Source organism: Felis catus, chromosome D2 (genome assembly GCF_018350175.1).
Source record: "Felis catus isolate Fca126 chromosome D2, F.catus_Fca126_mat1.0, whole genome shotgun sequence".
In the NCBI taxonomy this organism is placed as follows: domain Eukaryota; kingdom Metazoa; phylum Chordata; class Mammalia; order Carnivora; family Felidae; genus Felis; species Felis catus.
In genome coordinates, this window is record NC_058378.1 from 79335661 (window position 1) to 79579453 (window position 243793).

Here is a 243793-nt window from a genome sequence, read left to right on the forward strand (position 1 = left end):
GGGGCAGGGACATCTGTGACCAATGGCTCCCCCATTGCCCACCCTTTCTCTGATCCCCCAGCTCTGGGTACTCCAACCATGGGACGCTGCAAAAATGGTGGAGAGTTAGACTTGGGCAGGGGGTCTGGGGGTCAGGCAAACAAATTGAAAGCAAAGCCCAAGGCCAAGACTCTGTGCCACCAGTCTTCTACTCGAGAGAGAAGTTTCAAACAGAAAGCTGCATGCCCAGAGCCAGCGGGACCTGCAGGATCTCCCAGGGGATCCTAGGAATATGCCGACTTGGCATGAGCTCCTGAAGAAATGCTATTTTCACTTTGGATGGTGGCATCTGGAAAAACATGATTGAGGAAAATCCCAGAGGGAGCAAAAGCTGTTCTGTGCCGACTCAAAAGTGCCCACGGTTTCTCTTGAACTTAGGAGTTCTTTGGGCAATTGACCAGTAGGGCTGGACACAGTCGCCCCACCTCAGTTACGACATTTGGTTGAACACCACTTTCTAAAAGCCACCTGCCTGTTACACTGGGTGCATGTGTAGACTAAGAGTGAACTGACTGCCCTTCCATCAAAAAGCCATCCTGGTTGGTTTCCCCACTGCTGACACTGAACTGAATTTTCAGTCAATAGATGGCTCTGACCTCACTAACTGACCGGTTTCTGAACATAGTTGTATAACTGGGTGGGGCTTGTCTCTAGATTCATCAGAGCCCGAAGCAAGGTCAGATACGTCAGCTGAATCCTAGCATTTTCCAAACACAAAGGCATTCAATCGTTTCCTCAATCCGTCAGTCTCCAACTTGCAGTCCACCACTGACCCACTAGTACTACCCGCAGCTAAGATACCAGTGCAGTGGACAGAGACAGTCCCTCTCAATGAGGAGAAGATGAGGGCTGGAGGTTGGGGAGGAGAGTGGAAAGAGAGGACATGTGCATCCCAGTGGAAAACCAGTGCCCTAAAGCCCCTTTCCTGCAACACTACTTTTGAAAGTAAAGATGCTGCAGAATGGAAACTCACTGCTCTTGACCCTGGGTTTTCTCTGCACATCTCCTCTTTGGGATGAGACAATTATCTCCATTTCACAGATGAATACACTGGAGTCCAGAAAGCGGGCATGACTTGGCCAAAGTCACACAGTAAGAGAAGAGTGGAGCTGCTCTGACATCCTCCTGAGTTGGGATGCAAAGCTCTTTTTGCCACATCGGCAGAGCCCATAACTTGTAGTGGTGGACATTGTACAAATCCAGCGACTGGTTCAAAGACTTACAAGATCTAGTCTGTCCTTGGGGGGCTTTTGGCACAGATGAACAGGGAGGAGAGGTCAGAATGGTTGCATGTTACTGGCCAATGTTTTATCCCCACATAAGGTCACATGAAAGAACAAATGAATAATAGACACAGCACCTGCTTCAGTATTTAGGGAGGGGCAGATGGCATTTAGAGAAGGCTTGCATGTGTCACACTTCACTAGATCTCCCTCCAGGAGAGGACCCAGATCCCATGTCTGTCTATGGTCTTGACACCCATCACAATGCATGGCATCAAACAGGGGCTCAGGGCCATCAGAACTAAGGAACACGCAAGTGACTTGGGGGAAGGGAAGCCCCCTCATCCGACTCACTTAGAAGCCTTTTGCTATAGTTATTCATGCAAAGTGGTTATAGTTATTTTCTCTATTTATTCTTTGCAAAGTGGAAACAGTAATACTACCACCTCCCTCATTTTTGTAGGGCTAAAATGAGATAAAAAAAAGACAGAGTGGACGGTCATAGCTAAGGCTCTCCAAAGTAAAGACTCATCCAGAAGACCTGCTGGCCCCAGGTGGCCTTCACAGCTCCCGGCACAAGGATCAGATGTGGCTTTAACACCTACCAGGTGAATGGGCCAGGCTGAGTTTTGCATGTTTACAGTTTTCCTAGACTGGTTTAACTTCAAAAGAGATACAAGACAGAAGTAGCCTTGGTCAAGACAAACACTCTTTAATTGTTTATCTCTTATCTTTTTAACTAGACTTCTTGACAGAATAGGCTGTGTCTAATCCTCTTTACTAACTGTTGAGGGGCCAAGCACTACCTGCTATGGGGGTTGGCTATCACCGACCTCTGCCTGATAGTTCCATGAACACACATTGAACCCATATTCATGCATTTATTCATTTACTCATGGATTCAATAAATGCATCATAGTCACTAATTCTGCCAGCTACTGAGGACATAAGAATGAACAAGACCCGACTTAATATCCAAGGAGCAGAGCTCAGTGGAAGATGCAGAAATGGGCACCAAAACCAGCAAGTGCAAGGACAGGTGCATTCAGAGCATGGTGCTCAGTGTGGTGCAGCCCAGAGAAGGGACCCAGGGAAGGAAGCCCAGAGATGAGGGGCTTGAAGAGCCAAGGAAGGCTTTAAAAAAAGTGACCTTTGCTTTAGGTCTCAAATGATGGCCAGGGGAGAGAAGGACAAGGCTTGTGAAATTACAGAGATGTCCATGAGATTATTAGTTAGTGAACAAGTGATTTCATGTGTGTGTAATGCAGGATGGGTGCCTGGGTTGGAAGGAGGAGAGGCTGGCTGGGGAGATGAAGCTGGGCCTTGGGGCTGTTGGGCTGGAGCCACAGATACCACGCTGAGGAGTTCAGACTCCATTGTAGGGACAGTGGGGTGAGCAAGCTTCTAGAGAAGGAGGGAAACAATCTAATGATGCTGTGGGCAGTGGTCAGGAATAGAAGGGACAAAGGTAAAGGAAGGAAATCAGGAGACTGTTACATACCTCCAGGCCTGAGATGAATTCTGAACCAGAATCTGAGTTCTGAATCAGAGCAGTGACGCCAGGCTGAAAAAGGAAAAAGTACCTTGGTTTGGCTGTGTCCATCAAGAGGAGGGATTACTCATCTCTCTGGTACCTTTGACCTCTTTAACTACAAACTTAGGTTGGGTCAGCTGGACTTCAAACTGGATGAACTTAAAAGATCAAAATTGCCATCATTTCCTTGGTTAGGTAGCTTTGGAGACACATAAACTTGGACTGTGGTTTGACTTTGCATCAGGTTGGCCCCATCACGGGTGATTCATTCAATAAGTTACTCACTGCTGGAGGCTTTTGAGCAAAAGTTGGGGAGAACACTTGAGAGTTTTTTCCACTGGGAGATGCTACATTGGATGATCCCTACAGCTCTAAGACATAATATTCTGTGATTCGAATGCCCAGATAGACGGTCAAAGAAAAGTCCTGCCCTTGATGGGCTCATGTTCTGAGGACTTCCACTTGCAGCTCTGGGGCAGAGTGAAGCCTGTGTGTGACTGCACATGACAAGTTTCCCAGTGAAAACCAGTGCTACTGGTGACTCATCTTGTTGCGATGTCTTTCTGAGCTGCAGGCACTCAAGGGTGAGGTACACAGTTCACCCCCAGAAGGAGAAACTAGGCAGGGGAGAGAGTGTCGAAGACAACTTCAGCTTTCTTTGTGCCACGTTTGACATATTCTTGCCTTTGTCAGCATTTCCTGTGCAACATCCTTTTCTAAAATGAGCAAGGAAGTCCCAGTGGAGCCTGAGGTGACTAGAAGGCCACCAGCTCAGTGTGGGGTGGGACTGTTCCCCTGGATGACTAGGGTCATTTGAGTAGGAGACAGTGAAGGCAAGTGGGGAAGATTCCTTCCCTGCTGGAGCTGAGGTTAGATTTCCTGGGGTTCCTTATTTTCTGGCCTGCACAGCATGGCTCAGGATCGAGCACAATGATCATAATTTGCTCAGACAATTCTCAAAACTGTCATGCTGGCTTTTGGGTCCACATCCAGATGGTCAGTGAGAGGACAACTGTCCCCGGACTCCTGGGAGCACTGAGGGCAACTTGACATTCGTCCTCATTCTCAGCTGATATCAGCCAATGATCCTCATGATGGAAGTAGTAAAGTCAGTGGGGGCTGCCTCATCACCTCAGTGCACCTGCCACGCTTGGCCCCAACCATGCTCTGTAACCTGCCTTGTCTTCCTCCTGTTACCCCTGTCCTAGGGCCACTCTTTGCCCCTCATGCCCCTCCAAGCCTCTGAGATTCCCCTTCCTTGGCATGCCAATCTCCTGCAAATCCAGTCACTAAGAACTCACCCCCTTTCCTCCAAACACCCCCAGACCTTCATACTTTTTGTCTCTCTTCATACTGAGCCATCAGTCTTGCCCGTTTCATACTGTTGACTTCTTACCCTTCCTCTGAAGCCCAGTTGGAAGGCCACTCCTTTCGTGAAGGCTTTTCCTAATCTTTGGTTGAAATGAAATTCTCTTTGGAGCTCTTACGACATGTTCTACCTGTACTGAGGCAGTGAAACCTCTCTGCCCATACTCCAGTGACCCAGATACATGTCCCATATCGTTTCCACAAGCTCCTTGAGGTCATAAATAGAATCTTATCCAAATCAATATCTCTAACTCCACGTGTGGTACCTCTTACACAGTAGGCACTTCAGTAAGGATTATGACAATACAGGTCATGATGACTAAACTCTCCAGCACACAGTCATGCCTCAGATCTGGAGACTGGAACATTCCACGAAGGGCATATATTACCTGTGGAAGTTCCCTCCAAAGGCACGATGGGTTTACCAACACGATCATGAACAGACTCTGTTTATTATACACAGGCATAGTCTTACAATTTCCTTTAATAATACTATCAAAATGAGTGTCCTTTCAGTTGATGAAAAATTCCTTTTTCCTTTCACATTATGCAAAACCCATGTAAAGATGATATCCACTCAAGGGAAATAAATGCGGCAGGAAGTTCTCCTCCAACACCTCTGGGCTGGAACTAACTCTGCACATACTTCAACCCCCGTGCTCCGGGACTTTTGCCTCTGATGACAAAAACAAACAGCCTCGTGAAAATGGAAACGGTCTGTCAATTGTTTGCACACTGAGGATTTGCCTAAGTGCTGGAAATAAAATTGGCTACATTTTCACAGGTCGGACCCAGTGTTTTCTGTCCGAAGAGCTACGGCAAAACTGGGCACAGACCAAACACAAGCTATTTGAAGAGTCCAAACGGCACACAAAGTTGGTATTTTTCCCTGGCATTAAGAAATGGAAAATAATTGAAAGCCAGGAAGAGAAAAGAAGCATTTGCCTGCACTGGGGAAAGAATGGAACCAAGCAGTTCAGTTGGCCACTGGAAAATGGAATATGAAGCGTATTTGCGACAGCTCCCTGATGGTCTCTGCCTACAAACCTGAAGTCTTCTGAAGGTTCCCTTTGCTTCTTTTCAGACCCGAAGCCCGGGTGCATCCCCAGGAGGTGTCAGAGGCACCCACATCTACATCTCCTTGGGGGCTGCAGGCCGGGTGCTCTGCACGGGGCTGGGACTGGTACATGCCGTCAGCTCCCCAGGTGGGGCTGGACCCTCTGGACTCTGGGAACCACAGCTCGAAGCTTTCTTCTTGCTGTCTGAGGGGACCTGAGCTGGGAAGCGGTGACCAGCCAGGAGGGAGGCCAGTGTCCTGGCGCAGGGCTCTGTTGCCATGGTTTGAGCCTTCCGTGGCTTTGGCTGTCAGTAGAAAGTGACGTGTGGAGATCCAAGGCTATCCCTCCCGCTTCCTCCTGACAGCCTCCTCTCGGAAGTGACTGCCGGGTTCCCATTCCTTTAGAAGAGATTGGGCCCACGCAAAACTCAGGGATCCATTTGTCAGAATTCTACTCCTAATGAGGGAAGTTTCGGCTGCTTTAACAGCCAGTTTCCACAAACTTAATTAGGTTGGCCATGCGGTCTGTCTAATCCATACCTTCCGATTGCTGCGCATGCAGGATGGGCCAGCATTAAATATTAGGAGGTTTTCTCTGAATTTCTCTGATCTCTGATATGAGGCTTTGCTACTGACCTTTCTTAAATGGCACTGTTGAGCCAGATGACTTCCACCCCTGGGGATAACCCTTCTGGGGAATGTAGAATAGCAGGTGAGGCGGCTCCCGTGGCAGTGCAAAGCTTTCTGAGGCAAGGGACGCAAAGATGGCAATGTGGTTCGCTGGCTAGCCCCCAGCACAAAGAGGGAAATGTGAGCCACACGCAGAGACAGCTCTCAATGTGGGTTTCTGCCTTGCTCACGCAGTTGGACACGTGCCATGGAATTGGGGACATTGGAGAGATCCCATGCCTCTCAGATCTTACTGGAAAGCTATCTCTTCTCTTAAAAGAGTAGGGAGCAGAGACTTCTAGCTACAAACTCTGCTGGGGTCAAGGCTGATAGGCCTTTGTGATGGATTCCAGTCTTGAACTCCCTGAAAGTAAACTTGCAAATAGGTCAAGTGAAAGGACAGACCTCATGACTGTCTGGGGGCAGCAGAACAAAGAGCAAAGAGTGGGGTTTACAAGTCATTTCATCTGACCTGGAATCCCAGCTCCTCCCCTCCCCAGCAGGAGGGAAGGGGAGATTTCATCTCTCCTGGCCTTAGTATGCTCATTCACAAAGTAAGATGCTAATAACTCCCTTGTAGCGTTGTGGAGAGGATGATGCAGAAAGTCCTGAAGTCTAAGAAGAGCTCAGTTAAGATGAGTTTCTACTTCTCTTGGCAGAGCCTAAGTCAGAACTGGAGCCATCTTGGGGCCTGGGTGGCTCAGTTGGTTAAGCGTCCAACTTCAGCTCAGGTCATGATCTCACAGTTCGTGAGTTCGAACCCCACGTCGGGCTCTGTGCTGACAGCTCGGAGCCTGGAGCCTGCTTCGGGTTCTGTGTCTCCCTCTCTCTCTGCCCCACCCCCACTTGTGCTCTGTCTCTCTCTATCTCCCCAAAATGAATAAGTGTTAAAAAAATATTTAAGATTATAGAAGAACTGGGGCCATCTCTGTGGGGGTTGGAATATGGTCTTCTTACCCAAGTGCTGGGGATGGAAGGGCAGGCCAGACTGCTATCATCTGGGACTGGTGACAGGTAGCCAGTGGAGGAGAGCAGCTCCAGAAGCCTCAGGGTCATCCCCTGAAATTAGGGGCAATCAGGTATGCGCACTCACATATTATTTAGTGAGCGCTCTTTCTGTGCCAACTACAATGGTACATGGCTCGGGGAATGCCACGGTGAGCACGTCCCATGCTGCCAGCCTCGTGGAGTTTACAGGCTAAGGCAGTGTTTGAAAAACAAAGAGCTGACCCTTTTTAAAAGTTGTTTTCTGGGGCTCCTGGGTGGCTCGATCGGTTAAGCGTCCAACTCTTGATTTCAGCTCAGGTCATGATCTCATGGTTTGTGAGCTCCAGCCCCGAGTTGGGCTCTGTGCTGACAGCGTGGAGCCTGCCTGGGATTCTCTTTTTTCCTCTCTTTCTCTCTGCCCCTCCCCTGCCCACACATGTGCTCTCTCTCTGTCTCAAAATAAATAAACTTCTTAAAAAATTGGGTTTTTTTTATTTGAGTACAGTTGACACACGATGTTATGTTAGTTTCAGGTATTCACAACATAGTGATTCAACTTCTCCGCATATTACGCTATGCTCACCAAATGTGTAGCTACCATCTGTTCCCATATGACGCTCTTACAGTATCATTGACTGTGTTCCCTACGCTGTGCCTTTTATTCCCGTCACTTATCAATTCCATGACTGGAAACCTGGGTCTCCGCCCCCACCTCCAACCCATGTTTGCTTATCCTCCACCCCCCTCCCCTCTGGCAACCACCAGTTTGTTCCCTGTATTTATAGGTCTGATTCTGCTTTCCGTGAGTATGTTTATTTCTTGGGGTTTTTTTTTTTTTTCAGATTCCACATATGAGTGAAAATCATATGGAACTTGTCTTTCTCTATCTGACTTCTTTCATTTAGCATTATATTAAAAAACTGATTTTAAAGTTTATTTCTTTAGTTTGAGAGAGAGAGCCAGCATAGGGGAGGGGCAGAGAGAGAGAGAGAGAGAGAGAGAATCCCAAACAGTCTCTGTGCTGTCAGTGCAGAGCCGTTTGCGGGGCTCGATCTCACAAATCGTGAGATCATGAACTGAGACAAAATTAAGAACCAGACGCTTAATCGACTGAGCCACTCAGGCTCCCCAAGAGCTGAGTTCTAAATGAAAGTGTTGATTTAAGTTATTCTTATTCTAATGTCATTTCAATCTATTAAAATATAAAACTACATATCAATTCCTTAATTTTGTAGGTAACTTTTACACAACTAGGGAAATAAAGCAGATTAACCAATAAAATAAAACTGGAAAACCAATCGCACTTTAATCATTACAATTTGAAGTGACATTTGATGTGGTTTTCCTGAAACTAACCACCCAATTTGGGTTTTAAAAGTAGAATGATATTGCCTCACGTCTGTATTCAATCTGAATATTTACTTTAATAAAATTTATGCATCCACAGAATGGGAAGAATTATTTTCAGATCAGATATCTGATAAGGGCTTTCTATCCAGAATATATTAAGAACTCTTACAACTTAATAATAAAAAGACAAATAACCAATTGAAAAACAGGCACAAATTTGAACAGACATTTCTCCAAAGGAGATGTACAAATGGTCAACAGGTACATGAAAAGATGCCCCACATCCTTAGTCATCAGAAATACACATCAAAACCACAACGAGAAACCACTAGAATGGCTATAATCAAACAGTTGGACAATGACATGTGTTGACAAAAATGTAGAGGAATTAGAACCCTCACGCACTGCTGGTGGGAATTTTAAGTGGTGTGGCCGCTTTGGAAAAGAGACAGTTTTAGAAATGTTCCACACGGAGTTACCATAGGACCCAGCAATTCAACTTGTAGGTATGTAACCAAAAGAATTGAAAGCATTCGTTCATGTAAAAATGTGCATATGGGGGCATCGGGGCCATTCAGTAGGTTAAGCGTCCGACCTCACCTCAGGTCATGCTCTCACGGTTTGTGGGTTCAGCCCTGTGTGGGGCTCTCTACTGTCTGTGGGGAACCCACTTTGGATCCTCTGTCACCCTCTCTCTGCCCCTCCCCTGCTCACGCTCTCTCTCTCAAAAATAAACATTTTATGGGGCGCCTGGGTGGCTCAGTCGGTTGAGCGTCCGACTTTGGCTCAGGTCATGATCTCGCAGTCTGTGAGTTTGAGCCTCACGTTGAGCTCTGTGCTGACAGCTCAGAGCCTGGAGCCTGCTTCAGATTCTGTGTCTCCCTCTCTCTCTCTACCCCTCCCCTGCTCATGCTCTGTCTCTCTCTGTCAAAAATAAATAAACATAAAAAAAAAATTTTTAAAATAAACATTTAAAAAAATGTGCACATAAGTGCTCATAGCAGTGGTTCATAATGGCCAACAAGTGAAAATTTCCAAATGTTCGTTAACTGATTAATGGATACAGAAAACATGTTTATCCTTACATGGTGTAGATTGTATGCACACAATGGTCTATCCATACGATGGAATATTATTGGGCCATCAAAAAGAATGAAGCCCTGATACCTGCTACAGCATGAATGAATTTAAAAACATGTCAGATGAAAGAAGTAAGTCACAGGAGACCACAGACTGCCGGATCCCATTTATATGAAATGTCCTTAGACATTAGGCAAATGAATAGAGACAAAAGTTAGTGACTGTCTAGGCTGGGCTAGGGTGGGCTGGGGTGGGGGGGCAGTCACTGTTGATGAGTATGGGGTTTCTTTTTTTTACCTGTATTTGTTTATTTTTAAGAGAGAGAGTGAGAGTGGGGGGTGGAGAGAGAGAGAGAGAGAGATATGCTGTCAGCACAGAGCCCAACACAGGGCTCGATCTCATAAGCTGTGAGATCACGACCTGAGCCAAAATCAAGAATTGGACACTAACCAAGGGGTGCCTGGGTGGCGCAGTCGGTTAAGCGTCCGACTTCAGCCAGGTCACGATCTCGTGGTCTGTGAGTTTGAGCCCCGCGTCAGGCTCTGGGCTGATGGCTCAGAGCCTGGAGCCTGTTTCTGATTCTGTGTCTCCCTCTCTCTCTGCCCCTCCCCCGTTCATGCTCTGTCTCTCTCTGTCCCAAAAATAAATAAACGTTGAAAAAAAAAAAAGAATTGGACACTAACCAACTGAGCCACCCAGGCACCCTGAGTATGGGGATTCTTAACTGTGGTGGGGGCAGGGAACACATCTACAAAATTAGATGTGATGGTCGTACCACCCTGGGTAGACCAAAAAACATTCAATTATAACTTTAAATGGGTGAATTGTACCATATGTTCATTATATCTCAATAAAACTGTCAAAAAGGTAAAGAAAACACCTGCCCAGAATGCCTGAAAAAAAATAAAGGTGCTGTATCCAGTGGCGTTAATTACCCAGACACTGTTTTCTAGGGCTGGATCTGGAGCCTCGGTATAAAACCGAAACTTTCCATGAACAATCCATGAATGTCAATTTTAATGAGGTGCCCCTTGATAACTCAAAAGTAATCTCAGGGCATCAAGGATGGTTAGCATTGGGGAAATTATTTAAGTCGGGGAATTAAATGGGTGCCTAATCTGATGACTGGTGGAAGTGGGAACAAAACATGTTTACTACCGTCGTTGAAAGCCGGTACACGTGGAGATGAATCCCCACACTGGGCAGGTTTTCTGGCAAGACTGTTGCACACGAGGGCTGGGAAGATTCGGTTCTTCTCAAACACCGTCATGGGCAGGCGCCCGGTGCTGCCCACTTCTTTTCTGTCCACCAAACTGTCTATACAGGTATCCTAATATCCCCTGGTCCTCACCTGGCCCAAATGTGATTATAAACACATGTGGTGACATTGCAAGTCTTGGGTAGAAATAGGTTTTCCGATGAACTCCCTAGAAATTGTGTGTGTGTGTGTGTGTGTGTGTGTGCGCGCGCGCGCACGCACACGGGCACACATTTGTCATGCCCATACAGATACACAATTATTGTAGAGAAATCCCAGACCTGATTAAAGAAACTCAGATCAAGGGTTTACAGTGCCAGGAGTTTGGAAGGGAGACAGTGAAAATAAAAGCGAAGGTGCATGGGAGAAAAGGGGTCCGTGGGCTTGTTGGGATACTGGGTTGGGGGCTTTACTGGAGGGGGATGGGCCAGAGTGAGGCACTGCAGGTGGGTGGGGGGGTTGGGGGGTCGGGGGAACCAGGCTTTAAGCCAGAAGGATTTGAAGAGGAGAGTTTAAGTGCTAAAATGTCACTCACCCCTGCTGCCCCATCAACTTTGCCTTAATGGACTCTGGAGGCAGCCCCTGGACCTTTTTGCTTTCATCCGGAGATTTCCAGCCATTTTCAGGTAAAAAGAAGAAAAGGAACAGACACAAAGAGCCTTTTGGAAGGCGCAGCCCACGACCCAGCAGCAGACGTCTTCCAAAGAGCCGCCAGAGGGGCTGGCCTGCGGCCAAGGCCTCGGGCCTGCTGCTTTTCCACACCTTCTTTGGTTCCCGGAGCCCAGGTAGCCAGAATGCTCTTTTGTATTTAGGACATACGACAGCACTCGTTGTGCTTTCAAAAGGCAGGTGTGACTGTAGCTGCTGTGGTTCTGGGAAGCTCAGGGGTGAGTCTAGATTGGGGGTCGGCAGGTCGGGGGGCAGAGGGCGGTGGGGAGAGTTTTCTGTGGCACAGTTTTCTATCCTGGTGAGTCGGTGTTCTGTGCCCCAGCACCTGGGCCAGGATCTGGGAGGCAGCGTGAGCGGGCTGGCGTGCCCGGGTGATAGGAGACCCCTTCTACTGAGTTCCCGCTTGCGGAGGCCCCCGGCATGGGTGATCCCGGGATCCTGGCATCTAGGCAGTGCCACCCAGCAATCTGCAAACAGGTATTGGGCGCTTGCCACGGAGGCGGAGAGGAGCGATCCAGCACGCTGGCTCGGGTCATATTCTGCCCCTTATTAGCTACACGGCCTGGAAAGTTACGGAGCCCTGTTTTCATCCATAAAGTGAAGATCACAATGGCTAGGGATGAGATCGTGATGGTAAATAGTGACACTGCCTCCCTGCCCTCAACTCTCCCCCCAGCCCCAGAGGGGTGCTCTCCTCACCTCCTGATCTGGTTACAATCATCCCCTACTTTATGCCTGCTTATGATTTGCACGCACATCACCTTAAAGGATCATCCTCCAAACTGGGCTGGGGCGGGGGGGGTGGGTCTGGCTTATTGCTGTGTAACTGATGAGGAAACTGAGACTTAGAGAGGGGAGCTAACTGGGCACAGGTCCCAGAGCTGAGTTTCGTCAGCCCAAGCTCCCTGGGCTGTGCCCTCTGCTGCCCCCTGTGGGAGTGGGAGTGGAGGGTCCCCCTCTTGCACTGCACGCCACCCCTCCATGAGCCCTCAACCCCCTGCTTCACTGTGAAGAACGGCCATCCCTTTCCCGAATGTATGCCCTCCTAGTGTCACGGTTCAGTGTTTTTACACAGGTAACATTAATGTACCTTGTTGCAAAAGAAGCAAAGAACGTGAGTGTGTTTGGAATGGGCAAGAAAGGTCCCTCATCAGCCCCCAACCTAATATTCTCCACACCCAGCCTGCCTCCGTGAAGGTTCTGGAACATCTCTGCAGCCCTCTTGCTAAGCTTCTACATGCACGTACATGCATATATATTTTTTCATATGAATGTTGCCATACAACATATATTATTCTGAGAATTGATCTCAGTAATATGTCTGGAAGAGCCTTCTAAATCAGTGTCATTCTAAAGGGCTTTGCAGTGATCCCTTGTGTGGCTGATCTCTATTTTGCCAGTTCTCCAGGGACCGGCATTTAGATTGCTTCCCTTTTTTTTTTTTTCTTTTGCATTTTAAATAATGCTGCAATGACCACTCCTAGACCTTGGGCTTTGGGTAGATGTACAAAAATTTTGGCATTATACCATTTTACAGATGAGAAAAACGAGGCTGGGTGAGCTGAAGGGGTTTGCTGGGACCAAAACATGGGTGCTTATAATCTTCCATCAATGCTCTCATTCTTCAGAATTCTCAGACTTCCGCAGAGGGAACGATTCTCTCTGCCACATGAAATTCTGAGCACAGGTCACTTCCTCCTGTCACCCCATACACAGCAAAGCCCTGACGATCCACTGCCTGCTTAAACCTGCTCGCTGCCCCCATTGCCTTCAGCACAGAGTCTCAGCTACGCCGGAAGTCTGTGCGACCCGCAGCCCCTCACCCCTCCAGTGCATCCCCATTGCCTCTTGCCGTCGAGAGTAGCCGGGCGGCCTCTTCCATGTTCCCTGGCGCTCCTCCCATATCCCCGCACGGCCCTTGTTTTTGAACTTCCTTTTCTTTTTTTTTTTTTTTAATTTTTTTTTCAACGTTTGTTTATTTTGGGGACAGAGAGAGACAGAGCATGAACGGGGGAGGGGCAGAGAGGGAGGGAGACACAGAATCGGAAACAGGCTCCAGGCTCCGAGCCATCAGCCCAGAGCCCGACGCGGGGCTCGAGCTCACGGACTGCGAGATCGTGACCTGGCTGAAGTCGGACGCTTAACCGACTGCGCCACCCAGGCGCCCCTTGAACTTCCTTTTCTATGCCCCCGATCACTAGGTGAACCGCCCTCAGCTCTCAAGTCACCTTGCTCTGCCGTGCCCCCAAGAGACCTCCTTGTGTCCCTCTCAGACACTCCCAGCCTAGACGGCATCCGTCTACCTGCCGGTCTCACACCATACGTGAGCTACAGGAGAGCAAGGGCTGCTTCTGCTGATATGCCTGTGGCAGTGGTGTTGGCTCGGCAGGAACCATGGACTTGCGGAACGAGGGCATGAGTGCCCGAATGCGCAGCAGTCACACTCTGCCCCCCCCCCCCCCCCGGGTTCCCTGAGAAGCGGAGGGACATCAGATACTCTGCAGGAGCACCGATCCTTCAACTCAAATCCACCCCCAGTGTCCGGGAAAGTCACAACCCAGAGAATTAGCCACTCACTTCACTTGATTCTATTTCTGATGCCGCAGTGACCACAAGGACCAGAGTCTCTCTCGGAAGAGAGAAAGGAAGGAGGCCAAGAAGGAGGGACAGAGATGCCCGGAGGGGCCATAAGTGAAGATGTCTTCAGACGCTGGCACCTCAGTGGTTGTGCGTGTTGCGTGCTTTTCAGACGGCCGGTTGTGTTTGGAAGCCATGGATCATGGGGCATTTGTGACGGCAGCGGGGAAGGAGCGGCAGAAGGAGCCATGGCAGCGTGTGGTCACAAGTAAGAATCTCCTTGTAATCTGGGTACGGAAAGGACCAGCCCCGCGGACGCACCCTCTGCAAAGATGGGCAGAACTGGCGTCCCCCTTCCCCGGAGCATCTTCCTGGCACCGCTGGCTCCCCGGACATCGGCGCTGGGAACCGATGGAGAGCCTGCTGCCCAGGTACCGGCCGACCCAGCAACCGCAGCATGTGGGTTTAACATTATTCCTGCCAAAGTGCATTCCTGCGATGTGGTCATTATTGTCTCCACTGTGCGCCGGAACCATGGACATTGGAACTTGGAGGGATGAGCAACACGTCCCCGGGCTCGGGAGGTCCCAGCCCGGCCTGTCTGTCTCGGGGGCATCGTGGCTGGTTCTGCAGAGTGCCCGGAGGGTAGAGACAGAGGGGTGGGGGGAACCATCTGCAGTTCTCTTTCCCTCCCTCTCACCCAGCTTCCTCTCTCCCCCTCTGCCACTTTCTATGCCAAGCTTCTTCTTTGGAACAGACCCTGTGAGTAATTGCTCCTGGGAGCACGCAGTTCCCAGGAAAAGACCCCGCTGCCCTCGCAGAAGGGTCTGTGCAGGTCAAGCAGATTGAATGCTCGAGGACTGGGATATTTTTGATTTTGAGGCAGGTGGCTGAGGCAAGATAATCCCTAAAATTAGAGAAATGTGTAAGATACATTCTTTAGACTCTGGAGGAAGACTTCCTGCCCGAGACAGGCACATCCCTGCATCCCTCAGCCCGCAGCCAGCCTGGAAACGCCCCCCCACTCCCGCCCCAGGGCGTCCTAACGGGTTCCAGGGCAGCAAATACCCATCTTTTGTAGGTGGTTCAAAAGCTAGGATAATGCAAAGACCCCTTCAGGTTCAAAAGGGGCTGAAGGACAGGTCCAACCCGTATAGGAAGGGACCAGAAGATCCAGAGAAAGGCTGTCACAACCCAGAGAGGGGAGGGATGAAATCAGAGAAAAAATGGCTGTATTTGTTAAGAAGCACTGATCAAAATTAAAGTGAGAAAACTGGTTACAGAAAATGCGGGGAGAGGGAAATAAGTTAAAGACACCATAAGGAAGCAGCCGGACAAATCCAGCTGGTGGGTGTGTCTGCAGGGGGCCTGACCTGATGTCCTCCACAAGTCTGTCCCTTAATGGGGACTTGGCTGAGGTAATAGGGACCCAGGGGCATAGCAACATTCCCTGGGTGGTCCTCCATCAAATTCTGCTTTGAACGAGCCAGCTCCAGAGAACACTGTTGGGTCAATCCGGGGAATGAGAATAAGGTCTGGGGACTAGATGGTATAAAAAATGTTCCCAAGCCAACAGCAAAGTAGAGATTAGTTACTGAAAACAATTGGATTATAAAACACGACGTGCAGAATGATCTCATTTGGGTGAAGTAAAAAAGGAAGGGTATGTACTGGGGTGTTAGGGGTGGCAAGCTCTGTGTGGTAGGAATGTGATAACTTTTCATTTTCACTTTTGCTTGACTGCATTTCCCCTTTTCCATTATGCACATGCAGGGATCCTGGCCCAGTCTCTCCAACAAGTCTGTTACTTTGCTAAGTAACAGGGACCTAGAGACAAAATGATATGCCCCGAGTGGTCCTGCAAAACTTCTGAAACAATGAAAGATTCGTTTAGAAGCCAAACGGTTTGGGCAGTATTTCTCAGCATGGCAGACAAAGGGTTAACAACCCCTTGGACTGGTTAGAATATTCCACGGGGAAAATGGAGACTGGGGGCCCAGGACACAAATAGAAAATCCACAAACAAGGAAATGTAAATGACAGAGCATTTGAAAAGGTTCAGCCTTGGGGCGCCTGGGTGGCTCAGTAGGCTTGACTCAGGTCATGATCTCACGGTCCATGAGTTTGAGCCCCGCATCAGGTTCTGTGCTGACAGCTCAGAGCCTGGAGCCTGTTCGGACTCTGTGTCTCCTTCGCTCTCTGCCCCTCCCCCACTCGCGCTCTGCCTCTCTCCCTCTCTCTCTCTCTCTCTCTCTCTTTCTCTCTCTCTCTCAAAAATAAATTAACATTAAAAAAAAAAGAAAATGTTCAGCCTCATTAGTAATCAAGGAAATGCAAACTAGAACCATGAACCAAATCTCTCTCCATCAAATTACTAAGAAAAATGGAAAGAAAAAGAATAACCCAGTTGAGGCTCTGAGAGAAGAGGGGCTGGTGTGCGCGCCCCCTTGCTGCCTCCATCACGAGAGTAATTTGACCGTAAACTTCAGGATCCTTGAGGTTGTCTGCGTTCATGACCTCCACAGCTAAGGAGCTTTCTTTGTAAAAGAATCATAATATGAAAACACGGGATGCTTGTTACAACATCTGAAGAATTAAAACTCCAATCGTCTGGCGTGTGAAGGATGCTCAGGTGGACAATGACAATTCAATCGACAACCCAAGGACGTTGATATGTGAGACAGTCGTTAGAACATCAAGTAAAAAGGGCAATTGACTACTTCATCCTCATCAAGAAAATTGAAAGAGCAACAAGACGCCTAGGAAAGGCTGATGAAGAAATGCCCAGGAATGTTTCCATCTCTGCCTGGAGGAGGGAGGTGTGTGGTCAGCTCTTTCCTTATTTCCAAATGTGGATGTATGCCTCTTCCTTCCATCGTGAGGAGCTAGAGAAAAAGGAAAAAGTCAATCGTGAAGGTTTGTTGTTTGCTTGTTTTTTTTCCAGTAAAGTTAAGAAAGCTCTCACTGTAGGAAAATCAACCCAGCCAGAGGCATGAATGACAGCTGCCAACCTGCTGGTCAGCTTTTCAGATGCCTGGGAGCCTCGGGGGCCTCCACATCCAGGATGGGCTCCTGTGCAACCAAGGGAAAGGACATGGGGTCAAGGGGCTCCCGTGCAACCAAGGGAAAGGACATGGGGTCAAGGGAAGCCCAGGACATGGATGTCCCACAGAGGCATAGGAGCAGGCCTTGCGGAGGTGACTGTGGTCAGCCCTATGCCAGAGCAAAGCCACCGTGGACAGAGGGGTGCCGAGGAGATTCCACCCCCTTGTCCACAGGACACCAGGGCTTCCAGAGCACCCGCCATGGTGGCCTGGAAGGCAGAACCGAATCGCATGGTTGCATTCCCTGTGGCCTGCTCCAGGCTCTGAGTACCGGCCCCAGCCCCCCTCACATGCTGCTGCCTCTGTCGCCTTCTGGTGGGTGGCACTGGGCAAGGCATGTTTTCTCCTCTATAAAGTGGTGCGTTCACTCCTTAGGACTGTCCTAACCAATCACCAGGCATTTATTCTCTCACAGGTCCGGAGGCCAGAAATTTAAATTCAAGGCCAGAAACGTTGATAGGGCTGTGCTACCTCCAGAGGTTCAGATTCAGATCCCTCCTTGTCTCCTCCAGCTTCTGATAGTCGCCTGTGGTCCTTGGTGTCCTTGGCTTGTGGCAGCATCACTGCAAACCTGTGCTTGTATTTCTACATGGCTGTCTTTCCTCCATGTCTGTGCGTCTGTGCCCCAGACTTCCTTCTTATGAGGATAGCAGACATTAGATTGGGGGCTTACCCTAATCCAGTATGACCTCATCTTGACTGATTAGCCCTGCCAAGGCCCTATTTCCAGATAAGGTCACAGTCTGAGGTGCAGGGTGGACATGAATTTGGCGGGGGGGAACTCTATTCAACCCTGTGTGGGTGGAGACACTAGTCACACCTACCTTATGCAGTTGTTTGAGCTTTAAATGAGTTAGTACAGATAAAAGTGCTTAGAACAATGCCTGACATGTAGAACGCACCATCTAAGCGATGATTATGCTTCAGCTGAAGTCTGAAGCTGCCTTCTGGAAGTTTCACTTCTCATAGGGAGATACTCAAAGACGCAAAACAGCAGGATGGGGTGCATGGTGGCTACCCAGGAGCCTCTGTAGTCCTCGGGTCTGCACTGGGCCACCCTCACCTCTGTGGGGGTGTGGCCCAGCTTCTTGGGTCACCCTTATTGCTTTTTTGTAAGGTTTATTTATTTATTTCGAGAAAGAGAGAGAGAATGCGTGCACACAAGTGGGGGAAAGAACAGAGAAAGAGAGAGAGAGAGAGGGAGAGAGAGAGAGAATCCCAAGCAGGCTCCATGCCATCAGCGCAGAGCCCGATGCAGGGCTCGAACTCATGAACTGTGAGATCATAACCTGAGCTGCGATCAAGAGTCAGACGCTTAACCAACTGTGCCACCCAGGCAGCCCATCACCCTTCTTGCTTCTCAAAATGCTGTCACTCCCTGTTGGCAGCCACACCCTGCCTGTACATGTTGAGGGGCTCAACCACACCAGGTGTCCACAAAAAAAACCAGGGTCACACTGTTACACCTCCTGCTCCCTTCAAAAGGGAAACTTAGTGCCCTCTTCATCCTGCCATGGCCATGTCCCACGGGCTGCAGTGGACCCCATTGGAAAACCACCTCGGACTGATCTGCTTTCAGCTAAACTGGGGGCAAATGTATTTTACGCTCTGGAATTTGCTCTCAGCCCCCGGAAGAACTCTCACTGGTCATCTTGTCCTCCGCACAAGTATGCAGCTCAAAGACAACAACTGATGGGCACTGCTTTCCGACTTACAGCTAATCTGTCTTCTCCAACAGCATTCCTGACATAAGACGGTGGTGCTCACAGCTCGGGCGTGAGCGCCGGACCCAGCTGGGCCATTCAGGGCCCTTCCCTTGGATTTGTTCATGTCCAACAGCCAGAAAGGACTGGGTACCCTTGGGAAGTAGTGGATGACATGTGAGGCTTATAGCTCTTCACTCATCACATTGTCTACCAGACAAATGAAACCAGTACAGAGAAAAGAGCTGACATGGAGAGAGGCAGGGGGCAGATGGGGACAGAAGGCGGAGGACGGTGCAGGGTTCCCGGGGTTGCTTACAGGGGTCTGTGAGGTGCAGATACTCCCCAAACCGAGGTTAGGTGGCACCCCAGTTTCTTTCCAATAAATCTCTTCTTTTGCCAAACGAGTTCACATCGGGTTCCTGTCCATGAAAACACAACACTCTTCCTCAAATAACCAGCTATATGCTTGGGACTTGGGGTGTAGTGCCTGTTCTCTTGGGACAGATTTTTTTTTTGAGGAAAAAGAGAAAATTGAATAAATGATTCCATCTGTGACCAGAACTATGAAAAAGAAACTTCAGGGACCGTGAGGTTTGATGCTACTGCCTTGGGTTTTAATGTAAGCTCTCCTGTTGCTACGGGAAAGAAAACAAAGAAAGAAGCGTGTGTGTGTGTGTGTGTGTGTGTGTGTGTGTGTGTGTATGATCAAACACAAACAAAGACAGCATCCTGTCAGCCCTTGCTGAACGTTCAGAAATAGCCGAACAATCTTCAAGAACAACAATGTGCTAAGTCGTCCAGGGTTTTGTTTCTCAGGTGTTGATGGTGACAGGTGTTTGCTAAATTCAGCCCTCGTCAGCTCTTCAGGGCGTATCTAACTGTATTTCACACAAAGACTGGTATGATGAACCAAAATGGAAGCCCTCCCAGCTAGGGATGGGGAGAGGCGAGGGGGTCCTCTTCTGATCGGAGGGGGCACTGCCACATGACCCATTGCCCACACACCCGAACCTTGTGTCGACAGGTGGCCTCATTCCAACAGGATCAGTATCTACTGGGGCCGTCCGCGTGTGGCTACTGGCATCCAGCACCTTAACTCTGAGGCAAGGCTGAAGAGTAACAAGTGTGGTCTTTCCACCTGAGATACTGCAGACTCCCCACAGCTGCAGGTGCTCTCCCAGTGCATGTGCGTAAACTGTGCCTTCCACCTTAGCAGGCACCTACTATGGGCACATATCAGCCTCGAGGGCCAGGATTATAGCACCTTTATCTCATGCCTTCAGTGAGGTCAAGGGACCCTCTGTACTGTGCCGAAGGGAAGAATGAACGCACCCTTGCCACATGGGAAAGTGAATGGAATTGCTTTATAATGACTTCTTAGAATTAGCTTATGAACACAGAGCTGATGCCCTAAATAATCAATGAAAACTAACTGTGAACTTCTCAAGAGACAAAACAAACACTCTTACAGGGCAAGACTTTCTATAGGATTAATCCCAAAGCCCCACACCCTGAGGAACCCCACCTCAGCCTACTTGTATGAGCTCAATCCCTTCCACAAGAAAAGAATCTCTTGATTTCCCAATGGATTCGTACAGTAAGCCTTATCAAAAACCCAACCAAACTCAGGGAGCCAGGGCCCTGGGTCTTGACCCAAGTACCGTGTGACTCAATGTTAGGGCTTTGGCCCTGCTGGGTTCACGTAGTTGGAAGCTGCAGTGATAGGGTAGGAGACAGCCCAGGGCAGTTTTGCAGGACTTTAGGACCATCAGACTGGCCTGCAATTCTGTTGTGGGCAGCGTACCCACTGATGGAGAGGATGCAATATCTGAAACCACTGCCAAGTCCACCTGGACACAACTGACCTGAGCCTGGATAGAGCGAGTGGAAAGCTTCTGGAAGTAGTGGGAGGAACTGGCCGGCGGCCGTGAGCCTGCTCTCCTGAATTCACAGCTGACTGTTCCCGTTCCCTCTTTTAGTCGACAAAAGAGGTGGCCCAGCCTAGAGGCCACTTGGCAAAGGATATGGGCTTTGGAGCTAAATAGACCTCGGTCCTAATGTTGGACCTGCCAATTCTTATTGCAGGACTTGGACCAGTTCTCCCAAACTCCATCTGTGAAATGGGGATAATAATGTGCTGTGAAGTAGAATGACAAAATAGCATGGAATCACCCAGTATGGGAGTTGGGGAATCTGGGTGCTGGGCGTGTAACAGACGGGAAGGAGAGAGGGTCTTACAAGGGACAGAAGGAGGTTGGTATCCACAAGAAGCCAGGAACTTGTCTCAAGGCCAATTTTCCTGGGCTGCAGCCAGATGAGCTCTTCTCGGGGCCTGGGACCATCTCAGCCAGGACAATATCACTTCCTGATTGCCTCCAGGGTCCCATTGAGGGACCAGGCCCTTCTGGCCTGTGTCCACAGACACGTGGTCCATTCCTAAAAGAGTCCTTCATTGCTGCTAATACACCCTGAAGCGAACCACCCAGGAGGACAGGGACTCAAAAGGAAGAGAAGACTCACCTGGAGCCCAAGTGCTTTCTGGCCAACCTTCTCCCTCTTCATCCATCAGTGTTGGCCCCTGATGGTCTCTGTTTGTGAGACTTCTCATTGGCAGCTGCTTTGATGCATATCTCACTATCTCAGCATTACTAAGGGTGTTCTTTTTGAAGGCAAGTAAGTTACACTCTCTTCATGGGAAATGTAGCTCTTAACCCCAATCTCTCAGGAGCTATGGGACTAGGATAGGGGGATCAATTCACTTCATGTCTTGTCTTTTCTTTTATAAATTGAAAGTAAAGAGAGAGCCATTGATGCCGGGGGGTGGGGGTGGGGACACTAGATTCTACGTCCCAGTGCAACCCTCACTAGTCTCATAATTTCCATCTGTAAAATTTGGAGGCTGCTGTAGATTATTCTCAGGGTCATATTAGCTTTCTATGGCCATGGCTCTCATGATATGGGCTTGCCTCATGAAGGACTTAGCTTTGAGTCATCTGAAGGGGAGGAGGCCGGAGATGCCTCGGGGCACCAGATCATTCAAAATCCAGACTTCACCTCCCCAGCAATTTGGGCATGGAACTATGAGACCATACGCTCAAGGAAAGACCGTGGGTTGCCAAAAATAACCAGAAGGCTCTTGCTGCACGCAACCCCAACAAAAGTGTTTTGCTAAAAAAACAAACAAAAAAAGGTTTTATTGACAAAATAGAAAGCTTCAGTTGGAGCTTAGTGCTGGCTTGGCCGGAACAATCAGTGTTTCCAAAGGCATGCAAGTCTTCTCTCAAAGCGTGGAAGGGCTTTGCCAAGAACCCTGCTCTTTCCTGAGGCCCACTTCTCCGTGAGGCTCCCCGCTCCAAACCTGGCCAATACATTGCATTCTCCTAGGTCAGCTGTTGCTGGTGGTACATTAGATCAAACCCTCTCAGGGGATGATGCTGACAGGGTGGGAAGAGCAGATAAAGGTTCAAATCCCAGCTCATCTGTAAATGGGGATAATAATACCAACTTGTCTTTTGCTAGGCAATCAAAGTGAAAGCAATGCTTGCCAATGGGATTAGTAATACTTAATTTAATAAGATCCCTAATCTTATTGGAGAATGCAAGCACTAGAAGGTCAGTATGTGGAAAGTCTTCTGAGTGTGATGTAGGAGGAATCCCTGAGAGCCTGTGTGTGGCCCACTTGCCTCTTTACCCAGCAGGTGAGCTTAGTCCTGAGCCTTTCTTCTGGGGTCCAGGAGCTGCTTAGCAATACGAAGTCCAAATTATCTCAGCCTGGCATGAAGGATGCTTGTCCCTGGCTGCTGTGTTTGGCCCCCAAGCTCTTCTCTTTCATGCTTGATTTTATACTATTATGGTGGTCCTCTCTGGTCAGTGCAGCCTGGCTCCCCTACACTGTGGCATCAGGCGTGGGGACAGACAACTTTCTGTCACCAGTTTTCATAGAGGGCTTGGCCTGGCAATGAAGTGTGTGTGGTGAGGTGGACCAGCATTTCCCAGCCACAAGTTCTAGGAAGACTCTAACCTTGCTGCTTTCTTCCCTACTGCCTCTCCCATCTAGGCTGCCTCTCTCCAACATTCTCATGGATCACTGGGAGGGGCTCATGAAATGACATTTGCAAAGCACCTGAAACATCTTCTTTCTATTAAATAAATTGAATCCACACTTTAAAACCTTCCAACAAAAAAACAAATAAGTAATACTAAGTCTATGCAATATCTTTCAGAAATTAGAAGAGAAGGAGCACTTCCCAACTGATTTTCCTTTTTTTAGTGTTTATTTATTTTGAGAGAGAGAGAGAAGGTGCATGTGTGTGAGTGGGGTAAGGGCAGACAGAGGGAGAAAGAATGCCAAGCAGGCTCCAAGAGGTCAGCACAGAGCCTGACACGGAGCTGGATCTCAGGAAATATGAGATCATAACCTGAGCCGAAATCAAGAGTCAGCCACTCAACTGATGGAGCCACCCAGGTGTCCCCACAACTGATTTTTCTGAGGCTAGTATTACCCTGATATCAAAACTGGGCAAAGATATTACAAGGGAAAAAAAGTAGACTAATGTCCTTCATGAACATAGATGTAAAAATCCCCCACAAAACACAAGCAAAAGGAATTCAGCAATATATGAGGAATAGCATATTAAGACCAAATATTTTTCCCTAGCAAAGTAAGGCTGATTCAACATTTAACATCAATGTAATTCACTATATTGAGATTAAAAGAAAAAATATATATGATCATCTCCATAGATGCAAGATAAGACTTGACAAAATTCAACATCCATTCATGATCCATACCACTGGTAAATTAGAAACATAAAGGAACCCTCTTAGCCTGAGATAGGGCATCTACAAATCACTTACAGGTAAACACAATGGATGGTGAAAGACTAAATGTTTCCACCTCAGACTGGGAACAAGGTGAGTGTGCTCACTCCAAACCAGTGAGATATGACAACAAAAAGAAATAAAAGGAATCCATGTTATGGATGGTAAGAGTGCTTACATAGGAGGAAATCCCATGGAATCTGCAGAAAATCTTCTGGAAACCATAAAGGAACTTAGGAAGTTCTCAAAGTCAACATACAAAATCAATTCTATCATCTATCTATTTATCCATCTATCTACCTATCTAGCCTATCCATCTGAAAGCAGGGAACAATATGAAATTAACATAGCAACGTGGCATAACTTAAATAGCGTCAAAATATGAACTCACGCATAAATGAATTTAGGTATAAATATAACAAAATATTTTCAGGACCTGTATCTGGAAATTCGATAGCATTAATGAAGGAAATCAGAGAAAATCTAAGTAGAGAGATATATTGTGTTTATGGATTAGAAACCTCCATGTTGATAAGATATTTATTCTTCTTGAATGTTCTACAGATTCAACACATTCCCAATGAAATCTGAATATGATTGTTTTGTAGATATCAACAAGCGAATTCCAAAATCTGTATGGGAAGAAGCAAACAGATTAGTCTAAATAATCTTGAGAAGCAAGAACAGCAAAGTGGAGTCACAATAGTTGATTTCAAGACTTATGATAGGAATTGAGATGTGATATTAGTGAAAGCGTATGTGTATCAGTGAAATAAAATAGGGCATCCAAAATAAGACCCACAAATCAATGAAAATATATTGAATCGCAAAGACAATTCAACGAAGAAAGGATGGTGTTCTGAACATGTGGGTGCTTGGGCAATTGGATATACATATGCAAAAGAATGAATCTTGACTTATCCCTCACACCTCATAAAAAAATCAAACTGACTGGGTGGCTCAGTCAGTTAAGTATCTGACTTCAGCTCAGGTCATGATCTCACGGTTCATGAGTTTGAGCCCCATGTCAGACTCTGCACTCACGCAGCGAAGCATGCTTGGGATTCTCTCTCTCCCTCTCTCTCTGCCCCACCCTGCTCATTTTCTCTCTCTCTCTCAAAATAAATAAATAAACATGAAAAAAAGTTTACAACTTTCCAACGTGTGAGAAAAATCTCTGTGACTCGGGATTAGCCAAAGAGGTCTTAGAACAACAAATGTACTATCCATAAAAGAAAAAAAATGAGAAATTGTACTTTATCAAAGTTAAATATGTTTGCTCTGTGAAATACATTGCTAAAAGACAAGCCACAGATCCTGAGAAAATACTTGTAAGTCACATATCTAGCGAGGAACTTGTATGTGGAATTTACAAAATAGTCTCAAAACTCAACAATCCGAAGAAAAAACATCCAATTTAAAAAGAGTGAAATCTGAACACACACTTTACCAAAGGTAAATAAGGAATGAAAAGATGGTCAATATAATTACTCAACGTAGAAATGCAAATTAAAACCACAGTGAGATGCCTCTCTATACACTACTAGATTGGATACTTTTTGAAACCAACCATACCCAGGGCTCAGAAGCATGCAGGGAAACTCGAGCTCTCATATATTTTATTTTATTTTATTTTATTAAAAAAAATTTTTTTTTCAACGTTTATTTATTTGGGACAGAGAGAGACAGCATGAACGGGGGAGGGGCAGAGAGAGAGGGAGACACAGAATCGGAAACAGGCTCCAGGCTCTGAGCCATCAGCCCAGAGCCTGACGCGGGGCTCCAACTCACGGACCGCAAGATCGTGACCTGGTTGAAGTCGGACGCTTAACCGACTGCGCCACCCAGGCGCCCCGAGCTCTCATATATTTTAGATGACAATGTAAAAATATCATAACCACTTTGAAAAACAGTATGACAGCTTTTTATAAAGGGAGCATTTCACAAGTCTTTCCATGGGGAAGCACAACCCTGATATCAAAACCAGACAAAGCCAGCAGAGGAAAATAAAACCGTTGGCTAATATTCCTCAAAAACATAGATGCAAAAAACTTTGAAATCTTGGGAAAAAGAAAGGCCAACTGGGAATGCAGAGGTGGTTTATCATTAGAAAGTTAATTTTTTTCACTAGACTAACATTATGAAGGAGAAAATACAGAAGGTGACATTCTTCCCAAACTAATCTTTGGTTTCACTGCCATCCCCATCAAAGTCCAGCATGTTTAAAAAAAATTGGCGAACAAATTCTAAAATTTTTATGTCATCAAAGGACACCATTATGAAAAGGAATAGACAACCTGCAGATGAGGAGAGTCATTGCAACAGATAAGTCTAATAAGTGTCTTATATCCAAAATAGATTTTAGAACTCCTACGACTCAATAAGAAAAAGACAAACAGCCTATTTTAATGTTGGTTGTTGCACTGCAAAATTGTACAGACACTTTGCCAAACTGTTTGGCACTTTCTCATAAAAGTTAAATATAAATGTAGGTATTTACTAAAGAGAACTAAAACATATGTATACTAAAAAAAAAAGCAACAGAACCCCCCCCCCAAACTAGTACAGGAATGTCCATAGTAGTTTTATTGAGAATATTCCCCCAATTGTATAGAAAACAAATGCCCATTAATAGGACCATGTCTAGACAAACTGTTATACATTCATATAATCCATTTCTACCCAACAACAGAAAGGAATGAACTACTTAAATTCACGACAGCATGGGTCAACCTAAAAAATAGTATACTGAATGAAATGAGACAAAATAAGACAAGAAGATTGATATAAAAGAGCACACACATATGGTTTCATGCAGACGAAGTTCTAACTCTTTGAAAAATTAATCTATTATGATAGAAAGCAGGGCAGGAGTTAGCTGGGGTCAGGGGAGGATTGGAAAGGGGCATGAAGGAACTTTCTAGGGCAATAGAAACATTCTGAATTTAGTGTGTGGATTTCATGGATGATGCGTTTATCAGAACTCATCAGTAGTATGATTTGTATCTTTCACTATGTAGATAAAATCTTGGTCAGAAAAAAAAAAGAATCTACACAGGAACAAAGAAGCTTCCAAAATCAGAGTCACAGCACATGAGCAGAATGACTCCAGCAATCTGCTTGGCTACAGAGCTGCCTCACCAATGCAAGAGGCTGAAGAGGGGGCAAAGCCTTCCACTCCCATCTGGGTTGGCCAGGCCAGTATGACACCTTTTGGTAGGATCCCTAAGTGCCAAAGCTATGACATCTGGTTGGGAGAGTGACTTCTGGTGCTAACAAGTGGTAATTGAGAGGGTATGATCAGCCTTGGGTGTGAGAGAGGCACACTCCTTTCTGTAACATCCCCTTCCCTATTTCTCCACCAGGAGCAAATGGTTTGGTTCCCCATCAAGTGCCCTTCAGTAACCACGCAAAATAAATGATGTTTTTCCTGATTTCTAAATCTTGCTAAGCCCCCAAAAGAGTTGAGTCATTTAAGAAGAGATTTATGCCTGCCTCAGTTTCCCTTGTTCTCAAACCATAAGAAAAGATTATTTTCACATCTTTAGCCAGTCTGACTCATTCTCTCTCTCTCTCCAACTCCCTTTCTCTCCTTCTCTCCCTCCTTCCCTCTCTCTCTGTCTCACCCCCCTCCCCGCTATCCCCACCAACACACACACACAGCCTTTGTCCCACTCACAGGGAGGCTCTCTTCCTGAACCATATACAGAACAGCACCTGATATGCATATACAGTCCCCTTAGGTGTGGTGAGGGCAGAGAGATGAGCCCCGTGATTGTTCTGACCAGTGCACAGTCAGAGGGGAGTGAATCTTCCTCCCCACACCTGCCCACACAGACCTCTTAAACTAAAGTGGTGCATGGGCTTCTGATGCCACTGCAGGGGAAGAGATTGAATTCCAGCCAGGTGGGGAAGGAAAGCCCCACGATGCCTGTCTCTGCACCCCCTTCTCTGCTCCTTCTCCCCTTATTAAATCCCTGGTGTGGCATCTTCAAGCAGCCTAAATTCACAAGTGAGATTGCCTCATCCACCCACTCCATTTCACAGATGGGGAGTCTGAGCCACAGGAGGGGAAAGAACTGCCCAACGGCATATGGTCAGTTAGGGCAGTGACTAGACTAGAATCCTGAACTCCTGTCTTCCAGTGCAAGGTACTGTCTGCTGTATGATCTGGTCAGCCCAAGGTCTCTTTCCCATCAGAGAGATGGGCTCATTCCCACTGGGAATTACTGGAAAGTGGTACTTAGACCAGGGTTTCCTGCCATGGTTTGCTGAGGGTATCATGCAACTGTGGCCCCAGACTTGGGGTAGGCACAATCCTGGAAGACCTTCAGAATCACCAGTAAAGGATGTCTCCCTTTCAGGCCACAGAGGTACAGGTCATGGGAACAGCCCTCAGGAAACCTGGTGGAGTCAGATCAAATCAGGCCACACGTAGGACAGGGAGCAGTCTGGTATGTGTTCAGGGTTGTATATGTTACAGGAGCTGCTGATGGGCAGAGAAAGTGGAAGACATGGTTTCCAAACAGACCACCTTCTAAAATGATAGAGCAGTATAGTTCAGTGATTAAAAGCATGAGCTTTGGAATTCAACAGACTGAAATGTTGCCTCTCACTAAATGTGTGGCCATAGCCTCGGTTTCTGAGTCTACTAAGTGGAAGAAAATAGCCTAGAATCTGCTCTGCTCAACAAATGGTAGTTGAATCCGTCTTGTTTTAAAGACCTGGTATTGGAACTCAAAAGACACAGCACCAGGAGGCCAGCTCTAGGTTTCCACCGCCAGTGTTTCTTGAAAGGGATCAGACAGCAGGAGAGGAGCTGTCCACTGTCTCAGTGCTGATCGGTCCAGAACTCAATGCTGGGCAAGAGCCCAGAGCCTTCCAACCGCTCAGGACCCCTGGTAAACCTCCAGTCAGCAATTGTGGGGGAGTAAGGACAGAAGTGGGACAAGAAACTGGGAGAAATAGCTCTTGCTGAATATTCTAGTCCTGGGGATATAAGACAAGCTCCACTGCTCCACTGCAGGTCAGAGACAGGAAATGAACAGAAGCCAGACATCCTTAGAAGTCAGTCCAAACTCCAAGAAGCCATTGTTCATGGACCGGTTCAATGCTTCACAGTCTAACACTCAGGAAGATCAATCACACACTTCTGTCCTCCTGGAGCCAGTATGGGTTGCAAATAAAGAAGTTGCTGCTGCCATGGGCAGGTTTCATGGATTTTCAAGGCAAAGTGCAAACCTCACAGGCTGGCTGTGTAGGCACAGTGAGTTCAGAGGAGAGGAAAGGTTCCATATTTTGAATTTTTTTCAACATTTATTTATTTTTGGGACAGAGAGAGACAGAGCATGAACGGGGGAGGGGCAGAGAGAGAGGGAGACACAGAATCGGAAACAGGCTCCAGGCTCCGAGCCATCAGCCCAGAGCCTGACGCGGGGCTCGAACTCACGGACCGCGAGATCATGACCTGGCTGAAGTCGGACGCTTAACCGACTGTGCCACCCAGGTGCCCCTAAGGTTCCATATTTTGGCTGGGCAGACTAGCTAGCTGAACTATGGCTCTTCTATCTTCCCAGGTGTGGGGGCAACTGTGATGTAGATAGCAGAGCCCTGGGCTGGGGTGGGGGCGGGGATTGGCGCTGCAATCTCAGATCTACTGTGGCTATCTGGGAGACCTTGGGTAAGCTACTTAGCTGCAAGACTGTGTCATCTTATGCACAAGTGGGATGATGATTATTTCTGTCCTACGAGCTGTTAGGTTGGGAAATGAACATAAAGTGCTCAGCAGAGCTCCTGACCCACAAGGAGCTCTCAAGTTTACTTGTTTCACATGCTGACTTTCTACGCCACCCAACTGACATTCACCCCAAGGGTCCAGCTTGGGAAGGAAAGGTAGAGGAGGGAAGAATGGGAGGGATGGTTGATGAACATCATTGGAAGAGACCAAATCTGGGCAGCAGAACAGAATCGCAGTGATTACATACAAAGGGCCTACTTCTCTTCCCTCATTAACTGACACCTGGGGTACACTGCTTAACTTTTTAAACCTCGATTTCCTCATCTGTATTATGGCAGTAACTATAGCCTCTCATACAGGGTCGCTGTGAAGATCAAATGAGATTAGGTAGGCAGAGGGTCTGGATCATCGCCAACCTCTGATACATGTTTTATCATCATGAGTCCCCTCAGACAGAGGTCAACTCATCTCTCCCTGGAGATCACCAGCTAAGACTGCCAGGCAGCAGCCTTACTCTTCTCTCTGCTGGGCCCACATCCTTTTATACCTGGCCTGTGGGGCCTGGGACACCCATGGAGATTCATGAGTGGCAAAAACTCTGTCCAGACAGCCAATTCCTTTCTTCCCTACTAATAGGCAAGTAAGCCAGAGGCCTGATGGTGTTGTTGGAAAAACTTGGTTCGGTTGCTTCTGCTTGCCCAGCTTGGAGGCTGGGCCATGGGGTATGCATAAACATCCTTCCAGGAGAGGTACCACCGCAGAGGTAGTACCCGCTCTGGGAGTGGGCAGAGGTCAGCAGCAGAGAGGCTGGAATTCGCAGCGTGTGAGTGCTTTGAAAATGGAGACCTGCTGGTGGGCTCAGCTGGTGGAGAGCTGGCAGAGATGTATATCCAGGATGGCTGGATGCTCCAGGTCCTAGAAGTCATCATCTGAAAGGGACTGACCTTTCTGTCCTCAGCCTGGCAGTTACGACTTGCCACCCCCTTTCTTTCTGTCCCACCTTCTCTTCAAAACCACAAACATGCACCAGACGTTGGCCTCTAAGCATTTGCTAATGGGCCTCCCTCCCCCCAGCTCCTAGGTCCTCCTCTGCTTGCAAAAATCCAGAATCCTCCAATTCCCTGAAGGGACATGCTGTCTGTGGCTATGGCGCTTCAGCGAGACCCCTCTCAGGGCATTGGTGATGTTCCAGGTTCTGTGCAGCTTATATAAATCTTTCACATCTTTTTAAAGATAGCTATGGAAAGGACCACCTCTCATTGTGAATATGTGTGTTGTACGTGCATGTCACCTGTGTGACAAATTGTGTGTGATAAATATAGTGTCCCAGTGAAAAGAACATGAGTTTTAATGTCCGATAGATAAGGATTCTAATCATGGCTCTCCCATCTTAATTCATTCCGCCCTATCTATTGATGCCTACCTGGAGTGACCTTGAACAAATTGTGGGTCTTTCTGGGTCTTGGCCCCTTCACTTGTTGAGATGAAATCATGATATTTACGTTGAACGGTTTTGGCAACAATTCCCAACCACGTGTGCATGTGTTTGCCTCTACGTAGAACTGTATTCAACCACCTAAAGGGATGAGACTCAGTTCTGTTTTTGAGCATGCCCTCCGGGCCCAGTTACACTATTTAATGGCTCACGTTAATGTTGTCACACACATCCCGTCACTTCTGTCCAGCTCCGAGAAGCATGCAGACACACAAACCTGGCCACAGTGTGGCCCCCAGAGGACATACTCCAAGCCCTGACACCTCATGTCCCCTGATCAGATGTGCCAGATGCTGAGTCCCCTCACAAGAGGCAAGGGGGATCCAGCATCCAGGCCTCGAGAGGGACAGGCCTCTCCCTTCCTTGGTGACTATGACCATACTGTTGGTGTCTGGGGCTATGTCACGACCTGTGTCCGGTGAGGTCCAGCCTGGATGAAGCCACGGGGGCTGGGGACTTGGTCACCATGGAGGTCAGCCCTCCCTTAGCCCCACTAGAAGCAGGAAATACTGTTCACATCCAGAAGAAAATCAACTCTGTTCTTCAGAAAATGGAGTTAAAATATTCAGAGCATCTTTCTGGCATTTTAACCTTTCAATGTTGCCTTTAAGAATTCAGAAAGCAAATGATCTTCAAAATGATGTGTGCGTGTGCGTGTGTGCACATGTGTGTGCATATATGTGCACGTTCACTGACTTATTGCTCTTAGACCGGGTTACCTGGTCACTGACATCATTTGAATGTTAAGTTCTTTCAAGTTCCAGACCAAGGACACCTGCTTAGGAAGGTGACTGAGAAACTTTTGGAGTATGCAGAAGGAGCAAATCTATGAAGCTAATGGTACTGGCTTCTGTCCTTACCAACTCTCTCACTTCTTTTAGCTTCAGTGTCCTTTTCTTGTCACTGTTGCAGGGATGAAATACAGTGTGATAATGTACAGATGTGTTCTGTAAATGCCAATGTGCTATGAGGGTATTACCTAACACCTGACATTGTGCTTCCTGCACATACTGACGACCCTTCAGCGGGCACCTCCAGGCCAGAATATCAGGCCTTTGTTGGCGGATGTGCCCAGAGGATGTGCAGACATCCAGCTGGCCCGCTGGCCCAGTTCTCAGAGAACGTGCCCCTAAGCATACTCATAGACCACCCTCACCGGAGTTACTTAAGGAGCCCGCTAACACTGCAGAGCCCCAGACCTGCTGATTTGGAAACCCCGAGCATGACCCAGGGATATCAATCTATAACCAGCACCCCAAGTTTAGCAGGTGAGTCTGATAAACACCAAAGTGTGAGAATCGTGGACCCAATGGTGCCCCCAGAAACATATTCCTTGGTTCATTTACTCTACAGCAGTACATGGGCACCTGTCTCAAGGCCACGGGCTATTTACGGGGACAGTCTTTGGGAGCAGGGGAGCTGCACAGGTGAACCCCTCACTCTGATGTCACACACCAAGTATCTAACGAACACACGTATCCAACTCTGGATTCGGTGGGCCATGCGAGGGGGCCAAGTGATGAGGGGGCTGCTGGCATTTGGTTCCGTTTCTCCCTCTGGAAGGCCGAGCTCTGCACACACCGTGCGTGGTTACTGCTCACGAGAGCTCTGAAAGGTAAAGAAGGAAACCGAGGCTCAGCCGGCTTCCGTGACTTGCCCAGTGTCCTAGGACGGCAGTGGTGTGTCGGTAAGCGTTCAAGCAGGCTCTCAGGGTGGGGGAAGGAAGCCCTGACCCCCACACCTTCCCCACAGGGTCTTGGTAAAAGGAGGCAAAGGCTATCATCTCTGTGCACTTTCCTGAGGGTGGGCTTAGACCCCTGCGCGCCCAGAGTCCCCCAGGCTGCCACCATACCACGCCACCCACCATCCTCCCCTTTCTCTGAAGAGCTCTGGCACGTCGTGCTGTCCAGGTCCTTCGCAAACTGGAACTTGCTGTCTCACCAGACCCAGGGCAGACGGTGTGTGATTGACAGACAGCAGCAGCTGTAACTCAGGCCGGGAATGCTGAGCCACACCGTGGCTCTGCTGAGGCTGGCTGTGGACAGACAGGCCAGCCCAATTGTGAGCGCTCAGGGTCAAATGAAGTGCTCATCCTGGCTGAGGGGACACCCAGAGGATGTCACAGTGAGTCTCAGCCTCCCTGCAGCAGACTTGAGAAGCTCTGGCTGCAAGGTGATAGAAAGAGGCCCCGGCAAACCGAGCGCCCCCAGGAGTTTAGCAGCTGCCCTGGAGCTGGGCCCTTGGTCATGCAGGACGGAGGAACACGGGTTCCTTCCGCCCCCAGCAAAGGAGCCTACCCCTACCGAGTCCCCCCAGCACAGCCTGGAGAGGGAGGGCCTCAGCCCTGGGAAGCTCAGCCGGCGCAGGCGGGTGGGACCTCCACGTCAAGGTCTGGCTGGGCCGGTGCCCAGGCTGGGGCAGGTGGCACTGAGGCGTGAAGGTGCCCAGGCATCCGTCCCTTTTCTCAGACAGACTTCCTTGACTCAGCCTGTCTTCGAGACACACACACACACACACACACACACACACACACACACGCTGGAGGGCTGGAGGGGCGGGGGGGGGGGGGGGAGCCACGAGGAGGAGCCAATCACCCTGCACCGGAGCCTTCAGGGCCGGTTCCCTCGGCGGCGTGTGAGAGAGTGTGTGCGCATCAGCGGGGATTTCTGTGATAGAGGCAGCCAGGTTCCAGAGAGGGAGAGCAGAGGAGGGGGAAGAACGAGAGGGGAGGAGAAAATTGGGGGTGGGAGAGACAGACGGAGAGAACAGCAGTGGGAGAGAGGGAAGAGAAGCGCCGCCAGGAGAGAGGGGGAGAGGGCGGGAGGGAGAGAGCCGGCGGAGGGGAGAGAAGAAAGGGAGAGCGAGCAGGGAGAGCGCAGGACGCGAGAGCCGCGGAGCCGGCGGGGCGCGCGCGGAGAGGGATGGGGTGAGGGCCGGGGGGCGCCTGCCGGCCAGCTCGGGGCGCGGGCGCGGGGGGGAGGGCATGGGGGCGGGGGCCGGGGGGGCGCGGGGCGGGGGCGGCGCCGCGGGGCCGAGCGGCGGCGGGGGCGCCATGGCGGCGCCGGGTTGCGGGCCCTGAGCGCCGCGGCGGCGGGGCGCGCACCATGAACTCGTGGGACGCGGGCCTGGCGGGGCTGCTGGTGGGCACGATGGGCGTCTCGCTGCTGGCCAACGCGCTGGTGCTGCTCTGCCTCCTGCACAGCGCCGACATCCGGCGCCAGGCGCCCGCGCTCTTCACCCTGAACCTCACGTGCGGCAACCTGCTGTGCACCGTGCTCAACATGCCGCTCACGCTGGCCGGCGTCGTGGCGCAGCGGCAGCCGGCCGGCGACCGCCTGTGCCGCCTGGCCGCCTTCCTCGACACCTTCCTGGCCACCAACTCCATGCTCAGCATGGCCGCGCTCAGCATCGACCGCTGGGTGGCCGTGGTCTTCCCCCTGAGCTACCGCGCCAAGATGCGCCTCCGCGACGCCGCGCTCATGGTGGCCTACACGTGGCTGCACGCGCTCGCCTTCCCCGCCGCCGCGCTCGCCCTGTCCTGGCTCGGCTTCCACCAGCTGTACGCGTCGTGCACGCTGTGCAGCCGGCGGCCGGACGAGCGCCTGCGCTTCGCCGTCTTCACGGGCGCCTTCCACGCGCTCAGCTTCCTGCTGTCCTTCGTCGTGCTCTGCTGCACGTACCTCAAGGTGCTCAAGGTGGCTCGCTTCCACTGCAAGCGCATCGACGTGATCACCATGCAGACGCTCGTGCTGCTCGTGGACATCCACCCCAGGTGAGGGGGGGGGGGCGGGGAGGGCCCTGGGGAGGGCCGTGGGGAACTCGGTTCCGGGAGGGCTCGTGGCAGGAGGAAAGGGGGTCCCTGTGTTTCCCACCCCCTCCCCCCGCCATGCCCCAGCGTGCGACCTCGGGCAGGCCCCTTGCCACGGTGCCTCCCTTCTTTCTTGGAAAAACTGAGGTGGGGGGAGGGCCCAATGCTGCCAGTCTTGAGACAGGTGCCTAGAACGTCCACCAAGCAGGGCCACCAAAAGCAGGGGTGACACAGTGTGTGCAGTTTTTGAAGCATCCGGGTAGAAAGCACAGAGTCAGCACTTCGTCGGGCTTCCTAGAGTCCTGCGTGTGTTTGTCGTTTTCACTTTAGAAAGCCTGCGGAGAGGGCAGTGATCTCTATTCACTGCTTGAGTAGGTTCTAATCAGGCCCCGAGAGTGTGGCCTAGTCGCTTGAGGAGCCCCTCTAGAGCTCTTCCAGCAAGGAAGTGCTGCTCTTCTGGGTCTTTCTTCTCCCTGGGGTCGGGGGCGGCCGCTGTCTCCAGATCCCCTGTTGTGTGAGTCCTCAGGCTGCACCTTCCTCTGTGGGACCTTAAAGGAGTATCTGAAGGGCTCTAAGGGGACTGGAGGGGGGATCTTGCTCTTCCCGGACAGCACTGTCCCGTGTCTCCCAGACTTGGAGCCCGGAGGTCCCTGCAGAGGGAGAGCGTCACCCACGAGGCTCCTGGGACAAAACCTGTCCACACCGCCTCCACCGTCACCTGCCGCTGTCTCAGAAAGGCAGATCAGGGTGGGTGGCTCAGGTGCGGCTACGCCCTGGGAGCTCCTGCCGTCCTTGGGAGCATCTCAGGGAGGGAAGGAGGAGACTCTCAGCTGAGGTGTCCTGAGCTCACCTTGGTTTTTATTAGGAGAGTAGGAAACCAAGGAAGGAAATGACTGGTGGTGTCTCTGATTTCTCTGCTGTTTTAGATCCCATCGTCCCAGGGAAAAGCGGGCGCCCCCTCTGTCGCCTGGGTCCTAAGTAAGGGGGCTGTGGCTTCCAGGTGGTGCAGAAAGTGAGGTAGACAGAGAGCTCCTAAGGGGGAGGGTTGCTGGGGGCAGTGAGGGAGCTCCGTCCTCAGGGTGTGAATGCCCCTCCCCATCCAAGGGGAAGCAGGCTCGTGACTGAGAGGGGCCAGACTGGAGGTGTCAGTCTAAGCGAGGGTTCCTTCATTGTGAGTTGTTTCTGCCCGTTGAGCCATAGAAAGAAAAGTCCTTAAACTTCACTGTGTCCGCACATACACAGGCATGCGTGTATGTATCCATTGCTCCCCCCCCCCCACCCCCCAGAATGGCCCTTCCGCATTACACGCTGGGCCAAAGCTTCTAGCCACAGAATCTTCCTTATGGAATCATTCACAGTATGTGCATGTGAATGACCAATAGCACAGACACCAGGGCATATGAACCCAGGTGTGCAAATGTGTGAGCTTCACTTACCCAATCGCATGTGGTCATGTGTAAACCGCGTGTCGAGCAGACAGGTCACCACATGTGCACATGTCCCAGGGGACATACATGCACACTGACCTGGGCTGACTCACTGCCTGTGTCTATTCATGGTTCAGTGTCGCTTAAGGAAATATCCTGCAGCCATAATTGCAGAGCTGTTCCCGTTCCGACCTCCTGGGGTGTGAGGACCTTGCTTTGGAAGGTGCATCTCTAGGGGACGCCTGGGTGACTCAGTCGGTGAGGCGTCTGACTCTTGATTTGGGCTCAGGTCATGATCTCAGGGTCTGTGGGATCGAGCCCTGTGTCGGGCTCTGCATGGAGCCTGCTTGGGATTCTCTCTCCCTCTCTCTCTGCCCTTCCCCATGTCTCTAAATAAATAAAGAAATAAATAAATCTTAATAAATAAAACTTAATTAAAAAAAAAAAAAACAGGTGCATCCTTAGGACTTGACCAGGGCTGTTTTAGATGCTGTAGGCAATGTTGTTGAACAATATAGATTCCCATAGCAGGGTCCCTAACCATGAGTCTAAGTAGAGGAGGGTTTGAGCCAGGAGAGGAATCTGTCCTTATTCAGACCAGTACAAATCCCATCCCTCCTGTCCCTCCGTGTTCCAGAACAGGAGGGGCTGTGGCTCCTTTTTAGCCCTTGTAGGATATAGGGCCATCTCCACTCTCGCAAACATCGCAGATCTGTCACTGACTCCAGGCTGCTGCTCTGCTCGCCTCCAGTCCCTTATGCTCTCTCTGATCCCCTCGAGGGGAACCTTGAACTCTTCTAAGCTCCAGGATGCTTTCAGAAGCTCCTACTTCTGATGCCATGGGGCCTGCAGGGCCAGCATTAATCCACACTGGGGAAAGGAAGGGCTTCTGGGACAGGAATTGTCTTTGGCCACTTCAGACAGGCCCCACTGGCTGAGGGCTGGCAAGAGGTTATGGCAGAGTGGGCAGATATGATGGCACTGTCCCTTCAATGAACCCAATCTGCCTTCTGTCCCCAGGTCCCCAGAGCAAGAGGGTAGGCAGTGGGCCACAGAGGAGGGCGACAGCTTCCTGACAGCTTATCCACAGCCTTCTTTCTTGGCATCTCCAAACTCTTCCTCGCCACAAATGAGAAACGGTGCAGCTAGCGTGGTCTGATGGAGAAGGCTGCATCTAGAACCTCCAGGTCCTAGGCGCAAAGCCTCCAGAAATATCAGCCAAGCCTCCTGGGCTGGTTTCGTGCTGACAGCCAGGACACCTGGGGATCAGCAGAACCCGGGTTTCCTTATCTGGACGGCCAGGGCGGCAGGTGGAGGCTCCGCTCGCTGGAGGTTTTACTTAACAGCCACCACACTAATGGCCTCCTGGGACTTAATTAGAAGGGACCCATTTTCAATTCCCTGAGGCCCGGGTGACATTTGTCAGGAAGCTCCCCAGTGGTGCCTGTTCTTCCCACAGAGCGTTTAACGTAGCAGCAAGTGGCGGTCTGGACTCCTTTGTTTCGATACCGTCAAAAGGTCGGGGACCCTCTGTCTTAAATTAAATCTGTCTCAAGAGACATTTCCCACTCCTGTCTTTCTACCGTGGTGTCTCAAGTTGTGACATTCATAAAGCAATTAGGAATTCCTAATATTTATTACCTACCTGGTCCCCTGATTGCTCAGTCTGTGTGGTTCTGTTCTCCCAGACCATAGCTCTGGACTAGTTGTAGCCGGTCCTGTCCCCTGTGCTGCCAGAGCCTTGGGCTGTCCTCTGACGTGGGACATAGGTGGGGGCTGGGGCACCGAGGCTGGATCCCTGCATCTTCCTGTGCAGCTGGGGGCTGCCACTCGGCTGGCACAGGTCAGTGATTTCACAGAGCAGAATGTTGGTGAAGCATACTTATCCTCGTGGTCAGGGTCGGCCAACGGTCGGCTAAGTGCCAACCCTGGAGGGCGTCGGAGCTGGGGCATAAGACTTGCAAAGGCCTGCAGAGATAACCCCCACTGTGCCCTTGATTTTATAGGTGAGGAAACTGGGAGACCCAGGGAAGGAAGGTAGGGCACTTCCTAATCGAACAGATCTAGAACGTGGCTCAAGTCCAAACTTGTGCCCAGTTCTGCCCCTGAGATTTATGGGTGGGACAAAGGTGCCCACAGAGGCTCACAAACCATCTATATAAATATTTAGAGGTTCTAAATTAAGCTTACAAACTGTTAAATGAAATATGTTCTATCCTCCTACCTTGACAAGTGTACATTTATAACACTTTGCAAGCCTGGGTTCAAATTTAGAATTCTCCAGCTCCTTGGAGTTCAGCCTCGTACATGGCGGGGAGAGCTGGGCGGGCTCCGAGCACACAGCCCCTGCCTCTCCTCCCCACCCCTAGCCAGTACCGCAAGGAGTCTCCACTCCTCCGGCCCCGAGCCGGGCACGCATCTGGCATCGTCCACCCTTGTGAGGATGAATGGGCCCGGGGAAGAATGCTGGCACACGTTCTGGACGCAGGATCAGGGCATCTGGGCAGGGAGTTCTGTGTTCCAGGTACGTGGGGTCCAGGTTCCAGGTACTTGGTCTAGAATGGATGCTGTGGGCTCTGGGTGGGCACATGAAGTCTTCATTTCATGAGAGGGGCGTCGTCCCTTCAATGTCCAGGACCCAGGACAGGGCCCCTTCGTGTGAGGTCTGAGGACACGACTTTTCGCACCAGTGTGCTGACCCCAGCCTCAAGGTCTGCTCCACCGTGGCTCAGCCGGTCCCCTTGCCTTTTTTTTTATTCTAAAAGCCCAGAAAACAAATCTGGATCACCCCGGGAGTACTCGGAGCGTGTGCTCAGGACCGACTCCAGTCATCTGGGGACCACCGGAGGCCCAGACCATTGTGCTGGGCGTGGAGGTGTCTGGGACTGGAAGATTTCGGCCGTGACTTCCTCATTTACTCACTTTTCAGGCATTACCTGGCTTCTCCATTCCCTTTGCTGCTTATTGAAGCCTCCTGGGAAGCAGCTCTCCGGCTCCACATGTCACAATGCTGGAGAGCCCATCTCTCTGTCACAGGGAAGCCCTGTGTCCTGTCGCAGCCCTCAGGAACCCCCACACTGATGTACATGCTCGGACTCTGGGTGAATGCTCCTGGCCAGGGGAATCTGGGGCCCCTCAGAATCTGGAGATTCTGCCCACGAGTCTGAGGACTCCAGCCACTACCCCCGTGCCCAGGAATATCCGGAGAAGGCGTCAGTGTGGCGAGACACAGCTTGCTTCTTGCTCTGTGATCCGATGGGGGTGCAGTGGGATCTGGGGGAGACACCCCAGGTCCTAGAGTCAGGAGGGCTGGAATGAGTCCCCATTATTTCTGTCCCAAACTCGCTGTGGGATCCTGGGCGGGGCATAAACCCTTCTGGCCCTCAGTGTCCTCATCTGCAAATAAATAAAACAATAGCTCACAGGGCTATGAGATTTCAGGGAACTCAGTTTTGCAAAGCTATGGTGGGGAAAAAAATGAGAGTGAGAGCAGAATGATCTTATTATGTTGTTCTGGGCGGGCTGCTCTCCTACTGCGCTTAACAGTAATGATAAGCAAGAGGTTGCCCTGCTGCCCTGCCCTCTTTCTCCTGCCATCCCCCGTCCTTCCCCAGAAATCGGGGGAGCTCCGAGCAGGGAGGATGGGTCTGTCCCCTTGCAGGGGCTCAGGGAAGCAGCCGTGTGGTTCCTGGCCAGGAGCGCCAGACTGGGCGTCAGCAGCCAGGTTCTAGTTCTGTCTGTCTCTCCCTCAAACAGGGCAGAAAGAAGACTTTTGCAGTGGGAGGGAGCCCTGTGATTTTGGAGTCCAAGGTAGTGCTAGAACATGGTAATTGTTTAGTAAACGTGTTGAATACATACTCTTCATGGTTAGCCCTTACTGAGTGCTTTCTCTGAGTCAGGCACCGCCCTGGGTACTTTGTGGGTGTTCACCTCGAGAGGAGCCTGTGAGATGGGTACTGTTATAACCAGCATTTTAGAGATGAGGCAGCTGATGAACAGAGAGGCTGTGTGACTTGCCTACAGCCACACAGCAATGGAAGGGTGAAGCCTGGATCTGAACCCAGAAGTCTGGCCCGGGTGCCACATGCTTAGTACTTCACTATTAGTGATGGCCTTAACATCCACCGATGAGCCGTGCTTTGTCCTTTAATAGGCTCAAGACTTTTAAGGCTCCCTTAAAAGAATCGGTTTTAGAGACAGGTTTCTAGCATCTCTTTTGAGGAAGTCACTTAAAAAAATAATGGAGACTCACTTTTCCTAAGATGTATGAGGAAATGTACACGTGTACGTACCTAACATGTACTCACTGGGTGCTTTCTGGGTGTTAGATGTCGAGCTTTGAACTGGGGGCACCCACGGAAGTAACACGTCTGCAGAGTGCTTGCTGTTTAATTCTCCCTGCTGCCAAAGCTTTGCAGGAACAGATAAAAATTTTCCCCGTAGATTTTTACAGTGAACGGGAGTGACATTGATCATTCTAGCCTGTACAGTGTCCATTTTATTCCTCTGGGTCACTGCAATGCGTCCGTTTGTCCTTCTGAAGGCCTCCAAAGCTTTGCCAACATCTGCTTTTAAGTGCTCCTCGTGGGGTTAAGGCAGGATTATCTGGTGCCGCAGGGAGAGGGGAGACCGTCGGGGTCCTCAGCCCCGCAGCAGCGACCTCGTTTCCTCCGGGGGAGTACTGGAGGAAGCTCCTCACTCCTCCAGAGCTTGGTAGCTGGTGAGTCATTTCTGTCCCTGATCAATGGTGGCTCTGCTTACAGCTATTATGAGATTCCCCTTGGATAAATGAGGAACCAGGTTCAGAGAGATTGAGTGACTTCCCCAAGGCCACACAGCAGTGAGGGCGGAGCTGGGACTAGGACATCCAACCCACAGCTCTTTCGTTCACTGGGGTTATTCCAAAGCATCTGCGAAATGGACAGCATCGTCAGGGCCGCAGATTGGAGGAGGGCCCAGCCCCGGTGCCACCCTCATTTATATGAACTTGGCGCCCGTTTTTTAGGGGATGCCCAGAATGCTCTGCTTCTCTCGTGGGGTGAGTATACCATGATGGCTCAGGACATCCGGCTCAGGTCTCAAATCTCCAACGGCTCTCGAGTCCATTACGTGAACGTTTGGAGGGCAATACCTTAATATTGAAACAAACAGGCCTGTGTTATGGAGACTGGGCCAAACACATTGTGCCCTGGGGCCACCCTTGTCCCGGTTTGCCGAGTACTGACCGGGCTCTCCTAGGATGCAGGGCTTTGGGTGTTAGAATCAGGACATCCCAGACAGACCAAGATGAGTCGGTTACCTCACTGCACCCAGGCCTCCTGGGTAGGGACCTACGCTTTCTCTCCACACCCACCCGTATCACGCACGTGTCACAGGATCCAGAGGACATTGGTAGAAGAATCTGCAGAGACCCACGTATAAATGGAAAGCGAGGCGATTAAGACTGACTGTTGCTCTGTGGCCTCAGGCAAAGTCCCCCCAGTCTTCCTGCCCCATGAGCTGTATTCTTTGGATTTTTCTGCATGAGATGATGCCCTGGGGCCTCTCTAGCGGTATGTGATGACCCTAACTACTTGGGGGGTGACACTCAAGGCTCCAGAGTCAGATGGCCTGAGCTCAGATCCTGCCATCCCCTAGGACGACCGACTGTCCTGGTTTGTCCTAGATGGTGTTGGGGGGGGGGGGGTTCCTCAGACATGGCACTTTCCGTCTTAAAACTGGGACAGTCCAGGGGCACCCGGGTGGCTCAGTCGGTTGAGCATCTGACTCCGGATTTCGGCTCAGGTCATAATCCTGGGGTCGTGGGATCGAGCCCCGTGTCGGGCTCTGTGCTGAGTGTGGAGCCTGCTTGGGATTCTCTCTCCCTCTGGCCCTCCCCCACACTCATGCCCATGATTGCGCGCGCTCTCTCTCTCTCTCTCCAATTTAATCAATCAATCAATCAATTTAAAAAACTGGGACAGTCCCGATTACCCAGGACAAGCTGGTCACCCTACCACCACTACTCACCAGCTGTGTGATGTTGAGCAAGTTACTTATCTTCTCTGTGCCTCATTTCCTTATCCGAAAAGAAGGCTACCATTGTACCAGCCCTCCATTTCTAGAGACATTGTGAGCATCAAACACACTCAAGCACCTGAGCCTCCCTCACAGTGTCTGCAAAGGGCACGGATTAAAGACGCAAGGAACGTGGGTTGTTACTAACGTTGGTTGTTAGAAATGAGTAACGTGACTTAACAGTAATCATTTTTCAGCCAGTGTGAAGCCTGTACGTACCGAGCCAAACTCCAGTTCCCAGCTCCACATTCTGAGCCGAGGGGAAACAATCCTGCAAGAATTTCAAGGGCCTTCAATCCAGTCTAATGTGGAATTGCCCACCTGTGATCAGAAACAGGGCGAAGAAGGGTTTTGATTCCGTGTTAAAATGATAGTCCTGGGGGGGGCGTGCAGGGGAGGGTGCCCCGGCGTTAATGCTGCTGGGAACCTGTTCGTGCACCTTCTCTCCGCACCTTGCTTTCCTTGAACACACTTGGCCTCGTTGTGGAGCCAGGTCACTGCAGCACGGGCCTGGATTTGCCAGGTTGTCTCCACTTCCTGGGCAACTCTGTCCATGGTCTTCCTCCTTGCTCATTTTTGGAGTGATGTGGTTTATTTCAAAAAGAAACGGCAGGAACACATGCCCACGTGGAGTGCCAGGGGATGGGGCGTGGGAAACCCTGTGGCTGGCCTTGCCTTTCTGGCTCTCTGACGGCGGTAATGGACAGCTCGCTGTTGCTCACGAATTACCCCGTGGCTGCAGGAAAGGGGTTACGCAAACCACTTCTCTCAGCTGGCATGAGATGTCAGTTCTCGAAAGGTCCTGGCGCAAGTGGAGTCAGGACCAAGGTGTGGTTGGAAGCACAACCACAGGGTGTGTGGTTGGTAGACAGCAGGCTCCTGATTCCATCCTCAACGCCGTGTCCCTCGTTGGGACAGTCTCTTGGCTTCACTGAAGGAATCAAGTGACTTCTCCTTCAGTGACCCCAGAACGTAGTGTCTGTGGCTCCAGGCAAGGCCGAGGCTCTTGATGGAAGACGCGGGGCTGAAGACATGGCGGAAAGGAAGCCCCATGCCACACTGCATGCCCAGAGTCCAGGCCACCCCGGGTCGAAAGGACCAGCTTTGAGAAACACGGACGAGGGTTCAAGTCACGTCTCCACTTACCAGCTGAGCAAATCGTTGGGCTTCTCCGAGTTCCTGCTCTTCCTTGTAAAACGGGGCAGGTAAAACACATCTGGAAGGATCTATGTTGGTAAAGACAAGAGTTAGAGATATTAATGGGGCGCCTGGGAGGCTCGGTCAGTTAAGCATCTGACTTCGGCTCAGGTCACGATCTCTCGGTTTGTGGGTTGGGGCCCCGCGTTGGGCTCTGTGCTGACAGCTCGGAGCCTAGAGCCTGCTTCAGATTCTGTGTCTCCCTCTCTCTTTGCCCCTCCCCCAGTTACTCTCTCTCTCTCTCTCTCTCTCTCAAAAATAAACATTAAAAAATTAAAAAAAAAGAATTAGGGATATAACTTAGAGAATACGGACTCTGGTGCTGGCATATTGCAGGTGATCGGTGAAATTTCATGAGGAATAAGGATGAGTTTATTTGCACGTGGGCACTGTGCTAATTGCTTTCTGTGCTTTCTGCGTCGAACGCCTTCATGCATCTGTGTGCTTTTTTGCATTCAAGTCTCAAAAGAGCCCTTGGTGGCATTCTATTATATTACTATGCACATTTTACAGACGATGACCCTGAAGGCTTAGCAAGGTCACGCCCGTGTCCAAGGTCACGCACTTAGGGCCAGGACTTGACCTCGGGTCTGTCTGGCTCCTGTCTGAGTCCCTGCACGCAGCGCCCGGCCTGTGTTCGCTAACGGCAAGTCCTCTCGCCCCTTCTCGCGTGCAGTGTGCGGGAACGCTGTCTGGAGGAGCAGAAGAGGCGACGGCAGCGCGCCACCAAGAAGATCAGCACCTTCATAGGGACCTTCCTCGTGTGCTTTGCGCCCTACGTGATTACCAGGTGAGCCTGACCTGCGGGCCTCTCGCATTGGAGGGCAAAGCAGCATCCGCGCGACCTGGAGCAGGCACCCGCCTCTCTCGGACTCGTGTTTCCAGAGAGTGTGTCGGGGGCGACACACGGGACGGGTTTGGTGAAAAGGAGGGCACGCGCTTTGCCTCTTCAGCCTCCAGTTGGGGATGGTGACTCAGAACCAAAGGGGATGGTGAAAGAGTCTCCCCCTGATTCCCAGCTCACATCATCTAACCCTTTGGCCTCGGCTCCGGCCCCAAGAGGCAAGAAAGGAAAGGAGAGGAGAGGAGAGGGGAGGGGAGGGGAGGGGAGGGGAGGGGAGAATGGAAGGAGGAAAACTCCCTGCCCGGGTTGGGTTCCCGCTGCCCACTGAGCACAGTGCGGCCCAGCCCCCAGGTATCCTCAGCCAGGACACCCTGGTCAACAGCAGGGGCCACATGCCGTCTGCTCTGCCACACCGGGGGTGTCCTGCTTCTGGTACGGGTGTTGTGAGCTGGTGACCTTCTCTCCCATTCACCGACCCCCCCACTGCTGCCGGGGCGCGACACGCTGGCCTCAGGGCTGTGTGTACCAAAAGCCAGCCTGCTCTAGCTGCAGAATTTCCTTCCCGTGGTCTGGCCAGGGGGAGGAAAAAAAAAAAAAAGTATCATCCAATCAATTTTGCACACTGGAGGGGGGAAAAAAAAAAGCCCCAGGACTCTGTATCCAAAATGTCTTAACTGTTTGAGAAGTTGACAATAAAAAAAGGGATTTTGATGTTTGAGTAGGAAGCGGATGTTGAGCCTGGGAAGTAGGATCTGTGCAGGTGTGTATGTGGGTGTGTGTGTGTGTGTGTGTGCGTGTGTGCGAGAGAGAGATTGGAAGAGAACACGGCTAGCATCCCGGCATCCCCAGCTGGCAGGGACCTGAAAGGGACTCCCGGCCTCGCTGGCCCCCAGAGTGGGCTTGCCCACAATAGCCAGGTCTCCCCATTTCTCCCGTCCATACTTATACTGAGCTGATATCTGGTTCCCTGTGGTGCTGTCCGCTTTCTTTGGCCCAGGGGAGCATCTGTCCCCTCCTCTTACGGGTCCTGCCGATTTGCAGACAGTGAGCCTGCCCCCCACCCCCCACCACGGCAGCCCCCACCCTGTCTTCTCTTGGAGCGTCTTTCACTGTCTTTCCACAGATGCTTCCTCTGGGCGAAATCTCACTTTGAACGAAGGACCTAGGACCGTCTGCAGGTCTCTGGATAAGTCTGATCTAGGCAGAGCAGAGCCATCAATTCTTCCTTCTAGAACCGTCCACTAGACCGCAAGACTACTGACATCTTGTGTGGAGCTCCCTTTGTGGGGGGGCCGCTCTGTGCATCGTAGGGTGTTAAGGGCACCATGTCGCCTACTCACCCACTACTTCCCTCCTGCTCCCCAGTTTTAACAACTAGAAATGTCTTCAGACACGGCCCCGGGGATCAGCCTCCACCCTGGTGGAGAACCCTTGGTCTAGACACTCCACATCCAGCCAGGACGCCAGAGCTTGCGTAGATCAGGTTTTCCAGGGGACACGAAACCCAGGCTGTAACAGAAGTGAGAAGGTTTCTGTTGCTGTCCAAGGGCGGGGCCACAGCACGGTTCCCAGCATGGGCTCTGGAACGTGCCCACTGGGTTCAAACCATAGCTCCACTCCTTCCTGCTGTGTGACCTTGGGCCAGTGATATCGCCTCTCTTTGCCTCCAGTCCCATCCAAGTGAGCAGTGCCTGCCTCTTAGGGTTGTTTTGAGGACTGATGGGATTTGAGCGTGGGCAGCACAGACCTGGCACGGTTGGTTGGCGCTCCCTCCCTCGTCCTTGGAGCCCCCCGCCCACCCCCGGGCCGACCTGGGACTGGCTGGTGCATGCAGTGAGCGCATCAAATCCACTGTGGAGAGAGGCACCGGGAGGGGAGGGCAGGCAGGCGCCCCTCCTCTTAGATCCCACAGGAAAGGGGACCTGTGGGCTAATGACGGGAACTTGAACCCTCAGAGGAGAATAGGTAATGCGGCTCCAACTTTAAACTATTGGATTTTTCTCTGGCTTAATCTCATTTCCCAACAAAATTTTCCTTTTTTCTGATTATAGCTCGGTTGCTCTAATGGTGCCCAGAAAATAACGTTTCAGTAAAGTTAATGGTAGATTCGCAATGCAATATGCTCCCTCCAAATGGATTTGATGCATTTGGGATTTTTAAAAATATTCACAGAACCGTTCATCCTTGATGGGGATGAATGGCAACGTACGAAGGAGAAAAAGCTATGCCGAGGAAACCTCACAGATACAAAATAGGGCTCTGGTGAAACTACCCTCGGCCCCACTACCACCATCTCCCCAGCTGTTGCCTTTCTTTCTTTTTTGGGGAGGTGGCAAATTTTGAATTTTATTTGTTTGTTGAGTTATAAGTAACATACCGTGCTGTGTTAGTTTCACGTGTATGATTCAACAATTGTGTATATTACTCAGCACTCATCACGACAAGTGAACTCTTTTTTTTTTATTTTTTTTTTAATGTTTTTATTTATTTTTGAGACAGAGACAGAGCATGAGCAGGGGAGGGGCATAGAGAGAGGGAGACACAGAATCGGAAGCAGGCTCCAGGCTCCGAGCGGTCGGCACAGAGCCCGACGCGGGGCTCAAACCCACAGACTGTGAGATCATGACCTGAGCGGAAGTCGGACGCTTCACCGACTGAGCCACCCAGGCGCCCCACGACAAATGAACTCTTGATCCCCTTTATCTGTTTCATCCGTCCCCCCACCTGCCTTCCCTCTGGCCACCACCACTTTGTTCTCTGTACCTACGAGTCTGGTTTTTTTTGGTCTCTTTTTCCCTTGGTTTCTCCTTTTGTTTTGTTTCTTAAATTCCACACATCAGTGAAATCGTGTAGTACTTTTCTCTCACTGACTTATTTCACCTAGCACAATGCCTTCTAGATCCATCCACGTTGTTGCTCATGGCAAGATTTCATTCTGTTTTCTGCTGCAGTGATATTCCATTGTACGTATATATCACCTCTTTCTCCATTCGTCAATCGATGGACACTTGGGCTGCTTCCTTATCTTGACTATTGAACCTATAATGCTGCTATGAACGGGTGTTCATATATCTTTTCCAATTGGTGTTCTTATTTTCTTTGGGTAAATACCCAGTGGTGAGATAACTTGATCAAATGGTACTTCTCTTTTCATATTTTGAGGAACCTCCACAGTGGCTGCACCAGTTCAGTGCACGAGCGTTCCTTTTTCTCCGCATCCTCGCCAACACTTGTTGTTTCTGGTCACTTTGAGTTTAACCATTCCGACAGGTGTGGGGTGATTCCTCATTGTGGGTTCGATTTGCATTTCCCTGATGATGGGTGATGTTGAGCATTTTCTCACGTGTCTATTGGCCATCCGTGTATCTTCTTTGAAAAAAAAAAAAAATGTCAAGTCAGGTCCTCCGCTCGTCTTTTTATTAGGTTAATTGTTCTTTGTGTGTTGAGCTATAGAAGTTCTTTATATACTTTGAATGTTACCCCTTTTCAGATATGCCATTTCCAGACATCTTCTCCCGTTCCCTAGTTGCCTTGTCATTTTGTTGATGGTTTCCTTTGCCGTGCAGAAGCTTTTGATTTTGGTGTGGCTCCAAGAGCTTAATTTTGCTTTGGTTTCCCTTGCCAGAGGAGACAGATCTAGAAAAGTGTTTCCGTGGCTGATGTCAGAGACATTACTGCCCGTGTTTTCTTTTAGAAGTTTTATGGTTTGAGGTCTGACATTTAGGTCTTTAATCCATTTTGAGTTTATTTTGGGGTATGGTGTAAGGAAGCGGTCCGGGTTCATTCTTTTGCACGTGGCTGCCCAACTTTCCCAGGACCGTTCGTTGCAGACACTATCTTTCCCCCGCTGTCACCACCCTATCCGGCTCCTGTCTTGGCTTTCTTATAAGCACAAAGGAGCGATCCTAAGCAAACCTCATCCAGTATGCAAACATACCCTCATTTCATTTTGACACACATTTTTTCCGGCACCTTCTCTGTGCACAGCGTATAAAAGGCCCTGCAGAGGAGGCATGGGTTGGTGCGGTCCTGCAAGAGATGCCCTCGGAGGGGACATTGACCCTGTACACATGGCCCTCATACCCAAACAGAACACCGTGTCATGTCATCTGATAGGGACAGGGTCCAGTGGCTCTCCTGGAGGGAGCTTCCTGGACCAGGCTTGTGAAGTGGGTTCGGCTATGCAGGAGGGACAATCCAAGCAGAAGGGACAGCATGAGGCAGTTAGAGCCCTGTGTAGGGTCCACCAGTCACAGGTCCTTTTAGAGCACTTGAACGTGGCCTGTCTGAATTGAGATGTACCGTAGGTATAAATGCATACTGAGTTTCGTGGCTTGGCATGAGCATACATATGCTTTTTTGTACTGATTCCATAGTGAAATGGTGATATCTGGGATAAAATACACAGCTAAAATTAATTTTACCTGTATCTTTTCCCATCTGTGGCTTGCCTTTTCTTCCTATTGAACAGCACTGGTCTTTAGTCAGGGAGGTCTGGGGTATGAGGTGTGTCGATGACCTTCCTCCCAGCACCCTCTTTCCCTTGACCTCTGGCTGCTCTTATCACTCATCCTTCACTGACCAGGAACCCCCTGGGATCTCCATTCCTGATGCCCTGCAAGAGTGCTCAGAACTCCCTGCCTCCCTTCCCTCCACGGTCAATGTCCTTCTCAGTATCAGAGTTTATCTAGGAGCGTATACAGAGTGGCCACATCACTGTGACCCTCCACCAGGACAGGTGCACTGAGGCAGGGGCTCTTGGAGGGCCTGAATGAGGGGACATATCCGACCCCAACCAGGGGTGTCAGGGGAGTTTGTGGCTGGCAGATCCTCATGGTTAGTCCCCCTGAAGTTACACTCCTCTTGGAACCACCTACCCCCTCCGCACCCCTCCCCTACATCCCTTCTGTGACTGAGGGGAGAAGAGATTCTGGTGAGATGCATTGTGTTGATGGTCACTGGAGGTCCCAGGCACACCCCAGGGGAATGGACATATGCCAATGTGCTCATCACACATAGGGAGCTCTCTGGGCTCTAGGCAGGTGCCGGGCATGGCCAGGGTCCCATCAGAACTACATTTCCACTGTCAGATGTCCACACGGCCACACGGGGTGCGGTGGGGTCGGAGCGGGGCAGGATTCACTCTCATGCTCACTCCCAGAGAACCTGCCCCAAAGTGTCCCATGTTACTGAGGGTCTGGGCTGAGAACCCCACGTGGATTGCCTGCAGAACTCAATCGCTGGTAGGGAATACGTCAGACAACCCATGCAGGGAATGCAGCGCGGTCTATCCCCACCAACACTGGCATGGAGATTGCTAGCGCTTCTGGGGGCGATTGATTCTTCTGTTCTTCACAAGCTGGCTTCCAAGTGTAGACTCGAGCCCCCGTCTCAGAAGAAGCTGAAGACGGGCCCTGCTCTGGAAATGTAGTTGAGAATTTAACTTCTCGCAGGAAATGATTCCTTACGGAGAACCTAGAGCCGTGGGCACTGGAAGTGGAAGGTCCCTTCGTGGGCGTCTCATCCAGGGAGCGTGAGCCGGTGGCACCTTGCAGGCCAGCTGGGACCAAGCGTCGGTGGCCAGCCTGAGCATGTGTTGAGAGGCACCGTGAAGCCAGGCTGGGTGGGAGTGGCGGGGGCGCGCAGTGAAGGAAGGTCTCCCCTGCCTGAGGAGGTGAGACACGGGCTGTGCCGTCTTCAGTTCCTAATCTGGCACGGTGGTTTGCCAACTTGGAGATTAGAATCGCCAGGTGTGGCTCCTGGCATTGGTGGTTTCAAAATCTCCTAGAAGATTCCAGTCATGAGTGGTGTTGAGAACCACAGCTCCAGTTCTCTCTCTCTCTCTCTCTGTCTCATTCACACACACACACACACACACACACACACACACACACTTCACCCAGGAGGAAACCGAGGACAGGGTTGCAGGGGGGCAGTTGCATTGCCTAGAGTGTCACACTGAGTCAGTGGTGGGGCTGGGCTTCCAACCTCAGTGGGCTGTCTACCAGCTCTTCAAGCTCTCAGAAAGGTCCTCCCCTGCTTCTCACTCACGTCTGTGGCTGTGGCAGAGAAGTGCCTGGCACGCAGACATGGCTCCGTGAGCCCCTGCCCCAGGACCCTCTTACCCACCAGGGGTAGATTACCAAGGCTTGTCAATGACTGTGTTGTATAACGACCCTCCAGACAAACAAACAAGTAGAATAGATGATAGATAGATAGATAGATAATAGATAATAGATAGATAGATAATAGCTAAATAATAGAGAGATAATGATAGATAATCGATAAATAATATATATAGATAGATAATAGGTAGATAATAGATAGATAATAGATAATGATAGGTAGAGAGATATAGATAGATAATAGATAGATATAGATAGATAGATAGATAATAGATAGCTAGATAATAGATAATGACAGATAGATAATATATAGATAATATATATAGATAGATAATAGATAGGTAGATAGATAATAGATAGATAATAGATAATGTTAGATAGAGAGATATAGATAGATAATAGATAGATATAGATAGATAGATAGATAGATAGATAGATAATAGATAGCTAGATAATAGATAATGACAGATAGATAATATATAGATAATATATATAGATAGATAATAGATAGGTAGATAGATAATAGATAGATAATAGATAGGTAGATAGATAATAGAGAGAGAGGGACAGAGACAGAGAGAGACAGAGAAAGAAAGAGTCTGAGAAGTCCCACAATCTGCCCTCTGTAAGCCGGAAACTCAGGAAAGCTGGTGTGTGTAGCTCAGCTTGAATCTGAAGGCCCAGCCAACTGGGAAAGCTGATGGTATAAGTCCTGGTCCAAGGGCTGGACCAGGTCCAAGGGCTGGAGAGGCTGAGCTAAGACATCTCAAGTCAACCAGTGGGGCAGGGGGAAACCAGGGGCGAATTCCTCTTCCCTCTGATGCTGGCTCTATTCAAGTCGTCAACGGAATGGCTGACGACCACCCAGTTGGGGAGGCCAATCTGCTTAGATGTCTCCTGGATTATGCTCTGCGTCCCTCCTGTGCATGGAAATAACAGTCAAAACCACTGAGGCAGTAACTGGCTGACCGTGTGGAATCCAGAGGAAAAGAACCAGCCCCGTGTCTCTGAGAATAATCCCGTGAAGTCCCTGCTCTGTGCCTGGGGCTGTGCCATTCTTCGTGCCTCGATAACCCCCTCATTTCAAGATGAGGCTACTGAGGCTCAGACGGGAACTAGCCTTGCCTGGCAATGGACCCGGCCAGGGTTCCAGCTCGGGTCTGTCTGAAACCAAAGCCTGTGCAAAGCCTCACGCCGCACTGACTTGCTTCTCTTCTGGGAACATGGTGGTTCCCACTCTGCTCCCATAAGGCTGTAGGGAGGCACTCTGTGCCTTGACCCCCTCAGAACCATAATGGTGCAGTTTTGGAGATGATTGGGAGCAAGCTGTTCGAGCGTCACTTAAACCCGACGTTGAGCTGCTAGCTGAGACACTAATATTTCCCACCACTGCAGTGACTGTCCCGGTGGCCTGTCTTGCTACTTTTACCCATTCCAGCCTTACAAGTGAGGACACAGGCAAGAGTTCAGGTCAACATCAGGACCCCTGTGGTGAACCCTGGGAGCTGGCAGAATTGGAACACTGGAGAAGAGAGGGGGCTTCTGCTGTGACCTCTGCCACCTTTTTGAGTTGATCAAGATCTGGTGGGCTGGGAGGGGGTCCTTCTCTTTGTCCCCAGTTAGTCACATCCGCCTGATAACTTTCTCAGGTAAGAAAGCGTCAGTCTCGAGTCAAGAACCATTCGGGTCTTCAAATAGGTTCTCAGGCTTCCTTCTTGAAGAACACAAAGCCTTTATAACTGCACCTGTCACCTGTCATTGGACACCTGTAATGCACCTAGGAGGTACCAATGCCTACCTGGTTGCACCTAGTACAGCTCTCCTGCAAGGTAAGCACTAGAATCCTTACCTTACAGAGATTCAGAGAGGTGAGATGACTTATCTATGGCCCCAAGAGTAGCCACTGGCAGAATCAAGGGTTAAAGGTCAGTGTCGAGCCTATTGGCAATAATTTAGCCTCGCAGCCATGCTACATGTCCAAAGCCTGGGGACCAGGCAACTGGAAATACAGAGATGCCCATTTGCAGGGTGGGTACCCATCTCACTTCCTGTGCCCAAGCACTTCGGTGTGAACCCGGCGTAGCACCTACAGCACCCATAGGTGAAGACAGGTAGGCACGTGAGGCCTTTCACTAGAAGAAGTGGTGGGTTTGCATCGAGTCACCTCTGACCTCCCACACGGCTGACGGCAGCTTGTGTAGACCTAGACTAGGACCCAGAGGCCATCAGCTCTGGCAGCTGGAGCCATCAGTAGACTTGGTTGGCACAGTGCCGGCTGTGCAGCAAATACCTTTCAGAAAGACAGGTCCCTGAACTGTACCAACCAAAGAGCCACTTGTACCTGTACCTTGGGGCATGTCGGATGACCGTAGAAAACACTTGGAAATCTCCACCTTCACTCTAAATAGGAGTCACTACCTTCTTTTTTAAAAAATTTTTTTAACGTTTATTTATTTTTGAGACAGAGAGAGACAGAGCATGAATGGGTGATGGTTAGAGAGAGAGGGAGACACAGAATCTGAAACAGGCTCCAGGCTCTGAGCTGTCAGCACAGAGCCCGACGCAGGGCTTGAACTCACGGACCGAGAGATCGTGACCTGAGCCGAAGTCGGACGCCTAACCGACTGAGCCACCCAAGCGCCCCCACTACCTTCTATTACAGACACTGGCTCTTGTGTCCCTCAAAGCCCTGCTAGGTCACATTTGACTTTTTCCAAGTGTTTGAGCAGAGTCTGAAGATCTGCAACAGATTCTCGTCCAAAAGCTCTAATTAAATTTTTCTGAATTAAAATTCACATGTCTAGAAGCATTTGTAAGGCTATTATCTTTGCAGCAACATGTGCTTAGAAACAATTATGGTTGTCCCAAATCACCAGAGTGGGGCTTTGAAGCATTAGTGGATCTGACAGCACCATTGTTGTGGCTTTTCAAAGTCAGGGAATTATGTAGATGGCAGAGGGGTTTAATATGCAGTTGGTTGTCCAGTGTTAATACTCTTTTAATAAAATGCCTTCCGTTCTCATGTCTCACGAAAATGTAAAGTGTCAGCTTATTACTTACAGGTCTTCAAGTACGCAAACCAAGTTCTCCAGACCTGAGGCTGGCTTCCCAAAGAATGTTCTGAGGCCCGTGTTGCTTTTGGTGCCCAGTGTGCATGTGTGTGTATACACGCGTGCGTGTGCACACAGCAGTGGGGGCAGGAGAGATGATGGAGGCATGTAAGATAGAAAGAGAGGGTGCCAATTTACCACTTCTTTCATTTTTTATGTCCAATGATATTTTATTTCTGTTTTTGCTTTTTAATTTTATTTAAATCCAAGTTAGTTAGCATATAGCAGAATAATGGTTTCAGGAATAGAATTTAGTGATCCATCACTTACATACAACACTCAGTGCTCATCCCAACCAGTGCCCTCCTTAATGCCCATCACCCATTTAGCCCATCCCCTCAACCACCTCCCCTCGGGAACCCCCAGCTAGTTGTCTGTATTTAAGAAACTGGTAGAACTGATACGTGAATTCAACAAAGTCTCAGGATATAAAATCATCATACAGGGGTGCCTGGGTGGCGCAGTCGGTTAAGCATCCGACTTCAGCCAGGTCACGATCTCGCGGTCCGTGAGTTCGAGCCCCGCGTCGGGCTCTGGGCTGATGGCTCGGAGCCTGGAGCCTGTTTCCGTTTCTGTGTCTCCCTCTCTCTCTGCCCCTCCCCCGTTCATGCTCTGTCTCTCTCTGTCCCAAAAATAAATAAACGTTGAAAAAAAAATTTTTTTTAAAAATAAATAAAATCATCATACAGAAATCAGTTGCATTTCTACACACCAACAACGAAGCAGCCGCAGAAGAAATCAAAGAATCGGTCCCATGTACAATTGCACCCAAACCCATAAAATTCCTAAGAATAAACCTAACCAAAGAGGTGAAAGATCTAGATGCTTAAAACTGTAGAAAGCTTATGAGAGAAATTGAAGAAGCCACAAAGAAATGGAAAAACATTCCATGCTTATGGATTGGAAGAGAAAATGTCTGTACTACCCAAAGCAATCTAGCAACACCAGCATTCTTCACAGAGCTATAACAAACAATTCTAAAATTTGTTTGGAACAGAAAAGACCCCGAATGGCCAAAACCAAGTTGAAAAAGAAAACCAACGCCGGAGGCGTCACCGTTCCGGACTTCAAGCTGCATGGCAAAGCTGTCCTCATCAAGACAGTGTGGTACTGGCACAAAAACAGACATTTAGATCAGTGGAACAGAATAGAGAACCCAGAAATGGACCCCCAAGTGTATGGTCAGCCAATCTCTGACAAAGCAGGAAAGAATATTCAGTGGAATAGAGACGGTCTCTTCAGCAAGTGGTGCTGGGAAAACTGGACAGCGACAGGCAGAGGAATGAACCTGGACCACTTTCTTACACCCTACACAAAATAAGCTCAAAATGGACAAAAGAGCCAATTTACCACGTGAAGCGTGAGAGTTGAAGGTAAAGGTCTTTGACGGTACCCTGGAACGGGGTCCAGGGGGTGGGAGGGGCAGCCTGGCACCAGGCAGGCACCTGGTCCCTGCCGCCCACAGCCCCGGCTTCAAATCCTGGTGTTTCCACGTCCAGGCCATGCGGACTGGCGCATCACTTTGCCGTGGCTCCTCCTCTGTACCGTAGGGGGAGCGCTCTCGAGGGCTTGAGGCAGTGTTTGTGAAGTGGCTATCGAAGCACTGAGCCCCGGGGGACCCAGAAGTGTTGCCGGGCCTACAGCTGCCCGTATTACTGTTCCTATCCTCACCCCAGAACTTGGTTTCTTTGGGGACTCTCACTGTCGAGCAGCATTGAGACATTGGTCTCTCTGGGCGTCCGGAGAATGGAGTTCTGGCAAATGTACCCCCATCCTCCTTCCAGAGGCGGGGACTGGCCCGGATGCTGGGTGGGGGTGGGGCCTGCAGGGATGACAGGGGAGGGCTTCCAGCCCTCGGCTGTGACAGCCAGGACCGAGACCTGCCTATGATCCAGATCAGAGGGTTTGTTGCCAAGAGAGAAGAGCGTGGCTCCCAGGAAGAATCCCTCACCCCCTGCAACAAATGCAGAACAAAGGGGTGTAGAAGGGGGGCCGGGCACGTTGGACCGGTGGAGGCGGGGGATCTGCGGGGATCTGCTCTGCAGCGCCCTGAGTCAGAAAAATACACAACTCTGTGCTGTGCTTCCAAGTTGTGAACGGGCCCACACCCTGTAGCATTTCACACCTCCCACCATCCTGGCGGTGCTGGGACGCCCCCAGGGGCTCACAGAGCAACTCTGACCCGACCTGCCTCAGAGTCGCCTGGAACCCTTGGAAAAGCAGAACCCTGGCCCCCTTCCCCTCTCCTCCCCCTGCCCTGCTGATGAGAGTGTGGGCTCTCACCCCAGGGGACATGCACAAGGAACTGTGGCTCTGGGAGCAGGCCTGGGTGCATTTTGAGCAGAGAAGCATAAATGTCTCCCCCTGCACAGGGCCTGCTGGCAGAGGTCTTTCTGGTTCACATCCCAGACAGTAAGTATGTGGAGAGTCACTTCGGTGCTTAACGGAAGGTCAGGGGCTGGGGGCAAGAGGCTCAGAGAAGAGGCAGTGCCCTCACGGTTCTGTAACCCCGGCGTTCACCTTGCTGCACACGGGGCTCTAGGACCGGGGTGGGGGCTCGGTGCCACATTGTGCTGTTAAAAGCAACAACAACCGGTCCTGCCTAACAGCCTCCTACATACCCATGGGCTTCCTCAGGCTACCATTAACCGAGTGGCTTAAACGATAGAAATGCATCGTGTCAGCTCCAGAGGTTAGAAGTTCAAGATCAAGGTGATGGCAAGGTTGGCGCCTTCTGAGGCCAGGGATGAGGGGGAGTTTGTTCCAGGGCTCTCCCCTGGCTTCTGGGGGTCTGCTGTCAGTCTCTGGCGTTCCTTGGCTTAGAGAAGCATCACACAATCTCTGCCATCACCCTCACATGGCCTTCTCGCCGTGTGCATCTGTGTCCAAATTTCCCCCTTTTATAGGGACACCAGGCACACTGGGTTAGGGGCCTACCTGACTCCAGTCCGACCGCATCTTAACTGATTACATCTGCAACAACCCCATTTCCAAATAAGGTCACATTCTGAGGTGTTGGGGGTTAGGACTTCAACATATGAATTTGGGGGAGATAATTCAACCCAGGAGGTGATATAACAAAGGAAAACAAAGGACTGCTTTGCACCTAAGCCCAATAATCCCTAAACTCAGGGCTCGTGGGTCAGAGCTGTTGGTAGGGGCAGGAGAGGGAGTTCAGTAATCCACCACGTGGATTTTTCTTTCACTAAAGAGAGAAGAGGCAGAGCATGGCAGGAACCTTCTAGCACGCAGTGACCTTGCCCACGAGGGGAATATGACTGATCAGAACTGGCAATCTCCCTCTCCTGGAGGGGAGGGCGCTCGGAGGGGGTGAGCGGAGCTAGACTTGGTGTAAGATGGGCTGGAGGATTCCCTCTGTAAAAGGTCAGCTGGAGGGAACCACGTGCTATCCCTGCCCAGATCTAGAATTAGAAAGAAGCGGTTGTGGCAATGTGGAAATCCTTGCCCCTTCTAGGTCCCCTCAAACAAACGGAGACTTGGAACTGTCAGAGCTAGGTCCGAGCAAAGCTAGCCACAGCAGGTGCACAGCATGGGGTGGGGGGTCCCATGTGCACAGGAAAGGCAGGAAGTGGGTCAGCCAGCCACACCCGAGCACGGAAGGGGTATCCCCACTTCAGGCTGGCCCAGAAGCCACACCAGTGTCCAGGCCTGTGCTGATCCAAAGCATCTCTTTGCCCGGAGGCCCTGACAAGGGCCACACACTGGCTTTTTGGAATGGGAGTCATTGTGTGTACTGTGGACGGGGGCAAGTGACAAGGTTCTGGGGAGCGCGTAACCGTGGAGAAGCGGTCCCGGGGCTGGGAGAGATGCGGAGCTCATCGGGTCCAGTCTGCGGGGCTGGATCTGAATCCCAGCGTGGCCTTTAGTCAGGACTTGGGCAGCCGTAGAGTGGAACCGGGTTTCGCTGGCTCTCTGAGCCTTGATTTCCTTGTCTGTAAAATGGGAATAATGATACCTCCTATAAGACACAGGATACAGGATAATTGTAAGAGGAGAGATTGTGCACATCAGTTGTTTTGCTCAAAGTAGACACTCAGCTGGCAACGATTATTACTGAACCAGGCAGAGGGTTCAGACTTCACATAAAATCTCCGAGAAGCGATTGAAGTAGACTTTATCTCTTAATTATCCGGTGGTGAAATCTTACATTGCCCTGAATAGTTTTAGCCTGTGAAATCTACAAAGCCTGCAAATAAGAATGTTGCCTATCTTGCCGGATGGTTTCATGATACTTGGCTCTTTCAAGAATCCTCTCGGGAGGGCCAGGGATGCAAAGAACTGAATTCAGCGACACAGAGAAGAGCAGACATTTTGGGAAGGCCATTTGGCATTGTGTAGCGACAATGTGTTGGCATTCAGCTCTTCCACTGTCATTATTAGGTGTGAATTCTAAATTCAGGGTTTTTGTCCCCTTCAAGTCCTCACTTCCCAAAATAGGTTTCTTAAAGTACAGCTTTCCCAAATGCTAACAGCTCCATTTCCCCATTCGGGCTAACAAGGACATGAGCAGAAACGAGGCCACGTCCCCCCACGAGGTCAGATGGCAAGGGTAGCCAATGGCGCCGGAAACAGGAGGCCAAATGGGGGGCTTCAGACGGGCTCGTTAAGGGGCTGTTCAAAAAAGGGGCATTGCACAGGAGGCCCAAATCCCGCCGGCTTTCTCCTCCTTCCCTTCGTGAGCTTGTCCCCACAGCCTCGGCCCGAAGCCAGGAAAAGCATGCAGGTTGGCCACACAGAGTGACAGCCCCAGCTCAGTCCTTTCTGAAGCTGGGGCCTCACGTGGGCGGCCCGCCACACTGAGAACCACTGCTGCCTGTCATCCTGCAGACACCCCCTCCCCCTGGAGAATACAGATGCCAGATCCCAGGGCACAGATGCTGGACCTTCCTCTCTCACAATCTGCTGTGTGACGCTGGGCAACCCCGTCTCCTCTCTGGGCCTCAATTTCCTCATTTGACAGCGGACAGAGGGTAACTTATGATCTTCAGTCTGTGGCCTTTTCTACCTTGTGCCAGTGCTGCATAATGTCCAAAGATGGCCAACGGTGCTGGACACAGTGGAGAAAGGAGAATAAGGGACTTGATTTGGGGCAGGGGGTTCCATTACACAGAGGAAGGCCTTTATTTCCCCACAGTCTCGCATTAGCACCATTAAATGGAGTTGTTCAATGGGCACTGGGCGACCTACAGAAAAATACCCCTTTGAGACATGGGCTGTGTCTCCCCTTGTCCCCTCCCAAAGAATGAGGGTCACTTTAGGGTACCTGACTGCTGCTGTCGCCAAGGGCCCCCCCGAATCCCAGCCCTAGGAGGAGGCCTTCCTCATCTGTAGATTCTTCCTGATGCAAGATGTACTGGGAACTGGCAGAATGGTTGCAAAATTATTCGCAGACCTCCCTCCCAGGCCACCTTCTCAGGAGGGCAGAGCTGGACTCGAAGCAGAGAATCGGCCTCTTCCGGTTACAGTGATTGTAGAGATGGTCTTAATTAACTGCCTCGGTTTTCATCTAAAACCTCCGGGCCCAAGGAAGGGAAGCGACTTGCCCAGGGTCACACAGCAGGACAGCAGGAGAGTGGGAGCCTGCGGCCAGGACACTATTAGCCATTAGCCTATTTCTCAGGTAAGCTTATGCTCCAGAGTCAGACAGACCTGGGTACAAATCCTGCCTTTATAATTTGCTGGCCGTGAGACCTTAGGCAAATTACTTAACCTCCTTGGACATCTGTTTCCTCACTTGTAAAACAGAGATCGGCACATCTCCGGCCAGGGGTGGTGGTGGTGTGTGTGGGGGGGGTGTCCAAGAAGTCACGTGTGTAAAGTATGCAGTGAGTCCGGTAGCCGGAACAAACTAAGTGCCTGGCGAATGTCCACCGTCCGTTACTATTACTGTTGTAAATCGCAGTTGCCACCGTTGTTGTTGAGGACGCAGTCCCGGGAAGCTGAGGCTCGCCAGGAGGCTGTGCTCTCAGTAACGGCCTCCCCGTGTCTCCGCAGGCTGGTGGAGCTGTCCTCCTCGGTGCCCATCGGCTCCCACTGGGGGGTGCTGTCCAAGTGCTTGGCCTACAGCAAGGCCGCGTCTGACCCCTTTGTGTACTCCCTGCTGCGACACCAGTACCGCAAAAGCTGCAAAGAGATCCTGAACCGGATCCTCCACCGGCGCTCCCTCCACTCCTCGGGCCTCACCGGCGACTCCCACAGCCAGAACATTCTGCCGGTCTCTGAGTGAAGGCCGCCGCTCCTGCTGGAGAGTGAGGAAGGAGACAGCTGGTGAGAAGCGGGGAGGGGGGGGCTCGGGGTCCTGGGTGGGCACCCCCAGCTGCCACCCACCTGGCCGGCCCAGCGGTCCCGGTTCCCTGGCTTGTAGGGGCTCTGAAGCCTGCTTCCTGGTTCCTCAAGGGCAGAGGCTGGACTGTCCCTACTTTGCACCAAAGGATGACTGTGGCTGCTTCCTCTGGCTTTTCTTTCTGAGAAGCTCCTTTGAGGGCCTGGGCTCACCAGAGGCTCCCCAGGAGTGACACTGAGTCCAGTCATGATCAAGGACACGCAGTGCTGGTGGCAGGTGGGAAAGCATGGCGTCCACCTGCTTCCTAACCAGTAGGCATTGGGCTCCATGCTGAAGAAAAGAGGTGGTCTCCATGGGACATCGGTCATGCTGCAAGTAAGGTTGGCAGTGGCCGTTTGGCCTTACGTCTAGCATGGCTGCTGTTCTCCACGTGGTCGTGGCGGCTGCTTTGACCCAAGTATTATCCACCTGGTACTCACTCAGTTGTGCTCAGCCGGGACTCTTGGGACCCTGAGCCCAGGGGGAAAATGTTTAGCAACTAGTGGCTACCCAATTGTGGCCAAGCGGTTGTCTGAGACACGGTTATATTGGATTAAACTCTGGTCCCTCTCTTCCCCCCAAAAGCTGACGTTTGTGTGTGTAGACAATCTTAGCATGAAAATGGCTTAAATAGGCAGGCAATACATGTAATAATGTTCTTGGAGGTCTGACCTTGAAGTCACCTTCTTCTGATTCACATGTCATAACTGTTGGAGCCAAGGAGAGGCAGGAGGAAGGCAGCTGCTTGGTGCCCCCACCCCTGGTCGTGACCTGAATTTGCAGGAAGCGTTTCACCTCGTGTCGCACATCTTGTCCGGCACATCCTGTGTGATGCACCCCCAAGAACTGGCCTGAGCAGGGTTTTAGCATTGATTCTAAGGCACTGGATTCCATCATCCTATGGGTTCCATTCCTATTCTCTTTGAGTCTATCAACAGAAAGTAGAGGCTGTCCCAGGTGATCGAGAAAGTGCCCTGTGCTAATGAAGGGAGAGTGACATTTTCATTGAAAACTGTAACTTCAATAACTATGCCAATCCATTCGTAGCCCCTTCTTGATTGACTAAAAGCCATGGTGTGTGGGCCATGCTTTCGGCCTATCCATCTTTGTTTACCATTTCAGATGACCTGTGGAGGCTAAGAACAGTTACTTCTCAGCGCTCCCTTCTGATGCCTCCAGGGTGGAAAGGATGGGGAGCAATAGATTCCGATGGCTCCTTCTCTCTTTCCAGCCCTGTGTGTTCTGACCTTGGAAGTACAGAGGGGAGGACGCGGTCCAACAGGGACCGACTGGGAAGAGCCCGACGCTTTTTACTGCCAGGTGGCCCCCGTATGGAAAGACAGGGAAATGTTGTGTGAATCTATTTGCAAAGATGTCTTATTCACCTCAGCTCCCCTTTTTGACAAACAGAGAGCTGATCCCGGCCTCGTCTTGCCTACTTTCAAGGTTTTCATGCAGGTTAGAACGGGAACAGACGTAGCCTCTGATGCCCTGGCACCGTTCGGTTATAGTCGGAGGTGTGCTCACACCTGCCTGGGGGAGCCCGTGGGGCACGTCCCTTCCCAGTTCCATGTTCAGGGATCTCACGTTGGTAGCTTGAAATCAGCCGTGGTGAGAATATTTACACCAAGAACATTCACAAAGGCTACAAGGAAGGACTTCTGCCCTGAGAGCTGGTTGTGGAAGCATCTACCAGCACACCACTGCCCAGACGTGACTTTGTGTGTTACTGGAAACTTGCCCTGATACAGGGCACGTTGGGCTGTGCGAGTAGACGTTCATTTTTGCGGCTCTTTCCTAGTGACAGGTAGCTGTTCACCCCCGCCTTGTCCCAACGCCAAACAAGTACCAATGAGGTCGAAAACAAGTAAGGAGCCAGGAAAATATGCACAATTGACTCCGCCTAGCTCCCTTTTCACGCAAATATCCTCAAACTTGGCCAACAGAGCAGTAGCGACCTAGTGGATGAGGTTAGTAGACAGTCAAGTTCAAGCAGCAAAATGTGTTTTCATCAATGTCACTTCCTCTTCCTGCTTATTCCATGTGGGGAACATATTAAGCTCCTGGAAGCAACTGGATCTCTTTTAGCTCTTCTTGAGCTAAGAAACAAAAGACGTGTCACCCACACCCCCGTGTATCTTAAAGATACATGTCATAACTTTTGCCAGACCCCCGGGACTGCTAAAAAAAAAAAAAAAACAACCACCCCACAATAAAACCAGTTATATTGGCATCATGGAGACAAAAGGCCAGATAAGCTGAGAGGGTGTTTTCATTACCATTTAGACAGGCATTAAAAGCCAAGGAGAAGTAAGGAGAAGATCACCACATTGACGGGCAGCACCAACCAACTCTGTTATAATTACCCTTACCTGGATGTTGGTATTCATCTATACGCAGTCTATAAAATCTTCCTCTGGCTTCATTTTTCCCAGGTGAATTATCTACCTCATTTGGTGATTTAATTTATCAAAAGTAACATGGGTTTCTCAGGTAAAACACTCAGAAACAGCGAGAGCAGGGGGCCTAGGATTACTTACTTGACTTTAGTCTAGCATGAGGCTCAAGGCTCAAGGCCCAGACTCTGGGGGACAGCCGGACCAGGTGGGAGAACATGCCAGGAAGCTTGGAAATCAAGCCTGGCCTGGAGGGGCCATCCGATTCCTAACCCCACACTTAAGGCTCTGTTTCTAGCCCGACATGATCGGAAATATAGGTTTAATCCCAGCCCCTGGTGGCTTTTTCAGTCACTCTGCGACTATTCCAGCTTTTTCTCACACTTCTGGAAAGAGGTAATTTCCAAGCCCTAAGACCCACTAAAGGAACTGTTAGCTCAGGTGAGGGTCATGGCTTCTGGGGTCTGTATATCACATGCTCGGCTGACCTCCCAAAGATGTTTCACTGAGAGCCAACCTGTTTTTACTTAGAAATGGGCCGGGTCATGAGGGAAGTTGACTTCAGCCACCTGATACCAATGGAACATTCCTTGTGGGACTCAGCTCAGCCTTCTTTTTCTTAAAAAAATGCTTTTTAAACATTTATTCAATTTTTGAGAGTCAGAGAGACAGAGCATGAGCAGAAGAGGGGCAGTGAGAGAGGGAGACACAGAATCCGAAGCAGGCTCCAGGCTCTGAGCTGTCGGCACAGAGCCCGACGTGGGGCTCGAACTCACAGACCGTGAGATCGTGACCTGAGCTCAAGTTGGATGCTTAACTGACTGAGCCACCCAGGTGCCCCTCAGCTCAGCCTTTTATCACCCTGAGCAGTAAACCTCTCTCCTCATGTTTGTGAGATTAGTTTTCTTTTTCATGGTGCCTTTCTCTCTGAGAAGAGACAGAAAGAACAGACCGTGCCCATGGTCTGGTTGCCACCCTTTTACACACGTGGGAGCAGGTAGCCAGTGCTGTGGTGTGGCCTCTGGCTGTGCATTTCTAGAATTTAACCAAGGAAGAGTGAGGTCCTGGATACATCTGTGGCTCCCACCACCTTTGTGCAAGGTCTAAAGCACCTGGAACAGAGCCTTTGGCTCTTGAACTTCATTATCCACAAGCATCACCGAGGGAGCTTGTTCAAAATGCAGATTCCTGTACTCCCTCCTCGGAGATCTGTCCAAGAAGGTCTGGGAAGGACCCGGGATTCTGCATTTTCAAACATCAGTGCCCAGGGGACTGCTGCAGGCAGCCTCCCCACTATTCCCTGAGAAAGATGATCTTGGACACCGGGATAAAACTCTGCGGAAAGCTGGGCCTTCCTAAGTATCTCCGCTCAGTCGTCCTGTATCTCTCCCTAATTCTCCAGATAGTTCAGTCTGCAGCCTCATTCAAGGGCTGACTCATTTTGTTCTCAGAGCCGCACACAGAGTGCTCATTCCACGAAATTCTCAAAACCTGTCTTCGGAAGACTCTGAGGGACCAACACAAGCTGCCACCCGCCCCTCCGAAGGTATTTCCGAAGCAGCCTCTTCCCATCCGGTGACACTGTGTTCAGGTCGTGAACACAGATGTACGAGGCTGTTGGTAGAGGATGTCAGCCCTGGCTGGCTCAGGGCCAGGACGCTCTGTTCGAGAGAAGGAAGCCGGTACTCAGAGGGCCCCACGGGGACACTTGCTCGAGTCCCGACTCCCCCTCTGCCCCCAGCAGCCTGGCTGTGGGAGTCAATGGCATCTGGCCCCTCGGCCGCTAACCACACTTAGCCCGACACCCTTCCCACCCCACCTCATACCCCGGGAGTGGAGCCAGGCTGAGGCAGAGCCAGAGAGAGGCAGCGCTGAATGCCAAGCTCTGGGGGTGGGTCTGCTTCGGGTTCCCCGCTTCCTCCAGCAAGGCTGACCCTGCCGGGTCCCCCGGGAGCAGCTCCTGGTAATGACAGTGGTCCATAGTCTTCTAACAGCTGGTGCGTCCTACAGAGTACGTACCCGGCCCCATGCTGAGTGTTTTGGGGTAGTGTTTCCATCAACCCTCATAATAATCCTAGGATGCAGGTACTCTTAGTGTGTCCTTTTCAGACATCTGGGACAATCTGTAAGTCCCGGGGCAGCAGGTAGAGACTCTTGAGGGGCAGCACAAAACAGGGGCCATGGTCTCCAGGAGGGTAGGTTGGTGCCAATGGGGAGTCTCCAAATGCACCCAACTCAGGGCAGCTGCGGGCGTAGCGGGCATCTGTCCATCAGCAGCACAGAACACCCTTGCCTTCCAGCTTCTGTGCCAAACACCCACACCCACCAGCTGGGCCCTGGGGCCCCTCCCATCGTCCGGCCACCACTTGCTTGGAGAGGACTCCCGCAGACTCCTCTCTCTCTGTACCTGTTTCTAGGGAAATGGGGGAGGTGGGGGCTGGTACTGAGCAGCATCCTCTGTACCCGGAATTTATGGCTCACGGGCCCTTTTCAGCCACAAGAATCCTACCTTACTCGGTGTTTCAGGTGTCTGAGGGGCTCACCGCCAACCTGAATTTTCCTGAAAGCCTGAGCCAAGAGCCTTTATGACATTAATAGAGCGCAGCACTGTCCCGCCACCAAAGTCAGCCTCTTCGTGCCCTGAAGGCAGAAGGGTTTTCATGGAACACCCCAGTGTTGGCCTAGGACCCCGGGCCGAGCTGGCCACGAGGAGAGGATGGGCGCAGGCAGTGTCCTTGGTTTGCTGTTAGGGGTTCAGAGGAGGAACTTGACTGGGAGCAGTGTGGTTTGTAAGCTTCTTCACATCTCCAGCGGGCTCCCACTTTCTCTCCAGGCCAAGTGGCCTGTTAGCCCGGAAAGAGCCGGTCCACCCCTTAGCCAGCTGCCCTCGCTGCGTTGTTGGCGGAAGCCCTGGCCTGGAAGACACGTGGGGGCCTCGGGCCTGCTGCTGCCTCTGCAGGGCGGACGTAGCCACGAAGTCAAAGCCCTCCTCATGCCTCCTTCCGTAAATACAGGGTGAAGGAGCCAGACCTGGACCCTTCTGGAGGTCGGCTCTCTAGGAAAGAGAAGTCCACGGCATGGGATTGCCCATCTTTCCAGGGAATCTGTATCGGGGGAGGGACGTGGTGAGAGCCCAGGGTTTTGTGCAGCCTGACCCAGACATCACTGAGCAGAAGCAGTGATCTTCGGGAAGCAGGGGAGTCCCGGAAATCAGAGTCCTGGAGCAGTTCAGGGAGTGGCACGTGGCAACGGCAGAAATACTTGCCTGTGACTCCTCACACATTTATGGAGCACCTTCTGTGTGCCCAGCCCTGTGCTGTGTCAGCCTCTGGCGGAGACAAGAAATTATAGTGTAAGACGGGGCTGCCCCGGGGGGGTGTGCACCCTGCTGGGGGGTGCAGAGGAGGGCTGAAGCTCTTGGCCAGCGGGAAGGGCGGGTCCCGGAAGGATTTTTAGAGGTAATGACATCGGCCCAGAACTTGCAGTCGGCAAGAACATATGACAAGACACAGAGGGGACGTGAACATGCCTGGTAAGGAGTCTGATGGGCTTAGAGCTTCGTGTGTGTCCGGGAATGATACCGGGTGAGCGCCGAGGACAGAAAGTGTCTCCCGAGAGAATGAATGTGATCTGTGGCCCATGGGAGATGATGCAAGTCTTGAAGTTAAGGAGTACCAAAATCAGGTCCCTTAGAAAGAGAAAACGTGGGGGAAACCCACGTGCATTTAGCTACAGAAAAGAAAAAGAAGAGAAGGAAGGAAGGAAAGAAGGGAGAAAGGAAGGAAGGAAGGACCAAAATGCATTGCATTTATTTTGAGGGGCATCTCCATTTACAGTGACTAGGTGGGGGACATAATTCATTCTTCAGAAACCGCCCACATTTGGCCAGGGCACATCCCCCGACAACACACCTGAGTAGGAAGAAAGGTACATCTTCGGCGGTGCGCGTCCACGTTCCGTGTCAGTGCAAGGTCCTCACGGGCTCTGCTACATACCCCCGGGGACAACTGGAAGGATTCACACAACAGAAACAACCGTATTTGCAAAAGTTGTCCTCGGGTTGCATAGCAATGCAGCCACACTCCCTGCACACCCACACCGTCTCCGGGCTTTGTACAGTTGGCTCGTGCGGTGCGTCATGTAACTATGTCTCTGGCATTTAAAGGTCAAACATTTTGAATCCAGTCAATCTTAGCAGTGCTGTCGTTTACCGCATTTACCAATATTTAAGGATTTTTTAAATAATTGAGATTTTCGACTCCAAAGACTAGGTGTGCGCCTTTGGGAATGCGTCTGCTCTTAAGAACGCAGGCTCGTGGTACTTCCTGTGTCCTTTCTCCCGTGGGCCCGTGACTCTGTAGCCAGTATCTTCCTTATCCCCTGGTGCAGAAGAGTTGTTGCACCACATTTAACAGAACCTACAGTCCATGTTCCGATAGTTTCAAAGAACCTAAAATCTGTATTTGGACACAGAAGCCCACTCTGGGTTGTGAGAGTCAGATTATCACCATCAAGGCCCTGCCTTCAGTAACGCCCCATCCTGTCCGTAGGGAATGTGTTTGGGAGAGCAGCAAATGCCATCACAATGGCACACCATTGACTGGTTGACCAGAGCCGGTCCATTTCCTAATGACCAGAGCAAAGCGAGGGCTCATGCCTGGCTAAGATACCAACCACTCAGCCCCTAAAGGCTCAGCTCACCGTTGCCTTGCGTTCAAGTCGTTTAATACCAAATCTTTGCTTGAATTACTTGTAACCAAACCCCATGCTCTAAAAACCTCCTAATGCCAAGTTCCCCTGAAAACTGACATCATTCCAAACCTCAACAATCCTGTTTTACAACAAGCATATAAATATAATCTCTTCTGGAACATTTGAGGGACGTTTAATGCAGATGGTGTCTCACCAAGCCCAGCAAGATTTCCCCCAGGGGAAACCTGCTTAACTGCAGGTCACAAACAGCTTTGGAAGTCTGGTGACATGTCGTAAAGGTGCCTTGCCTTCCCCTCATTACCACATGGGGCATTTTTCTAAATATTGGAACAGGCCATCTTTACTTCTGTAGGCTCATTTGGGAGAAGAGATTCAAATCCTTGCCATTTGGATGTGCATTATCCATTTTGGTGAGACAGTTTGTGGGGGGACATGAGTCTATCCCTCTGTTGTGGGGTCGTATGGCAGTCAGCCCCCACCCTGTTCATCCTCCCTGATGGGACATGCCTGCCTCCCACACAGAGGCTTTACCCTGCTCAGTGCCCAATGGGGGAATCATCACTTCTCTTAAGCAAGAGGAGACTAGTTCAATTTTATCCTTAGAACTCTTGGAAGCTCCACATAATGAGAACAGCAAAGTCAAATTCTTTGCATTGCTTGAGTTTCATAGATTTCATTACTTTCTGGTGTCTGTGCAAAGTGGGGTAGGGGACTTACACCGTCCATAGCTTGGGGCATCCCGAGGACAGACCCGTAGATGACACAAGGGGGCCTACGTGAAAGAAACCTAAGGCATGTGCCACTTAGATTAGCATTCCACACGGAAGTGTACTTTATATTTGGACACTTGAAAAATACTTTCGGAGACCAGGATTTAGACAAAGAAGAGATATTTCTTTCCTGGAGACAAAGCGATCTGCAAACGACTGGCTCCTGTACAATGTTCTATCCCTAATGTCAGACCCATAGGAAGATGGGTGTGTTTATGTTGGAGCAAATGTGCCCATAAACCTGTGCGCCCGTGATTCTGTGTGCCCATTAGCATCCTCTGTTTGTTAACATTGTAGCTTTGACTTTATTTTCTCCTAATTTGTTAAATGGAAATATAGCTCCATTAAAACACACACACACACACACACACACACACACACACACACATTATTCCAAGCCCTCGCAATGTGGCAACATTGCCTTTCATGTAATACACTTGTCAGCACTAGTGTTCTGTTGCAATGGGACTCAAGATTTTTGAATCCAAGGCCAACGTCGCCTGCTCTGTTTACAATGGCTTGTGTTTTGTGAATACATATCAAATGTTGTAATATATTTTTATGATAGAATCGATAGTTAATACAGGGAAAAGTATATATTGTGATTCTGTCCAATAAAGCCTCCGGTTCTAAAATCTCGTCCACGGTGTGATGACCTCGTGGTGAATACGTTTTTATTATGTACAAGTTAATTATCAGAAATGCTGGCTTTCCGTAACTTTAGGCTGGGCCGTAAGTTTACACAGCTTTTCTCTCCTGTCTTCCTGTATTGTGTTCTCTTTTCTCTCCCCTCTCTGCTCCCCAGATGCCCCCGGCCCTCATGCAGCCTTCTGAGGGGTAGGTCTTCATCCTTTGGGGACACCTCTTGCCTTCCCAAGCCCACAGCAGCCACCCCCTCCCAAATACACCTGGCTAGAAACTGACACCACGTGACTTTGCCACTTGGGGCCAGTTCCTTAGGCTTTGCTAGATGAGTAATTGCTGACAGCAACCAGGTATCATGGGGTGTTCAGTCTCCCCAGCACCCCCTCAAGAGCCCACAGTCCCTGCCCTGCCCTCGCCGTGACTCCAGAGGCCTCAAGAACGGCCACAAGGCACTCACGAGGCTATGATTGGGCCTTTTCCTGCCCTGCGGGGCTGAGCTGAACACCCACCTGTCTCGAGGCGGGCTGGGGTGGCCTCAGCGGTGTGGAGGGTGGGTCATAGCCCAGCCCCCAGGGGAACAAGGAAGAAAGAGGAAGGAATTGGGATGTCCCAGCCAACTACGGCCTCATCGCCACCAGGGGACATCTCTGGGATCGGCTCTGGGAGGAAACACCCTTATGCTGACTACGGGTATGAAGAACTTCAGATTCCTGAGTACCTACTGTGTTCCAGATCCTGTGGTAGATATTTCCAAAGCATCACCTTCTTCCATTCCCTAATACTCCAAGGAGGTTGGTTTTACTCTTACAACTATTCTACAGTTGAAGAATTGTGATGGTTATTAACTTCCTGTGTCACTGTGACCAGATCACGGGGTGCCCAGGTATGAACCTTATCTCTGGGTGTGCCTGTGAGGGTTTTTCTGGAGGAAATTAGCATTTGAATCAGTGGGGCTCAGTAAAGCAATTTATCCTCCCAGTGAGGGTGGGCCTCACCCAGTCCCTCCAGATTCCAAATAGAATAAGAAGGAGGAGGAGAGAAGAATTTGTCCCTTCCTTCCTGATTGAGCTGGGATATTGATCTTCTCCTGACCTTGGCTGCCTGGTTCTCAGGTCTTTGGACTTGGAGAGAATTACACTGGTGGCTTAACTGGGTGTGCAGCTTGCAGAGGGCAGATCCTAAGACTTAAGCTTCTCAGCCTCCATAATTGCATGAGCCAATTCCTATAATAAATGTGTGTGTGTGTGTGTGTGTGTGTGTGTGTGTGTGTGTATCTCCATCTTGTCGGGTCTGTTTCTCAGAGAACCCTGACTACAGGGTTGGAGCCACTCACGCAAGGCCCCACAGCTGCCACGTGAGGAACCAGCTCCAGCTCCACTGGCCTCTGATTCTGCAGGGACCCCACAGTCAGGCTGGTGGGCTCCCGGGGAAGCATTATCCTTCTGTATCAGTTTCCACACTATTTACTATTTCCCTCTTTGTTGCCTTCCGACAAGAGTTAAAGATGAATATGGACAAGAGGAACATTCCATCCCAAATCTCTTTCCTCTCTTGGCTCCAGATTTCTCATCTTCAAAAATAGGGACACCTGGGTGGCTCAGTCGGTTAAGTGTCCAACTTCAGCCCAGGTTCTGATCTCACATCACAGTTCATGGGTTCGAGCCCCACATCAGACTCTGTGCTGACAGTGCAGAGCCTGCTTGGGATCCTCTCCCTCTCTCTCTTCCCCTTTCCCACTCACACTTTTTCCTCTCTCTCTCTCAAAATAACCTTAAAAAAATAAAACTGTAGTGTAGATCAGGCATATAAACTGTGAGAAATAAGCCCACTGACCCAATCAAAGGAGGGATGCAGAGATTCGGAGGACAGTGAAGTGAGGCATCAATCAATGTTCTTGCAAGACTGGGTGTCTGACGGACAGGCACACTTGGGGCAGTTACAGCAGACAATTTATCTCCTAGCATGCAGGTCCCTCCCCTGGTCCCTCACTGGCTGAGCGCTACAGAGGCAAGTCCCTCCCCTGGTCCCTCACTGGCTGAGTGCTACAGAGGCTACTGCCTTGACCGGACATCTGTGCCCACATAAAACCAAAAGTAGTCTGACTGGAACAAATGTACATCCCCTGGGGTGATGCAGAGACTTCCCTGTTCTTGGGCACATGCTCACTGCAAAGCCGGCAAACATAAGCGTGTGATTCAGAGAGGAGAAGAACCAGGAAGTGAAGTGTCTAAGGGTTTGGGATTCCATTGGGTGGGTGGGGGGGCTTGTTTGTACATATTTCCAATAGGTTGTAAACCTATTGGAAATTAGACAGCACAGCTTTTATTTGGTATTTCTTTTTCTCATTTTTTTATGTTTATTTTTGAGAGAGAGGGAGGGAGGAAGGAGAGAGAGAGACAAACGGAGAGAGAGAGCGTGAGCAGGGGAGGGTCAGAGAGAGAGGGAGACACAGAATCCAAAGCAGGCTCCAGGCTCTGAGCTGTCAGCACAGAGCCAATGTGGGGCTTGAACCCACGGACCAGGAGATCACTACCTGAGCTGAAGTTGGATCCTTAACCAACTGAGCCACCCGGGCGCCCTTTATTTGGTATATCTGAAAATGAACTCTCTTACTTCTCACATAAATCAATGGAAAAGAACGGAGAGTCCAGAAACAGACCCACATGTATATGGTCGGTTAATTCTGACAAAGGTGCTAAACCATTCAGTGGGAGAAAGGAAAGTCTTCCATCAGTACTGGAGTGTCCGGGGAATGCACAGAAAGAAATGATGAACCCTCACCCACCACCCACCCCATGCACGAGCTCAACTTGCAACGAATCATACACCCAAATATTGTAAAGACTAAAAACATGCAGCTTCCAGAAGAAAACAGAGGAGAGAATCCTCGCTACTCTGGGGCAGGCCAAGACACCTTGGACGTCAAACGCATGACGGTGAAAAAATTGAACCACACCTCATCAAAAAAATTTCTTTTAAATACCATTGAGAAAATGACATGCTCCAGAACGGGGGAAACATTTGCAGCACGTGTGTCTGGCAAAAGAATTGTACCCAGAATAGATCAGAAGAAAACCCAGTACCAAGGGGCAAACGCTTCAGATAGACGCTTCCAAAGAAGATAAGCACACGGCCGACACGCACGCAGAAAGGGGCTCAACGTCACGAGCCTTCAGGAAAGTGCAAATTAAAACCCCGTGAGCTACCACCGCCCGGGGCAATACCAAATGTCGGGAAGAATGTGGAACAACAGAAACCCCCATACACTCCTGGCGGGAAGGCAAAATGACATAACCACTCGGGAAAGCAGTTTGGCAGTTGCTTATAAAGGTAAACTCACACGTACCGCCGGGTCCAGGCATTCCACACCCAGGTATTTCCCAGGAGAAAGGAAAGCACGTCTGTAGAAAGACCTGTACATGAGTGTTCATAGAACCTTCAGGGTCATAGTACCCCAAAACAACTCAAACATCCATCAGCATATGAGTAAAAAATTGTGGTTATATTCCGTAGGCTTCCGTTGATATGAATTGGTTAAAAAAAAAAAAAAAGGCTAGTCTATAGTGGCAAATGTAAACGGTTCGGTGGTGGGGTGCCTGGGTGGCTCATCCAGTTGAGTGTCTGACTTCAGCTCAGGTCGTGACCTCAAGGGTTGTAGGTTCGAGCCCCGCGTCGGGCTCTGTGCTGACAGCTCAGAGCCTGGAGCCTGCTTGGGATTCTGTGTCTCCCTCTCTCTCTGCCCCTCCCCCGCTCACACTCTTTCTCTCTCTCTCTCTCTCTCCCTCTCTCAAAAATAAATAAAAACATTTAAAACATTTAACGTAGGATGTAAAATTACATCTTCATTTCCACTAACCTCCAACTGAAATTCAGCATTGCCTTCAATTATAAATAGGTGTTCCCCTGCCTATGACTTTGCCACCAATAGAAATCACTTTATAGTTGTTGCAAATATTTGAAATATTGTTTAGGCTCATCTTTTAAAATGATGGCAATTCTGAGACTATCACTAGATCTCATCATTAAATATATTAATAACAAAGCACATACATTATTATACTGCAAACATAGATTTTAAAATATTTTGGCAACTACATTTTAATACAATTGGTTTACTTTGAAATCTTATGTATTTTACTTCATCCTTTTTTTTTCTATTTGAGACAGAGAGCGTGCACATGAGTGGGGGAGAGGGGCAAAGGGAGAGAGAGAGAATCTTAAGCAGGCTCCACACTCAGCACGGAGCCCGGTGTGGGGCTCGAACCCGCAAGCCACGGGATCATGACCTGAGCCAAAGTTGGACGCTTAACCGACGGAGCCACCCAGGCGCCCCAAAACCTCTCACCTCCTTTAAGTAGCCCTTCAGAAGTGGGGCACAAGGAGGAGCATTTTGTGGGTTCAGCCAAGGTCTGGGGCACTCACCCAAAAGCTGGGGGACGGGTGGGTTGGATGAGTCAGGAGTGGGCATGAGCTCTTGTCGGACAGTCCCCGACCTGTGAGCAGCCCAGCTCTCCCGGGGCCGGCTGGACACAGGGCAGACCTGGTCTCCACAGTTCCTGCCCCAGGCAGGCCATGTGCTGAGGGCAGAGTCCACCAGTCAGCTGTCTGACCCCCTGGTTCCCACCGCTTCCACCCAGAGCCCCAGGCTTTGCCTTCAGGGTGCTCTGCCGTCTGCCCTGCAGAAGTCCCCCCCCCACACACACACCCGAGGGAAAAAAAAAATACAAAGGGTGGTTTCCTGCTGACACTTGTCACAGATTTACCCTGCACTGAGGCCAGAGAGGGGAAGGGATCCAGCTTAGGTCCCACGGGAAGCAGGTGGAGGGGCTGGGAGCGGCAGGCCCACCCTTGCCCGCTCCTTCTCCTCCCCAGACGGCTCTGAGAGGCCTCCCCGGGCATGCGAGGGAAGGACAGCATCGTGGGTGGGTACCCAGGTCCCCGCCTTGCGGACACACAGGAGCCTGGAGGCGGAGCGGGGACCAGCAGCTAGCTAGAGGTGGCAAAACCATCCTTCGGGCCCTGGATTAGTGTTTCCTAAACCCGACGGCGTGTCGGAACTGCCTGGACCGATCATTCCAAACACAACCCATGGGACCAGCCTCAAACCTGCACAATCAGAGCCTCTGCTGAAGATCTGGCCTCTGTACCATCCAGGAGCAACCCAGACGGTTCCAGTGTGTGGCCAGTTTGGGGACTGTGGCACTGAGCCTTTCAGGAGTGCCTTCGGAGGAGGTGGGATCGAACCCCAAGAGCCCCTGCACTGGGTTCTAGCTGTGGGAAGGGGACCAGGAGAGCATCACTCTCGGGGCTGAAGAATGGACCCGAAATAGGTGTTGGTTCAAGAAAAATCTAAGCCTTGATCTACTCCTTTCTTTTTGTTGGCTCAGTCTGAACCTAAGGAGGATGGTTAGGGGCATTCATTACACACACCATTATTTTATTTATTGACTTAGTTAGTTAGTTAGTTAGTTATTTTAGAGAGAAAGATTGGTAGAAGGGCAGAGGGAGAGAGAGAGAATATTTTTTATTAAGTTTATTTATTTATTTTGAAAAAGAGAGAGGGACTAGGGGAGGGGCAAAGAGAGAGAGAGAGTCCCAAGTGGGCTCCACTCTGTCAGCATAGAGCCCAATGCGGGGCTCAATCCCACAAACTGTGAGATTATGACCTGAGCTGAATCAGAACGCTTAACTGACTGAGCCACCCAGGCACCCCAAGAAAGAGAATCTTAAGTAGGCTCCTCAGCATGGAGCCCAGTGTGGGGCTCGATCCCACAACCCTGGGATCACGACCTGAGTCAAAATCAAGAATGGGACGTTCCACCAGCCAAGCCACCCAGGTGCCTCCACCATTATTTAAATTCTCCAATTCTCTCCATTAGATTTAAAGAAAGAGGCTACGTCTTACTTATGTCTGCATAGGAAGTGCTCAGTCGAGAGCTAGGTACACAGCAGGCACTAGATAAATGCCTCTGTAACTGAATTCCCATTATTAGCTACACTGCATGAGGGGCACTTTCATGACTTTTATGACTGATTTTTCTGCCGCCTCTTGAGTTTCTGCAGGCATCCGGGGTTGCTGAGAAGACTGTATTCCAAGTCAAAATATTCATCATGACACATGCTCCTTGAAATTTCCACAGTCCCAGCCATCACCCCATGATGTGCTTGGGCAGGAAAACTAACCTCTCCTGGAAAGGCAGCCATGTAGTTGCTGAGAAACTTAACGGAAGGCCCTGGGGGAGGGGAAGGGGGAAAGAAAGTTAGAGGGAAGAAGGCAAACCATAAGAGACTCTTAAAAACTGAGAATAAACTGAGGGTTGATGGGGGTGGGTGATGGGCACGGAGGAGGGCACCTGTTGGGATGAGCACTGGGTGTTGTATGGAAACCAATTTGACAATAAATTTCATATAAATAAATAAATAAATAAAACATTGGAAAATGGAAGGAGGACTTGGGGACCGCCTATGGCCCCTCCGTAAGTCATGAGAAAACAAAAAAAGCCGCGAATCCACTTTCCCAGCCGATATTCAGCGTCTTCAAAACTCCCCCGACATGGCCTATAACATTCAAGGAAACGTCTTATTATTTATCCAACAGTTGTACTCTCGAAGTGACTTTCTCCACGACATGTTAGCAAGCAGGCGCCTTTTCAATGACAAACAGTCGGGGAGCTGATAAAATGCTCCCTCCCACACTCCGTTCTTCTGGTGCATTTAACAAGACTAAATTGGTCCAGCGCGCTCGCTTGTTGGTTTTTTCCTTCCTTCTTTTAATGTCAATGATCAGCAGCTCGAACGGATGTTCCTTGAGGGCTGTACTTCTATTTTCACAGCGGAAGTGACTTGCTCAGAGACACCCACGCGGCCACCTCCGAGAGCTGCTCTTTGTCCCAGCGGAAGACGGCCAGAGGGAATGGAATCATTCTCCATGGGAAGAGGGCCTAGAAGCAAAGTGGTGTACCTGTTCTGTCTGGAAATATTTCGACGGTAGCACCAATGTGATGGGCCAAGGCATTAGCTCAGGTGTGAGAGAAGGAGGGACCCAAGTCGCAGGATTCCAGGGCTTCCACCCAAGGGCAAGGAGAAGGACAGAGCTTCCACCAACTTGACGTGACGAGAACAGGCTGGGTGAGGCGAGGGCGGAGGCTCGACTTGTTGAGTGTAGGATCACTAAGCAGCGTCTAAGTGGGGTGTCCAGTGATTTGGGACTCACCGAGGTAGGGAGGTGGAGTCCCACCTTCTCCTCCCCTTCTCTGCTCTCTCTCCTCTTCGAAGAGCTCTTCCCCGGTTTGCCGACTGACAAGTGCCACCTTGTTTGGGAACAAGTCACACCCTGGGTCACAGGTCACGCCCCGGGTGAGGCGAACTTTAGGGGGCTGCAAGTATCAGGAAACAGAGTCGGTCTAGGTTAGGAAAAGGTGTGCGGAGGGGGGAGGGTATTGTTGGCTCGCGTCACCGAACCAGAGGCGGGAGGGGAGGGGCAGGCGGGGACGGCAGATCACAGGGCCATCAACTCCAACAGGAGTGGGGTCCCTAAGAAGGTGTACCCTGGGCGGTTAGAAGGCACCAGCCTCAGCAGCAAGGCAGCTAACAGGTCTCTGCAAACGGGGGTCCCCAGGGGCACGGTGGTGGCTCTGTTCTTGGGCTCTCCAGCCAAGCAACAGGTGTCACTCGAAGTCTGGCCAAGAAAAAACAGACCCAGATGCCTACGTGGGGCACATGTGCCAGAGACACGCAGATACCTCCTCGTCTCCACCTCTTCTCCCAAACCACACGCTCCCTGCGACAGCGAGAAGCCCGGGCTCCAAGAGACCGAAGTCACAGCTCCCACCTTCGCTGCTGCAGCAGACCGTGTGCAGGCACCCAAGCCAGTACATTGAGAGCATTGCAACTAGGATGCAGCCTAACCTTTGATCTTAAAGGTTACCAAGGTGCCAAGTAGCCGGACTTCGGCACGGAGGCCCCGTTAGGAAGAGGGCTGGTGGTCGGCCAGCCTAGAGATTCCTTACATCATCCAGGACATGAGTGATGGCTCTTTGCTGGGATTTCCAGGAGTACTTTGTTTTTCTTTTTTTTTTTTTTAATTTTTTAACGTTTATTTATTTTTGAGACAGAGAGAGACAGAGCATGAATGGGGGAGGGGCAGAGAGAGAGGGAGACACAGAATCGGAAGCAGGCTCCAAGCTCTGAGCCATCAGCCCAGAGCCCAACGCGGGGCTCGAACTCATGGACTGCGAGATTGTGACCTGAGCTGAAGTCAGACGCTTAACCGACTGAGCCACCCAGGTGCCCCAGTACTTTATCTTTCATAAGCGAGGACCCTCTGTGCACATGTGGATATGTAAGACCAAACCTCTAGCATACACACATTTGTGTGCGTGCACACACACACACACACACACATCTCATGACCTGTCCCCGATCTTGCAGAAGAGTCTCCAGGACTGCTGGGCTCCTGGCTGCACGAGAAGGTGTCAGAGCTTCCGAAGCTACCTCTGTCTCCATCCCGGTCTCCATGGAAACCTCGAAACCAGACAGGACTAGGCCAGGCTGAGTTATTTGTCTCCTAAATGAGGAGCTACCGCAGAGTCCAGTCCCTGGGGCAGAGAGTTAATAAGACAACAACTTTTCAAATAGACAAGCACAACACTTCTCTGCCTCCGAATACTGGGGCCACGTAGCCTAGGGACGGTCCTTCAAACAGAGCCAAATATACTTCTATGTAAATATGGCCAGTGCTGGGACCAAATATGGGCTAATGTCTGCAGTGGAAGGGTTCTTTTAATAATCTATAACTACAGTTTCGTGATAAGAACAAATATAAAAAAAAAGTAACAGCCAGCAATCGTTGAGCACTTACTATGTGCCCGACACTGGGTAAAATGCTTTACCTAAAATTATCTCCTGTGATCTGCTGAAAGATTGATCTTCCTGTAGTTACGTCAACCCTCTCAGCTCCCCAAATGCTTTCATTTCCTCCCTCTGTCGGGAGTCCTCTGTGGCTCAGTCATAGCGGGCTGTTGCTTATACTGAACTGGCTTAAAGCAACAATCGTGTCGTTATCTCTCACAATTTTGTGGTTTGCCTGGGATCAGAGGGCAGGTTCTTCTTCCCCCTGTCATGATGGTTGGCCTGCACCATCCAGGGGTTCTACGGGGCCGGAACGTCCAAGATGGCAGGTGATGCTGGCTGTTGGCTGAGAGCTCTGCTGGGGCTGCTGACCAGTGGGTCTCTGCTATCCTCCATATGGCTGCTCCATGTGGTTCAGGCTTCACGGTGTCACGAATGAACTCCGAGAACAAGCGTTCTAACGGGAGAAAGCCCCAGTGTGCAAGTGTCTATCATGCCCTGCTTGTCATTTCGTGATTGGTGTAGAAGATCCTAGAGTATGTGACTCTTTGAGCTTTTTTTTCACTCACATAATGACCTTGAGGTTCACCCAGTCCGTTGTGTGTTACCAAGAGTTTGTTCCTTTTCATTACTAAGTAGTATTCCACGGCATGGATATACCACAGTCTTTTTTATCCATTCACTTGTTGATGGGCATTTAGGTTGTGTCCAATTTGGAGCTATTACAAACCAAGCTGTGATGAATAGTTATGGACCCATCTTTGTGTGAACATATGCTTTTGTTTCTCCTGGGTAAATAACCATGAGTGGAACTGCTGGATTAGTTAGTAACTCTATGTAACTTCTCGAGGAACAACCAAATGGTTTCCAAAGTAATTGTACCATTTTCCATTCCCGTGAGCAGCAGGTGAGAGTTCCAGGTCCTCCACGTCCTCACTGATATTCAATATGGCTGTTTTTTTATGTTGGTCTTTCTCATAGGTGAGTTGTGGTTTCTCATGGGGTTTCAATTTGCATTTCTCTACTACCTAATGAGGTTGATTATATTTTCATGTGCTGGTTTGCCCTCCCTATATCTTCTTTAATAAAGCTCGCTCAACTTTTTGCCTATTTCTTTTTTTTTTTTCAACGTTTATTTATTTTTGGGACAGAGAGAGACAGAGCATAAACGGGGGAGGGGCAGAGAGAGAGGGAGACAGAATCGGAAACAGGCTCCAGGCTCTGAGCCATCAGCCCAGAGCCTGACGCGGGGCTCGAACTCACGGACCGTGAGATCGTGACCTGGCTGAAGTCGGACGCTTAACCGACTGCGCCACCCAGGCGCCCCTTGCCTATTTCTTTAATTCGGCTGTATGGGTCTTTTTCTGGTTGAGTTTAGAGGGTTCTTTATATATTTGGAAAACGTGTGCTTTGCCAGAGACTTTGCAAAGATTTTTCTCCAAGGAATGGATCACAGACCTAAATGTAAAACCTAAAACCATAAGATTTGTAGAAGAAGAAGGGAAAATATTTGTGAGCTCAGGTTTTAGATGTAAAATCAGGTTTTAGATGTAAAATGACAGATGGATAAACTGGACTTCATAAAATTAAAAACTGCTCTCCAGAAGGTAAGAGAAAAAAAGGTCGAAGCTGTTTTTATTAGATTTTATAAGTGAGTATATTGAGTCTCATGAGATTAAGTGATTTGCCTAAGGTTACTCCTTGGGATGTGAGGATCCAGACCTGAACCCGAGTGTGGGTCATTCCAAACTGCATAGTCTCTTAAATGGTCTTCCTCTAATATTTCCTTAGAATGTACTGTGCCCCAGTTATTCCTTTAATAAGCGGGATCATGGGGCCCCTGGGTGGCTCAGTCGATTGAGTGTCCGACTTTGGGTCAGGTCATGATCTCACGGTTTGTGGGTTTAAACCCTGCATCAGGCTCTGTGCTGGCAGCTCGGAGCCTGGATCCTGCTTCAGATTCTGTGTCTCCCTCTCTCTCTGCCCCTCCCCCGCTCATGCTCTGTCTCTCTCTGTCCCCCCCCCCAAAAAAAAAAAAACGTTGAAAAAAAAATTCAAAAAAAAATAGTAAGTGGGATCAACCACTTTAAAGCACTCAGAGAGGATGAAACTCTCCAAAACATTTTCAAAATCCAAAAAGAGAAGAAAAAAGAAGATATACATGTTTGGGGGGAGAAAAATCAAGAACTCCGCCAACAGACTCAATGTTCTATCCTCTGGAACCTGTGACAGGATAACTCTTTCAGCCCCTTAGCAGGAAATGGTGAGGTTTGCTTTAGAAAAATGGTTTCCAGCCGAGACCCCACAGGTGGTCCCTCCTTCACAGGTGCAAGGTATTCTCACGTGTCGGCCGATGGGGAAGACCAGATCTTTAAGTCGAGGCCGTGAGAGTTGCCACATCAGACTTGGCTGGGACACTGATGGTGGCACAGCGAGACTCACGGGGCTGCCATTAGAAGGAACCAGCCCCTCCCCCTCTCCCTCTCCTTTTCATCCTCAGAATGGAGGCGACCTGACCTCTCTCGGATCACCCGCTGGGTCCGCCAGGGTCGGGCCCACAGGGATGAAGGTCGAGAGAAATACAACAAGTCTCGGTGTGCACCCACCCAAGCCTTCCCCACGTGGTTCCTGTGGATTAGAACCAAGCTTAAAATGAGCACCAAGGCCATCCTGAGAGGACAAAAGAGAACTCAGGTGGAGCCCTCGAGGAAGGGGCTGATGGGAGGGACGGAACCAGTGGGCAGTTCCCTTAGTCTGGAAACGTCAGGAGGTGTTGTGGATAAACACGACAGGAGGCGAAGGGGGTGAGGGGCCATCATTCACAAGTGCTGCTGCTCTTGTAAACACCAGTGTTTTAATCAGAATGACACCAACATCGATGGATTTTCATAGGCAAATTTTCTTGGAGAAGAACCCACAGTCCCGAAGAACTATCTTCCATGTGTCAAGCACTTTATAAACATCATTATATTTACCTGGCAGTGTTGGTGTTGTGATCCGCGTTTAAAAGACGAGAACAGTTCAGGGGCACCTGGGTTGGCTCAGTCGGTTGAATGCCCAACCTCAGCTAAGGTCATGGTCTCACAGTTCGTGGGTTCCAGCCCCACATCGGGCTTTGCACTGACGGTATGGAGCCTGCTTTGAATTCTCTCTCTCTCTCTCTCTCTCTGCCTCTTGCCCCCTCACACTCTCTCTCTCAAAAATAAATAAACATTAAAAAAATATATGAAAATAGTTCATCCCGGAGAGGTTAGGGTCTCAGACTTACTAAGTGGTGAATCCAGAGTCAAACACAGCCATTCCAGTGGGCCTCAGGGAGGTCTATGCCATAAGTGGGATAAAAGACACTGGTATACACCGAGTGAGTCCTTGGGGTCATGCTGACACGGCCCTGATTAGCACTGAAGCCGGGGTGGCAGGAGTGGGAAGGCAGGAGTGGAGGGAGCAGGTGGGGGAGGCCGAGGGGGAGGGAAAAGGGAAGCACAGGCTTCTCGAGTCTGTGGTAACTCTGCCCACACCTGCCCTGCTTGGGCGTGAAGGGCCGGCGACAGTGTGATATCGTACAGGGCCTGCTCTCTCCTGCGGCCATTCCAAGCCAGCCGACGGCACGGCAGGAAGCGGGTGACCTCTGGGTCCTCACGTGCACTCAGATTCCTGCACGGGGACCCCAGGTTAGGCCCATTTGCTCCTGGGAACTCTGGCCCAGCATGCGGTCTCTGCCGGTATGCTCCCCCCAGTCTTCCCGGACTTGGCCTTTTGTGGAGAACAAACACGGTGCCCAGACTGTCCTCAGGAACCCAAAACTGCATGAGTCCCAGGCCCCCCTGGGGATCGGCTGGTTCCAAAGCAGAGACGACGCCCGATCTCCCCGCCCTAGATTATCTGACTCCAGGCATCCCTTAACACCACTGAGACATTTCCACCAGGATTGTTCAAAGCCGTGTCCCCAGTTCCTAGGCCCGACCCCACCCTTGGTCAGGTCCAGGGAGATGAGAAGAGAAATCAGCAGGTGGATGCAGGAGGACAGGACGACCCACCCCGCCACTCAGGACTGTGCCTTGATCCCTTACTAGACCTTCAAATGAAGTCCTTGTTCAGGCCCTTCTACAGCCCAACGCAGAGTCAGTCATCGTGCCATGGCAAAGTGCACTTGTAGACAGAAATTCTGCGCTAAAAAAGGAAGCCCGTGGCCCGAGTTTTGATGGCAGAAACGCACTACTACAGGTTCAAGGGTTTCTTCTTGTTTTCTCAATAGCAGACTCGGGAAGGACATCCCACCAGCGCGGCAAAGGCTCATGAAGAGATCGATGGGATTTGGAAAATGCAAACAAAGAAAGGCATCTGCGAATTGAAGTTGCGAGCGGGACCCGAGCCAGAGAAACCTGCCATCTGTGTCTGCTCCCTTCACATCCAAGAGACTCACGTCCCTGCTGCCTCTCCCACAACACGGCATGTCCTTTAGGGTCACTAAGTGCCAAAGGGAAAGGGCCTTCCCCAGTTCTCAGCAGGGCAAGCAGGGAGAAAATGGGGTGCAGATGCTATCTGCCCGTGGGTGCTGTTTCTGTAGACCCCACGCGGGGGGTAGTCTACTTTAGAGACGGGCATGGGCTACACCCAGCAGGGAGGGAGACAAATTTCCCGGTGAGGCTTGTGGATCTTTATTAATCAGAGACAATCTAGTGCTTGAAGGGGACGGAGAGGCCTGGTTACGTGAGATCACTCACAGGTATTTGCAGCGAGGAACCGATCACGGTGTTCCTGCTGCTCCCCAGTCCAGTGTCTGCAGCAGAGTGGACATGTGGCCCCAGTGACACAGTGGTCAACGGAACATCAAGAGTCCCTGTCTTCACGGAGCTAATGTGGTGCTTTTGCAGCCTGGCAATCCCTCTTTTCTGGGGACAGCACCCCGGTTTTCCTTCGCAGAAGCGCCCGCTCCCCCATTCTCCCACACCACGTTCTTAGGATAGGCACGATCCCCCTTCCCAGCCCCGGATGGGGACGCGTGAGCCAGGCCTGGCCCCTCAGACTACTGCGTCCCCTGTGCCAAAGGAATTGGGTCAGAGATGGGCAGGCGATCTGGGAGATAATAAGAACCAAACAACGTGGATGGATCTGGAGGGTATTCTGCTAAGTGAAATAAGTCAGAGAAAGACACCATCTGATTTCACTTATAATGTGGAATCTGAAAGACCAGAACCAACAAACAAAGAAACAAACAAAAACACAGACTCTTTTTTTTTTTTTTTCAACGTTTATTTATTTTTGGGACAGAGAGAGACAGAGCATGAACGGGGGAGGGGCAGAGAGAGAGGGAGACACAGAATCGGAAACAGGCTCCAGGCTCCGAGCCATCAGCCCAGAGCCTGACGCGGGGCTCGAACTCACGCGAGATCACACGAGATCTCGCGAGATCTTGACCTGAGCCGAAGTCGGACGCTTAACCGACTGCGCCACCCAGGCGCCCCAAAAACACAGACTCTTAAGCACAGAGAACAAACTGGTGGTTGCCAGAGGGAAGGTGGGGGGGGCGGGTGGTGGATGGGGGAAACAGAGATACAGATTTCCAGTTATGAAATAAACGAGTCACGAAGATGAGAAGGATCGCATAAGGGATACAGCGAATAACTGTAAGGATGTTGTTCAGTGACAGATGGTGACGCCATTTCCCATGTGAGCACTGAGGAATGTATAGAATCGTCGCTTTGCTATGTTGACACCTGAAAACACTGGTTGTTAATTACACGTCAGTGAATAAAGAGTAAAGATTTTTTTTAAAAAAAAACATCTATTTTGGTATCTGCCCTCAGTTCCTGCTAATATTTGGTTTTTAACTCCAGATCCTAAATCCCTTAGAGCTTCCTGGGTGATAGAGTGCCTTTTGTCTGGGGGGCGCCTGGGAGGCTCAGTCAGTTAAGCAACCGTCTCCTGATCTTGGCTCAGGTCACGATCTGACAGTTCGTGGGTTCGAGCCCCATGTCGGGCTCTGTACTGACAGCACGGAGCCTGCCTGGGGTTCTCTCTCTCCTTCTCTCTCTGCCCCTCCCCCACTCGCTCTCTAAATAAATAAATAAATAAATAAATAAACATGAAAAAAAAATGTGTTATTGCTTCTCAGCCTTTTGGCTAAGATCAAGTGTAAAAAGAATGTTTTTTGTTTGAATAAAGTGACCAAAGGTGATAGGGCTTTTCACAGAAAGGCCAAGCCTTGATTCAAAGCTTAGAATTTCCAGTCCCACCTGTCATTCTTCAGAGGGGCAGGAGGGGCTGGAAATTAAGTTAATAATTGGTCGTATCTTCTTGTTGAAGCTTCCACAAAAATCCCTACAGAACAGGTTTCGGGGGCTTCCGGGGCGGGGGGGTGAACATGTTCGAGTACCGGGAGGGGAGGGTGCTGCACCAGCTCTACGGGGACAGAAGTTCCTGCCTCGGGACCCTGCCAGGCCTCTCCCTCTGTGTCTCTTCATCTGGAAGCCTATCTGCACCCTTTATCGTATCCTTCATTGTGTCATAAGCCAGTAAATGTAAGCAAGTGTTTCTCTGAGTTCTGCCAGCCATAGTGGCAAAACATCAAACCCCAAGGAGGAAGTCATGGGAACCTCGATTTATAGCCAGTTGGTCAGAAGCGCAGTTGGCGACCTGGGACTTGGAACTGGCATCCAAAGTGAGGCCGTCTTGTGGGCTTGGGACTTTAATTTGTTGTATCTAACACTAAGCTCCATTAACAGGTGGACGTCCACCTAACAGATAGACGGTGCCAGAACTGAATTGGATTGTAGGATACCCCGCTGGTGTTGGAGAACTGGTGGGTGTGGACAAAACCCACGCATCTGGTTTCAGAAGTATTTAGTGTGAGGGTAAAAGAAAACTGCATTTTTCCTAGACACAACCCAAGTTCAGAGAATTCTGGTCAATATGAAGACCTGCCTGGAATTATCAGGGAAGAGGAGTTTTCCTCTCCTGCTGTTGTCACGCTGGGAGAATGGAAGTCCGGCCCTACGAAGATTTACCTCTAATAATACATGTTGAGGACCCTCTCGCCACGAAGCAACTTCAGAGGAAACCAGACACAAGAGACAGCAGAGAGAGGGGCTGCGTGATATCATCTGGGCCCAGATCCAGCCATGCCTGATGTCCACATACTCCCAAAGTTTCATTTGCATTAGTCAGTGAATTCCCTGCATCCAGAGCCCATTTCAGTTGCGTTTCTATCAATTGCAACGAAAGAGCCCTAACCTGTGTGATAAAGATGACCCTGTGTACTCATTGCAAGAAGAACTACTCTTGACGAGCCAAGTCAAGGGACAAATCAAATCTCTTCCCCTCCCTGTACCTGTTTTCGGCTTACTCAGACCGCTCCCAGTCATTAGTTCTCTCCTCTTCTCCACTCCCCCAAACCAGCACTACCCCCCTCCCCGACGCGTACCCCACCTTCACTCCCAATACCCTAGATCTTTCCACGTTGCCGGCCCATGTGGGGTAGCCACCTGGCCCCCATCCCTTTCCTTCAGAATCACTTTTGGTGCCAGGAACCACAGTTCTAGGAGAGGCTTCTCTCCTACTTCCTTTCCTGGCCCCAGGGGACCCCCTTTCTTACCTGCTTCTCTGTCTTCCTGCCAGGAGAGATCAGACAGAAGCAACATGTAGCATCTTACTGAGCTTTTCGAGGTCAGACAAGGCCAAAAAAAAAAAAATCCTAAGAAATGCAGAATACAGCTTTTCCCATTAAGAATCGGCAGACGGCGGGGGGGGGGGTTACAAACAAGTTTGAACACAGAAGATCCTTTATTTGAATTGCTTGGAGACCAATGGGACTTGTTCCCCTAACAGTTAATAAAAATCACCCCAGGGGTACTGGATGGCTCAGTCGGTTGAGCATCTGACTCTTGATTTTGGCTCAAGTCATAATCTCACGGTTCGTGAGATAGAGCCCTGGGGGGAGCCTGCTTGGGATTCTCTCTCTCTCTTCCTCTCACTCTGCCCCTCCCCCCTTCAAAAATAAACGAACTTTAGAAAAAGAGAAACATTTAAAAAAAAAATCACCCCAGGGGCGCCTGGGTGGCTCAGTCGGTAAGGCACCCAACTTCGGCTCAGGTCATGATCTCATAGCTTGTGAGCTCGAGCCCCACGTCGGGCTCTGTGCTGACAGCTCGGAGCCTGGAGCCTGCTTCGGATTCTGTGTCCCTCTCTTGCTCTGCCCCTCCCCTGCTCGTGCTCTGTCTCTGTCTCTCAAGAATAAATCAAACATTACAAAAAATTTTTTTAAGTCACCCCCAAAGTGATCTTGGTAACCTCATGTTCTCTTCTATCTCCAGCAACATTGTCTTGGGGACTGGCTTAAGCTGTCCTTGAGTTAAATGCTTTCTTTACAAAGCATTAGATCAGATCCTGCGAGTTCAAACAGAGATGGCCTTGTTTCCTAGAGCTCTTGGTATGATTTTAGAGCCTTAGGTCACAAGCACTGATTCTCCGGGTGTGGGCCAGGGAGGCGGAAAGAAAAGAAAAGGAAACATTCACAGAGTGGTTTCGAATTAGAAGTCACAAACTTGGGCCCACAAACCAAATCTCGTCTCAGACATTATTTTTATTTGAATTAGTGACCAACGGACTGATTCCACAGAAGTCCTGAGTTCTTGCTTTTCTTCAGAAGTCAGCAGATCTGGTAATGCTGAGCCGCCTTTCGATGCGGTGCTCCGTAATTCTGGGCTGGGCGAGCCCGCTGCACAGCTACCTGCTCCTGGCCTGGCCCGCTCGCGTCCTGAGTCTCAGCTTGAACGACAGCAGCTTGGTTTTTTCCTCGCACAAACCAGCCGCCTGGCCCAGGAACCTGCTGGGCAAACAGGTGACTCACCTTTTAGGGAGAGCATGGGGATTTGTGGAAACCACTCCCACTAACGCCTAGTCGTCCAGGAGGTTTGGGCTCTGGGGTTTGGGCTCTGGGAGGGCAACCCCTCACGACATGGAGGCTGGGAGTTGGCAAGGATGCCAACAGAAGGGTACCCCTAGAAAGAACCTCATGCTCTCCTACTTCCTTTCCTGGCCCCAGGGGACCCCCTTTCTTTAATATTTCTTTAATATTTACAGTTATTTTTTTAAGTTTATTTTTATTTACTTAGAGAGAGACAGCGAGCAGGGGAGGGGCAGAGAGAGAGAGGAAGACAGAATCTCAGGCTGTCAGCGCAGCGCCCGACTCAGGGCTCGAACTCACAAACCGTGAGATCATGACCTGCGCCGAAGTCAAGAGTCAGACACTTAACTGCCTGAGCCACCCAGGCGCCCCTCGCCTACAATTATTTCTCAATCACCCGATTAAATGCTAAATCCAGAACTCACGTCAGGAATGAGCACATCCATCAACCTCTGGCATTTAGGCTGAGTGGGATGATTGGTAGCTGGTCACTGGAATGTGGGAGCTGATCCCCGCTAACCTTTCAGGAGCCCGACGCATCCCTGGAAAACACATCGTTTCTTTGTAGGACATGGCTACTGTCGGTGGTGTTTTCCTTCCCACAGACGGTGCATTTCTTTTTCAGAAGGATATCAGTTGTATTGTGCGGGAAACATTACGTGACACACGGATACCGAGATACTTGAATAGGCAAGGACTAGAAAACGCATTCTCGCCGGTATACCGCCCAGAACAGGTCCACTGTACTGGGATGGTCCACGAGGGCCTGACTGATCCTGAGCCCTTGAAGAGTCAGGGCCTTGGATTCTGTCCTATCTGATGGGGGGCAGGGCAGAGGGATCGGCTTGGAAACACCAGGGGCCAGGCCTAGCTTCAACATTTTTAAGGACCGACAGGGTGACTTAGACGCGTTGGACTGGAGACCCGGCGTAGAATCCCTCTGAGCAAACCCTACGATGTCTGAGATGTTGTGTCACTACCCCCCGCGGCTGCTGCCCTGCTCCAGACCTTTGTCACCTCTCACAGGGCTTGGTACAGCAGCTTCCAGTTGGGTCCCCATTCCCCCAGTCTTCTCCTCCCAGTGCCTTCCTTCCTTCCTGCTGCCATCAAAACTTTCTTCCTAAAACACAGAATGGAAGAACTGGAGGAAGACCACTCATCCTTGGCTCAGCCACATGAACGCTGAATCCCACCAACTTAGCACCGGTTTAACACCACACTTCAGTTCACTTGCTTCCCTCCAGTTACCAGGGGTTTGGGATTCCTTGAAACCAGCCGCGTAACAGGGAGATGAGGGGACAGAGATGACTGGGGTCTCCACCCCTCCGGGGCACAGAGGGGTGAATTCAGAGCATCTTCCGCTCAGTCATCACGTGTGGGGGGCAGTTTCCTGGACCCACCTCTCCGCCATGACTTTCTGGGGTTGCAGGAGCATTTAATGGCTCATGCCAATGCCTTCACGCGCACCTGTCACTGAGCTTTACCCTGGCCTCCTGCTGGAAGTGTCCCCTTCCAGGCTCTGCGCCGCTTGCTTCTCACCCTCGGGCCCTCCTCTGACACCCAGGAGCCCATCAGGCATCCTGTCAGCTCCAGCTTCCGTCTCTCAGGTGGACCCTAGCAGGAAGCATTCACATTTTTCTCAAGATCCCTGGGGGCATCCACCATTGGCTACAGCAGTGGCCTCCTCTTGGCTTCCTCCCACACTCACTTTCCTGCCCCCTTTACTCCTGCTTCCTGGGGTCACCCCACCCCCAAATAAACTCCCTGCACCCGAGTTTTCATCCCAGAGTTCACCTCCACAGAACCCCAGACCAAGGCAGACAGCTCGACAAAATGTCCCACGGTGGACACTTTCTGCCCCAAATCCCCATATTGCAAACCGTCCTGCAATTATCTTTTTACCGAACGCTATCTTTGCAAAATTACTGCTTTCTGATAAACCGAAACGAGCTTAGGCAAGTTCCTGACCAGTCTCAGGCCTCATTTCCCCATCGATAAAACGGAAATAACCCCATCCACCTTCCCCAATTTCACCGCTGTCCTGGGAGACAGCACTGGACACACTAACGCGTGAGAAGCGGTTGCAAAGGGACCAAGATGCGCCAAATTTGGGTTTGCAATGAAATCCTGCAGTTTCGTGATTTAAAAAAAAAAAAAAAGCCTCCTTGTCCTTCTTTCTTCAGAACTGAACGATTCTTCCGTTGCACGCATTAAAAGAAAGGTTTCCACCCTGTTATTTCTCAGCAAGAAGCTGTGTTCCTGCTCGCTTGCATTTCTTAGAATTGGGCATATACCCTTTGCTGAGCTCTCCATGGGCACCCACAGTGCCCTGTGTAAAACCTGATCCAGCACCTGAGGCCTGGCATGAACCTGCCCCTTGCTCTCCTCTTGGCCGTCATCGGATTTTTTTTTCCCCTCCCTAATGTGCCCCTCCCTTACAAAGCCTCACCTATAATGCGACACGCGTGTCCTGGTGCCACTGCACAGACAGTCCCCTCTCCCCGGAGAGGCCTGCTCTTCCCTCTCCTAGTCCGCCAGGCGATGTCTGGTTTATCTTCCAACCACAGCTACAGGTCACCTGTCCTGCCCGACATCACCCCAGGTCGTCAGAGAGAACTGGCCGGTCTCTAGAACGGCCATCCAAGTGCCGGTTGGTCGGGTTTTGCCTTTTCATCTGAAAACTGAAAACCCTGCGTCCCAAGGGCCTCTCAGGATGGGCCCACAGCAGACACTCAGTAAATGCTCTTGATGACAAAGCTCATCTTATGACAAACCTTCATTTCGAGGGAATCCGCGAAGGGCAAGACACAGGAGTTTCTTCATAGAAGAAGGTAAGATAAGCCACGTGGTGGTTGGAATGGCTGGGTTCCATTTCCGTGTAGGATGACTTTACATTAAATATATATATATAACGTTTATTTTTAAGGGAGAGAGAGAGAGACAGATTGTGAGCAGGGGAGGGGCAGAGAGAGGGGGAGACACAGAATCCGAAGCAGGCTCCAGGCTCCGAGCTGTCAGCACAGAGCCCGACGCGGGGCTCGAACCCACAAACCATGAGATCATGACCTGAGCCGAAGTCGGACGCTTAACCGACTGAGCCACCCAGGGGCCCCGGATGCCTTTAAATTTTAACTATAAAGCATCCTGGGAGGTACAGCGGATATTTTGGTCTCTTCCAGTTCAAAGTCTGCCCCAAACTTCCCCTACGTTCCTCTGTCACTCCTGAGGGCTGAGCTCATTGTCGCTTGGCCAGAACCCATGACAACCACAGGTCTGTGTTCTCACACTGGGTGGGGTTATGCATTCAAAGGGGGGAACCTCTATTCTCTCACCCTCTTGAGCCCCAGCTCAGACCTAGGCGGGGCTTCACTTGGATTCCCTCTTCATTGTGCAGGGCCGTGGGCCCGGCTGAAATCACTGGTCCAGCACTGCCATTGGTGGGGGACAGGGCTTGGGTTGTGACCAAAGAAGCCATCGCTGGCTCAGATCTTAATAAAGTGGCCTTGACGCCTGTAGCAAGAGGTGATTTACAGGGAAGGACTTGGACATCTCTACAACTCCGGCGTTCCAGTCCTCAGGAGCACCAGCATCCCATTTTGATCTCGAATGATCCCTGATGCGTGGATAACAGGGCGTCAGCACAACAGACCAGAATGAACTAGAGAGTGGCCCCAAGAACCGACCCAAGGGCTGCACGTGGGCAAAACCCAGCAGTTGGCAGCACATCGGAAGGCTGTAAATCCTCAACACGTACTCCCAGGTGCTAAGCAAACACTTTTGGTTTAACCGCTCCAGCCTCACTTCCCCAGCTGCATCACGGGGCCGACTAGAAACCAGGGGGTCGCCGAGAGGGACAAATAAAATACTGGATGTGCAAAACCTCTGTAAACTGGAAAAAAAAATATTTACCCAGTGTTCCTTAAAAAAGAAAAGAAAGAAAGAGAGGAAGAAGAGAAAAGAAAAGAAAAGAAAAGAAAAAAAAGTCTAAAAGTAACAGAATCGATTTTTTAGGAAGTGACTGGAGTAATGCAGAAGGATTCCTCATTTCCTACATGCTTGTTCTGTGTCCGCACCAGGGAGCATGATTTATTTTACCGTCTCCTTCCAGATCATCAGAGATGCTGTGTGGTCACCTTTGCTGGCCCGTTTCGCAGGTGAGAACACTGAGTCTGAGCAAGGTCATGTGACTTGCCTGGAGTCACAAAGGCAGGGAGTGGCAGAGTCTGAAGTCAAGTCCGTTTCTTTCCCCTTCCAGTGGCTGAACTCCCTCCCGCAGAATACGTGAAGACCACCTAACAAGGGATGCTTATTCAGAGCGTGTTAGAGCAGGGGGTCTGCAACCGTCTCTTGCATTTTGGCAGTGACTGGAAAGCAGGCAGAAAGGTGGGAAACCTTGATAGCAGGAGAAGGGAAGGCTTCAGGTAAGCCCTGATTGGAGGCTGTTGGCCTGGGGCAGCTGGAGGCTGGCTAACAAAACGCAGGGTACCCTACATGGTTGGCTAGGGGAGCATATTGGACTTTTCGCTGGTAGGTCCAAACTTGGAAGTAGGGACAGAAATCCGGGAAGGGGTCGGTTACTGATCACGTCCTGGCCACTTGGGGCTGATTGCTTCAAGGGTTAACGTTTGACTTCCTCACTATACGAGATAGGAGTCTAACCTCCTCCAAGTCTGACTTGTAGACAGCAGGCTGGTTTCCCGGGCTGGATTCCGCAGACTGTGGGTCAGATTTCTACTTTTATCTCTGGTCTGGCTGTCGTCCATTTGCACATTCAGTTTCTCACTCCCCTCCACCACCTGACTCGAAACTTACACCCGCTGAAACAGGACACATTTCTTTTACTGGGGGTTTAAGAGAACACGGGTTAACTTGATCCCTAATGGCGCAGCTGAATCAGCAAAGCAAACACCCGTGGCGGCTCACTACCTTTCTGCTAAGCCAAAGAAGTATCTTGAGACGTTCTTATCGGTCAGCCAGAAGGTGTGAGGCAAAGTTTGGAAACATCATGCTCATATTCTCTGCAGGTGCACAATTACCCAGGGTCACTGAGGAAGATTCCCCGGGCTGAAGGTCCCCACTCAAATGTGTGAACTCAGCGGCGTTCGCAGCTCCAACGAGGTCAGCGCACGGACGCGTCTTATTCTTGCTTTATAAGCCGTAACAGAGGCTGCTGAGTGAGGAGGTAGTACCCAGCGACAGCTTGAGAAACATCAGAAAATAGCAGGTGAGGATGTTCATAAGGGACCTCAGTGCATAACGGAACGTCTGAAAACTGAGGCTGAAAATACCCCCACCGACACGCTTCTTCTTTTGAGTCCCAGTTTAGCATGTTGGCTTTGGGTTTCTGGAGTTCTGAGGCAGATTAAATTAGAAAAATATATGCAAAAATGTTCCTGAGTTCAGCATGGCTCATGGGTTGGAGATGCTAAGTTCTGCATCGGAGAGACCTGAATCTGAGCCTTGCGTCAGTTAGGATAAAGACCTGCTGGAGAGAACTTAAAATCTCCTCTCGGGGCGCCTGGGGGGCTCAGTCGGTTGAGCGTCCGACTTCGGCTCAGGTCACGATCTCGCGGTCCGTGAGTTCGAGCCCCGTGTCGGGCTCTGGGCTGATGGCTCAGAGCCTGGAGCCTGCTTCCGATTCTGTGTGTCTCTCTCTCTCTGCCCCTCCCCCGTTCATGCTCTGTCTCTCTCTGTCCCAAAAATAAATAAACATTAAAAAAAATTTATAAAATCTCCTCTCGCCGTGGCGGAAGCGATTAGGTTGGAAACATCTAGAGGGAGACAGCAGAGAGCTGATATGGTGGCACTTCGGTATCTGCAAGCCCCAGGCTCTGCCATCCTGGATGCTTGGTCTCCATCATCAAGGTCAATATCAAAGATGGCTGCTGGGGTGCCAGCCTTCGTGTCTCTGTTCCAGGCTGATGGAGAACAAAGAAAAGACATGCCTGCCTTTTCTTCTCACTTCTTAGAATTTTCATATCTCGTTATCCAGAACTTCTTTATAGCCTGCTGCCACCCCTGCCCCTATTTCTATGTTTAGAAATGTAGCCTTTTTCTTGTCCACATAAAATAACCCCCGAATATACCCAGGGTTCGGCTACTAAACGTGAAGCCGAGATTAGGTAGACCCTAGGGGTGGGCTCTCTGGATGCAGCTTCTGAGGAAAGGATTCATATAGAAGGGAGACTTATTGGGAAGTGAGTCCAGGAAAACTTGGGAGGGGCATGGAGACCTTAGATCAGGAAAAGGATCTAAGGTAGGACGTGATTGGGGTTTTTTTTTTTAATGTTTATTTTTTGAGAGACAGAGGGAGAGACACAGCGTGAACAGGACAGGGGCAGAGAGGGAGACACAGAATCCGAAGCAGGGTCCAGGCTCGGAGCTGTCAGCACAGAGCCCGTTGTGGGGCTCGAACCCACGAACCACGAGATCATGACCTGAGCTGAAGTCGGATGCTTAACCGACCGAGCCACCCAGGGGCCCCTTGGATGTGATGTTAGGTTAAGCCCATTCCCATCAAGGGCAACCTTGACCCGTCCCACCAAGAGCTTTGGGACAGCGTCGGTTCAACTCATAAAAGTCCTGCTCAGAATCAAAGGAACCAGACTATTTACACATGCTCACCCCTTACTCACTGAGGAGGGAGTGCTCCAGGGGAGATGTGTTCCCAGACTCTCTGGCTTTGCAAACACAAGCAAGGCAAACGCTGAAATTTGAGGGCAGCCTTGTACCTAGAAAGGCCATTGCTGGCTGTTGAAAGGAACAGGTCACCTACAAGTGGTCTTTGTCCATTTGTCTATTTTGAGGTCACATCAGCTAAGAATGAAAGAAAACAGAAATACCTTTGCTATTTGGACCTGGGAGTTCTTGTCAATGGTGGCAACGGTGGTTAAAAGGTAGAGTCGCAGCTATAGATCCTCTAGGGACGTCTATGTCCGTGCGTCTGTAATTCAGAAAGAATTCTATCGTCCGTTATACATTTGATGTTTGCCTCTCTCCAGAGGGCATTAATAAATTAAATTACAAAGTCTCTTAAATTAAAGGAATGAGGATCTGTTTGGCTTACGGAGATAAACACTTGTAGAAATCGTTTCCTATAATTGTCCGAAAATAAGAACATTATTCTAATCTCCTAATAGTTTATGTGACTCTAACTTAGAAGCATTTTAAGAACCCATATAATTAAGGTAACTCTTTGGCAAATGAGACTAGTTTAATCATTTTAATTTAAAAAAATAGCTAGGTCTTCTCTACTTTATTAATGCTATATATCACACGAGCTACATTTTATCCTACCAGGTATGTTTTTTCCCCTGGACTTACTCCCTTCGGCTGATCAAAGAAGCTGACATCTTTCCTAGCTAATGTTTAAGGCGATGAAAAATGTAAAGCTGTGTTCCACTCAATTGAATCTTTCTGAAAAACTCTATTTCAACAGTAATTGTGTTTTGTAGTGTGTCAGCGCGAAGTTACTTAGGCACCAGTGATCGAGAAATACAACTGTATACACGCTTTTAGTTTTCAAGCAAAACACTGGTTTTGTCCTGAAGCAACATTTCTCAGATTTCTTTTGGTCTCCAGATGCCTTTACCTCATAGAACTTAGGGAAGACCCCCGAAGAGCTATCGATTTTAGGGTTAGAACCATGAATGTTTTCTGTATTGGAAATGGGAACGGAGAATTTTTTAAATGCTTGTTTACGGACGCATTTAGAGGCAGCACAAGCAGGGGAGAGGGGTAGAGGGAGAGAGGGAGAATCCCAAGCAGACTCCACATTTAGCACAGCGCCCAACATGGGGCTTGATGCCACGACCCTGGCATCATGACCTGAGTCAAAATCAAGAGTCAGGGATGGGACGCTCAACTGACTGAGCCACCTAGGTGCCCTTGGCTTGGTTTCTAGAACCTGAATTCAGAAACTCCGACTGAGTCTCCCTACTTTGCATGGTCGTGTAATTATTTGTACAGGTTCAGTAGGAACCTGTCCTGCTTTTACTAGGATATGATTGGAAAACATTGGTTATGCAACAAAGTTCTTACCTAGAATGTCACATTTGAAAATGATGCTTATTGATTTGGTACGGCCAAAAAGAGCTTTAATGAGATATGATCCGTAGCAGACAATTCAGTTAAAGGATACAATTAATTCGGTGGTTGTTCAGAGTTGTGCACAGTGAGTTTTAGAACATTGTTGTCAAAGAAAAGAAACCCCGTGCTCCTTAGCCACTACCCCACCCTAGTCTCCCTCTTCCCCCAAATCCTAGCTACCCACTGTCTGTCCCTATGATTTGCCTACTTGGGGACAGTTTGAGTAAAATGGAACCATACAACATGCGGTCTTTTGTGATCAACGTTTTTCACTTCGCGTAATGTTTTCCAACTTCAACCATGTTGTAATATTCTCAGTCCTTTTTATGGCTGAATAATATTCCATTGTGTGGACAGTGTTTCGTGTATCCACTGGTAAGTAGATGGACGTTTGGATGGTCTTGACCTTTTGGCTAAATGAATAGCGCTGCGTTGAACATTCCGGTACAAATTCTGCATGGACACGTTTTCATTTCTCTTGCGTGCGGACCTAGGAGTAGAATGGCTGGGTCATGCGGTCCCACGATGTTGAACATTTTGGGAAACGGCCAGACCGTTTTCTGAAGTGGCTGTACTTTTCTCTAAAAACAGCCCGTTTTCATTTCTAGATCTTTTCGATGCTGACGATTCCGAGCGTTTTAAATTTATTAGCATTGATTATACCTCCACAACAGCGCTGAGAGGCAGGAATTATTAAATCCATCTTAGAGATGAGCCTGCTTGCTCAACATCACTAGGATAGTAAGAGGCAGGCCTGGGATCAAGCTTAAGCCCGTTCGGTCCCAAAGCTCCATCCCCTCCCCCTCCCCCACCCACCCTGCTCCGGGGGCTCTGGATCCCACTGCCCCCCCAGGAGGTGCAGCGATTGGTGGGCTCTCTCCTCCCTCCACGGGCCTAGGGATGCCATGGAAGCTTCCTCCATGGGCTTCCCGGGCCTCCCTCCTCTTCTGGCCCCCACAAATCCCCCAGGCCCTGTGCAGGGTGTTTTAGATGAACTGGCAGAAAGTGCAGAGCCGGATGCTGACTTCCTAGAGGCTCTCCACTTGCCTGAGCTGGAAGGAGACAATACCCAGAGAATAGTGGCCTTTGCTGTGTCCCCCCCCGGCCCGTCTGGGGTGGCGGGGTGGTGGGGGGGGGAGGGTCTGTCAGCAAAAGCACACACCTGGGGAGGACGAGGCAGGGGCGGCCAGGAGGTCTCTCCTGTAGCTCTGGGGTCGCCTGTGCCCTCGGCTCACCTCCTACTGCCTCAGTGGTGGCTCACCTGACGCAGGTTTTGAGAGCCGCCGAAGGAGTGGCTCGGGTAGCTTCCAGATTCGTGATTGGTTAAAAAAAAAAAAAAATCAAAGCAGATGGTCTGTGCCTGCCCTAAGCCTCAGCTGCCTCATTTGAAAAATACACGACAGGCACCTCTAACGCAGCCGTGGGGACGAGACGCCGTGTCCCCGGTGCCGGGAACGCGGTACCGGGAGACAAACACCCGGCTTCTCGTCTGCATCTGGGTGCTGGCGGCGTGCCGGGTGCCGGCCTCGCTGCTCACAGCGGAGGTCCCCGTCGTGTGGGAAGCCCGCTACTGTGCCCGCTCTGTGGATGGGAAGACAGAGGCGCGAGGTTACAAGGCCGCACGGAGGGTCAAGAGGCAGGGCTGGGACTACAGCTCGGCCCCCCCCCGGACCCCAAAGATGAGGCTCTTGCACACCTTGCTCTGTGACAACCTGGAGGAGGCTGGGCTGGAGCCGACCCCCGGGAACGGACGGACGGACGGCTCGGCTCCTCCGCACCCCAGCCTTGCTCCCGAGACGGGCCGGGTGGGGAGGCTCGAAGGGGCCTCCCTCCTGCTCTGGGGACAGAGCCCACCAGCTAAGCCGCCAATGAGCGCGCGTGGAGTCACTGTCCCCTTCCTCCGTCGCGCTTGTTCTGGTGACAGACAACAAGAAACGCCAGGGTGGTGCTGACCTCCTGCAGCTCAGAAAGCCGGCCAGGCCGCCAAGGACACGCAAGCGGCACCTCTGATGAATGTCACCAACCGAACATCGAACGGGCCCCGGGGAGTGGGGACGTCCCCTAGGCGTTAGGTCGTCTGAAGCAGGCGCCGAGCTGTGATGCACATCGTGTGCAGAAGCAGGCCGGGGGGCACGGGGGGCACACCCGGGACGTAGCGCTCAGCTCCTGGGCCAGCTGATCAAATGAGGATTCCAATCCCCTGTCATCTGACTTCGGAAAGGCACCCGTGCCTCCCAAGGCTTCCATCAGCGCCTGGGGGGCTTGATCTGCTCCTCAGAAAGTCAGCCAAGGGGCGCCTGGGGGGCTCAGTCGGGTGAGCGTCTGCCTCTTGATTTCCGCTCAGGTCGTGGCCTCATGGTTCATGGGATCGAGCCCCACGTGAGGCTCTGTGCTGACAGTGCAAAGCCTACTTGGGATTTTCTCTCTCCCTTTCCCTCGGCCCCTCTCCCCCCCTACTCTCTCTGAAAATAAATAAACAAACACTTACAAAACGTCCTGGGCAGCTGCTCCAGCACCGAATTACACCGCTCTACTGGGACGGAGGAAGGAGGCTTCTCCCTGGGCCTCAGTTTTCCCATCTCTAAACCCAGGGGGATCGGGCTAGTCTGGGGATGGAAACGCATCCAGAGACGTTGCCCCATCTTATGCCACTGAGCCAGGACTCTGTCTCAGAATCCATAACACACCCCTTCAGGCAACTACCACCGATAAATCAGAGCTGGCTTGCAAGAGGAAACCCGTCTGCCGTCCCTGGACGCATTTGTCTAGAAACATCCCTCGGCTCTAAAGACCGGTCATTCTCCTCTGTACCCCACGTGCTTCACCCCTCATTCCCTTTGTCTAAGTTCCCCTGGACTCCTGGTGCGGTGGCTGGGAAGCTGGGGCTGTGTTGATGCAGCAGGTGTAGACGGGCAGGAGAAAGAGTGCCCGCGGCCCCAGGAGAGGTTCTCCCGGTGCTCAGAGCGCGGCTGCAGAATCAGGCTGTGGGAGACCAGCCTCTGCAGCTTTCTGGCCGGTCCCGCTGAGGGGGGCTTTGAGGGTGGCGGCTCCCCCCACCCATCGAGGCCTTGGGTTGACTTGGCAGGAACGGATGAGGGAGCAGGGAGCTTGCCAAGTCCAAGGCCACGCAGCAGGGGTGGCGCGGCCCAGAGCCCACAGAGCCCACGCCCGCAAGCCCCAGACCGCTGTTAGTGGGCCAGGGCTGACGGCAGGCCTGCAGACGGCGGAGAATGTCACAGACACGCAAGCTGTGTACCGCAGCCCGAAGGGTACGGAGCTAGTCACTGGCAGGAAGACTGACTCATCTCAGCACCAAGTGCGGGGACCTGACAAACCCAGTCTGCTGAGCTGATGCGCTTGCCGTGGTTAGTCCTCCCGCACTGCCGCGCTGGCTTCTCGTCTCAAAGGCTTTATTCCTATCACCACCCACCCCCCATCTAAGGCCGCCAATTTTTCCGACCAATGGCTCGGTGGAGAGCGACACGGGCTAGTGTGGCGATTAAAAGTGAAACTTAAATGACCGGAAAGTATTCAGCGCTAGAAATTCTGGCCCTAAGTGGCACAAACCACATTTCAAGTGCCCACTGGTCACATGCGTCTAAGTGACTGCTGTGTGAGATGGCATGGAATAGAACATTCCCGTCATCCCAGAAAGTTCTATCGCACAGCCCTGGCTTGGAGCCAGGGCCAGCTAGCTGCGCCCCGGCTGGAGGGTTCAAATCCAACTACTATGCGTTTTGATAAATCAAGTTTTGTTTGAGAGAGAGAGAGAGAGCATGTGCAGGTGACAGAGGAGGGCAGAGGGAGAGAGAGCCCACGAGAGAGAGACTCTTAAGCAGGCTCCACATTCAGAGTGGAGTCTGATGTGGGGCTCAGTCCCACCACCCTGGGATCATGACCTGAGCCGAAAGCAAGAGTCGGGCGCTCAACCGACTGAGCCCCCCAGGCTTTACCAAGTTTTACTGAAACACACCCATGCCTGTCCCTTTGTGTTTTATGCACGTCTGCTTCTGTGCCACCATAGCAGGGTTAAGTACGTGTGACAGAAACTGGCCGCCGAGCCTGAAATGATTACTATCTGATCCTTTAGAAGGCAAGTTTGCAATCTCTGGTGTAGACTGTCAGAAAGTCGCATCCGGATCGTTTCCGGAAAGAGGCTCCCTGACATCCCCAGCAGTCACTAGTAGGTCCCAGGTGTCAGGGCGCATTTACCTAGGCGCACGGCTCTCCTGGGGAGGGGGCAGGGAACACACGGCTGTCCGCACCCGCTACCAAACTTGGAAGGCCCACGGGATACCCCTCCCCGGGCAGGCTCTTCTCTGGGGGTGCCTGACCTCTGGGAGAGGCAGTGGGGCGAGCCCCTGGGGTGGGCGCGGGTCTGCTCAGGAAAACCACACACCGGAAAGATGTCACCATTTGCTTGCTTTATTTTTCTTTCTTCCCAGGTCAGTGAGGCAGCAATATCAAGAAAAAGTAGACAGGCTGTGTTCTTGGATGGTCATCCGACAACCCCTCCCAAACCAATAATCCACAGATAATTCTAGGAGCTTTTCATCACTCGTGGCCTAATTCGAAGGTCTGGCATCCCACACATCAAAAATAACTCCCTTGGTGATGTTAAACCAACTAACGTGCGCCCATTTCCCTGAAAGGGGGCACATCTGAGGCAGTGAGAGGGCTGCCGGTGATCTGCCTCCTGGCCCTTCTCAAGTCCCCGCAGATCAAAGAGGGAGGGGACGGGGCTAGATGCCGGGCTCCCTCCCGCGCCGCCCCCAGGGCTGCTGGACCAGCAAGGGGCCCGGGGGTTCTCTGTGGACCCTGCGGATGAGCCCCACTGGCGGCTGCCGGCCAATCACTGGTGGACTAGCTCAGCCTTTCTCTCCTTTTAGAAACACTGTCCTTTGTTGAAAGGGAGACCGAACGGATTCTAGAGGCTCACCGCTGCTCACTTGGTAATGTCTCCATTGTCCACAGAGGGCAGAATCAATCTGCAGCAGCTTGGAATGCCCCGGGGCCAGAGAGGGTGGATTCTCTCAGAGGGCCCAGAAGCGTCTCAAATGGTAACTTCTGGGACAGCAGGGCCCCAGGACGCTGCGATTGGAGCCCAGCAAAATGCAAATGCGTGAGGGGCTCTTGCTGGCACGCCAGCAGGGGAAGCCTTGGCTTCCCTTCCTGTGCGGCCAGGAGCCCCTGAGCGGGCAAGGCCCCCTCTCTGTCTCCGATTCCCAGGCTGAGCTGCTGAAATCTCACTCCTACCAGCCTTTCTGTGCTGATCTGTCCAAGTTATTTGGAAAAATGGAACAAAGAAAAAAAAATATCCTAAGCTTTCAGCCCTCCCCTCGGGGCCAGGCTTGCAATGCACGCATTCTCCCAGGCCTTCGTGAATTACAGAGAAAAACAGCAGGGAGTCCTCTATGGAGCTACGACTGGGGGTGGTTTAATTTGCAAGGGTCCGGGACAGGCCTCAAGTGTTGGCACGTCCCCCGCGCTGCCGTCTCTTCCGCCCGCGCAGTTTCAGCCGCCTGGCTGGCAGGCTGACGGGCTGCTTCCCAAACTTTTCCATGATCTCCCTGATCCTGGCCAGGTTGGTTTTGCTGAGAGTGAAGTCACACCGTGTGGCCCCCATGTCGTAGCCGACCATGCAGTTCTTGGTGGACGAGGTGAACCCTTCCGCCTTGGCCGTGACCACGTACTCCCCGGGGTTCAGGAGGCGCCAGTAGTCCCCATCGCTGGCTGTGAAAAGAAAGCAGGGAATTCAGAGGTTCTCTTCTAACACAGCTACACCACCAGTCCTGTTACTCCGGGACCAGCCTCCCGGCCGGAGAGACACCCAGAGGCAGGCGGTGTGGAATCCGAGCCCCCGCCGATGCAAATTCTTAATGCATTTTGGGAGCTGAGATGTTTTCCTCTTTGGAAGCCACCTTAATGGTTTTACCAGGCAGGGGCTCGAGGTGAAGGCTCCCCGTGGTGTTAATACTCGTGAGTGGAGATGGAGAAATGATCACTCACACTCCTTCCTCTGTGACAATATACGCCATTCATTACCAAGCTGGGCTTCCAAATGGTGTGCCCTCGCCACAAAATGCCATCTTGAAAAGCCATCAGTGCCTGGCTTCCTGGCCTCCCTTAGCACGGCTATAAATACAGAATAGGAATTCTTTCAAGGGGTGGGACTCTTCACTTTTGAAAAGAGAAATAAAGGACCACAGGGGGCCAGGGCCAAACGATCTGGGAGGAGGCCGTGGTATCTGCACCCCATTCCAAGGCCCTCATTCTTGGCCCGGGGGCCAAGAGAAGCCTGAAGCTTCAGGGGCAGTGACGTACCAATGCTGCAAGCCTAAGCTCCCGTCTCCCCAGGGACACTGCTGGTCAGTCATCCCGCAAGCACGTAACGGGACCCGTGTCCTAGCTCTAGGCTAGATCTCTGTTGCATAGACGGGTTCCAGGCCAAGGCTCTCCTCCCCAGGAGCCTGCAGCCTGCCGAGGACACGCAGACCCCCGACGTTAAAGAGACTTCAGGGCATGGGTAACCAGTGACCCCGCAGAGGACGTGGTACCCGGAAGGTCAAGGCAGGCACTGATCCACTGAGTGTCCAAGCAAGCCTTTAACACACGTTGTATGATTACTCCCTTTTCTACCTGAGTAATCTGATGCCCGGGGAGGCATAAAGTCCTGCACGAGGTCACACAGCTCGTAATCAGCAGGTTAGGCTCTCTCTCTTATGGCAATCTGAGTGTCCCAGCTGCCCTAAAGCTTTGGGGCCAGGAGAGGACAAGGAAAGGGGCTAAGGAGGCCCTGGGCAAGGTTCACGTGTCTACACAAGCCCTGAAGTCTTCCAAGGGACGGGAGAAAACTCTGTGTGCGTGTGTGAATATGCATCTCCCACAAACACATGACACATGACACATGAAGCATCAGGTGTAGAGGATAATCTTTATTCATCTCAGACACACGGATGCAATTAAGTGCTCACGAGAACACCAAATGCCATAAAAAACGAACTATGCAGGTAGTTTGGCCTGCTAACTGGTAAACAGGACTCAGGGTGAGAGGTCGGGGTGCACACAACGCACGTGGCTGGCTCCCCCGCCCCCCCGGCTTTCTCAGTGCTGTGCCCACCCTATGTCTTCCTTGGGTGACAATGCAAGCTTTTCAACCAAATAAAAGGCCATCTCATGCTTTTCAGGAGGCAAGAGCCCGTCAGGGGTTCCCTGAGCATCACAATGCCACTCACCCTTTGAGACCTCCCTCTGGGGTCCCGCGGCCCCCTGGCAAACCTGAATGTGCCACCCCCTTCACGCATCTCACCTGTCCTACCAGACCGTGCGTCCTCGAGTGTGAGGCTAGGCCCTGTGCTAAGCTGTCGGCTCCTTGAGAGCCTGTGTCTCACTCCTCAACACTTCTAGTGTGTTTCGTACGGTGTGCCCTCTGTGAATGCCTGGGGGATTGAATGTGGTAAAGAGAAACACACACATGGAACCCAATGTCTTATTAACACGTGAACTTGAACTTACTAAGTCCTAACTCCTGTGGATGCTTTTTTCCCCTGCGAACACCAGACGGATGTGTTAAGGCCAAGAGCCGGCCGCCCGGAAAGGTTGTCTGAGCGGCTAGAGGCCTCTGGAGGCGAGACCTCTCAGAGTGCACCATCTCGAGAGTACTTTGGGTCATTTTGAAACACCCCAGGGAAGGGGGCAGGGTCCTCACCAAGGGAGGTGCTCACTGAGCACAGAAGGGGGGAAAAAACCCATAATTAATAAATGCTGATGGGCACCGCTAAGTGTATAAGGAGGTTCGTAAGAAGGGATTCTTCTTCCTCCAAAGCAGAAGGCTCCCTCCTCCACATGGTGGGGACCTCCTTCTTCTCGAGTCATGCTGCCCTGTCCTTGAACCTGTCTTTTGAGCACGGTCACACGGGCAGCCCACATTGCTGCATCCCAGGCACTCAGAACACCTCCCACTGGTTCCCGGAATGGGCCACACACCTTACACCTCAGGGCCTTTGCATATGCTGTCCCCCCAACTCCTGTGCTCTTTTATCCCTGAGATGTTTTTAAACGCCTGAAGTTTGTTTCTTAATGATAAAGCCAACCTTTTGTAATTCAAAAGCAATGAATTCTGTTCCATGCCTCTAGGGGATGAGTCTTCCAAGAAAATCCCCACCGGCTCCTCGCAGGCCACTCCCCCTTGCCCCCCACCCCCTCCAGCCACAAACAAACCCCACGAGTTTGGTCTTTAACTCTTGATTCTAAACCTCTGTAATTACTGTTTCTTCCAACCGAAATACTGTTCCCTGTTCTTCCAAAGACCAGCTTGTGCTCATCCCTTCAGGGAGGGAACCTTCTTTGGCTTTCCCACCAGTTTCTATATATCCTCCAAATTCTTTCTGGGCTATCATCATAGTCTGCAATTACCTTTTAAATTTTCCTTGGCAACTACTTATATGTCTCCCCCCACTAGAATGTACACTGTTTGAGGTGAGGGGCATATCTGTCTCGTTTACCACAGTATCTCTAGGCCAGCATACAGGAGGTGCTCCACAGGATACGTTAAAAACGAAACCATGGCAGGGGTGCCTGGGTGGCTCAGTGGGTTAAGCGTCCAACTGTGGCTCAGGCCACGATCTCACGAGTCGTGGGCTCGAGCCCCACATCAGGCTCTGGGCTGACAGCTCAAGGCCTGGAGTCTGCTTCAGATTCTGTGTCTCCTCTCTCTCTGCTCCTACCCCCGCTCGCACTCTGACTCTCCCTCTCTCTCAAAAATAAACATTAAAAACTCCCCCCACCCTTGGGGCGCCTGGGTGGCGCAGTCGGTTAAGCGTCCGACTTCAGCCAGGTCACGATCTCACGGTCCGTGAGTTCGAGCCCCGCGTCAGGCTCTGGGCTGATGGCTCAGAGCCTGGAGCCTGTTTCTGATTCTGTGCCTCCCTCTCTCTCTGCCCCCTCCCCTGTTCATGCTCTGTCTCTCTCTGTCCCAAAAAATAAATAAACGTTGAAAAAAAAATTTTTTTTAAAACTCCCCCCCCCAAAAAATGAAACCATCGGGAATTTGTTTCGATTCACGGAATCAGAATGAGGTGGGCCAGCTCTATAATCTATAAGTTTCCGTTTCAGAAACACGGAAGAGGCCTGAATCTCTCATCTGCCTGGCAATGCACCCTCTCCCCCGGATGTTCTTGCGTCGGCTTTCCCCACGCTTACCCCCAGGGCTCTTGTTATGTGCTTCCAGCCCCGACCCCTGGTAGAGTCTAGAACCATCTACCTTGTGAAACTCAGGGATCAGCGTGTTAGGTCACTACCCCTATCACTGGGTGAGCAGGTCTGTGTTCAAGGGTGGATGTTCTGCGGAATTATGGGGGGGGGGGCACTTCTGCAGCTGGCATCGCTCAGCACGGTGGACAGAAGGAACAACCCAGGCGCTAACAAATGTCCACTCGTTAGCAGGTCAGGTCAGTGCCCACCAGACAGAGGACGCTCATGGGGCCTTCTGAGCCAGGTGTTTGGCCAACATACTTACTATGTGCATCTAGAAAGCATTCGTACTCGCTTCTCTCTCTGTGGAATTCAATTCCCCTGTTTAGTTTCTGCAAAATCCCTCCGGAAACAAAACTTGTCAGGTCACAGAAGCTCAGAGGGAAATCAAGGCAAACGCAGGGCTTAAGTCGAGCACCGAAAGAGGCTGAAACCAATATAGTAAAGAGCCACGTGTGAAGTATGGAGTTTATGTATCATGAGAACACACTGGGAAATTATTTTCGGGGGGAAATAAAGGGAGACGGGCAGGCGGCTCCCATCGGCTCATCGAAACCACCTCTGTGATCACAGGGGCTTGAGGTTCAGAGCTCAGTAGGCATAGCACTCTCTTCGGGCTTGTGGGGTCCCTGGGACTCTTTCTCTCCAATTCCATTTAAAACCCTCATGTTTTCTCACATTGTGTACAAAGCACGAATTGTCCCAAGAATGTTCTGGGCTCTTTTATGAATCATTCTTTCACAGGAGCTTGTTGGCAACGTTTAAAATACAGTCCCTTCTGTTCCTAACCATCTCCAGCACCTTGCGTAACACCCGGCCCATCGCAAGTCTGGAATCTGCGCGCTGAATGCATGAATGAGTAAGTGAATGAACGAAGGAACCAGTGGCTGCCCGGGAGGGGCCTCGATGTACGAAATGCCACGCCGCACAATGTGAAGCCTCCCGGGCAGGGGCTGTAAGGTCCTCAAGCATGAGCAGGAGGGAGTTTCAGAAAACAGGAAGGCGAGTCATGGCATCACACCGCGTGACATTTCAGCTCCATTTCACCCACTGAAACAATAATTGGCTTGGCGCGCCTGGGTGGCTCCGTCGGTTAAGCCTCGGACTTCGGCTCAGGTCGTGATCTCGTGGTTTATGGGTTCGAGCCCCGCGTCGGGCTCTGGGCTGACGGCTCGGAGCCCGGAGCCTGCTTCGGATTCTGTGTCTCCCTCTCTCTCTGCCCCTCCCCCCTCACGCTCTGTCTCTCTCTCTCCTTCAAAAATAAATAAACATCAAAAAAATTGATACAATAACTGGCTTTCTGTAGCAGGCACGTCAGCAGACGGCCCGTCACTAAACAGCACGTGTGTGCAGCCTGAATCCCAGGCTACTCCGTCCTAAGGCCCCAGAAGCTTCGGTTCCTCACAGGTCAAATGGGATCGTTTGTTGGAAGGACCGGGTCTGTTAATGCATGTGAAGGGTTTGTGGAGAAAAGGCTCCTGTCCGCTCAGGAGGGGCAGCACAGGGGCAGGGGCACTGCATTCACAGTCTCAAGCCCCTGGCTCAAATCCCAGCTCTGCTATTCTCTGCGCACTCCCGGAAACACCATGCCGTGTCCATTCATTCGTTCAAACTCATCCCTTCATCCATTCATTCAACAAATATTTATTAAGCACCTACTGAGTGCAGCCTGCACTTCACCGAGGCACGAAAGAGTCAAGGACGCCTGGTCTGGAGCAAGCGGGGGAGAAGCAGGAACAAAACAGGCGCCAGAGGTAGGGGCTTGGCCTGCAGGGTGTCAGAGGCCGGCGGTGGAGACGCCACGGGAGGAGAAAGCTGGAGGCTGAGACGAAGCAGCAGGTGGTAGGGGCAGGCGGACGGGGTTAGAAAACATGGCCACCATGGTGGGCCTCGTTGACACGGTGACATCTGAGCAGCGACCCGAAGGGGACGAGGAAGGAACCGAGGGGTTCTCGAGGGAAGGAGGTTCGGGCAGTAGGAGGGGCTGGAGCGAGGACCCCAAGGTGTGGCCTGAGTCCTCGAGGAAGGAGCCGGCGGGGACTACCGAGGACAGCAAGCACAGGGCAGTGACTGTTCCTGTTTGACCGAAACGGAGACTCAACGATTTTCACTTTGAAATGGGGACAGTCCTGGGCAAACCAAGATAGCCGGTCACCCCAGGAGAGGTTTGGGAGGTAACCAGCAGCCTAATCCTGTATGGCCACGTGCGTGCCCTGAGGACTTCGGGGTGCCCCTGTGGGGTTCAATAAAAGGGTGATATGACCCAGTTAGCTGATAACAAGCTTGCCCTGGCTGCGGGGCTACGAGGGCAGACATAGGAGAAGCCTGCCCGGGGTACCACGGTGAGCCTGGCAGGTGCCACGGGTCGGACCGGCTGGCAGCTAAGGAGGAGGTGAGCGGGCATAGATTCTGTATCTATGTGCTGACAGAGCGGGGGTTGTAGGGCAGAACCAAGGCGGAGCATCTGTTCCGTATGGGCACCTTGTGTATCATCCCAACTCTCATCGGCTTTACAGGTGATGACACATGGGGGACACAGGAGGAAAATGAACTTGACCCGGTTTCCCTGGGACTGTCCCCCATTTTAAATCTGAAGTCACACATCCTGGGAACCACCCCCAGTCCCAGGCAAACCCAGACCGCTGGCCGACCCGGCACAGCGTAAGCCCCTGAGCCAAGAGGTACAGGTCAGGCCACACCAAACACCTGCTGAGCTGGCCTCATATCCTGTCTCTCCCAGTTGTTCAAGTGTGTCCGAGGGCTGAACAGGTCTTTCTCATGGCAATCACGATTTCCCTTCTCCTACTGCTGACTCTGTTCTCTGTGCCCAGGTGGGGCCTGTAGTAGGTTGAATGACGGCCCCCAGACGGGTCCACATCCTACTACCTAGACCCTAATCCAGACCCTGCGAATGTGACCCTGTTTGGGAAAAGGATCTCTGCAGGTATAACTGAGGATCTCAAGATGAGACCATCCTGGATGGCCTAGGTAGGCCCTAAATCCAATGACAGGTGTCCTTATCCGAGAGAGAGGAGACACAGAGGCAGGCCACGGAAGATGGAGGCAGAGACTGGAGTGATGGGGCCAAGGAAGTACAGCCACCAGAAGCCGCAAGAGCCAAGGAAGGATCCTCCCCAGGGGCTCCAGAGGGAGGACGGCCCCGCTGACACCTTCGGCCGCCATAGCAGTGAGGGAATAAATTTCTAATTCTTTAAGTTTGTGGTCAGTTGTCTTCCCCCCCCCCCCCGCCCCCACGGGAAACAAACACAGGGCCCGGTCCCAATGCCTCGCTCACTACAGCTGACACCAAAGCAACGCACATCCGCCTACACTATGACGCACGCAGCGCTCCCCAGAGTGTCCCCGGCGGACGAAAACCTCTGTGTGCAGACGCACCGTCTCCACCAGAGCCCCGGCACACAAGCGGATTTAGGCTTCTCGCCAATTCTGTTCCCGGTGCACCTGCCACGACATCATGCTGCCCACACTACCCGTCAAAGTCAAGGTCAGTGTTTTCTCATATCCCACCGAACACACTGAGCGCCACCCCAGGTGACGACGGCCCTGGGCACAAGGGAGAGACTTCGTGGGTTTCACAGCAGCACGAAAGCCCTGAGTGAGCAGGGACATGCCTGGGGCTGGGAGTCAGACGCCTGAACCCAGGCCCCACCCGCCAGTGGGTCCTTTAACCCCCCTCCCCCCCACCCCGAGCATCCGGTTTTCAACGAATGAGGGAGACACCAGAAAGCACAGGCTGAGCGCCTTGCTTGCCAGGGTCTCCACGGTTAGGTTTGAGGCAGGAGACAATCGTTCAGCTCTCCGTACGAAGTTTCTGGCATGCAACATGTGGTGTTGACCCAAGAAAAATGCTTCAAGGGAACAGATATTTCCTACCGAGAGACAGCTCATCGACACTCGCGGTTACCTGTTCGGATGTCGTGGTTAACACCTTCCACGGAGATGATGGCGTTGGGAATTCCTTTTCCGTGGGCGTCCCTCACCATGCCTTTGATGCCACGATGGACCTGCTCAGAAACACGACAGGAAACGGTGAGCTCACGACTCGCTCAACCCAACACGCACAGTGAAGACGGCTGTAAGCCGAATGCCAGCCCAGTGCCCAGGAAGCCTCTCAAAGCCATATCTAGCTCGAAAGCTCCCTGGCTGTGCCTGGATTTGGTGTGCAAATTTCTGTATTCCTTTTGGGTCCATGTACTGGGAAGTCTTCCCCTGAAGTTCAATTATCCCAGAGGCTTAAAAAATTTTAGGATCTTAGATGGTTCATAAAAACCACACCCGGTAAAAATGGAATTTAATTTTTTAGAGGCACGTTTATTTGGGCTTCCCTAATCGATAATGACTTAATACATAGACCCAACGACGTAAGAGTCAGAGAGGAAAGAAGAGAGTCAAAGGCATTCCTATAATGACATTGACATTCCCACATGACATTCCTATAATGTCATATGTCCACAGGGCCCTTCTGCGGATTAGCTGTGTCACATGACATGTGTCACTCTGAAACTTGTACCTCAGTTTCCCCATCCGTAGAATGATGTGACAACCCAAGCCGGCATACCATCGTTTCCAATGACACTCTTCATACGTATTATTGTGCCTGTGCATTTTATCCACAGCAGGCACCTTGGCTACACAGGATTACTTCAGAATAACCAGAACCTTCTCTCCTTTCACGGATGAAATGAGAAAGAGCCTTCCCTCACAAAATGCCAGGGCACAGAGAGCGTTCACAGCTTTGCAAGACAGAACAGGCTCACACGCCCTGTGCCAGGCACTGGGGGCTGCACAGAGTCTCTGGGGACCCTGGTGGGGCAGACTGGGACGCTAGCCCTGCCTGAAAGTTTCTTCCCCCTCACCTACAACAACCCACAGGAAGGGCGGCCTCCGTGTGCAATCCTGCAAGCCTCAGGACCGTCCTTCCAAATGGATGGGGATCACGGTACAGTCACGTAACTGAGGCCCAGTGTTCGTTTTTGTTTATTCCTCTGGTTTCTGGTTAGTCTGTTCCTTAGCGGGGCGTGGATGTTAGTGGATTAGTTGTAGCACCAAACGAGAACTGGTTTACTCAGAGCTGCAAGAGGGGCGTGTCCCTGAGAGCAGGAGGAAGGGAAGGCGTGTGAGGTTCCCAGCGGGCACGGCGGGGCCTCCTCACCAGCCGCAAGCAGAACGCTGGCAGGTGCCTGTGACACCTGCTCCCAGGGAGCACCCCGTCACCTGCAGCACGTGCGAGGGGCACAACTGCGTCCCCCCAAATTCCTGGTGAAGTCCTTACTCCCAGGAACTTGGAATGTGACTGTATTTGGAGACAGCGTCTTTGAAGATGTGATGACACTAAGGTGAGGTCACTGGGGTGGCTCTGACCTTCCCTTATAAGAAGAGGAAACGTGGACACACAGAGACCCCGGGAGTGTGTGTGCACAGACCACGTGAGGACCCTGGGAGAAGACGGCCACCTGCCAGCCAAGGAGAGTCCTCAGAATGAAACCAACCTGCTGACACCCTGATCTTGGACTTGCCTACTCTAGAACTGTAATTTCTGTTGCTTAAGCTCCCTGTGCGTCTATGCTTTTATGCGGCCCCACCAGACGAACACGAGGGGTCCGGGCACGCTGGCTCCGACACGTGTCACCCCTCCCTACAGGGCAGCATCCGGTCGCACTCGCTATGGCCCAGTGCGGGCAATCAACATGGCCTTCACAGCTCACCTCGTGGGGCTGAATCAAGTGCAGACAGACGATGGTTCCCACCAGCGCTGTTTGTGGCCGGCCCAGCATGACAGCCATCGTCCGAAGCGTGAACTCGGTCTCGGGCTTTCAGCCCCCTAACCGACCCCCGTCCTGAGCCGGCCCCCAGCACAGCGCGTCTCAGGCCATCCGTACCTGCTCCATGAACACGATTAAGGATTCCCGATTGTTCTCCCACTCCTCGGGCAGCTCGCTTTCGTGCGGATACTTGTCACAGCCCACGTAGATGGACAGCTCGAAGCAGTTTGTGTGAAGGTAGCTGAAGTCATTGAGACCTGCCGAGCCAACCGACACCACGGTCACTGAACGGTGCTCAGAGTGGCAGGAGGGAGACGGCAAGAACGTTCAAGAATGGGGCTCAGAAGACTTCATTTGAACAGGGACGTATCAAGCCCCTACTACAGACCACAGATGACAGCAAACACGAGGGGAGGGGATGGGGGTAGAGGGGAGGACACGGCCGGGATGGTTTCTGGGGAAGACAGGCATATACAGGAACATCTCTGACAAGAGGAGGACTAAGATGCTGTTTATTAAACTCAGAAATAGCGTAAGATACAATTTTTATGTTTTTTTAAGTGCTTTTATTTTGAGACAGAGAGAGAGCGCTCACACACGGGCACGCATACACACATGCTGATGGGGAGAGAAAGGGAGAGAGAGGAGGGAGAGGGAGAGAGAGAGAGAGAGAGAAAGAGAGAGAGAGAGAGAGAGAGAGAGAGAGAATCCCAAGCAGGCTCCACACTCAGCACAGAGCCCAATGCGGGGCTTAATCTCACGACTGTGAGATCATGACCTGAGCCGAAATCAAGAGTCAGGACGCTTAACCGAGACCCCCAGTCGGTTTTAGAATAATATATAGTTTTAGAATATATATAATTGTAGAATAAAGTGACATGAGTTAACAGTATGGGTTCTAAGCGTTTAAGTTTCTGTCTACAGTTAGGCTGCCCCGAGCTGGCCGTTTTCCTCCGTAATCCACACCAACAGCTATCCCTGCAACCCTTTGCTGAGTGCCACCCGTGAGGCCAGGACCTGTGGTCAGCACTCTGTATCCGCTGACCACAGGCCCGGCAGAGAGGGAGGCAGCACAGCACAATTCTACAGACAAGAAAAATGAGGGAGAGAACAGCTATGAAATGTATGCAGGACCAGGTCTTGGAAAAGAGCCAGGGTCAGGCTTTGAACCTAGATGTGAGTGATGCCAAGACCTTGTTCTGAGAACGTGACTGTATTTGAAACAAGCATCTCTAAAGACGCGATGAAGTTAAGATGCAGTCATTAGACCTCCAGAGCTTGGCCGGAGGGGGCTGGAGGACAAACACCCCCACCCACTGAGCCCCACGGCAGAGGCACTTTGCGCATCCTGACGCCATTGCAACGGGACGGGAAGCGCCCAGCCCGGCACGGAGTCAGTCTCTGCACTGGGGTCCTGGGGCTGCTGTGACAAATGACCACAAACTGGGGGGCTTAACACAGCACAAATGTATCCTCCCATACTTCTAGAGGCCGGAAGTCCAAAATCAAGGAGAGGGTTGGCAGGGCTGTGCTCCCTCCCAAGTCTCTAAGGGAGGAAACTCTCTTGCCTCCTCTAGTTTCTGGTGGTCCCCGGCTTGTGGCCACGTCACCCCAATCTCTGCCTCTGTCTTCACGTGGCCTTCTCTGCTATGTCTTCTCTTCCGTCCCTTATGAGGACATTTGTCAATGATTTAGGGCCCATCCAGGTAACCCAAGATGACCCCACCTTGAGACCTCTAACTTAATTACACCGGCAAAGACCCAGTCTTTTTTTTTTTTTTTTTTAATTTTTTTTTTCAACGTTTATTTATTTTTGGGACAGAGAGAGACAGAGCATGAACGGGGGAGGGGCAGAGAGAGAGGGAGACACAGAATCAGAAACAGGCTCCAGGCTCTGAGCCATCAGCCCAGAGCCTGACGTGGGGCTCGAACTCCCGGACCGCGAGATCGTGACCTGGCTGAAGTCGAACGCTTAACCGACTGCGCCACCCAGGCGCCCCAAGACCCAGTCTTCAAAGAGGTCATAGTCACAGGTTCCAGAGGCTAGGAAGCAGGGATATATTACTTTCGGGGTGGGGGAGGAGGGCTCACCATTCAACCCACTACAGCACCCAATATTTGCAAAGTGAACAAATGAATGTTAGGGGGCATTAAGCTCTTTCCAACATTTTCGTCTTGGGGGAACAGGGTGATCAGGAAGGACAGGGCGCAGCTATGACCTGTGTGACCCCAGGCGGCACACGCCCAGCAGGAGGCCCCTGCACGAGCTCCCGTCGTGGGTTCTGAGGGCCAGGACTAAGAGATCGGAGGTCGGGTGCACTGGGTTTCCCTACAGTGACTGAGCAAAGGAGCGGGTCCCGCTTGTCAACCAGCCTTGGTGCTCGCCACGCGTCTTCCCTCCCTCCCGCCTCCTCCCGCCGTCACGCTCAGTAGGAAGACCGGATTAAAAGTCGGGGCCCTGGGTATGTTATCAATCTGCTGCCTAATCGATTGCTCAAGTCACAGCCAAAACGGCACTCAGCATACAGCCACTCTCTCCGGCGGGTTCCAGACGTGAACCGGTCACGTGTCACCAGATTAGCCTCTGAGCACATTTGGGACAGAGAGCTGAGGTACGGAAGGAGTGGGCCCGTGCCACACTAACGGAACATCCTTCGCGGGGGCCTGGTCTGGTTGGAGAGGGTTGGTCAAAACGCCACATCGACTCATTCACTCGAACCCGAAGTGTGGAGTTACAAGAGGGCACAGCAGGCCCGACGAATGCCATGTTCCCTGGTTAGCACGGGGAGGACACGCTGAGATGGCCGAATGCCGCTGTGCACGTAACATTTTCATTACCCCCTATCTCTGAGGCCTTGTTGGTACGGAAATGAATCGGTGCCACGCGCGAAACCCTGGAGCGGGTCTGCCACCTTGCAATGTGCCTTCGAAGCACTCTAGGTGCCAGCAGAGTTGGTGAGATGCTGAACGGCCAGGAGAAGGGTGCAGAAGCTTGAACCCGGCCACCTCTGCCGCTGACTTCTGGCCCGTGAGCTGAGAATACTCCTTGAGGAATGGCTTCGAAAGTAGAACATGTGGGCAAGGAGCTGGGGCATGACCCACACAGTCCCCACAAACCCCGTGTCCCTGCCGGGTGGGCGAGACGTTCCTCTCTTCGCCTAGAACCCTAGTGTCACGGCTTCTACTTGGAGCACGGAGCCGTGCGTCCCGCAAGGCCCGTGTGCCTGTCGCCAACTCCGCCCGTCCCTCATCGCGGGGCAGGGGAGGCAAGATGTCAGCCCAGGAACAAAGGGGCTCTGACATCGCTCTGGACTGGAAACACACACACACACACACACACACACACACACACACACACGACAAGCGATGTGTGTTCCGAGCTTCCCCGAAGCCTGCTCTCCACCGCCCCATCTCCGTCAACTAATGCCTGTCAGTCACCGCTAATGAGTGAACAAGATCCGAACAAAAAGATGGAGTGGAGGGGGAGGGGGAGGGAAGGAAATTAGAAGTCACATTTCATTAATCTACAGCGAGATGAATCGGCACACTTCCCCACACCGCCGGGAGGAAGCGGGATGAAGGCTCGAGCCGCCACGTGGCTCTGCACACAAGTCCCTGAAATAATGGAAAATATAACTGATAGGGAAAAAGCAAATGCTGCCTTCGTGGTTGTGTGGCGGCCAGCTTCTCGAAACGAGACTATTGACCTGGTGCGACAAATTTAGACACCGCAGCCAAGAAAAATAAACAGATACTTCGCGTAAAGGTGGCTGTGGGTTTCTGGGGCTAGAATTGGAAAAAGCAAGAATGGTTTGTGGCCGTGAGAAGGTTATCGTGCTCGACAGGGATCTGCCTTTATGTGCTTTTTATTCTGTGTAGGGCAAAACTACGATGGGGATAAATAAAATAGCTCTGTGGGGGAGGTAACCAAGAAAGAAATGGCAAGATTTCTGTACCTGTTAAAAAGTGGCCACAGGAACAAATCTATTTACTACTTGGAAATTTTTCTTTTCCCAAGCACGGACACGTACCTGAAAAGTACGTGAAGGCGGATACGGGCAAGAGTCACGGCTGCGTGCTTCTGATCTGTTACACAGAGAACACACCCGCACCCACACTCGCACCAGCCCCCACGCGAGCCTCACAACAGCCCCAAAGGGCCTATCACCTTCATCGTTCGCCGTGCCCATTTCACAAATGGGAAATATGGGGGTCAGAGAGGGAAAGTAACTTGCCCAGGGTCACGCAGCATCTGAGTGATGAAATGGAATTTGAATCCAGGTCCACTTGACATGGAATATTTTTCAAATTCATCGCTGGATTGAGCACCCTCCCCCCCCAGAGTGAAAAAAATAGGCAATGACCATTCTGCTTGGGGTCCTGCCATCCCAAAGCTGAGGGACCTTAGGGAATGTGACATCCTTATCCTTCCACATTTGGGAGCCCTGGGCCGGGGCAGCCTGGACACAGCAAAGAAAGCTTATCCTGAAACTGGGACTACGGTGTCCTCTGGGACTGATGTGAAGGAATTCCCAGAGTCCCTTCTGGAAGCTTCTCTGGTCCTGTGCAGATGCCAGAAGCAATACCACCTATTCCCTGCATCGTATGCAGTCGGGCTTCGACCAAAGGCTCTGCTGTGCCTGGGAGGCCGGTCTACTGACCTCCAGAAGACAGGAGATTTGTGAAACAGCGATCACACCATGTCAGGCCTCAGGAAACACCTGCAGCGTGGAGTCGCTTCACCCCTGAGTATGGGATCAACGCCCGGCCCCTCCGGGTACCTACCGCAGGGGACGTCCCACTAATGGGAACAGCTCCGGGTGAAAACACCCTGGCTCCGGTGCCAACACCAGCGTGCTGTCTGTCCCTTGGCCGGGTGTGCCTTTTGGTCCGATCCTTCATCCAAGTGTACATTTGCTCATCTCTGACCCCCTACAGAATCCGAATAGCTCAGGAGCTACGAGCGGGCCACAGGGCCAAACAGAGAGATCCCCCGTCGTCACCAGGCCCCGGCTGTCTCATTCATAAAGTGGGGAGTAGCCACAGCCCCCCAAGACCACTGGAAGGATTAAGGAGCAGTCGACGTAGAGTGCTGGCACCCTGTAGATGGCAGACCACGGTCGCTATTATACCCGTGACAAGTGATAAGGGAGGGCTGGGAGGGGATGGCCCGTGGGTCCCTCCCTGTCCGGCTCCATGACGACAGCAGGGCCGCCAGAGACTTACTTCCGGCAACGGTGTGCCAGGAGGCCCCGTTGACGGTCCCGTCCTCTTTCTGGAAGTCTTCCGTGTGGCACACCCTCCTCCTGGCGTCGGTCATGAGGCGGTGCGTGGAGGCGTAGGAGTAGGCCAGCCAGCGGAACACGTGGTCGTCGGGCGTGGGGCTGTGCTCCTGCGTCTTCCACAGGGACCGCACCATGTCGTAGGGGTATGCCACCACCAGCTCGCCGCCCTGCAGGTTCCCACCCAGCACGAAGGGGATCTTCTCCATCCAGGCTATGACGGCCCTGGTCTCCACCGCCACCTGTGAACAGGGCGAATTTACACGGGGCGAAAACGGGACGGGGACTGCTTTCTCTCCCTACCTCCCAAACGAGGACACAGTGGAAAGAGCAACCGTTTCGCGGAACACTTTTAGCAAAACGTAGAATTTCAAAAATCCGTCCGGGGAAGACCGAGTTTTGTGGAAATCGTGGATTACACAAAAAAGATAAATTGAGGGAAGTTTTCTTTTGGTAGGAATATTCCAGTTGATGCACAGAGGGAAAGACAGAGTTAGATTGTCAATACTCGGCAAGTCCCATGAGTTAAGGGGCCAGGGATGTTCATCCATGGCCGCAAAGCACAGAGAAAGAGAAAGGCAATACAGTCTGTCCCTCGAGGAAAGAAACACCTAAGAGAGAACATCAACCCGGAATATGACCAAGCCTCCCATCCAGGGGCCGGCAGCCTATTCCTGTAAAGGACCATATGGGAAATGCTTTAGGTTTGGAGGGCTCTGTGGTCTCTGTCCCAACTACTCAACTCTGTCCTTGTAGCCAGAAGCACCAGAGACGATACGCAGATGAACGTGGCTGTGTTCCAATAAAACACAAAACACTTACGCAAACAAGCCTGGGCAGCAAGAGGCCCACCTACGGGCTGTAGTTCGCCAACCCCTGTTCTGTGGAGCCTAGTCTGGTCTCGATCTCTCTGCCAGTTTACAGAAAGCGGAAGAAGAGGTTACGTGACATGGTAGGTATTCAGTCGGCAGCACCCAGGCAGTGGGAAAGGCTACAAGATGATGTAATCTGCTTGCTTATAACTTAGTTGTTAGAAGAGAAACAGTGACGCGGGCAAGAGGATAAAAGACAGCAAGCGAACGGCAGAAACCTACAGGGTAGGGGAGACTTGAAAGACGCAGCCCTCAATCACGATGAGGGCCCTTTAGTTGGCTCCTGATTTAAACCAACTATGAGAGAGAGAGCGATGGAGAATGATAATAGGGAAAACGTGAACACTGACTGGATATGTTATAATACCAAGAAATAATTTATTTTGATATGATAATGGGAATCACTTATGGTTTTAAAAGAGACCTGAAGCTTTTAGAGATACTTACTGAGAGGTATTTGCAAATGAAATGATACCACACCTGGGATTCGCCCCAATAATTCTGGAGAGGGGGAGAAAGTGGGTACAGGTGTAGATGGAAGGTGAATCGACAGGCACTGAAGTTGAGATGCACATGGGGACCCTTAGAGCTTTCTAATTTTCTATGAATGGCATTTTTTTTTAATTTTTTTTTCAACGTTTATTTATTTTTGGGACAGAGAGAGACAGAGCATGAACGGGGGAGGGGCAGAGAGAGAGGGAGACACAGAATCGGAAACAGGCTCCAGGCTCTGAGCCATCAGCCCAGAGCCTGACGCGGGGCTCGAACTCACGGACCGTGAGATCGTGACCTGGCTGAAGTCCGACGCTTAACCGACTGCGCCATTCAGGCGCCCCTGAATGGCATTTTTTATGACAAAAAGTTGAAGGAAGGAAAGAAGGAAGGGAGAGAGGGTTAAGAGGAGGGGAAGGGAAGGAAGGAAAGAAGGGAGGGAAAGAAAGAAAGAAAGAAAGAAAGAAAGAAAGAAAGAAAGAAAGAAAGAAAGAAAGAAAGAAAGAAAGAAAGAAAGAAAGAGGAAGGAAGGAAGGAAGGAAGGAAGGAAGGAAGGAAGGAAGGAAAGAAAGAAAAAGAACTGACAACATTAGATGCAAAAATTAGGTTGACAGGGTCAAATACTGCTCATGAATCTAATTATTTACCCTAAGTTACTGACTCCTATGAAGATAGTCCCAGCAAAATAAAGTCTGATAATGGAAAAGAAATAAACACTGGAAATGGCTTAACTGTGCAGCACAGAAAGTTGATTAAGGAATGAAATTGACTTGATAGGTTTCATTAAGTTTTGTTTTTGTTCCTGAACACATCAGGAGCCCTGGAATGGACTAATCACAGAACTTAGCTCAATACACCATATCATCATTGGTCCACGCTTGTCCTTCTCTGTATTTTAATATAATAAACACCCGTGAACCCACCATCCATGCCCCAAACCAGATCTTATAGACAATTTCTATGTAATATGTGATTCCGTCCCTCCCTTCCTCCCGCTTGCCACTCAGAGGCAACCACTGTATCCTCGATGATATACGATTCTTATTCTTTCTGTTTTGTTTTATCCTGTATGTGTATACCTAAAAATAGATTATGTGGTTTTACTTGCTTTCGATCTTAAAAAAGAGGGGGTAGCCACACTGTTGTCTTCTGCAATTTTTTAAAAAAAATTTTAATGTTTGTTTATCTGGAGAGAGAGAGAGAGAGAGAGAGAGAGGAAGGGGCGGAGAGAGAGAGAGGGAGACAGAGAATCGGAAGCAGGCTCCAGGCTCTGAGCTGTCAGCACAGAGCCTGACGCGGGGCTCAAACCCATGAACCGTGAGACCACGATCTGAGCCGAAGTCAGAGGCTTAACCGACCGAGCCACCCGGGCGTCCCTGTCTTCTGCAATTTTTTCATCTCGATGCATGTTTCGCGAGGCACCTGCACTGTAGCATAAAGCTACATACAGCTCAGTATTCTCCACGTCGGTGCTAAGATCTCATCATTGCTCTGTCCTTGTGATGATGGGCATACAGGTAACTTTCAATTTTTTGCTGTACCGGACAGTGTTGCTTCGAACTTTGTTCTGGCATACACGTGCTGAAATGTATCTTGCATAAATCAGCAGAAGTAGAACCACAGAGTCCCAGCATATACACATGTTCCACCTTACAAGATAACCAAATTATTTTCCACAGTCACTGTGCTAATTTATACTTGTACCCACAACGCATAAGAGATCCACTGGCCCCAAGTCCTCTCCAACGCTCAGCTACTGTCAGACTTCTTAATTTGCCAACCAGTGGGTGTAAAATGTTCTCTTTTTTGCATTCCTTAGTACTAGTAAGGCTGAACATATTTTCATGTTTATTAACCATGTTTCCTCTGCCCCAAATTGCCTCTTCATATCTCTTACCCCTTTTTCTATTGAGCAGTTTATATTTTTCTCCTCTGTTATTCTTTATGTCTCTTGAATTTTTAATTCTTTTCCGGTTATTTAATTTGCAAATAATTTCTCTCAGTTTTTAGCTTCCCTCTTACAGTTTTTAAATTTTTGATGAGCAAGCTTTCTTATTTCGATGTAGTTGAGTTTATTAATCTTTTATTTTATGATTAATGTCATTTGGAATAGCTTTCTTCACTCTGAAACTAGCTATCTATATGACAAAGTTTCACTGAGAGATTTTACCGAGAGTGATTATTAAATCTTATCAAATGATTCTTTCTGCAGACAAATCACTTCATATTTTTTCTTGTTTTTCTATCATTTCACTGATGCTGCTCTTATGTTTTGATCACAATCTTTATACATTGTGTGTGGGGGGGTGGTTCTTCTGTTATTTGTTCACTAGTTTCTTTAGCTCATTTTTAGCCTCTCTTCTTTGGAATATAATCATGAAAAGATACAAAACTCCAAAAAACACAGGAGGGTTTTGCAGCTTTCCACAAATTTTGATATGTAATATTTTCATTATCTCTGTGTTCTAATTATTTTTTAGTTGCTAGTATAATCTTTTTCTTTGACCCATTATTTAGAAGTTTTGGGTTTTTTTTTTAATTTTCTAAATACATGCTGATATTTTCATTAACCTTATTACTGTCTTCTAGTTGAACTATATGATGGTGAGAGCATCACGGTCTGACTTCTATTCTCCGAAACTGGTTGAGATTTCCTTTACAGCCCAGAGCATCATCTGTTTTTGAAAATGCTCCAGGGATTACTAAGGAGAATATGCATTCTCTAACGGGGGTGTAGGATTCTTTCAGGTCCCTGTGTCAAGCCTGTCGACTGCTATTCAAGTCTTTACTTTGCTGACTTCTTATCTACCATAGCCACAACTGAAAAAAGGTGTCAGTGGTGACAGATCTACGTAATTCTCCCTGTGTTTCCAAAACACGACAAGCTCAAAAAGCAAAATTCTAGTCTTAAAGCAAAGACTGAAATCCCAGGGTCTCTAGGACTGTGCTGAACTTGTTCCTGGTCGCTCATGGCCACAGGGCCAAGGACGCTGGCAACCATATTCCAATTCTGGTCCAAGAGTTCCAAAATTATAACATCATTTGAATTCCCAGCTTTACCAGACATCATTAGTACGCTAGTTTAAAAAAAAAAACGGGGGGTGGGGGATGGGAGGAGGGGATTGTGCAGGATGGAATTAGGAAATAGGAGAGAGAATGCAGAAGACTCAGAAGCCCTGAATCCTTTACCCCCAGTAAGCTGCCCCTGGGCATCCGAATTACCCCACAGGGCATCGCCACGGTCTGTCCACACTGCTTGACTGGTTGCTTCTTGAAGGTCTAGATAACACCACCCTGTGCGTCCCTAAGTGAGGCAACCATGCTGGTCTTCTTCCGCTGTGGGCTGGAGCCCCGAGGCAAACAGGGGGGCTGCCTTCTATCCACTCATCATTTCTCTTTGGATTCCCCAGGAAGAGAAGCCAGTGCTTGGTGTCTGTATTTTCTTTTTTACCTTGCAAAGTGCTGCCTAAAACACAGCATTTTCCAGCCTTCCTCATGATAGGTTGATAACATGTTTCGACTAAATTCTGGCCAATGAGATCAAGACATAAGTATTATGTAGAAATTCTGAGAATGCCTCTTAAAATTAATCAATGAGTCTGAAAGGAGGATCTTTATTGGTTTGTTTTTTTCTTAACTCTTTCTCTCCTGTTCCTTCACAGACACGACAGCTGGAGTACCGACTGCCATCTTAGATGATGACCTTGAGAATGAAAGTCACACGCTAACATGGTGGAGACAGACAGAGGAGCCCTTGGTTCCTGATGATCACGGGGCTTCCGTTTGGCTGCTTGGCTTCTGTCATCTACCTTTAGGGTCTTTCTATGTGAAACACAAACAAACAAACACCAAAAAAACCCCAAAATATCTACCTCATTAAGCTATCGCCATTTTGGTTTTTCTGTCATTCCCACTGAACTTACCCCTAACTCAAGGCAGATCTCTTGAAGGACACACACACTCAGAGGTCAGGGGTAGAGGGGTAGATTACTATGGGCAGGGCAGGCAATAAAAGGCACGCGAAATTTTATGCAAAGTCTTTCTTCTACAACACGCTCTTTGTGAAAGAACACCTGAAAATTCGAGGAACACCTTTCTCATTCAATGCATTTTTCCTTCCAAAGAAGCACAACATGAAATAATCCACGAAGACTTATGAAAATAAAAATAAGGTATCTCAAGCAATCAGGAAGGACTGCGGCCAATTCCAAAGCAACTCCATGGCACCACCAGAGCTCAGGGCCACGAGGACGGTAATGAACGCGCACGATGCAGGGGAAGGGTGCGGGGCGCTCTTTGTTGTCGGAGCCCTGTGTGGTTGTCAAGAAATACGATTCGATGATTTCTCTTTTATGAAGAAGAGCTGAAAATACCAACGTTAAAGGTAGTTGCTCTCTAGCACACTTCCCCACTTTTGGAGAAAACATGACAGGAAAACTGGCGTTGTCTTGTTCCTAAATGTCAGATGCTCTACCAACGCCAGTGGGTGTTCACCGTGACCTTCCTCGGCTCTGCCCGTGGGGTATTTTTACTCACCGTGGCATTTTCAGACAGAAACCACTCAGGGATCGCAATGTAGTGATTGGGAACTTTCCTCGGGAGATTCTGTCGGTCCTCTGCCTCCCAGAGCAGCGTGTTTAGGTCAGGAAAGTTGTTGTTGATGTCGATGCCATCGTGGGTCCAGCGCCCCAGGGACCAGCCGCCCAGCTCCGAGCCCTGGGAGACAATTCCGAACGTGAGGGACCCACAGGGCTTCTGGACTCTTCTCGCACAAGATGTCTCTATCTCTATGTCCGCCACCCATCCCCATCTGGGTGGATCTCTAAGCCTCTACCCATCGTCTGGCCCAAAGATGGAGCCCAGAAGGGAACACTGAAGCATCTTCTATTATGACTTGGTGGGTGGTGAGTAATAGAGCCAAATCCCTCTAAGAGGGAGGGCATCACCCCTGCCACATGGCTGAGCTCAAGAAGTATTACGCCCCTTCCTCCTCCTTCCCTCCCATGAAAGCTTCTAGAATGGTCAGATGAGGAACTCTGAGGAGGGATGACTCTAAGAGTCTGGCGTTGCAAAATCAACCACCACCACCGCGTCAACGGATTCTCTCTGCCGTGCCCACGAGTCCGGCTCACAAACCCCTAACCACCTGGCCTTGGCAAATCTGGGACTGAGAACCCGTCACCAGCTCTGCACCAATAAACGCAACCCAAAGTCTGTACTGTAAACGTTCACGGGACGGGTACCCAGTACCGTTTCCCATTTTATTCCCAGATAATACGAACAATCCTGTACATATAATTCTACAGTATGTATAGTCGGTGACCTACCACATTCTACGTCACAGTTAGAGCCTGAAATATAAACAACGGATCAGGATCACACACACAACTCTCCTCGGAGCACTGGCAAACAGGCAATAATAGAAGTGAGGGCCTGCCCCGATGCTGCGCTCGAACCGTGCTCGGTGTTCTTTTTATTCTAGACTACTGCTGTTAGTGAACACGTGCCAAATATCATCCTTCACGTTCACTTTTCCCACTCGCTGGCGGGTCTCAGACCCCCACGATTCTCAATCCCTGCTTTGCATCTTTCATACACCCGCCGGGTTCCCCTGGCTCAGCAGGGAGATGCTCAAAGGAAAGCTAATGACGCGTGAGTGAGATCGGCGCTCTGCCGGCGGGGGCCTCGCCGCTGCCCTGGGCACGCGGGGCGGCATCATTACCCCTTCGTAGGCCTTCTCGTAGCCATCGGGGTTGAGGGAGGGGAGGATGTGGATCCGGGTCTCCTCCACCAGGTGGACGATGCGGGGGTTCCCGGCCAAGTACTCCTGACACAGGAACTGCAGCAGCAAGAGCATCAGCTCGCGGCCCAGCACCTCGTTGCCGTGGGCGCCCGCCATGTAGTGGAACTCTGGCTCGCCTTTACTCCGAGACGGGAAAAAACACAGGTTCAGATGGATGCTTCTAGCAAAACAGCCCTTACCATTTAGGGTAAAAAAAAAAAAATCCCTGACAAATACTTACAATTTTACCCTATCTCTTCTTACAAATACCCCCGCCCCAGGGCGCCTGGGTGGCTCCGTCGGTTGAGCGACCGACTTCGGCTCAGGTCATGATCTCACGGTTTGTGAGTTCGAGCCCCGCGTCGGGCTCTGTGCTGACAGCTCGGAGCCTGGAGCCTGCTTCGGATTCTGTGTCTCCCTCTCTCTCTGCCCGTCCCCCACTCATGCTCTGTCTCTCCCTCAGAAATAAATAAACATTAAAAAAAATTTAAAAAAAAACAAATACCCCCTCCCCAAACTGTATCAGTACCATTTTTTTTTTTAATTCGCCAATAGTCAGGTATAGAAGAAAACGTGTAGAAAAATCATAGATGACACCAGCCCCTGGGGAATGGTGTTTATTCTTATTTAGCAAGAAAGGGTAAAGTAGCACAGGGCTTAAGGTTTAAAATTTACAAATTAGGGGCGCCTGGGTGGCGCAGTCGGTTGAGCGTCCGACTTCAGCCAGGTCACGATCTCGCGGTCCGTGAGTTCGAGCCCCGCGTCAGGCTCTGGGGTGATGTCTCAGAGCCTGGAGCCTGTTTCCGATTCTGTGTCTCCCTCTCTCTCTGCCCCTCCCCCGTTCATGCTCTGTCTCTCTCTGTCCCAAAAATAAATAAACGTTGAAAAAAAAAAATTTTTTAAAAAAATTAGAAAAAAAATAAAATTTACAAATTAAACACAAGCCAGAGCAATTATTTTTCTCTTTGGGGAGGCAATCGTTCTTCTTAAGAGAAGTTCCTATTAAGTCTTACAAGGACACAAAGATGAATGAATAGAAGCGGAAAACAGTTCAGCAGGGGAAACAGGCACTGACACAATTCTACAAGGGGGCTGCCTTCGAGTTTTTCCCTTTTAACAGCTCAGCTTTCCCGGTGTTGTGTTTATCAGTGCCGGGCATAAGCTGACAATATTTCTCCTTCTCTCACCGACAAAGCTACTGCTTTTGAGGAAATGTGATTTTACCCGCAGATAAAGCCCTCACCCTTTCAAAGAAACTTCTAGGAGGAACTCCTGAAATAATGATGAATTTAGAGCTGAATGAAGCAGACCGGTCCCAGACTTAAATATCGGTGGGTTTCTAAAGGACTCGCGGATTTACCAAGAAGAAAACCCAGAGAAGTCCCTCTGACCCAGAGGAGAATCCGGGTTCGGGAAAAGGCTGAAAACAGGAAATGTGTGAAAACAGAATTGAGATTTACAAAGACATTTAGGGGACCTCCTCTCACTTGAGCCCTTAATGACCAGGGAGTCCAGAATTTTCTTCGATAAAAGGATTCTGTCCTGTCTCTGGCCACTGTTTTCTTTGGTTAGTGTGACTGGTCTCAGAGCTGGAGGGCAGAATTAAATGTGGTTCATTTGGAGAAAAGAAAGGTATCTCTTGCTTAGATGAGCCAACAGCCCATATCACAAGGTAAGAGGTTCACAGAACCAAAATTTGCAGAATCTGCCTATGTGAGGGCGGTGCATGGACAGCTCCTGGCCTATTTCATGAATGTTCTCGCAGGGGTGAACCATCTCCTTGCTCTTTAAGAAGGCACCAGACAGGGAGGGACAGGTGCATCACAGAGGGGCCACCTCACCGACTTCGTGCTCCCCAGGGTGGTCGGAGATCTCCACGGCATACAGCTTCAGGCCCTGGTGGCTCTTGCCAATGTTGTAAATTCTGGTGATGTTGGGGCACATTTCGTTCACGACCTTCATCAACTGAAAAGCAAAATGCAGTTAAGGCTCTGAGCAACGATGGCTATGCATTCATGGCGAAGGGCTCCCAAGACGGCCACCTGCCATTCCCCTCCCACGGCCCCCTGCGTGCCCTCCCCGCCTCCCAACACCAGCGCTATCCCTTCTGCCTGGAATGTTCTCCTCCAGTTGTGATTATCACCTCCCTTGAGGATGGTATTACCATTTTTACTGTGGTTTCCTGTGTTCTTGTTTCCTCGCTAGACTACAGATCCTTTAAGGGACACACTGTGCCTTGTATCTCCCTATCCCTGCCTAAATAAATATTTCTTACTGAATATCAATTTTTCTCATAACTTAATGAGCATCTTTGATGTCAGGCTGAGGAAAGGGACAGCGCTCCCACCCCCCTGGAGCTCACGGTGCAGCAACAGAGGGTAGTCATTTGATGACCCAATTCACGGGTGCCAAATGAAGGGGTCCAGAGAAGCCATGATAATGGGGGTCATGTGGTTAAAAGGGGGAGGAAAGCGGGCCTTGACAAGGAAATGCAAGGACGTGAAATAGATACGCGTTATTCCCAGGATTTTACTTTTTTAATTGTTTCTAAAAGATTTTAATTTTTTTGAGAGAGACAGAGACAGAGACAGAGAATCCCAAGCAGGCTCCACACTCAGTGCAGAGCCCGGCACAGGGCTCGATCCCACGACCCTGGCATCATGACCTGAGCTAAAATCAAGAGTCGGATGCTCAACAGACTGAGCCCCCCAGGCACTCCTGAATTCTACTTCTGAAGTCAAGGTCGTTAGATGAACAGCCTCAGCGGGAGGGGGCGGGGGGAGCACCAAGCTGCCAAAGGAGGTAAGGAGGGCTCGTCTGCTGGTCACAGGAGCACAGGCTGCCCTTACGAGAAAGAAGCAGCTGATTATAAAGGACCGTTGTCCGCAACAAGGCCAAAGCAGAAACTCACCGTCAGTGGAGGACCAGCATGCAAGGGACCCATAGCTTCTACCCCCATCACCATGAGGGACACATACATCGTGCAGGGCTGACGTGGAACCACATGCGTCGCACCCCGCCTTGCCCAGAAGCACAGTAATAATATCACTAATAATGTCAACGATTCTATTCGTCACGCATCTGTGTCCTCACTGAATTTCACGATCACGACCGCCAGGGGAAGTAGGTAAGGCAGAGGTGATTGTCCCCCCCCCCCCCCCAACAGATACGGAGACTGAGGCTCAGAGAGACACTGAGCGATCTGCCCGGGGTCGCCCAGCCGGTACCAGATGTGGCCAGGGCTCTGGACTCCGAGGGCTCTTCTCTGTCCTTGAAGGCAGAGCAAAGCAATCGACACCGGCACATCTCTGCGGCCCGTTTGGTCAGCGGCACACCACGACCAGGCTGAAGACGGCCGCGGCACAGCCACCATCCGAGTCGGGGCCCCACGCGCCAGTCCCCGCAGACTGTAGTCCCCCTCAGCTACCATCATCGTCCTCGGCAAATCCTGATCGGCACGTGATCCACTGGCTTGGTTCAGATCAATGACTGTCATCCTTAACTAGGCAACAAACGCCGCCATCCAGCACAGAGCCTGGCTATCGTTTAGGGCCTACCCTCCTCCCCCGTTCAATCAGAGACAGAAGCAATGTGCCACCTGTGTTAGAGATCATGACCTCGACGCCGGAGAAGAAGAACCTCCACCTTCCGCTGAACGCACACTTTGCCGTGGAGACATCGCGCCGTAGGGCACGGCCTCGGCCAGGACTCAACAGTCACCTCTTCATACCCCGCCCATCACAGTGTTTTCGTACCGGCCACCCTCCCTCCTCGTGCTGTGGTGTCACGGGCACCCCCTTCTACACACGGCAAAGAGGACACGGGCATGTGAAGAATCTCCTTCATGAAGGTTCTTTACAATTCCCTCTGCACAGAGAGAAATTCTCTCTGAAATGCCAGGGAGGTGCCTCCAGTGGCCACCAGCCCCGTTAAAGAGCTGGCAGGGGGTCCACCTTGCTTATTCCTGAAAAGGGTCAAGGATGTCTTACTGGAGTTGGAGTCTTTTTTTGTTTTGAGAGAGAGAGAGAGAGAGGGCACCAGTGAGGGAGGGGCAGAAAGAGAGAAGCAAGGCTCACCCTATATGGGACTCAAAATCACAAACAATGAGATCATGACCTGAGCCAAAGTCAGGTGCTTAACCAACTGAGCCATCCAGGCACCCGGAGCCTTGATGGCTAATGGGACAATAAGGACTAGAATTTCTTCCTGGCCTGAGAGCATGCATTCTTAGCAGGGGTGACATCACCCCCCCCCCGCCCCCCGGAGGTGAAAACTGGTCGTCAGGGGCTAAACATCTTCCAGATCACGATGCTTTGTGGCTCTCCAGAGCTCAGCGCTACCCAACAAAGTCTTACTCATCAGTATTTCATATAATGGGTAGAGGATAATTGAGACAGTGTCTAAAAAGCCTCCTGGGGTGGGGGGTGATGATGAAACCAGGCTGAGAACGATCAGCTAGAGAGCGCCTGGCTTTGCAGAGTCCTAGCTTCATCAAGACTCTGCCTCCTCACCCCAGATGGGAATACGCTTTGCCAACCTCGTATCTACTGAATCCTAGGTTCTGCTGCTTCCCTCCTCTGCGGGAAACAGAACTCGAGGCCCCTCCTCCAGAAATTCAGTTTCCAGCAATATACAAGAAGGGGCTTCTGCATAAAGGATGGGACAGTGACATGCTCGGTGGCACTTGCTGTGAGGCTGCAGCCTTTCCCCGGGGGCACAAAGCTGGGAGATGTCCAAGCGCTCCCGGGCAGGAAGGCTGAGCATGCCGTTCCCACTCCCTGGAACGTTCTGCACCAGCATAATTACAACTATGAGGACACCATGGAAAATGGCCCGTGATCCAATATTCACTGAGGAAAGCAGGGCCAGATTACAACCATCCTCTGATCAAAATCGTAGGAATTCTGCGAGCACAGAAGCCGAAGCGCTGGACAGGGACGGGGGAAAGATACAACTGGCTGATTCTTTAGGGTGTGGGTTCAAGGAGGACTGACCTTGGGCCTTGGGGTTTGCATTTGGTGCTGAGGCAAAATGGCTCCTCCAATGAATTAAAACGGTTTTGAAAAGGGCGGGGGGAGAAGAGAAAAAGTCCTCTTCCATCGGCTTTCTTCATTTGCCTGAGAAACAGACACCGCATCTGGTCCCCTGGAGAAGGAACCCAGAGGGAGGGGGAGGGACAGAATGGCAGTAGGAGCATCCCACGGGTGAGGAGGTGGGCTCGTCCGGATCTGCAGGCCGTCACCCACCGTCACCCACCCCCAGGGTAGGCTCGGCCGCTGTCCCACGGCCTCGTGCCCCTGCCCCACCGTCGCTGCCCTGGAAATCAGTGCCACTAGCTGGCCACGTTCCAACCCATGTCTCTGTATCACAGCCCACTTACGGTCAGCCTATTCAAACTTCCTGTGCATCGAGACCTGGCTGCACCACATCCAAAACCAAAGTCAGATCATCAACCGTTGCCTCCAAACCACTTACTTTCTCCCTTTGTGGATGGTTCCCCACCCTCTTTGGAGGCACACCAGACCCCGCCTCTCCCCAACTCATTCCAGCACGTGACCTAGGACTAGTCAGTCCTGCTCAGAGAAGCCTCTCTCTCTCATCCTTCTTCAGGCCCAGCGGCCTCTCTCCTGGGGACTGCGGCCATCCCTGCCAGTCTGCTCCCCACGTGACTTCCAGGCTAATCTCCCCGAAACACTACTCGGCCACGTGAAAACTTCCTCTGATTCTCAGACTCAGTGCAAAAGCTTCTCCCAGCAGACTGTTCCAGAAACATGCCATTCGCTCCTACCCCCATACTTTTGCTCTCGCTGCCTGGGGTGCCCGCCCTTCTGTCTTCACCTGCCCAAGGCTGGCCAGCGATGATAACCGACCCCATCTGCAACCAAATCCCTTCCCAACCAGGCCAATGGACCAGTCGCTTCTCCCTCCTATTCCCCAAATATGTCCCCTGGAAAGACCTCCAACGTACATACTTATCTGGTACACGTTACGAGTTTATGACAAAGTGGCAGGGTTTCTGCCCTCATGGTCCCAGATGAAGGAGGCTCATACAAACAGGTAACTCAACAATTAGGAACCGTGACTCGTGCTGTGAAGGCAGTAGCATTCCTGGAAGGGTGAGCTCACTCACGACACCAGGGACGTGCAACCCGCTCTCTGCTCTCCCTTTCCCTCCCCGTCCCACCCTCCGGCGCTCCCCCTGTGGGAGAACAGTGCCTCATAAGTCAGTGCTCTAGAAATATTTCCTGCACACGTTCTCAGCATTTCCCCCTTCCAATGCAATATGTTTTTCTATTTTCTCTTCTCTCGTCCTGCTCCACTGCTGTTTCTCATTTTTTGTGTTTGTTTGTTGGAAATGTTGTTCTCAATACTAGGATAAACTAACATTTTTTTCCCCCGAAGTCGAGAGATTTCTATAGTAACCTCGCAGACTCCATACGGGGAATTGCTAAAAATGCTGGCTTCTTTTTCATCCCCAGGAGCCAGGAATGCAAATGGCAAATCACTTCCGGCTTGAACGCTCTTCAGGATTGATAGATGCTCCCCTGAATAGCTTCCAGTGGAGCGCTGCGGGGCCCTGGGGTCACCCAACACCACCTGCAGGGGCTGCATTCACCACTCCCCGACTCCTCTTGGCTCTACATCACCACGATGATGGTAAGCAGAATCACCCAGGGTAACAAAGCACACTCCACTAGCTCCGCTTTTCTGGAAGGGCCCCGATCTTCCACACAGAACAACTGTTTAAAGACACCAGCATGGCGCCCGGGGGGCTCAGTCGGTTGAGCGTCCGACTTCAGCTCAGGTCATGATCTCGCGGTCTGTGAGTTCGAGCCCCGCGTCGGGCTCTGTGCTGACAGCTCGGAGCCTGGAGCCGGCTTCGGATTCTGTGTCTCCCTCTCTCGCTGACCCTCCCCCGTTCATGCTCTCTCTCTCTCTGTCTCAAAAATAAATAAACATTAAAAAATTAAAAAAAAATAAAGTCACCAGCTACCCAGACTCTGTGCAATAGCTCATTTAAAGTGCATTTAGATTCACTGCTTTTGATGTGAATTGCACCAACTGAGTTGATATTTGCCTAGTTTCTGGGCTTGGAAAGATGTCCAGGGAGCGAAGCTGAGTTAACACACAAGTGCTCTGTAGAACAGAATGGTGACCAGAGTCCTCATATAAATGCCGGAGAATGCAGAGCAGCAGGGATGATGCACAGACCTCAAGTCCAAACACATCCTGATTTCTGAAGAACAAGACAGCAAGACCACATCTTTAGCAAGCCCCACCTCTAAGTCTGTGCTGACAGGTGTCTGGAAGCTGTGTGTGAGCATCTCAAATTAAATGACGTTGAGACGAACTGGGGTTTCTGGGTTCCCTGGGATGAGGCGGGGAGCCCTCTCAGCTCAGCCTAATTACTCCGACCTCAGGAATGTCCCCTGCACTGTCCCTGGGTGGCTGGCTCCTTCTCTCGGCACCCAGGGCCCCTTGCTTTGAGCCACGTTAATGTGCCCTTGGTCAATCCTTGTTCTGTAAATGTATTCATGAGGCTATCTGACTGTTCAGTCTCTTCAAACAGATTCTTAGGTATCCAAGGGCTTCTCATTCATCAGCACCCCCTGAGTCTTCTAGCACCGTGCTGGGGGCAAAGGCGGAACAGGATTTCACACGCCGAGCACTCAGCATTCAGGCTGCTCTTTTAGCCTGTCCTAATCAATGGCTGGACCCTTCCTCCTTCCAGGCCCAGTATGCAAATATTCTCCGCAGCTCAGAATTACTTGGTTTCTGTAACTAAATCTGGGGACAGTCTCAGCTGGGATTGACTTCTGCTCCTAACGGCACGAAAGTGCTAAGAGCTATAAAGGCATCAACCAGTAGTTCTCAAGTCTGGCCGTACATTAGAGACCTAAGGAGAGCTTTTCAAAACTTAGACCCTCCAGACCCTTCTCCTAAGGGTTCTGCTTTAAAAAGTGGCCCAAGGTAGGGTTCAAGTACAAGTATTTTTCCAAATTTCCCCACGTGATTCTGTTATACAACCCAAATGGAAGATCAGGGTGTCTGAATACCAAGGGGTAGTGTTATATGTTTCCTTGGTAACTGGGTTTCCCCATCGGTAAGGGAAGGATAACAGTCCCTGCCCTCCGGGGGTGGTGAGGAGACTGACCATGTTAATGCAGGTAAATTGCTAATGTAGTAAATTGATGTAGGTCCTGCAATTACTATTATCAGTGTATTCTAGATCCTTTTCCTTCTTCAACTGCCTAGGACCAACATCCACAAATCAGTGTTATCCCTTAAATGCACAGTGAGTCTTTTTTTTTTATGAGAGAGAGAGAGAGAGAATGTGAGCAGGGAAGAGGGGCAGAGAGAGAGAGAGAGAAGGCAGTCTCCACACTCATCACAGAGCCTGATGAGGGGCTCGATCCCATGACCCTGGGATCACCACCTGAGCCAAAATCAAGAGTCGGACGCTCAACTGACGGAGCCGCCCAGGTGCCCCAAACACACAGTGATTCTTAAGAACCCCTGTGTTAAATCAGAAAAGTCTGGCTTCAAATTCTGTTTCAACTATTTGCTGCAGGGGGAGCCTGCCTCTGGTCACTGGAACCCCCAACAAGGCATTCTCAACCTACAAACTACAAGCATTTAGCGTGGCTTCAGAAAACCAAAATGATCCTTCAGATGCCTACCCCAAACACATCATCTTAATTTCCGGAAGGAAACACACACACACGCACACACACACACACAAGCAACTATGTCACAAGCATATGATACAATGCTCTTTGAGAAATCTGGATCTCACCTGGCGCATTTCCTTGTAGTTGTGGTGTTTGAAATCCAGGTCGTCGGTGGTGGTCATCTCATTCCGTCGGTGATAATAGTTATTTGGATCTGGGGACAGAAATACGGTTTTAAATTCACTCACATCGTCCTATTCCTTGTGGTGGTTCTGTGAGTGGCCTGATTCGTGTGGAGACACAAGCTAATCTCTAGCTTCAGAACATATGCACAGAGGGGAGAGAGCCAACGTTTGAGAAGCAGCTCAGGAGTCGGAGTTAGCCAGTGGTGGGAAGTGCGGACTTAGACCCAGAATGCCTGGTTCAAATCTCCACTCTTCTGCTTAAGTGCTGTGTGATCTTGGCTAAGTCACTGGAGCAGTTTCTGCCTTGGTCTCTTCACCCCTAAACAGGGAAGAAAGGTCCTTCTCTCGTTGGTGTTTCCTTGCTTAATATTAACTGGGATCACTGATGTGCCTGGCAAACTCTCAGCACTGAATGAATGAATAAGTGAATGAATATCACCGCTATACACATGAATGGAAACTTCTGGAAGTGTGGTGCACACTATTAGTTACTCGCCCACCATCTAGTCCCTTTCCACCCTTCCTAACAGAAACCCAATGCAGTTTGGGAATCAGCCCAACACTTCTAGGAAGTACACCTCATATCCCAGCTCAGGGGGCCAGTGTGACTGGTCTCAGCCAGTCAGAGCACAGCATCTCCTGGCCTCTCTTACTGGTCCAGGTTGAAGGGAAGGACTTTAATGGTGCAGAGAAGGAGTGAGTGAGAATCTCTCCGCGGTAGAGGACAGAGAGAACCCCACGAGCATCAGGAGCCATCGAGTGACGCTACATCGGATCCCAACCAATCTCCCCTGGCACTCCCAACCGCATGAGATATCCAATTCCCTTACCCACTAAGCCGGGCACGGGGTGAGGGGGCGGGGGCGGGTGCTGGGGTTTCCATTGTTGCAGCTGGAACACCCCAACAGGCATGATCAGGCTGTATTAACGCCGGTGACCCATGGAGACTGGGATTCGGAGGTCTGGGGAGAGAGGTCTGCTCTTAACTTGATTCTCTACCCCATATAAATTGACTCTTTTCTTCAATCCACATAAGCCGTGTTGTTCACAGAATTATGAGAACAAAGGACCCTCAGAAGAAAGGACAGGCTGGGGAAGAAGAGGAGTCAGGAGGAGGATAAGGGGGAGGGGCGCTCAGTGGGCCTGGAGGTCTTTCTCTGGACGTGACCTACAGCCAGCCCCACGGCGTCTCCAACTGGAGGATGAAGCTGGAAATCCTGGACGGCTCCCAACGTAGAGAGAACACGTTGCTTTAGTCAGGTCGCTCTCCTACCCCAGATGCCGTGTGGGCAAGGCTGGAGCCACAGCAGCTGTGGTTTGATCCAAGTGGCTCAAGAGGTGATTCCAGAGGCAGTGGCCGTGGCCGTGGCGGGTGACAGAGGGATGGGCTCCGAGCGGTACCGGAGCAGTGGATCCTGATTTGTGCCACCACATGTGGTCCTCAGACCAGCACTCGGGCTGCCTGTCAGACCCAGCCCAGACCTACTGAATCAGAATCCACATCCCATATAGACCCAAACACCAAAAAACCCAGATTTTAATGCCCACCAAGGTTTGCCCATAACACTAGTAGAAACAAGGACCGCCACTGAAAGGGAATCAGAACGAGGGCGAGCTGGCATGCTGTCCAGGAAAGAAAGAAAAGCAGACCTGATCGGGTTTAGCACAGGCTCCCCAGTTAGTCTCAAGCACTCGGCTTCCAGGAGCGTGGGTTGACCACACCCTCACGCGAGCTGCCTCCCCTTGGATTTCCAAGCCTGTGTGTCTCAAAGCAAAAGGTAAGCATATTTCCCACGTTAATTTGCACTTTATTTACCCGTAGGATGCTTCCTAAGCGCGACTCCACACTCCCCAAGTCCCAGGGGCCTCTTTCCAAAACTCTTTAAAGCCACTTGGTCTTCAAACTCAAGTTAGGCCTTGAAGGTTCTTCAAAAGGATTGAAGAAAAACTCAGGACTCTAAGTGCAGAGGAGCTCCACGTTTGGCAACGTCATGCCCTCCTTAAGACTAATCAATTTGCCTAGGGACAAGGGTACAAGTTCCAAAAACTGTCTCAAAACCACAGGTCGGTATTTTTCACAACTTTCTACCTCCCACATTTTGAGCAAAGAATTCTTTATTTGCCCACTTACTCCGACTGGATAAAGTTTTATTGAGAACCTACGAGGAGCTCAGTACTGTAGGTAAAGAGATGGGTAAGAACGAAGCCAAGCCCTCTGGGGGCCCAGGGTCTGCAGACAGAGCCAACTGGTCAAAGCCACGGTCCCCTTCTTCTTTCTGTGGACAAAAGATCCCTTCTGCCCACGGGGAATATATTCCAGATGGCTTGGATAAAATTGCCTTGCCCAGCATGCAGAGGCATGAGTACGTGGCCAAGGTCCAGCCATGAAACATGTGTCCCTGTACCCACAGTCACTGGCTCAGAGGGGATCCCAAGATCCTAGGGTCCAAGCTGGGCCAATGAGATGACTTTCCTCCCAGACATGGGAGGACGAGACTCTCCTTCTGTAGGAGTTGCTCACATTGTGGGATGGGTTTCGGGGTGTTGGTCTCCCTGTCTGTGAGATGGAGAGAAGGGGAGCCCTGACATAGTAGAACTACTCTTGCCTGAAGCCAGAGTCGGAGTCAGATCCACCCCTGGAGTTTTCGTGTATGTGAGCCAAAACTGTCCTCCCCTACCCCACACGCTAATTAGAATAGGGCTTCTGGCATTTGAAACACAAGTCCTGATTCAGTCTGCGAGGCCTTTATCCCCACAGATGGAGCTTTGGAAAAATGAGTCTCCTTGCTTCCCTTGGCTTGTTTGGTTGCACACGTCATATGTGCTGAAAAACAGTCGATTCCTTCCGGAACACCTTAGTTATGGGGACAAACTCCCGGAGGGGCATGTGGAGCATGCCATGTCCCTGACTGTTCTTCTCTTATTCAGCTACTCAAAATCCTCCTCTGCCTGAACCTGTCTACTGATTATACCTTTTGGGGGTTGAATTATGTCCCCCCCGCCAACCCAAAAAGATATGTCGGAGTCTTAACCCCCAGTACTTTAGAACGTGACCTTATTTGGAGCGAGGTCAGCAAGTTAAAATGTGGTCATTACAGGGGCACCTGGGTGGCTCAGTCGGTTAAGCATCCGACTTCGGCTCAGGTCACGATATCACAGTTCGTGAGTTTGAGCCCCGTGTCAGGCTCTATGCTGACAGTTGGGAGCCTGAAGCCTGCTTGGGATTCTGTGTCTCCCTCTCTCTCTGTCCCTCCTCTGCTTGCTCTCTGTCTCTGTCTCTCAAAAATAAATAGACATTAAAAAAAGAGAATGAGGTGACGAGAGTGGGCCCTGATGCATCATGCCTGGTGTCTCCAGCAAGGCGGATGCAGACACAGAGGTAAGCAGGCAGGGAGGCGTCCCGGTGGAGGGGAGGACACAGGTGTGGCGATGCATCTACAAGACCCAGAACCACCGACTGCCAGCAGGCCCCCAGAAGTGGGGCAGAGGCACGGGGAAGATTCTCCGCCACGGCCTGAGGAAGAGCCAGCCCTGCTGACGTCTTGACCTAGGGCTTCTGGCTTCCAGAACGGAGACAATAGCTTCGTGTTACCATCACCTCCCAGGTTCTGGTACTCTTCATGGCAGCCCCAGGAGACTGCCTACGCACCTGGGACATCCCTGCCTCCTCACGGCCCGGACACCCGCTCTTCCTGTCCCCAAACACACACCAGCTCACCACACAGGGCTCTTTTTACAAGAACAGTGAGGACTCGAGACCAAACCCCATCCCCGGAAATCCGGGGGGGAGCCGAGGTTCTCAAACTGATGTGCTTCGCTGTCTCTGCTACTTTGGGGACCTCGCTTGACTGGGGGTGGGCGTTCAGAGGGGAGAGGAGAGACTGTCTTTGCTGGAAACGAGGCTCACGTGCAATCAAGAACCACTGGGCTCACGATTCCTTCGACATGCTCTATCCAGAGCAGGCAACCCACAGGGGTAGAGGTTAGAGGTCGTGGGGACGGCGGGGAAGGAGGGTGAGGAAGTGATTACTCAACGGACCCAGGGTGTGTCTATGGGTCATGATGAAATTCAGAAACTAGACAAAGCCAGTGCTTGCACACCTTGGGAATGTGCTAAGTACCACTGAACCATATCTTTAAAATGGTTCGTTGAAGGGGACCTGGGTGGCTCAGTCGGTTAAGCTTCTGACTCGGGCTCAGGTCATGATCTCACGGTTTGTGAGTTCAAGCCACGAGCCAGGCTCTGTGCTGACAGCTCGGAGCCTGGATCCTGCTTTGGACTCTGTGTCTCCCTCTCTTTCTTCCCCTCCCCTGCTCGCACTCTGTCTCTCCCTCTCGCAAAAATAAATAAACATGAAAAAAATTCAAAATGGTTAATTGTACATTATGTGAGTTTCACTTCTTTTTTTTTTTTAATGTTTATTTTTGAGAGAGGGAGAGAGAGAAGAGAGAGAGAGGAGGGGCAGAGAGAGAGGGGGAGACACAGCATCCGAAGCAGGCTCCAGGCTCCGAGCTGTCCGCACAGAGCCCGATGCGGGGCTCAAACCCACGAACCGTGACATCATGACCTGAGCCGAAGTCGGACGCTTAACCAACTGAGCCACCCAGGTGACCCTCACTTCTTTTTTTTTAAGAAAAGGACTCCCCGGCCTCTCCCCAAGGAAATGCCCGCCACTGTGGCCCAAAGCCCTGACTCCTGAGTGCAGATAACCTGGCACCAGATGTAAGCTGAGCACCAAAGAGCCAGCCCCCTGATGAAAAGAGTTTTTACAGTTTCCCAATAATCAACATGGGGCAGGTGCACCAGGAAGAGAAACCACAGGTTTATTGAAACTCAGTAAGGGCAAGTTTTTTACAGGAAAGACAGGCTACAGCCAGCAAGGCCGGACCCCCCTGAATGGAGAGTGGTTTCCCTGGGGGAAAGGATGCCCGGCACACTTCCCTTGTTATACTGTGAGAGAGCTCTTGGGAGGGGAGGCGAGGGGGTCAGCAGAAGTGTCCACCTCCTCTCAGAACCCCTGGGCCCTGCCCCAGGACAGGCACATCCTACGTGTCTGATGTACGAATGCACGAGTGAGGAATGAATGAGTGGGTGGGTGGATGGATACACATCCCAACCCAGTTATTTAGGAAAGACTGTTTATGAAGAGGATAACGCGTTCTGGGGCCAGGAGACCTCTGAGAAGGAGCCCACTACATGCTCAGCTGCTATTCCTCATCGCCGTGGCAGAACGGAGACCAGAAGGCAGGGCAGAGGGGGTGGCGAATGACAATCACATCCTGGGGATTCAGGACAATGAGGGAACCCTACACCACCCCTGGGTCCCTCAGTGCACTAGCTTTCTAGGGCCTACCGTAACAAAGTACCATAACCTAGGTAGCCTGGAACAAACTTACCATCTCACAGCTATGAATGATAGAGATCTGAAATCAGCTCAAGGCTCTAGGGGAGCGTCCTTCCTTCCCCTTCCTAGCTTCTGGAAGTTGCCGTCAACCCGCGGCTTGTAGCCACGTCACGCAATCTCTGCCCCTATCACCCCATGGCCTTCTCTCTGTGTGTCTGTTTTCTCTTCCTAAGGATTTACCAGTCATTGGATTTAGGGCCCACCCTAATCTTCGCCAGTCACACCCGCAAAGACCCTACTTCCCAATAAGATCACTTCCAAGGTTCCGGATGGACGCGAATGTGGGGGGATGCTATTCAACCCAACGCACTCAGTCATGGCATGCCTTACAAGGCAAAGGCCACTAGGGGAGGACCGCCCCCCTTCCTGAACTGAGCTACTTCGGTACAGTAAGAGGTAGGCTTCTTGCTGTGTTACTGATCCCGGGGAAGGAGGGAAATCTGTGGTTCCCCACGTGACCTGCTCTCTCATCCCCAAATCTCAGAGTCCTCTGCACAAGCGGGAGGCAGGAGAGGGAGGCGTTCTGGTTTCTGGAAAAGGAGAGGTTGATGCCCGTCAGCGGGTCATAAGAGCAGCCAGTAGCCTACACCCTACGTAACAGGGGACAAAACAAAAGCACGACGCGAAGAAATGAAACACCTTCTCTCTCGTCCTCCCATCACCCGTGGGGTCTGGTGGCCTGAGAAATGAGGTAGCCACAGAACCAAACTGTCCAGCCAAGGGCAGTAAAGGAAGGAGGGGGAAGTGGGGGAAAATGATAATTGTTCTGCGCTGAGCACGAGGGCACTCTACAAATGGCTCTCGTCTAGTCGTCCCAGCGTCTGTGCCTCAGGGATGGAAGGGCAGTGAACAGTGACGACGAAGAAGGAGGGCAGCCTGCGTGCATTCCAGGGGAGCAGCTGAGTCCTTCTCGTGAACTCGTGGTTTTGAAAGGCAAGGCTCCAACAAGCCAGGATGGGAGGAAGGAGAGGAAGGGCATTCATGGTCTTTATCTAAAAAAGAAAGAGATAGGGGGCGCCCGGGCGGCTCAGTTGGTTAAGCATTGGACTTTGGCTCCGGTCACCATCTCGCGGTCCGTGAGTTCGAGCCCCGCGTCGGGCTCTGTGCTATTGGCTCGGAGCCTGGAGCCTGCTTCGGATTCTGCGTCTCCCTCTCTCTCTTCCCCCTCCCCCGCTCTCTCTCTCTCTCTCTCAAAAATAAACAAACATTAAAAAAAGAAAGAAAGAAAGAAAGAAAGAAAGAAAGAAAGAAAGAAAGAGAAAGAAAAAAAGAAACAGATATTTCAATCCCACTTGCTCCCCTTCTCCAACCCGGAAGTCCAAGAGACAGGAAGTCAGAGAAAGACAGCCAGACAGGAAATGGGAAGCAGGGGAAAGGTCCATGCAGGGAGAGCATGGTCTCAGCAGCACGCGGCAGGCCAGTCTGAGGAGAAAGGCAGCAAGCCATGGACCCCCTTTACTGGGATAACCAGAGGCCTGAGGGACAGAAATGTGGACTGTCGGGTCTGTGCGGTTCTACGTTACATGCAGCAAAGCCCCCTTCTTATCCCTAAACCTCAGTAATACTCCCTGGTGTGAATAAACATCAGTGGAGACCGTACTCTCAAATCAAGGGGGTAGGGGACTAACGGGGTAAGCGGACCAGGCGGAGCACTGGGAGAAGACATGTGAAGCAGAAGGCAACGGTGACTGTCTGGAGACTGTAGGCAGCCACCCCAGGTAGCCCCAGAAATCCCGGGGGGCGGGGAAGGACACTAAGGACCTCTCATAGGTCCGTGGGGAGGGCTTCAGTCATTTCACTGGCATGTTGGGGGAAAAGGCAGAAGGACTTAGTTCCAGTTCTACAGGGAAGGGATTACCTCCGCTTTAGACCCAAGCCCAGCAAAGCACAGAGTATTTCCAGAAGCTGGACAAGAGCACAGGTGCCGGGGGATGATGCTACAGCGTGAACCGAGGTCTGATCTAAGCCAGAGCTCATGCCCTTTCCAACCACCCAGCTTCCCTGAAACGGACATGGATTCTTCTCTTTTTTTTTTTCCAGATCAGACAAGGCCCAGGCCATGAGCAATGACGCAGACAGGCTGCAGCTGGTACACAGCCATTCCCAAGAGTTCTTCCAGTCTCATCAGAAAGAGGCTGGGGGCGCCTGGGTGGCTCAGTCGGTTCAGCGTCCGACTTCGGCTCAGGTCACGATCCCACGGCTCGTGGATTCGAGCCCCGCGTCGGGCTCTGTGCGGACAGCTCGGAGCCTGGAGCCTGCTTCCGACTGTGTGTCTCCCTCTCCCTCTCTGCCCTCCTCTGCTCACTCTCTGTCTCTCAAAAATGAATAAAGACGTTGAAAAAAAATTTAAAGAAAAAGAGGCTGAGAAAACATCACCCTCAGCAAAGGAAGATAAAATAAAGGCCACAGTAACTTTGTGTGTGGATTCCTGTCTTTGCAAAGCCCAGGCCTGGGCCCCAAATAATGACCGGTTCCACGGGATAAGTGAGTATTCCAGCTGTGGCCTTTGTGAAGAAAAGTGAAAGGTAGCAAAGCAAATAAACTTCCGAGGTCTTTGCCGCCACGCTGACCCAGGGGAGCCCCTTCCTTCCCCGGTTTACCCATATTGATGATGGCGGGGGGCGCTGGCTGAAACATTCCAGGTCAGCAACATGGGCGGTGATCTTGCAAAAGAACTATCTTCTCAGTGATTTATGACTGGGAGGGTCTGTGTATCAGGAAGAAGGAAGGGTCTCCCCTAGGAGGGACTCTGAGGGTCCGAGCCCACTCGCAGGAATAGACATGGGGCATCACCCCTTAGCAGCTCCCCCCACGCTTGACAGAAAACGAGCTCCTATCCCCAGACCCGTGCACAGCTCCCCGTGAGGTCCTGAGTCGAATCCGAGAACCCCAGACACGTCAGCACGGTGTGCAGAGGGAGGGCAGTCACTCAGACCTGGTGGCCGGGAAGACGAGGGGGGAGGAGTGGCGACTTTCCCCAGGGATCAGACACTCACAGTAGGAGCCGCCGAGCAGCAGCGGGGCCCAAGCATCGCCATCCCCGGCCCTGAAAGTCACTTCCCGGCATCCTGGCCACGGTCCTGTTGCCCTGCGGGGAAATCGTGTGCAGAGCGATGGGGCCCTTTGCAGAAACAGATTCTACACATGGCAGTATTGTTTGCAGTAACGAAATAGCTGAACACCACCAACACTGTGATCTTTTATTTTCTTTTTTTGAGACAGAGAGAGAGAGAGAGCACAAGGGGGGCAGGGGAAGAGAGAGAGAGGGAGAGAATCCCAAGCAGGCTCTGCACTGTCAGCACAGAGCCTGATGAGGGGCTCGATCTCACAAAAGCACAAGATCATGACCCCCAGGTGCCCCCACACTGATCTTGAAGTCAACCAGCATGTGCCTTTTTTTGTTTTATGTTTATTTTTCAGAGAGAGAGACAGAGTGTGAGTGATGGAGGGGCAGAGAGAGGCAGAGAGAGACACAGAATCCGAAGCGGGCTCCAGGCTCTGAGCTGTCAGCACGGAGCCTGACGTGGGGCTCGAACTCACGAACTGTGAGATCACGACCTGAGCCGAAGTCGGACGCTTAACTGACGGAGCCAACCAGGTGCCCCAGCCAGAGCGTGTCTTAACCTGAAACATTCACGGTTAAAAATGTATCTTCCTAGGCTCTCCCCAGCTTCCGGCGTGCACAGATCTTTATGCGTACTCATCCAAAATGGACGAGACCATTCAAATTTGGGGAAGAGGACTTTCTTTTTAACATCTTAAAAAAATGAACCACCTAGGATGCATTATGCTAAGGGAAATAAGTCCATCGGAGAAAGATACATACCATAGGATTTCACTCATCTGGAAACTAAAAACACCAAATGAGTAAACGAGCCAACAAAAAGCAGGATCAGACCTGTAAATACAGAGAACAAACCGGTGGTTGCCAGAGGGGAGGGGTGCAGGATGAGCAAACATGGGTGAAGGCGGGGGGGGGGGGCGGCGGTGGCGGGGAGGGGATCCTGGCTTCCGGGGACGGAATGAATGTCATGGGAATAAAAGATATAAGCCTAGGGGATATAGTCGATGATACCACAACAGTGTTTATGGTGACAGACGACAGCTATACTCGGAGTGAGCACAACGTAACATATAAACTTATCAAATCGCTACATTGTACACCTGAAACTAATGTCACATTGTGTGCCAACTATGCTCAAATAAAAATAAAAAAGAATAGGGGCCCCTGGGTGGCTCAGTCGGTTAAGCGTCTGACTTTGGCTCAGGTCATGATCTCGCCCGTGTGTGGGTTCAAGCCCCGCATCGGGCTCTCTGCTGTCAGCATGGAGCCCGCTTCAGATCCTCTGTCCCCCTCTCTCTCTGCCCCTTCTGCACTCATGCTCTCTCTCTCTCTCAAAAAATAAACTTAAAAAAAATAAAGAAATAAAAAAGAATAAAATATCTTTTACAGTAAAAAAATTTAATTGTGGTAAAAGACTTACATAATTCACCATCCGGAGCGTTTTTAAGGGCACATATGAGTAGTGTTAAATATACCTGCATTGTTGTAAGACAGATCTCTAGAACCTTCTCATCTTGCAAAACTGAAACTGTAACCATAAACAACTCTCTCCATTTTCTTTTAGTTCTGAGCTTTAAAAATCCTATTAATAGACTATGGCATGCGGTAATTCATTTTCCAGTTCAAAAGTTTCTGGAAACATTACTCATGACGGACTTGAAAAGAATCACCACCTTCCTCTGCCCCGACCTGAGGGTTCACAGGAGGACGGTAAGAACAGAACAAAGAGAGCAGAAGCAAAGGTAAATGAATTTTTCATAAATAAGAGTTCCAGGAAAAACAGGCTCCGGGCGGTTGCATTCAGACCGCAAAGTCACCTTAGGTCTGAGCGGCTTGAGTTGGTTCGGTAATCTCTGCCTTTGGCCTCGTGAACTTGCACAAAGGGACCGTGCCGACCACAGGGCAGGGAGCAAGGTTCACTTGCCCACGTGGACTTGGGGGCCCCTGTGCGGCCCCAGTCCCTCAGATGGGACCACCACCGCGTGGCGTCACAAAGGCCAGCTCCCCTCTGGGCAGACTGCTAAGTAGCTGTGTGAAGAAAGAGGGCCCTAAATATTTGGGGTGGGAAAAGAGAACCATTCCAAGTCTGCACTTGAAACCCACCTGGAATTCACACTGTTAACGCTGTCTTTGTGTTTAAGTTGCCCCATGGACCTATCTTCAAACACACACACATCCCAAGAATAACTTCACAGGGAAATATTTATTTCATGAGACTCTCACAGGATGCCCTTTGCCCCTTACCAACAGCGGATGAATTCCTGCCCACAGACAGACACCGGGACCTTCTCTTTAAAGCAAGCAGACACAGGAGCACACAGGACCGCTCACATACCCTCCTGCACCTGGGTCTCCAGTCTACGCATTCCAGAAAGCCTAGAGGCCCTGGGCCGCAGCACACGGGACCTGTGATTGCAACTCCAGCACAAACCAGCCCCATAGGAGGCCCAGGTCCCAAACCAGGCTGGCCTCGAACATCCTCTCTGGATCAGCCTTGAAAACGCACACGCCCTTGGAGCCAGCGATCCTGTTTACCGTAACCGAATGTTAAACGCCAATCCTATAAATTGCATGATCCTGTAATTTAGACAGTAATCGTGGAAGCACACAAGGGCCCAGAAACAAAGACATTCCTTGTGCGGTTCTTTATGGAACCAAAACACTGGGAACAACTGAACACCACACTGCAAGGCAGACTAAAAACAGGACGTGGTCAACAGACTAGATGACACATTCACAAGACAGATGGTCTCTAATAATGGTCTTAATGACATAAAAAAGGTTTCACGATCTAGTAAGTACAAATAGATAACAAAGAATCTGTCTGGTGCAAGTGTGAGTAGGTAGGTAGAGAGGCCCATCTCTCTCACCAATGCAGAGTTTGTATTCTAAACATTCATCCTTGGCGAAGCAAGAATGTGGATATTATGCGATTGAGAGAAAGGCAGTAAGTGACATTAAACATGCTTTGAAAACACAGCAAATGTGTGGGGGGCTGGATGGCGACAGAAATGGCCTGATGGACACTGTAACACCTGAGAACATCAGAGCTGGTGGTTTACTTCCTCCAAGTAGGGGAACCCCAGAAGTGGCAAGCCCTCACTCTCTTGTTGGGCAAGGATGGTAAGGAAAGCTATAACCCAAAGCTGAACACCTTGCACCCTAGGGACCGACTGCAGGTGGACAGGGATGTGGAAATTCCTACAGGCCCCGATGAAGAGCCTTAGGAACGTTCTAGGAGCCCACTTCCTTCCCTGGAGATGTCCAGTCAGGATGAAGGGGCTGCCATCCACAAGGCTTCCCATGGGCACAAACTCACAAGTCCTGAAAGGCCAGACGGAGCCGGTCATGAGCCAGACCAGATCAGCCTGTCCAGAGCAGGTACCAGCAAGGATCCAGACGACACGTGTGAATTCAAGCCCGCCTCTTCCTGCCACCCTGAGGTCACACCCAGATGCCACTGTGTGAAAACAGGCCACGGGGAATACAACGACCTCAAGGGACAAGCGTTTACCCCAAGACACAGGCACCCAAGCAAAGCGACTTCAACCGAAAAGAGGCGACGTACACGGCCACACGTACCCACCCACGGTCTGGGTAGAGGAAGAGTAGCGGGAACACTCTACCCAGAGTAGCGGGAACACTCAAAGACAAGGAAACATGCCACCAGAAATTCGCTCTAGTTTTTTTCTTTTGCTTGCTTCTGAGTGGTGGTGTTGAGTGAATTTTCAACCTTGAAACACGCATCATCTTAAAATCCCAGTCGGCAAAACCACAGCTGGTACGTCCATTTGCTACTACCCCCCAAATACCCGTGGTGTTTCCGAGGAGGGTCATGGGAGATTTTTATTTACTTCCTTTCTGCTTCGCTCTGTTTTCTAAACATTCTGCAATAGATGTGGTATATATATATATATATATATATATATATATATATATATATTTTTTTTTTTTTTTTTTTTTTTTTACACGAGAAAAAGATTGCTTGGCACGTCTGTAGTCACCTTGGCCAGGCACCCGTTCTCCACCAGCACCCCACCTGCAGCAAACACGGAAAAGCAAGCCCACCTGGCAGGGGACAGCCCAGGATCTCCATCCTCATACAGATGCTCCCGTTGTCGAACCAGGACCGTGGATTTATGCGGATGTAGCGGGCCACCATGGGGACAGGCAGCTCGTTGAGAACAGGGATCTCTTTTTCACTGTTTCCTTCAAATATCTATTTAGGCATGAGGGGGAAAAGGGAGGATCTTTCAGAGCCTGATTACCAAGGGATAAAAGGGTCAGTAAACTATTCACTCCGTAAGACTTCACTGAGAAACGCCCAATATGCGCTGGGCATTGAGGGGAGAAGAGAAATGAATCAGGCGTAGACCCTGCCCTCAGGACGCCCCCAATCTCCTGGGGCAGCGGGGAGAAAAGGAGGAGGTAATAGATAATCCGGGCGAAAGCTCTTAGTGCCATGACAGAGGGACAGCCACGGAGCTCTGGGATTTCAGAAGAAGGGAAGGACCAGACAGAGCTTCAGGGAGCAGGTGGCGTGTGAACTGGCCTCAAAGGCACACTATTTAGATCTGTAGGGACGGCAGGGATTCTAGAGAAAAGCAGCAGCAATGACTGGAGAAGCCCAGAGGTGGGATTCAGAAAGAGCAGAGTAGCTAGCTCACTGCTACTAGAACACAGGAGGAGCGTGTGCAGGGGGTAAGAACGAGAAAGAAGGTTGAAACCGGAGGCTGCCGTCAGATTGTCCAAGACTCTGGACACCACGTTAGGAAGGACGCGCCTGAGAGCCGGAGGAAGAGGGTGGCGTGGTCAGAACCGGCGGATCTGGAGCGGATCACGGAGCGCAAAGATGGGGGTCACTGAAGAGGCTGGGGAACTCCTGTCACTGAGCCGCTGCGAGGGACCCCAGCATACTGCACGTGCCACCAGTCTCCCAAGGCTGACCTGGGAGCTGTGGAAGACACTGCGTCCCAGCAGCTGGGATCGCACGTTAGCTCTAAATGGGCCACCTGGCCCTGAGCTTCGGGGCACGGCCGAGAGGGGCGCTACCCGTCATCGGCGTGAGTGGACGCGGAACCCACAGACAGTGAGGGGGCACCCACGGCCTCTCTCCGCACACACCCGCACAGCCGGACACCAAGGGCATGCACAGAGGGAAGAGGAAACTCACCATGTCTCCCGATCCATTCTTAACAGTGACCCACGTATGGCTGTCATTGCTCACCATGACCTTGTAGGAGGTCACCCAGTCGCTCCTAAGAGAAAATAAAACGTCACTGGGACTACACGTTGTAAAAGGTCCACCTATTCCCTGTAGAGGCATAGCACTGAGGGAAGTGCCGTTAGCCCCCGAACAACACGGTTATGAACGGCACGGGTACACTTCTACGCGGATTTTTTTCAATCCAGTTCAGTACTATAAATGTATGTTCTCTTCTTAGATTTTCTAAGAGCGTTTTCTTTTCTCTAGCTTATTTTATTGTAAGAATACAGCATATAATACGTGTATCATACAAAATATGTGTTAATTGACTATTTATGTTAACAGTAAGGCTTCCTTCTGGTCAACAGTAAGCTGTTAAGTTGTTTTTTTTTTTTTTTTTTTCATTTTTAAATGTTTATTTGAGAGAGAGAGAGTAGGGGAAGGCGAGAGAGAGAAGGTGACAGAGAATCCCAAGCAAGTTCTGTGCTGTCAGCTCGGGGCTCAAACTCACGAACCACAAGATCATGACCTGAGCTGAAATCAAGAGTCAGACGCCTCACCGACTGAGCCACCCAGATGCCCCAGTGGTTAAGTTTTTAGAGAGTCAGAAGTTATACCCAGATTTTTGACTGCACAGGGTGTCGGCACCCCTAACCCCTGCATGGTTCGAGGGCCAACAGCAGGTCCCAGAGGTGGAAGACGCTGTTTCACACCCTGGTCCCACTGCTCACGCTCCCTGTGGCCTCGGCCGGCTAACCGACCCGTCTGTGCCACTGCTGACTCATCTGTAAAAAGAGGGTCTTATAAGCACCAAGCGTAAAGGATGAACGTGAGCCTTCGATGGTTTAATACTCCTTAAACACTTAGGAGGGTGCCTGGTCTCTGCTCAGCTCTACCTGTTGATCACACATAAAGACACAAGCGTTTACGTATTTCTTGATTCTGCACATTACATCACACACAATAGTCGAGTTCCACGTGGAAAAACAACCTCAGTAAAAACTGCCAAGTCCCTCTAGAAATTTCCTTTGGAAAATGACTTGGGAACATAACACACTAGACTGACTAAGAGACGCTGGGCTTCTCCTTGGCTGTCACAGCTACTGAGACAATCCCTCCACCCCCAGCAATGATCCAGTGACAGCTGGACCCCAAAGCCAGACCCGCCATCACCCCCCACCGCGCAGAGATCACGGAGGTGACAACGGCCATGAATGGACTTCCCACAGTGGGGGTCAACCCGATAGACCATGCGAAACAACCACCTTCGCGAGGAAAACACATCTTTTTCCCTCGAGCCTCAGTCGTTTATAACATTCGTTGTTAATCGATACGGAAGATTCTTTCTGAGCACCATCCTTTTTAATTTTTAAAATACTGAACTAAACACCAATGTAGTGATCCTCTGGAACATTCCGCCAGGTGAAGCCCTCGGAGCCCTTCTTTTCCTCCTGTGAAGTCCTCCTGGACTCAGGATCCAGGTATATCCCGCTACGGTTCTGAGTTTCTGAATCAGTGCTGCCTAGTAAAGTTCACGTAGAAAGATGCGCTGCGTCTATTCATTGTGGCTCATCTGACTTGTGAAAATCATTCCTAGGTGCTTTTATTCGTGCTTGGAAACAAACCCTCCCCTCTAGCCTTCTCTCTCCCCTTCTGTCCTCCTCACCAGCTTCGTCTGAATGCCTGCCGGAAGCCAGAAGCTGTCCAACAACCTGTCCCCCACCCCCGGGAGGGTGAAGGCTGAGCCCACGCCTGGAGATTTAGATGCACCAGGCATGATTTCTGAAAGGCATCTCGGCACAGCTCAGGTCTTTTGCGCTGGAAAATAGCCTTGCCCCGAACAGCAACCCGTTTCCCACATTCAAATAACCTCCAAAGGCCTTGCAACCGCAGCCCCTTTTGTTATCTGTCTGTCTGCTACTAACACCCCCACAGTGACACGGCAAGGCAGCCCGCAGGGGTGAAGGGCGCATCCCATCTACAGAGACGGAGGTGGTGGCCTTAGGAAGCCTCTGAGTCAAAAGAAACACACAAGGGACACCTGGGTGGCTCAGCCGGGGAAGCATTCGACTCCTGATTTCAGCTTCGGTCATGATCTCATAGTTCACGGGATCAAGCCCCACGTCGGACTCTGTGCTGACAGTGTGGAGCCTGCTTGGGATTCTCTTTCTCCCTCCCTCCCTCCCTCCCTCTCTCTCTCTCTCTCTTTCTCTGCTTCTCCTCTGCTTGCATGCGCACTCTCTCAAAATAAATAAACATTTAGGGGCGCCTGGGTGGCGCAGTCGGTTAAGCGTCCGACTTCAGCCAGGTCACGATCTCGCAGTCCGTGAGCTCGAGCCCCGCGTCGGGCTCTGGGCTGATGGCTCAGAGCCTGGAGCCTGTTTCCGATTCTGTGTTTCCCTCTCTCTCTGCCCCTCCCCCGTTCATGCTCTGTCTCTCTCTGTCCCAAAAATAAATAAACGTTGGAAAAAAAAATTTTTTTAAATAAATAAATAAATAAACATTTAATTGAAAAAAAAAGACATACAAATGAGAGAGGGGCAGAAAGAAAAATTAAAAAGCTCTAATAACAATTTCTCAAACTTGAAACAAATGTGGACAAATCCGCAAGTTATGTTTGAAGGGCAATTAATTGTTTACGTGGCTCTGACCTCTCCTCTGGACCGCACACCTCCATCATTTGTTCTGTCTGACCTCTCTCCACTTCTCATGCCCCACCTGAAATTGACCTCGCCCCAACCGACTGATACATGTCTCCGCTCTGAGCCCCAACCTGGGCCAGACCGAGCCTCTGCCTTAGAAAAGGTACTGGCATCCCCACAGGGGAACAAAATCCCTGGGTCCTCTGTGGCACCCCACTCTCTCTCCCCCCACCTGCCCACCTCCACTCAGACCATCACCAAGTTCTGCCAATTTCACCTCCCGGGTTGTTTTCTAGAATCTCTCCAACTCTCTCCAACCTCACTGCCACCACCCCAGCCCATTCTCTCTGGCCAGGACCGTTGCATTTCCCTCCAGCTGGTCTCTTGGCATTTAAACTGTCTCCCCATCTATCCTGCAGTCAGAGACTGGCTTTTCTAATGAAATATTATCATGTCACCACCTACTTCAAATACCACTCGCTGGTGGTAAAGTCCCAATCCTCATGATGTTCTAGAAGCCTCTTGCTTACCTTTTGCTTTGTGTGCTCTTTCTTTCAATTCCTGATAGCGACTACACCCTCTCTTGCCTCAGGGCCTTTGCACATACTGTTTTCATCTTCTTCCTCTACCATCCTGTCTGCCTCTAAATTATTCAGACTTCAAACCATATCAGATAAGCCAGCCCTCATCCTGCAATCTAGCCAATTTCTTTTCTTGTATGTTCCTTTCTTTCATAGTTTAATTCCACTTATAATTGTATATCCCTTTCTAGAATTTCCTGACGGTGTCTTTACCTCCCACTGGAGTATAAGCATCTCAGAGATGGAGGAAGAAGAGACTATGGCACTTCAGAGGATGCAAAAGGAAGCCGATGTTCCTGGAGGGCGGAGTGAGAAGCAGGGCAGGACAACTGGGACTGGGTGGGCTTTGCGGGCCACCTGATGGGGGTGCACCTTCCTCTGCCAAGCAGTAGGGAGCCAGCCCCCTTGCTGTCCATCAAGAATGGTCAAAAGCACCTCGAGACCAATTAGAAAGTCTTGCAAAACTTCCACCTTATTAACAGCACACTTGGAAATCAGAGACTACCTTAGCGTCTCTTGTTTCCTCTATGAAACTGGCTCTCCTTCCTACCCCCCTTAGAACTCCCGCTGAAACAGAAGTGATGGCAGAGGTCCCCCTGCCACAGGTTTATGAATAAACAGCCTTCCATTCTATCTTGGGCTTAGCACGGCCTTTGACAATTCATACTACTGCCCATATTATGATTGTTTTCATTCTCACTGCTGTCTAGTATTCCGCTCAGAGGACGGGCACTTTGTCCATTTTATTGCTGTAGAGCATCTGAGTAGTTTCCACTTTGGGACACGACGAACGGCGGTTCTGTAAACATTCTTGCATGTATCTTTGGTGAATTTATACAAAGTTCTGCTTGGTGTATAATTAGAAATGGGATTGCTGGATCGCAGGGTCCCAGGGCATAGATATGTTCAGTAGTAGTAGTTTTCCAAATTAGCTCTCTATACGCAAACCAGCAAAGTATGAGAGCTCTGGTTGCTCTGCATTCTTGTCAGCACTTGGTATTACCTTTCTTTTTCATTTTAGCCATTCTGAAGGGTATGTCCTGTTACTTCATTGTGGTTTTTATTTTAATTTCCTGGATGACTAATGAACTTCGACATGTTGTATGTTTATTGGGCATCTGAATATCACTTTCCGCGAAATGCTTATTCAATTATTCCCCCCTTTTTAATTAAGCTCTTTCTCATTTTGATTGGTAAGAGCTCTTTATGTATTCTTTATGGTTTTTGTTTTTTTTTTTTTTAATGTAGGCTTCACATCCAGCACGGAGCCCAATACAGGGCTCAAACTCACAACCCTGAGACCAAGAGACCAAGACCTGAGCTGGAATCATGAACTGGACACTTAACCAATTGAGCCCCTCTTTCTATACCCTAGATGGGAGTTTTTTGTTGAACATATGGATCGCTACTATCTTCTACAGCTTGTATTCTCTTTTTCATTCTCTTTGTGGTAGCTTTTGGTAGAGTTTCTTAATCTTTACATAGTCAAATTAATCTTTTTTCTTTCTTTACTGTTTCCAGTATTTGTGCCTTTTTCAATAAATTTTTGCCTACTCCAAGATCATAAAGATTGTCTCCTATGCTTTCTTCCAAAAGCTTCATTGCTTTACCTTTTACATTTAGATCTGCACGCCATACAGAGATGACTGTTTGGTGCGAGGTAGGGGTCAAGATAGACTTTTTTTTTTTTTCTATCAGGGCTTCCAACTTACTTAGAACCACTTATATGATTATTTTCCTACTGTGCCTCGGTGACACATTTGCTATAGATCATGAAATAGTATATGGGTGGGTGTGTTTCTTGATACTCTATTCTGTTCCATTGGCCTATTTCCTATCTGGTACTAAACCCATCCTGTCTTGATTTATATAACTTTATAGTAAGTCTTTATATCTCGTAGTGTACATTTTCCCACTCTGTTTTTACTTTTTACAGTTCCCTTGACTATTCTTAGCCCTTTGTGCTCTCATATATAAATTCTAGAATCACCTTAGAATTTCCAAAACAAAGACCTTTGGATTTTAATTGGGATGGCACTAAATACATAGGTCAGTTTTGAGGGAATCAACATTTCTCAATGTTAAATCTTCTAATCCATAAACATGGTAGTTCCCTCTATTTATTTAGGTCTTGCTTTACTTATCTTTCGTTGGACTTACCCCTAGGTAGTTGATGTTTTCCATAATTTTATAAATGATATTACCTTAAATTCTATTTTCTCCTTGTTTGTTGCTAATAGGTAGAGGTACAAATGCTTCTTGTGTATTGATTTTGTACCCAGTTACTTTGCTAATTGATTCATTCTAATAGTCTAATAGGGATTCCTTTGGGTGTGTGTGTGTGTGTGTGTGTGTGTGTACACACTTCACACTCAGCCTGGAGCCCAATGCAAGGCTTGAACTCATAACCCTGAGGTCAAGACCCAAGCTGAAATCGAGAATCAGACGTTTGCTGACTCTCGATTTTGGCTCAGGTCCATGCTGTCAGTGCAGAGCCTACTTGAGATTCTCTCTCCTCTCTCTCTGCCCCTCCCCTGCCCACCCTCCCTCGCTAAATAAATAAATAAATACATAAATACAAAACATTAAAAAAAATCAGGGGGGCCTGGGTAGCTCAGTCAGTTAAGTGTCCGACTTCAGGTCAGGTCATGGTCTCGTGGTCTCTAAGTTCCAGCCCCACGTCGGGCTCTGTGCTGACAGCTCGGAGCCTGGAGCCTGCTTCGGATTCTGTGTCTCCCTCTTTCTCCGCCCCTCCCCTGCTTGCACTCTGCCCATGTCTCTCAAAAATGAATACATGTTTTTAAAAAAATTAAAAAAATAGGGGCGCCTGGGTGGCTCAGTCGGTTGGGTGTCTGTCCCCTGCTTGCACTCTGCCCATGTCTCTCAAAAATGAATAAATGTTTTAAAAAAAAATTAAAAAAAATAGGGGTGCCTGGGTGGCTCAGTCGGTTGGGTGTCTGACTTGGGCTCGGGTCACGATCTCATGGTTCGCGGGTTCGAGCCCCGCGTCGGGCTCTGTGCTGACGGCTCTGAGTCCAGAGCCTGCTTCAGATTCTGTGTCTCCCTCTTTCTCTGCCCCTCCCCCACTCATGCTCTGTCTCTGTCTCTCTCTCAAAAATAAATAACATTAATTTTTTTTTAATTAAAAGAAAAAAAAAAACCAAAACAGGCGCTTAACCAATGGAGCCGCCCAGGTGCCATCTCCTCTGGATGCTTTTAAGGACATGATCATGTCTTCTGAACATTATGACAACTCTGCTTCTTTATTTCCCACTGTCAGGCCGATTATTCTTTTTCTTTCCTTATTTATTTCACTGGCTACGACCTCCAGTTCAATGCCAAAAGAAGTGGTGCTAATAGATGACCTTGTCTCATTCCTGAGACTGAAGAAAGGTTTAGGTGTTTCACCGCTGAGTAAGATGTTTTCTGTAAGCTTCTTCCTGTGTTTGTTTGTTTCTTATTTTAACCAAGTATGAGTTCGTGATTCTTCAAATAACAAGAAAGTCTGAATGTCTGCAGCTTCGGGCACTTACTCAGCTGGTCGGCTGTGTCAGGGTCAACATCAACGGACGTTCATTTTTCATACTTGCTCTCTCAGGGTTCTCAGAGAACGCTGCAAGAGGGCTCAGTCTACATTCGCTTTTCAATATTCGTTGTTTGAGGTCTAAGGAGGTGTTTTTCGTACTTGCCTCGGGGTTCTAAGAAAACATCAAGATACACTCATTTTTCACACTTACTGTCTTTGGGTTGGAAGCTAGTTGCTGCAGCCGCATAACATATCCGTGTTCAGAAAATATTGGATAGTATCTTTCAGTTTCTATCAAATCACTTTCTCATGTTGTAACGGGACAGTGTGCAATTCCTGTTGTTTGGGCTTTTTTTTTTTCCATATTAGAAAAACTATAGTTCTTGAAATGAGTTAGCACACGCAAGCTTTAGACTCACTGCAGAAGCTCTAGGTAGATTCCACAGTATGTGCCCTGGAGCCCTTCACTGCAAGGGGCTTGGCTGCACTGTACCATAGGTTTTTCTATAGATGTTATTTTTTCAGACTAAGGAAGCTCTTATTTATTCCTCGTTTAAAATGAAGCCTCTTTTTCTTGCTTTTAAACACAAATGGCTATAAAATTTTTCAGACGCCTTTTCTGCATTTATCAGAGTGATCATATTATTTTTCTCCTTAGTTCTGTTTATGTGGTGAATTATAGTGTTTGGTTACAATTGTGGCTAAACTACGCGTATATACCCAGAATAAATCCCACTTGGTGGTGACGTACGATCCTTTTTACGTACCGCTGAATTCAAGTTAGTAATATACTGCTTGACATTTTTTCTATCTATGCTCATGAAAAAAAATTGTTGCATAATTTTGCTTTTTGTAATGTCCTCATCAGATTTTGATAACGAGGTTTATGCAAACTTATACTTAGGAAATGCTACACTGTTTTCATTCTCTATATTTTTTTAAGTGCCATTTCTTTCTTAAGTGTTTGGAAGAATTCAATCGAACTTTCTGAAATGGAGAGTTTTTTGGGTTTTTTTTGTGGGACGATATTTAACAATGAACTGATATTTTTAGTAGACATTGGACTACTCTGATATTCTATTTCTTCTTCCGTCAGTTTTAATAACTTGTGCTTTTTGAGGAATTGCTGTATTTTGGCTATTTTCAATGTTATTGGCATAAACTTGTTCTTAGTATTATTTTATTGTCTCTCTCACGTCCGTAACATTTTTAGCGATGCTCCCCTTTGCAATTTTGATATCAGCCATTAATTTTTTCCCTCTTTTCCTAATCAGCCATGAGTTTATTAATTTTATTAATCTTTACAAACAATCAACTTTTGATTTCGTTTACCCTATTTTGTTTGTTTCCTACTAAGAACCATATAAAACCATGTGTTAGGAACCATATGACCAAGACTGAAATGGTTAATTATCAGCAATTTCCTAAGGGGCAAACTAATATCTTATTAATTTCTACTCTTATCTTGTTTTCTTCTTTAGGTTTGATGTGCTGTTCTTTTTGTACAGTTTCTTGAGATCATTAATTTTCAGTCTTTCTTCAATCCTAACATATGCATTTAAGGTTATAAAGTTCCTTCTGAGCACTGCTTTAGCTACATGCCATAATTTTCATAAGTCATATCTTCCTTATCATTTAGTCAAAATATTAATTCCAGTTGTCATTTCTCCTTTAATCATGGACCGTTTAGGAGTATAGTTTTGTATTGTTTTGTTTTGAGAGAGAGAGCACATAAGAGTGAGGGAGAGGGGCAGAGGGAGAGAGAATCTCAAGCAGGCTCGACACTCAGTGCAGAGTCTGACACAGGGCTCGATCCCACAATCCTGGGATCGTGACCTAAGCCAAAATCAAGAATCATCCAGGCACCCTTAGGGGTACAACCTTAAATTTCCAGGTGTGGGGGATTTCCCAGTTATCTTTTTATTACTGATTTCTAGTTTAACTCCATAACGGACAGGGAACAAACTTCGAATCACGTCAGTCCTTTCACATTTGTTGAGACGTCCTTCATGGCTCAGTATATGGTCAATTTGGGCTAATGCTCTATGAGCACTTGAAACCAATGTCAGTTCTGTAATTATTACGTGCAGTGTTCCGCATACAAAATTCTGATCAAATGTACTGTGTTATTCAGATCTTCTGTATACTTAAGGATTTTGTGACTGCTTATTCTATCAGTTATAGAAAGAGGTGTGTAAAAGAATATCAACCTGATGGTGAATTGATCTGTTTCTCCTTCTCCTCCTCTAAATCTTGGAGTGCATACAGATCTAAGACTCTCACATAGTACTGGCAGACTGACTTTTATGACTAAAAATGCCCCTTTTTTATTTCTATCAAAGCTTCTTGCCTTAAAGTCAACTATGCCTGACATTAAGGTATCTAATTTTGTTTTATTTTGGTTAGGATTTTTTTATTTCTTTCGATTCGTTCACTTTTAAAATCTTCTGTCTCCTTAAACATAAACTCTGTCTCCTGTAAACAGCGTATGATTCAGTTTTATGAGGTTTTTTTCTCCTTAAGTACAACATGATCGTATTATTTTTCTCTTGGAGGATGTATAGTTCATTTCAATGTAATGCAACTAATGTTGTATTTGGATTTATATCTATCATCTTACTATTTGTTTTCTATTTGACCCATTGGTTTCATTTCCCCTTTACTTTTTTTTGCATTTTTTATTTGATAAATCAAATATCCTTATTATTCTATTTTCTCTTTATTAACTGACTAGTTATATACTCACATTATTCTTTTCATAATTACCTTAAGTATTTCAATATGCATCCTTAAGTCACTAGTCTTTTTTTTTTCAATACATGAAATTTATTGTCACATTGGTTTCCACACAACACCCAGTGCTCATCCCAAAAGGTGCCCTCCTCAATACCCATCACCCACCCTTCCCTCCCTCCCACCCCCTTAAGTTACTAGTCTGATTCAAATTATAATTTCTGCTGCTTCCGTGATCGTACTACGACCATCCAACACTTCAAGCCCACGTACCCCTCCAGCTTTTGCATTCTTTTGGAACACAATTTTAATTTTTAATCCTATTTATTGCCAATGTTATACTTATATATGTGTACTAAATATGTACTAAATATTTATATTTAATACTTAATTCATCTTAGTCTATATATTTTTTGAATCTCATAATAAACTTCCATTGTTTCCTATTAATAATACGAATAAGATTTACAAACCTACTCATTGACCCTTTCTGGTTCTTCTTCATTTATTTTTGCATTTCCATGTTTCCATCCGGCTCATTTTTTTCTGCTTGAAGAGCTCCCTCAGATACTGATGTTAAATCAGGTAGGCTGGCAATAAATGTTTTCAGCTTTTATCGTCTGCACGTGGCTTTATTTCATCTCCAGGTATGAATGATATTCTTGCTGGCAGTTCTAGGTTGACATTATTTCCCCGCAGCACTTACAAAATTTGACTTTGTTGGCTTCCGAGGCGTTGTTTTATTCACACACACAATCTGCAGCTACCGTCATGGCATTTAGTGAAGGTACAGTAAGAATATGAGTAGGGAAACAAGTGCAAAGCCCTTCAGCCCAGATCCAGCTTTGTCATTTACGAACTATAGAAACTTGACACGCTGGCAAACCTTTCCGAAAATAATAAGGATAGCTACAAGGAGGTTGAACGTTAACTTAAAGATTGAGAGACGTTTTGGTACAGTGCTTAAGACCTCAGGCTTTGAGGGTCAAGGAGTCCAAACTAAAACCCTACTTTCTGCACCTATAAGCCATGGCATGTATGAGAGTCATGTGACCTCCGAGCTCCAGCGGTGAAACAAGGTAACAACTCTATGTCTTTGCACAAAGAATGCAGAATTGAATGAGGTAATATGGCACGTAGGGTCTGAGCACAGGGCCTGGGACATAGTAAATGATCCATAAATCTCAGCTCTTAAGAATGACACTATCGTGAATTAATACGCTGTCCAATGCCGTACGACAGGACTGAAGCTGCACCTTAAACATAATTCCGATGCTCCCCCAGACACTTCTAGAAAGTGACTCCTCCTCAAGCTTACCCCTTTGCACCCCAGTAAGGGGAACAAATCTGACCAAGCCATAAAGAAATTAAGAATTAGTTAATTAAATCTTCATTAAGATTACGAAGGTTGATGATCCAGGATGCCAGGAGAGGTTATTTGCCAATCCATGATGCTGTGGTAGGATTGAATCTCGCCTGAAAGTTAACACTGATAACACTGTAGAATGTGTTAAGCCCCGCCCCTCCTGCACCTACTGTGTCACAGATATCGCGTCAGCCTCAGGGAAAGAAAAACAAAAAAACAAAAAAAACCAAGGTAAATTACACATGATCTCTTCACTCGAGGGTCTTAGAGGTTAATGAGGAAGACAGGGAGGAAAGCTGGAAATCGGAAAAGAATGTGATTAAGTATTGCGATGAGGCGGTGGTGGCAGGTCCATTGTGATGACGGAGCCAGCTTCGGAGATCTCAGAACTATAATGTCTGTGTTTCCTGGCCTCTTAATCCTTGGGGGAAGGTTTGCAAATTCACAGCACTTTGTGGCTTTCTTCCACTTGCCTCAGAGAGATTTTTCCACATCCCCAAACCACCTTGACATTTCATTCTCTGTGACTGCACATTTCAACGCAAAGCCACGCAGCCCAAGTAAAGAAATATCGGTGTCAAAGACTTTCCGACCACAGGAAGAGAGAGGGGACTCTCCTCTGGGCTCCAGCCAGCTCCCTCCCTTAAAACAGAAATCATAATCAAAACAAAACAAAAAGTAAGTTGGGGCGCCTGGGAGGCGCAGTCGGTTAAGCGTCCGACTTCAGCCAGGTCACGATCTCGCGGTCCGTGAGTTCGAGCCCCACGTCAGGCCCTGGGCTGATGGCTCAGAGCCTGGAGCTGTTTCCGATTCTGTGTCTCCCTCTCTCTCTGCCCCTCCCCCGTTCATGCTCTGTCTCTCTCTGTCCCAAAAATAAATAAACATTGAAAAAAAAATTAAAAAACAAAAACAAAAACAAAAACAAAAAGTAAGTAACAGGCCTAACCTTGTAGGAGATTTGCCACACTCTCTCCTGGTCCCGCTCAAACAAATGAATGTTTTTAACCATCAGTGGGCTTGCCACTGAGTAAATGGAAATCTCCAAGGAAAAGAAAAGAGCTGTGCACTGGGAGAAAAGGGCAGAGCTGCCTCGGGGAACAATGCACCTAACGGTGCCAGGATCAAATCACAAAGCCCAGGACAACAGAAGCTAGAGAAGTTGAACCCGGGATTTCTCCCTGGACCCTCGAAGGGAACCAAAATGATCTCAGAACAGTAGTGCCCGCTTGGCTCCCAAAAGAAGCACGCACAAATCCTCTCCGAGGAAGAGTCTTCGGTATAAGCTCTCGAGGTTTGGCCAAATTCAATCCCATGGGAGCTCGCGATTTTTAAAAACCACGCACACACACGAACACGCTTTCGGTGAGAAAGAAACAGCAGCAAATTTAAATCCTGAGGAACTTAATTGTCTGCAAAGAAAAAATTCAAAATAAACTAGAAAAAGTATTATACTTGCTAAGATAGTCCAGCAAGGTGACTGGACGTAAGACTACGATACAAAACTAATTACAGTTCTATACAGCAGCAGCCAAAAATAAGGGACTTAGAGATAAAATGAACAAAAGATGTGTAAGAAATTTATGGAGAAAACTTTATTATTAAAAGACGCTTTAAAAGATATAAATAAATGGGGCACCTGGGTGGCTCAGTCGGTTGAGCGGCCGACTTCGGCTCAGGTCACCATCTCGCGGTCCGTGAGTGCGAGCCCCGCGTCAGGCTCTGTGCTGACAGCTCAGAGCCTGGAGCCTGTTTCCGATTCTGTGTCTCCCTCTCTCTGACCCTCCCCCGTTCATGCTCTGTTTCTCTCTGTCTCAAAAATAAATAAACGTTAAAAAAAAATTTTTTTTTAATAAAAATAAAAAAAAAGATATAAATAAATGGAAATCTATAACATGTTTGTGGATAGAAAAATCGGGGCACCTGGGTGGCTCAGTCGGTTGAGCGTCCACCTCTTGATTTCAGGTCACATTTCATGATTCATGGGATTGAGTCCCACGTTGGGCTCTGCACTGGCAGCTCGGAGCCTGCTTGGGATTCTCTCTCTCCCTCTCTCTCTCAAAATAAATAAATAAAATAAACATTTTTTCAAAAAGAAACATTATGAACATGTCAATTCTTACCAAAAATCCCACAGCATATTAAAGAAACTTGACAAACTGACTCCAAAATTTACATGGAAGAAAATCATCAAGATACTTTATGAAAAGAAGAAACAGTGGAGGGAACTGTCTTATCAAGACATTAGAAGTTACGGGGCACCTGGGCGGCTCGGTCGGTTAAGCGACCAACTTTGGCTCCGGTCATGATCTCAGGGTGCGTGAGTTCGAGCCCCGCGTCGGGCTCTGTGCCGACAGCTCAGAGCCTGGAGCCTGCTTCGGATTCTGTCTCTCTCTCTCTCTCTCTCTCTCTCACTCATGCTCTTTCTCAATCTCTATCAAAAATAAATAAAACAGTAAGAAAAAAGATTTTAGAAGTTATTTTAAGGAGCTTTAGTAATTAAGACACTGATAATGATGGGTATATAGACAACTTTATAAATGGAGGAAAACTAAGAGCCCAGAAACAGACCCATGCACACACATAAACTTGAGAGAGATGTCTTTCATATCAGTGGAAAATAAATGAACTGTTAAATAAATGATCTCAAGGCAACTGGATACTAATATTAACAGAAATTGAAATTGGGGGCCTTATGTTTCACATCTTTCACAAAAATCATTACTGAATGGATAAACTACTTTAAAAACTTAAAACTTAAAAAAAAAACCCTAAAGAATATATAGGAGAATTTCCTCATAACTAAGAGGTATGGAAGGATTTTATACATAAGACAATCAGTTTAGCCATAAAAGACAAATGAACTGACCTCCATTCAAATTAAAAACTTTTACTTTTCAAAAGACATCATAAAGAAACCAGTGAGATAAACTTGAAGCTGGGAGAAAATATTTTGAGCACATTTAGCTAACATAAGGATGAATATGTAGACTATATTTTTTAAAGTCTTTGTTTTTAAATTTTTTTAATGCTTATTTATTTTTGAGAAAGAGACAGAGAGTGGAGGAGGGGCAGAGGGAGAGGGAGACACCAAATCCCAAGCAGGCTCCAGACTCCAAGCTGTCGGCACAGAGCCCGACGCGGGGCTCGAACCCACGAACTGCGAGATCGTGACCTGAGCTCAAGTCGGATGCTTAGCCAACTGAGCCACCCAGGCGCCCCTGGTTTTTAAATTCTATAAACCAATGAGACAAAGAAAAAAAACCGCACACTGTAAAGATGGAGAAACACGACAGGTATTTCATGGTAAAGGTACCAGAAACGGCAAGTAAACACAGGGGAAGTCCAACCCTATTTGTGGCAGGGGATGCAGGTCATGATGAAAGCTACAGATTGATGATACTCTTTCTGTTGAAAACCAAGGCAAAAGTCAATACCAATTGTTGGTGAGGGTGTAGAGAATCTCTAAAACACTATCGAAGAAAGAGCAGATACTCGGGTAACCGCTCTGGAACACGACGTGTCATTTTTCTCTTAAACTCCACCTTTGCATACTTTCCAACTCGGATACTGCACTCCTCACTATAGAACCCGGAGGTTTCCTTGCACACATGCTCCAGGAGACAGAAGAGCGACACTATTTTTAAGAGCAAAAAGATAATAACAAACTCAAATAATGAAAAGTCAGAAAGGGAGCGATCCCGTCTACCTTAAGGAAGAGTGGTACCACTCACCGTGTCACAGACCCAGTGACACTACAGGTAACAACGTGGCTGATGGTTGAGGCAGGACGTTGAGTGGAAAAAGACGAGTGCCTAACGCTCCCTCAGGTATAAGGTCATTTTTGTAAAGTTCGAAGCAAGAAAGAGAATCGTTTTGCACGTGTGATCCACGGCGATAAGACGGTTTTTAAAAGGCAAAGGGGGATACACCCTCAGAAGGAGAATGGTCCCACTTCTGGGAGGAAGCACGCGTGGGATCAGGAAACAGCGCATAAATAATCCCAGCATTATTGGCACAAGCGGGTTCATGAGTGTTGGTTTCATTGTAATGCTTAGTACCTTACGTATATTACATAGTTCCTTTGTATCCATTAAATATCACATAATGAAACAGCTAAAATACTTATTTGAATGTTGTATGCATAATAGGTTTCTGCTTCCTGTCTCTCCACACCGGGATGTTCCCGCCTCCCAAACATCAGTCTCTGTCCTACTCCTCTCGTCCGTAGGCTCCAACCTCCAGGATTTCAGTATCCCCAGATGAATCACCAAACGTTTGGGGGTATTTAAACAAGTTCTCTGGAACCGTACATTGTGCACAGTAATTGCTCTCAGTCACAAATGCTTACACATCTCAAGCCCATGATCAGCATTCCTCAGTCGCTTGCAAATAATCTCACTTTGTACAAACACCAACCCAGGCTGATGCACAGTCACTAACACAACTCTCAAAACTTAAGAAATTGAATCTTAAAAACATTAACTAAACGTGAAAGCTATACCTTAAGCTTTCCTTATTTATTTATTTACTCATTTATTGAGAGAGAGACAGAGAGCATGAGTAGGGGAGGATGAGAGAGAGAGAGAGAGAGAGAGAGAGACAGAGACAGAGAGAGACAGAGACAGAGACAGAGAGAGAGAGAAAATCCGAACCAGGCTCCATCTCAGTGCAGAGCCCAGCGCAGGGCTTGAACCTCAGAACCGTGAGATCATGACCTGAGCGGAAATCAAGAGTCAGACCTCAGACAACTGGAGCCCCTCAGGCACCCCACCTTAACCTCTTCTAATGAGTATTATGTAATATCAGCTGTTCTCTATAAGTAGAGATGAGACTCTCAAATATTTGAAGGTGTTCCAAAAAATAGCAGCGGACTAACAGATATCATTATATCTGTCGATACACATTATTTTGTGTATTCATCCCTATCGTTTTCAAGAGGTACCTTTTCGGGGCGCCTGGGTGACTCAGTTGGTTAAGCGTCTGACTGGCCCAGGTCATTATCTCGCGGTTCGTGAGTTCGAGCCCCGCATTGGGTTCTGTGCAGACAGCTCAGAGCCTGGAGCCTGCTTCGAATTCTGTGTCTCCCTCTCTCTCTCTGCCCCTCCCCAACTCATGCTCCATCTCTGTCTCTGTCAAAAATAAATAAACTTAAAAAAAATTTTTAAAAAAGAGGTACCTTTTCACCAATATCCCTCTACACGATTACCTCTGGAGCAGATGTTTTAGGCAGCATGACTCAGCACCTTGGCCACAGCTGAACAGCCCAACGGCGGGTACTAGGCCAATCACCGTACCTTGACAATGTGCCCAGAGCTGATTTCCCTACATGTGACACTTGACCCAAGTAGGGCCAATACATTCTTCCCTGGGATTTCGGATTTGAGATCAAGACATAGCTGCGGTTGTAAGTTGTAAACCGTGGGTGCTGATGGCAGTCCCATTCCCCATCGTGTAGCTGGGGAAGCAGAGGCCAGTCTACAGAGAGAGAACAGTGAGCCAGACACACAGAGAAGCTCAAAACCAGGACCCTTGGAGAGAGTCCCAACAGTGCTTGGACCCCGGGTTCAAGCCTGAGCTCACAACCCCCACTCCTGCTCTTAAGCTCCCCGACACACACAGTGTGTCTCAAGGGATAGGATTTGGTGATTTTCACCCCATGAAGTCCTACTCAAAAAACCAGCCAAGGGTTCAGTGATCCTCAAATGTGCGGCTTGCTACGTCTGAGGGAGGCAGAGAGTATAAACCCAGGCTGGGAAGCTGGCAATTATTCTGCAGGAGCCAAGCAGTTAAGCTGTTCCCAGCTGTGTTTTGTGACTCCATAGGTCCGTGTGAGCCCATAGGTCCAATGAGGCTAGGACAGCCAAGCAAAGATTAGGATGCTGGAGTGGGTGGGGCGCCTGGGTGGCGCAGTCGGTTAGGCATCCGACTTCAGCCAGGTCACGATCTCGCGGTCCGTGAGTTCGAGCCCCGCGTCAGGCTCTGGGCTGATGGCTCAGAGCCTGGAGCCTGTTTCCGATTCTGTGTCTCCCTCTCTCTCTGCCCTTCCCCCGTTCATGCTCTGTCTCTCTCTGTCCCAAAAATAAAATAAAAAACGTTGAAAAAAAAAAAAAAGGATGCTGGAGTGGGTGAGCTATATCTTGCGACTTCAATCACGTATCTGTCACAGGGGAGACGACCTCCAGTCCAGACTGATGTACCCGGAAACAGGCGAGGAGCAGCAAGCACGTCAAGGGCAAGTGTGGTCAGAAAACCCTACTGGCCCCACCAAGCAACCCGAGCCTGCTGAGGGCAGACAATTAAGTGCCCAGCCAGCCAGCCGCCAGACTCCCCACTGCAGCTTGAGGAAAGCAGGTGGATTAGGAAACAGAGATCGCTACCATCACAACAGGGATATTTGAGAAGAGCCAACAGAAACAGAGCAGCCCGGTCTCCCAAATCCCACCCTTTTCCTTGTGCTTTCCAGCAAAACTGAGTGCGGAGAGAAGGCACACCAGCATTAGCCCTACACTCTAACATCTTCCATCTGTGAAGAGTAAATGAGCTCCTATATAAACACGCGTCAACTCTGGTACTCAGAAACGTAGGAGGTGGACTACAAACATAATTCCGGCCTCTTGCAAACCTCCCGATAAGAATGCTAGGACCAGACAAGGAATGTGAAAGCACTAGATTGGGATAGATATTTGTGCGGATGGTGGTGCTGTAAGTACTTGGATGTAAGGCCTTCCAAGTAAGCTGGGATGCGGGCTTCTGCTCACGGTAGGCTATGTCTCCCTTCTGCATGGCTCTATACCCTGGCCGGTGCAAACGTGCGCACACACACGCGTGCACACATGCAAACACGCACACCCTAGCAGGCCAAGGGTTACCACGTGCTTGCTCCAGGATGCCTGTTCCTAAGAGCCCTGCTTTGGGCTTCATGGATTCCTGTTTTGACCTCCGAAGACTCTGAGAGCTATATAAATTTCTTATGGCTGCTGGAACAAATTCGCACAAATTTAGTGGCCTAAAACAACATGCATGTATTATCTCACAGTTCTGTGGGATGGAAGTCTCACTGGGCTAAGGTTAAGGTGTCAGCAGGGCTGGTCTGGAGGCTCTACACGGAGAATCTGTTTCTCTGCCTCTTCCAGCTTCTGGAGACCACCCACAGAGTTCAGGCTCCTCTCTCCATCTCAAAGTCCTTAACTTCATCTCAACTGCAGAGTCCCTTCCGCCATCTAAGGTAACACACTCGCAGGTTCCAGGGATCAGAACATGGACCTCTTGTGGGAAGACGTCTGCCCACCACAGGAACCCCACTCAGACCCTAGTTCCACTCTTAGACTCATTCCAGACCCCTTCTCTCCTTCCCCAGGCTTGTGGGTCCAGACACGTTCTACCACCTCGGTCCCAGCAGGATAAAACAATGGTTGCCTAATTCTGTGCGGTGAGTGGGAAGCTTAGGGCTAGGCCAGAAAACCGCAGCCACAGAAATCTAAGTCACCGCCCCCCTCAACACACCCGTCTCTCTCCCGAAGTGGACAGCCGAGTTCAAAAAGACACGCAGGAAATCCCTTCCGATCGAACGAATCAACGTTCGACGTCACGGTCCACTTACCATAGTTTCAGTTACCTGGTGTCTCTCAAATGTCTTCCAATGTCAGAAGCGCTTCCAGAAAGAGCTTCTCACTTTGTTTTTTTACCCACCGTGAGCCCAACTGACCAAAACAAATAGGTCATCGTACCGGCCATGGGAGCCTTCCGAAAACTCTTCCAAATCCAGCCCAACACTCGATGTGCTCTTCTGAGCCCTCCACCAACCACTGAATGTCTCCCCTACACTGGGGGATGCCCACCGGCCCTGGCTAGTATCACCGGGTGTATCTGTCTGTGAAAAGCCCCCATGTCTGCGTGTACAACAGTGTGTCTGAACGAGGGGGGATTTTGCCTCCCAGGGGACACATGGCAACATCTAGAGACATTATTGATTGTTATGACGGGGGGGTCAGGGTACCAAGTAGGGTGCCACCAGCGGGGTCCTCTAGTGGGCGGAGTCCAGGAATGCCACAGAACATTCTAAAATGTCTGCCCAGGACAGACTCCCTAGCAAAGAGGTATCCAGCCCCAGGTGCCATCAGTACTGCTGTTTAGAAACCCCAATCCGACAACTCGAAAACAACAGGGTGACGCTCCACTCGCTTTGTTCAAACCCATCCTGAGAAAGGGCTAAGTGTCACTGGCAATTCATTGGCGAGGCAACCGACACAGAGTTTTCAAGGGCTTGTCACCTTTTACCCATCAGGATGGCTGTTCTGTAATACCAGCTCCCTCAACGTGTTCCTGTTTACTTGCCGAGATAACGGGAAGGGCTCAGAAACAAACGCATGACCCACGAAGAGGGTGGGCACGGAAGCAACTTCGCAGAACACCGTTCAGCTGCCTGACGGCCACAGGTGACGAACAGACACCGGTGTTTTTCCAAATGCTCTGGACAGACCCCGGCCGGAAGAAACGTTGTTTTTCTGCTGCCGAAACTTGTCTTTATAAACGGTGCCCGTCTCAGCGCAAACCTGGCCCTTGGCCTCGGACAGCTTAGTCTAGAGGGGAAGACAGGGATTGCATAACTAACTAGACAATCAATTACTGAACTGCAACTGTGACATTATTCAAAGAGGAAACACAGAAAGCTTATAAATGGAAGGGGAGGGGGAGGGGTGGGCTGACTTTTCTAGAGCTGGACAGGGGAAGTGTTCCTGGGGAGGTGGTACATAAGCTGAAATACGGAGGGTGAAAGGACGTATCACGGTGAAGATTGGTTGGCATTTAAGCCGGAAGGAAAAAAAGCCAATGCAAGAGATTCAACATGCAAATAATAATCGCTTCAAAAAAGTTGGCAGGAAAAAACGGAGAGAAGAAGGAAAAGATGAGAAGGAGGAAGAGAAGGGCGAGGAGGAGGAGGGGGGAGGAAGAAGAGAAGGAAGAAGAAAAATTAGAATTTCCCAAAACTGGAGCGCCTGGGTGGCTCAGTCGGGTAAGCATCCGACTCGATTCTGGCTCAGGTCATGACCTCACTCTTTGTGAGATCGAGCCCCACGTCGCCTCCACGTGCTCAGCATGGATTCTCTAGGGATTCTCTCTCTCCCTCTCCCTCTCTCTCCGCCCCTTCTACCTGCCCCCTCTCAAAATAAATACATGAACGTTAAAAATCTAGAAACGGAATTTCCCCTAACTAAAAAAATGCGATTTCCACATTTCAAGGTCACGTCAAGTGCCAGCTACCAGGCACACACCGGGTAGTTTTTAGCACAAGGAATACAGAAAAAAAAACCCCTAAAACTTTATTGAGGAAAAACAGTTCAAATATTTATAAGTATAAATATCCTCCCATCTCTATATTATATTACAACACTAAAGGTAAAGAGGCAATGGAAAAATGTTTCCAAAGTGTGAGGGTTAACAAATATGAGGTTTCTTTTCAGGATAAAGATCCTCCATAACTGATTGTTGTGATGAGACCATGATTCTGCGAATTTATTATATGGGTGGGATATATAGTATGGGAATGATCATCTCAATAAAGTTATTAAAAATTATCAGGGCAAGTTATCTCCAAACTACCGATCAAGGGTAAGGTCAACAAAAACGCCTATCCCGACAGTCAAGGAATCCAAAATTTTACCTCCCAAGCACCATCCCCAGAAGACATGAACCACCAAAATCCATGGGAAAACAGAGAGACATGGGATCTAAGAAACACAGAAGAGAGCTCAGAAGGGAGGTGAAGAGAATTCCAGAAGGAACAGTGAAGGGGCTTTGCCATAGGCCCAGAGATCAAACAAATTCAGATGCCAGCAGAGGCCAGAAGACCCCAGGAGGGTGATCTCCGGGAAGAAAAGACCAGACTGACTTGTTGATATTACAGACGTATTCAGGGGAGATTTTCGGGCCTATCAGGAAGCTTTGGAATGAATTGGTAATAGGTACCTAGAAAACCATTAAAAAGAAGGGATTATCACCTCCAGGAAAAGCAAAAAAGCTGGAGGAAAGGAAATATAATTATAGCATATCAGGTGACCCAGCTGTAAATAATAGTTCAACAATGACCATGATGCAAACGCTGAATACTGATTTAGCTAAAATTGATACTCCTTTGGGAGGATGGGAGGAGAAAGACAGAGACACAGAGACAGAGAAAATGCACACACATTGGAGACAGGTCAGTAAAGGCAGGTCGATACGAGACATCCTTAGCTTTCACAGTAGAAAGTGGACAGACAGACAATAAGTAATGTAAAACGATCATGAAAAAGTCCTAAAAGCATTTGTTCAGAAATACAGGTATTAAGATAAATAAAATAGAAGAGACAGCTAAAGGGTTTCCAATAGTTGCCTGGGGACATCAGGAAATTGGGATCAAGGGTTTGGGATAGAGGTTACTATTTTATTTTTTTAGTTTAGTTATTTCTGAGAAAGAGAGAGAGTGAGAGAGTGTGCGCACACACACACACACACACACACGCACGTGAGGGGGAGGGACGGAGAGAGAGAGAGAGAGAGAGAGAGAGAGGGAGAGAGAACTCCAAGCAGTTCTCATGCTGTCAGTGCAGAGCCTGACATGGGGCTCGACCTCATGAACCACAGTATCATGATCTGAGCCAAAATCAACAGTCGGACACTTAACCGACTGAGCCACCCAGGTGCCCCTTGCGTTACGATCTTTACTTAGAAGTAATGCTCTTTGATGTTTAAAAGTACACACGTGATTTTTCCCATTAAAAAGTCAATGCCCACGCGTCTCTCTTTCTCATCTCTGCTACACTCTGGCACTTTCTCAATTTCTCCACCCAGTTTAGGTTCGTTTTCGTCAACCACGCAAGAATCGAGGCCAATTTACATCTCAGTTACAAACTCAAAGCACGATTAAAAAAACAAGGCTTCTTTTTTATTTTTCTTTCGAGAGTTCACATTTTACTATGTTACTCTGGAGAGAAAGTCAGTGGAATTTTATATGAGTAAAACTGGAAAGCCCTTTGCTTTTAACTTCCTATGGCCCTCCTTGTGTTCTAAATGTATTGCCAACTGGCTGGTCTGTTGGCCGTGCTAATGTTGTTTTTTTTTTTTTTAATAAACTTTAAAGAAAAACTGGAGATCAGAAGGTTGTTTAAAAAGAAGAAAAATGATGACTTTGGGAAACTTAGCAAAGATTTTAACTTTTTAAAAATGTTTAGAGAGCTCACGGGCTCAACCGCTCCCTCCACCTGGACCGAAGCGTTAGCACATCGTGAAAAGTCTCCCCCCCCCCAGAAAGAGAGAGAGGTCTTGGTAGAAAATAGAAACCTTCCTGCCAGGCATGAAAGACGGTGTCAAGCGAGCAAAATCCACACCAGGAGAGTTTTACGTTCCCGAGCCCAGCTTGGAGCGTCAAGGGGGAGCAGGCAGAGAGCTGCCGACAATTCCTGCTGCTGGGAGGGCGTCCTGGAAACGGGCCACAGAACTGGGCTCAGAGACTCACTCTGCCAGGTACCAGCCTCTGCTGCCTCTGGCACCTGTAGTTCTGGGTAAGCGTGAATTGTTAAATTCTAACTTCCAGGAGCACAGTAAGGAACGAAGTCAGCACACACACAATGCACTTACTCCTGAAGGAGCTCAACATGTGGTAGTTATTTTCATCACGACTGTTCTGGAATGAAACTTGACATCTTCTTGCGCCGAATGACACCCAGGCGCTCCCCCAGCTGTGACCTTGCCAGTACGAGTGGAAGAGGCCGAGCCAATGCCAGAGAACATGCACCCCGAGGAATCGTGTCTCTTCCTATTTGAAGGTCTCCGTTCCCCCAAATCAAAGTTACCAAACATGGTTTGGAAATTTCTGCTGAGATGGCTGGACACCCACCAGAAATTCCAGGAAGACCAGAAGCTTCTGGGTAGAGGACTATGAGGGGAAAACATTCATTTTCTGGACTTGAACTGTGCCTTGACCACAGTTCAGAATGGACTTCAGAAAAAAATACAGAGAATCCACTGGCTAGACTTCACAGAGGCTCTCCCACCATGTACTATACAGATTGTGATTGTGTGTGTGTGTGTGTGTGTGTGTACATACTCATCAGAGAAGACAGAGAGGAACAATGCCAGTAGAAGGCAGAATCCACTGTGGTCCACACACAGCAGTTTCCCAGCATGTTACCCTTCGTACCACGGAGGCACAGCAGCCAAATGGAAGATGCCACGGTACCTAGCTGAACACAGCTGGCCACGGCGATCCCAACACATGGTGCCCGTTCCCCTTCTTCCTCTCTGCTCGGTGTGGCCACGTGCTCTAACTTGGAAGTGTTCCCTGAACAGTTATTCCCTATCTTTATGCAAAAGAAACAAGCAAAAGATAATAAGCCGGAGTTCTTCCGTCTCTGTCCGCACAACATCTGGCCAGAGTCTGCAGCTGCTGACCTCCGCCCCCCCTTCTGACGATGATGGCCGTCTATCCCTGTCTCTCAAGCAGCAGCCTCGACCCTTCCAAGCTACCTTCACCTTTTTTTGTGAAAAGGAGTGCCCTTCACTTGAACTTGCTCTTGTACTTGGATACAGGACGTAACACGCTGACGCTGATATTTTTATCAGGATTGTTGTCCGTTTTAGTGGTGCTCTGGTGCCACGTTGCTTGGGGTTTGTGAGGTCTGCCCACAGAAGCTCCGTAATTTCGAGGGCACGGTCCCTGCCGCAGAAAGGGCTCTCCGGGGTGATGCAGGCCCCTATAGCCTTCAGACGTATCTAGTGCAGACACGTTCTGTGATGCCCACTTTCCACCACCAGCTTCATCTAGTTCCGCTAACCAGGATCATCGGGTGTAATTTGGAACACCCACTGGACGGGCACTATGCACCAGGCACCGTTGGAGCTATGCTACTTATTTTTTTTTTTTTTTTTTTTTTTAAAATTTTTTTTTCAATGTTTTTTATTCATTTTTGGGACAGAGAGAGACAGAGCATGAACGGGGGAGGGGCAGAGAGAGAGGGAGACACAGAATCGGAAACAGGCTCCAGGCTCCGAGCCATCAGCCCAGAGCCCGACGCGGGGCTCGAACCCACGGACCGCGAGATCGTGACCTGGCTGAAGTCGGACGCTTAACCGACTGCGCCAACCAGGCGCCCCTATGCTACTTATTTTGTTGCGTTGAATTAACACTGCGGTGTGAGTACTATCATTATTCCAGTTTTACAGATAAGGAAACAGAAGCACACGAAGTCCACTTGTTTGCCTGGGGTCCCACATTAGAGGGACGGTTCGCTGCCAGTCCCGCGCATAGAACGCAGCACCTGTAGGATTATGGTCTCTTCCATGAGACGGTGCTACTGAGCACAGGAAGTTCAAGAGGCCATCCCAGAGGGGGGATGAGACCCCAAACCCGGGTATCCTGGTTGTTTTAATCTGTTCTTAATAGCTGGTGGAGGAGAAGGGCAGTTAAAAGATATTAGTAACTTAAGGAGGGAAGGTTTAGGCACACTTCCCGCGCAGAGGTAAACGGTAAGCAAGGTAACTAGTCAGCTACAGTCAGAAGGAGCAGAGAGAGAGGGGGAGAATTACATAAATGTACTCATTTGTTCATAATATAGCGTGTTAGTCGGTAGTGTCTGAAGAAATATTGCATTACAGGCGTTGCAGAAATTTGTAGTCAGAGAAAGAGCCAAGAGAACCGCATTACAGACCTTCCTCATCATCAGAAGGAAATACGACTCTGTGGATATACACGAGAAACACACAAAGTGACTCAGAAACGTTGAAACAGAAATCTGGGCACACGGATATCGGCAAAGGCAAATATAGAGAAGGCCGAGATTACAATTGTAAAATCTGCCCGCTGAATTCAGGGAAAAGAGAGCACTAAGCCGGACAAAGAAGGGCCCTGCATGATTCCCAAGGATACAGCTCACAATAAGGCATTACGCAGTTGTGAATATCTATGTGCTAAAGCATAGCACCAACTAAATGAAACAAATTACAGGAGACACAAGGAGGGAGGGAGACAGTCTCTCTCGGCCATGATGGACTGTCAGCATAAAAGAGACGAAACACCACTAATTAAGAAGGTAAATCTAACGGCTATACGTGTGTGGGGCGCCTGGGTGGCTCAGCTGGTTAAGCGTCCAACTTCGGCTCAGGTCATGATCTCACGGTTTGTGGGTTCGAGCCCTGCATCGGGCTCTGTGCTGACAGCTCAGAGCCTGGAGGCTGCTTCAGATTCTGTGCCTCCCTCTCTCTCTCTGCCCCTCCCCTGCTCGCACTCTGTCTCTCTCTCTCTCTCAAAAATAAACATAAAAAAAAAAATACTTGAGTTTAATGGCTATACGTGTGTTCTGTTGCCCTAAAACAAAAATAGTCTTTCTATTCCATCACTCATGGAGCTTTCACAAACAAAACAAAACAAAACAAAACAAAACTGTCCTTATTTTAGGCCTCAAAAGAAACTTCTAAAACGTCAACAAATTAGAAAGTAGAGACAATATTCTCTGATACAATGAGAAATGTATAAAATTAAAATCCTGAGGTGCCTGGGTGGCTCAGCCAGTTGAGTGTCCAACTGTTGATTCTGACTCAAATCATGATCCTAGGGTCATGGGATCGAGCCTGGCATCAGGCTCTGTGCTGAGAGTGGAGCCTGCTTGAGATTCTCCCTCTCTCCCTCTGCCCCCTCCCCTGCTCACTCGCTCTAAAATAGATTAAATGATTTTTTTTTAATTAAAAATCCAGGGGCACCAGGGTGGCTCAGTCAATTTTAAGCGTCCGACCTAAGCCAGGTCATGATCTCGCAGTCTCGAAGTTCCAGCCCCGCATTGGGCTCTGTGCTGACAGCTCAGAGCCTGGAGCCTTCTTCAGATTCTGTGTCTCCCTCTCTCTCTGCTCCTCCCCCACTTGCACTCTGTCCCTGTCTCTGTCTCTCTCTCAAAAATAAACATTAAAAAAATTTTTTTAATTAAAATAAAAAATTCCAAGCCCTCTTGCCCCAGGAGATGTAAATCAGTCTCCCAAATAATCTTTGATCAGAGAGAAAATAAAAATCAAAAGTAAAGAACATCTAGAAAACAACAGTAATAAAACTTCATATGTCAGCAACTGCCCGGACAGAGTTAAGCAGTACTGGGCAGAAGTTTCTAGTCCTACAAGCAGACATCACTAAATAAGAGGGAGAAAAAGAAATGAATGAATGAAGAGTCCAACCCAGAGGGTTAATTGAATAATAAGATCTGAATAAAGCAAAAGGAAGGAATCTAAACAAATTATTGAATTCAAAAACAGAAAAATAGCAGAACTGATCAGTAATTCCAAGGAATGCTTGTTCTTTTTTTAAATTTAAATTTTAGTTAACACACAGCGCAATATTGGTTTTAGTATAATTCAGTGATTCATCACTTACATACAAGTGCTCTCCGTAATGCCCATCACCCATCTGGCCCATCTCCCGCCCACCTCCCTCCATCAACCCTCAGTTTGTTCTCTATCATCAGGAGTCTCTTGTCATCTGTTTCCCTCTCTTCTCCCCACCCCCCTTCCCATATGTTCATCTGTTTGGTCTCTTAAATTCCGCGTATGAGTGAAATCCTAGGGTACTTGTCTTTCTCTGAGTGGCTTGTTTTGCTTGGCATAATACATTCTAGCTCCATCCACATTATTGCAAATGGCAAGATTTCATTCTTTTGATGGCTCGCTAATATTCCACTGCATATTATATCACATCTTCTTTTTCTATTCATCAAGTGATGGATAGCTTGGCTATTGTTGATAATGCTGCTATAAACATCAGGGTGCATGCATCCCTTCGAATCTGTATTTTTGTATCCTGTGGTTAAATACCTAACAGTATAATTGCTGAATTGTGAGATAGTTCTATTTTTAGTTTTTTTTTTTTTTTTGAGGAACCTCCATACTGTTTTCCAGGGTGGCTGCACCAGTTTGCATTCCCAGCAGCAGTGCAAAAGGGTTCCTCCTTCCCCCCGCACCCTCGCCAACACCTGTTGTTTCTTGTGTTGTTAATTTTAGCCATTCTGACAGGTGTGGGGTGGATCTCAGTGTGGCTTTGATTTGTATTTCCCTGATGATGCGTGACGTTGAGCATTTTTTCATGTGTCGGTTGGCCATCTGGATGTCTCCTTTGGAGGAGTGTCTGTTCATGTCTTCTGTTCATTTCTTTTTTTTTTTCTTTCAACGTTTATTTATTTATTTTTGGGACAGAGAGAGACAGAGCATGAACGGGGGAGGGGCAGAGAGAGAGGGAGACACAGAATCGGAAACAGGCTCCAGGCTCCGAGCCATCAGCCCGGAGCCCGACGCGGGGCTCGAACTCACGGACCGCGAGATCGTGACCCGGCTGAAGTCGGACGCTCAACCGACTGCGCCACCCAGGCGCCCCTTCTGTTCATTTCTTAACTGGGTTATTTGTTGTTTTGGATGCTGAGTTTGATAAGTTCTTCGATTCTGGATACTAACCCTTTATCAGATATCATTTGCAAGCATCTCTCATTCCATAGGCTGCCTTTTAGTTTTGTTGATTGTTTCTTTCACTGGCAGAAGCTTTGTATCTCGATGAAGTCCCAATAGTTCACGTTTACTTTTGTTTCCCTTGCATAATTGCTTAAAGGTTCATTTCTTCTGATCAGTGATTATTCTCATTATTTTGAAGTATTTGTCCATTTCCTTTTTTTTTTCTTCATTAAAATATCTAATGCCTTCCTTAAAAAGGAGGAGAAAATGGTAAGATAGACAATGCACTGGGGCACCTGGGTGGCTCAGTCGGTTAAGCATCCAACTTTGGCTCAGGTCATGATCTTGTGGTTCATGAGTTTGAACCAGAGCCTGCTTAGGATTCTATGTCTCGCTCTCTGCCCCTCCCCCACTCATGCTCGCTCTCTCTCTCTCTCTCTCTCTCAAAAATAAATAAACATTAAAAAAAAGATAGACAATTCATTAAATACTCTAGTGAAGAAAAAAAAAGGAAATGCACAAATATTTCAAAATAATGAGAAAATAATCACTGACCAGAAGAAACGAATCCTTAAACAACTGTGCTGAATCAAATATGAATATATTTCTAAACACAAGATTTCTAGGACAACAGAATTTATCAAAACCGAGCAAAGAGACAGAAAATCTAAACAGCCGGAGCGCTGGTGCAGAAAGAAAGGCAGTCATCAAAGCACTCCCCACAAGCCCCTCTGAATGCTCGTGCCTGGATGTGCTCCAAGCTGGGAAAGGAAGAAAATCTTCCCTCACTTGGAAGATTCGATACCGAAAATCAACAAAGACTGCTCACACAGAGGAAACTTTAACCTAATGCCACGTATGAATACTGACGCAAAAATCCTAAATAAAATAGTTGTAAACCACGCCATTCGCATCTGCTTAAAAGACATGAGATTCTCAGGTATAAATCTGATAAAACACGTACTGAACGTGCAAGCGTAAAAAAAAAAAACACCATAAAACACCGACGAAGGGAATCAAAGAAGTCTAATTAAATGAGAAAACATTCCCTGTTTGCGGACGAGAGGCTTTGGTAGAGCGAAGCTGCTCTCCAAGTTAATAGACAAGATTCACTACAATTCCTGTTGAATCCCATTTAGACTTTTTTATGGTATAAACAGTATCATTCTTGGGGCGCCTGGGTGGCGCAGTCGGTGAAGCGTCCGACTTCAGCCAGGTCACGATCTCGCAGTCCGGGAGTTCGAGCCCCGCGTCGGGCTCTGGGCTGATGGCTCGGAGCCTGGAGCCTGTTTCCGATTCTGTGTCTCCCTCTCTCTCTGCCCCTCCCCCCGCTCATGCTCTGTCTCTCTCTGTCCCAAAAATAAATTTAAAAAAAAGTTGAAAAGAAAAATTTTAAACAGTATTATTCTAAAATGATTATGGAAAGGCAAAGAAACTAGAATCGCTAAGACGATTCTGAAAAAGAATAAAGCAAGAGGAATCCATCTACCCTGTTTTAAGACATTGTACAGCTATAATACGATGGACGAGGAACAGACACACAGATCTGTGGAACAGAACAGAGAACCCAGAAATAAACCCACACAAATATGGCCAACCGACTTTGAACAAAGGCGCAAGAGGAATTTCATGGTGGAGGGGACGGTCTTTTCAACATTTGGCGCACAAGCAATTATGTGTCTATGTGCAATTACACACAATGAGGTTTAATGAGATAGATCATTAAACCCCACGAAACCTAACACTTTATATAAGAATTAACTCAAAACGGGTCGCAGATTTAAAGGTAAAACATAACACTATGAAACTTCAGAAGATAATACATGAGTAAGTCTTTGGGGTCTAGAGCTTAGTAAAGAGTTCTTCGACCTGACCTCAAAAACACAATCCATAAAGGAAAAAAAAAAAACAAAAAAAATCAATAGCGTATACTTGGCTGAAATTAAAACCTTGCTCTCTGAGAGCTTAACATGAAGCCAGGGTGAAAGGATTAAAAAGTAAGCTGCAGACTGGGAGAAAATATTCGCAAACCGTTGATCTGACGAAAGACATAGCTGGAATTTACAAAGCCCACGACAGACAGGAATTTAGAACGCCAAGCTGGAGCCCCTTCAGCTGGTACCTTAGTCCCCGTGGGCTGTTAGAACCAAACACCACGGACTGGGTGGCTTATAAATAACAGAGATTTATTACTCCCAGTTCTGGAAGCTGGGACGTCTGAGACCAGCCCCGGGTGCCAGTTGGTCACAGATTCTCCCTACACCCTCCCACGGAAGAAGGGGCTGGGGAGCTTGGTGGGGCCTCTTTTATAAGGGCACTAATCCCAAGCATTCACTCTCCACCCTCATGACTTAATCGATTCCCAAGGGCTCCACCCACAAATACTATCACATCACGTGTTAGGGTTTAGCACATACACTTCGAGAGGCATACCAACATCCAGGCCGTAACAGCTGGGGAAAGTATGGAAAAGAAATAATGCGGGGACATTATTTCTAGTGGCCACTGGAGAATGAGTCTGATCAGTTACACCTATGCCAAAACACAGTCCAAAATACAATGACTCCAAGATTTCAATGTAGAAATCGAAACCATAAACGTGCTCAAAGAAAACATGGGGGAAACCACGCACGTTCTCAGAAGGGCGATGCCTTGGGGCGCCTGGGTGGCGCAGTCGGTTAAGCGTCCGACTTCAGCCAGGTCACGATCTCGTGGTCTGTGAGTTCGAGCCCCGCATCAGGCTCTGGGCTGATGGCTCAGAGCCTGGAGCCTGTTTCCGATTCTGTGTCTCCCTCTCTCTCTTCCCCTCCCCCGTTCGTGCTCTGTCTCTCTCTGTCCCAAAAATAAATAAAAAACGTTGAAAAAAAAAATTTTAAAAAAAAGAAGGGCGATGCCTTTACAAGGAGGACATAAACCTTAAGACACTGATTATATTAACCACGTACAAATTCAAAGTTTTTGTACACCAGAGGGGGCCAAGGGACAAGGAAGGGAGTGGCTGGGGACAACAGGAGTGGCTCAAATCACAGTCAAATAACTAGTTTTGGGAGGCCACAGGGTAAGATCCGAGGCACCCCCGGGGGGTCTACCACAGTGGGCCTTCATGACAATCGGTCTTGCCGGTGATTCTTCTCTCTTTCCACCTAACAAGAGAGAGAATCTCCCCACATCCTCACCAACAAGCACCACCCGCCCCAGCAAACAGCACTGGATATGGCAAATGAGTGAAGTCAGTCGGGAAAGGGACCATTAATAACCCACAACCCCAGCTGTAAGGAGCACTGAGTGTCGTCCACTTTCTCAGACAAGTAGAGAGAGCCCCGTGAAATCCCTTTTCAGTCAGAGAAGGAAGGGCCCAACAATCTCTCAGTTTTTAGGCCAATTTTCTGCTGGAACTGTGGCGGGGGGGGGGGGGGGTGGCAGCTTCCTCTTCCTGTCCGTCACCTCCTTGACAGAGCTTCGCAGGCTCAAATCCAAGCTGCGGCCAACCTATAACTCTGGGCAAGACCACCGCTCCCCCGAGGTCTAAACTTGTCTTTTGTAGCATCTTGAAAATAAAAGTGGGGGGAGGGGGGCGGGAAGCGTTGCCTTTTCTCTACAATAGGCATCTGTCTACTCCCAGCACTCAAGAACACAGACACGGCTTTCTTGTTCTCTCCCTCCTTCCGGAACCACAGTGACGCAGTTAAATGGTGTGCTACTAGGGGCGCCTGGGTGGCTCAGTCGGTTAAGTAACCAACTCTGACTCAGGTCATGATCTCATGGTTCATGAGTTCGAGCCCTGTTTTGGGCTCCGTGCTGACAGCTCAGAGCCTGGAGCCTGCTTCAGATTCTGTGTCTCCTTCGCTCTCTGTCCCTCCCCGACTCATGCTCTGTCTCTGTCTCTCTCTCTGTCTCTCAGAAATAAAACATTAAAAACATTTACATGGTGTTATATGCTCAGCACAGACAAACGCTCGATGCTGAAAAATCAGCCCACTGATTCATTAGATTTTTTCAGTTGGGACCAGTTACCATGGCCTTTTGCAAACGCAGACCACAGGAGAGAGTGTTATAAACTTAGAAATAGTATCTAGTTTTCCATTACCTCCAGCAAAAAATGTCTACCAGGATGAGAGAGGGAAAATACCACTCTGGAGGCCAAGCCCAATCGAGTTGGGTAGAGGATGAGGCAGTTCCTAGCTAAGAAACTCCACAGCAGAAAACTGAAAGTAAAAAGAAAACATTTAAAGTCCTTTAAATACGAAAGAGTCACTCAAGAGACCAGGAGAAAAAGGAACCAAAGAAGTAGCTCACAGGAATCCTCAAAATTAGAAGATGGGCACCTGGGTGGCTCAGTCGGTGGAGCGTCCGACTTCGGCTCAGGTCGCGATCTCGCGGTCCGTGAGTTCGAGCCCCACGTCGGGCTCTGGGCCGACGGCTCAGAGCCTGGAGTCTGCTTCAGATTCCGTGTCTCCCTCTCTCTCTGCCCCTCCCCTGCTCATGTTCTGTCTCTCTCTGTCTCTCCGTTTCTGTCTCTGTCTCTCTCAGAAATAAAAATGTTAAAAATAATTAAAAAAAAAAATTAGAGAGAAGAGAGTTGGCTTCCAACCCCGCTCCGCGAGAACGTGTGTCGAGCCCGGAGCTTCCTGGCCGGCTCCGCCTGGCACTGACCTCACGTCAGAGGGCAAAGCCGTGGGGTGGCCAGGCCACATGAGGGCTTGCGGGGGCCCGAGAAACCTTTGCCTCCGTGGGTGCTATTGGTTTCCCACTGCAGACTTAGCGGTTTCAGCTACTCATTTATTATCTTACGGCTCGGGAGGGCAGAATTTCTGAGATCAGGGTGTCGGGCAAGGGCCGGGTATCTCCTGGAAGCTCCAGGGAGGAATCTGTTCCCTTGTTTTTCCAACTTCTAGAGGCCACCCCCATTCCCTGCTCGGGGCCCCTTCCTCCACCCGCAGAGCCAGCCCCAGCTGCTGCACCGCTCGCTGTGTCTTGTGCCTCCCCCTTCCGCTGTCAAGGACCGCCGCGTCTGCACCGGGCCCGCCCAGGCAACCCAGGGTCACGTCTCTATTTGCGGGTCAGCCGATCGGCAACCTCAAGTCCATGTGCGACCCTAAGGCCCGTGTGCCTTGGAACCTCGCACCTTCTCAGATTCTTGGGACTCGACGTAAACATCTGCGCCGGCTACTCTCCTGCTGACCACAGGCCACTTGCTTCCTCCATAAAAACAATTTTCAAGCCATGGTTTTTTTTTGACTGCATTGGTACAGAGGTGAACACAGTAACATGATATATTTGAATGTCTTCTTTGACCTCAACGTTCCTTTCTTTTTTTTCCAGGTTGTACAAGAGGTTAAACACGTTCACGGGCCCCTAAAGGTCACAAGGCCCCTGGCACCGTGTCTGACAGGTAAGTGGGCCCTGGGTGTGGCCAGCAACGCCCTCTGGCCCCCGGCGTCCACAAGCGCTCAGAAGCACACAGGAGCCCATTCACGGGGCTTGAGGCCTCAGGGTGCAGGAGAAAATCGTGAGTAATAGCGGGGAGAAGGAGGGGGAGGGCAGAAAGCACAGGTATGTTCACGATGAGGCAGAGAGAGATAATCAAGCTGTGTGTGCTCTCCAAGCCTCAGTGTTCTCATCCACACAATGGGGACAAGAAAGGGACCTTCCCGGCAGGTACCGAGAGGTACCCAGTATGGTGATGCCAAGTGCTCTGCAGCCCCGGCACAGGGAAGCGATGTCATTTTATTTCAAGAAATTTCCTGCCGGCCAAATCCATTTCTACAAAATACAGACGTGTCAGAGGAGTATTTTCACAAAATGCCAGGCTCTGCTTAGCTGCAACGTGGCTGATCCAGTTCTAACGTCTTTCCTGGGTGCCCTCCGGGGACACAGGAGGTCCAAGCTATGAATGGCTAGGGGAGGGGGCTCCCAGGAAGGGGCAGTGAGATGTTGACTTCGTAAATAACAGCAGCCACGGCCCACTGTGCCTCCGCTGTGTCCCGAATGTGCCGGCCCATTCTGAGACCATCTGCGTCTCACTGAACACGCACAACAAGCTGAGAGGGAGTTGTCACCTCTCTTTACAAGACCAGGAGGCTTGGAATCGCCAGGAGCCCACCTGGACCACCCACCCACCTACTCTGGGCTGGGGGTGGCCGTCCAGCCTCTGGATGAGAGAGAATCAGGACGTGATCTGAGCAGTTTCGAATGATGCAGCAGGAGGGGCGGTCACTGAGACCTTCCCTCTGTTGGCTGGTACAACCTAGCACTTGGGGGCTCAGAGGCAAACAACAGCCAGGTCCTGCCTGCTGCCCGGGAGTGACATCAGTGCAAGTAACAACAAATAAATAGGTAATCAAATAAAGCCAAGTGGGGGCACAGAGCTACTGAGAGTGCATTTCAAAAGAATGATCAGGAAAAAAAAAAAAAGCCTCTGATGGAAGAGGGTTGAACTTTCAGACAGAGAGAATGCTAAGTGCAAAGGCCCTGAGGCAGGAGCATGCTTGCTTCATCTGTGGAACAGAGGAGGCTCCTGCGAGGAGTGCAGTCAGACAGACAGTGCGAGCCAATCCACAAAGGCTGTGTGGGTCCAGGGGTAGAAGCATTATGTGAGCTAAGCAGGGGTGGGGCCCCCTCTACCAGGAAACAGATGAGAAAAAAGATGAGATGTACCCAGCAGCCTTCTGGAGGGTTTCCTGGGGGGGTCACAGCTAGGGACCGAGGACCCCTGAGTAAAGCAGGGTGGAAGTTCAAGCCCCAGGAAGGAGATCAAGAGTTGTTTCCATTTCAAAGCTGTTACCTTCCAAGAGCCTGTTTCTGAGTCATCGGCACCCAGAAAACCTAGTACGACCATGCAACCGTTAAGCGAGAGTTTCGTTTGATTTCAAACAACCCTCCCCGCGTGGTGGAAACAGAACGTGAAATGAAGAAATGATTGCATGCCAGGCCCCCTATCTGAACTTGTCGAGGTTTTCATTAAAACCCCTCCATCTCGTGCCAAACTCAGCAATTCAAAGACTGTCAGTTTCCAAAGAAGTTAGAAAGGTGTTCGGAAACTTGTGCCTTCCCAGCCCTCCCCCCCCCGCCCCCCCCCCCCCCCAGAAGGTGCCAGACATTTCATGTGGCCAGGAAGTGAGGAAGGAGGCCCGGTACCGCGCATTCTGAAAACACACACTCTCTCCCCCCCAAGAAGCCAGGAGGTGATTGATGGAGGGCTGGCCAGCCTCCCTTCAAGCTCTGTGCCAGGGGCCGCCGGGTGCCCCTCCGCGCCCCTGGCCCCAGCCCCCTGTGCTGCGTCGCTCTGCGCCCTGGTGGCCCGGACCCCAACCCCGGGGGACGAGGGAAGCATGAAGGCCGAGGTCGGTCCTCTGGGAGCAGAAAACAAGATGAACTGAAGATTAAGGGAGGGGCTGGGTGGACACTTCCCGCTGGGAGCCGGGGGTCCAGCCGCTGGGCAGATCCCGGGCCAGGCAGGTGTTGGAGCGGTTCCCTCTCCACCCCCGTCTCCGGATGCACACCCTCCAGCGGCGTCTCTCCTTAGCTCTGCCTCTTCTCGCGCTAACTTTTGCTTCTCACCAGACCCCACCATCTCCTCACCTCTCCTGAGCTCGGGTCCAGCGCATCCCAGACATTCTCCCAACAGGGACGGCAGTGGGGGCCAGCCTGCAGCCTCGAGACTTCCAGACGCCCACTCCTCTCCGACCCCCGGCTCGCTCACACCCCCCACCCCCCCTCCTGGGTCCCAGCTGATCACCTCCACTGCCCCTGTGGACTTTTCAGATGACCACTGTCTTCCCGGCCAAGCTCGCGTCCACTTCTGAAGCCTCATTTCCCCTAGTGGCTCCTTGAACTTGCTCTGAACTTCCAGGGAATCAGCCCTCTGCCTCTTCCCCCGCCAGCCCTGGCGCTGACCCTCACACCCCTCCTTCCAAATGCGCTCTGTGCCCTGCCAGCTCCCGAAATGCCCTTGTCCCTGCACCTCCTCCAGCGGCTCGGCCATCGACTCTATCGCCCCCTAGTGGAGAAAATGCCAGCCGTGCCAGTGCCGGGTGGGACGGGTCCAAGCCTATGAGCTCCAGACACCCGCTGAGCCCTCTGAGGGCCCTCCCTGTCCTCTTGCCATAAGCGGCCAACCCTTAGAGCCGCCACACTTGCTGTCTGCAGAGGACCCCGCCGATCTGCCCCACCGGCCACCAGCCCCTCCTGCGAACACAGCTCTTCCCAGGGCAGAAAGGGGGAATGGGCCTTTCCCTAGCCTTGCCTTCCCTCTGGGTTGGGCACCTACTTCAGCTGCTCCTCTCCTTCACCATCAGAACTGTCCAGAACCATCAGCGGAGGCCCACATTCAGAACCTTTGCTACAGCTTTCCACGGACAAACAGAAAGCCAGCCCCTTAGGCTGGGGCTGTGTCTCCACCTTCTTTGTGTCCTTGGTCACAAGCCTGGCTCCCAGCCTGGCTCCGTTCATCTGGCTCTGATTAGCCTCACTGCTGTTTAAAAATTCAGCCGCCCAGTCAAACCCTCCCAGCCGTCACCTTACAAACTCATCAGTCAGACTGCTACCTCACTTTGAGGACACATTCACAGACTCTCCAGAGAATGAGAATCGTTTTGTTGGTTAAGCAAGTAAAACTTAAAACCTTCGGCTATTTTTAAACTGCCTGTATTTCGCCCATGTCGTTACAGCATCTATCCACCTCCGGCAGAATAATTAACTTTCCAACCATCACACTGGTTGTGATTGTAGCACCCATAGGTCTAATATACTTTCTGAGATTAGGGAAATTAAAGATTAGCTTTTTAAAAAAATTTTTTTTAATGTTTACTTATTTTTGAGACAGAGAGAGAGAGAGAGCATGAGCAGGGGAGAGGGCAGAGAGAGGGAGACACAGAATTTGAAGCAGGCTCCAGACTCCGAGCTGTCAGCACAGAGCCCGACGTGGGGCCCAAACTCACGGACCGTGAGATCATGACTTGAGCCGAAGTCGGACGCTTAACCGACGGAGCCACCCAGGAGCCCCAAAGATTAGCTTTTATTAGTATGGAGACGTTTCACTAAATTGCAGGATGGTGGAGAAGGATAATTTCTACTGGTCAAACATACAAATGATTCAGTATCATAAAAACAGTTACATTTTATTACTTTCAAATAGCCCAAATAATTTGAAAAATTATGAAACCGAGAATCACAGCTTTTCGTCCACCGGATTATGAACTGGTTGCAGGCCACGACCTAAAGCCTTGCGACCTGCCGTATCATCCTTCACATCTGTGTCATGCATCTGATAACAGCTCTCCCATCCCCCACCCCTCGTCAACAGGCATGTTGTGGATGCCAGTGGACCCGTTCACATACGGGATTTTCCCACCAGACCGAAAGCTCCCTGCAGGCAGGCCACTTTCTGCTCACCTCATATCCCTAGTGCTTAGCACAGAATGCTCAAAACAGATGAATCCATGATCACACAAAGAGAATGTCAGAAACATATAAGATTATGGATGTTCACTTAAAAATACCAATCAAGAAAGTCCTGCCGATGGAAAGTATGAATAGCATTCTTAAGTATACACATATCGTAACTCCAAAGTGCTCCTATATTTATTTCAACAACCAGACAGAAGCCATTACTAAACAGCAGGATCCATCTGGCCCCGACCTCAAGGAGCCCGCAACTCCTTGCCCTTCCATTTCTAAAACACTCCCAACCAAAATGTGATGGATGCTCTGAGATTAGGGGATGTTCTGCAGGCTCAACTAGAAAACTCAAGTTCTAATTCCAACGCTGCCTTTGTTTGTCTTGGTCCAAACAAATCTCCCCTCCACCCGGCCAGATTCAGGAAGTGGCCACGAGCCTTTCAAGAAGCTGGCCCAGTTGTAACCTGCACAGAAGCACCCTCGGGCTGTCCGGGATTCTTGCTGCCAGAGATACTTGGATGAAGGCATCCTCCAGGGCTGCTCTGACAAGGGGCGAGGGGAGGGCCAGGCAGGCACCGCTCCCCTCCACCACCCCCCCCCCCCAGATTCACACAGAGCAGCCTCACCTCTCTCTATTTTCTAAATGCTTCTGTAGCTAAAAATAAAGCTTGAAAGCCACTCTCCTAAATAAAACCCAAAGAGGTGCGGAGGGAAGAAAGTAAAGTTTACCGAGCTCTTAGTATGTGCTGGGTGATTTTTTTTTTTTTAAGGTTTATTCATTTTTCAGAGACAGAGAGACAGAGCGTGAGCAGGGGAGGGGCGGAGAGAGAGGGAGACAGAATCCGAAGCAGGCTCCAGGCTCTGAGCTGTCAGCACAGAGCCCGACTCGGGGCCCGAACTCACAGACGGTGAGATCATGACCTGGGCTGAAGTCGGACGCTCACCAGACTGAGCTGCCCAGGCTGATGTGCAGGGTAATTTTAAAACAGTGTAACAATTTATCTGACTTCCACGCATCTTTATCAGTGGGAGAACAGTTCCCTTCTTTCAGGCAGCAGACTGAAGCTCGAAGAGAAAATTCATAACCAACAAGAGTCAAGAGCTGTGACGAGACTCCAAAGCCACCCTGTTGGGGGTGCCATCCTCTCTAGAAGTCGTCACTCCTCAATCTCCCGCGTCCCCTTCCCTCTCCCTAGTCCCACTTCCAAGCTTGCTCTCAGTCACTGACACTCGCAGATGAATGACCTCATTACTGTGCCCTGTGAACGAACCTTTGTCCATTTGTTACTTCCTAACAATATTCGTTCATTAAAAAAATCATTACTCGAGCATCTAAGAGAAGCCTGGGACTGGGCAAAATGACCAGGTATGACCTCTAGCATCCAGGTGCTTCCAGACTAGCAGGGAGAAACACAGAAGCCCGTAAAGAGAAATATTAAAAATGGCACCAGAGACGCCTGTGTTGGGAACAGTGGGCGGGGAGAGGGAAAGAGGGACACCTGCTGTCTTCTTCACTGTTCGTATTTGATGGTTCCTCTTGCTGACATGTTTTCTGGTCATACTGGGACACATCCCAGTGCTTCCAGCATTATTCACTAACAAAACGAATGAGTTTCATTCATCCTCCTGGGGGGAGGGGGCAAGCTTCAGACACCAGAACATATCTTTGTCCCACTTCTTCTTCAGTCTTTGGTGCAGACCATCCTGTTCTGGGTGGTAAGGCAAAGTGAAACCCATCGCATTTCTTTCTGTTGTCCTTGAAGAACAATTTGACTTGAAATACATTTAGACATTTAAAAAGAAAAAGACTCGGGGCGCCTGGGTGGCGCAGTCGGTTAAGTGTCCGACTTCAGCCAGGTCACGATCTCACGGTCTGTGAGTTCAAGCCCCGCATCAGGCTCTGGGCTGATGGCTCAGAGCCTGTAGCCTGTTTCCGATTCTGTGTCTCCCTCTCTCTGCCCCTCCCCCGTTCATGCTCTGTCTCTCTCTGTCCCAAAAATAAATAAACGCTGAAAAAAAAAATTAAAAAAAAATAAAAAGAAAAAGACTCTTAAAAGCAATTCTATCCCTTGTCTTAGCCCTCTAAGATGTTCCCGTCCTAGGCTAAGCCAAAGAAGGATCTTGTTCTACGGCCGTTTCTTGTTCACCCCAAATGCTCTTGTGTCCTTGATGCGATGGAATGTGAGTGTTATTCCTATCCTGCTCTGTCCTTCCAATCCAATAATAAATCAACTACAGGATTTCTAATGACAGCGTTTAGGCAGGTTAATATCCAAGCATTAAGGTAAAATCCCTTCGCTGATCCCTATGCATAATCTCAGATCAGTCTTTCTCTCCAAGTTTCTGTTCCGAGTTGAGCCATTCAACGTTCCCTTCCCCCACATTCTCGCCTTTCAGAATCTGAGCAGTGAAAACAATTGTCATGGTAATAAGCTGATGACAGCCCAATGCGCCCCACAGAGCAAAAATCATCATTACCAGCATACACACAAGCACTGCGAAAAAGCAAAGCGGGGGGAAAAAAAGAAAATGCGCTACACAAAACAGCACAAACACACAACCGACTGCTGTCAAAATGCACAGATTATCCCAGCTCTGGAAATGTATTTGAAGGAAACAATTGGAAGGAAGAAAAAAGTATGAAAATTCTTTCTTGCAAAATGGTATGGGATACCAGAACACTGAGAAGGTGACAGAGGCAGGGCTGGGTAAATTACAGGCTGTGAAAATGATCATGGTGGCGTCGGAGGAACAGTGGGGAAAAATGCTTGGATAGGTTTTTAAGTTAAAATAACATAATTGCATATGTAGTAGGATTACACATGCGTAAAAAAAAAAACTATGTCTAAGGGTGGTGGAATCGTGGGTAATGTTTTAAAACGATGCGAGATGTAATAATATCGTCTTTACAATAAAAACAAAAAGCTCAGAGGGAAAACAGATGAGTCATTGCCTGATCATTGTCACCATGTAAGAAAGTCCCCTCTACAGTGACAATGACAGGCAGTTAAATGTGAGCACAGATGCCAGGCTCCCCTCTCTTATCCTGGTTTATTTATTCCTGTTGACCTTTCCGGGGATTAAAAATTAATCTAATCAACAAATTACAGACACATTGTACGTGACCGCCAAGAGGTAACTAGCAAACACTGAAATGAAATCCGAGAGTGTGATACAGACAGGGAAGTTGAAGCGGGTAGGGTGGGAGGGGTCTTAGCTGATGAGACCAGTTTCCTAACGTCACCACGCGAGGCATTCGTGCCCTTGGCTTCTCAGTTGTAGGCGGATGTTAGAGGCACTTGAAAACTCTTGCTTAAATTCAGAAAGCACTCAAGATCCCGTGGACCCTGCTTTGCCCTGCCCAGCCCCCAGTCTCCGTGTGCCTGCTGTCTACACGGCTGGAGACACAGGACAACCCCAGAGATGCAGCCCCGCTTTGGTCTCTACAACCAGCCCTGGGTTGAGGCAGGGACGTTGTTTCATATTTTTCGTGCACGTTGCTTTTGCACATACATTTTTCAATTACCGTAGTAAAAATACGTAACAAAATGGATCATTTCAACCGTTTTTTAAGTGTACAATTCAGGGGCATCAAGCACGTTCACATCGCTGTGCAACGGCCACCTCCATCCACCTCCAGAACTTTTCAGCACCCCAAACTGAAACTCAGTACCCATTTAGACAATAACACCCCGTTTCCCCTCCCCCAGACCCTGACCTCCACCATCCCACTTTCGGCTCTGCGAAGCTGACTACTTAGGAACCTCGCGAAACCGCAATCACATTTGCCCTTTCGTGACTGGCTTATCCCACTTGGCATCACGTCCTCAAGATTCAGCCATGGTATAGCAGGTGTCAGACCGTCCTCTCTTTTCTGGGGCGCCTGGGTGGGTCAGTCAGTTAAGCGTCCGGCTTTGGCTCACAGTTCCTGGGTTCAAGCCCCGCATCGGGCTCTGTGCTGACAGCTCAGAGCCTGGAGCCTGCTTCGGATTCGGTGTCTCCCTCTTGCTCTCTGTCCCTTCCCCACTAGTGCTCTCTCTCTGTCTTCCAAAAATAAATAGATGTTAAAAAAAATTAAAAAAACAAAAAGAATGCCCTCCCTTTTTAGGGATGAGTAATATCCCACCGTATGTATGTACCACGGGACAGAGAGCCTACCTCTCTTGGGATCCCCATCAGATCATCTCGTTGTTGACCCAGCCTTGGACCCAAGCTCACATGGGCTCCATCTCGTCCTCAGGCCTCACCCCGGCTGCTCCTTCACGTCCACTGCTTCCCCAGTAGTTCCTCTATTTGGGAACCTCCCTAGGCTTCCAGTCCTTCTCAGACTCTAAAGGGTTCACGCCTTCTACTCCCAAACAGTGGCTTGGACCTGTTACCTATAACTCACTTCTTGTTCAGAGTTTCCACCTTGGGCTGTCAGGGTATGAGTAACCTATCACAGATCCAAGATGGCAGCCACCTGCCTAAGCTGCACTGCTTTAACGATACCTTTGCCTACTCAGCGTAACCTGCTGGGTGGGTCCCTCCCTCTGTTCTTGTACAGGGGACAATGTCATTTCCAGAGATGCTTGTGTCCACAGCAAGCCCAGCATCCTGTCCACGTTCCGATTTTCTTCCTTTCTATTGCTTATCGTCAGGTACTTCTCTGCGTCTTCCTGTCTCTGTCCAAACCCTAGAATATTAGACCCAAGGCATGGAGTCTACAAAAGCACAGGTCCATCCACACTTACAGCCAAAGTGAGTTCCTTCCTTGAGTGATGACACCAGTGAATTTGGTCAGACGTCTAGCATCGACTTCAATCCACTGATGGAGGTCATTCCTTCCTGCACACCACGCCCCATCATAAAAATCATTTTCGTTAATACCTGCCTGGAAAGAAAGAGAGATGTTCTTCAGAAAGACCCAGAATCAATGAATATGTTCATGAGATTTGGGGGGGGGGGGTTGATGGGCAGAAAAGAATGAGCAGGGGATAAAGAAAAAAAAAAATACTATGCCCTGAACACTCCTTATTCTAAATCATAAAATGGGATTGCTTATTATTAACAAGTTGGAAATATTTCAATATGATATGTCCTCTTCTTGCCCAGTGTGGAAGAGGAAATTTAATGAGCTCGCCTATTACTCATGCACCCACCAGGCACAGACTGCCTCCTACGAACCAGCCTACACATGCCAGGTGCTGGGAATACAAAGGTGAATCGTCGCCTCCCAGAACCTCACCATCCAGGCAGGAAGAAAGACATGAAAACAGATGAATTAGAACACAATGGGGAATGTGTTATTTCAGGAAGCAGAGCAAACTGCTACAGCAGCATTTAAGGATAATGACTAACTTGGTCTGGTGGAGACCAGGATAGAGGTGATAACTGAGTTGGGTGTTGAAGGGTAAGTGTATCTAGTGAATGTGTATGCATTGGCATTTAAGTCACTTGATGCGTTGAGTTTTAGCTCCTATGGCTACCAAAGATTCTTTTCATCTGAATCTACAAGGTAGGTGACGTTTGTGCTCTGGAATTTTCCCTATATTATTACCATTTCAAGAGAGAATTCTCTGACAAGAAAGAAAGAAAGAAAGAAAGAAAGAAAGAAAGAAAGAAAGAAAGAAAAGGAAGGAATAGGGAGGGAGGGAAGGAAGGAAAAGGGAGGGAAGGAAGGAAGGAAAGGAAATAGAACATCTGAACTAAGTGAGGCTTCCTAATTTACTAAGACCCTTTCAATATGAACCCCATGGCTTTTTCTATAGCTATTACACAAATATGTACTCAGATGAGAAAAAAAGTCTAAACGGGATTTAAAAGATAGGCCAGCCCATCTTTCCCATCTGAGCACTTTTCAGCCCGAATTCTGGGGCAGCCTTACTTCTAATGGGCATCAGTGATGTGAAACTCACAGTCCAGCTACAGCACAGGAACAACGTGGCCAACGGGTCCGCAAGTGGAACCCTACCATCACTGCGCTGGCTAACATCGGTCTCGTATCAGGACCGAACCACATGTGTGCACTCTTACCCCCTCCTCAAACAATCCTGAAAGAGCTTTGAGGGCAAATGTCAGAATACTCGCCTCTCGTGGCCTCCTCAAAGCACCACGATCTCAAATGACGGTGAACGGAAACACCCATCAGTCCACGCTCTCCAGAAACCCAAGCTCTCAATCAACCGGCACGTCGGGTCTGATGGCATATGGGGCGTTCGTGCCAAGGACCTGGAGGTGCCGCCACGTTCTGCCTTCCAGAACCCCCAGGGAACGGCTAAATCTTGCAAGTGTGTGTTATGTGCTTCGGCCGGCCTTGCTGAAGTCACAGGGTGTGAATGTCTGAAGCTCTTTTTTCCCAGAGGTGCTAGCCAACCAGGGGCCACCGCCCCAGGAAACGTAATGAGCTCCCCTATAATGGGGCTCTCAGGACACAGTCCCCCTACTTCTTCACCCAAGGCAGGTATCCTGTCTAGGACCGAGGCCTGGAGCACATCAATACCTACAATACTGCCACGTAGCTTCCTTCAGGAAACCGTAACACTTAGTTGGTGTCGGGCTCCTCTCTTCTCGTAAACAGCCCACGAGACTGGCGTTGATTTCATTTCCTTTTTTTTTTTTTTAATGTTTATTCATTTTTGAGAGACACAGCATGAGCAGGGAGGGACAGAGAGAGGGAGAGGGAGACACAGAATCCGAAACAAGCTCCAGGCTCCGAGCTGTCAGCACGGAGCCCGACGCGGGGCTCGAACTCACGGACCGCGAGATCATGACCTGAGCTGAAGTCGGACGCTCTACCGACTGAGCCACCCAGGCGCCCCTGATTTCATTTCTCAACATTCACCTTCACTGTGCCTCTACTACCTGGCCCGGGGGACGGGAATGTAAAGGGGGAAGACATGTGCAGCCCGGCCCTCTTGGTGCTCAGAACGGGCAGACGGGCTGAAGTCCACACGCGCGGCTCGCGTTCTGGTCCTGGCATCTCCAAGTCAACCTCCGCACAAAGCGCGGGTGAGGGGCTCGTGCTCTAAAGTCCCCCTGCCGGGTGGGAATCCCAGCTCCGCCATTTGCGCCCTGTATACACCCCAGCAATGCGCCTAAAGGCCCCGTGCCTCAGTTTCCCCATCTGCTACAACGGGGGCAATGATCCTTCCTCCCTGAGGGTGCCGATGGTGATTACAAGAGGCCCTGGCACGCCGTGTGGGCTCGACAAATGTTACCTCACCTAAGGGAGCCCTCAACACATGTCATCAGTACAAAGCAAGGGCTGGTTGGCACATCACGGAAATACGGGTGCTTTACGAATCGCTTCACACTTTGTGAAATTACGAGGAATTACAACGCTCTTCTGGGCACTTGCGGTCACACTTTCTACACCGTCAAACGTCCCGAATAGGGTCAGAAAACCTGAAGAAAGAGGAGACTCAGAGTCTGAGGTTCTCAAAAGGAATCCACGTTGCCACTGCCTCCCCCCCCCTCCCAGGGGTTTTTGGCAATGTCTGCGACTATTTTTGGCTGTCACCACTGGGAGAAGTGGGAGCTACTGATGACTAATGGACAGAGGCCAGGGATGCCGCTGACCACCCTGCAATGCGCAAGACAGCCCCCGCCACAAAGAAGCGCCTCGGCCCAAATGTCACTGGTGCCAAGACAGGGGACACCCGGTCGTGGGCTGAGCAGACAAGAACAGAGCTGCTACGGAACCTGGGATTTTCACCCCGAGAGAATCACGGAAATTTGGGGGAGCTCTCCCTGCGCTATCCGACCAAAGCCTACTTGGCAGATAGTTGGCATTCGATTTTAGGCTCCTGGCTTTGCCAGCCTGGATATTCTGCCTCTGCCGCCGATCTCAGTTCTTCCTAAGCATACCGGACAGTCCGCTAAATGCAGTAACGGTGTCAGGGGACCGGAGGGCCCTTTCTGACTCGCTGACTCATACGGAAGTGACAGCCCCCTCTGCAAAGTCGATGACGAATTTATGAAGCAAGCTCCTGGCAGAATTCAGCGAGAGAGGAGGTGCCAGCCCGAGAAGCGTCACCAAAACACAGCACAGCGCAACCCGGGATATCAGCATGAGGTCAGAGAAACCAACAGAAGGCTACATCCGTCCTTTTCTGTTTAAAAACGCAGGAAAGGGATGTCCGGGTGGCTCAGTCGGTTGAGCGTCTGACTTCAGCCCAGGTCATGATCTCGTGCTCGTGGGTTCAAACCCCATGCCGGGCTCTGTGCTGACAGCTCGGAGCCGGGAGCCTGGATTCCGTGTCTCCCTCTCTCTCTGCCCCTCCCCCCACTTGCCTTCTGCCTCTCTTTGTCTCTCAAAAAATAAAATAAAATGTTAAAAAAAAACTTTTTTAGATAAAAATGCAGGCAATCCCTCATAAATTTTGGAGGCATTTCTATCAGAAGTTGTTGAAATAAAAAGTGGGTTTCCTTAAAGTATAAGCTAGTCTTGAAAACACCATTAAGATGGAATGATAATTTGTACTACAGGGCCAAATAAGTTAAGAACTAATGTAACTTTCTCTAGGCAATTAGGTCATACACGTCATTTATTTACCTTAAAAAAAAAAAACAAACCACCAATGCATCTAATAGACTAAGTTTTGCTTACGATGAATGTCAACATTATTAAATCCGTATCAAAGAGAAAACCTGGTATCACCCATCGAGGATCCAACGGGAATTTTCTGTTTCAAGATGATAGAAATGTGGGTTTTATTGTGTTCTTTCCTCAAAAGTTCCCCCAAGGAAAACAAGATAAAGACAAGCCTGATCTCTGGCAAAATGAGAAGACATTTATAATCTCCTAATTACAATATATGAAGACGGAAATCAGATGTAAGAATCCTGAAATGACTTAGCAAGACAGGGAGATGTGGGCTTACAAGGGGAACACCCGTGAGAACCGAGCCACCCAGGACTTTAGAAAGCTCAGAATCTAGACTCCTAAGTAGCTCGGAAGGTGGGGCAGGGCTGAAAATGGAGAACTGATTCAAAATATGTATAAAAAAATAGACTCCCACCTCCCCCTTCCCATCCCGCAGAAGATGTGAAATTTTTCTTTAAGGAAAGAAAAATAACCAACAACAATCCCAGAGGCTCTGAATTTGGAGATTCCAGACCCAGAGGATGGCAGGTGTGATGTGATAAAAACAGAGAACTCAGTGGCTATCAGCAGACTGAAGAGTGAGACGCCCCAGCTCCCCTCCCGCCTCGGCTCTAGGACACAAGGCAGCCAGGCTTAGACCAAACAGAAGTTAAATAAACTAAAAATATAATGGAGAACAGAAGAAAATCTCAAAGAAACTGTAATGAATATCCCTTGAAACAGAAGATCTTGCTTGCATAAAACAAAAGAGGGATATTTTTTTTTCAATTTTTTTTTCAACGTTTATTTATTTTTGGGACAGAGAGAGACAGAGCATGAACGGGGGAGGGGCAGAGAGAGAGGGAGACACAGAATCGGAAACAGGCTCCAGGCTCCGAGCCATCAGCCCAGAGCCCGACGCGGGGCTCGAACTCCCGGACCGCGAGATCGTGACCTGGCTGAAGTCAGACGCTCAACCGACTGCGCCACCCAGGCGCCCCAAGAGGGATATTCTTAGAGTGGAAAAAGCATTGTCCTAGGTCAAGCACTCGCAACGTGAAAATTCCAGTAACAATGGGCAATAAGAGAAACTAAAAAGAGCAGAGAAAGAAATTACAAATACTCTAAGTTAATAACGTCCCAGATCTGTAAGCTTCAAGTCTCCAAAACACTAAGAATCTAGTATAATGAAGAAGCCCCGCACCAAGGCATATCTTGGTAAAACTTCAAAATATCGCAAATGAAAAGAAGATCCAAGAAGCGTCCCAAGAGGAAACAAAAAAGGAAAATATATAAAACAAAGCCAAAGGAATCAGAAAGGTACCAGAATTCTCAGTAGCAACATCTGAAGTTCGAAGAATGGGGGGGGGGGGGGGGGGGGATGAAGACGTCAAAATTCCGGAGAAACAGATTTTTCACCCTAGAATTTTACATTTGGCCAAACTATCACTCACTGGTGATGGTAAAATAAAGACATTTCCAGATTCACACATCCTCAAGAAATTCTCATGTACCAATTGCATAAAGCTGTAAAATGAATGTGCTCCACAACGATGAAGCAGAAAACCAAAAAGAGGATACAAGATCCAGAAATCAAGGACGCTAACACAGTAGAGGATTCTCAGAATGATGGAGAAGGCAGTCCCAGGAGAGCTGCTGTATAAAGACTGGAAAGAAACCCACTCAGAACACAGCAGGTCAGGGCACCTGGGTGGTTCGGTCGGTTAAGCGTCCGACTTCGGCTCAGGTCGTGATCTTGTGGCTGGTGAGTTCGAGCCCCACATCGGGCTCTGTGCTGACAGCTCAGAACCTGGAACCTGCTTCAGCTTCTGTGTCTCCCTCTCTCTCTGCCCCTTCCCTGCTCATACTCTGTCTCTCTCTCGAAAACAAATAAACATTAAAAAAAAGAACACAGTAAGTCAAGGCTTCTGGAGGAAATGTCTTACAGAAATATAAAAAACAGCTATGAGACTAAAAAATCATTGAACAAGGCTTGACCTTATAGAAAACTGTATCAAAGGATATTTCATAGACCCAGACCTATTGCAGGGCATGGGAGATGTTTCAAAAAATAAAAGCCGATCTACAAAAAACAAAAGGTTGTCAAGAAATGATACAAAGTGCATGATCTCCTGGCTCAAAACTACCCTATTTCTTGGCTCAGTAGTAAGCACTATTTACACAGTCGTAATAATCAAAACCTTGAATGTAGGTTTACCCAAAATTTGAGATCTAATTTTACTGAAAGGATTAGAGAGGTTAAGGTAAAGGGATAATAAAAACGAGCTGAAATTTTCATTTTTCAATAAGATGAATTCAGACTATACACTTAAAAATGTACAAACCAGTACATATCAATTTGTGTGTAATAGTTAGAAATAAAGACTTAAATTCCCAAAGAAACAATGAAAAGGAGTTTGGAGGAGTTGCCTTGTTCATAGCGTGGGACGCATTAGGAGGTGGGTGGGGGTGGGTGCACTGGCAAGGCACCTTCCTTTTGGTTTTTTTTCTAGTTTTATTGAAGAGTAATTGACAAATATAATTGTATATATTTAATATATTACATAAATATATCAGACACAAATATCTTCTATATTTAAAGGGTACAATGTACTGGGGTGCCTGGGTGGCTCAGTGAGTTCAGTGTCCGACTTCAGCTCTGAGGGTCATGATCTCACAGTTCGTGAGTCGGAGCCCCGCGTCGGGCTGTGTGCTGACGGCTCGGAGCCCGGAGCCTGCTTCCGATTCTGTGTCTCCCTCTCTCTCTGTCCCTCCCCCGCTCATGCTCTGTCTGTCTCAAAAATAAATAAGCGTTAAAAAAATTTTTTTTAAATAATAATGATAAAGTATACAATGTACATAGACACTGTGGGATAATTACCAAGATCAAGATAATTAACACATCCATCACCTCCTGGTTAACTTTTTGTGTGCTGAGGATGCTTACAATGGACTCTTGGCAACTTTTAAGTATACAGTATTGTATTCTTAACTCTAGCCCTCCAGCTGTGCTGGAGATCCTCTGAACTTATAACTGAAAGTTTGTGCCCTTTGTCCTACACCTCCCCCCTCTCCTCCCCCCAGATCCTTGCAGCCACTATTCTCTTGGGTTTTGTTTTATTTTGTTTTTGAGAGAGAGACAGAACACATACAAGTGGGAGAGGGGCAGAGGGAGAGGGAGAGAGAGAATATCAAGCAGGCTCCATGCCTGGCACAGAGCCCAAATGGGGGTTTGATCACAAGACTGTGAGATCATAACCTGAGTCAAAATCAAGAGTCAGACGCTCAACCGACTCAGCCACCAAGACACCCCTCTCTTGCTTTTTTTTTAATCAACCTTTAACACTTTGATTTCTCGGAGGGGCACCTGGGTGGCTCAGTCGGTTAAGCATCTGACTTCAGCTCAGATCATGATCTCACGGTTTGTAAGTTCAAGCCCCGCATCGGGCTCTGTGCTGACATTCAGAGCCTGGAGCCCGCTTCGGATTCTGTGTCTCCTCCTCTCCCTGCCCCTCACCTGCTCTGTCTCTCTCTGTCTCTTGATAATAAATAAACGTTAATAAAAAAAATTTTTTTTTAAAGCAAAGGGAAAGGCATACATGAATATAGAGGGTGACTGGTGTAAAGTCTGCTTTGTTGACTCTTTCACTTTCCAGGTGTCTACGGAACTCCTACTACATGCTAGGCATTATGAAAAGCACCCTGCCCTACGGTATATGTAGAAAACGGTGAATCTCAAAATCACTATGCTGAAGTCACTGATCTGCACTGTAATTCATAATCATGGGCTGCCTCTTTACAGAAACATCTGGAAGCAAATTAAAAAGTTATATCCAAGTGAATCTAACTATTGTAGCAATTCCAGGATAATTGACTTACAGCTGCCACTGTGCAGACGTAACAGGACTATTTGGACAAAAATAGAATAATGTGATAGTTATTTTAAAATATCTCTCAGCAGAGCCAAAGCATAAGAGACTCTTAAAAACTGAGAACAAACTGAGGGTTGATGGGGGGGCGGGTGGGAGGGAGGGAAGGTGATGGGCATTGAAGAGGGCATCTTTTGGGATGGGCACTGGGTGTTGTATGCCTCCGTGCTGAGCGTGGAGACTGCTTGGAATTCTCTCATTCCCTCTCTCTTTCTGCCCCTCCCCTGTTTGCACAGGGGCTCTCTCTCTCTCTCTCTCCCTCTCTCTCTCTCAAAATAAATAGGGGTGTCTGGGCGGCTCAGTCAGTTGAGCATCCAACTTCAGCTCAGGTCATGATCTCATGGTTCGTGGGATTGAGCCCCGCATCAGGCTTTCTGCTGTCAGCAGGGAGCCCACTTTGAATCCTGTGTCTCCCTATCTCTCTGCACCTCCCCTGCATGTGCTCTGTGTCTCTTTCACTCTCTCAAAAATTAACATTAAAAAAATCTTTCATCAAAAAAGAAACTTTAATAAATAAATAACAATAAATAAAACCCCAAAACCATGTCTTAAGGAGTCCCTTACACCGGCCCAGGAAAACAATAACTCTCTAGTGTTTGAAATTAAAAAACATTTTGAAATAAAATCTATTAACTACATGGTAAGTAGCGTATTAATTGTTAAAAAAGAAAAAAAAAGGAAAGACAGTGAAAGGAGTATACTAATTGAAAAAGAGTACAGGATTTCCACACCCACATTCTAATTCAATTCTACTAAAACCTGGGAAACGTGCTGGTCACTATAATCGCCCATCAACGGAATAACTAGTTTTAATTCTCAAACAAGGATTTATTCGCCCATCGGCGATCCACATAAAGACAGACCGCGTGCTCCAACCAGCTGAGGGGACAGCACAGCAGCAACTGCCTGTGGGGTCCCATGTGGGCTAAGTTCAAGTCCTGGCTCTACAGCTCGTGATCTGGATACCACCATTAGGTCTGTAAAGTAGGGACAGGGGTAGAATTTACCCAATAGGAGCACAGAGCGAGGACTGCACAAATCCTCTGGGAAGTGTCACAGTGCCTGGCACGCGGCACTTACTCCACAGAGGGAGCCACCATGGGTACAAGCATGACTCACTTTGTTTTGGGTGGGTTTCTGCTGACACCTGTGGTTGAATTCGCTTAAAGAGGAAAACATAGGGGCGCCTGGGTGGCTCAGTCGGTGAAGCATCCGACTTCAGCTCAGGTCACGATCTCGCGGTCCGTGGGTTCGAGCCCCGCGTCGGGCTCTGGGCTGATGGCTCGGAGCCTGGAGCCTGCTTCCGATTCTGTGTCTGCCTCTCTCTCTGCCCCTCCCCCGTTCACGCTCTCTCTCTCTCTCTCTCTCTCTCTGTCTCAAAAATAAACGTTAAAAAAATAATAAAATAAATTAAAAAAAAAGAGGAAACCTAAGTCTTCTACTGACAAGTCGAGTGGTCAATTTAGTCCACTGACAAATGCTCTTTGTCACCAGGAGTCACCAACTTTTCTCGGGCATGATCTTTTTACTTCTTTTGTGTTTGCCTCATCGTGGACTACTGAACTGTTTTCTTGGCTTTACGTCCACATCTCCCCTGAAAATTTTCTTTTCTTTTCTTATGGAAACGACGTGATTCTTATTCTCTTTTTCTCTTTTTGTTTGGGAGTTGTGTCTGCTGTGGTTTCAAGTTTTTACTTAAATTCCAGTTAATTAACATGCAGTGTAATAATATTAGTTTCAGGAGTAGAATTTAGTGATTCGACAATTCCGCATTAACGCCGGGGGCTCAGCGCGACAAGCGCCCTCCTTAATGCCCATCGCCCATTTAGCCCATCCCCCACCCCCCTCCCTCCATCGACCCACAGTTTGTTCTCTGTAGTTAAGAGTCTGTTTTCTGGTTTGCATTTCTTCCCCCCCACCAACTCCCCGACCCTTCATCTGTTTTGTTTCTTATCCTCTGAACATTTTAAAGGTGTGTCTTTTGTTTTGGTGGCTAATTTAACGACTCCATAACTTATATAGCATACCTTTATGAAACATCCTTAATTGCGTATTTTCTTAAAAAGCACCTGCTGACTCCCTACTATAAGCAGCGATGAAACCATTTCCACCTCCTGCTACCTTCCCTTTCTTCTCCTTCATCATCTGATTTCATTCATCATATTAACGTTCACTCTTAAAAGTTTAAATCAAATATACCTGCTTTCCTTTCTTCTTTTTTTTTTTTAATTTTTTTTTTAACGTTTATTTATTTTTGAGACAGAGAGAGACAGAGCATGAACAGGGGAGGGGCAGAGAGAGAGGGAGACACAGAATCTGAAACAGGCTCCAGGCTCTGAGCTGTCAGCACAGAGCCTGACGCGGGGCTCGAACTCACGGACCGTGAGATCATGACTTGAGCCGAAGTCGGACGCTTAACCGACAGAGCCGCCCAGGCGCCCCCCTCCTTTCCTTTCTATGACCTACCAGATTTTAACTTTTTTAATGCTTATTTTTCAGAGAGAGACAGAGCACCAGCAGGGGAAGGGCAGGGAGACAGGGAGATACAGATTCTGAAGCAGGCTCCAGGCTCCGAGCTGTCAGCATAGAGCCTGACGCGGAACTCAAACGCATGGGCCACAAGATCATGACCTGAGCCAAAGCTGGACGCTTAACCGACTGAGCCACTCAGGCGCCCGATTTACCACATTTTACTAAAGTTTTCATTGAATTTTAAAAAACGTACCTATTTATGGGGATGGATATTAACCAGACTTATTGTGGTGATCAACTCGCAACATATACAAATATCGAACCATTACGTTGTACTCCTGAAACTAATATAATGTTGTATGTCAGCTGTACCTCGATGAAAAAAAATGTTTTAACTGCTCCCCTAAAGAATCTTATGTTTCTCTATGTAAAAATATTAAAATCATTTTAAGGGGCGCCTGGGTGGCTCAGTCAGTGGAGCATCCAACTTCGGCTCAGGCCGTGATCTCACGGTTCGTGGGTTTGGGCCCCGCGTTGGGCTCTGTGCTGACAGCTCAGAGCCTGGAACCTGCTTCAGATTCCGTCTCCCTCTCTCTCTGCCCCCTAGCCCCCCCCCCACAAAAAAAATAAACATTAAAAAATTTTTAATAAAAGATATTAAAATCATTTTTAGTAACTAAATAATAGTCCTATACAGGCATACCTCGTTTCATTGTGCTTCCCTTTTTGTAGTCCACAGATAATTGTGTTTTTTTCCCAAATGGAAGGTTTGTGGCAACCCCGCATCAAGCAAGTCTGTTGGTGGCATGTTTCCAGCAGCATTTGCTCATCTCACGTCTGTGTGTCACATTTCAGTAATTCTCGCAATAGTTCAAACTTCCGTATTACTGTCACATTTGTTACGGTGACCTGTGATCAGTGATTGTGACTAAAAGCTCAGATGAAGGTTAGCACTTCTTGGTAATAAAGTGTCGTTTAAATAAGTGTTTTTTTAGACATAATGCTATTGCCCACTTAATAGACTATAGTGTAAACGTAAGTTTTCTATGCAGTGGGAAGCCAAAACATCATGTGACTCACTCGATCACAATACCTCCAAGGTATGCCTGTACTGGAATTAACATTATTAAGAACCAAAGAAAAGGTAATTCTGAAATACGATGCAAAAGCAGGAGGACAGGTACATGATTCCGTTGTTGTTTATTTCAAGTTTCAATAAAAGCTGAAATTAAGATTTTTACCATTAAAATATATACAAAAAAGTGCACAAGCCCTAAGTGTGAAGTTCGATAAGTTTTACCGCACACTCACCCATGTGTCCACACCCAGCTCAAGATCTAGAACATGGCCAGCGTGCCTCCCTTTGGCTGCCTCCAGTATTACCTTCCCCCCCAAAGCAACCTCTGTTCGGACTTCCATTTCCCTAGACTGGTGTTCCTGTATTTAAATTTCATACGGGGTGCCTGGGTGGCTCAGGCAAGCATCCGACTTGAGTCGGGTGTTCAGTTAAGCATCCAACTCTTGTTTTCAGCTCAGGTCATGATCTCACAGTTCGTGAGTTCAAGCCCCGCATCAGGCTCTGAGCTGACAGCCCTACTTGGGATTCTCTCTCTCTCTCTCTCTCTCTGCATATACACGCATACATGTACACATTCTGCCTGTCTCTCTCTCTTAAAATAAATAAAGTTAAAAAAATAATAAATAAATTTTATACAGATGAAACTCACCACAACTACTCTCTCTTGTGCCTGGCTTCTTTTGCTCCATATGATATCTGTGAGATTAATTCACGTTATTGAAAATAGCAATAACATGCTCTTTTTCACTGTTGCATAGTATTCCATCGCGCACACAGAGAATGACTTATTCATTATATGTTGATGGACACGGGGGTTGTTATCATGAACAATGATGCTCTGAACCCACCTGTACCTGTCTTACCATGTGCATCTGAATGCATGTCTATTAGGCATAAGACTGAATTTCTTAGGTGAACAGGTAGGAGAATGCTGAGCTTTAGCAGATACCCCAAAAAGATTTCCGAAGCTCTGCCGTTTTACATTTTCAGCACTGTGTAAAATTGTCTATTGCTCCACATCTTTGACCATACTTGATACTGTCCCTTTTCTTTAAAGCCATTCTGGTGCCCATGTGTCCTATCTCATGGTGGTTTTAATTTGTATTTACTCAGGCCTGTTCTTCGGTTCACCGGCCATGACGTTGCTCTGTAACTATAGCTCAGCTCCAGCCACACGGTCTTTGCTTCAGCCTCTCAAATAGGTCACATTCCCTATAACCACAGGGCCTTTGCACACACCATTCCCTTCAACCTGGAACCCTCTTCTTCCCCTTCTGCCCACCCTGTGTCTGATAACCTCTCCACTGTCCATCCTGTTTCAAATCTTAGCCCACGTACCCATCCCCAGGAAAGTCTCCTCCATCCGCAGTCTGAGACAGGTTTACGAAGCATAGGGAACCACGGTGGTATGGGTTATGACGTCCTCCAAAAAGATATGTGCAAGTCCTAGCCCCTGAAAGTTCAGAGTGTGACCTGATTCGGGAATAGGGTCGTTGCAGATGAAATGAGTTAAGTGAACACGAGGTCAGGCTGGAGTCGGGTGGGCTCTAAAGCTGATGACTGGTGTCCTTACAAGAAGGAGAAATTGGGACACAGAGGCAGACACGCACAGAGGGAAGATGGCGTAGGGGCACACGGGAGGCCGCCGTGTGACCCTGGGGGCGGAAACTCAAGTGGTGCAGTTATAAACCCAGGAAGACCACGGGATGCCCGGGCTACCAGAAGCCGGGGAGGCAAAGAAGGAGACTTGCCTGGTCCCCAGCGGTTCTGGAGGGAGAACAGGCCTGCTAACCCCTCGACTGCAGACTTGCAGCCTCCAGAACTGGAGAGAATAGATCCCCGTTGCGGTAAACCACCCAGTCTGTGCTGTGTTTACCGTCGCCCAAGGAAGCTAATACACGGTGCTTCCTTGCGAGTCCTCATCCAAGGCTATTTTGGGGCTTCCGCTGGTGATAGATCTCTTTAATGGCTTCGTTTCCCCATTAGATGATCGGAGTTATAGGCCAAAACACACTGGCGGCATCCCTGTCTCCTCTTGGTCTCTCTCACACCCCTCATCCGGGTGCCTTCCACCCTCACCCGAAAATCCTGCTTTCAAACTGTCCAAAATACCTCCGCTTCTCACCGCCTCCGCTACTCCTGTCACAGCCCAGCCAGTGCCATCTCTTGTCTGGGGAGCTGGAGTCACACCCCAACAGGCCTCCCGCTTCCACGCTGCTCCCCGAAGTCAACGCACAACTGGGTCAGTCCTTCGCAGAAACCACAGCATGTCATTCCTGCGCCCAAAACACCTGCCACGGCTCTCCCGGTTGACTTAAGGACAAAAGCCAAAGCCAAAGTCCTCCCAGTGTTATTTCTTGGCCTGCACCTCCTCCCCTGCGTGGTCACTCTGCTCCGGCCACACCAGCCTTCTGCTGCTCCTTGGTGGTTGTGCACGCAGTCACCGCAGGACATTTGCACAAGCCATCCCCATCGCCCGGAATGCCGCTCCCACAGCTATCTGAGTCCCTGATGATCTCCTCCAAGCCCACTCGGTCCAAACACCCCCACCTCAATGAAGCCAATCTTGCTCACCTTTAACTACAGCCCGCCTCCTCCCCAGAGCCTCCCTCCTGACCCCCACTGCCAGCTATGTTTGTTTGGTTTTTCTTCTCTCTCCATAGCACTCACCAGCTTCGGACATATTAGAAAAGTTGTATTTTATTACATTTCTTGCTTTTCTGTGCCTCCCCCACTAGAATAGAAGCTTTCAAAAAAATTTTTTAATGTTTATTTATTTTTGATAGAGAGAGAGACAGACTGTGAGAGGGAGGAGGGGCAGAGAGGCAGGAAGACACAGAATCCGAAGCAGGCTCCAGGCTCCGAGCTGTCAGCACAGAGCCCGACGCGGGGCTCAAACCCACGGACCATGAGATCATGACCTGAGCCGAAGTCGGACGCCCAACTGACCGAGCCACCCAGGCGTCCCATAGAATAGAAGCTTTCAGATGGCAAGGATCTTTGTCTGTTTGGCCCCTGAAGTATCCCAAGCACCGAGACAAGCACATAGCAGTTCGTCCCTGGATGTCTGCTGAAATATCAGGACTATTTCTAGTCTCACTCATCACTGCTACCCCAGGACTGGAAGTGGGTTTGAGTTAAGGAAACCAATCAATCAATCGATCGATAAAAGGGGCCCCAAGGTCTTCTCTTCTCCTCTCCCTGTCTCTCTCCTCCACCCCCTCCTCACACAGGCTTCTCCACCTAGTGCGGTCTGTTGTGCCCACGGAAGCCCTATGCAAAGTGACCGGCACACGTCCAGGAGACAGCCTGGCTGGGCTGCCCGTGGCGAAGCAGACAGCCCAGACGGCTGAATGGATGCGAGGCGCGTGCCTGTGACTGCTGACACCCGTCAGGCTTCTCTGGGCCCTGCCAGGATGGGGCTGGAAGGAACTGGGGGACGCTCAAGCCAGCGGGCAGGGAGGTGAGTCACGAGACGGTTTGCCAGCCAAGGCCAGAAGCTAGGGAACATACTGAACCTTCTTGTGGGTACCGGAGATACCAAAGGGCTCAAATGCAGCCAGAAACCTTGAATTTGAGTCTCAGCTCGGCACTCAGCTCAGCTGTGGGGTCGGGGGCAGGTCGTTCGACCTCTGACTTCAATTTCCATCTCTCTGAAACAGAGTTTCCCTTCGGCTATATGGAAGAGGAAGTGAAGTATTAATTTAATGAGATTTAATGAAACAGTAAAGAAAATTCACACAGCGAGTGGCATAGAATCCGCATCTGAACCAGAAAGCCCTGTGGTTTCTTAATAACCTGTGGTTCAGGGGCGCCTGGGCGGCCCAGCTGGTTGACCGTCCCACTCTGACTCAGGTCACGATCTCACAGTTTGTGGGTTCGAGCCCCGCATCGGGCTCACTGCTGTCAGGGCAGAGCCTGCTTTGGATCCTCTGTCCCCTTCTCTCTCTGCCCCTCCCCTGCTCTCACTCTCTCTCTCAAAAGTAAACATTTTTTTTTTTTAAATCTGACCTGCTTAAAAAAAAAAAAATTCTGTGGTTCACAGGCCAGGGAGCTTTTGCTCCCTTGGGGCCCCTTCCTTTTGTCTTACTGTTTGCCCCTCTGCTCGCGTGTGCATGACACAAGCTACTGGAGAATATAGACAGCAATGCATTATCATCATTGTGATAACTTCTCCTTTTCAATTTTCCAAGAGACTCGTCATTTAGAATATTTGGTCCTGTTATTCCCATAAAAATCCAAACATCCAAAATTCCAGCATGTTGGCATCCAAACACTGTCTCCCAGGCTGTTTCTTAAAACCAGATACAGAACAAAATCCCTTTATCGGAGCAAGCAGGACATTCCTTGGTTTGGAAGCCATACCCCCACTGGGATTATTTTTGCCTCCGCAGCAACTAGCACATTTACAGCCCCCGGTAAGGACCTGCAGAGTTACACAGCCAGGTCTGGTGCAGCCAGAAACAGACCGGAGGCTGAGCACCCAGAGAATCGGGATGGTCTGATGGAACAGACAGGCTGTGGTCAGAGGACGCCGGGAGCAGGTCACGCCATCGGGGAGGCAGGAGTGGGGCACGCAGACAGGGATGCCTGTGAAAATAGTGCTGCCCCAGGCGGTCCCCACATTTGCACAAGGTGGGGCACCAGGAGTGCCAAAGGAGACAGGGGGACGAAAGATGGGGTGTGCCCACACATGCCAACTTTGACACCCGGATAAAACCTGGTTCCGTGTTCTGTGACCGACTTCGTGTCTTCCTGCCGGGGACGTCCCGAGCCACAGGGCTCGGTCTTCTTCACGGCTGACACCTCATTTCAGGTAAAAAGATCATCAGGACGTTGGAAGTGGACTCTCACATCAGCATCCAGGTGCTCCAGAGACTCCTTTACTGGAATTACTAACAAGAGGCATTCTGGCTGATTTCAGCGGTGCTAAGAAAAGGCTCAGACAGATGCTCTCATTATAACCAGACGTTTCCTCGTGAAAGCGGCACAAGAGGTGAACTCCTCTCAGGGGTCAAACTCTGGATCATACCCAGCAAGCACATGCGAGACAAGACCTGGGCCACAGAATGTCACATGACTGTGAACAGACGCCACAAAGACACCTGGCGATGTTAAGGCGGTGTGCCGAGTTTTTTCCTGTGACCTCAAAATGTCAACCCTTTCTTCCAGAGTCGGATCTGAGCACCAACCGTCTTGTGTTCCCAGGTCTAGGCAGGAATCGTGGTGATATCCTGGGTTCCAGCCATGCTCTGGGGATTTCATTTCTTCTGATCACATGTCAGGCTCCTACTTACCATAGTTTTAGAGTCTTAAGAATGAAATTGAAACCCAGCCCTTTGAAGTGGCTCAAGTGCTGCTGTAATTCGCTCGAGGAATTACAGCAAAGAAAGCATCTGCGGGGGGTGGGGGTGGGGCGCCTGGGTGGCTCAGTCGGTTAGGTGTCCGACTTCGGCTCAGGTCATGATCTCGTGGTTCGTGAGTTCGAGCCCTGCATTAGGTGTCCGACTTCGGCTCAGGTCATGACCTCACGGTTCGTGGGTTCGAGCCCCGCTTCAGACTCTGTGCTGACAGCTCGGAGCCTGCTTCAGATTCTGTGTCTTCCAATCTCTCTCTGCCCCTCCCCTGTGCACATTCTGTCTCTCCCTCGAAAGGAAGGCAGGCAGGCAGGCAAGTGTCTGATGTAACAATGGTGGGGGGGGGGGGATAAATCACTCAGGGAATAGTGAGGTCTCAGACCCCACCTTGCTTTGAGGAGCCATGGAAAATCTCTTGGGTTCCACAGAGGATTCTGCAGGGACAGGACAGGTGATGAGCTGCCATTCCATGACCCACCTGAGTACGAAGCCGCCTCCTAAGACCAACTAGAGGCCAACGACAAGCCAAAAGTGATTTTAGAGCTCATTGCCAAAACGTTCTCTTGAGACCTGGAGTGTTACTTTCTGCCTGTGGCTGCTCCTGGAGCAGAATAGGTGATTGTCTCCAAGTGAGATCACATCCTCCGAGGGGGTCAGTGCTGGAGAATCTTGGGCTGGAAGAAGACCGACTGGTGAGAGGACAAATCTGGGCCATCCTGCTGAACGGGGTCTCTTTGAATTCTTGGAAGGTCTATCCTTGCCTCAATATGAAGAACTGTGCATTTGGGGGCTTCTTCTTAAGTCTGGACTATTAAATCAACATTAGCAAAATGCCACTTGCGGGGGAAAAAAAGAGGTTTTAAGTGGAGTCATCGGTGGTTTTACTCTTCCAAAGTCTTCTGCTTAAAGTGAGGACCAAGAGTGCCATAGACTGTGTGCGTCTCCTGAAAGTTCGTCTGTTGGAAAGAGTCCTTAAAGTGATTGGTGTTGGGAGGTGGGGCCTTAAGGAAGTGACGGGTTGTGAGGGTGGAGGCTTTGTGGGTGGGATTAGTGCCCTCCAGAGCCCCTAACTTCGTCCGCCACACGAGCACGCAGAAGAAGGCGGCCACCTACGAACCAGGAAGAGAGTCCCCACTGAACACCCAGTCTGCCAGCATCTTGACCTTGGACTTCCCAGCCGCCAGAACTGTGAGAAATAAGTTTGCGTAGTTTACAAGCCCCTGGAGATACGATAACATCATAGCAGCTCAAAAGGACGAAGACAAAGACAAGCGTTTCTGCTATCAGGCGGCAGGTGCCATTCGGCCAAAGCCCACGGTCTGCAAAATCCGCACTCTGGAAACTGAGGTCACAGGAAAACTAGAGTCCTAGCCAGACTATTCAAAACCTACATTGGGGCGCCTGGGTGGCTCAGTCGGTTGAGCGTCCAACTTCGGCTCAGGTCATGAGCCGTCGCTAGGAGCGAGTCTCCAATAGCAAAACAGCAGCAGACCGGCCAGCACCGCCCCCTCCAGGACTTCTTCACGGCAGCCACGGTACTCCCCCCGCCGCATCGTGGCGACCATCCAGAAACATCTGTGGAGCACACGGGGATGCGCGGACGCTGCTGACACCACGGGGGAATGAATACCCAGGAAAGCAAGACTCCCATCCCTGGCAAATCGTTGGGTGAGGGTGACAGACGACTAAATCAGCGTGAGATAACGGTCAGAAAGGGGAGGGGTGCTCGGTCTCACCATCGTCCCAGACGCACCGAGAACACTGCCACCTGCTGACCTGGGGGCAGTTCTGTGGAGCCGTTCCGGGCAAGGACTCCAGGTTTACAGCCACTTCGATTCACACACCGCCTCTCCCGGGGACGCTTAACCCAGTGACTCTCACGATGCATGCGTCTGTCTTCTATAAGGCGGAGGTAATAATAATAAAAATAGTACTTGTCTCCTGCCGAGGGCTAAAGGAAATACCGGGCAGAAAGCGCTCGGCACGGCGCCAACACCTGCCGGAGCCAATTCCACTCTCCCTCTGCATTTGGGGACAGGCGGGACACAGGCATCTCTGCCCGCTCAGGCTACAGCACACAGTTCCTGGCACTCCGCGGGGTCAGCGGAGCGAGCGAATTCCGACGGGCGCGAATACGGCATCTGAAAACTGCCGAGGACGATTCTCTGTCTTCATTTTGTCCGATCCTCACATTCTGACGAGGTGGCAGTGCCGGTGGCCGGGCTCCATCCGCTGATGATGACACCAAGCCTTGGACGAGGCAGCGTGTGGCCTGGAGCCACTCGGCCCGTCGGCAGGTGCACCGGGACGCCCGGCCAGCCCGCCAGCCCCGTGCACTCTGGGGGGACCCCACCCACGCCTGCGGAGGCTGGGCCAGCAAAGGGCTGGGCAACGCCGTCCACATGCCAGATGACGGCGTTGAAACACTTCGGACCCCTGACACCTTGGTGTTTCTCGCACAAAAATCCCATCAGCTTGGTGGACCTGCAAAAAACTCCTAAGTGAGACAAGGCGGAATTTTTAAACTGCATTTCAGACCGTCCGTGTGGGGGGACGCATTTTAGAGCACCTGTGGCGATGACATCAGGCTTCATGGGACACTGATTCTGGAAGGTTAAGAACCCCGAAAGGGTCTCCCACCGAGTCATCGTTTGCCCACGGAGGGTTGTGTCGAAGGCCCTCACACGTGCCGTAGGCAACGCTCCGCATTCCGTGTTTAACACCACATAACCCACGGGGGTGGGGGCTCCGGCAGGCTCGGGGGCGGCTGGCCTGGGACTCCCTGTTAAAGCAGCAACTTCACATCCTAAGAGCAGGTGCAGAGATGTTCTAGTCGGAGGGCATTTGGGGAAATGATAGACCATTGAAGAAAACAATACCTCCCCCCAGGATAAACAGCACTGATTATGGTGGTTTTCAGCGACTGTCCTAGTTCATGTCGACTGAAGTCAGGAGGGCGGGTCTGTCCACACTTCCAGCCCAGGAAACCTGCCTTCTCCCTGGATGAAGGATGAGGTAGCCAGGAAAGATGACGAGGACACAGGACAGCCCAGCCAGCTGCTCCCTGCCGGATGAGCGTCCCCCCGGGGGACCTGCCGTGGGGCCCAGCAAAGGCAGGGCGGCGAACGCCCACCATCTCCCCTTCAGCCAGGCCTTCACCTGACACCCTCTGTATACGTCCTGTGTGCCGGGCGATGTTCTGGGCTGGGGGGAAGGGAGAGGACGAGAGACCAAGCCCCTTCTAACCTGGGGCTCCTACTCAAGGAGGGTCAGGTATCACCCCAAAACAAGCCACCAACATTCAGGGAGGGGCAGCACCACACAGGATTAAGAGGGGCCAGTCACACAGGGCCAGCCAGGAGTTTCCAGGAGCACCTGGAAGCTACTAGAAGCTGCAAGCAGAGAAGTGAAATGATCCAGCAAATTTTAAAATTATAAATCACCTGATTTCATTGCTCAAAAAATCCCATGACTCCCTCTTCTCTGCTGAGGCACCTGAGGCTCGGAGCCATGAGATAATGGTTCTGAGGGTCCCCAAATCTAGAAGTGTCAAGGCCAAGGTCTGAACTCTGCACGCCTAGGACCCCTGCACTATGACCCCCCATGTTCCACCTGTCCACTGTGGTCGTAGAATCCCCAACTGGAACAACACTACTCACAGCCCCTGCCCCCACCAATAAACTCAGGACTAATGGAGACGTTCAATGTTTGTCTGAAAGCCTGTATAAATGGCAACACTTCCTCTTTAAAAAGGGTAACTTCATTTACAGAGAGAGCATTCGGGCATTAGGTGACCACTCCTCTAATGATGAACAAAACAGCCCCACACCCATTTGAATCTGGCCCCGCTCGCCCTGACCTTATTTCTGAGGAAGCCTGGAGCCCGTTCAAGGTGCTGCAGGCACTCACATTATTCATGGTCACTCTTGTGACACTTGGAGAAATCACCCTCTTGGAAAACACAGTGTCTCAATTGTGCACATCCAAATGTTTCTTATCAGCTGTTATTAAAATACAATAATCCTGGGCGCCTGGGTGGCTCAGTCCGTTAAGCGTCCAGCTCTCGATTTCGGCTCTGGTCATGATCTCGCAGTTCCTGAGTTCAAGTTCCACTGTCCCACACTGACAACTCAGAGCCTGCTTGGGATTCTCTGTCTCCCTCGCTCTCTGCCTCTCCCCACTCACGATCTCTCTCTTTCTCAAAAATTAATACACATTAAAAAAAAAAAACCACACTTATAAACCAACCTTTGGTTTTCATTAAAGTCAGGTCTGGAAATGTTCTCCTGGAATTCTGGGACTGCCAAGTGCTGCCAGTTGAGGTTGAGTGGTCTGAAAGTCTGTGTGGTGTGGCAGTGTTGAGGGAGGAGGGAGGGGCAGACGCTCAGAGTCGGAGCTCTGCTCAGACACCCCAGAGCCCGGGTGCCCCTGGGAGGGACCTCGTCCGCTCTTGTCCAGTTCCCAGCACAGCAGCTGCCCGCCGTATGTTCACGGCGGCCCACGCGAGCAGATGTTGACGCTGGTACTCAGCAGCGGTTACCCTTGATGGCCCCACATCTCGGCGGGGGGGAGGGTGGGGTGGAGAGAGAACCACCCCCCTCCCAGGAGGCTAGATGAGATGATGCGTGCACAGAAAGGGTTTAGAAAACACACACGGTGATGGAGCAGCTGGGGGAAAGACAACTAGAATACCAGAGACCCCCACAGGACAGCGCACGACCAAATGCTGAGCTGGGTAGGGACAGAACAGCAGGAGCTGGAGGAAAAAGGCTTCGGGGTGGGCTGGTGGAAGAACGCCCCCTCCCCAACAGAGATGCCAACGTCATCTGGAGCCGGGGAACCGTCGAGGCCAGAGAGTAAAAGGGAATGAAGTCTGTAGGTACAATTAAGGTTGCTTGAGTTAGGGAGATGATCCTGGGTCATCCAGGGGGGTCTGATGTCCCTGCAAGCCTCCTTAAAAGTGGAAGAGGGAAGCAGAAGGAGGGCCCAGAGGCTTAGAAGGAGAGGACCACACGCAGGGAATGTAGGCACCTCTAGAAGCTGGAAATGGAGAAGAACTGGGCTCTCCCCTCCAGCTCCAGCAGGAACGCGGCCCTGCCCACACCTTGCCTTAGCCCGATGGGGCTTCTGTCCTCCAGGACCGGAAGAGAAGACGTTCGCGTGGCCTAAGTGGCTGCATTTATGAGAAGCTGTGAGGGCAGCACAAGGAAATGAACACCACGGACGCCACGGGATGTACACTGACCGGCAGGGGGGGAGGGCAAGGGCTCGCGGGCCGGGGAACCTGCCTGAGAAAGGCAAGAAGTCAAGAACCGCGCAGGGTATAAAACCCGCGTGCAGGAGTGGATTTTTACTCCTTCCTGGAGTAGGACCTTGACAGTAGTGAGCGACAAGGTTACACGACCCGCGAGCCTCAGAGAAGGAGGCCAGACACGATGTGCTGGGGCCCAGGTGAGCCACCCAGGGTCTGACCTGGGGGGAGCCGCAGAAAAGCCTGGAAGAGGTGCGGGTGGTGGTAAGAGTGGCAGGGGAAAGAGGACAAGTGTCATTGGCTGCCCGCGTCCTCCGGAGTTCAGCGCCCTCCTCCTGCCTGGTCCAGACAGAGGGGAAGAGCCCAAGAGGTGCCGGGGGGGCCGACCTGGGTCCAGGCACCAGCAGCACCCCTTCGTACTAAGTGCTCTTTGTAGAAGACACAAACCCGGAGTCTCAGGACCCTCTCCGTGAGACAGAGGATTGGAGGCAACCCCCTCCTGGTGGGAGAAGTGGAGCTAATGCATTTTTTTTTAAGTTTTTATTTATTTATTTAGTTTGAGAGAGAGACAGAGAGAGAGAGAGACAGAGAGAGCCAGAGAGAGTCCCAAGCAGGCTCCAGGCTATCAGTGCAGAGCCCAACTTGGGGCTCGATCTCACGAACAGTGAGATCATAACCTGAGCCAACACCAAGAGTCAGATGCTTAACCGACTGAGCCACCCAGGTGCCCCGAAGGTCATGCATTTATAAATGCCATGCATGGTATCGACCCACGGTCCACGAACCACTGCTGCGTCTATCGCCAGAGCAGCGAGCCACGCGAGCAGGGTCCTTCCGGCCCCGCTGGTACCTGGATGTTGAGTCTCCCTCGATGCGCCCCCAGCCCGTAGCGCTTCGAAGTGGATGCGTGAAGCTGGAAGTCTGTGATTTTTAAGGTTTCCAGACCAAGAGGTGGGCAACCTAGAAAGGATAACGCTTGTTAAAACAACGACAGATGCTCAAAGGCAAGTTTGTGGTTTCCCAAATCTGGCCTCCCGCTTTCCCGTCCCCCACCTGCCGAAGCCCTGCCCGTCGGGGAAGCCCACCCCCCTGCCTGTCCAGTGTCTCCAGACAGATGCTGTCGACTCGGCCATCAACAGTGCCCCAACTGCCTTTCTTGTCGGCGCTTCCTTTCCGGCTGTTTGTGCTCTGATAGCCCTTCTCTCTGCTGCTGTCCATGCTACTGTCTGAGGCTGTTTCCAATTAAGGAACCTTCCATGATGTGACTCAGCCAGGGAGCCCTACGGGTTAGAAATTTCAGAGCGATCCCGGGGTTGAGCTCTGCAAATGAATCAGAACTTGTTGATTTTGCTTCAGCAACTCTGGCCTTTGCATTGTGCATGCTAATGAGCAAGGCAATATAAATAGAAAAAAAATCTACTGTTCCCTGTTCTTGGCAAAACTGATAAGTGTTGAGAACAGCTACCAAACCCAGTTTGGTCCAAGCTGCCCCTGGGATAAGACGCTGGCACTTGGGCAGACCCTTGGCGATCCTCCCGGTCCAGACCATCGTCCCTGAGGGGAAGAGCTTTAACGGCAGTGCTGGGGCTGGAACCCAGGCCTCCCGACACCCCAACTTCTCTCCTCGCCTTGGGGCTAGAAGTCTCCAAGATATATGCTATCCGTATCCTCAAATCTGACCCTGGAGGAAGCAAACAAAAACTCGGGAGGAGAAGTAAAATCTATTTCTACTGGTACGAGAAATCCCTAACGTCAGAGGCATGTTTAAAAAGCTGTGTGGGTCACCGCTGAGATGGGACCCCAGGGCACCTGAGGATGTGTGGGCGTCTGTGCACCCACGAAAAAACGACCGTGGGGAGAAAGCCCCTCTGGCCTCAGGATGCTGGAGGGGGTCTGCGGGCAGCTGGGTATGAGAGTCTGCCTTATGGCTGCTGCCAGAGAGATTTAGACCCTCCAGGCCTCAAGATGCATCTAGGCCCGCCCTTGAGTGCTCACAGAGGAAGCTGAGGCCCCGAGACTCAAGGTGAGCCATCCAAAGCATCTCTGCTGGCAGCAAAGCTGGATTTTCAGATCCTGACCTCCAGATTCTCAGCTCCAGGCTGTCAAAAGCCGCCACACTGCTTCCCTGGCCCTGTCCACACCTGCCAGGTGGCTGCCTGGATCGGTACATATGCATCAGCCATCTGTACTGGAGACGGAGGTACTGGTGCCCGGCACGGCGAGGAGCACCAGGAGGGGGGTAACGGTGACCCTGCCGCGCACCGGACACCGCAGGAGGACCCAGGAGGCTCCAGGTGGCACCTTAAGCGATGGTGCTCCAGCCGGGTGCCGCCAGAGGGGGCCGTGGCTCAAGTGAGGCCGTGTGAGCAGAAACCACGCAGGGCACCAGGGTGGGGGTGGGGGTGGGCAGAGGGCACGTAGCCAGTGGGGACCACAGAATGAACAGGGAAGTCGTGCAGCAAGGGCAGGGGACACGGCCAGCGGGGGTCCGTGCAGCAAGCGTCCCCGGCCACCCAAGGCTGACCTCACAGAGGGTCCTCTAGTTACCATAACGCTCTTCCCCCACTAGGGTTTGCCCTGGGCACTTTCCATGCCTGGAGGACCCACATGGGAGGCATTTCCTCGGGTCCAGGGTCAAACGCATATTCTCCATCATGCCTACAGGAAACTGACCAAGTGTCTGATGACCGAGCCAAATATTTGTTACATACACTCAGAAATCCCTGCTGCCTGCCTCCACCAGCCATGCTAGTCGTGGAACCTGCTTATGCTAATGTGAAGGCAGCCACACCTGCCCCTCCACAGCTCAGGCCCCGGGCCCAGGATGCAAGACGGCAGGAGCCCGGCCCCCCACGCCCCCACCCCACCCTGTCCCGCTGTCCCGACTCTCTCTCTGCTGCTCTCCTCTCTGGGCCATATCCCTCCAGCGTCTCAGACCCCGGTGGTCCCTGGTCCAGACGCGGGGCAAGGACCGAAGATAAGATCACTTCTCGTCCCCTCTGGGAGGTTAGACTCCAGAATGTCCTTCAACCTGCCACTCAGCCCCGGCCCCGGCCCTGGGCTTAGAGGCTCCCTCAGCCGGAGATGCCACCCGCTGTCCCCTCTGCTCCCTGTCACTGAGTCCCAGCGCACCTTGCTTCGGGCACATCGGCATCCTCAGGAACAGCCCACATCCCGTGAGCCCTGACACCAAAGAGGCCAGTCGGCGGTTCCGCTGGACGATTCCCCGTGTCCCGGAAATGGGCTCTGCATCCCAATTCCGCCAGGCTCGCCTGCTTAAGTTTCAGAGCCTGACAGGGAACAGGGCACTGGTGTGTCCTGCCGTGTCCTGGTGCTCCGTTCAGAGGCCCAGTGGTCCCACATAAGCAAGCGTCAGAAATACAAAAAGAATTTGCTGCCGTGTCAAGGAGCCTCTTCGGCAGCCGTTTCAAATGTGTTCACATCCCCAGGTCCCTCCTCCTTAGCAGAAGACACAGCAGGTGGGGAATTCTAGGCACTTCATGGAGCTAACACCTTCCACTCACAGCATTTAGACGGCCAGCCAGACAAACGGACAGAGGGATGACGCAAACGCTTATTTACTCGTGAGACAAAGGAACAACAATTGCTATCCAGGGCATTTCTTCCAAGGAAAGGAAACCTCTCCTATGCCCATGAATATTTTAATTCAAAAAGGGAGGACCTGAAGAAACTAACATATTCATCAAAATCACTCTTGAATTGCTATGCGGAAGCCCTGCCTCCCTCTCACCGGGGCGCACAAGGGCTGAAAAGAAAATGCCCGTAAGTGGGGTGTTTATGGATCACACATCTAATAACGACTCAAGAGCTCCACGCCTGCCCTCTCGAGGGGCCCAACCACCACGTACACGAGGCAAGCGTGAGCCCCACGCAGCCGACACCACCGTCAGCTGCCACATCCAGTGTCCACGCTTGCCCACTCTTGAGATGACGCGATGGCGTAAGCCAGAAAAGCCACTCGCTCGGTCCACAGGACAGCTGACGACGTCCTTGGTGGGGAGCCCAGACAAACACGCACACACACACCCAGCCTGCGTGCAAATGCAGTCTTCCCTGAGTCCTAATAAGGCTGGTTTTTCCTTATCAGAAGACACTATCTTCAGAGAATTTTGTTTTGTTTGGGAGTCATCTCCGTCAGTCATGCCATGACGAAAGACGCTAGAGATCCACACTGAGGAAGTGCAAAGCCCTCGCCAGGCCACGGCCAAGTCACTGATGCACGGAGGTCACTGAGGCGTCTCCGGTTGTTAGAAAACAACGGTGGTTGGGAATGCAAGCTGGGGCAGCCACTCTGGAAAACAGCACGGAGGTTCCTCAAAAACCTAAAAACAGAAGTACCCTGCGACCCAGCAATTGCACTACTAGGCATTGATCCAAGGGATACAGGGGTGCTGTTTCGAAGGGACACATGCAGCCCCATGTTTTTAGCAGCACTATCAACAATAGCCAAAGGATGGAAAGAGCCCGAATGTCCATCGATGGATGAATGGATAAAGGAGATGTGGTATATATAAGTGTGTGTGTGTGTGTGTGTGTGTGTGTGTGTACACACACATACATACATACAGTGGAGTATTGCTCGGCAATCAGAAAGAATGAAATCGTGCCATTTGCAACTACGTGGACGGAACTGGAGGGTATTCTGCTAAGCGAAATTAGAGAAAGACAAAAATCGTATGACTTCACTCCTATGAGGACTTTAAGAGACAAAACAGACGAACATAAGGCAAGGGAAACAAAAATAATATAAAACCAGGGAGGGGGACAAAACAGAAGAGACTCTTAAATACGGAGAACAAACAGAGGGTGACTGGGGGGGGGGGAGGGGGGATGGGCTACATGGGTCAGGGGCATTAAGGAATCTACTCCTGAAATCATTGTTGCACGATATGCTAACTAGTTTGGATGTTAATTTTAAAAAGTCAAATTAGGGGCGCCTGGGTGGCTCAGTCGGTTGAGCGTCCGACTTCGGCTCAGGTCACGATCTCACGGTCCGTGAGTTCGAGCCCCGCATCGGGCTCTGGGCTGACGGCTCAGAGCCTGGAGCCTGCTTCCGATTCTGTGTCTCCCTCTCTCTCTGCCCCTCCCCCATTCATGCTCTGTCTCTCTCTGTCCCAAAAATAAATAAACGTTAAAAAAAAATTTTTTTTTTAATAAAAAGTCAAATTAAAAAAAAAAAAAAGAAAGAAACCAACGATGGTTAACTTAAGCGGGAATGGGGATCACTAGAGGACTGGCAGAAGGCTCCCAGAAGGGACCATGGCAGGGACGTGGGACAGGTGCAGGGTGGAGCCCTCCTCACCAGCAGAAACCACAAATTGTGTGCTGCCAGAGAATTGGACGGACCCCGACAGCAGTTCCAGCCACACCGTACCCCCTGAGGGTCCGCCCCCCACCTCACAGCAGTCGCCCCAGAGAGGGCCTGGCCCGTCACATCACCAGTCTGCCCACTGAAGTCAGGTGTTGTCAGCAGGGTCAATGGATGCAGGTCTCCAGTTCCCACCTGCAGGCGCACGGGACAGGTGTAGGGAGCTCCGTGTGCAGCTCGGCAGGCAAGTCCCGCCCTACGCAGCCCTGCACAGCGCGGGTGTGATGGGTTCTGCAGTTACCCGCCCTCGCTGCCCGGCCCCGAGTCCCCTCCCTCTCCACCCATCCCTTTCTTGATCTTGCATTCCACACTCTGGTTTCTGTCCCCAGGCACGGCGGCCCTCCTCATTCGAGGGCCCCAAGAGCAGACCTGAGTCCGCTCCCTCTTGGCTATTCCTGCCCCATGGTTTTCATAAAGCGACTATCTTAGTGGGTTCGGGCTGCTGTAACAAAACCCCCGGACAGGTGGCTTATAAACAGAAGTTTATGGCTCATGTGCCTGGAGGCTGGAAAGCCCAAGGTCAAGGCACGAGCACCGTGGCCCCGTGCTGAGGGCCCCCCGCCTGGGTCACGGCCGCCCCTTCTCACCAGATCCTCACCTGGCAGAAGAGGCAAGGGGCCTCTTGAACAAGGGCACGAATCCGAGGGCTCCACCCTCGGGACGTCAGTACCTCCCAAAGCCCCTGCCTCCTCGTGGCGTCACCCTAGGGGGTAGGATTTCCACACACGGGTTCTGGGGCGGGTGGGGGGGGAGCACAAACATTCAGGCCACAGCAGTGATGTTTCCGTTACTCCCCCTCCGTTTTCCCTGTTGAAGGAGCCCTTTCCTCTCCCTCAGCTGAGGTTTGCCAGCCTCCGACCCCTGGAAAGTCTTCCTTCCTCCTCCCCTTAACAATCTGCATGGGCGCCATGGTTGCATCCGCACGATGACACGTGCTATCTATGCCAGCAGGAGTCAAGTCACCCGTCCGAGGAGGTTTCAAGCCAGGACCTCTCCCCTGAGTGTATCTGGAGACCAGACAGAGACCCTGGTGGCTCTGGTCAGCGGTGGATGCGAATATTATCGCTGAGATGTCCCAACTGTCTTCCCCAGTCCACCGCTGAAGACGCTCTCCATGGCTCTAGTGACCTTCTCGTCCTCCGCAGGGGTCCCGGACACACAGCACCAGTGAGGTCCTCACCCTTGAAGTTCCCCTCTCTTGCACTACCACTCTCTCTTCTCCTTTGAGGACCTCCACTCCTTTCCTGCCACCACACGTCTGTTTTCCACGGGCTTTCGCTCGGTTCCCAGAACTATCCATGCAACTCAGCTCAACGCACATGTCCCGCGTCCCGCCGACACGGCATCGGTAGTTCTGGGAATCGAGCCACGCTCCACGACGCGGTCCCACCTGCTAGGCTCAGCTGAACCTACGTGCTACGCCCGCTGGGAGTTCCCCGCCTTCCCAAAATCACGTTTTCGAACTTGCTTTAATTAACAAAATCTAAACGTAAAGTCATTTAGCACAAACCGTCTATCCCACATCCCTTTATGCAAGGATCGGTGAGGCAAAAATCCCAGGTCAAAAGTCATGATGCTGTTCTGGACCAAAAGTTCTTAGGCCTCTCGTAACGGTTTACACTGAAAGTCTGACACAGGAATCTCCACGTTTAGAAAAATGAAGGGTTTTCTTACACTGGAGGATGGGAAAATAAAGGACAGGGCAATGATCTTCTGATTTAGAGATTCTCAATGAATTCAAAATGCAGAGGACTGCAATATTAAATACTTGACTCTGATGAATTTCAGTGTATTTCCTTCCACCTGATTCATTTTTCTCCTCTTCCTTCTACCCTGGGAACATCACCCTCAAGATTTTAGGCAGGTCTCCCCCAAGCCCACGGTGAGCAAAATGAGCCTTGGGTTCACCTGCAAAAGGGAACACTACCACATTGGAAAGAAAACCGCAGAGGACAATTCAGAAACCACTGCAAAGGGCACTCGGCCGCTCCAGAGAAATGTGCACAGAGGAAATCGAGAACACACAGAATAGTCCGCAGGTCTCAGATGCCCCAAGGCCGGGTGTGTGCTCCCTGCTGGAGCAGTGACACCAACGAAGGCCCTCAAGTGTGCAGAGGCCTACAGAGGGGTACGGGGACCACCCTCCCTCCAGCTGCACCCTGAGCTATCAAAGACCCAAGCTCAATACAAAGAAAAGGACCAGGAAGGGGCAGGCTGACCACATCTGGCCACCAGGCCCCACCACCCTCAGGCCACCCTCAGGCTCGGGGCCACTTCCTTCTCCTTGAGGGGACATCCGCAAAACTTCAGTCGCTCAGCTGCTCCCTGGTTTGGGACACAACAGGAGACACTAATGTTACAACCGCAGGGACAGAAAGCAGCCGAGCAAAATCCACAGAATGAATTAGCCTCCACGTCTTCCAAAACCAGAATTCTAGGGGCACCTGGGTGGCTCAGTCAGTTAAGCGTCTGACTTCTTGATTTCGGCTCAGGTCACGATCTCACACAGTTCGTGGGATCCAGCCCCACGTCAGGCTCACCCCTGACAGCAAAGGGCCTGCTTGGGAGTCTCTCTCTGCCCCTCCCCCTGCTGGCATGCGTGCACTCTCTCTCTCACTCAAAATAAATAAATAAACATTAAAAAACAAATAAGCAAAAAACCCCAGAATTCCAGGAGGGCAGAGAGGGTAGAAAGGAGCCATAAGGACCAGCCCAACAACAGTCGCTGCCTTTCCTTTGACCGCTGGGAGCTGTCAAGGCAGTGATAATCAGTCCAGCACGAGACTTCTCAATGGCCATCCCAGGGCTCAGGAAAAGCAAATTCGAATCTCGAACCCACTACCCGTCGGCAGAGGACAGCAGGGCTGCCCCGATGAGCGAGTAAAACAGAGAAGAAACAAGTGCTTCGGAGCTCGATGTAAATGCCCACGATCAGAGAGTAAAAAGACCAGAAGCTGGAACTCTAATAGGCTTGCATTTCTCCCACGACTGTAATGTCAACTGAGGAGACCGCTCTCCGGTTTACAGCCCGCTGGGAATCGGTGGGGAACCTCAGCTCCCGCCCCCCGCCCCGAACCTGGCCAGCCAGGCTGCACAGAACCCCCAAGGCGCTGCTCCCCGCTCCTCCTAAAAAACAAACAAACAAAAATCCTTGGTCATCAAGCCAAGCTTTTGTTGTTTCTGAGAACACAGAGACCAACCCTCGGGAGCACGTGGGGGGAGAACAACATGAAGACGGGTGTGAAAAGGACACTTCAGGGAGACAGTAATTAGACAAGAGAGATGTGTCACAACCCAGAGGGAAGACGGGGACGGTCATCAAAGATGACTCCGCTTTGCTCCTAAAGGCAGCATGACTCCGCGAGTGCCCTGTGCTGAGCGCGCACTGTCCACGAGGCCTGTGTTCTCTTTGTAAGCAGGGGGGGCGAAGTGGGATCGTCTGCCTCCTTCTACCTCCCCCCTCTGACCCCGACCCCTCTGGGGGGGAAGGTGTCGTGACAGACTGGTCATGAAAACTATTTTAAAAGAGAAATGATATGGGGGAGTGATGGGGCGAACCTGCCATCATCACCACGAGCCAGACGCTCTGAAGACATTTGGTGATTGAATCTCCGTTAAGCACCACGAGAGAAGGGCGTCATTGTCCCCATTCTACACGCACACAAACTAAGACCAAAGAAGTCTTTTTTTTTTAATTTTTAATGTTTATTTATTTTGAGAGAGAGAGAGAGAGTGAGTGAGCGCCCAAGCAGGGGAGGGGGAGAAAGAGAGGGAGACACAGAATCTGAAGGAGGTTCCAGGCTCCGAGCTGTCAGCACAGAGCCGGACGCGGGGCTTGAACTCAAGAACCGCAAGATCGTGACCTGAGCTGAAGTCGGATGCTTACCGACTGAGCCAACCAGGCGCCCCTAAGACTGAAGGAGTCTTAAACAGAGTTAAACAGCAAAGTGAAACGCGAAGATCAGCTCTGACATAAAAGCCCAGGCACGGTCGTAAGCCACGGCCATCTGACTTGAAAATGCAAGAGCATAAGACAAACGCGAGTTTCGCAGTGGCGTTTGGGGTCACACCGGAGAAAGCTGTGAGGCTGGGACAGGCGTCACCAGCTGGCCCAAGGGAGCTCAGTGTCCCGGGCCATCGGGCCTGCTGTGATCGTCTGCTGGAAGCAGAGCAAAGAATTCTCCAAGACCTCGGGAGCGCTGCGGAGGACAGGCTCACAGCCACACTGTCGCCATAAATCAGACAGCTCTGACTTTCGACATTGCATCCTTCGCCTTTCTGAACCTGACATTCTCTTTGATGGATGGGTGTGGAGGCGGCTTCCTGCTGCCCTGGAGGACACGTCTGCAGCGCTCTTCGCCGGTCTGATACCTCGGGCTTCCCAGAGGGGCGCGCCATGCCCAGGGTCTTTGGGGAAGGAGCTGATCTGGGTCTTATCCGGCCACCCTTCGAAAGCACCCCCCTCACCACGGGACCCCTTCCCCAGTTTGTCCTCACCCTGACCTGACATCAGAATCAGAATCTCCTGGGGAGCCTTAAAAAAAAACTGATGCCCACCGTCCTCCCCAGAGATTCTGATGGACAGGCCTGCAGAGCGGCCCTGGTCTCTAAAGCTCCCGGGCGATCTTCTGAGCCCCTCAGAACCTGGCTGGTGTCTCTTCCCTTGAAGCTGCACAAGCTCAGAGCTCCCCCTGTGCAGGTCCCGCCGATCAGGCAGAGGAAACCCTCTAGGAGCAGTATGGACCGCGGGCTAATGCGTCTCACGCCCAGAACCCGCCCAGAGCACCCGCATCCCAGAGGCTCTGACTGCCGCCCGCTGATGGCTGATGGGTGGCTGCCTCGCTTGAAAAGCATCCAAGGCTTCCTCCCTGACACTCAACCCTCTCATCCTACCCCCCCCCACCCCCGCCTAACAAAGGTACAAAGCACACTGTTTCCATCACAGGGCAGCAACTAGGACTTTCCATCACTGAATCCCCAAAGGCCAATCAATATTTCCCAAGTAAATGAATGAATGTGTATTATGATCCAACAGAACGGATAATCATTATGCCTGCACCAGCTGTGGCAAGTTAGTATTTTGTTCTCTGTACATTGCTTATTAAGCCGAAAAAGGAGTAATTATTGTTTCAAAATTGCATTTCTCAAACTTTGATCACCTGCTTATTATCTTCATGAATTTTTCCATACCCATGTAGCACCTGCACTATTACTGTATATTATTAAAATCAAGAGTTTTAATGGAAATAAGTTGATGTAAAAGGAAACCTCATTCTAGAAGGCAACACAGGAAAATAGCTTTGTGATCTTGCAGTAGGCAAAAAAAAAAAAAAAAAGAAGAAGAAGAAAAATTTAAACATGCAAGAAACAGCACTAAAGGAAAATATTGATGATTGTTCTATGCTAAATTTAAGAACATATGGTATTCAAAAGATAGCACTGAGGCACCTGGGTGGCTCAGTCGGTTATGTGTCTCACTCTTGATTTCAGCTCAGGTCATGATCTCACGGTTCGTGAGTCCGAGCCCCACGTCGGGCTCTGTGCTCACAGCTCAGAGCCTGGAGCCTGCTTCAGATTCTGTGCCTCCCTTCTCGGTCTGCCCCTCCTCTGCTGTGTGCGCTCTCTCCCGCTCTCTCTCTCTCAAAAATAAACGTTAAAAAAATTAAAAATTCACAAAAGATAGCATTACTTATGTGCAGAGGTAAGATAAGGAATGTGAAAAGATACTACTGTGCATACCTCTGACAAAGGACTCCTATCCACAGTATTTTTCAGAAAGGTAAACATATAATAAACCATCGTATAAATCAATAAGAAAAACAATGAACAAAAGAACTGAGCAGGCGTTCACAAAGGAAGATATTCTGACAGTGAATGAGCATAAGTCATTTGTCTTCAGGAAAACACCAATGAAGGCCACTAGGAGATGGGAGTACACACACACCCATATGGATACAATCAAAAAGACATATATCAAAAGTTGCAAGGAAGCAAAACAACAACGCTGGTAGAGAAGTGTTGATGGGTACAACTGATCCAGAAAACCCTCCAGGAGAATTTACTAAAAATGTAAATACCCATGCCCTGTGACCCAGCGATCCTACCCTGGTGATACACCCAACAGAAACATGCTCACACACACTCCAGAAGACTTTCATGCGCACCATTTGTGATAGCCAAAGACTGAGAACAACCCAGATGCCCATTAACTTGAGAATGAATAAATAGATCTGGTACAGCCATGCCACATCAATGAAAATACATGAACCGTAAGTATACACAACGACATGTAGGAATCTCATAAACATAATATTCAGTGACACAAACCAGACACAATGTGCGATTCCATGAATATTACGTTCAAAAACAGGCAAGAGGAATCTCTGATGGTGATTCTCTTTGAGAGAGAACAGGACTAGTGACTAACTGGAGTGGGAGGGAGGCCTCATTGGTCTGGTCATCTATTTCTGATCTAAATGATAGTTTAGTGCATTTACATTATACGTGAGTGGTGCACGTGACAATCCAATGTGTTATGCTCTTGTGATTTCAAGACTTTCCTGCATGTGTATTATATAAGAAGAATAAGAAGAAGGAGGAAGGAGAGGGGGAGGAGGAGAAGGGGGAGGAGGAGGAGGAGGAGAAGGGGGAGAGGAAGGGAGGAGGAGGAGGAAGGGGAGAGGAGGGAGAGGAGGAGGGGAAGGAGAAGGAGGAGGAGGAGAAGGGGGAGAGGAAGGGAGGAGGAGAAGGGGGAGGAGGAGGAGAAGGAGAAGGGGGAGAGGAAGGGAGGAGGAAGGGGAGGAAGGAGGAGGAAGAGGGGGAGGAGGAGGGGGAGGGGGAGGAGGAGGAGGGGGAGGGGGAGGAAGGGGGAGGAGAAGGGGGAGAGGGAGGAGGAGGAGGGGGAGGAAGGGGAGGAGGAGGGGGAGGGGGAGGAGGGGAGAGGGGGAGGAGGAGGAGGGGAAGGGGGAGGAAGGGGGAGGAGAAGGGGGAGAGGGAGGAGGAGGAGGGGGAGAAGGGGGAGAGGAGGGAGAGGAGGAGGAGGAGGGGGAAGAGAAGGGGGAGAGGAAGGGAGGAGGAAGAGGGGGAAGAGGAGGGGGAGGGGGAGGAAGGGGAGGGGGAGGAGAGGGAGAAGGAGGAGGGGGAGGGGGAGGAGGAGGGGGAGGGGGAGGAGGAGGGGGAGGGGGAGGAGAAGGGGGAGAGGGAGGAGGAGGAGGGGGAGAAGGGGGAGAGGAGGGAGAGGAGGAGGAGGAGGGGGAAGAGAAGGGGGAGAGGAAGGGAGGAGGAAGGGGAGGAAGGAGGAGGAAGAGGGGGAGGAGGAGGGGGAGGGGGAGGAGGAGGAGGGGGAGGGGGAGGAAGGGGGAGGAGAAGGGGGAGAGGGAGGAGGAGGAAGGGGAGGAGGAGGGGGAGGGGGAGGAGGGGAGAGGGGGAGGAGGAGGAGGGGGAGGGGGAGGAAGGGGGAGGAGAAGGGGAGAGGGAGGAGGAGGAGGGGGAGAAGGGGGAGAGGAGGGAGAGGAGGAGGAGGAGGGGGAAGAGAAGGGGGAGAGGAAGGGAGGAGGAAGGGGAGGAGGGAGGAGGAAGAGGGGGAAGAGGAGGGGGAGGGGGAGGAAGGGGAGGGGGAGGAGAGGGAGAAGGAGGAGGGGGAGGGGGAGGAGGAGGGGGAGGGGGAGGAAGGGGGAGGAGAAGGGGGAGAGAGAGGAGGAGGAGGGGGAGAAGGGGGAGAGGAGGGAGAGGAGGAGGAGGAGGGGGAAGAGAAGGGGGAGAGGAAGGGAGGAGGAAGGGGAGGAGGGAGGAGGAAGAGGGGGAAGAGGAGGGGGAGGGGGAGGAAGAGGAGGAGGAGGGGGAGAAGGGGGAGAGGAGGGAGAGGAGGGGGAGGAGAAGGGGGAGAGGAAGGGAGGAGGAGAGCGAGGAGGAGGCGGGAGGAGGAGGAGGGGGATGAGAAGGGGGAGAGGAAGGGAGGGGGAGGGGGAGGAGGGGGAGGGGAGGAGGGGGAGGGGGAGGAGAAGAAGACTTTGTTTTTCCCTACAGCGACATCATACGAATGCCAACCAAGTCTACTTGTCCAGCTCAGAAAGAGGAAAAGAGAATTATGCTGAGAGAAAAGAGCCAGTCTCAAAGTTACACACCGTATGATTTAATCCATCTAACGTTCTTGAAAACACAGGACTATAAAGATGGGAGACCAGCTTAGCGGCTGCCAGGAGTCAGGGACTCTGAGGGGGGTGGTGGCTATGAAGCAATGGCACGAGGAAGAGCCACCATAAAGGGACGGCCCAGTACCTCTGTGTTGGTGGTATTTCCACGAAACGGCACATGCAGTACAAGGACACAGGACTATGTGCACATACAGACACGCACACACGTATAATGGGTAGAATGCGAATATGATCTGTAAATGTTGTTACTGTGCCACAATTATGCAAAATGTCAGTACTGAAGGAGGCAGAGTGAAGGGTGCACGGCACCCATTTGTGCACAACTTCCTGTGACTCTGTAATTGTTTCAAAATAAAGAGCTGTTTGCTTTTTAAGATCTCTTTTATATTTTTTTTTCAACGTTTTTTATTTATTTTGGGGACAGAGAGAGACAGAGCATGAACGGGGGAGGGGCAGAGAGAGAGGGAGACACAGAATCGGAAACAGGCTCCAGGCTCCGAGCTGTCAGCACAGAGCCCGACGCGGGACTCGAACTCACGGAGCGCGAGATCGTGACCTGGATGAAGTTGGACGCTTAACCGACTGCGCCACCCAGGCGCCCCTTTAAGATCTCTTTAAAAAGACTTTCTCGCAACGTATTCAGGGTTATTTGACGTATCTCATAAACTCGCCAGTTGTAGGGAAGCATCACAGACTTCAGGGAATTCTAGCTTAAATTTCTGCGACCTCTCCGAAACACATCCTAAAAACCTACAAAGGCTCTCCAGAGGAAAAATTCTCAACAATGCTTCGACCTAGTGCCAGATGTGCGAGAATATTCCCCACAGCTGAATCAGACAGAGACAGCTGGGGGAAAACTGGAGACAACCAGAGGAGGGGCAGGAAACCCTTCATCCCCCTTGGTGCCTCTGTTTGAAGTTCAGGGTCTGCAGCAACTAGAAAACTGGACGCCACCTCTAAAGCTCAGATGTGGCTGAGGCGGCCAGGTGCTCACCGCTCCTCCCCAACCCCCATCAAGTTGCCACACTGTTCGGTTCGGAAACTTTCAGAAAACAACAGGACAGGAAGGAGGGACAGTTGTCACACAGAATGACAGTGTGGCACAAAGACAAGGACACTGATGACAGCATAGGAAGGTCATTACAGTTCTCCCATGTGTCCCATCAGACCAAAGTGTCTAAGAACTGCAGCCAGGAAGAAGTCAGCGCCTCGGGGAAGCAAAATTATGTAGCTGATGAAGGGCTGCTTGAAGTGGAAACCGTAGCGGGGGTTTGCGTGCTGACCGGGTCAACATCTACAGACCTAAGAAAGGGCTGCAACTGCCCCCCAGTGGAGGAAATCTGGCTGCATTTTGCCTCATTAAAAGACAGTAAAGAATAAACACTGATAGGCAGTCTACGAAGGACAAAATTCCACACAAAAGAACACGAGATATATCACCCAAAAGACTCTGAGAAGGAAGGTACCTCTTAAAGTGATTTCATGTAATAAGCAGGAAGATATTTTCCCAGAAATTATTCATCCCAAGTATAGAAAAAAAAATATTTAAATTAAGGCCAAATATCAAGAAAACTACAAACCCAAAGGCAGAATTAAAACCTGTAAGGAAAGACCTATTATTTTTAAGTGGGGATCTCTGCCGATGAAGTCAAGAAAAATAAATAAAAAGTGTAAGAGATGGAAAGAAAAAAACAAAATTGTCATTATTGAGCATATATTGTGATTTTGTACCCCAATCCAAGTAAATACATAAATAGTTGTTTTGAATAAGAGTTTAGCAATGTCGCTGGATATAAATCATAGAAAACATTGACTGTCCTCCTGTATACTAGCAAGAAAGAGTGAGAAAACTGAAATTTAAAGCATCGTAAAATAGCAAATATCAAAGAATAAATCTTTTAAAGATGGGCAAGATCTGTTTATTGGGAGATATTTTAAAAGATTGAACAAGGGGGGTAGATATACCATGTTCATGGATGGTAAGACATAATGTTTTCAATATGTTAATTCTCCCCAAATTGATTTATGACATCAATGCAACTGCCATCAAAATCCCCAAAGTTTTCAGAAAGGTATTTGAAGCACCTGACCAGGTGGTGTAAATGTGTGTGTGTGCACTCACACACATGCACGCACATGTGCACACGAGGAGTCAAGAATAACGAAAACTTTTAAAGGAGAACTAGGTCCTGCTGTACTGGGTATCAAGATTTGTTATAAAGTTATAGTAGTTAAGAGAGTAAGGTATTTCATGTATGGGTAGAAAAATGAATTAATGATAAAGAACAGCAACCCGAAAACAAAACCATACATATATGGACTCTTAATCCCCGACAGACACTGCAAAACAGCAGGCAAACAATTATCACCCCACTTGCGTACTTCAAGGAAAAAAATAAAACTGAATTCTGACTTCCTATCATAAACAAAATCCATTCCAGGGGTTTGAAGGCCTAACTGTGCAAAATCAAAAAGGAAAAGGGAAGCTTTAGAAGACACTATAAAATATCTTTATGCTTATGGAGTAAGAAGGGATTTCTAAGACAAGTCACAAATAGTAGCAACCAAAGGAAAAGAAATTGGCATATTTGACTACATTACAATTAAGAACTTTCGTTCATTATGACCCCATAAGAATGAAAAGCAAGCCATAAACAGAGAATATATTTGCCATCGACACCGTAGAATCTACACTTAGAGTGGAAACATTTGTAAGAAAACAACTGAACAGAAAAGTCACCAAAAAAAAAAGATCCAAATGGCAAGTAAATACATGAAAAGATGCTGAACCTCATTAATAATTAGGAAATGTAGATGATATCACAGTGAATCATCATTATACACCCACCAGATTGGCCACATATGAAAGTCTGATCATACAACAGTTGTTCGGAATGTGAAGTCTGGAGCTCACACAGTGTTGACCAGGAAGTCCGAATGGCACGCCCCCTGAGGGAAACAACTGAGCATTTGTTCAACAGGGAAGCTAAACCCAGCTATTCCAAAATGTATATATACTTGGAGAAACCTACGCCCACGGGTGCAAGAATTATGGAAAGAAAACCTACGCCCATGCGTGTACAAGAGTTTTCACGGTGGCACTTTTCATAAAATATAGAATCGGGAAATAAATCAAATATCCATCAGCACTAAAATAGGATAAAAAAGTTGTCATGTAGTGCTATGATGGAATCCTATATAGTGATGGAATGAATGAACAAAAGAAATATAGAACATTGATAGAAAATTACAAGATATGTGTGACTGAATACACACAGTATGATTCCATTTATGTAAATTTCTTTTTTTTTTTTATTTTTTGTCAACGTTTTTATTTATTTTGGGGACAGAGAGAGACAGAGCATGAACGGGGGAGGGGCAGAGAGAGAGGGAGACACAGAATTGGAAACAGGCTCCAGGCTCCGAGCCATCAGCCCAGAGCCCGACGCGGGGCTCGAACTCACGGACCGCGAGATCGTGACCTGGCTGAAGCCGGATGCTTAACCGACTGCGCCACCCAGGTGCCCCTGTAAATTTCAAAATTAGGCCAAACTAACTTATCCAGAGATACAAACATAAGCAGTAAAACTATGAGGAAAATCTGTCAAAGCTGGAATAGAGGTCACCTCGACAGTGGAAGGGATAACGATGTGACAGGGAAGATTGACAATACTCTTACTTCTTGATTCAGGTGATGGTTACACGGGGATTAGCTTTACAAATGTTTGTTAAAAGAACATATATATTATATGTAGTTTTTCTATATGTCTGGTTTATTTCAAAATAAAAGTAGGAAATATCCTGCATGAAGCAGTAAGAGTGAAATATTATCAGTGAAATAAAGTGAAAGCAGTAAGAGTGAAATATTACCAGCAGAAAATCACATCAGTGATGTGGTAACAAATTTGTAAAGGTTTCAGAATGCAGGGGTGTCTGGGTGGCTCCTTCAGTCAAGCGTCTGACTCTTGATTTCAGCTCAGGTCCTGATCTCACGGTTCGTGGGACTGAGCCCCACATGGGGCTCTGGGCTTACGGCACCCAGGGCGCTGCCTCTGCCTCTCCCTCGCTCACGCTCTCTCTCTCTCTCTCTCTCAAAAATAAATAAACTTGGGGCGCCTGGGTGGCGCAGTCGGTTAAGCGTCCGACTTCAGCCAGGTCACGATCTCGCGGTCCGTGAGTTCGAGCCCCGCGTCTGGCTCTGGGCTGATGGCTCAGAGCCTGGAGCCTGTTTCCGATTCTGTGTCTCCCTCTCTCTCTGCCCCTCCCCCGTTCATGCTCTGTCTCTCTCTGTCCCAAAAATAAATAAACGCTGGAAAAAAAAAAAAGAAAGAAAAAAAATAAATAAACTTAAAAAAAGAAAGCAAGAAAGAAAGTTAGGGGCGCCTGGGTGGCTCAGTCAGTTGAACACCAGACTTCGGTTCAAGTCATGATCTTGTGGTTCGTGGGCTCGAGCCCCACGTTGGCGCCCGGAGCCTGCTTCGGATTCTGTGTCTCCTTCTCTCTCTGCCCCTCCCCCCTCTCAAAAATTAACATTAAAAAATTTTTTTTTAAGATTTCAGAATGCATATTGAAAGGACAAAAAAAAGAAACAGTAACATCAATTTTTTTTGTTGTTGGGGGGGTACTATAAAGGAGACAAAATTCCTTATAAAACTTACAATACTCTTACCATAATATCCAGTAATTGCGTTCCCTGGGATTTGCCCAAATGAGTTGAAAACATGGCCGTACAAAAAAACCTGCCCATGAATATTTATATCAGCTTTATTCATAATTGCCAGAACTTGGAAGCAACCACAATGTCCTTCGATGGATGAGTACATTGTGGGTAGTGCAGCCAGACAATGGAATATTATTCGGTGATAAAAAGAAATGAGCTATCAAGCCTTGAAAAAACACGGAGGAACTTTAAATGCGTATTACTAAGTGGAAGAAACGAGAAACGCTACATGCTCTATGATTCCCACTAGGTGACATTGTGGAGAAGGTAACACTCTGAAGACAGTCAAAAGATCAGCGGTTGCCAGGGGTTCCGGGGAGGGAGAGAGAAATGAGTCGCTGGAGTACCGGGGATTTTTAGGGCAGTGAAACCATTCTGTATGGTACTCTAATGGTAGCTACGCGTCGTTATACATCTGCCAAAACCCAGAGAATGTTAAGACAAAGACAAAAACCGGAAGCCTTCATGTAACCTACGAGCTTCGGTTAATAAGAACATATCAATATTCCCAACACTTGCAACAAATGTATCACCGCAGGAAAGCAGAGGAGTGGAGATACAGAGCAACTCTCTGTACTCTCCCTTCATTTTTCTAAATCTAAAATCTAAAACCTCTCGAAAATAAATAAGCTGACAAATTAACAAAACATAAGCACACACGCTGCAAAAAGAAAATACGTCAATAGAGCGTTGATGTCTTCAAAATAAACCTTATCAAAATGACTACAAAAATAAAAACTGTGACAGATCAGTAACCATGAAAGGAAGCAGATTGATCGAAGAATGTCTTGGGTGGAAAACGCCTAGTTCAAAGGAGTTTACTATCTCGTTCTTTCAAACGTTCGAGGAACAGATCATTCTATGTTCCTGCCCCGGTCCAGGCCTTTAAAACATGCGGCAAGGGCCCTCAGGGCCCACATCAATGACTGATACAAAGCTCGTTCACTGGAACCTACTTGTCAGCCACTGTTGCAAGTGCTTTATTCAAGTGACCTTATTAGACACTTATCCCGATCCGATGGGGATGTCCAATTATTACCCCCATTTTGTATCTGAGGAAACTGAGGCACAGAGAAGTTAAATAACGCACCCGAGAGCACACAGCTAATAAACGGTGGACTGGGTTTTGAGTTCCACTCAGTGCGGTTCCTGAGTTCTTAACTACACTGCAACATATAAACGGAGGGTCTCTTGTCCTTCACATATAAGGAGGTTTTGGGGCGCCTGGGTGGCGCAGTCGGTTGAGCGTCCAACTTCAGCCAGGTCACGATCTCGCGGTCCGTGAGTTCGAGCCCCGCGTCGGGCTCTGGGCTGATGGCTCAGAGCCTGGAGCCTGTTTCCGATTCTGTGTCTCCCTCTCTCTCTGCCCCTCCCCCGTTCATGCTCTCTCTCTGTCCCAAAAATAAATAAACGTTGAAAAAAAAATTAAAAAAAAAAAAAAGGAGGTTTTATAAATTCACACACACACACACACACACACACACACAGACAAGAGTGGAGAGACAGACTCCAAATGCTGACTGCGGTTGTCTCTGGAAGATAAGACTGTGGATTTGTTTTATTCTCGTCTTTGTTTTCTGCATCTTTCAAAGTTTCTGCAAGGTGCGTCCACTACTCGCGTGGTCGACACGTTTCACAGGCCAGGAAAGAAATCTATTCTAGAACAACTTGCACTTTACGTGGAATTAAATTTCTGGGTCTCTTCCTAAGTTTCAGGGGGTGACGTGGCAAATTCGGTTTTCTGCTAAGCCCATCCCAGAGCCAGAGGAGCAGAATTACAGAGGAGAGTCTCATCACAGAAGCATCGGCAGGATGGGGAGAAGACAGGCAGAAAGGTCACGCGAGCAAAATCCTGAGACGTGGGCTGGCCTCCGCTGCACGGGCTCAAAGGAGCTACAATGTCTCCTCGGCAAGGTCACTAATGTGACCTTGGTGGCCCAGAACCGTACCCGGGGTCAGCTGGGTGACAGAAAGTGAGCGGAGCCCATGGTGCTCCCGACCACATCAGAGCTCTGTCCCTCGACCCCTTGTCTGGAAGGAATTTCTCTGCCGGCAAGTCCACTGTGGCCCTGGTTCCAAACCAAGGCCTCTGCAGCCTGTGGCCCCAGGCTCACCATGGCACCAATGCCACATGGCATTAACAGACACTCAGCTCACAGCGTACCGTGGGCAACGGTGAGCCCAGGACCCCTAACCCGACCCGGAGAAGGCCCTGCCACAAAACCACTGGGAGAACAAAATAAATCTCTCACGTTGCAAAGGAAGGCTGGGAAATCCTTACAAGACATGTTTCACTTCAGAGACTGAAGAATAACTTTCTTCTGTTTTAAGTTTACTTATTTTTGAGAGACAGAGAGAGAGCATAAGTGAGGGAGAGGCAGAGAGAGAGAGGGAGAGAGAGAGAATTCCAAGCAGGTTCCGCGCTGTGAGTCCAGAGCCTGATGCGGGGCTCGATCCCACGCACCGTGAGATCAGGACCTGAGCTGAAACCAAGAGTCGGACGTTTAACCGACTAAGCCACCCAGGTGCCGCAAGAGACTGAAATAACTTTCTAGGCAAGTTTGAGACAGAGTTGAAAGTGGGGGGCTAGCACAGTGTGGAGGTGTCCCAGATGCCCACATTCATCAGGTTTCCCAAGCAAGGTATGTCCGAGAGGGGTGCGACCCCATCCCAATCCTGGCCCCTGGCTGCCCCCCCTCGCTTCCAAGAGGTCTGAAATACAGACGTGACCGCGTATCACTGCCGGGACCACATCAGCCGCACCTCTTCCAGAATCGGGAGTCTCAGACTCGCTCCCCTGCCCTCAACAGCTCTGCCAGATGTCTAGGGGAGATCAGAGCTGAGCCCCAGGGAGCGTCTGACCACACACCAGTAGGGAAAGGCTCACAACAAGGGCTTGGATGAAAAACCAAACTGTGCCCCCAGCAGTGAAACACTCTCATGTATCACACACACACACACACACACACACACACACACACACACACAGTAGGTCAATCCCCAAGCAGGGTACCTGCTTAAAGCCTCAAATCTCACCCAGCCCAGGCATAAGGAAGCTCCCATTCACCGACATGCATCCCTTGGGGAAACCCATTCTACACCCACGATGGCGGGAAATCACGTTCCTTTCCCACAGATCAAAGAACACTTCCTACGGAGGCTGGCTCAGCTGTCCTGGGTCACGAAGAATCCACTTGAACACACACAGAATACGCGTTCTATAGCCCAGAACGCTAGTTCCAGCACGGGGCAGGGGCTCAGTAAACGAGTCCGCCATTCATGTCGAGCACTGGGTGTATCCTGAGAAGCATCAGAGGACCCCGAGCTCTTGAGACTCATATCCTCACTGAAGAGAAGGGCTGCCCGTAGGAGTCACTAGGATGTGACAGAGGAGGGGACTGGACCCTGAGGAGGTCTAGGAAAATGAAAGAGAGGTGATCAGGGCAGGCTTCCTGGAGGCAGCATTTGCAGAAAACTGAAGTTCTAAGGCAGGGGTTGGCAAGCCTCAGCCCATGTGAAGGCCAAATCCAGGCCACCACCTGTGTTTGTAGGGCCCAAGAGATAAGAATAGTTTTGTAGTTTTTAATGGTTACATTTTAAATGGTTATTTAAGTACATAATGTCCTCAATTTTGCCTCTTGGCCAACAAACCACATATTTACGGTCTGATCCTTTAAAAACGTCTGCCAACTCCTGTAACTGAGACACACGCACAAAACAAATCCCAGATAGCAAATAAAAGCCATCGCTAATGCTCGCCGAGGGCTTGCCGTGCGCTCTGCGTGCAGCATCCTTCGGACGCTATTACACGGTCACGTAGCCCCATAAAGGGATGTCCTCCCCACTCCGCAGAGGAGGAAACTGAGTCACAGAGAAGTTAGGGCCTTGCCCAGAGTCGCACAGCCAGTGAGGGTAAAGCCTGATCCCAAGATGCCCTCTCCGTTACCAACTCAGACGCCTGTTCAGTTCCCTTGGGAGAAAACACAGGACCCATGTTCTCAGCACACGACACGTGTAAGAAACAAGCCCATGTCTGGCTGGGGTGAAAAAGGAGGCAGGGGCGCCTGGGGGGGGGGGGGCTCAGTCAGTTAAGCGTCCGACTCGTGATTTGGGCTCAGGTCATGATCTTGCAGTTTGTGGGTCTGAACCTTGCACGGGGCTCTGAGCTGATGGTGCAGAGCCTGCTTGGGATTCTCTCTCTCCCTTTCTGCCTTCCCCCACTTGTGTGCTCACTCTCTCTCAAAATAAGCAAATAAACTTAAAAAAAAAAAAAGGAGGCAGAGATCAGAAATGAGAGGCAAACAGAAATTAGTAAACTGTCTCAAGGCCTCAGCTCAGAACTGGCACCTTGGCATTCACCTTATTCTATTCTTGCCGGACCCGGCAAGGCACACAGACCAGCCCAAAGGCAAGGGGCTCTCGCCTGCTGTGAAGGGAACGGAAAAGTCACATGACAATGGGGTGGACACAAGGAGAGCTGACGAACTAGACCAATGATGCAACCAACCGCATGGACCATCTCAGGACAGTGTCTAAGATGCGCTTTGGAAACCTGCCCGAGCTGACAGTGCTCCTCAGTCACGTGTCCTCCAAGCCAGAGTCCCCAAGGGGAGAAGTCCACATCTGACACAAGCCCTTGATGGCACCCACTCACATAACAAGACGGGGCTGATGTCTGGACCACCCACACCTTGAAGATGAAGCGGGTGACATCTCCATTGGCCACCCTGGACACGATGCAGATGACGTCTGTCCACCTGCCACCCGACCCCTTCATCCTGCCACCTGTCCAGCGAGATCTGGGGAGAGACGGAGAGGAGGCTGGGCACCGGGTTCTGAGAGTGCCCGGCTACGTATGTGAGGCCCCCGTTCTGCCCAGCACCTCCCCCGGGGGCTCCTGCCTGACCCCAGGCCAGGGTTCCTAACTGCAGGGGTACCTGCCTCCATGCACCACCTCCACGGCCAGGGCTTCTCTCTCCCTCCTATATTTGCACATCACGGCCCCCCACACGGCTCCTCTGCCCCCCTGGGTTACCCCCAATGCCTCGATTTTAACAGGAGGGCGATGTAAAGAAGTCCCACGCACCGAAATCCCCTGCAGCGCACTCAGTGAATCGGGGCCGTGCCGGCTGTCCTGGAGACCAGGGACCCCAGCCCACGCAGACAGCGCTCTGAGGCCGAGCCAGGGACACAACTCTGAGCGGGCTAGAGCACACGTGCGCGTGTGTGCACGCACGTACACACATGTGTAAAGAAACGGGCCTTGAAAAATCTTCCTGCAAATGCCTCCCCAAATTTTAATAACTTCCAGCCCTGGGAATGAACAACTAAAACAATTTGAACCAACCCCCGTGCCAAAGCTAAAAAAAAAGGAAAAAAAAAAAAAAGATCTAGACAAAATATTTTTTCTAATGTTTAAAGTACTCAAAAATGAACAAAACAGTAAAGGCCTCCGCGGCCCGCATCTGAGGGCAGCAAGAACCCAGCCCTGGAAGGCGTTAACCAACCCTGTGATCCTGAAGGGACAGCTGGCGTTTTGATCAGCCTGCTGGGACACAGGGACGAAAGTCGTGCCCAAGGCCCGCCCGAGGTGGGCGTCCGATTACCACCCATTTCACTGCGATCCCCAAGGTCACAGGGTCCACCGGGGGGAAGAAGCAGAGACGCAGCCCCACATCACGCGTCCTCGGCTCACCTTCCTGATACGCGGCCGGATTCTCACACAGAGTCGTGACCCTGAGGCTCCTCTTTCCAGGAAGCAACTTTATTCGTGCCGGCACCGCTCGGTTGGGTTCGTACCCGAAGAACTGAGCCCCGCACGCCACGTAGAGTAGTTTTTTTATACATTTTCTATTTCTTTGCCTCCCATTTATGGTAACACGCAAACATGCAGTCTGATCAAGTGGTCTCATGTTTACAAGGTCATGAGGGATCTTGTCACGTAGGCGCATAGTCAGGCTACCTTCGCGGGTTTTTTTGTGTGTGTTTTTCTTTTCTCTCTTTTTTTTCTCTCCTTAGGGAGGGGACCCTACCACAGACTGATGGCAATGGCAACAGTGCGTGCCTGTCTGCTTTAAAATGGGAGAGAATTGGGGCGCCTGGGTGGCGCAGTCGGTTAAGCGTCCGACTTCAGCCAGGTCACGATCTCGCGGTCCGTGAGTTCGAGCCCTGCGTCGGGCTCTGGGCTGATGGCTCAGAGCCTGGAGCCTGTTTCCGATTCTGTGTCTCCCTCTCTCTCTGCCCCACCCCCGTTCATGCTCTGTCTCTCTCTGTCCCAAAAATAAATAAACGTTGAAAAAAATAAATTTTTTTAATGGGAGAGAATTCCTACTTGTTAAGTGATTACAGAAGTTTGTTGAATTTCCGTTTGTATTTTAGGAGGCACTGTTGGTCATACCTATGATTTCTTAGATGGTAAGTTTTTGGTTAGAAACACAGCCCCAAACCATGACATTGCGCCTCAGGGAATTTGCAGCTCCCTTTAAGACACCCGACTCTAATACACGTGGATGGGCTCACAGAGCAGCTGAAAACAGAGCCTGCCTCCTTAAAGGCAAAGTTGTGAAACATTGTGTTTACTTAAGCGGCTGCGCTGCTAAGCAGAAAGTCTAGACTCAAAATCTTGGGTTCCAATCCCCATTCTGCCACTTACAGGCTGCATAACCACAAGCAAATGACACATACTACCACGTCTCATTCTCCTTATCCATAAAATATGGATAATGGTACAGGGCTCCCGGGTGGCTCAGTCGGCTGAGTGTCCGACTTCGGCTCAGGTCACGATCTCGCAGTCCGTGAGTTCAAGCCCCGCGTCGGGCTCTGTGCTGACAGCTCAGAGCCTGGAGCTGGTCTGGATTCTGGGTCTCCCCCTCTCTCTGCTCCTCCCCCAGCTCGTGCTCTGTCTCCCTCTCTCTCTCTCTCAAAAAAATAAATAAAAACATTAAAAATAAAAAAATATATGGATAATGATAATGACGATACCGGTAATATCCACGGCACACAGAGAGACATTGAGAGATACTGCACACGAGGCCCAGTGCCTGGCCTTAAGCTACTGAAAGTTGAAATGTTTAAGAAATGGTTGCTATTAACATTAGGAGAAGTGCAATCCTAGATACCGGAGCTTAGCGTAATAGAGATACAGTAACAGTGACGGTCACAGTCGATCACGGTAACAGCGAGCGCTAGTGGGCCAGACTTGACCCAGGAGTCTAGAGCCGATGTCTTCGGCCATCCTAAGGTAAGTAATTAAAAGACCAGTATTTTTGCAATGGAGTAGGACCCCAAGACTAGCATCACGTGGTTTGTAAATAGAGACTCTCTGTCTGAGTCCAGAGGCCCCTGCGTCTGGCTGCGAGATAAGAAACATACACGCAATGTACACGGGCAGCTATGAGGCCCCACCAGAAAGGAAATGAGGTTGCCTTGCGAGGGGGCAAAGGGCAGGGGGCGGACAAGGCAACCCACCCTGCAGAGATTCTGCAATGACTTCAGTTGAGTCAGTGGGGGAAATGCGGCTGTGAGTTTCTGCGCCCTGCAGGAGAGAGAGTGGCTCTGAATGTTTCCCCCCGCTCCCATACGATAATGGTAAAAGAGAGGCCGCAGAGGCCAGAGAGGCCCACAGACAGCAGGCAGCCCCAGGCAGCCCCAGGGGAGTCTGCAGCTGGCAGCTGTTCCAAGGGACTCTGCCCGCCCTGGGCCGGTGGAGGCTCTCCACAGGGCCTGGCTCACCCTCTCTGACTTCGTCACGGGCCACGGGGACACTGTGATCATCACTGGCAGCCTTCTCAGAGCTCTTGGTTCTCACGCCTTTTCTGCTGCTATTTTTACCTAAAAAGAAGGAGAGAGAGAAATGCTTTTACTTCCACACATGTCAGAGTCCTCTCAGGATGGTGAGAATTCAACCATCGTCGGCGGAGTAGCGCCCCCGCCCTCTGCCTCCCCTGTCCCCAGTGTTGGCACCCTGGACGCTGAGGGGCTTGTGGTCACAGGAGATGAAGTGGGTCGCTGTGAACACCCAGGGAAATTAACACTCCCCATAAAAACAGTGCATACCTGCAGGCCGTCCCTATTCGAAAACTGCAAAATACCCTGTGGTAGGCCTTTGACCCTGGGGGGGGGTGCCCAGGAGGTGACACCACACCTAATTGATAAAACGGAGCTGGGAACTCGGGACTTCTGACCACAGCGCTAGGATTTCCCACCAGCTTGGGCTCCTCCTACCAGTTCTCTCCAAGGCCCTGGCTGGGGGAATGGGAGTGATGATGCTCCCACCAATTGGAAAGACTCCTTACCAGACTCTAGGAAGCCTGTCTGCTCATTCCCCTGGTCCTTCCAGCTTCTGTCATGCTGTACTCCCTCTCTCTGCTCCTGAAATACCAGCCTCCTTTCAGCCTTAAGTTCACGCGCTGGTCCTCCTCCTTGCATCGTTCTCTAATTAACTCCTGCTAATCTTGCACATCTCAGCTTTGGCACCTCCTCTTTTGGCTTTCCCGAACTCCCCAGCTAAATCAATGTCTCCTCGGATGGGCTCTGATAACACCTTTCTTAGGTAGAGTTGCCTCTAAGCGGAGCCTGATGCAGGGGTTCAGTTACACATGATATATCACGGGGGTGGGGGCTGAGGGGGAAGGGGGCGGGGTTCTAAAGGGAAAGGGGAGGGAGAAGAAGGACAGGGCAGAGGAAGGAGCCGAGTAAGGCTGAATTCTCTCTCAGCCAGAGGCGGATTCAGCCTGATCCCACGGGCAGCTCTGGAGCAGGAACGACACACAGAGCATTGTCCCCACCTTGAGACAAGAAGCCACCTTTTCTGCAGTTGGTTAGCTTGGCCACACGTCAACTAACTAAAGAGTGACAGATCTACGTTTCCCACCTATATTCTGGAGAAGGGATCGGCTATGAGCCATCACAGCCAAGACCCCAGCAGCTGGGATACGGGTGTACCTACAGGAAAAGAGGGCCCGGGCGGGGTCCCGGAGCCCCCACTACCTGTGCTGTGAAGCATCATCACATGCATGTAACATATGTCAGTCTGTTCATGAGGGCAGGGACTGTGTCTCGTTCTGTTTACTGCCGTATCTCTGGAGTCTGGTACGTAATAAGCTGTGATGAATGAATGAATGAACAAGCTAATGAGTCACTAAATGACAAACAGACGAGAATAAGAGGAAGGGCAGGTCTGCGGAGAAGGACGTTTATTTCAACTTTAAAAAGCAAGTTGAAAAATACCAAAAACATCGAGTGGACTTTGTGCCAATTAATGAATCATTTCGGACTGTTCTACAGTCACCACCACCCCCCCCCCAAAAAAAGATACTCATCAAGAAAACCTTAAATCTTCAAAAAATTCAAAGGGCACATTGGGTCCAGCCAAAGCTGATGCTCTCTCCTTCGTATTCTGGAGTGATGCCTGCTGGGAGTATCTTTCATTTTCCATGAAAGTGCCCCCTCAGGTCAACAAAGCCAAAGGGCCAAAATGTTCAGAAGAGAGCTGAGCCAGAGACATCAGCCTGATGTCACCTCAGCATCTGCCCTCTTCTGTGGGGAGGAATGTCATGGCCAGTGACCTCCAAAGATGGCCCCCTCTGAAGGGCCTGACCAGGGGTCCATAAAGATCTTGGTTGTTCACAAAACCGGTGCCATAACTTTTACGGGTGTGGAGTCTTATTGGGCAGAAAGATAGGATATTAAGGACGAAAAAAGTTTTACAAAATATGTGAGGAAAAAGCCAAAGTTCTGGAAAAGAATGTTCCATCCCAACCCTCCCCCGAAGTCGGCCACTGGTTGCAAGCCTTCTCTCTCCCAGGACAACCTCTGTGGAGCCTCCATGCCACCGTGGGAGCAAGCGCCAAAGAGTGGGGCCCGGTGACACCCCCAGCCTCACCTCCCGTGTGCCGCACCGGCGCCCATGACACAAACGTGCCCACACAGCTCAGGGGAGCCACCGGGGGCCCAGGTGCGGGGCAGATGTCAAAGCCCTGAGAGTTGGACTCCCCAGGGGGACCGACATGTGGGGAACACAATCCCCGAGGAGGTGGCAAAGGGGCATAGATCACAGAAGCCCTGTCACCTCCTCTGGTTATCCGGTGACACAGTTCCAGCTTATCGTAGGGCTACGGCTCGGGCCCCAGCCCCGGGCAGCCGGGTTCTGCCGCTGCCCTGCCCCACGGTGACCCACCTCACTCTCTAGGCTCCGTGCCCTCATCGACAACACAAGGAGACACGGCACCTGTCTCAGTGGAACTTAGGGGAGGAGACAAACAACGTACGTCAAGCGTTCAGGGCCGTGCCTGGCCTGCCGCAACCACCAAATAAAAGACAGCGTCTCTCTCTCCGTCACCGATGCCACCCCCCAGCCCCCCAGCCCCACTCGTCACGAAGCGCCACCCCAGCCGCTAAAGGATAACCGCTCACACGTGGAGCGTGAGTCACAACCTGGGAGGCACTTTCACGTGGATCGCAACACTGGGTGTGGGCAAGGACCCAGAGAGGGCAGGAAGCTGACTGTGAATTACAGACGGGGACACGGAGGCACAGAAGCAGGCGAGAAGAGGCCCACCCACGGTCACTGACAGAGCCAGGAGGCGGGAGAGCCGGAGGCGGGCTCCAAGGTGAGGCCCTTCCCAGTCCCCTTCCTCTCTTCCAGCAAGAAAGGCAGCACGCGGTCGGCACAGAAGGAAGATGAAAGGACAGCGGAATAATGCGCAGAGAAAATCAACAACTCCATCTGGGCTGCGTGACAAAAGCGAATTCCTTAAAAGTAGCAAAATGAAGTGCGGACGAGGGCCACATGTTCTATTCTGGTCTATGGTGATAAACATCATGCTTCTTGGTTGATAGGAAACTATTTTTTCCCCACTCTATATACAAGGAGCTTCCAGTCGCAACCCCCCCCCTTCCAGAAACTGAAAAAAAATTCTTTGCTGCATATTTTGCATTCTCCCCAGGAAATTCCAGCCCAAGGGGGTCTGTGCTCTCTCCGGTGAAGGATTCAGCCCGGGGGCCCTAAGTTCCTCTCCTGCCTCTTGCTAAGGAACCCACGTGAGAGGAAAGGGCCTCGCCCGAGCGCACAACGGGTTCTCGGGAGCTCCCCCAAAATGCAGATGCTCAGGACAGACAGTAATTACGGTTCCACAACCACGCACGTCCGCAGAGAACCCTCACGCGTGGCAGCCGGGAAGACACGGCAGGTGAACGTGTGTGCGGGTGTTCGCGGGCCTAGGGCCATGACGTGGGGCGGGAATTAGCCTGTGTCTCATCCAGTTCTGAGAAAGTCAAGCTCCCGGTAGAGACAGGAATCCGAGGACCGAGTAGATCCCGAAAGGCAGGCTGAGTGGTTGAATGAGACACCTGCCTCCGTGAATCGGGGACCTTGAAGGTCTGGGGTGGAGCTGGGAGGCACTTAGCACAGCTCTCTAAGTACTTTTCACCAGGGCTAGACCCAAATCAACCAGTCAGCCAATCAGTCAAAAGCTCCCCCCTCCCCGCTGTGCTGGGTATTCCCTGGGAAACTAGCAGGCCACTCTCCCCTCCTCTGGGCCAGCCTCTCGTGCAGGCTTGGTCCCCAGCAGGGCCTCAGGGGCATGAGGGCCAGCCGCTCCCAACATCTACACAGGGGCAGACACCTTCCTGACCTGCAACCACATAAGAAGCCCTTTGCTTAGAAGGATCCACCAGCGGAAAAGCAACAGATGGGGATGTGCCGGGCGCTGGGCAGGCCACTGCTGGTACTTGCCTGTCTCGGCTGGGTGCCATCTGGAAACAGCCTGAGATGCAGCCTTGGGTGCAGAAGTATATCTGGGAGGTGACTTCATGGAGTTCAAGGGAAGAAAGACGCAGAGAAGGAAATACCAATAAACCTAGGCTGCCTTACTGAGCGAGACCCACCGGGACTCAGCCTGGCTGGGGGCTCTGGGGGACCGGGTAGGAGGGGCCCCCATACCGAGTCTCCGGGGGCCGGGAGGCTAGAGGTTGACCCGCCACACCTCTGGAAACATCCTGAGTCCTGTGTCACAGTGAGGAATCCGAGGCTTGGAGAAGCCACACGTGCCCTGAATGGCCGAACCAGATTTCGATCCCAGCCCTCTCTGAACTGCGAACTGCCAAACAACCCACACGTGCCTTCGCGTGATCGAGAATTCCATACAAATCTGTGACACTGGAGTCCTCGGTCAACATTCCGGAGGGGTTCTGTGCCCCTCCGACCATTCCATGATGCCTGGATGAGGAGCCAACTAGGTGCCAATCAGTTCTGGGCACCAGCCATCCAAAGACACCCTAATTTCATGGGTGTCGTGATCCCAGAGTGGCACTATGGTGGCAGGGACCTCCAAAAGCCACAGAGGGCAGAGTCATTGCTGGAGATGCCAAGCCTGAGAGCCCAGGCTCCCCGGCCCCGGTGGGGACATCCAGAGGACATCCTCACCTCAACACCCAGCCTCAGAGGCCCTGGCTGCCCATTCCCAGCGCTGAAGGCACCGTCTGCCATGAGGTCCGGCAGCCTTGGACCCTTGAGGCGCACAGGGAACACAAGGGCTACTTTTTAAGAACCGTGGCATCTCACCCAGCCTCCCCCTAACATGGGAGTGTCTCCCCTTCGTCACCCACGCACAGACCCTGGCTTCTGGAAGCACGGGCACAGGCTGGGGGCTTGCCAGCATGACGAGTTGACTTTGGAAAGCATTCTGGAAAGAGAGGCGGTGTCTTAGAAAGCTGCTTGCTGGGGCACATCAAACGGCCTTCTTTATAAAGCATCCTTTCCCTCAGAATTTTATAGGGAGCTTATCTGGACAAACGCTTCGGATGTCACCTTTCGAGTGAGTGTTTAACACCCTGACGTCAAGAGCTCTTGCCACGCGTTCATGCGTGCTGATGGCCCCGTGATTGCTTTTAAAATACACAGTGACGTGCTGACACGTTCTCCCGATCCCCACGCTCCAGCTCTGTCCAAGAGACGACGTGTCCAGCCGAAGGCCGAACACAGCAAGACGCGCTGAAGGGAGACGAGGCAAACCTCTGAAGCGAGGCCCCTTCCAACAACTGGCTTGCAGCACACAACAGAAGGGGCTTTGTTTACCACCACATATGCTCAAATAACGAGTCTTTGGTTATTTCCGCCCCCCACCCCCCGCCCCCGCGACGGGGGCACAACCCAGCACGGAACACAAACTCGCTGATCCCGGGCACAGACACACAAACGAACGTGGCTTGCGGCCCGCTCTGCAAATTCCACAGGCTCGGGACCGTGGGCCAGGACGGCGGGGGCCCACACCGAAAACAGCGGCGCCTTCTCGCCGGTCCCGGAAGAAAGCAACAAACAGGCCCACAAGCAGAAGCCCGAAAGGAACCCAAGGCCTCGGAGGGGGAAGAAACAACGTCTTCTATTTAGTGTCTGCTGTATCAGCCTGTTTGTTTCTCACTACCACTGGGGAGGGAAAAGGTGAGTGACGTCTATGAACTACGGTTGACTTTTCTCATTTTTTGTTAATGTTTCTCTGTCGTTGAGACACAGAGAGACACCGGTCGTGAGCAGGGGAGGGGCAGAGGGAGAGGGAGATACAGAATCGGAAGCGGGCTCCAGGCTCTGAGCGGTCAGCACAGGGCCTGACACAGGGCTCGAACTCATGGACCGCGAGATCATGACCTGAGCCGAAGTCAGACGCTTAACCGACGGAGCCACCCAGGCGCCCCTATGGTTTGCTTTTCTGTCCCATTTTATCTTCTACAAAAAGTATAGCCACAAACCCTTTGGAGATGACGTGCAAGGTAAGGACGTCCCAAATCCACACACGTGCCTAAAACGTGGTCCCCTATGGCGCCCCTCGTGCTGGGATCGTGGAAACTGGGCACCTAGACCTCCATCTCTGGACCCCAAAGCATTCCAACTGCAGGGACCTAGAAACTATTGAATGTGGCTCGGAACAGCCGAATAAATGGAATTAGAAAGAGGTGGGTAGGTCCCTACAAGAAAGAACACTCTAGCAGTCAGTACCATTCATCCAATGGACGAGGTAGGAAGAGCCCATCGGTGGAAGAGTGTGAGCGGACACCGGGCAGCCCGGCATAGGACTCTTGCGGCGAACAAGCATTCACACGCATGACCACGCGGTTTCCTCCAAGTTCTAGAATTCTGGGATTAACCGATGTTCGCCCCGAGGACCTCAGAAACTGCGCCATTGTGAGTCCCACTCAACCTCAAAAAAAGAAGTCCTCGGGTCTGTATCCTGATGGTAAGAGCGGCTGCAGGAACCCGTACCAGTGATAAAATTACAGAAAACACACACACACACACACACACACACACACACACAAATGTGAAGTATGTAAAACAGTGAATAGTATTGTGCCGATGTCCATTTACAGCTTTGACCCTGCATAGAGCGGCGATCCTAACCCGCTCGGGACATCTGGCAATGTCTAGAGACATTTCCGGCTGTCACAACGAAGAGGAGGGTGCCGCTGGTTGAGGCCAGGGAGGCTGCTGCAGCCTACAACGCCCAGGACAGTCCCCCCATCCTACCCCCACAACATATACGACTGGCACAGAACCTCAATACTGCCAAGGCAGGGAAATCCTGTAGTACAGTTCTACAAAATCTTATCATCGGGTTACGCAGGACCTCCCCATACTATTTTTACAATTGCCTGTGAGCCTATAATTATGTTAAAATGAAACCTTAAAAAAGATCCCACAACGTTCAGTACATCAGGGCTCTACTTCCCTGGGAATCCGTCAGCCACTCCTGGAAAAAAAACGCGACGGGCTCAATTAACCAAAGGATTCAGCCGCCCAAGCCACCTCCGGGAGAACGGCAACGTGTGACTTCCGTCGCACATTTCGGTGGTGGCGTGACAGAACAGCCACGGCTCAGGGCCGAATTCACACCAAGATCAAGTCCCCAAAATCCTCGGTTCCTTAAGCAAACCCTCCTCTGGGATTAAGACAAGACTCCCTCTGGAGCCTACCACACAGAACCCCTGCCTTCCACTTCCCTCGAGCCCGACCTTTACGCAAGACAGGGTGGTCTGAAAAGGAGGTACCATCTGTAAAGACAAAGCACATGATCAACGTTTACATTAGTCACATACACATTTACCACCTTACTGCCCTCTAAATCTAGCCCCTCGCTCCCCCACCAGGCCTCCGGAGCCTGGTGTGTGCATCATGCACCATCCACCCCGTGAAGAAGCCAGGTCGGAGAGTTCACATTACACACCCCAGGCTGCGATACAATGTTCCTTCCTCCGCAAATGCCTCCCGACGACATAATGACCACCCGCTTGTGAGAAAGTCCAATGAAGGAACGAATGCTTCCGTTGCATCACGAGTGGCACAGACACCGAACGGCCACTTACAGTGGGGGAAAACCACTTTCCCAACACAGTGTAACTGCACACAACCACCAGGGACTCCCCTGGTGGAGTCATTCTTAAACCCGTCTCCTCCACTTAGAGCCCAAGGGTGGAGGGTTCACCGGCCAAACACTCAAAAACGGGGGGGGTAAAAAAAAAGAGGACCAGGGTTTTAAGTTGGTGTTAAGGTCCCACTTTGCTTGTCCTTGCTGGGAGGGAGGGGGAGAGGGCTCTTAAAAGCTCACCCAGCTCATTACAAAGAATGGCAGGCTGGGGGAGGCAGCTCTCCCCGGGAGCCTCGAAGTGGGGTGTCTGGAATTTCCAAGGACCTTTTTCCAGTTTGGGGATCAGCGATCCAGCCCTCAGCACAGCTGTGATGACTTTTTCAAAGCCCCCCCCCCAACTTCCGCGCTGTCTACAGGGGCAGGGGATGTGACCCGAGCTCTCTACCCACCAGACCTTATTTAACACTTGGTGTCAAACAGGTCCTTGGTAACCACCTGAGGAATGAACGAACAACTCACAGACAGACTAGCACAGCCATCAGCTGACACACTGGAAGGTTTTGTTGAACAGCTTTTAAAACTGACCGAACCAAGAGAGGTGGCAGGTTCAGGCTTCCTTTGTGGATGAAGACACCAAGAGTCAGGAAGCTGAGTGCCGAGCCCCAGACCCGGGTATGAAGTGTGGTCCTCAGAGTCCGTCTGGGGCTTCTCTTAGATTCCCCTGCCCTCCCCGCAGTGAGTCCCAGAACCCAACATACGTGTCTCCCGCCCACCATGCCCAGCCCTGCGCTAATCCCACAGCAGGTACTAAAAACCAAAAGCACCTGCAAATCTGATCCAAACTACCAAAGCAAAAAAGGCCTTGGGTCCAAAAGCGCAGGAGAAGGGCTTTCAAATCTCCCAAGCCAACCAGTGACGCTAATTTCCTAAAAGGGTCAGTGCCTCGGGTTCCTCGCCTGTAAAATAAAAAGAATACCCACCCCTCACAACCACTGAAAGAATTAGATGACACAGTTACACACAAAGCTCCTCACGGAGGCACAGCAGATGGTCTACAAATGTGAGTGTCTCCTCCCACCGCTGTTATCAAACCACTGTGGTTTTATGCATCTTAACTCTCCTAAGTCCCCAGCAGATATTGGAATTTCTGGATGGTTCTGTTCGGGGTTACACAACTCACAGCACCGCCTGCCCATTCGCAGAGTTTGTTCACACGCTGAAGCATGGCAGGGCCCAACCCTCAACCCTGTGCATGTGCAGAGGGGCTGCTGAGATGGGCCCACACATTTAAGAGTTCGGTGTCCCCACCCCCTCCCGTTGCCTGTCACCTCCTGCTGACTTTCTGAAGCCTTTAGCCAAGCAAAAGCAATTCCTTCCATGCCAGGAGCTGTGTGAGGGTGCCACCAGCGTGCATCTCCTTTCAAGGAAGGCCATGACGAGGCCAGGGAATTTGGCTACAAGCCTGCTCACTCCCCAATCCTGAAATACTAGGACCACGGCCCTCTGCGGTTGAAGCAAAGGACGTTTGGAACAATTAAGAGAAAGTCCCCCCTCCCCCCCACTTCACAAGGAGTGAAACCGCATGGAAGTCATTTGCCAAGACAGGGCTGGCAGAGGCGGATGGATGGAAGGCTGGCCCGCAGGCTGCCAGGCGCCCCTAGGCTTTCCCGCCATCTGCAGCCCAACCTCTCCGCGGGCACAGGAGCCTCCCCAGCAGAGGCTCTGCCGTCCTGCCCCAACTGGGCAGGGGATTCACAGGAGCCAGGGAGGGCGCTGAGAGGGGACAGTGGCTGGGGAAAGGCCCACTGCTGAGCTTTCTCCCAGAAGGCCGTTGTGCCAAGGCAAGCCAGTCCTTCACGTCGCCAAATCGTAAATTCACTCCCCAGAACACGCCCTGGAGGAAGACTGAAAAAAGTAGACAGAGAAGGAAGGGTGCCCGGCAGAAAGAGCCTTTGCTCGGTCAGTTTCCAACCGGGCCACCAGCTCCCCACGCAGCCTCCCCACTGGGCGCACCTGGACCTGCGAGGGGAGCGCCAGCCGGTTGAGGCGCCTGGGAGCTCGAGGCGGCCGGCGGGAGGCGCAGGGCAGTCCCCCAGCGAGGCGGGGGCAGCGACGGGTGGGTCGCGCCCCAGACACACGGGCCTGGAAGCCGGCTGTGCCCTCGCACCAGAGGGCCACCGCTGGGAGAGGCGCGCGGCCGCGGGCGCCCCCTCGGGCCGCCCAGCGCACAAAGTCACTTACCTGGCGGAGGCGCCTCGGGAGCCAGCCTCTCCCTCTTGGGAGCTTTCTTGGGCTTGGTCGCCGTCTTGGGCGGCCTGGACTCGGGCGGGCGCGGCTCCCGCTCCCCGTTCCCGGTCCCCGCGGGCAGCGGCGGCGAGAAGGGCTCGGGCTCGGGCTCCGGGCGCGCGTAGTAGGGCTCCCGGCTCCAGGTCTCCTGCACGTAGTAGTCCGGGGCCTGGAGGGCTGCGCCCTGGGCGCCCACCCGGGCCAGGGCCACCGCCAGGAGCCCGAGGGCCAGCGCCAGCGCGGCGGCCCCCCGGCGGGCCATGCCCGCTCCGCCCCGCGCGCCCTGGGCAGGGTCACGGGCGCCGGGAGCGCCGGGCGGGCGGCAGGCGCGGGCGGCGGCGCGGGGGCAGGGGCGCCGGGACGGCAGCGCGGCGCACGGGGCGCGGGAGGCTGCCGGCCTGCGGCGCGTGTGACCGGCCCGCGGGCTGGGCCGGGCTGGGCAGGGCTGGGCTGGGCCGGGCCGGGGGCGGGCAGGGGCGCGCCGAGGCGCGGGGCGGGCGCAGGGGGCCGGCCCCGCCCTTCCGTCTTCCCTCCCTCTCCCCGCCGGCCCCGGAGGCAGGTGTGGGAGCCCCCTTCATCCCATGACT

At 50.2% G+C, this 243793-nt stretch overlaps 2 protein-coding genes across 6 annotated transcripts; one reads left to right on the forward strand and one right to left on the reverse strand.

Moving 5' to 3' along the window:
- Positions 1-33726: 33726 nt before the first annotated feature.
- On the forward strand, positions 33727-61806 carry GPR26 (G protein-coupled receptor 26). Its single transcript, XM_003994496.6, has 3 exons — positions 33727-34446; positions 43840-43953; positions 59258-61806. The coding sequence occupies exons 1-3, from the start codon at positions 33779-33781 to the stop codon at positions 59487-59489; spliced, it is 1014 nt and encodes a 337-aa protein (XP_003994545.4). The 5' UTR covers positions 33727-33778; the 3' UTR covers positions 59490-61806.
- A 36555-nt stretch (positions 61807-98361) lies between these two features.
- Positions 98362-243483, reverse strand: CPXM2 (carboxypeptidase X, M14 family member 2). Of its 5 annotated transcripts, none has more exons than XM_023241051.2 (14): positions 243162-243483; positions 233296-233394; positions 208153-208262; positions 185383-185522; positions 143915-143999; positions 142810-142960; positions 130213-130301; positions 123257-123380; positions 121356-121552; positions 120170-120349; positions 114214-114511; positions 109105-109244; positions 107130-107229; positions 98362-99685 (listed from the first exon to the last, which is right to left on the reverse strand). In XM_023241051.2, the coding sequence occupies exons 1-14, from the start codon at positions 243466-243468 to the stop codon at positions 99417-99419; spliced, it is 2289 nt and encodes a 762-aa protein (XP_023096819.1). In that variant the 5' UTR covers positions 243469-243483; the 3' UTR covers positions 98362-99416. The 5 variants fall into 5 exon arrangements, with proteins under 5 accessions (XP_023096819.1, XP_023096820.1, XP_023096821.1 ...); XM_023241052.2 differs by having other exon boundaries at positions 121356-121547; positions 123252-123380; XM_023241053.2 differs by lacking the exon at positions 233296-233394.
- Positions 243484-243793: the final 310 nt, after the last annotated feature.

What these genes read in the sequence shown, in the direction of transcription:
- GPR26 (XM_003994496.6), top strand. Translation starts at nt 33,779, where the DNA reads ATGAACTCGTGGGACGCGGGCCTGGCGGGGCTGCTGGTGGGCACGATG. An exon ending in CTCGTGGACATCCACCCCAG is followed by an intron (nt 34,447 to 43,839) that starts GTGAGGGGGGGG and finishes TCTCGCGTGCAG; the next exon opens with TGTGCGGGAACGCTGTCTGG. An exon ending in GCGCCCTACGTGATTACCAG is followed by an intron (nt 43,954 to 59,257) that starts GTGAGCCTGACC and finishes GTGTCTCCGCAG; the next exon opens with GCTGGTGGAGCTGTCCTCCT.
- CPXM2 (XM_023241051.2), bottom strand. Translation starts at nt 243,468, where the DNA reads ATGGCCCGCCGGGGGGCCGCCGCGCTGGCGCTGGCCCTCGGGCTCCTG. An exon ending in ACGAGAAGGCCTACGAAGGG is followed by an intron (nt 120,350 to 121,355) that starts GTAATGATGCCG and finishes ATTGTCTCCCAG; the next exon opens with GGCTCGGAGCTGGGCGGCTG. An exon ending in CTGGCACACCGTTGCCGGAA is followed by an intron (nt 109,245 to 114,213) that starts GTAAGTCTCTGG and finishes TTGGCTCGGCAG; the next exon opens with GTCTCAATGACTTCAGCTAC.